General features: G+C 41.1%; 3 protein-coding genes across 8 annotated transcripts; all 3 read left to right on the top strand.

The window, feature by feature from the left end:
- Positions 1–47,077: 47,077 nt before the first annotated feature.
- On the top strand, positions 47,078–204,809 carry SPATA13 (spermatogenesis associated 13). 6 transcript variants are annotated; one of them, XM_051613019.1, is made up of 14 exons: positions 108,039–108,134; positions 112,387–112,438; positions 155,511–157,304; positions 171,882–172,244; positions 175,263–175,407; positions 185,973–186,109; positions 186,471–186,650; positions 187,731–187,916; positions 191,064–191,243; positions 191,883–192,115; positions 194,433–194,562; positions 195,096–195,468; positions 199,362–199,436; positions 200,648–204,809. In XM_051613019.1, the coding sequence occupies exons 3-14, from the start codon at positions 155,670–155,672 to the stop codon at positions 200,827–200,829; spliced, it is 3,819 nt and encodes a 1,272-aa protein (XP_051468979.1). In that variant the 5' UTR covers positions 108,039–108,134; positions 112,387–112,438; positions 155,511–155,669; the 3' UTR covers positions 200,830–204,809. The 6 variants fall into 6 exon arrangements, with proteins under 6 accessions (XP_051469009.1, XP_051468999.1, XP_051468979.1 ...); XM_051613049.1 differs by lacking the exons at positions 108,039–108,134; positions 112,387–112,438 and adding an exon at positions 47,078–47,259; XM_051613030.1 differs by lacking the exons at positions 108,039–108,134; positions 112,387–112,438 and adding an exon at positions 153,543–153,590.
- Positions 204,810–208,648: 3,839 nt separating this feature from the next.
- LOC127381998 (complement C1q and tumor necrosis factor-related protein 9A-like) lies at positions 208,649–216,246 on the top strand. Its single transcript, XM_051613004.1, has 4 exons — positions 208,649–208,828; positions 211,414–211,605; positions 213,755–213,817; positions 215,413–216,246. Exons 2-4 carry the CDS (start codon positions 211,440–211,442, stop codon positions 216,216–216,218), a joined length of 1,035 nt encoding a protein of 344 aa, XP_051468964.1. The 5' UTR covers positions 208,649–208,828; positions 211,414–211,439; the 3' UTR covers positions 216,219–216,246.
- A 2,579-nt stretch (positions 216,247–218,825) lies between these two features.
- Positions 218,826–287,645, top strand: MIPEP (mitochondrial intermediate peptidase). The gene is made up of 19 exons (XM_051626321.1): positions 218,826–219,068; positions 221,844–222,017; positions 223,929–224,017; positions 226,967–227,053; positions 227,977–228,040; positions 229,858–230,040; positions 233,262–233,418; positions 233,853–233,901; positions 234,529–234,589; positions 235,275–235,327; positions 246,676–246,829; positions 247,760–247,837; positions 248,832–249,036; positions 252,520–252,629; positions 258,917–258,991; positions 262,186–262,305; positions 276,419–276,540; positions 277,888–277,961; positions 287,259–287,645. The coding sequence occupies exons 1-19, from the start codon at positions 218,877–218,879 to the stop codon at positions 287,351–287,353; spliced, it is 2,142 nt and encodes a 713-aa protein (XP_051482281.1). The 5' UTR covers positions 218,826–218,876; the 3' UTR covers positions 287,354–287,645.
- Positions 287,646–288,358: the final 713 nt, after the last annotated feature.

Below are 288,358 nucleotides of genomic sequence, written 5' to 3'. Positions count from 1 at the left end.
TGAAGAGGTGTGATAAAACAGAAGAAATATAATGGAATGATTTTCCTCTAGTACTTGGAGCAGAAAAAAACCCTTTTGGCTGGGCAGCTGAGGAACACTGAATTCTGCAGGAAACACTTTTCATGCTCCGTGCACAGTAAACTGAACAGCAAAGACTAAACTCTGAGTCTCAAATTAATGACCTAACTCTGTGTCATGCTGAAAATCACAAACTCCCATGGGGCTGTGGATCTTGGGAGGCACCTTGGTCTGTCATAGTCTTGCAGTGCTGAGGCAACTTAAGAGACTGCTAGTGCAAAAAACCACAGCACCTGAGAAGGTGCACAGATTGGGACCCAGAGGAGCTGGATGCATCCCACCTGGTCACTGAATGAATGTGAATGGGAAAATCCCTCCCCCTTCAAAGTGCTCCTTCTTACCCACTCTTGTAATGAGCATGAAAGTACTCACCTCTATCAGAAAGCTCTTTGAGAATTACGACCACCAAATAAAAGCAAGACATTTCAATGAATTTTCTGGAGTTTTTTTGAGCTAAATGTATTTTATATTTTCCCAAAATCGCAGTCAACCATGAAGTTAATACATTAAGAATACAGTCTGGGAACCATGACTGCCAAAGTCACTGCGTGACATCGGGCACAGCCTTCACAGCATGTCCTTCCTATTAGAAAACTGTGGTGATAACATCTCAGTGGGCTACTGCAGGGTTTGGTGTTAATGATTATACACTGTTTTGAAAGTTCAGACTTACTATAAAAGTACTGATACAAGGGTCTGGGTCCATGAGAAGTGAAATGAGGCTCTCAGTTTCACTGCCACAGGGGAACAATAAAATCTTACTCAGGAGCCCCTGGCAGTTTCTGAAGGAAAGCATAGGCTGCCACAAAAGCTGCCCTGTTCCTTCAGCTCCCTGTCAGGTCAGGGGCAGGATAGGGAGGCTACCTGGCAATACTTGTGTTAAATGTGCCTGCATTACCCACATTCAGCAAACAGGTTTTCTTCTACTCCCTTCTTCCCAGAACAAAGTTCACTTGGAACACAATAAAAAATAGTAAAAGGAAGTCCCTTCCCTGCAAGTGATTTCAACAAGAACAAGTGCAGGGTCCTGCACTTCGGCCACAATAACCCCAGGCAGCTCTGCAGACTGGGGGAAGAGTGGCTGGAGAGCAGCCCAGCAGAGAGGGACCTGGGAGTACTGGTTGACAAGCAGTTGAACATGAGCCAGCAGTGTGCCCAGGTGGCCTGGAAGGCCAATGGCATCCTGGCTTGTATCAGGAATAGTGTGACCAGCAGGAGCAGGGATGTGATTCTCCCCCTGTACTCAGCACTGATGGGGCCTCACCTTGAGTTCTGTACAATTCTGGGCCCCTCACTTCAAGAAGGATATTGGGGTCCTGGAGCAGGTCCAGAGGAGAGAAACGAGGCTGGTGAAAGGACTAGAGGGAAAGTCTTACAGGGATAGGCTGAGGGAGCTGGGGTTGTTTAGCCTGGAGGAGACTCAGGGGGGACCTTATCACTCTCTACAACTACCTGAAGGGAGGTTGTAGTCAGGTGGGGGTTGGGCTCTTCTCCCAGGCAACCAGCAACAAGACAAGAGGGCCTGGCCTGAAGCTGCTCCAGGGGAGGTTTAGGTTGGATATTAGGAAGCACTTCCTCACAGAGAGGGTGGTTATACATTGGAATGGGCTGCCCAGGGAAGTGGTGGAGGCACTGTCCCTGGATGTGTTCAGGAAAGGCTGGATGTGGCAATTAGTGCCATGAGCCAGTGTGGTGGTGTTAGGTCATAGGCTGGACTTAATGATCTTAAAGGTCTTTTCCAGTCCTGGTGATTCAGTGATTCTGTGATTCTGCAAATCATAGCATCGTAGAATCATAGAACCAGAGGGGTTGGAAGGGACCTGTGAAGATCATCAAGTCCAACCCCCCAACTGCAGCAGGAACATCTAGGGCAGATCACACAGCAAAGCGTCCAGACAGGTCTTGAGAGTCTCCACAGCCTCTCTGGGCAGCCAGAAGTGGACACAATACTCCAGACATGGTCTTACTAGGACTGAGTAGAGGGGGAGGAGAACCTCTCTTGACCTGCTGGACACACTTTCTTAATGCATCCCAAGATACTAATGGCTCTCTTGGCTGTCCCATGGACAACTTGTTGTCCACCAGGACCCCAAGGTCCTTCTCCATGGGGCTGCTTTCTAGCATGTCAACCCCTAATCTATATTGGTGCATGGTGTTTTTTTCTCCCCAGGAGCAGGACTCTACACATACTCTTGTTGAACCTCATTAAGTTCCTCTTTGCCCTGCTCTCCAGTCTGTCTAGGTCAACATTCTTGCTAATGCTCTTGCTAAACATGTACTCCCAACATACAGGTCACATGCTTTAGCTCTCAGAAGCAATGTAGGTCATTCTGATGCAGGGGTCATGCCAAATGCCCCTTACTTATCCTCCCAGACCGGGACATTGTTTTTTCCCAGCTGAAAATGCTAGACTAAAATTTGGCAAGAAGACAAAAAAATCATACACAGGCTGGTAAGGATATATGTCCTGTAGCTTTGAGTAATTAACATCACAGCAAAATTCATTAGCGTGTCAAAGCATCACAGCCTGGAATGCATACAGACCAACATAAAGAATTAGGGCATGAAAGATGGCTTATGTGGAGAGTCACTGACAATGAAAAAAAAAAAGATAATATTGTGCTTGGGGGAATTCTCTGTCATCAGAGTCTTGTCAGTATGGTTTGAGACTCTAGAATAAATGTGTCTAACCACATTTTGTTTGGCCACACTAGAAAGCAAAGGTTATGAGGTATCACTTCATATTTTTCTATACAACAGCCAGAGATGCAGCTATAAAACCCTTGATGTTTCATCATCCAATTTCTTTCTGCTGTATGGTGCCACACCATAGAGTGAAAGATATAGAAATTGATCCGTTTTCTGACCCCCTAAATTGACATATTTATACTCTGAGACAGCATAAATCACTGAAATAATCAGAGTAGTGTTGATTAGAATATGTGACCCAAGCCACATGTGGTAATAGAATCATAGAATCATTTTGGTTGGAAAAGACCTTTAAGTTCATAAAGTCTAACCATTAACCTAGCACTGCCAAGTCCACCACTAAACCATGTCCCTGTCATGCTGCAATCTGCCAAGCCCTTGCAAGCTGGCTCCATAACTGTGCATGTGACTTTGTGAATATTCTTCTACTATAGCTAGTGGTGGTGACAATTAACTAGACAACAGCCCCTCTGAGTGACTGGTCTGGCAAAGGTAATTTAATTGTGGAGGTGTGCTCAGGTGCTAGATATGATGTTTCCCAGGCAAGATGTAAACCCATGATTTTGCATTTACAATAACTGTTTCATGAGGAAGTGTAATGCTAATGAAGTCTGGTGTCCTACTTACAACCCAAACAGAAAAATTACCACCCTCTCTGCTTGAAGGTTTGTTTACTTCCATTGCACAGTTCTTTTTGAGACCTATGCAGTTACACTTTGTTGCTGGGTTTAGTTAGGCAGTTGCTTTCTTTTTCCCCTAGTGTGATGGCAGCCCTTCTTTCCCAGCAGGGCTAGAGAATAAGGTACATCCTACTTTAAAACTTGATAAGTATCTCCGAATTCAGGTTGCGTGGCTTTGGCAGCACTACCATTTTTATCTGTGCAAGGTAACATGAAGTGAGAGATTGTTTTACTGACGTTAATGTTCAGTGGAACTGGAGCAGGCCAGTATGAAAAATGGATGTTAGTTAACTAGCAGGTGTTAGGTATGAGTAATGAAAGAAATGTGGGAGGCAAACTTTGCCCACTCATTTTGTGTAATACTTGTATCTCTGCAAAGAATGGCCTCTTTGTGTAGGCATAAGCCTTGCATTCATTTCTTGCTCTGATCTTATCTAGAGAATTTGAGTGACCTTGATATGCCATTAAATTTGGGTCCCTATACACTGACCTATTCCTTCCGTTTTTATTAATGTCTTGGCATTACTAGTCAACCCATTTTTCTCCTCCACAGATAGATCAACACCCTGTAATATCCTTGGGCTAATTTTGTATCTAAGTCATAATACAAAGCAAACTTGATCTGCTAATAGTGATCACAGCTTTTGAAATGGAGCATACTGTAATGTGATCACACTTATAGTCACTGCTCTGAGCCTGCAGTACCCTCAGGTGTTCAGTATTTTAAAGATACAAAGACTGTCTGGCTATAGCCTACCCATAGTCTATAGTCTAAATACCATCTATCTATAGTCTACCATGCAAATACTTCTAATTTACTTCTGCAAGATAGATTTCACAATGAAGCAGGGACATTATTCACAACATGACTGTTTGGGTAGATACGCCAAGAAAGAAACAGCCCAGAGCTTTTTAGTGTCAATGCATGTTGTTAGGAATAGTGTGTTTTAAGACCAAAAAAGGATCATTCAAGATTATATTCAGCATTGCACAAGCCATAGCACTCTCTCTGGATTTAACTTATTCAAACGCTAAGCTATTATTTTTGATATAAAGTGCATCCTATTTCTAGACTGGCTTTTTTGAGCTAGTTATTCAGTCTCCCTTTTTTTTTTCTTAAAAAAAAAAAAGAAGTTACATTATAAAGCTCTCCACTACTGAAAAATCCTGATGCATAAACTTACAGGACTGTGAGCAAGGCACCTTGTCAGTAAACCAAGCAGAAAGAGTTCTGATTAGATTATGAAATATGGTTTGTTTTTCAGGTGGCTAATTGAATGTGTACCTCTTTTTTTTTGTTTTTCTAGTTTATTCTCAGATGCCATGATACCTTAGGTTTAGCCATTGACATGACTGTCTGCTTTGCCTAATTTAGATCAATGCAGTGACACAACACCATTCTCTCCTTTGTCATATGTGGGAATATATTAATAAAAACACATTATTGGATGTTCCATTTATGTTTTTAATATTAATTAATATTCCTTTTCTTCCTTTGTTAATTGTTATGTGTCATAATTAATTCCTTTATTAGTCTCTTGCATGGATTTAAAGTGCTGTTTACATTCCAACAAGACTCAAAGTGCCTTGTCAGGCCACATCCATCTTTCAGAGCATGCTTTATTGCAAAAATGGGCCATGACTCTGATAAAAAGAAATAAAATTAGCATACACACCAGATCTTCTCATATAATGAGAATGTTTCCCAAAAAAGTGTCTTTTATCATCTGTATGTTTTAATTGCTGCTAATAATGTCAGAAAAAGAAAACTTCAAAGTACCTCATGGTTTCCACTGACAGAAACGAAAAACTGCTGGCTTCATTGACAGAAAAGACAAACTTCAAAGTGGATAGTCATCTTCAAAAGCTCAGAACAAACCAGATGCTTTCAGTGTACCTGGTCTGTGAATGAAGAGAACAGGTATCTTTCCTTGGCTGTCAACTCCTGTCTGTTAAAAGCACTAAATTATCTTAGAAGCAAAAGTACTAAAAGAAAATGCACTATGCAGAGGCCAAAATAGCATAAACTACTTTTTTTTTTTTTTCCAAACACTTCCAAAGTATTTTTAATAATATTTTAAAAATATTCTTCTTTCCCTTATCAGGTGCACAATACCAACCTGCTTGCACAGGCTGTAGCAACTTTCTCTGATAGTTAAAATAACGAATCCATTCATCCATACTGTTGTTGAGCACAAGCTCACATATTTCAAGCCAAAGAGCTGAGAGTCAGATGCTGGTGGCTTTCTCTGAAGAATCACATACTTGGATACTTCTCCACAGATGGCAGCTGATGGTCACTGCTGCAGTCCCACACTGCCATGTGTCAGCTGGGCCACCCTCCACTCTTGAGCAGCGCCTTCTCTCTTCCGTTCAGAGAGACCTTTGCCCACGAGCAGCAATAAGCAGCAAATGCCCCCATTGCTCTAGATTTACAAAAAGGCATTGGGAGCCTGAGTAGACTTGATGCAGGAAATGCACTGTCTGCAACTCTTGTAAAAACACATTTCTATTGATAAAGTATAACATCCCAACAAAGACGATTCGTTTTATGGCATGAGCTTCTACTAGATCCCAGAAGCTGCTTTTATTAGCAGATTTAACAGCACCTGAGAACTGGCTTGGGCACTGTCCTGTGATCATCCATACCACTTAGTTGTCAGTTGTTTGCCCTCTTTCCTTATTGTGCTGGCAAACGTCTGCTTTGTGGGGTGATATTTCAGTTGACTCTAGCAAGGCTGTCATTCCCCCAGGGAAACAGATTGATCTGTGAATGGATTACTCTTCTGCCTAGCACATGCACTAACAGTTTGTGAAGAGTCTATGATTATAAGGGGAAAGAAGATGAGATACAGCCTTGATTTTTTTGTCTCTAATCTTCACTCACTGCTAGGGGAGGAGCTAGAGAAGGAAAAGGGGTGAGAAACAGTTTCCTTCGGAATTGCAGCAAGATATAATTTATTTCTATAAACCTGACAGGAGAGGGAAGAGCTATCGGAACTCAGGGCTAAAGTTGGTAAAAGAGTAAGTGTATTAACTGCAGGAAATTTTAAGATGATTTTTAACTGCCAGAGCAGTCTGACTTCAGAGAAGCCTTCTTTTGAGAGTCATGTGGGCAAAAGCCCTAACAAGTTCTAGCACTCAACTTCATATACTTATGAAAAAGTCTCATGGTGTCATAGTTTCCTGTGACAATTGAGAATTGGACACAGTGTCTCAGCAGCTCCCTTTTAAGTGGTTTCTTAACCACTCCTTCTGGTATATGTGACCTTCACCTCCACACTCTCATAAGGCTACAGGAGAAAACTGCTGTGTGCTGTTCTGTTCAGGAACAGCTTGCAGAGACACACTGTGCTTTCTTTCAGGGAAAGTTTATAGATGTTCTTTCTTCTTACTTGTTAAGATCACAGCAAGCAATGTTATTTATAACTTCAACTTGTGAAACTTGTTCAGAGTGCTTTGATAGTAAGCTTTTCTTGGAGAAAGGGTCCCAGATGAAAGCTCCAAGATCTTGCTTGTTTGTGGATGCAGTAAAGTGAGGAAGTTTTATGGGAAAAGTAAAGCCATTTTGGAAAGTGGCAGTTTTAAACTTGATATAGGTCCAGGGGATTGCAAATTCCAGCCCCATCTTCAGAAAATTCCTGTTTCTGGCCCAGAGAGAAAATAAGGAGCCTGTGGTGCAGAGAAGCAGGTTTGGAGGAGACAGTCAGTGACTGAAACTGAGTAAGTGCCTGTCACAATGGCTCATGCTCCTGGCTTTGTGCAGGTGTGGGAATGCCAGTGGGAGGGTCAGCAAAGGCTTTTGTGTCATTCTCAAGAATCAAATAAAAAATCTTGCAGCTCTGGTGCTTTAAGAATGCTTGGTTCTCTCTGTGATATTAAGTGCATTGTATGGGAAGGCTTTCCTTCAGGAACACAAATGCAAAAAGAGAAAAGAACTGCACAGGTACATATATTGCCCAAAGTTCTTAGGACTCACTAAAAGTGAATTTACTGAGCACAGCTCAAAAAAAAAAAAAAAGAAGAAGGATTTCTTCTCCACCCATGCATTTTTCACAGTTTAGGAGTTACAGTGTGGATAGTGTTATGTATCTGGTGCTGAATATTCTGTATGATAGGTCACCTGATGGAGCAGCATCAGAACACTTTTGGAAGAACACTTCAAGAACTGTTGCAGCATGGGTCTTTTCCACAGGGTCCATTCCTTCAGGAATGGACTGCTCCAGCATGGTTCCCCTGTGGGGCCACAGGTTCTGCCAGGAGCCTTCTCCAACATGGGTTTTCCATGGGCTGAAGTGTGAATATGGCCCTCCACGGGTTGCAGGGGGACTACCTGTTTCACCATGGTCTTCTCCACAAGCTGCAGCAGAATTTCTGCTATGGTGCCTGGAGCACCTTGTCCTCCTTCTTCACTGACCTGGGTGTCTGCAGGTTCTCTCACGTTTTTCCCAATCCTCTCTCACACAGCTCCTGTGCAGCATTTTTTACTCTTTCTTAAATATATTATCATAGTGTTGCTGCTGGGCTCAGCTTTGACCAGCAGTGGCTGCATCTTGGAGCTGGGAAGTGGGGGCAGCTTCTTGTGTCTTCCTGTGGAAGCCACCCCAGCAGCCCCATGTTACTAAAACCTTGCTACATAAATCCAAAAAGTACAAAGTCTGAACAAGATAAAGATAATTCTCAAAGAAGTGTGACTTTTAAAATTACTGCATCAGTGGACAAGGGAAGACCTGTGGATTTCATCTATTTGTACTTCTGTAAGGCCTTTGACACAATCGCCCACAACATCCATCTTTCTAAGTTGAAGAGATTCGGGTTTGATGGGCCGACTGTTCAGTGGATAAGGAACTGGCTGGATGGTCTCATCTAGAGGGTAGTGGTCAATGACTCGATCTCCAGATGGAAGATGATAAGTGGTGTTCCTCAGGGGTCTGTACTGGGACCAGTGTTGTTTAATATCTTCATTAATGATATTGACAGTGGCATTGAGAGCACCCTCAGCAAGTCTGCAGATGACACCAAGCTGGGTGGTTAGGTCAAAGTGCCAGAGGAATGGGATGCCATCCAGAGGGACCTGGACAAGCTGGAGAAGTGGGCCCAGGTGAACCTCATGAGGTTCAACAAGGCCAAGTGCAAGGTCCTGCACCCGGGCGGGGACAACCAGAGATATGAATACAGGCTGGGGGAAGACATGCTCGAGAGCAGCCCTGTGGAGAAAGGACAAGGTTTGAAAGGCAGTGTTTGGTGCCCCACGCCCTGGGGTGTCTGCAGGATGTCATGCAGAGCTGTGCTGTGCACCACTAAGATGCTGGACCCTGTTCTTCCTAAGCAGTAGCAGCACCTGTGTGCCTGGGACCCAAGCCTCCTGCAAGCAACTCTGCAGAACCCTTTTGTGGGGTCTGTGGAAGATGCTTCAGTTCTTTGTGGCTCGATTTCCTCATCTATGTATTTATGACTGCAAGAAGAAACTTGTGAATGCTTAAAGGACTGAGTTCCTACAATGAAAGCTGTTACAAAGGCTTAAGTATAAATTCCTCAGGGCAGGCATTACATCTTATTTGCAAAACAGCAGTTCTTCTGTGAGCACTCTTCAGCAATAATAGCAATGACAAGAGAACACATATTTTCAGGTACATCAGTCTTATTTGGTTCACCTTGTGGCAGGGGATTTCCACTGTGAGCTGTGAACCTGCAAGCTGTTTTGCACAGATCCCTATTTCAACAAAAAGGAGTTTGCAAGTGTGGGGCCACATGTACTTAGAAATGAAGGAAGAGGTTTGTGAAAAGTTGGGATAAATGGGTTATTTTTCATGGGTCTCATCATGCACTCAAATAGTAAATGGTATAGAAAGAGCACACAAAACAAATGTGATTTTTTCTGCCATATAAATCTTTCAAAAAATGTGTTCCACTGAAAATGGTAATTTTGAGAATGGAGCACAGCTAGAAAGAAATCTCTTTGAAACTAGGTCATTAGCAAGACAGCAAAAAGGTTTTCTGTTTCTAGGTGTTCGCTCAGGATAAATTTACTCATCAAAAGTCTGCTGGCACCTTTTCCAATTCAAAAGTAGTCTCCAGTTTCCCATTGCTAAGGGATTAATAAGGAAGAAGCTTGGCTCCACCTTTTGATGCATTATGTATCAGCCCTGGAAGTAAGGAGAGGGCAAATAATCAGGCTGTTAACCTGCCTTTGAGTAGTCCTTGGCATGTCCCCTCGACTACAGGCATGTGGCAGCTGCCCATTGTGGAATACCCTTTCCAGCTGCCTATTGTGGAATACCCTTTCCATGTGTCCACCCCTGACGGAATGAACTGGGGCTCAGGGTCCAGGGCTGACAGAGTTCCAAGGGACACTGCTGTGGGGACAGTTCCCTTCAGATCCTGTTCTCCCACCATGCAGATGACATGGCAGCAGGGGATTTGGCTGCCCATGGGGACAATGACAAGCTCATCTACAAAGAGTTTGCTTCAGACACAAAACAGTGTCTCAAGTGTTTTTTTTCTTCCCTGGGTGGTGGCTTTTGGTTTTTGTTTGGTTTTGGATTTTTGTTTTGTGGGGTTTTTTTGTTTGCTTGTTTGGTTTGGTTTGTGTGTGGGTGTGTGGTGGCTTGAATGCTCCAGGGACCAGCCTTGCAGCCTACATTGGAATGCTGGGAAAAGTAAGATGTTGTTTTCTTTCTTTAAGCCATTAAAAAAAAACAACAACTCTGTGGAATTAAATAAAAACAAGAAGAGGTAACTTTGTGTGTGCAGTGGCAGAAGTTACGGGGCACAGACAGAGGGGGAGCCTATCAGACAGAGGTGGGATGGCAGGGAGGAACAGCATGGGGAACTGCCACATAAAGGCTCTCAGCCAGGAGCCTGGCCAAGGAGCGGGTGGCCATGGAAACCCTTTGGCATGGCCACCAGCCAGAAACCCCACTGCATTGCTGGGGCAGGTTGCTGGGGTTAATGGGGGGTGGCAGTGGGAGGGAAGGAGGCCCCAAGGCCAGTGAGGGCTGCCCTCTCCCTCTGCCTGGCTTGATCCTGCCTTGATCCTTTTCCTCAGAAAATCCCTAAAGCAACTACAAGATTTCCTCAGTTAACAGAGTTTCCCTTGACCTTGGGTTTAAAACAGCCCAACTCCTTTCCAGGGTGCTAATTAGGAGATGCTAAAGGACTCATGGAGGGAGGAGGGGGAAGGGCTTTTCCTGGCTGGGTGTTACTCTGGTGCAGGCTGGTGTACCACGGTAGATGTTAATAGTTAACCAGCAGTTCTCTAAACTTGAAGAGACCCAGGGAAATGTTGCTGTGCTCCTTCCTGAAATTGGAATATTTCTTTTGCTTAAAGAGCTTTTGTTAAACTGCCTTGGAATAACTCAAGCTTGACAAAGTGGAACTAATTGGCCTTCATCTTTCCAATCTTATGCAAAACAACTTTGAAATCAGGAGGATTTTTGAAGCAACGATATCCAGTATAAGGAGTAAAGCATAAATCGGGATTTTAAGGAGTTCAGTGTTACAGAAAACTCTGCGCTCTGGGAGATGTCAAATTATCTGCTAGAAAAGCAAAGGATGTAGGTCACCTCTCTGCCAAGGGTGGAGGTCACCTCTCTTCCCAAGTGGTCAGTACATCCCTTAAAATAAGAGACTGTCTTGTGGATACAGACACCCTTCCAAACTCTTCCGTGTATCCCACTCTGCTTTGATTTTGAATGACATATTAAGGACTGAATACAAACCCAGATCTTTCCCTGTTCAAAGCTGTATTCAATACCACCCCTGATCTCTTTCTTCGAGTCTTTTAATCTTTGTTTTATTGAGAACAGCTTATTCAGAAGACAACTATTCTTGTTTCCAGTTTCTTGGGTGAAGTTACTCTGTTAGCCCTTTTCTTCACAAAATGCAGAAGAACAAATGAAGGTTCACTCTGCACAGTTAGTAGGAGTTTCAGTGATTAAAAATAACACCTGACATTATTATTTATTCTTATGCCAGGAAAGGATATGCCAAATCAAGAGAATCAGTTCAGCATTTGGCTAAGCAAGTCCAATTCCCAACCTAATAAACCTTTTTCCACTACTGAAAACATGCTAAAATCACCTTGTTTTAACTTAATCAAAAGTATCTACCTATTTTTTAAACAGTTACTAAAACAAAATAAACTGCTACTCTACATTCCTAATATGGACCACATCATTATTACTCTTTCTGTTGTGGGTCTTAAGAGGCCTCAGAAAAAACTGAAATATGATGTCTTCTTGTGCTTGAAGATACAGCATCAGAGACAGTTTGTAGGTGGTCCCTGTTCCTATGAGCCTACAGATCTCAGCAGATAAAGTGTAGCAGATACAGAGAATTGAATTGAGATGATCCAGCCTGAGAAGATCCAGCAGAAAGAAATCCAGGTTTCATTATGTACTAGTCTGTACTGTTCCTGGTACATTGTACCTATTCCAATTCCTTAAGAGTATGGCTTTAGTTAAAATTATTCACTTCAGCATGCTTTGTGTCTGCAGGTACTTGAAAAATACCTGACTGAAGTTCTAAGATGGAACCATCTTAACTGAGCGCTGGCTAGACTGGAGGACTGACTGTTATGTCAGGATCATTTAGTTTTTCGTAGATAAACATATCTAATTATTATTACTATTTAATCATCATGTCTTCTTATTTTTATGTTTCCTACTTACATTTTTTGTGATTATTTTATGGTGAGTTATGGAGCCTAATTCTACTGCTGTAGAAATAAATAGGAATTTCCCCACTGATCTCAAAATATTGAAAATTGCTAAACTAAAGCAAAATCATGGAATAGTTAGCATGGCCTCAGTGTGCAGTTAACAAAAAGGAAAGAAGTCAGAGGCATAAGGCACTAGATTCAGTAGTCAACACTGAAGTCTGGGATTCACCTTGGCTTCTGCCACCACATGCTGCAGCACTGAGCCTTTGGAATCCAGAGGCAGTGAAGAGGTGTCACCATAACACCTCTCATGCTGCAAAGAAAGGTGCAGCAACTTGTTCAACGCTGGCTGAAGAGGGGAACTGAGCTCAGGTGAACTTCCATTCTCACCACGAACAATTAAAGAAGGATCTTTGCAGTTAGGTTTCAGGAGTACAGAGCACTCAGAGGCGTGCATTAGTGTTAAGGTAATCAAGGAAGGGACTCAGGTTGGGTTTGAGCCTTTTGCACTTTCTTAGATCACTTAGACCAGAACAAAACTTTATCTGTCACCAACTGGAGAGAATGTCTGGTTTTCAAAGCTACAGGGCCCTCTGACCACTTAATTAAATTACACTTCTGCAAGTTTCTGAGGTGACTTTGGCAACAGTTTTTATTCCCCACTTGCAATTTATAGCAAGGTTTTTAATAATAGATGAATGAGTGATTATTCTTTCTTAAAAACAAGTGTAATGTAGATGTTAATAAACCAAAGAGTAGAAGCTTTTGCAGATTACTGCAAGCAAAGTGCTGATCTATTAGAATTGACAACATTCATGAAGCACACAATAAAACCACTACTGATCAGTTATTAATTCTTGAGAAAAAGAATGTCAAAGGTGGTCAGTATGTTGTTTTCCATAAGAAAACTGTAAGTATCTTTTTTTTGCTGATGGAAATGGCTTTATGAGGAGGAATTAAATCTGGCAAGGAGGTTCAGAAGTGAAAGGTTCCCTGTGAATTAAAATGTGACAGCTTTCAGGAGAAACCAATCCTTAATTAACATGGGATGGATGCCAGAGGCAGTTATTTTAAAAATAAACTTGAAAGCAAGTGCAGGAATTCCCTGAAACAAAGGTTTTCTGTTGCCATTTTCTGGGAACGTGTTGTCTTATTGGCCTGTTTGGTAGGCTCTTGGGGCTGGTATCACAGAGGCATCATTCTAATTGTCATTTAATAGAAGCTTTATTTTATTCTCTCCTAAACCACTTCCATGACTTTCCCATCACCTAAGCCTGGCATTAAAGAGAATTCAAAATCAAACAAGCTACTCTAGAAAGAATTGCCCTTTGACAGAACTGGGGCTCCCAGTGCATTTTAATTTTCTCTGTAGACTGCATTAGATGGAGACAGGGGCTTCTGTGTCTTGATCTGTGACAACTGAGTCCTTATCAAATAATAAGCACAATAGTTGATATAAAGGTTCATGAAAAATCTGCACATTTAGCATATGTAGGACTAGAAGAATTCACATATGCAAATAATGCAGAAGACAGAGAGATGATGATGGACTACTGCCTTTGTAAAAATCCCATTTTCTAATATCATTTTCCCAAGTGTGAACGGATAAGCAAACAGTTCTGGTTTTCATAGTGGTCATGCTAGAAAAGCACACAGAAATTGCCAATAGTTGCTTTTAGCTTTTGCTCATAAATAGTTAATCCAAAGTTAATTAAAAATCACAAGTAAATTAGTCACTTTATTTTCATTACTTAACTACAAGGATTAATCCTGGATTCAGTGAGGAGAAATGTTGCTATTAGCAAATGAGAAATGCACTGGTTAAGTAGGTAGTGATCTGAAATGTTCTACATTTTTAAATTCAAAAGTAAAAATAGAAAGGTCCGTCAGTTCACTTTACCTGAGTTTCTGGTTGAGCAGCTGCTGTGAAAAGGAACATTTCTTTCCTACAAACTGTATTAGGTTTATTTTCTGTGTCATGTTACAACAGAGAGCACCTTAATGACACTAACTACATTTGACAGGTACTGCAGGCAGGAGCACAACATGGCATCAGCAGAACCAGTCCATACTCATTGGTTCATAGGCTTTTCTGGTGTGTTTATTCCCATAACATGTGAAGCTCTGTAAACTCTAAATGGGTTTTTCTTAACAATACACTCATGAGAGGTACTGAAGCAGTTGTTCAGTTTTATAGACAGGCGACAGAAGCACAGGGAGATTAGGTGGTAAACCTAAAGTCTTTTGCCAAGTTATGCACATGCTCCAGGTCTCTTGTCCCAAGTGTCTACTGTTCAGTGTGTAGACCATAACAAAGGCAAGAAGGAGTGATGTTAATGGAGCTCTCCATTAATTAACTCCATTAATTTCAACACTGGAAAAATACCATGTGTTGGTAGGGAGGAGGAGAATGCCTGGAGCCCTGTTGTCCTGGTGCAGCTGGTGCAGGAATGGAGTCCTGAAAATTGGTGCCTGGACTCATGCCAAGCATGTCTGTGAGGTGTGAAGGGTTGAACGAGGCTTCTCCTCGTGCTGAAAGGTGCTTTGGGGGCTGTTGCTGGCAGCTCTCGGTGCCCATCCCTGAGCTATTGCCTGTTTCCCCAGCCCTGCCTGTTTCAGGCAGCTGGGAACGTGGGGTGATCGCAGCAGCGGAGGGGAGCTCTGCAGGGAAATGTCCTCCCAGGGTGGCTGTGGCACGGGCAATGGGGCTTGGTGAGCTACTGACCCCACAGCCTGAGCCTGGACCTGGCTGGCAGGGAGTGCCGGGAAAGCCTTGGTGGCCAGTTGGGTGTAGGGTGTTCTTCCCAAGGGACCGGGGCAGGTCTTCCTCGCTGGGATAGTTAGTGACCCTCCCTGGCCCCTCTTCTCTGACACAGTACCAGTCAGGGTTTTTTAGATGTGTCTGGCATGGATATTGGTCATGTAATTCTAAGAAAAGATTCCACGTGTTTTATGTGAACATATTAGAGGTTTATTCAGCCTCCTTTGGATTGCTTCACACTAAACAAATCATGTTGCACTAATATCAACACATTAAGATATGGAATAAAAGGAGTGTGTAGTAATCAGGAATTTAGATTTCATCAGAATTAAAAAAAAAACATTACCAGTCTCAGAGGATACCTGTGCACAAAAAGCCAAATAATTGTGCTTGTTAGTGGAGAAGAACAGTCTGATAGTGATATGTGTTCATTCATTGCAATCAATCCAAAGTTAATATATTCTGAAATAAAAGGTGGGGTTTTTTTCACTTCCTTTTTTAATAGGTAGCTGTCTTAAGCAGGTCAGAAGAAAGCAGGAGCTGTAATATGACTTGGCTTTAGCTAAGGAGCAGTTACTAAACCGTGTTCTCAGGCCACACAATGTTTGTCTATGGGCCTTGTGTGCCATACTAAGCACACAGCTTCAGGAAAGCAATTTCAACCATGTACCAGCAATGGGCACTGAACCCTGAAGGCCTCAAAACCTGGAGTAAGATTAAAAAGTTCCCTGTATTCCTAAATCCAGGCTTTCAGATAAGATTGCTTAAGTTTGTAGATGCCAAAGATACCCTGTGTTTTGAAGTCAAACAGTCAAATACCACTTACAGAATTATAGAATCATAGAATCAACCTGGTTGGAAGGGACCTTGAAGATCAAGTCCAACCATAACCTAAATCCCCCTGCCATAAAGCAGCACTTTCTAGGGAACTAAATCTCTAGCAGCACTTTCTAGGGAACTAGGCTTGAAATTTGGTTTTAGTGAATTGCCTGGCACCAGGCATAGGCTTTTGTTATTGTACCAGAAGCGAGGACACTCTCTCCTGTGTATTTACATCTGGCTGCAGCCCCAAGCAGAGGGATCTGCCAACATCTCCCCTGGCTCCTCCTGGGGCTGCTCCTGCTCTACAGGGACGGGTGCAGAGTGGGAGCAGATGGGACTCCCTCCGAGGGCAGCCTCCGACCTGGAGGTTTCTTCCTTCAGGTCAGAGTCAGCAGAGCTGCTGGCAGACGCCAGGCTGGAGTCGGGAGTGCCCATCTGGCAGGAGCTGGTGCTGGCTGCAGGGCTGGCATCCTCCCACGAGGGAGAGAAGGAGCGCTGGGCAAGGTACTGGCGGAGCTCACTGCCACACAGGTGTGTGGCGATGGCCGTCAGCTGGCGGACGAAGGTCTCTGTGTCTGCTGGAATGCAGCTCTGCAGCTCACGCACCAACAGCTCCTCGTCCAGCCCGTAGTTGCACAAACAGGTAACCACCTTGCCCTCCATCACAGCCAGGTCCCACCAGTTGGCGTTGGTGAGCACCTGGAGTGCCCTTTGCACCCATGGCACCAGAGGCCTGATGTTAATTGGGTTGCTCTTGAAAAAATCTGCCCAGACCTCAGGAGGGAAGTCAATCACTGAAGACCAAGGCACTGGCCCTGCAGACCCCAGCTCAGCCTGGTAGTCAACCAACGGCTTTGCGGGGCCTGGGACATCGAATGTCAAATAATCCTCATCTGACCACACCGAGAACAAGATGGTTGTTGTCTCGGTCCTGCACAGGGGGCAGTTGGGCTTCTGCTCCACCCAGCGCAGTGCACAGCCTAAGCAAACTTCATGAAGGCAGGGCAACAGGCAAGTGCCCTCTTCCTGATCGTTGCAGCAGATGGGGCAGCTCCACTCACTGCTGGCAGCCATGCTCTCTGTGCACTCTGGTGGGCTGGGGAGCACTGAGGACCAGGAGCTGCTCCCTCTTGCCAGCACCGCAGTGGCAGATGTTGTGTGCTGCAAAAGAGAGCGAGAGGCCAGGGTCACTAACTATCCCAGCGAGGAAGACCTGCCCCGGTCCCTTGGGAAGAACACCCTACACCCGACTGGCCACCAAGGCTTTCCCAGCACTCCCTGCCAGCCAGGTCCAGGCTCAGGCTGTGGGGTCAGTAGCTCACCAAGCCCCATTGCCCGTGCCACAGCCACCCTGGGAGGACATTTCCCTGCAGAGCTCCCCTCCGCTGCTGCGATCACCCCACGTTCCCAGCTGCCTGAAACAGGCAGGGCTGGGGAAACAGGCAATAGCTCAGGGATGGGCACCGAGAGCTGCCAGCAACAGCCCCCAAATCACCTTTCAGCACGAGGAGAAGCCTCGTTCGACCCTTCACATCTCGCAGACACGCTTGGCACGAGTCCAGGCACGAGCCAAACTGGGCTAGGCTCTGCTGGTGCCCAAATACAAGCAGCAAGCGATGCAATGTCACAGTCCATTGCTCAATGACGTTACTCTCCATCTCACAGTGATGCCACAATGGCCCATCTGCCTCCGCTGCCCAGGCATCCAGCCAGTGTCCCTCTGCACATTTTTGGAACTACTGCAGCACCACTTTCTATTCCCTTCCCTCTCCATTTATGTTCTGATCGGCATCCATGTTTCACACCAGACAACAAGGCCTTCGGCCGTGTCCTTCCAGAGCCCTATCTGCCTGATGTGGCCATGACACACATCTCCAGACACCTCCAGCAAGAGGGCTGATGTGATGAGACCCCATGCTTCCCTTTGGAGACTGTAAGGCAAAGTCCTACATGACAGCATGTAGGACCCACCGTTCATCACTGCTGGCCAGCCCACAGAGCTCAGCTGGTGTAGAAGAAAACCAGCTTGACTGAGCTGAGAGGTTTTGATGGAACTCAGGAAAAAAACAGGAGAGTCATGATAGTGAGTCATAGAATCACAGAATCATAGACAACCCCCAGTTGGAAGGGACCCATAAGGATATTCAAGTTCACCTCCTGGATCCTCAGAGGACTACCTAAAAAAAAATCTTGGCAGCTAAAGTGAGCAAATATGACACTCATTCTTTATGCTTTTTCTCCCCCAAGAAGAGAAGACTCAAGAGGGACCTCATCCCAGTGTTACAGTACTTAGAGCACAGCTACAAAATTGATGGAGGCTCTCTTCACAAAAATAACTTCTTCATGTGTATGGCCGAGTGCCCGTCATTGGAGGATTTCAAGATGCAACTGGACATGTTACTACATCTCGACTCCCTTCTCCACAAAAGGTTGGACCAGATGACCTCTCAAGGTCCCTTCCAACCTGGGCTGTTCTATGAATATTTGCAGAACTCATGTTCTCAGAGTTAGTGAAGTGGTGTTTTTATTGCCTTTTATTTTCACCAGGCACTGAACTAGCTAACAAGTTCTGATATGACAGCTCTTTTTGAGTCAAATCTGCTCTAACCTGAAGGAGGAAGCCGCCAGGTTGGAGGCTGCCCTCGGGGGGAGTCCCGTCTGCTCCCACTCCATGCCCATCCCTGTGGAGGAGAAGCAGCCCCAGGAGGAGCCAGGGGAGATGGTGGCAGGCCCCTCTGCTCCCAGCTGGCGCAGGGGCCACTCGCACAGGGTCCCCCAGAACCCCCAAGTGCCCTGCAAAGAGGAGGGTCCTTGGTCCCCAGGACCCTGCCCAGCCCAGCAAGAGGCCGCGCTGCCAGCAGCCCTAGGCTGGCCCCCAGGGCCTGGTGAAGTGGGGACTGAAGTGCACCTGGAGGCTCTCGTTAGTCCCCTCCATCTACTTATTGGAAAAAGAAAATAAAGGAATAAAAACTACAGAAGGGTCTGGGTGTCATCAATGGCGTGGGTGGCATTGCTGGCCTGGCCTGGCCTGTGTTCACCTCCCTCTCTGGTGTCTGCTGCTGCCGGAGGTCGCCAGGGCTGTCTGGAGGGAGCTGGGCTGGGGCTGGGGATGGGGTGGGATGTCAGTGCTGACAGCCCCCTCCAGGTAGTCCAGGTGTTCTTTTTTTCTTCCTTTCTCCCGGCCGAGAGCAAGTTTGATCCAGCTTCAGGGCTGCGGGGGCAGGCGTTTGCAGGCAGGGGCTCTCAAGGGCCAGCCTGAGCCCATCGCTCTGCGACCCAAGCCTGGCTGCCTCCACTCCGCACCCTCTGCCCCCGTGTCCCAGGGCTCTGCTCCCCCGCCAGCCCACAGGGCTCAGACTGGCCCTGGTACGGAGCGCCGTGGCTTTGTGCCGCTCTGGAAAACCAGGGCTGTGCCCGCCAGTGCTTTCGGCAGACAGCCCCAGTGAAAGCCATGCTTCACGGCAGGGCAAGGCTGAGCAGCCCCGGCTGGGAGGCTGCACCTATTCTGTGCTTCTGTGCGACCAGCTCTCAGATTTAAGCAATTAACCGTTGGACATCAGAGAGTGGAGCAGTATGGAGCACCACGGCTTGTAATAAATGGGTAGCATTTTGTTATAGATTTGGTTGATACGGGTTTGTATTTGCAAGTGAGGTGCTGCTTTATTTCACTCTTGGACCTCAGGTGAAGTTATCTGTGTCTTGCTTGGGTGATTGACACATGTGCCAGCACAGCAGTTTCTGTGAAAAGCCTTAAGTATGGCTAGATGTATTTTCATTTTCAAGACTTCTCGACAGTCATTTGGGATAGTAGGAAAACTATGATTTCTGGAACTCAAAGCACAGAAAAGGTAGAACTATGTATGGGTCATATTTTAAAAAAAAGTTCTGTGCAGAAAACATTTTCTACATAGCATGAAGCTCGGCCGTCCCCTAGTTTGGGCTGAGCCAAACCCTGCCCTGGCCAGGGGTTCCCCAGGGGCTGGCACAGCTTTGGGTAGCAGGGCAAGGCCTGGCTCCGTGGGGCCTGTCCCACCACTCCACCCTGGGGCATTGCCCACCTCCATGGGGGAAGGGCCAGGACATCTGCCCAGGGGTGGGCCTGGCTCGGTGGGGCCCATGGCTCGGCAGGGTATGGGGGACCTGAAGTCCTGCTCCTGGGGCAGCGCTGGTGCGAGGACTGATGGCCCTGGCGGCTGACATGGGATCCTGGGAGGCTCTGGCAGGGCCTGTTGATGCCGTGGGGTTCCCTAAGACGTTAATGTAAAACTAGAGTAAAGCAAGGAATCAGTCATAAAGTCACCGGCTTTGGGTGGAGTTTGGTTTGCTGTGTTTTTTTGTTTTTTTTTTAATAAATGCATTTTTAACAATGTGTTGTTGAAAATGTGTTGTTGAAAGTATCTACTGTTCAGTGTGTAGACCATAACATAGGCAAGAAAGAGTGCTGCTAATGGACCTCTCCATTAATTAAGTCCGTTAATTTCAACACCAGAAAAATACCAATATGTGTTGGTAGGGAGAAGGAGGAGAATGCCTGGAGACCCATTGTCCTGGCGCAGCTGGTGCAGGAATGGAGTCCTGAAATCCTGAAAACTGGTAGCCAGTTGTACAGTCAGCTCTGCAAAACCCAGGTAACAGAAGAGCCCTTATGGAGCAGGAGGAAAACCTTGCTTTTGCTACTTCACATCGCATTGTTTTTCCATTACTTTGAATGACTCTAAGTCCTGTGAAACATGCTTCAGCAAGAACTTCCAAAAATTTAGGTGTTCAGATATAATTTGCAGTATGAAAATATGTGAAAAAGGTGGTGTGGGTACATCATGTAAAATAATTAACTATTTTATGAGTAGTCCCATTGCCATTATTTTGACTTCTCTTGTTGTCGTGGTTTGGGCCCAACATGACAACAAAGAACCAGGCCCGTGGCAGCTCACTCAGCTTCCCACACACACACTGGGATGGGGAGGACAAAGCCCAACTAGAAGCTCATGGGTCGAGAAAAAGGACAAGGAGAGTTCTTCACCTATTAAGGTCACAGACAAAACAGACTCAACTTGGGGAAAAAAATGATAATTTAATTTCACACTAATCAAACACACACAGGACACAGACAACACACAGAGCAGGGCTTGCATATGTTACCCCACCCCTCCCTTCTTCCTGGGCCCAAATCACTTTGTTCCCGGTTTCTCTCCCTCCTTCCCCCCAGCGGCACAGGGGGACAGGGGATGGGGTTTAGAGTCACTTCACAGGCTGGTGATTCTTGCTGTGCCTTCCTCCTCAGGAAGAAGGATTCCTTACAGTCCTTCCTTGCTTCCCCACGGGGTTCCTCCCATGGGAGAGAGTCCTCCAAGAACCTCTCCTTCATGAGTCCTTCCCATGAGGTCCAGAGCTGCTCCAGCCTGGGCTTCCCACAGGGTCACGGGCTGCTTTGAGAACAAACTCCCCTGGCCTGGCGTCTTCCAAAGCTGCGCAATCAGAGTCCACAGGCAGCAAATCCTCCGGCCACAAAATCCAAGTCCAGTGGCCAAGTTCACCCCTCCTGGCGCCTTCAGGGAATGTTCCACCACCTTCCTCCACGAGTGCAGGGGAACAGCTGCCATCTCGCCATGGGCTGCAGGGAAACTTCTGCCAGGGCACCTTTTCCCCCTTCTTTCTCACCAACCACCAGCACCGCTCTGCCTCTCCAGCTCAGCTCCTTCTAACTACTTGCTCCCCTCAGGTCTCATATCGGTTATTTCGTATGTTAATGGCAGAGGCGCATCTATTGTCCCTCTAATGAATCTTTGGCTGGCTTTGGAGTTTCTCAGCTTCTCACAGGAGCCACCCCTGGGGCCCTTTCCCCACTACAAAAAAAGCCCGCCAAACCAGCACAGTTGTTCAGGTAGAATATTTGTCATACAAGCAGCAAATACATCATGTATGTTTGTGAATATATCCATGGTTGGGGATGGGATTCAGTACATTGTGTACTGAACATCGTATTTTGCTGCTTTTAAAGTCATCTGGCTTGCAGCAGCATGTATATGTCCGTATAGTGATATGTCTATAAGAATACATATAATTACTATTAAGAATAATTCAACTTCTGCATTGTCTGTATGTCTGAGCGTCTGAAAGGAGAACAACTCACAGAAAACATGTAAATACCTTTGATTTGTTAAGCTGAATCCTATTCTGTTTGACTAGTTATATATTTAACCATCTCTTGTCTACCTTTGTACTTTTCATGCAAGCGCTGGGAACAGCAGGGCAATAAGCTGTGTGTTTAAAAAAGACGGATTTGTATTCTGTATTACCCAATGTGGTATTTGTGCTTCTGCCTGGATGGGATGCTTAGTTTGAAAGACAGGTGGAGAGTAAATGGGATCGAAGAGACTTAGGAGTGTTTAACACACATCTACAGCTATTTGCTTGGCAAAGATGATGACGTTCCTTTGCATGCTAATTCTTTTTGCAAAGCCAATAAAAGAGCAGGTTTTCTTCTCACAGAAACTGACTTAAAAGTCTAACAGTGTAGACCATTGGTGTGGGGTTTGCTTTTTTGGTTTTGTTTGGGTTTGTTTGTTTGTTTGTTTTTTAACTGATATCACATAAAACCTAGGTTACTGTGACCTTACTCTTCTCCACAGTGAAGTGCAGTGGTAGCAAATTTTAAGGACAAGATGTGAAGGATTACTCAGGAGGGTGCCAGTACAGACACTTCCATTTGAGAGTATGATTTGATGAAGAATATAGTAAAGCAGAGGAAGATGAGCAGTGGTGAGTAGTATTTTCTGTACTGACAAAAGGGAGAATTTCCTTGGTGGAGTAAATATGTCCTGAGAGAGGCCATCAGCTTTTGAAATATGTGCTCTCTTTAAGTAACATTGGTTGAAAAATGATTTGTCTTCCACTGTAAAGGATTTAGAAAATAAAGGAATGACAAAAATTTGGTCACATTTAAGTCTCACAAGGAAATTCTGACTTCTGGGAAACTGATTGTAAAACTCTCTTGACTATGGTGGCAACAAAGATCTTTCATTTTATGTTGAAGAAGACAATTACATCTGCTTCCGGAATTTGGTAGAGAGAACAAAAGAAAGCATTAATTGGGAGGCCAAATTTGTCTCTTCTGTAATGATAAACAGGACAGGACAAATTCAACTTTGACTAGGGTCAGGAAATGTGATTAGACATAATGTTGTTGAAATTCTGCTGCTTTGTTGAGGACAAGTTTTAGAAAGCCCATGAGGCAATAATAAAAATGACAATTTTCAGCTATTGCTGGCAGGGCTTGATAGTACTCTTGCACAGATATGGTGCTTATAAATTATAAGCCATAATGTCTCAAAAGTGACAATAGGCAATTATTTTAATTTATTTGTATCTCAATTAACCTACATGTTTACATTCTACTTAATTGAACTGAAATGCATTTGACTTCTCTTTACTGACAACTGACCTTTTTTTCCTCTCAAATTCCCCTTAAAAGCAGAAGGCTTAATGCACAGATGCTTATGGAGAGCAAAGCTGAATTATCTTTGTCTGAGTAAACATTTTCAGGGAATATTTGACTTGTCAGTTAGGGATTAATATATCAAAGCCAAGCAAATTATATGCTATCTAAATAAGAAACTCAAAAGTAACTTTGCAGCGCTCTCATATGTGCTGTGCATATGGACTCATGTAAGTCCATACTCTGTAGCCAGCAACTGTGATGTCAATTACTAGATTCCATTAAGAAAGAGGAGAGATGGTCAGAATTGGAACAAATGAGGTAATTATCATCTAAAATGCATTGCCTAGCAAATAACCACGTGTAAGCTCTTCAAAACAAGGATTATCTTTTTGACCTGTGTACAGTGTCTAGCATAAAGGGAATCTGTGCCATGACTAAATCTTAAAACACTATTGCAATAGAAATATTAATAAACCTTATAGGGGAGGAATATTTGGGGTGTTGAAAAAACTATTGGTTATTTGTTAATCTAAATGTCTTGAAAATTCCCTACTCCGTTCTCTTTTTGCTAAAAATGTCAAAGTCCCTGTTCTAAGACTGCTTGTGAAACTGGCTTATTACTGATCACTGAGAATGAGAGTATTTCTTTTAATATGTCCAAAATGCAGGCAGTTATTTGATGTTGGAAACTGGCCAGTTTGTTTGATTTAGTACAGTGATTCATTCCCACTTTCTCAGCAAGCCTGGTGCTTGTACTATCAAAACAATTCCAATATTAAAACAATTCATAGTATTTGTATTGTGTTTTATTGGTTGCTGGGGTTTGTTGTTGTTGGGTTTTTTTTCCAATTAATAGTACTAAATATTTGATGTTAAGCTAGATTTTAATAATTAGAAAATATTATGACGGCTAAATTAGCTTTTGCAGCTTTTTGGTCACTAGGCTTACATTTCACAGCCTGCCTGACTAAAATAATTTTCAGCTAATTGAAGATTTTCTCCCTCCATTTAGCTGTTAAACTGTGGCATATGGGCTTCTAATCAGTTCTCCTGTTCAAACAGATCTTTAAGGGAGATAGCAGTGAAAATAATATTAAAAGAAAAAAAAAATCTAGTTCAAATAAAGTTAAGACAATTTAATGCTTATGTTGGCAATGCTGGAGCTGTCCTCCACTCATCAGGAGAAAAGGGTAGATGGAAGTGAGGAATGAGCTTCCCACACTACCTGAGAATCTATTGAGAGGGAGCACTTCTCAGAGGCAAAGAAGAGCACAGCCACCAAAGGATTGCTGGTTAGCTCTTGGATAACTGTGTCTCTGTAATTGCCAAACTACAGTTTGGTAGTGTCCTGCTACTCAGGAGTTGCTGAAGTACTCCTCAGGTAGCAATTTGACATGTGCTGCTTACAATAACCTGGAGTTTATTATAAGAAGTATTTGTAATTGTTATTTAGGGAGGTTAGGGAGATTAAAAGAGCATGGGCACCGCTGGAAGGATGTCATATGTCAACTGCATTGTTTCTGATCTAAGGAAATCCTTGTATACCCATCTTCTTAGCTGCCTGGTATTAACTTAGACTAGGCCTCTTCTGAAAAGCAATACCCTTCAAATATTAACACAGTTTTCCTATTAACTACGGTTACCAAACAGCTCGGTTTGGTGATGTAGTCAGTATACCTTGCTTCTGTGGGATTGCAAGACCCACAGCCGAGTTCTGCTCTGCCTGTCTCTCATAGTAACTTCTTTGTGCTGCAGAAAGCTTGTCTCACTGGTTTTCACTGGTAACAGCAATGTTTACTGTCTCAGTCATCTGCAATTTGTTTAGTTCTGGGGTGATCTTTTCAGTTTATTAGATCTGGAAATGCATCACTTTTTAGGTGGATAATCGCATGGAAATTTGAATTATTTTAGTGCTTATTTGTGTTAATGATGTAGCTAATAATTTTTTTAAATTATTTTTTTCAAAATTAGGTGGGAATTGTAAAAATGAATTGTAGCGGTAGAGGCAACTGAAACCTGACTTCTCCTGTCTTATGCTTCTCTTTTCTCTGTTCTCTATTCTCTTCATGTGCCTGAGCTCAAAGATGACAGAACTGAGCTTTGAGTAGACACAGAGGCTGCAGGAAAGGAGGTTGCCTAATATTAGTGATCCTATTATTGGATTGAATTTCATTAGCTTGTGTTGTGAATCCTCAATAGAACTGAATATATTTTCATGTGTTATCTTAAACATAAGATGTATGTCTTGGCGAAATAGACACTTCCTAGTTTACTTCAGAGAAAAGACTTTACAGCAAATTGCTGTCAAGGTATTGAAATGCCATTGATGACATAAATGTGTCCCAACCATCAGCTTCCCATGCAAGAATAGTATTTGTTATGCAAATTTGTGTTTGTTTTTTTTTAAATTGAAATCACACTTTAATTTTTTTAAAATGTTTAATCAAATGTTTCCTGCTAGTTGAAAGTGCAGAGATTCTGAGTGCACCATCTGCTACAATGTCTGTACATAAAAATGATGCTCACTAATTACACTGTGCCAGTGGGTTGGGGGATGACATCAGAACTGAATTAGATGTAATACCTTTAGCAGAAGGTACACTTTTAAGATAACAAGAGATTCAGTATAAGAAACTAAAAACTGGTGTGTATAATAATAATAATAATTTCTTCTCATAAAAGGCTGTTTTTTTTGTATTGTCTAAAAAGGATATTTTCAACAAGCTCAAAAATACAAGTCCCCACAGAAGACAACATGGGATGTCTCCTTGACTCTGGTTTGTGAAGGACCATTTAGGAATGAATATTCATAGTGGTTTTGTTACTTTCTGTTGTATTTTGATACACTATCTACACAAATCCTAAAACTGGGTTAATCTTCTGAAAGGGGTTTAATTATCTGAAAGTTAATTAAGAACTCTGTAGTCATCCATGTATTGTATGTTTTCACTGCACTTAATTTACTGTTCGAATTAGGCCTGTTAGGATAATTCTTGGAATTCTGTAAGGAAAACACTTCTAAGCAACATTTTCATATTGTGAAAGACTCATTAAATTATCCTGCACCGGATAACTTCCCAACTTAAACTCAGGTACCTCTTTTGCTTGGATAGAAGGAGAAGCATATGGTGCATACACAGCAGCAAATGTATCAGTGACATGCAGATTTTACCAAAAAGAAAATGTATACAACTAGGAAAACGACATACCTCAAAGGACAGTATGGAATGCAGAAAAGCTGGTAGGAAATCCTCAATGGCTTTGAGAATTTAAGTGATACCCAACATTTCAACAAATAACCCTAAATTCACAATAGGAAGACAAAAATCCTTACAGAAAGTTCCCTGATTTCTATGATAAACTGGAATGCTAGAGGCCTTCAGCACAGGGAAAGAAGATGACCAAGGAGTTGTGTCAGCAGTGTAAGTATGGGAAAAGCAAAGGGGAAGATCTAAGAAGAGAAGACTTGATCCAGGTGCTGGGCTTGGTGTTCCCTTTTTCTGTGTCAGCAATACCACTCAGGAGCCTTTTGTGTCAAAACAAGGTTGCATGGCCAAATCTAATCACTCATTACCCAATGAAAAAAAAACAATCTCTTTTCTATATTCCTGTCTTTTCAAATAGAAATTAATGCATACAGAGAGAATGCATTTATTTCTGTGTTGTTTGTTGTGGGTCTTTTTTGTTAGTTTGTTTACATTTATCCTTGGAAAAACTACTGATATTATAACTGAGTCCTGGCTTAAACTTCAATATTACCAACATTTGCAGTACAGATCTCCATCTCTAGAGTTTATGGAGTAAAGGATACTAGTAGCTTGCTACCTCTTGCTCAACAGCTTTTAAAACATGAGATGCTTATTGTTATGTAAAAGTAGTTGTCCCACCGATTTGGAAAAGTAGGATCAGTTCCCAGTCCAGTAATTTGGAGTCTTCTAGAAGGCACAGGTGCCTTGAACTTCTCTCCATTCTCTCCTTGCTTTTCATTCTAGGCATATTGGCCCTTCTCTTCTTGGCTACTTGGCCCCCTCTGCCACCTTTACCCACTTGCTTTTATTCTCCTCCTGTAATTTACCTTGCTTTCCTTGCTACTCAGAATCACAGAATCACAGAATTTTAGGGGTTGAAGGGACCTCTGAAGGTCATTGAGTCCAACCCCCCTGCCAGAGCAGGACCAAAAAACCACGCACAACTAGGGCAGATCACTCAGAAAGGCATCCACACAGGTCTTCAAATTCTCCAGAGAAGGAGACTCCAAAACCTCTCTGGGGAGCCTGTTTCAGTGCTCTGTAATCCTCACAGTAAAGTTCTTCCTCATGTTAAGGTGGAACTTCCTGTACTCAAGTTTGAGTTCATTGCCCCTTGTATTATCACAGGGCACAAGTGAAAAGAGCTTGTCCCTGCCTTCTTGATGCCCAGGCCTTGAGTATTTATAGACATTAATTAGACCCCCCTGCAGTCTTCTCCCCTCTAGACTGAAAAGCCCGAGGTCTCTTAGCCTTTCCTCATAAGGCAGGTGTTCCAACTCGATGCTCAAGTCCAGCTTTTTACAGCTCATCAATAAAGCCAGATGTAAAAACACAGGAGAGAGTGTCCTCGCTTCTGGTACAATAACAAAAGCCTATGCCTGGTGCCAGACAACTCACTAAAACCAAATTTCATGCCTAGTTACCAAAGAAAGTGCTGCTAGAGATTCTTAACAAGAGCTCTTGAGAAGACTTTAATTTTCCATAATCTCAGTTTCAAAAAAAACCCACAACCAAACCTGAATTGTTTTGATTTAAACTTCACACTAAAAAACTGAGTCAGAGGCAGGTGTCCTGTGTGGGAGATCTCTACCTCAGTGGCTGACATCTGGCGAACGCTGAAGACCTGGAAACAGGCTTCCAGGATGGGCAGTGTCATACAATACCAGTTCTAGCTGCCAGTTTCTTTTGCCCGTGGTAAAGAAGGGAGGGGAGCAGTCAAGGGGAGAGAATTTTTGTAGGGTAAAGGATACTCATGTGAGAGCTCTTCTGACCATTACTATTCATATTGAAATATCTCTGAGCAGTGTTAATCAGAGAGCACTTAACTCCAAGCAGTGCTGGAAAGTTCGTGGCCCTGTATGATAAAAACCAATTTTGTAGGTTATTTTATTTTACAAAAAAATAAAACAAAAGAGACATTTCTAGGCACCTGATTTAGACGACTTTCAAATCTAATCTGTTTTAACCTGAACTCTTGGAACTATTAATTTGATCCAAACTGTGCCGTGTAATTATTTGGGCTGTTCCCTGTGATGCAACATTGTCTGCAAAAGACACTGATCACATGAGCATAGTACTTCCAAACAATTATGACCTGTATTGAAAATTATTGAAGCTTAACTAACTATTAATGAAAATTCAAAAGGATAAAGCTCCTCCTCCAACACTACGTTCTCTTTCTTCCTACTGAAATTATAAGTGCTTGAGTCAGTTGGAGTTTTGCAACTGATTTCTGCAAATCCAGAGAACAATGATGAGTATTTATTGCCTTCTTCCACTTTTCATTTGGCTGATAAATAATCTTTTGCAGCAACTTTTGGATAAGGCAATGAAAACTTCGTATTCCATTTCCTCTGCAAGCTCCATGGGAAGTTTTTCTTTGTAAATATTGCATATCACAGCATTTGTGGGGTCAATGTTGATGCCTTTTATTGAATTTCAAAGCAGGTGACAAAACTAAAGGGTGGCCTTTTTGTTCTCCTGATACCAGGTAGAGTGAAAGTCAGGTGTTATTTCCACTCAATGTCTTGCATATTAGAGTCTGACATGCATGTTTTTCTTCCCTACACTTGTGTACATGAAATAACTGGGATTTAGAAATGATCAGGTCGACAAAAAATTGCATTGCAGACATCTCTTGCAAAGAAAATTGGGATAATTTTCTTTGAGTTCCTTTGGTTTATCATGGGCAGTGACTACACAATACAGTAGTATAAGTTTAACATTTCTTCCCTTGATCTAGCAAAAAAACATGAGGCCTCATGTCATCTTTAAATACTTGGCATCAGTGTGGGACACAAGTGGAAGTTGTTTTTTCTCCATAAACCACAGAATCACAGAATGTTAGGGGCTGGAAGGAACCTCGAAAGATCATCTAGTCCAACCCCCCCGCCAGAGCAGGGTCACCTAGAGCACATCACACAGGAACGTGTCCAGGCGGGTTTTGAATGTCTCCAGAGAAGGAGACTCCACAACCTCTCTGGGCAGCCTGTTCCAGTGCCCTGTCACTCTCACAGTGAAAAAGGTTTTCTTCATGTTTATGTGGAATCTCCTGTGCTCCAGCTGGCACCCGTTGCCCTTTGTCCTATCACTAGACATCACTGAGAAGAGCCTGGCTCCATCGCCCTGCCACTCATCTGTTACATATTTGTAAACATTGATGAGGTCACCCCTCAGTCTCCTCTTCTCCAAGCTAAAGAGACCCAGCTCCCTCAGCCTTTCCTCATAAGGGAGATGTTCCACTACCTTAATCATCTTTGTGGCTCTGTGCTGGACTCTTTCAAGCAGTTCCCTGTCCTTGAAAAACTTTGCCTGGTCACACTCCTTTGGGCTCAACTGTCTGTACAGATATCAAGATATAAACCTTTTGTGCAGACTACTGCTCAGCAGCGATTTCCAAATTGTGTGTTCAGATTTATTTTTTGCAATTTGTCTCTGTATTGAAGCATTAGGGTAAATAGTTGTACTGTTGTAGTGTGGAAATTAAAATATCAAATAGGTGAATGAAATAGTTTATCAATTTATTACTGATTTAGAAGCAGATTCTAAGTAATCTCAAATATCAGTAACTTAAATAAAAATAATTTTCTGCATATTATTAACGGGAAAAAAAAGAAGGAAAATCAGATAAATAAACTTTTTTTTTTTTACCTGACTAAAATTTTCCTTTCTTCAAAGGTTTTAAACACCTAGCACAGATTAATGAGTGCTGATAGTAGCTATTATTCTCTTATCAAAGAAAACAAAGGCACATTCCCTTTGGGTACACACAGCACTGATCGTCTCTAAAGCAGTTGATTCTTGCCTCGTCCAAAACATGTTTTGTTTGCTCCTGCACTGCCCCAGATGCAATTTCAGTGCCATGAGCCCCATTGACTGATGTTGGTTCATTCACACAGTTCTCATGGCATTAATGGGCTTTTCCTCTATTTATTTCTTGTGTGATCCACTAGTGTTTCCCTGAATGGAGGCCTTATATGTGTTTGTCGTGGTTTGGGCCCAAAAAAGAACCAGCCTCGTGGCTGCTCACTCAACTTCCCACACACACACACTGGGATGGGGAGGACAAAGGCCAACTAGAAGCTCATGGGTTGAGACAAAGGACAAGGAGAGTTCTTCACTGATTAAGGTCATGGGTAAAACAGACTCGGGGAAAAAATGATAATTTAATTTCACACTAAGCAAACACACACAGGACACAGACAACACAAAGAGCAGGGCTTGCATATGCTACCCCACCCCTCCCTTCTTCCCAGGCCCAAATCACTTTGTTTCCCATTTCTCTCCTCCACCCCCCCAGCGGCACAGGGGGACAGGGGATGGGGTTTAGAGTCACTTCACAGGCTGGTGGTTCTTGCTGTGCCTTGCTCCTCAGGAAGAAGGATTCCTTACAGTCCTTCCTTGCTTCCCCACGGGGTTCCTCCCGTGGGAGAGAATCCTCCAGGAACCTCTCCTTCATGAGTCCTTCCCATGAGGTCCAGAGCTGCTCCAGCCTGGGCTTCCCACAGGGTCACGGGCTGTTTTGCGAACAAACTCCCCTGGCCCGGGGTCTTCCAAAGCCGCGCAATCAGAGTCCACAAGCAGCAAATCCTCCAGCCACAAAATCCAAGTCCAGTGGCCAAGTTCACCCCTCCTGGCGTCTTCAGGGAATGTTCCACCACCTTCCTCCACGAGTGCAGGGGGACAGCTGCCATCTCACCATGGGTTGCAGGGAAACTTCTGCCAGGGCACCTTTTTCCCCTTCTTTCTCACCAACCACCAGCACCGCTCTCCTCCTCCAACTCAGCTCTTCTCCCCCAACGTCCCTGTCTGCTCAGGTGTTATCTCAGTTCTTCCATATGTTAATCACAGAGGGCATCTATTGTCCCTCTAATGGCTCCTTGGCTGGGTTTGGAGCAGGGGGAGTTTCTCAGCTTCTCACAGGAGCCACCCCTGGGTCCCTTCACCCTTTACCAAAAAATCCCACCAAACCAAACCAGCACACAACCTTTAAACTTTTTTTGCATTTTTCTATGTCCTTTCCTGTGACTAAAATACGTTTAATATCAGAAAAGCTAGCAAGATTGTTAAGTTGGACCTTTTTAAAGGCTAATCAAGCAAACGCATGCTTGCTTGGGTCTGGTGCCTGTCAGGGCAGCTTCTGCACTACTGGGGGACTAGGTTAGCATTGCTACAGTGATCCTAATTCCAGCTCATCAGCAGCTGATTAGGTATTGTATGTATTAAAAAAAAAAAAACAAACAAAACCTTCTCCTTACTCCAATAACACATCTGAATTTGGGATCATTAGATAATACTATGTACAGACTTACTCTAGCTCAAAATGGCTCTCCTCCCACATTTATTAATTGCACCTACACTGGCATCCCTTTTTACTGTAAGCCAACTGCCTTGGAAAATAATACCCTGCAATAGAGCTTCCTACCACCTCCCTTCTCAGCCTTGGATGTATCCATCTTACATGCCAGGATGTGATGATTTACTTTATGCAGTGCCAAGTGAAGACTGTAGGAATGAAATGAAATAAGAATTAAGCAGCAGAATTAATTCCCACCGATGACTGTTAAAAAAACAGAAATGTCCAGCAAAAAGTAAGAAAATAGAGTTCACCAAAGCCCCTCTTTGAGCTCTCACTTTTGATCCTTGATTGAGTGTTGAAAAATGGCTCTGGAAATTAGCTGGGGAACACAACTTCACAACTTTAGTGGGTACTGAAAATCGTGAACTCAATAGAAAAACTGGTTGGCTGTATTTCCTCCACACCACACCCTCTATTAAGAGCTCACTGTTCTGTAGGCAGTAATTCCTGGTTACTGGTCCCACAGTGCCTAAAATATTATCACTTCTGTTTCTGCTAACTCTCTTCTGCTCCCTTGGTACCAACTGTCCTTTTCCTTGAAAAGATCTAATTCAATTACGTTAAAATCCAAGCAATGATTCATGCTCTTAGTTTAGCTTGGAGATTTAGAACTGAAAAAGGGCTTATGTGCTTGAGAGCTTGTAATTTTCTTCCAGCTCTATCAATCAAAGTTGCCTGTATAAATATTGTCTTGTCTATATCCTTGGAGCATTGCAAGCTACAAAAACATTGCATTACAAACACAAAGCATCAGTGGGGGCTAAAAAAAAAAAATGGTGTATGCAATCTGAAATTACTGAGAACCTATTTCTGCTCTGAGTCTAGTTACAGTAGCTTTATTTTTACTTAAAAACCAGAAAGTAACTTGTATGTGGCCCTGATATGGCAACTGAGAGGTTGCACAGGGGATAGCAGCATGTCTCACTTGTGGTAAATTAGCCTTAATTATTCAAACTCATGAGTGGCTTAACAAAAACCAATCATTGCTCTCTCTTTTCCTCCTTGTCTCCGAGGCTTTGCTGGTTCCATTGTTTATTGGCATCTGTTACTGTCAACATCTGCCTGTGACTGGTACAGATAAGTTGGGCTGCTGGACTGCAGGCAGGGAGCCACTGATAGGGGGTGAAGAACAGCTCTGCTATTGTTCATTTACTAGAAATTCATTATTGTGATAGACAAGAATAATAACTGTGCAGCAGCTTAACTGGTCAGTAATCTATATGATAGCTTTAATCTAGAGAAGATTCAGCAATTGCAGTGAAATAATAATTTTTTATTGGGATAACCTCTATTTATAATTCTAAACATTGTGTGAGGTTTGCCAGGTCCTTCATGGTAGAGAAATATGGTGTAAATGTCAAAATAATTGAAATTGCAAAAACAAAGTGGCAGACTAGCTAGGATCCTACACTGTATTCATTGAAACTCTCTCTGAACTGCAGAAACTGCATTTAGATATATCAGATTATTTCATGGCTTCTCCATTAAAACTCCAAAGTGTATTCCATATTCTTAGATTATTTTTTGTGTTTTTACTTTGTGGGGAAAAAAAATGTTAATTTGTTTGGTGCTGAGTTAAAGCCCGGAGATAAAAATCCTGCTGTGATTAATTAAGGAATTATTTAGCTGAGAGGTGTGGTTCATAACTTGGTGTTTATTGGTCTGATGTTACGTCTGTGCTTATGAATGAAATGAGCCAAGACTCACAGGCTGGAGGGCAAATAATCTGGTTCGTCTTGCATTGCTGCAGCTAAGCTCTGTAGCCCCCTTCCCAAAAGTGTACACCTTCATCCACAGTGCTTGGTGTGGTGCATGGAAGTGGTAGCTTGTTTAGGTCAAAATCATGCCACAGAGTGGTGAAATGAACAGCAGCATTCTCACAGGCTGATCATAGGGTGATCTTGAAGCTGTGCCTTGGCCTTGTTTTGCCTGCTGGTGCAACTGTTGCTGCCCACTGTGCTCAGTGTTACACAAATGCAGAACAATATTATCAACCTGAAGAACTTATCACTAACATATACAAGAAGGAACAGACAGAAGCAGGTAGAAGAAGCTCTACAGGAAGCCACTGAAGCACTATTGGACATCAAGTAACTTGAGCTCCTGTTTTGTGAATGTAGAGATAAAGACACTGCTTGCTCCTGTAATGGGAACCCAAATGACTACTGGGTTCCATGGCCTGCAGAATCTGTTTGATAGAAGCCATTTTATTGGATTATACATTAAGTCTGCAAACTCTTTTGGTGGGGAATTTTTTTCTCTATATACAGTTCAAATCAGATACATTAGAATTAGTTCTAATCCAAGGGTAGATCTTATTTGCAGATCAGTATGTGAATGTAGGAGAACGTATGTAGAGAAAGTCTGATGGGATTTTTCTCTTCACACTCCAAACACATTCAGAGCAAGCAATGAAAACATAGAATCATAGAAAAAAATAGGTTGTAAAAGATCTCTGGAGGTGTCCCATCCAGCCATCTGTTCAAAGCAAAGCCAGTTTCCAAGTTATATTGGGTTTCTCAGTGCCTTTTCCAGTCAAGTTTTTTTTTAAAACTTTGATGGAAATTGCCTGATATTTGAGCTTTAAAGGTCCCTTTCAACCCAAACTATTCTATGTTGCTCAAGAGGGATGGGCAGCTTACTATATAGAAGAGGTAGAAGAAAAGAAATCTAAGTGGAAATATTTTAGCTGATTTTTCTGTGTGTGGAAAACGCAGTCATGTTAATGCATCCCTATATTCTAATAATAAATTTCAGCATTTTAATTTATTATCAGATACAGTAAAGGGGAATAATATGTGTTTATTCAGACTTCGTTTAATCCTTGATACTTCTTTGAGTTAATTCAATAGCATACTGGAAATTAAACAGAAAGCAGGTAACGTCATTGTTTTGCAAACAATTACTTGAATGGCCATTTTCCTTTTTGTCTTTCTTTTTCTACTTCACATGGGCACCAAAAAAAAGCAACTCCTCCCATGCAAGTGGATAGTTTAAAATAGTTGGAAAAATTACTCGACTAAGTTCACACAACAAAGACATAATTATTAAACGGCCTAGGAATTTTGCATCTGCATTTGTTAAATATCTGACTTAACACAAATTGTATCTCAGGTGCATGTAAACTAGAATGCAAAAGCTGGAACTTCAGCTGTGTAACATCTTTAATGTCCATGACCAAAATGTGAGCATCTGATCTCTCTGATATTATTTTACCCATTGTGTGCTGACTTCAGCATTCCAGTACAGAAAACTTTTTAGGCATTGATGTTTACAGACTTTGTTTCATTTTCAAGTCTCCTCTTCTTCAGCGAAATGGTCTTAAAATGTGAAAAAATCTTCCTGGGTATGTAATAAATAATTGTTTTCCTGCATTTTCTATAGCAAACCTTGGCAAAGAGAAAAATCAGTAACTGTCAGCAGATGGGACAGTAAGTCTAAATACCCCTGCTTCCTCTTTTTTTCTGTGATTAAGTTGTATGTAGAAATCATGAATATACACTTTTCCATATAAAAAGATGCTATTAAGGCCATGAAGAGATTTTCAGGGATTAGCAAGTGCAGTCTGGGACTTTCTGCATTACTTAAATACACTGTCTTCCTATTTCAATGCAGTGATTAGTTTCTTTTGTCTCTTTCCAGAGTTTCTCCATGAAAGCCATCAGCACTCTTAACTTGGTAAGAACAGTCATTTTTTTCCCATGTGATACTTAGTCTATTGATTTTAACAGAAACACACTTTTACTGCACTTGCAGATATGCAGAATGTGTCTCAAGAGCAGTGAATTTGCTCAGTCTTGGCATCTTCATTCTTAAAAGCCTTTTCAAAATGCAAATTAGAGACCAAGCCTACAGAAACAGAAATTCTAGAGCACATGCTAATTGCAGAAATCTGAGATGGTTGCACTGAATGGGAGGTTGTCAGTCAGGCTTGCATTAACATGAGCTCTGAGGATTTGTATCGCTAGCTTAGAGTAGCTCAGGAAGAAACACAAACCTTTTCTCTCACAGGGACTGAAAAGCTAACTCCCAACTCTATCCTCCCGCCCCTGAAGCTCCTTTAATTATTGTGATCCTGTTAGCATAATTTAACAACTTAAAAAATTAATTCAATGCAGATCAGCTAGTCAGGATGTGAAATGGTGCAAAATTATAGCATTACCAGTGATCTAAATTCCCAGAAAGCTCTGGGGAATTCCAGTGTTTTTAGGCTTTTTCAGATTACAGTATTTCTGAACCAATGCAATCCCATAAAAAGAAATTAACAAACCAAACCAAGAACACCTCAAAATGCTATACCCAGTGTTTGCTTTTAAAGCTCTAGGGTAATAAATAAATACATTTATAAGGGGGTGGGAGGGTTTACTGAGCAAGTAATAACTTCAGTTAAATGAAGTTCATAATTTAGACAGATTTAAGATGTTCAGAGCATCATATTTGAAAAGATCATTTTTAGAGTTCCCTAGAAATGAAAACATGATCAGGCAGAAGACCACAAATGAGCTGAAAGATGTGGTGCTCTAGTCAGTGCTTGCAACAGGCACAGAAGTGGCTGAGCAGAGCTCAGCAGTGCTAGCATTATGTTCCTGTCCTCCAGCATGGTTAGAGAACCCCAGGCTGCCACGTCTTTAAAGTGACAGGGCTGTCTGAAGGGTTGTTTGTCCTTCCTGCAGGTGGAAGCAGCAGGAGCTGGTGAGGCTCCAGGGCTGTCTCTTGCTGAGGGAGTTCTGCATTCTCATGGGCCACTTAACAAGACAAGCTCTCTTACAAGTTTTCAAGGCTGACTTCTGGTCTCAACTGTATTCCTTTGTTATCATGACAGGAGGGTTTTGGAAACTATCACCATAAAGACAAATGGGTTATTCCTGCCAGCTGAAGGCAGAGTGGGAAGTGGTCACACAGCTGTTTTGGCTTTGCAAAGAAATGAGGGTGTGAAAATTTCTAGGAAAATTGCAACAGTGGTCAACAGCAGGGGAAATTCCAGGCCTGATTCAGAGCAGACCATGGACTGCCAAACCATTCTCAGCATCCTTGCCCTGATCTTTAGGAATTACATAACAAGGAACAAGATAAATTATACAGGGAAAAGCTCAAGCTGAGAAGCAGGTTTGGAAGTCCTGCTCTCTGGTTCTGTAGGGTTATAATAAACCTTTATACTAAATTTCCTTCTTAAGCTTGCCTCCTGTAAAGAAGATAAAGAGCACGGTGGCTGGTAGTACAACAAACATCTTGTGTTTGGAGTGATGACATAAACAAGCTCTGGGAAACAACAGTACAAAACATCTACTGACAGAGGGAAGAAGGGGATTTCTCTCACATTCTGCAGATGTACAAAATAGTTTCACTGTCTTGTGCCAGAAGCAAATGTACCAGGAATTTCTTTACAGTTAGATCCTGTGACAGAAATTCTTTCCTTCTCCAGCTCAGTAACTTTCTTTGTGTAAGAGGGCAGAGTAAAGTCTTCCAAAACTGATTTGGCTAAGCAGTGAGCTATAGGAGTTGTCTGTACTGTGCCTAGCCCTGCCTGAGACCTCTGAGTACCAGCATGTGACTTTTCTTTATCATAGCAGTGGTGTACGTGAGATTATGTGCCCTGGAGTGAGAGCTGGGGAAGGTACTAATGTATGTGGAATTACAAAATATAGGAGAGAGATGTCTAAAGGAGACATCTACCATGCAGAGTAGCTAAGAGCAAGTGTAAAGAGCAGCAGAGAATATCAAAGGGTCTTAAATGTTTTGAGTGTATTTATGTGTCTGCCTTTTGAGACTGTCAATGCCAGCTGAGCTGCACAGTGGGGGTGAAAATAGCACATATATGTATGTATGGTGCACCTGGCATTCTTGGTACTCCAGAGATTACTGGCACTCAAGCATTTCCAGCAAATTGGTGCAACTCTGATTATGGGCAATAGCCTGTTACCAGAATCATCTACTCTTGCACCCCAGTTTGGAAATCTGTAGTAGTTTAGGAGTGATGCAGCAACTCAGGTTCTTTTATTCAGCCTGTGAGTAACAAAATTATCTTTTGCTGATCAAATTGCTCCCAGAGATATCTGGACTATCAGGATTTCTTCCCTGTGTGTTGAGTTGTTCCTGTGTAAATATTTAAGCATTTCATTTACCTGACCATATGTGTTTGCTGTACATTGTAGCTGACATTTTATTTTATCCATGTAATAACGATGCACCCAAACTAATTACTGTCAGCATTTTCACATTTGGGTATTTTCTGGTCTGTTATTCTTATCATATTTACACTTTAATGGATGAGATAAGCCACACTAAAGTTATCTTATGTAAACTTCGGATGGTTTTTTGGTTGTCTAAAGGCATCTTGATCATTAGTCCATTACTTACCTGCTTATCAGTTAACAGTCTCAAGCCATTCAGTTCCACAGATTTGATAATTCTGAATACAAGCTTCCTGTGCTTTGGGCCTAATTTGCATTACAGTAACAGTTTTAAACTCCATTCTTCATCTCTGAGCTGGGACCAAGCCACAGAGAGTCCTGAGGATTACGCCAAATATCTGAGCAGTGTTTGGGAAGTGGGACAGTGAGAGAGAAGGAGAGATTCTGTCTGTTGATGTCAGTAACTTGGTCAAGGAGATAAACAGAATGTACCTACGGTATTTCCAAAATGTATTAATCCTGTAATCTAGACAAGCTCTGATGAAGGCATGAACTGCAGAGGCAGTTTAATCACTTGTTGGGCTGGAAGAGAATTTTATAGCTGACTGGGACAGGAGCAAATATAACCTGTGGTGCTGTTGTGTTAAACCTGCATTAGCTGTGATGAGCTGTGAATGCAGGCACGATCTGAGATGACACACTGAAATGGCCAGTAGTGGATGCAAATGTGAACTGCAACCAAAGAAACTGGAACTATAATGCACATTTTTTAAAAACATTTTTCTCTGCCTGCATTACCCCCATCACCTCATCTTCCTCACTTTCAGCTTCAATATGAAGGTCTTGCTGTTCAAGATCTAAACCAGGCAGTGGGCCATGTAAGAGGGAGCACCACAGTCATATCTGAGGGGCCAGTACAAGTGAAGAGGTGATGGGCTAGATTGTGTTTTTCTTTCCCAATTTAGAGGCTAAGAAGCGGTGTATTTGGAGTGGCTAACTTTAGCTTATTTTGTGCATGCAGGAGGAAGGCAAAATTTCCTTTTTGAATAAGGAAAGACTGAAAGTTCTTTGAATCACAGAGAATACCATTTGCTTAAATCTCTCTTCCATGAGTCAGAAGAAGTGCAAATGACAACTCTAAGTGTAATAGAAAATAAATCCTGTAAGTTAGCTAGAAGTTGTTGATGAATGGTTTCTGGAAATAGAGATTGTTGATTATCCAACAATCCAGGTTTCTTTGGAAGTTTGTCGGGGTTTTTTCCACATGTATAATTTTTTCAATACATTTTAATAATTCTTTTTCTGGTGCCTTATTTTGCAATAGGCTTTGGGTACTTACGATTGATTCTAAGCACTCTGCAGAGTTTCTTAGAGTGTAATTCATTAGCTGTAGTAAACTTCAAGAAGAGGCATTTTTCATGTACCTATACCTTTTTGCTAGCTTGTTAAGTAGACCAGTCCAAATCACAAAAAGAAAATCAGCCCTTATGATACATTTTAAATGTTATCATAGTTTAACAAACTAAGTAAAAATGAAGTAGTTAATTTCTTTATTAAAGGAATCTAGAACACAATGTTTTTTGGCTGAAAAATATGTTCCCAGAGACCCTTTTCTACCAGTTACAGTGGAAAAAGGGATGTTAGAGCAAGCAGGATAAAATTATTTTCTAAAGAATTAATAGAAATTACTCGCTCAAATAAGAGTTAAAATTTCTGGTTATTGTCGTTCAGCTGATATGAAATAAATGTACTTTGACATACTAATTCTCCACAGGGTCACAGTCATCTTTCTAACACATACATTGTCATTTACTTAAACTCAGTTCAACTGCTAGTGGCATTACTAACCTTCTAAGAACATTACAGCAGATGTCTGGTTTCAGACTAGAGATGTTTTGACACACAGGTTCACTCTTGGACTTACCGTGGAGGGAAAGGGTAAAAAGTCTTGAAGGGAAGGTACTGAGCTGAGCTGTGAAAGGTGTCTAGATTCACCTCCTGTAGCTGCTACAGGCTGCCTCTACAGCCACAGGCAAGCAGTTCTGACAAAAAGCACAAGTCTGCACCTCACAATCCCCTTTCCCCCAGTGAGTCTCTCTGCCTTCAGTGACATGATGGCATAGCTCATGAGTCTTCTGGATATGCACAAACAGGAGGCTTTCTACTCAGTCTGTAGAAACTTGTGGCCTTGGGTCAATCCTCATAACACCTCAGCAGTAAAGCACCATGCAAGGAACAATCCTGACCTTTAAAGACGTTTAAGAAGAGTGGGAGGAAAGCACAGAGTTGCAAAGTGGCTTATTTTAGCTCATCTACCAGGTCAGCAATAGGGAGAGGAACAAAACTCTAGTCTGTGATGCCTTCTGTTACTGATCTCACAGCCTTTGCTCTCCCCCCGCTCCCTGTTTGAATGGTGCTGTGCATCCAGATGTCTGGTTTTGTCTGTTTTGCTTAAACAGAATTTTATTTTTTGCAGCTGCTCACTGGTGTGCTGTTGGTATACACACAAATAAATACAGTATAGAAGAAAAGAGCTAATGCAGCTTTATATTAGGAAATCAAACTTTACAAACATAGGGTACTGGCATCAGTGAGTGTATGAAAAAAGACTGATTAGGCTAGTTCAGCATACTCAATTTCCAAAAATCATTTTATATGTTCCTGCCTTACCAGAGGCTCTTTAAGGAACAAAGCAGTTATTTCAGCAACTGCTTAAAAGGTAGGAATCAAAGAATGTGAAATTAGGTTTGAAATTAGGTTTCCTTTGGTACCTCAGAGATGATACCATCTAGGCCATATTCTAAAATTTACATTGACAAGATGAGGGCTTGCAGATTAGAAAAATGGAGCAATTGTTTAGATTCTGATGTTATGTTTTTTTGCCCTTAGTACATATTTCTGGGAAAAAAATAGGTGGATTTCACTTTAATTTATACTGTATGGGCTTTCAACAAAATCTGGATTGTGAATATTTTAAGTGAAGTTGTGTTTAGAAAGGTACACATTCTGGAATTTAAAGTTTATTTAAACATCTGTCTTGTTCATTAGTTTTGCAAAGTCTTGGGTTTAACTGAAAGCTCTGTTCAGTGCTTCACTTAAGCAGAATCTAGGATGACAGGGATCCAGCAGAGTGCAGTTATCACACATGCCCTGCTGGAGATCGGATGTGAAAGATCTTCTCTGAAGCCCTCTGACAGCAGCCACTGATGTCTCACGGGTAAGTCTGAAAAGGACAATCAGATAGGAAATACATTCGTAGAGCTGTGACAGTGAATTTTGTCAAATAAAAACAACACAACATTTAGAAACAAGGGTAGGGAATGCTGCTTCCTACTCCCAAAACAATATTTTGTTTGGATAGCTGGGGAAAGATGTAACATGACTGAGACTGGCTAGAACAGAATGCATTCCTTGTAAAGTGCTCTATGGCTGTTACTTTTAAATGGGGAGCCTAAAAGAGGATAGTATCTGTCTCAAGACTGGGCAATCTGAAGATAAACAGAAAAAACAAAAGCTCTTGAGCATCCCAAGGTCTGCTGTCAGAAAGATTTTGTAATTTGTTCCTCCTTGAAGGAGGTTTTTTGAGCTTGACAAAAGGATGTCCCTCTCTTTGGAGAGAAGGTTTGTGTCAAATCTCCCTCTTATAATTGATCATTTATTGAAAATCAGAACCACTGGCTCTAAGAGGTGTCTTGCCAAATACTTCATTAAGGAACTCTCTTGAATTTGTTGGATCTGTAGCCCAGAATTTGTGACTTCTGCCACTTGTTTTTTTTGTGCTTCTTTAGTTAGGAAGAAAATTCACAGCAATGTAGTAGAATGGGAGGAAAGGAGAATTGCCTAGAAGCCTTGCCTCCTTTATGACAGTAATGTATAATACAGTTTGCATGGTATATTTCTGAATCAAAACGTTAATATTTGTTTTCCTCACAGCATATCTTCCAGCTGTTGCTGATACATGTAACTACTGAATGAACTGTGTATTAATGCTACATTACTGTGAGCCAACTGTAGTCAAGCATTTTCTTTCAGACCACCAGAAGGAGCTATTGAATTCAAAAAGCCTTTCCTCCAAAGCAGGAATTCCTTGTACAGCAGGGCAAGCAGTAGGATATGGAACAGGCACACTGCCTTCCTTGCTCTGTGCAGCTCTGAGCCTCAGAGCAAATTTTTATTCAGAGTCTGCATCTTTTTCTGATCCTCTGTTTTGCAGTAACCCAAACTGACTTTGCAGGGTTTAAGATGCTTCCTGGAGAAATTTCAGGCATCATTCATTAAACATACTATCAAATACTAACAAAATCCAAAGAGATGGAAAATCCATTTAGACAGTTTTAGCCATGTATTTTCAAACCACAGAGAGTGTGGACGCAGCTGGGAGATGTTAGGCTAACAGACTTTCAAAACACTTGAGAGAGCTAATGGCAAAGTCCCTAAGGATAAATGAATCCTGAAATTCTACTTACCCAAGCTGACTGGCAATCAAAATGCACCAGACACCTGTTAAGTGTTTTCTGACATGATACGAAGATGTCCAATGATTTATGTTTATGCACTACAGGTGTCTCTTGATCAGATTCATAAAATGAGGTGTTGGGATTTATAAACAGCCTTCCCTCTATAAGCTTTGCCCTTTATATTTGTCCAAAAATGCTTACACCATGAGAATGCAGATTCTGTTGCTTCTGCCTATCTTCATGTGAGAGAAGCCTGAATGTTGGTGGTTTGCAGGTGGCACATTCTGAGTGAGTGTATGCATGTAGCTTTGAATCACTGTTTGGGACAAGACCTTAATTAAGTCTGTCCACTGCTATTCACAGCTTGCTTTGCTATTGTAACATTGACTCTAGAGAAGAGTCACACTGCTTGTCTGTAAGGCACTATCAAGATGCAACCCTACAGATATTTCACAGAATAAACCCTGCATGGGAAGAGCAGATCCTAGCACAGAACATCAGTGTCTCAGTTAATAGTTGTATTCCAAGACTAATAGAAAATCTGCTTCTCTGAATGAATCTCAGAAACTATGCCTACAATTGTTGCTGTGTTGGGATGTCCTTCTGGATCTGTTCATTTCTTCAGGAAGGAAGAAAAGCATGCAGTGTCGTGGAAGAACAGAATGCACACTGGCATGAGTGGGTTGTAGGGAAAGGAAAGGGAAGCAGTGATCAGTGGTTATCTCTGAATTTGCCATAAATGAGCATTTGTCACTAAACTCCCAGTTGTGATGTCTTATGCAATTAGCTAAGTCAGTGTATTCAGAATGTTAAAAGAATATTGGTTTTAAATGTCTTTTGCCAACCATGGTCTGGCACACATCAAAAGAATTGAAAGCAACAGGTCAAGGCAGAGGATTCTCCACCTCTACTCCATTCTTGTGAGACTCCATCTGGAGTCCTGTGGTTAGTTCTAGAGCCCCCAACACAGGAAGGACATGGAGCTCACAGAGCAACTCCAGAGGAAGGCCAGAATGATGCTCAGGAGGGCTGAGAGACTTGGTCTTGTTCAGCCTGGAAAAGAAAGGCTTCAGGGAGACATTAGAGGGGCTTTCCAGTATTTGAAGGGGCTAAAGGAAAGCTGCAGAGGGGCTTTTTACAAGGGTATGTAGGGATAGGATGAGAGGGAACAGTTTCAAAGTGAAAGCGGGTAGATTTAGCTTAGATATTAGGAAAGAAATTTTTCCTGTAAGAGTGGTGAGACACTGGAACAGGTTGCCCAGAGAAGATGTGGAAGCCTCATCCCTGGAAGTCTTCAAGGCCAGGTTGGATGGAGATTTGAGCAACCTGGTCTAGTGCAAGGTGTCCCTGCCCATGGCAGGGGCAGTTGAAATGACATTATTTTTAAATTCCCTACCAACCCAAACCCTTCTGTGATTCTATAATATGTATTATGCGTGTCTTTGGATTAACAGGAGGAGAAAAGGTGTCTGAGGGATAACTTTTCTAAATGCTAATATTAGTTCTGGCTGGCTGATCTCAGCACTAGCTTTTCTTAATGTTGAGTTTATAATGCATTTGTACTTAAGACACTCTGGTAGTGCTCAGGCATAAGTTTAGGACTGTACGTAGAAGAAATCAAATGTTGCCCTGAAGAGCTTGCAGTGCAAAATGGGAAGAAGACCTGAAAAGGAGGTATAAATCACGGAGTATGAGAAGGCAAAGGAGCAGGGAGAAGCTGAAGGATGATATGGAGAGGAGGAAAAATTACGTAGTTTTGGCAGAACACCTAGTTTGGAAGTTTGATATGTTGGTCCTTTTCTTATTTTTCTTACCATGACAATGTTCAGTAGCTCTTGTCAGAGGTGAGGATCTTGTACTAGATGCTTTACTATGCAAAAATGGAAATAGAAGGTGGTCCCTATCTCAGACTGTCAGTATATATAATTGAGACCCAAAATAAGACAGTTGGAAAATTACTGTAGGCAAAGTTACATGTCAAAGACACTTTGTAAATTTAGCAGTTCCAGAATAAAATACATTTGTTATTTAATTAGAACTAAAAAACTATTTATTTATGCAGTGAGACTACTCCCAGAAGCAATTTGTGTATAATATTATATGGGTGTAAATACTTTTGCTTTTTTTTATAGCAGTATATCACAGAAATTTCTTTTTCCAAAAGCAGTCTCACATGCCATGTGTTCTTTTTCTTGGGATGTGGGAATTCTTTAGAACAAGCTCTGCATCTGCAATGACCTTGAACGCTGGTTATTGTAATTCTCTGAAGTTAGGAGACTGTTGCTTTGATTAAAACCAGGAACAACCATCAATCTCTCTTCCCAGCAGCACCGGGGACACTAGGACCATATCAGCCTAAAATTCAGTTGTCTTCATGCTACAGATTTTTATTTCCAGACCTCTCCCTATCTGTGTGGCACAAACTACCAGAGGACCTGTCTCAACCTGAGTGTGACTTCCTGCAACAACTCCATCTCACTGGAGCAACAGCATAGTTGGCACTTGGAAGATGGCCTACAGGGAAACCATCTTGGACATTTCTCTTTTCTCACAAAGGAAACATTATAATTTAGATTCTCAGTAAGCCTGCACTTAGAAGAAAATAAAATATACCCTTCATAAAACTAAAGCAAGCAGATACTTTGTATTATTTTGCCTCCACTTAATTGACTGGTGCTTTAATAGCCCTAGAAGAATCTAAATAGAAAAGTAAATGAAAGCAGACTTAGGAAATCAGTTGTCAGGAAGAAATAAACTCCTTTGACTATGCACAAGTCTCTTCAGAAATACAAAAATATGTTGCTATCAATATATTATTTACTGGGAGCTGAGTCTTATTTTCTCTTTATGAAAATAACAAAGCACACTTATGACCTAATCCCAACAAAGAGATTTCTGTCCATCCAGTCAGTCTGGGCTTCAGTGACAGCACATATCATTCTGTCTTTTGAAGGTGTGCTTCAGATCTGTATGGCTGCTCAGAGTGGGCTTCCTATAAAATTCTCCTTTTTCACCTTGTTCAGGTTGAAGGTAACTGGCTGATTAGTTTGTTGATCTTCTCAGAAGGGATCCTGGTACTGGGAGTTGAACTTTGGATTGCTTTGTTAGGATTTCAAATAATGGTTTTGTGATGGGGCTTTTGTGCCCTTCAAGCACTGTGGGCTTCATTTCTGCCAGTGTAGGCACTAAGGTACAGGAATCCAGACATTATCAAAATGTTTGGGGCATTCCTTAGCTTTTTCATGGTGCATAGCTTCTTCTGGGCCACAAGAATTAAATTACTATTATAAAGGAATACTTACTGTCAGATTGTCCATGTACAACTCCCCTTGGCGAGTTGTTGCATGTCTAATCTGTCTAATGACAGTACAACTTTTGTATGAGTTAGGTATTCATTGGCAGGAATAAAGGAGTTTCAGTCTGGTCTCTTTCCAACATTTCAAAAGTGTTACTCATGGTACAGTTACTGACTAGTAGAATGAAACATACTCAGGACATTTTGGCGGCCTCCTCACTTGGTAGTGAACACCTGTCTAGAGTGATAGACAAAACTTACAGAGCAAGTAGGAGAAAGTCAGTTTATCTTTGAACTCAGTCTTGACACTCAATAGAAGTTTTCAAAGGAGGTATTAATCTCGAGTCACATCAGCTTTTGGAAATGTCAATACACAGGCTCCCAGAAAGAGGCAGTTTCAGAGGGCAGTTGATCCCACCTATCTCTTTCTGTTCCCAGGGGAGGAAATTAGGTGACTAATGAACTACAGACCTTTTTCTGGAAAGATAAAATACAGATGAGAGACAAGTTGCCCAACTTATTCTGTTCTTTGCATGCTGCTGCTGTTACATGATGGCTTTCATCAGCGCTGACTGCATCTGCTGAGTTCATTAAGTGTCTCCCACATGCAGCATCTCCCGCATCACGTAGCACAGTCTATGCATCCAGTCAACCACAGTTAATGGTGCTTTTATGCTACTTGATTTCCCTTTTGATTTTCTTCTTTTGAGTTTTCATTCCTATGAGGGTAAATCTGCCTCAGCCAGTAATAAAGATAGAAAAAGTACTCTGAAGTGGACTGAAGATCATGAAGTGGTACCTTTCCTGTCCTGTCCTGTCCTGTACTGTCCTGTCCTTCCTGTCCTGCCTTGTCTTGTCCCACTGACCCTTTGCCCTAATCTTCAGATTGACCATCTGTGAATCTTGTTATCTAGCACTGTGCAGAGCAGATCGTGTGACCGGTCGCTTGGCACAGCCAGTGTGTTGCCTTGGTGGGTAGTGTGGGATGAAAAAAGCACAATACATGCCTTTTTTGTCTGAGAATTGTTTATCTGCATGACATCCAGGCTGCTCTGGGAGAGCGCTTCTCTTGGTGATCACTGGCAACCAAAACCAAATCAAATCAAGGCAAAGTTAGAGAAGTTCTCCTATACAGAGAGCTGCTCTAAAACAAAGGAGCATTTTTGTAGTGCATTGTCCTTGCTCTGTGTGAGTCCTGTAAAGAGACAAAGGCAAGCAGGAAGGAAATCTCAGCTGCTTAGTAAATGCCCTAATTTGATTTATTGCTCCCTTCCCCCACTCAAACTGTTCTGCTAACCTGTTAGTCCCAACTCAGACAAGTAAAACCAGCTAATCTGATTAGCTCTGACACACAGGAGCAAGGCTGCTGAGAAAAGCTGGATCCTTACAGCTATTTGAGGCTTCAGCTTCGATCATAATGTTATGGATTTGCTGAATGTCTAGTGCAGAGTGACAGGAGCCTGGCAGCAAGTACACAAGTGAGCAGCGTGACCATCACCGAAGATTTCTACCCTGGGTCTGAGGCCACTGGAATACGAGCCATGTTTCGTGTCACCTTCAATGTAGTGACAGAGAAAGTTACCTTCACCTTGGCAGCCTGTCCCTCCGTCACGTGGAAGGTAAGCTCAGATATGCATCATGTAAAAAGGTTGATGGCTCAATAAAATTAATATCTAGACTGTTTTTCCAACCATAGGCACCGTTTACAAAATGTTAAAAGGGAGTAATAACATTTTAAGGGAACTACACTTCAAAGTGGTATGCACATGACAGGTTGGAGTTAGGGTAAATGGATCTGGTTCTAGAGAACAGCTTATTCATTGCCTTTTAAAGCTTTTCTCATTTGACTTTAAAAATAGCAAGTTCATCATCACTTTCCTCACTCTGGTCAGGAAATGCCACTGTATTTATATTAACAGCAAATTAAGAGAAGTATATAAACACAAGCTACTCGTTTCTATAAGGAAGGGACATTCTTTGGGGAAAGCTTTCAAGCTTCCTAGATAACTTAGGGATTGCAAGGATTTGTGAACTGTACCAAGGTATGATACATTAGAAAAATTTGCATCTATATGATAAGGGACTTGAAGCAAAAAAACCCTAAATGTGCAATTTCCCTGGTATGGGGTTGTAGTAAAATTTGGCAGAAGTCAGATCTGCTTTGCACATCAATTCTATTTCCCATTCAACGACTCAGTTCATATCTTTGTTTCCTTGAGGCAAACGCTCCCATCTCAGCTTGAAGAGACCAGTATTGTCAAGATGAGATGGGACCATGGCCATTACCTTTATCTTTTAGTGAGTGCCTGCTCTCACCCTAGTGCAGTTTGAGAAGGCAGGCACCATTGCCTTTTAAAGCAACTAGTGTTGCTTTAAAAACTTAATTTTAGATTCTGATATTGCAGAGCAGTTACTGTAGGAACCTCTCCTCTATCTGTTATTATGCATTTCAGATGTGAAACAATTATTAATAACTAGATAGAGTGGCAGAGCATGGTAACAGCTCTTGTTTCTGCTATGCATGATTCGTTATGCTGCCTTAGGAGCTGTCATACATCTTAACTGCATTGTTTTTTCAGTCTTGGACCTGTTATTTCTGTGAGGTAGACACTGCCCAGAAGCTGATATGAGGAGGTCTTTAAAGGGCCTAGTACAGTGTGGCCCCAGCCCAGACCTGTGCTATTTATTCCATCATACAATAAACAAAAATCTGCTAGGACAAACTGAGTCTGGAGTAAAATTCACATGAAATTAATTTTACTGGACACACTCTCTCTGTGGGAGTTTATTTATATTGCTTCAGTTTCCCTATTTAATAGGAAAACTTACCTTCCCAAACATGTATGTTCACTAAATGCTAATTAAAAGATCATTTCAACATAACATAAAATGGCCTTACCTATGCCTGCTAATGGTGTATTAAAGATTTTTCTACCTTCATATGACAGTTGTAAGGACTTAGAATTCTGTCTTTAGGCTGCAAGGCACTAAAAAGAGGGGATTAGAATGGAAGAAAGGGATACTGGATCTTACCATGTTACAGTGTTCCTACCTGATCCTGGCTTATGAGCTCTTGGTACAGTGAACATGGATGTGAATATAACTCAGCTGGGTGTTGCATTTCAGTTCTCATTTATGACATTGCTGAGGGCTGCTAGATGTAAGTGCATTGTAGTAAATCCCTCTGCAACAAATGGGCAAGTACTGAAAAGTGCATCCTGGCACACTTTTCCAGTTCTCCAACTCTTCTATTGTTTGCATAATTTAAATTATTTGATACGTGCAGTGTGTAAAGATCAGCAAATGCTTAAAACTAAAAGGTAAAAGAAACTATGGTAGAGTAGAACTTTCTGAAATGTAGGACATTTATTGATTATGTAAGTAAAAATATGTGAGAAAGGAGGCAAAAATATATGGAAAAACAAGATGGGATGCCAAGCCAGCAGAAGAGATGGCTTTGGAGTGGAGCTTGCATAAGTAATTCTAAGCTATTGTAAGGAAAGCTTTGTGGAAGGAGGTAATAGTTTTTATTGACCAACTCTTACAATTGGAAAAATCTGACATTTCTGGCACACAAGCCTTCCATTTTGGCAGTAGGAGGCTAATGAAAGATGCTGTTTCCCTACATCCTTACCTTGCTTATGTCCTTATATCAGCTAGAACAGCATTGGTACTGCAAGTTAATTTAAATCCTTTGAAGCTGAAAGAGGTCACATCACTGCTGGATGAAAGAAGACAGAGACATCTACTTTCAGACTGCTATATCTTTTTTCAAGGGTAGGTGGCCCAACCTGCCGGTAATGCTGAGATGTTCTGCTTTTCCATACACCTGTGGTAGGAGCAGCAGATGAGTCTTGCACTGTGTGGTGGGGCTAGGAGGATGCGGGAGCTCTGCAGCAGGTGTCTTGGTGCCAGGAGAAACAGTGCAAGTTCTGTCCCAAATTATTATCTTTCTGCCCTATGCTATGCAGTTTTCATTTCTGTTAGAAATTAATTTGGTGAAAAATATGCCAGCAAAGCCTACCCTAAGTCTATGTAAAGTACTAATTTACATTATATTTTAGAGGACAAAAGGCAGGACTGTTCCAGACATTTCACACTCTGTAGGTCATAAACCCCACTGTTTCTGTCAAACCATTGTTTTGTACGAACTAGTTGAATTGGAAGTGGGGGAGGGTATGGATACAGGACAGCTAGGGGCAAGTGACAGCTGAAAAGGCTGATGACAGGTGTGAAGGGTTCAGAGTTGAACATGCCTTTTCACATAGGCACCAGTGCTTGAAAAACAAAGCAAGAAGCGTCTTTATTATAGACCCTAAACGTATTTATTACAAAGCCTGGAGGAGGGGTTCTCCCAGCTCTCTGTGTTAGTCTGCCTCTGTTTGCCTGCTCCTTAGAGAACAGGCTGCTAGTACTTCTTGATCTGTGGACAGGCATGGAGCTGGTCGGGAGAGCAGAGGGCTGAGTGCTTTGCGGTGTGCGTGGGTGACATAAGTCAGACTGCAGCCAGTATCAGCTTGGCCAGAGTCCCTCTTCAAAAGCCTTCTCAGGTTTCACTTGCGTGAATTACTGTTGCATTTTCAATCGGTTGCTGGTCATGTTCAGGGAGTCTCCAGCTGCATCTCTTTGTGTCCTGTACCTGGCTTTAGGAACAGATACCAAGGTCACACAGCTATCAATACACCAGCAAACTCCTACCACTCATTCCTAAACCTGCAAATAAATGACATACTGCTTCGATGAATGAATTCAAATTTGCACGGTACAAGCAGATTTAGTTGAAGAACACATTCACTCGTTGAGGATTAGCTACGCTTGAATCCTATTGATTTTCTCTTCCTGTTGCTGGTTCGGTTTTGTCAAATCCTGCCTGAACTGGGGCAGGGGATGTGGGGGAAGCAGCAAAACCTGCTGGTTTGTGGCTTTCTATTCAAGGCCAGGAAATTCACTTGATGGGGATGAACCTAATGCTGGGCTTTCCTGCCAACTGATGCTGCACTTTATCTCCCTGACATGGGTAGACAAATGAGCTGGGGGCGGCTTTGCAGGCAGTTGTTGCCAACTTTTGGAAAGCTGCACAATGGCTCTCGCTCTCCCTGGCGGTTGCAGCCGTTGGGGCAGGGACCTTGTCCTCTGAAAGGCTGTTAAGAAATAATCATGTAAACTCCTCCCTAAGGATATGGGAACAATGTTTGAATCCTGTGAAGGGAGCAGTATCTGTGATAAGGGAACCAGAGGAACGGGGAGCTTAGTGTTCGGTTTTCTTTCTGCCCTGAGCTGAATGCAAGGCTCCTGCTTTTGCAGGGCGGGTGGGGAGGCAGGAGGGGAGGCGTGGGAAGCAGGTGGCAGCATGCAGTGTTTCTGGCTCAGAATAACCTTCCCTCTGCTACTTTAGAAACCTCAGTTAGACTCAGGTAGCGCTATAGCCTGCCCTGTTCAGCACGAGTAAGTGCAGCTTATTGAACGCTCTGTTATGACGTTGTTGTAGTAGTGACTAAATATACCTCTGTGTCAAAAAACATGGTGGTAAACACAGTACAAGCAGAAACAGGCCCTTGTCAGAAAAGTTCACCCTAGCAAAGGACCAGACTGTGAGCAGGACAGTGCAGTGATGACAATGTCATGCCCATGTGCTGGCTTCTGGGAGGGATGTGAGAACAAGAGGAGGACAGTGTGACTGTGGCACATGCTGCTAGGGATTACTCTAGGGCTGAATTCGGGAACATCTTGCATTAGACCAAGGAGCTGCTTTTCTCTCCAGATCCTGTTAAAACCGGGGTGATGATGGACCTGAGGATGCTCAGCACCTGTGGAGAATAATTTAACTTTATTCTTTACTTGTACATTGTTTTCAGCTAACAGAACAGTGCATTTTTCCTTGAACAGCAACTGCTTGATTTCTAGCTGTTAAATATAGAGCTGCTAAATGCTTCTAAGTGTAAGTTCCTTGAAAAGACATTGAGGAACAGCTACTGCTCAGTCTTCATTTGAAATGCCTTTTTTCACTTTGCTTTTTAAGAGCTCCTCAATATATACACCAGATATTTGTACATCAGCTTATTTTAACTTTGCTCAAGGCTCACAAGCTCACTTGAGATGTCTTTTTTTCTTCTCTGCTCATGAGTGCAGATGCATCCCATCTTGTATATTTGATAGTTGATTTTGTCACTTTTTGCTAACTCAAAGGAGAGGCTGACAAATTCCCTTCACTCTTCACAACATTCACAGTCCAGTTTCAGTCTATGACCCCAAATACTTGTCTCAGCAGCCCTGAACCCCACTGCATCCTGACACAATTGCCATTGGGATTGTGATGACTGATTTGGGGGCTACTGCCATAGAAGCAAGCACTTTTTGAGGTGATGACTTATTATTTCTAGCAACAATCTTAAAGCTTTATTAATTCTAGCCATGATGATTGACCAAGGTTTTCTTCCTGTCGTTAGGCTTCTGGGAGTTCTGTAGCCCCCACATGTCTCCTCAAAGGTCTTGCTACCAGAGATTTGCTCATCTGTAAGGGACTGAAATCCCTTTCTCTGTAAATTGCTTAAAATATAACATGCAAACCTTTGCCTGCTTATCACACACCAAAAATACCAGTATTTTCTTAGCCTTACACCTCGAATGTGACTCAAATGGATCAGCTCGTTCTTGCTCGTTCAGGTAATGCAGAAAATCAGATCTGTGATGCTTGTTTGAGCCCCGACTCTAGTTCACCAGCAGATGGTAGCAAACATCTCCTTCCCTCTGAGTTTCATCTGGGCCTGTTTGAATGTGAAAGGGCTGGAGGCCCTACCAGAGTAATTTGTTCCCAGAGAGAAGAAATAAGCTGTAAACAAAGCAGTTGTGCAACTCGGAACAAGGAAGAACAACCACGGAAACCACAAGAAATATTGCTGTAATCGGGACAGAAGAGTTAAGTAGAGGCCAGAACAAAATCACTGCAATGACTTGCACTGAATGGCATGAGAAGCATTTTGGTGTCACTGTTTTTGTTCTTGTGGTGACAAAAAGGGACCATTATTTGCAGTGTAGCAAATAAGCAACATTCAGAGCAGCACGATAAAATTGAAACTGCTCTGGGTCAGCTCTGCCAGTGTAAGGTTGACCCTTTGTATTTCCACTGAAGACATGGAAACTTCAGGATGGGCATTTTTACTGGAGGCTGTTTCTAGGCATGTATAAGAGAGACAGGATAAAGTGAAAGCTGCTAAATTGTGGTGTTAATTCCCATAAGGAAATGTCTCTTCACTTATAAGACAGTACTGACAGTACAGAACTGGGCAAACTATTTGTGGCAAATCACGGGATAAATTTTGCCATTACTGTTTTCAGGTGTGCCCCCTCTATTTTTAATTACCTTAAGAGGGATTTTGATTTTATTTTTTTTAAATCCTTCATGTCAATACTGTTTGATTCTATAATCAGGTCCTGCAGAGCATTCCCTTTGTGCTCATTTCTCCATCAGTAAGTCATTGGTGACCAAAAATTCCAAAGAAGCTGTTTCTGTTATCAGAACCTTAACAAGGGGTGTAAAAATGTTTTTTTGTATTCTGTGCCAGAACATCTTTCTTGGTTAAAGTTTTAAAATAGAAAGGAAGGAACTGGACTACCGTATTGTGCTGTTACTTTTGTAGTGTGGCTTGCTCTGGGAAACAGTGGAGAATGCTAGTGGGACTGGCTATACCTCTGTCACTGTCACTGCCTCTTGTCACATGCACATGAGGGTTTCAGCTGAAGTTGTCAGGCTTCTCCTTTGGGTTTCAATCTTTCTATTTTATTGCATTTATTTAAAATACCTGCTGTTCCTTTGGGAGATCTACAGCTGGCATGAGTTATTTCAGCTCCATGGACACTGGTCAGTGGTGTTAGTATTTGTGTATGTTGTGTTGAGGATACCAGGCTACACTGCCAGCCTGACCATGGGCAGCCTAACCAGGGGCTAAAGTTCACCCAGTGTGACTTTGTCTCCTACAACTGTGCTGCTGGCAGAGGTGATGATCAGTCTGCTCCAGGGACAACTGAAAATTTGGCTTGGGACTTTTTGGTCCATGTCTTTTGGCAGGGAGATGTGCTGGGAATTGCCTGGACATAAAAGGACCTAACCACCTAACCTGAGAGAGCTAGAACTGCAAAATGACATCTTTTAGTGGCCTGGACACCACAGTTTGGCAATATGGTAAATCAGCCTTTAGGGATCCTTGCGTTTCATCAGAAATGCCATAGGCATCTGAAGCCAAGCTTTGATTTAACATAAACTCACTGCTGATTCAAATTTGTTCAAAAACTCTGATGGATCTATTTTGTACTGATTGATTTTGTGCTCAATTAGGTATAATCTGTTTGCTTATTTCCATTTTATGCTAGATCTAGGAACATCTGCCCTCTCACAGCCAGCAAGAAGGCTCCACAGAAGCATTTGAAACCATTATGCAGCTTCTCCTGTATAGTGTTTTTAATCTGTCTGAAATGCAATCACATGCTCATGTCTGATCAGATCAATTTTACACTGTTCGTGGTGCTCAGATAAACCATCATGGAACCACAGCCTAAATGCAGAAATGCAGCCAAACAAGAAGCTGATGTAAAATGCAAAATGTGAAGTCAAACCCTGGCTTTTTCATGTTTTATTTCCCTGCAGACAACTGCTTATTTTGCCTCCAAATTTCAGCAGATAAGTACAGTGCAGGAGATATGTTCAGACAGATGCAAACAATACAGCTGTAGAGATGTAAAGAAGCATGTGCACTGTTTCAAATATTAAACTGAAAATGTGTGCAATTACTAGTTAACATCAGCTCTAGCTTTAGTCATATTTTACTGGTTTGATGAGATATTAGGAAAGGAGGACAGAGGTGGTAGCCCTGCAAGATGAATCTGGGTACGAAATAGTAGGAAAGGAGCAAATACATGGGAACCAATGCTGTCATTGGAAGAGAATGTCTAGAAACTCAGTAAATTGCAAGTAGGAATTGCAAGGTTTTTGTAGAACACAATGAAGTGTTGATTTGAGAAGTACAGAGACTAGAAAAGATGATGGCACAGCACCAAAACAAAGAGGTGTGTGTATGGGGAAATCTAGGATTTGTCTTGTGGAAGCAAAATTTTTTATTCTGAGCAAAAAAAATAAACCTACTTTATGTGAAACACTATGAAATGATAGAGCAGGTATGTATTTTGCCCACGGGATTCAGTTTCTGTTCTAGTGCAGGTGTTTTAGTGCTAGATAACTGCAGTAGTCCTGGGTTATTATAACTTACTTGGAAACTTCATGCCTTTTTAAACAATATCTGAACGTTTTCCCACTATTATTATAATTAAAGGAGCAGTCTCAAACTTCAGGCAGTGTGTAGAAATCTCCTTCTATGGCAGTGATAATTCCTCTTTATACAACATCCATTGACTTAGTGCAGCTACAAGCATCCTAGGTGCTTTACAAAATAAAAAAAGGCATGATCCGTGACCTAAAGTGCTTTCTGCTTTAATTCAGACATGACACAAGATGTGAGAAATGAGAGTGAAATGGTGCAGGGATGAGTAAGACCTGGAGTTCCTCTGAAGAGAGCATTCTGGTGTTATGTTTATACAACCTGAATGTTAAACTGTGTCCAGCCCCCTGCTCCTTTTTGAAGTTTGTCTAATTATTTGCAGAAGCAAAGGTTGTATGATAGTTGTATGACATTAACTGGCATTGAAAGAGTTTTGACTGATGACAGTTTCATGTTTTACTTTTTATAAGAGCTCTTGTGCATCACATCACAACTTAGGGCATTAAAGAAATATGTGCTGCTCCTGCTCACATGCCACATCTTTCAGTAAAATGGTGCTGGGAAGGAAAAAATACTGTTGAAAGGAGGGAACTGGAGTGAGCAAAATGTTTTCTATTTGAAGTTATAAATCACTAGATAAGCTGAATCAAGCCATGAGCTGTAACAAGGTTGGGGTGATTACACAGGAATCAGGAGAAATTACACAGAGATGGGAGAAGTTGAGTCAGGACTGTATTGGGGTCCTGATTTATACAAGGTTTAGGGAAAGAATAGCCCAGGGTATAGAGTCTGCCATACAACAGACTTCTTATTGTTTCTCCTCTAATGTCTTGTCACCCCTCAGGCAATAATATAACCAAGCTCTAAATGAGCACTTTAACTCCAGGTAAGCTCAAAGATAGGCTGAGAAGCTTTTGCCATTTAAACTTCTCTAAGGTCCTAATGCATTAATCAAGTGATTTACATAGACTAGAAGCTGCAAAAATAGTCACTTAAGAAAATGTTCTCTTTCACTGGGGTGCCAAAATTTGACTTCTCTCTGAAAGCAAAGAAGTTGCATCCGCATTCAACACTGTGGCTGCCGCTTCCTTCCCCTGGTGACAGCACAGGGCTCCTGCAAGCCCAGAGCCCTGAGGTTGTGTTTAGGGAGATGAGTATCATGTCTGTGTATTTCCTGCAGACTTTGTTTTGCTAAAGAGTATTAAAGTATATGGGATTTAATACTTTGTTTGGTTCGGCATATATTCGCTTTTAGAAGCTGCCATTTTGACCTCTATCACTGTATTAGAAAGCAACAACAGGCTCAGCTGTTTGCAGTTGTTTGCCATCCACAAGCTCCAGTGTTCCAGTAACACACAATTATTGTAAACTATTATAATCATTAACTAGTGACACCTCAACACACTGAATCTCTGTACTCTGAAGAAACTAGAGCACTCAGTGGGTCCAGTGCCCATTACCTCAGAGGATTTTGGACCAGGGTTTGTCCCTGTTTTACAGAAAACTTTAACCATCCTGTAACTCATGCATCATTCCCTTCAGTTACTGAGTGCTTGGAATATCTACGGATTTTTTTACAAGATATAAAGCATCTTTGCAACATTCTCTCAGTATTTTTCAGGAGAACAGCTTTGAAGTGGTCACTGATTGCAGGCTTTAATGACTGAAGAGTCTCATGAAGGGAGATCCCTAAGGACCCAGGCTAGGAAGTACATGGTGTTTTCATTTCTGGAGGAAGGCTATGGAGGCCTGTGTGTGTGCTTAGCCCTCTCGTACTAGACAGAGTTATGGCTGTTTCCAAACTATGGGCCTGGCATGCTGTACAGGCGTCCCAAAAGGCCTGGTCCTTCAATCATCTTTACAGGGAGCCATGTTGGCCTGTGGATCCCACCTACTCATATCTTTCCAGTGGAAATAGGGTGATAGTTCATGGCCTGATGGTATACATTTGAGTCTTATCTCAACAGACATTCAGTGCTCAGCCAGAGAATGCACCTTGATGCAAGAAGTGGGAAGATTTCCCAGATTCCAGGTTAGATATCATCAAATATCAGATTTATAAAGCAGAAGGAGAATAACATTTCTACCTGTGAGCAATGCAGAGTTCATTTGTCCAGTAACTGAAGGACTGCTTGTCTTAAGCTGATGGACAATCTCTGCTGCTAAGCTTAAAAATGTTACTAATGAACAGTAGTCATGACAGTGACTAATGTTCTTGTTTGTGCCAATGTTTAGCCAGTCTGAAAAGATGTAGGTTTAGTAAATGATCTCCAGGCTTTGAGATTCTGCCCAGTTCTGCACCCAAAGCTCACCAGCAAGAGGGAATCATTTATACCACATTGAAGTAAAGAAACAACAGAGCAAAACCATTAAAGCAACAGGATAAAAGCCTGGCTTTAGTCAGTTTACAGAAGAGTATTCAGCTGTTTTTGAAATCCACTACTGCCTCCTCCTCTCAGTTGCACTGCACAAATTGGACATAACTCATGCTTTAAATGGATGGGACCATTTATAACTTATTGAATTCAGAATTTAGAAGAATTTAGATATAAAGCATCAAGTAACATGATCTGAATCACTTGCCTTTTTTCAGCTGTAAAACTCAGAATACAAGATTGCAGGCTGCACTCTTCAGAATAATTAATCATCTCTAATTAGAGATCTCATTGCTGTTCTTCTGTTGTGAACTGTTCAATTTGTTCCATTCACTATTCTTTCCAGTTTTGTCAGCAGTACAATTTACTGCAGCCTGTCAGTGTGTAGTGAATCCATAATGAATTATGGAAATTTGCTGTGAAAGCTTGACCTTTTCCCATGTTTGTATTAGGATTTCCCAGAACCTCCGTTCTCGTATGTTTTAATGCTCTAAAAAGAAAGTACTTATTTCAAATATTGCTAAAGAAATTAACTTTAAAGTCTATCCACAAACCTGAAAACTCATCCTTACAAAAATTTAATTCTGACAGCCAAAAGTAACACAAGGGTTATTAACTGAGATAAACTATTGGAGAATATAATAGGCTCCTCATTAGGTTTCCACCAAGGCAAGGAGAGTTATTACAAACACAAAAAAGGCTTCATGTTGTCCGTTGGTCAGACATACTCTGCACAGCATGTGATGACCTTTACCGCAGATTTCATAAAGCTCAGAAATGTGGCTCAGTTTTCTCATGCATCCAGAAATACGGATACATATCTAAGTTGTGTTAGCAAGATGCATTTGCAAAGTATTGTGATTTCTTGTCCCAGCCAGGGGTAGTGCAAAGCTGGAGCAAGGATGCAACAATTTATACAAGTTTTCCAAATATTACCTGATGTCCAGTATTGGTTATATGCCCATATGGTTGGTAACTCTCACAGCATCTTGGCAGCTTTTCCATTTTTCAATCCATATGCTTTCTACAACAAAGAGCAGGTTCCAAGAAGTGCACTGAGCTTATCACATCCAACCTCCCACAGCTGCTCTACTGTTACGTCACTTTGGATAGCAGAGCAACCGTGTCTACGAGTTAGAATGAGTCTTACCCAGTAGAAAAAGAATTCCAACTTTGATAATTTTAATAATTTAAATTCCTTTAAAATGTCTAAAGTGAGGGAAAGTTTGATTCTGAACCAGCCAGTTAAGCTGGGAAAGGCACCCTCTGACAGTCATTAACTTATATGGCTCCTGATGGGAACAGAGTTGAATGTCTCTGCTGGTGAAAAGATACAGTGCTCTGGATGTGTGGGGTCTGATCTAAAGCCTTATAAATCCAGGAAGAAGCTTTCCAGGCTTTGGATCACTCTTTTGAGATCAAATGCAATGTCAAGGCAAGCCGGTTATGGCTCCCAAACAAAAACACAGATGCAGACAAATAACAAAAGATCTGCTGTATTCTTTGAGGCAAGCAGAAAGGGAGAAGATTTATTTCAGAGGCCTCAAGATAATGTCTAGTCCAAAGAATTAGAATGGGTGTGCAGATATATCCTCTTAAAATGATTATGACCACAGCAGTCCTTGGTTCACTGGCAGCCGTGTCAGACAAGCAGCTGAGATCTAGTTTGTTAAGTTACGTAGTAACTGCAATGCATTTTAAAATCCTTTGCACTGAAGCTGATTTAAGCACACATGCTTACAAAGCTTCATAAAGGATTAGAAATGTGTCCCTTGGCCACTCTTTTCTTTTGGGTAAAGGGATGGTCTTCTTCAGCTTTCGAATGTTCTGGTTGGACCGTTTGTTCTTCCGACCCCGAGTGTCATGGGACATTTAAAAAGCTGTGAATTCAGAACTTAAAAAGAGCCAGAAGTTACAGAGCTAGTTATAGGAGAGGAAGATGTAGAAGCCTACAGCACCTTGCGCACTAAAGACCTTTGTTGTTTTCAATGTGGCTTTGTTAGTGCAGCCCTTTGAGGTTAATGGACCATTCCCTGGTGCCCTTGTTATTCCAGTAACCCAAACCAGCAGTTTGCAGCACTGAAAGTCTTTGCTGCTTGGTGAAATATATCTATATATGAGGTCTGCATTAGTGGTAGCTGCACAAGTAGGCAGGGATGATGCTGTTTTGGTATTTGGACTGGGTCATCTCCTACCTTAAAACTCCCTGTCTGTAGAATATGGTTTGTGTTTTAGACTTAAAACAATTAACTGCTGAATATAGGAGAAGAAAGCAAATGGGAACTCACCTAGTCTACTTCAGCATCAGTTGTTCTGCAGTTTAAACAAGATAAAACTTGAATATTGCAATATTAAAATGAAATATACCTTCCAGATTGGGCAAGATGTGTATGCTTGTGTAGGTAGAGGGTTGGATACCCCACTGCACCCCCTTCTCACTTCAGAGCTGCAGAATGAGCTCTGGTGAACCATAACACCATTGATAACAGGTGGAAAAAATGTTTGGGGCAAAATGCTGACCTTGATAGCACATGCTGCTTTCTGACATATCTATACATAGAGATCAATTTGATTGTTTATCTACCATTTTAGTGTGTTTTACAGCCACAAAATATGTTCATAATAGAGCTGCATTCTGTTACATATGATTCATGCAGATGTAAAGAGTTTCTGCCCCAAAGGATTTGTAAATCAATAATTCTGGTTCAGTTTAAACAGAAGTTATTTAGCAAGCAAAGCCTTTTGAAGCCCATTTCATGTTTATTCTATAATGACTTAAAACACTTTTTACATGCTGGGAAAGGAATCACCTGAGCTAAACCAAGGCTTGATCTGAATAAGCTACTGCCTTACTTGTCTAATGGTGGTTGGATATATTTAGTTCCCAGTGACCAAGATCTGTTTCACTTGGGACTGGGGGACTGCAAGGCTCATGCCTGTGTTCCCATTAGCAGAGCTTCACAACTCACAAAGAGAGCTCTTGTGAAAGTCAGACTGCATCATCAAGTTTCAGTCTTGCTATCCAAGCTACCATCAAATTAATTTAGTTTAGAGACAAGAAAGATCTTGTCTATGGTGAGGAATGGGAAATTGTTCTGTGAGTAATTTTAAATGGGCTTAATGTAGGGGACTTTTTTTTGTCTTTTAGGAAACTGTCCCATGGTCTCTGTTTTTAGGAAATTCCCATTGTTAGTGGATCTAATTTTTCCTTGACTGAGTTTCATCATGTCTATACCAATAACATTTGTATGTGAAACGATGGTAAAACATGTTTTCTGCAGTTTGTCTTCAAATAGAGTACTTGAAAAATAGATTTGGAAACCTACATGAAGTCAACTTTGCCGATTTTATTATTGAACCCCTAGAACTGTTAAAATTAGTAGCTACTCCTGATGACTTCAACAGGTTCAAAATTTTATCTTTGCAAGGAATGTATCAGTGGGTTTTTTCCTTTATGATCTTTAAAACTAGCTTGACACTTAAAGAATGCAATTTGCAGCACAGATTTTGTAGAAAAGTTTGGAGAACATTAGCAAAGATCAAGGGACATCTTACTCAACTTCTGGTGAGAAGACATTTTGCTACCAGATGTTTTCATACTCTTTGTAAATGTGCTTTGAAAGCTTACAGAGTATTGCTTGCTTGAGAATGGTCTAGTATTAAGTTTTATGAACTCCAGAAACAAACATTTCCTTTGACAAGGTCTGTTTCAGGAGAGGTGCAGTTCTATGAACTCATGACATGCCCCACCAAAGTGGGGATGGCTCAGAGGCTCCTGTCACAGAAATACAGTCTAGCATATAAAGGTAAGCCAGCTCTGATTCCATCTGTCCTTAATACAGTGGGTTACATGATATGTTGGTTCAGTGTTTGTGAACTGGACCAATGAACTCTCATGGTAGTGTGGGTGATTTGGACACATTGGGGTGGGAACTGCTGCAGCCCAGTGGTGCAGCAGAATCTTTAAGCATTGCAATGGTGTTGCCTCCACTGATGCAGCAAGGAATATGGCTACAAAGCACCAAGCTACTATAATCAATAAATATAAAAAACCTTTTGCTATGGCTATGACTGTAGGATCTAATGACTTGTCATAACCTCTCTGAAGTATTTCCCCTCAGGAACTGTTTTGGATGCTTTTTGTGAACAGGTGCTGTGCAAGAATTTTGTTTCCAATGTTAAAAATGAGCACACACTTTATTTTTGAGGTGTTTTGATATTTCTACATTTGCTTTTGATGAAAGCCAGAAAGTGTGGAAGAAACTGGAAATTAAACAGACACAGTATATAAAACTTTCTCTCCTACCACACTATAAAAATAGCTGTTTCAAGTCAAGTTACAAATGATCCATTAAGATAGATTATTAATTCGAATGTGCTCTCTCAGCCCCATTAAACTGCCATCCATTGTGAGGATAAGCACAAATCAAATGCACAGATCAGAATGACCCTGGTCACCATGTAGGAGTATAAAAACTCATCGCATGGAGTGTTTGTGAATGACCTTTCACTCTGTACCAGGCTGCATCAAACTCAAATACCCACTCAATTCCTAAGCGTCCTTAATCTAGTGCAGGTGAAGTTGTTGTTTGCATGCAAAATGCCGAACAGATGTGCAGGCCTGGACTCTCAGGCTATCGCTGTGCTCTGACAAAGCCTGAAGCTGCAGTCAGCTGGTGCATCGCTAGAGGTCCCAAGAAGACATCAATGAGACCTCACGGAGGAAGAGCCCCACAGCCTGTGCGGTGGCACAGCCAAGAAAATATTCCTTTTGTTTTCTCCTGCCTTTGTCTACTTCGTTAGACCTGTGTGCTAGATGTTAGACCACAGCTAGATGTGAAACTGGGATTTGCTTCAGAACCTCTGAAACTTTTTTTTTTTTTTTCCCTGTCATTAACAGTATAAATAAATACTTCATTAAGTTCTTCTCATGTTTGGCTTTTCAAAGGAGAGCCGATGAGTCACAGGTTTCTAAAGCATCTTGTTCCCGGCATAACATTCCTTGGCCATTAGTTAGAAAATATCAGAACAATAACAACACAATCCCTTGCAGCTTTTTTTTTAGGGGGAAAAAAAAAACAAAACCAAAGCCAAACAAAATTAATCCAATACATTAATCCAATTAGCTTGAATAATTCTGCTATTGAATAATTGTATTGGTTACAGATTTTATTTTCTCCTTGGTGCTGCATTTTGTAAAGTCAAGTCAAGCTGAAACAATTGGAAGACCGAAGGAAGAATGTAGCATGATATCCTGTGAACACAAAGGATATCATTATCTTCTCTTTGTTTTCAGAAAAAAAAAAACTACTGAAAAGGCTCCTTCAAAAGCTAAATGCCTTTGTTGAATCCTTTCTCACTCCTGAAGCTATTTGCCAGCACAAAAGGCTTCAGCCTAAGAATCAACACAAAACCCTGGGGAAGAAAGATCAATGGAACAAATGTTCTGCCAATCTACTGGTATAACCCAGCATAATTTTTAATTTCTCTATAGACAGGGGCTGAGTTTTTGTGTTCCTAAGGGTCAGGATTCTGGTACTTGCTGAAATTCAGAAGACCTGTTTCTGATCCCTTTATTTAGCACATACTAGGAAGTGATAAATCTGTATAATTGGCTTTAGAGGTACTAGTACACTTTTAAAGCACTCTGAAAATATTTAGTTTCTCAGAAAATTAACTGAATGAAATTTCTATTTCTCTTTGTGAAATTGTTCCCTGGAATGAAAGGACTGTATTTATTTTGTGTGACCTCTCTACAGAGTTTGTACTTTTGTTGCTTTTAGGCAACCTCTGAACACAACAGTAGCCTGAGCCTTGTATTTTCCATCAAACTTCTGGCTACACTGTGAAAATACAAACTTCGGCTAATGCTGACAGTAGGAGCCCGGTGCATTTTTTCAGGTGGCAATATTAACAACCTCTGTAGGGTGACATTGCAGATTCAAAGCCAGTTTTTCAAATTCTGCTGTTATACTGTCTGCATCATTTGCTTTTCTTCCACCTTAATCACAGCGATGGGGAACAGATGAAATAAGCTTCTTGTGATCAGTGATTTCCTGTCCTCAAAGGACCTTATGGAATTGCCTCTCCTTTCCATTTCCAGGTACTCATTCAGAAGTTCAATTGAATTAGGTTACAAAAACATTGTCTACACATTATCTCATTCTATTCCATGTGATTATGTTTTTCTTATCTTTATGAGAAGGGCTTGCTGAAGCCTCTCTGACCTGAGCACAGGCCATTGTTGCGTGGGACTGGGTTGGCACCACATCCAAGTCATCCTTGAAACCTACCTGATATTTTTGCAGCCAAATTGGTCATAATATATCTAGAAATGCAGAATTTAGGAGAGTATCTTTTTGCTTCAGGCAACTTTATCTCATTATATTTCTCAGGGTTTTCAATTCTTCCTGTCACAATCTAATGGATATCTGTGTGCTGAAGCTTTGGTGTCATCTTAGTAACAGTAGGCCTAAGGCATATATATTTGGGTTGTCCAGTGGCTTGTTTTGCTCTGTGACATGGAGGAGGAGCCAGCAGCAGTACCCAATGGCTCATCCTCTGGTAAGAATGTCACCAGCTATCAGTTTTCTAAGTTTCTTGTCCATACAATTTTCCAGTTCTCCAGAAAAAGTCTGAGATGTGAGTCAGAAGAATCGTCTTTTTTTGACAGACCTCCTCTTGAGGTTCCCCAAATGTGGAGAAGTAGAGAGGTTTCTGTTTCTCAAAATATTTTCATGGATTATGTTCTGATTAAAAATGCATGTATCTCATTATATGACTGAGCTGCCTCCCTCATATGTGAAACTTGCGACCTACTTTGAATTCTGCACCACTGCAAAGGGTCCCAACTGCTCGTGAACTCTCTTTCTCATTATCTGCAGTATGTTGGAGTCTGATGTGGATGTAACATGCTGCCCGTAATAACTCCTGCTGTCATCTGGCTTTAAATTGGCAAACTTCCATTTTATGCCAGCATTCCTGCAAGAACAATTCAAGAGCAACACTGAATCATGTCACATTTTCTCAGTTAAAGAAATTTATTTTGATAACCTGGAGCTCTGGACTCTGAAGCATCTGGATGACTGGACCCCCTGTTCCTCTGGCCTTTGGTAGCTGGCAGCAGATGATTTAACAAATCTGATACAGAGTTGAGTTCATATATCTTACTCTTCCTTGTGTTCAAGGTTTTAATTGCTCTGTGCTACTTTGCACTTCCATTCAAATGTTATCTCCATTTTTCTATCGTGCAAACTATCAGAGTATTTCTAGAGGCAGAACGATGGTGGCTTCTGCTGCCCTTGTTATAACAACGTGCCTACTGAAAGAGGTGCTTGTCTCCCTTCTCTTAAGAAGGAGTGGACTCTGCCTACTTGCCTGCCTGGATGCTTAAGTGACTGGATGGGTATTGCTGTAGGTGCAAATAAACCATATTTGGGACATGGAATAGTGTGAATGGGGCAAGATGAAGCCTTGGGAGAGGTTTAGCATACAGGGAGACTAGGGAGAGGGGAGGTGTGAGGAGTTGGGAATGGACCAAGAATGAGTAAGCAGAGTAAGCCTGGAAGTGTGGTGTGGGAATATAAACAAAGGGAGAGAGAAGGATGAGGAGCTAGTCTGAGATGAAGAGATTTTGTGGTGAAAAAGAGGGCCAGAAGTGGGTGCAAATCATCATGACAAGTGAAGGAAAGGAAGGGACTGTAGAGTATGATGAGGCACAGGAATCACTGGAGTATGTGGGCAGGAGGAAGAAGATCCCCTCTGTATCCTGTTCCTTGACAGGAGTCCCTGTCACCTCAGCCAGTTAGAGAACGAAGAGTACCCTTGTGTGCATGTGTTATCTGCATGTCTAGACCTAAAATTTGACTGTGTTATGGTCTTACAGTGAGGAAGTGGGAAGCCTTTAATTTTAAATGTTTGCTGTTAAAACATGGTGTGATGTGATCATTTTATTTTCGTCAGAAATTGGCAGCTGTGGCCAATTCACAGAGCTTGCAACTTCTTTATGGGCATTGGCAGGAGAAAGACATTTTGTACCTATGTACCCTTTATGAGTTTACTTTAAATTAAATTCATTAGGCTCTCCAAAGCTGATTAATGAGATTCTGCCATGCTTAACAGGGCTTATAACTTGTGCCCCCAAACACATTATCATATTAGTTAAGATCTTTTGTTACACTTGACCTTCAGTTTAATCATTGGCTCCTTTGAGAGAAATAGCTGTAGCTGAAGAGTTTAGTTTGCAACTGAGAATATAGCCCGTCAGCTTTATGATAAAAACCTTATGTGTACCATGAATTTTACTATCCCTAATCAGATATAATAAAAATAAAACATTAAGAACTTAGCCTACAGTTGATCATATCCAACCCAACACAAAATTATGTTCCTGTAGATAATAATTTCCAGTGAAAAACAATGTTGATGAAATGCAGAGGAAATAATGTATCTTCTCTGCATGAATAGTGCAGGTTTCATCACACTTGTATTAGTTAGTTTTAGCCACAGTAAAGTGTCATTCAAAAATCCTGCTAGAAAATAATTAGTCTATTTGAGGAACAGTGTTTGGAAAGAACAATTTTTCTTACATATGCTTATAAACTATATAGATAAGTAAAAATTATGGAAATCTGATGTTCCTAGCAGCCATGCCATAAAATGCTTTGCGTTCCATCACCTCGATTGCCAAAAATATTTTCAGTTTAATATATATGTTATGAAATGTTTGCTTTTCTGTTCAGAAAATGGGTCATTTGCAGTATAGCAATGAACAAATCCAGATTAAATGCATCTCCTAACATACACAGTTCAGATGTTTGCAAAGTTCACCTTTTAAATTAATGGTTCATAATTTGTTTCAGGGAATAGACTTAGAGGTATTGTGTCTACAGACATATTTGGGACCATGTTTTTTTGAAATCCTTATGAGTTTAACAATGTAAGGAGTTGAGTTTTTGGTTCTCCAGTCAAATGAGAAACATGGGACACTGCTTCTGCTACTTCTTGAAAGGATCATTTAATTTACACATGTTCAGCTGACATAAAATTAAAGAAGTCTTCTATTTAGTTTGTTTTTGCCTTGCTTTTACCTCTTTAAAATGTAAATGTAGATAAAGTTTGAAAGAAAAACTATATTGAAAAGAGAAACATAAACAAGGCTTTTGTAAGCTTCAAGATTTTTTGCTTTTACTGGCTAAAAATCAGAGAATTTTGGAACAATTTACCAATGAAGATGCATTTGTTGGTGCAGGAAAATTAATCTTATTCTGCTTATTAGAGAAGAAAAACCTGTACAGAGTGGTTAGATTTGGGCTTGAAATGCAGAAATATTTGTATGTGCATGAATCTATAGAGCTTTGAGGTACATCAAGTAAGTTTTAATGTCATTTGCAGCCCAGAAGCTGGCTATTAGTACTAGCGTGCCAATGAGCTCCAGCTCCTATGTCTGCTGAGCAAATATGGTATTAAAGCACTAAACTAAGAGACTGAAGTAGCAAAACCCACCTGTGAAGATCATTGTTGTAGCACAGACATTTATCCCAGAACAGCACAAGCCAAGAAACATCGTGTAATGTCACAGCTGAAAGCGATGTTCCTCCACTGGGTGCCCAGTTATCTCCTGCTGCCATCTCCACCCGTTGCTTTCAGTCACACTATAACTCTGCTGGTTTTTCACAGCTCCCTAACACAGCAGAGCTTCAGTCATGTACACATGAGGGCAAGACAGTGAATGGGTCAGCAGAGGGCAATTTCGGGAATGTTTGGTAAATTGATGCAAGAAAGTGTGCATTTCTAGGAGACAGACTTGACGTCTGGTCCTCAGTGAGCAGTGGCCATGGATTTGCTTGGGCTAGAAGATGAGAAAACACACCCTGTTGCGGTGATTAAATTCTTGTTCTATTCATTTTACAAAGGTTATCTGTATTAGAAGCCTCAAAAGCCAAACAGAAATGTTCCTCGTGTGTTGGTATTCACAATTTTATCACAATCTGTGTTACCAAATAGTCCTATAAAATGTTTGGGGTCTCATGTAGATGTTCTAGGTGACAGATGAATTGGTTTTGGCATTTCCTAGAAATCAAATAGAGACATTTTATTGCTGCTGAGAGTCACTGGAGACCGTGTGCTTAACACAGGATGTTTATTTGCAGGTTGGAAAGGGATTGAAGTTTACTACTAGTACTGCACACAACAAACTGTCTGGTTCATCCAATACATTCCATCCTTACCATGATGCTGCCAAGACTAGTCCTTTGCTTCTTCCTGGGTCCCTGGTTTTGGAAGAGAGTGAGAGAAGGAGCTATTTGCTCACTGTCATTTGAACAAACACCAACAAAACAGACTCATCTCCGAGTGAGACTTAGCAAAGAGTCTCTGCCTGTGGCACTAGTTAAAAACTTTGCCCAAGTAGCCAAGCTTACAGGCCAGTGAGCAAGGTGTTAGTAAAGAAAAGTGCTGTTGTGTTGAGCCATTCATTCTGAGCAACCAAATATTCCTCAAGAGCTGCAGAACAAGTTTGCTAAGGCACACTGTATCTGACCCCAGAGCAATGGTACTGAAGCAGCACTCAATATTGGAAAGAGAAAAGATGAGGCATTTTTCCCACAAAGCACATGGTTGGACAGGACTGTGGCCTTTCACCCTGACATTCTCAGCAAAACTTGCACTTTGTGTAAGTGACTCATACCACATGCCAGCTTCAGTAGTTAGGAAACGTGTCTGTGCCCTCTGGCATCTTTAGAAACCAACAACTGGAACAGTAAACAGGCTACAATTTTTTTGGCATTTTGGATAAAGTTGCTTTTAAAATGTTCTTCTGTATTTGAAAGGAGGACATGACTCAGTTAGCAGAGTTACATTTTAAAATGTTGGCTCGAAAGTGTCCCATAATAGCTCTTTTCATTGCAGGCTTTCTGCTCACAGGGGCCAAGAGGAGTGCACCCTGCCACTCAGACCTGTTGTCCTTTCTTGCCTTGCTAAAGCAATGCTTTGATGCTGGCACACAGGCAGCTGCAAACTTATTGTGCCTAAATGCCAGTTTTCTCTGATCAGATCTTTTGCCAGGGTCTTTGCCTGTCAGGTCTCAAAACACCAAGAGGAAAAGATCTCTGGAACAACACAAGTTATTAGTAATAGTTGCCTGTTATTAGTGACTTTTACACTGTGATTGTCACTAGAGCACAGTAATGAGCGTGCCGAGGATGCAAAGAAGGAACATCCTTCTTCTTGTTGTTCAGTAATCGCATAAAAATACCACTTGCAAAGCTATGAACAACCTACAGGACCAAAATTAAGTTCTTTATGAGAACCCTTTGGTGGCCAGTTTCTGACCCAGTACAGTTTTTAGTTCCTATATATGTACCTGTGTTGCTGCTGACTGCAAACTCCTCTGGCTCTTGCTGCGGAGGAGCGAGACTCATCACCACTTTGCTCTACCAATATATCTAAAGGCTTAGATTTAGAGGAGCTGCACACTTGAAGCAAGCTCTAAATTACAGTCACGGGTCTTCACATGTGCAGTGACATTTTCCTACTCTGAAAACCTATTATTTTAAATTGTCTTTGAATCGTCAGATGACTTTATTGGATTTATCTCATTAGGAAAATTGTTCTGAAAATTACTTTCAGTGACAAGACCAGAGATTGTGGGGGAAAGCAAAGGGCAAAACAACCACAAATGAGGATCAATATTACCATGCATTTGAGATGAAGATTGCTAGAATCTGAAATTGAAACACATGCTATTTACTGCAAATCAATAGGTTATACTGGAGACACCATCAAGAACAGAGCTAAGACAGCTTTCCTTATCTAAGGTAAATCCAGTGCAATTAGCAAAGTTAAATTAGCATAATGTATTTGAATGGCCATCACTGAATAGAAGCAACAAATTATTTCAGAAAATACACACAAGCATACATCTATCATGTAGCTGTAGAACCTAATGAGATAAACAAAAAAGCACTAATTGTAAATTATTTGCAGTGTATCAACATTATTAATTAATTTTTAATCACATGGGCAACATTTCCTGAACAAGATTTCTTATGTAAAATTCGTATTCTCAAAACATGTTTATTTCTAACCAGATGCACAGTGTTATTGATGTTAATATGAATAACTAGAAAGCTCTGAGGGAATATGGGAATAATACAGTTAAGAAGAAAGGAATTATTTACAATAGTCCAAATCTGGCTTTTTAATTTTCTTTACAATTCTACTCTCATGGCCAGCTAGAGTTTTTGGCAGACATTCAGGTATCACCAGCCTGATGTATCTGTTCACACTGAGAATTCAACACTGAAGGGAAAGAATGAATGTAATTTCTGATCTTTTGTTGCCTGTGTTCAGAACAGTTTTAATGATGATCACACAGCATTGCTACTTGTAATACAGCAGCAAGAATACTAGGAAAATATTTGGAATGCAAGTATTTTAAAAGCGTATCTCCCTTCATTGTACATTCCTGAGAGACAGGCATTACAAAAATGTTTGGTTTAACTTGAGCAGACATTCAGGCAAAGGACTGAAAAATTTCACTACCAGAGACCATACTTGTGTGAACTCTGTGAACTTCTTGTACAACCACCTTATTTTAAAGGGGAACTCATGGGTATATTTTCCACTGGCTGTTTGGCTGCAGGATCAACTTCCTCTTGTGAACCCTGATCAAATATAAATCAGGTTTGCAAGTCTTTGGGGAACAGTGTAGGATAGCTTGAGCAACTGTAGGATGTGGAAGCCGTGTAAGAGCTGTGCAAATGCAGGATGCTTAGAAAGTAGTATGTTAAGAAACAGGATCAAGGTAACAAACTGGACTTATTAAGTGTATCAGTTTTACGGATTTTGCACAGGAAAATGAATAAACATCCCAAAGTCACCAGATATGTGTTTTAATATTGAATAAAACTTTGAAATGAGAATAGCTTAAGCAATTTCAAAATGAGGCATAAAACCAGAATGTTTCTGGGATTCGTACAGAATTTTGCTGACTATTTGATTTGCTGAATGCAGTGTCTGCATATACTGTTATTCTTTGACATACTAGATATGTACCTTCCCAAAATAGCTACAGATGGATGTCCTTTTTATTAAAAAAATTACGTTTTATATTTCACTTAACCCGATTGGTATTTTGCTCTCATTAAGCTGAAACAACATAAACGTCTTTCTCCCAAACATAGAAACCCAAAGAGTGAATTGCAAACATTAAAAACTAAACTAAATAAAATAACAAGAGGGGAAGCAGTCTATAAAGAAGGTATTAAAAAATGTGTAAACAATTCATTAAACACAGTTGAAAAACCAGTTCCTGAGTGTTAGATTCCTGTTTGCCCTTTGTTTTCTAGTGACTTTTTGGTTAGAAGAACTGCAATCTAGCCTGATGGAAACCAAAACTTGAATTTACCCAAGATCCTCCCATTGTATTGGTACAATTAAATGAGAATATGGCATTAAATGTGGCTTGAAAACAAATCAGACCAGATAAAACTTTTCTCCATTTTCTGGGGGAAGACTGCTCGATTAGGATTTGTGTTGCATAGTATCAAATGTGTTGTGGAAGCTCAGAAAAAGTCACAGATTCCAGATGAGGGTCATTTTGAGCTTCTGGCTTGCTCTGAATGCTGATCTCAAAGTGAAACTCGGCTTCATACCATTGTGAAGCCAAAACAAGGAATCTGTTTGCTCAGACCTAGAAGAATGGAAACTACTAGTTCTCCTACAGCTGCTTCACCAATCATTCGGAATTAGTGGTTTAGATGGGAGCTGATTCTCATTGGGTACTGTCTGTTTTCTCATCTGTCCTAAATAATTTCTCTCTACTGCTTATTTTCCTTGTGTTTTCACTCAACAGTGAGGCAGGGAACAGGACGATATATGAGCAGGGTACTGTATCAGCTGGGAACTGGCCTGTTGTTGAGTGACCAGGGATGACATGCTGCCTGCTGGCACTGCTTCCACCAGGAACTGGGGCTGCTGAGCTCCTTTCACCTTTCACTGGTGAAAGTCATTGCAGTTTGGCCCTAACCAAGTGGAAGATTTTGACATTTAGTTTGTCACCCGCCACAAGACTACTTGTTTTGCCAACAGCTGCTGAAGGGGAAATGCAGATCCTCTAAACTCATTTCTTGGTCAGCAAAGGGATACTTTAGACTGCCTTTATTTTTAAGGGCAGTTAGCTAGGCATCCACACACTGCTGTTAGGGACTTCAAAAAGCTCCACAATGCTTTGCTGTTTTACTTAACTTTGTTGTTAACACATTTTATTGTGAATTTTCTTTAAGATCCTGTGCTCTCTCACTCACCCTGTGTTTAATGGAGGCATGAACTGTCATACAAAGAACACTGAAACTGGAGCTTTTGATATCAGTGGAGACTGACTGCAGCTTCAGTACATAACAACTCTCTTCTTGCTGCCTCTTATTTTGAAAGTGGGAACACACCAGCTGTCTGTCAGGAAAATGCTGCAGCTTATGATAGGAATTAAGAAAACAGTGAATACTCTGCTGAAGGCACTGACTGGGAACTAGCTAACACATTTGTCAGGGAAATCTTGTTTCACATCCAGAAGAGTTATATATGAAGCAGCAAACTTGTTCTCTGTAGATTAAAAAATAACGTTATGAGCAGAGAGCTACATGAAAATCAAGTGAATGGTAACTGGCAGCACTTGAAATAATAGTAAGGTTTATTAGCTTTGACCTATAAAAATGCCAGGTTGCACATCTGCTTTTCTTTTTAGGGAAGTTATTAAATACCTTGCTATAAACTGTTGTCTAGTGCTACTGAAAGTATGCCCTGTTTCACTGCCCAAAATTTTGCATTCAGTTGGGAGAATAATATTTTAATACATGCCTTTATTCATAATTTTCATCTAGATAGTGCCCATACCACATTATAAAGCTAAAGTGTTATCAAAACTGTAAGGAAAATCCATTCCCACAAGAAACATATGTGCTTTTGGGGTTAAACCCCACAACAGCTAAGCAATTTACAACAATTTGCAATAGGAAACAAGGAAAGCAGATTTCACTCTTAATCATTGTAAAAAATGCCAAAAGTGGTCTTCTGGAAGTATGGTGACTTTTTTCTTGTTAGTATCCATGTGGCTCAAGGAAAGTCCTCTTCCTTCCATGCATTTCTTCTAATGTTGAAGAATATATGAAACAGAAACACCTATCACTGCCAAAATTAGACTCCCTGAGGAAGTGCTGAGCTGGCCATGCCTTCCCCTGCCATTGTGTTTCTGTAAGTAAAGGTCAGAAACAGCAAGATGTCTTTGAGATTACATGCTGAACTGAGCTATAAAAACATTTTGTGGTTGCTTAGCCATGAACTCTGTATTGTAAACAGAGTTAAGTTGTCTCAACTCTTGGCAGCAAGGCTGCATCAGCACTCCAGTATGAGCTGGTGGCAACCATATCACTTGATCTCTCCATACTGAGTGAGTGGGGAGCCTGGTTTAGGCACACAGCTCTGACTGCAGAGCAGCATTCTGTGTGTCGTGGTGAAACACTGCTCCTGCTCAGCCTTGTGGGTTCCTATCTGTCGGTATCCACACACTTCCTTGGTCACCTAGCAGATTTATGAGTCTTCCTGGCACATAGAGGAGCTGTGGGAGAAAGTAGTGAAAACCAACCCTCAACTTCCAACTACCCACCCAAAATTAAACAAAACAAAACAAAAAATCCCTTAAAATTGTCTGAGAAGGTTCTGTGGACACTGTTTTATTTGCACAAGCTTTTCTCACTCAGGGTTCAGATGAATAGTAAATACCTGGGTTTAGTGATGATTTTTAAATATTTTTTTAAAATTTTGGGGTGAATGAGAACATTTGAGTAATAGAATCATAGAATACCAGGTTGGAAGGGACCTCAAGGAACATCTGCTTGGCAAAACCACAACCTAGACAAGAAGGCCCAGCACCCTGTCCAGCTAAATCTCAAAAGTGTCTTTGCTTCTAGAGTTCCTTAACATCAGACCCAAACTATCCAAGATAGCCAAGCAACTCGTCTTAACTGTGGTTGGGTTTGTTCAGGTATTTTTACCATGCACAAAGCCATTTTTGCAAGCAGGACATACACTGTTTAAGAGTATTTATTAATTATTTATTGGCCAGCCAGTCATCAGTTGGCCTGTAGTGCTTTTTGGAACCATCTGGTCCTTGCTGTTGCTGAGGTGCCATCTGCCAGGGCTCTGCTTTCTTTCCTTTGGGTTTTTTATTGATTCACTGTTTTTCTTCTCAAATATTTGAGTAGCTAACTGGTACAAATTATTATTCAAGAATTACATCTCTGCCTGTGTTTCCATCTTGCTTTTTCTATTATTAGTTTTTTAAAAAATATTTTATTAAATCCTTAGCTCTCTACTTTAAACAACAACAATTTTTTCAGTAAAAGTAAACTGAGATCATACAGTGTAGATTAAATTGATTTTTCACACTCTATTAAACAGACAATTTGTGGTGCAGATTTGATTGACAGTCCCATTTGACTGACAGGATGTCTCAATCTGGAGTGAGGGAAATCCAGTGGGATTCTAGGACAGGGTGTTAATGTGTGAAGGGTTCCTGGATGTGCCTGAGCACCAGGCTCCTGCCTGGCTTTTCACTGCCTTTAGAAGAGTCTGATGCTCTTTTCTAATCCTTTCCTAATTACTGCCTAACTATTGCTTAAACTAATAGAAATTAATATTTATGTGTTGGCATGTCAAAGAGAACATAATTATGACAACATCCATTTTGCCTATTTTATGTGAGCAACTGGAATAAAAGAACTCTTACAACATTTTAAAATCATACAATCATGATCTTGCCAAAGATATCAAGCTTGTAGTCTTCACATCTTTGCACATCAACAGTTTTCTATATAGGATACCTAGCCTAATTTACAGGTGTGATTTTAGTGTTTGTTGTGAGAAAGGTGCTAACTAGAACAAAGCATTCTTTGTCACCTGAATAGAAGGATAATGTGTTACACAGACTATGTGTATTGCACCCATTATCAACAGCTAATTGTTCTGAAACCAGTTATAATTGCATATTGATTATCTTAAAGTCCACACTTTACAAGCGAGAATAAGATTTTAGCCATTTTGATGGTTTCTATTGGATGTTCTAGAGCCCAGGGAAAAATAACATTGACTTAGCTGGACTTGATGTTACTCTCAGTGTGCAGGATCTCACCTAAATGCAGAGCTCTGAAATGAATCGGACACATAGTATAAGCTGATCAGGTAGGTTCTCTTTCTAGTCAATATGTAGAGAAATGCACCTCCAGAAGTAAATTCAGACACCTGGTCTATATCTGGTGTTTTGGGGAGAATTCATCACACTACCTGAACTTCTTATGTATAATGAACTGTACATTTTATTTGTATCATGAACTGTATGTTTTCTTATCAGAACAAGTTTTATGTTATCCTTCCATTTGGGCATCTGTTTTTGTTTTCATCACTTCAGAGAGAGAGGGAGATATGTTTACACCACTATAAACTAATTACAAATTTTATCCAAAATGTGATGTATTCACCTGCGGCAGCACACACCCAGTCTGCCTGCTCAGTCCTATCACTGCACTGAACAGCAGGCCCAACCAGACACGCCGCTACCCCACTTCACTTACTAATCACAGAATCACAGAATCCTAGGGGCTGGAAGGGACCTCGAAAGATGATCGAGTCCAACCCCCCTGCCAGAGCAGGGTCACCTAGAGCACATCACAAAGGAGCTTGTCCAGGTGGGTTTTGAATGTCTCCAGAGAAGGAGACTCCAAAACCTCTCTGGGTAGCCTGTTCCAGGGCTCTGTCACTTTCACAGGAAGGAAGTTTTTACATGAAACCACCTATGTTCCAGTTTGCACCCATTGCCCCTTGTCCTATCACTGGATGTCATTGAAAAAAGCCTGGCTCCATCCTCCAGACACTTGCCCTTAACATATTTGTAAACACTGATGAGGTCGCCCCTCAGTCTCCTCCAAGCTGAAGAGACCCAGCTCCCTCAGCCTTTCCTCATAAGGGAGATGTTCCACTCCCTTAATCATCTCTGTGGTTCTGTGCTGGACTCTTTCAAGCAGTTCCCTGTCCTTCTGGAATGAGGGGCCCAGAACTGGACACAATATTCCAGATGCGGCCTCACCAAGGCAGAATAGAGGGGGAGGAGAACCTCTCTTGACCTACTAACCACACACTTTCCAATGCACCCCCGGATGCCATTGGCCTTCTTGGCCACAAGGGCACATTGCTGGCCCATGGTCATCCTCCTGTCCACCAGGATCCCCAGGTCCCTTTCTCCTACACTGCTCTCCAGCAGGTCAGCCCCCAACCTGTACTGCTACATGGGGTTGTTCTTCCCCAGATGCAAGACTCTACACTTGCCCTTGTTGAATTTCATCAAGTTTCTCCCTGCTCAACTCTCTAGCCTGTCCAGGTCTCGCTGAATGGCAGCACAGCCTTCTGGTGTGTCAGCCACTCCTCCCAGTTTAGTGTCATCAGCAAACTTGCTGAGGGCACACTCTGTTCCCTCATCCAGGTCGTTGATGAAAATACTGAACAGCACCAGTCCCAGTACCGACCCCTGAGGGACTCCACTAGTCCCAGACCTCCAACTAGATTTTGCCCCATTGACTACAACTCTCTGACTTCTTCCTTTCAACCAGTTCTTGATCCACCTCACTGCCTGATCACCAAGCCCATACTTCATCAGTATCATCTGTATCATCAGCTTATCTACAAGGATGCTGTGGGAGACAGTGTCAAATGCTTTACTGAAATCGAGATAAACCACATGTACTGCCCTACCATCATCTATCCACCTAGTTCCTTCCTCATAGAAGGCTATAAGGTTGTTCAAACATGACTTTCCCTTGGTAAAACCATGTTGACTGCTCTTAATGACCCCCTTATCCTGGATATGCCTAGAGATAGTGCCAAGAACAAGTTGTTCCATCACCTTTCCAGGGATGGAGGTGAGGCTGACCCATCTATAGTTACCCGGGTCCTCCTTCTTGCCCTTCTTGTAGACTGGAGTGACATTTGCTATCCTCCAGTCCTCAGGCGCCTCTCCTGTTGCCCACGACTTACCAAAGATGATGAAGAGCAGCCTAGCAATGACCTCCACCAGTTCCCTCAGCACCTGCGGGTATATTCCATCCGGACCCATCAAGTCATGGATTCTAGGTTCCTCTGTAAGTTTAAATCCATATAAGCATATTTTCCATGCTTTTTGAACATTTTCTAGGAGCATACAGATGGAACTCCAGTATCCAGCTTCATTTCCTTCCTGAAAATCTCTCCTGCGTTTTAATTTGATGTGGGTTGGTGTTTGTCACCACCAGGAAGCATTTGCACTGTCTGCTTTAACCTCCTCTCTATAATGTGTACAGAAGGATCTGAATGTGCACAGTGACCTCACGTGCGTAACACCTGCCCAGAAGCAGCCTGTGCTGGAGTCCTGACCACAGTCTCCTGTCAGAATCCAACTCCTGGCACCACTGCAGTGTTCCTATATGGTCAGGCACGAACATACTGACAAGGCAGCCTCGTGCTTTAAAGACTCACTCATATGACTTGCAGTTCTCCCCACGGTTTAAGAGGACAATGTGTGGAAAAGAACAACCAAGCCCACGCAGGGACAGAAACTAAGCAGAATCAGGAGTCCTAAAGGAGTAATTTCTAAACTCAGAAAACCAAGAGAGTAATCAGTGGAAACTAAACCCAGAGGAAGGAATTCATTACGGACAGCAGAGTCGGTGTGGGTTGCTGATATGTTATCTTTGCTGGTCATCCTGACTCACCAGGACGCTGAGTCTGTCTAAACGGATCCATTTGACTTGCCTTGTGCCCACAATCAGTCTCTCCAAAAGTGTTCTCAGACAGCATGAGAAAAGCGTGACCTGACTCATGCAGAGCATGGCTACTCCCAGGAAACCTGAGTGCTCCAAAATCCTACCCTAGCTGGGAGCACTGCTATTGTCTGGGAGCTGAGGGGTGCCAGGAGGACCTGGAGCAATCTAGTGAGGAGTTAATTAAAAGAAAACAAGTTACAGTTTCATCTCATTTGCTGAAGAAGATGGTTAACTCTTTGTTGCAGCAGGCTGCCAGTGATTTGCTGTGCTAGGATGAAAGCCCATCCTCTTCAATCACTCCCCAGCCGAGCAAAACTACTGGTGTCAGGAAAACTCATTTTGTGGCATTAATCAGAATGGATTAAAACGGAATGGTTTCTGAGCTGCCCTGCGAGAATAGCTGTGGGACATCAAAGAGAGCCTGCCATCCACAAAACCAGAAGACTCTGTCCTTTGCTTTGAAATATTGTAGTCAGCCACACATTTATCGTAATGACATGTCAACTGTTTAAAAGCACTTCGGTGCTGATTCACTTGTGTCCTATCCTGTCTCCTCCACTGTAATATAATCAGGTAGGTAATCTTCTGGCATGTTCAGGTGCTTTTGTTGGAGGAGTTTGAAGTTCCATTTAAAATCTTGGACTGCTTCTTGGTTTTAAGTGTTCGGTAATGATAGATAATGGACGTCCACTGAATCCATGAGGAAGAAATTCATGGCTGTGTATGTTATAGCTGCATTCAGTCCCTTTAAACAATTGTGCCTTCCTGTCTTCTGTGGAAAGTATTTTTCTTCTTCTAAGGATAGAAAAAATAGACTGTGTGTAGTAGAATTGTGGTATTTTATAATACAAAAAATTTCTTGTCTTGAAAGCTGAGGTATTTGAATTTTCTACATAGAAAAATGCTAACAAGAGGAGAAAGGCTTTCTTATAAAAACAGAAATGTGGATTATCTGTGGAACTTTCAAAACGTATGTGAACCAGCTTTTCAAAATGTCTCATGTCATTTTTGTGTTTTGAGAAGAATAAAGAATGTACAAGCTGCCATAGTAGATATATTTCAAAGGCAAAGTAGACTAATACCTGTCTATTCAGTTTTTCTTCACATTAAGTAACATCCCATATATACTATATTCACATATATGTCTTTGTGGAGTGGAAAGTGTTTGTATTTGAGAGGCCCACAAAAACCCTAGATCCTCCAGCACCTCACTGCAGGCACTACTAAACAGTTATTATAAAATTGTCTGTTGGCCAAATTCTTGGGACTTTAGTACATGATTTGTTGAAAATGTCAGGTTGATACTCAGTACCAATAAAAAAATCCCCAACCCCAAACATTAAGAAAACATTTAAATGCTAAGAATTGTTATGAAAGGAATTTTAAAAAACCCCAAACCTGTTGATGCTATTGTAGAAACAAATCCATGCATCACCTATAGCTTGAATGCTGTGAAGACTGCTCTCCTGGTCCCGACAATATGCTCTGCCACTGGAGAAGAACCAGAGGCAGGTCACAAGAAGGGTCAAAATTGTGCAGTGGTTTCTGTGCAAGGAGCAAATAAGGTTGGATTCTTCACTCTGCATAACAGACAAATGAAAGGAAAATAAGAAAATGCATAAACTAGTAAGTGCCATGAGGAGGATGAATACAAGTCTTTTGCTTACATGGTAGGTTTAGAATAAAGAAGAAGAAATTGTTCTTCACCCAATATGAATTTAAACTGCAGCTTAGCCATGGGATATTCTGGATGTTTCAAGTTTACCAAAAATTCAAGAAGCAGCAAGAAAAGTTAGTTGAAGAGAAATCCATGAAGACGTGTTAAATTTGAGGAAACACATTTTGGCTCACGGAATCCCTGAAGGCTGGAAAGTGTTCTGTGAATCACCACATGTGCTTCCTGGATTTTTTTTTATACTAGTTGCTGGACATTTGCTTTTGGCCAGAGATGGGATATTGAACTAAATAAATCTCCCTCTTCCCCCAGTACAGCTCTTCCTATATAACCTGCATTAAATCACAGGCCTTTCAGCATGGAGAACACATGAGTAAGGGGGATGGGACAGCACAGCTCGGTGGGTACGGCACGTGGCTTGGAACGCACATGCTGCTCCAGGCCATGACACTGGGAAGGCTGGAGCATCTTTTGGCAAGTTCACACCTGTGTAAAAGACATTTCTTTTTCCAACAGTGAGAGTCAGTTATTTATGCCAGTAGAATCAAGACTGTGTAAGGTCTTCATTGATTTACGTGAATGGCAGAACCTAACATAGATACTGATTGCTGAATTACGATTTAAAACTTTCTAAGAAAATACACAGTTCAAACTTCATTGCAAAACTTGTTTACCTCTTTATTTTGTCATAACTTCTTGGATTGCAGCATTGCATCCAAATATGAAGTTTGAATCACATATCCTGATTTCCAAGGAAATGTCTGGTCTGATGCTATGTGTTTGATAATTAAGAGACACAGAAGATGTGGTTTTGGTCTGTTACTCCAGAGATATATATGTGCAGTGCCAGAGCAGCAGTTCTGTGATAATATCTCACAAAGTTCAGGATAATCCTGGAAAGATGGTTGTGAACTCAACAAGATTTCATGGTTTGTTTGGTTTTATTGTCTCCATCCAAATAGGATCTGCACATATTATGAAGGAATATATCATGAGGGAGGCAAGGAAAAGATTCTTGAGCAACCCTACAGAGGGTGATTAAAAAAATTTCCTCTAAACCAGGCCTGATCTTCTAGCTGGGCAAGCTTTGGAGACAAATTCAAGCATCAGATTTCAGGAATTCCAAACTACACAGTAGAACATTTTAGTACATCAGCAGTTAATTTATGGTCCAATTCTGTCACACTAATTCACCTTGATCTGTACCTTTCCCTGTGGGTGAGTGGTGTGAGCAAGATGGCTGGCAGATTTTGACCCCGAGGTTTTTTCATTTAAACCAACTTCAGGGTTAGACTGTGGTGTGTCCTCATGTGAAGCAATGGGAGTCACTCCCTGGACCATTTCCTAACAACTGGGCTGCACTGCATCTCTAAATCTAAAAAATATTTCTATAGCACCAAGCAGGGTGGATGAGTCAGATCCCTTCTGGAATTGTTTCTCTGGAAAATTGTCACATTGCTTAGCCACTCATTCATCTGAGGTATCCCATATGCATATGTTATGCCTTTCAAATAAGTGCTGAAAATCAGCCCATAATATCAAGATGAACACCTGTCTTCTGTTACTGACTGTTTACAATCTGTATCTTTATTGTGCTATTTTGCATCAGAATGTAGAATCAGTGACCCAATGCCTGCCTATAGGAATCACATGAATAAAATAGTGGGAGAGCTCCCAGCTTCATCTGGACCTGATTATATATCTAATCAAGTCATATTTAGCTGGAAGCTATCACTTGATTACTGAAACCCCTTCCAGTGTGATGATAGCAGCTCAGTTTATGCAGAAAAGCTGATTACTTCAGTTCCCAGGGCATTCAGTCAGATTCTTCCTCTGAAGGTTTATCTGTAGTTCAAGGAAAAAAAAAAAAAATCAGTCTACTTTGTGAGACTGGACTCTCCATCACAGCCTCAGAGGGAAAAAAAAAAAAGGCATTTTAGCTGATACATTTTACACTTTCCCTGCTGTCAGAATCCTCTGAGGAAAGGATTAGTCAGAAAGCCCAAATGATTTTTGAAGAGACAACATCATCTTATGAGGGGTGACTTGCTACAGGAGCCCCCATGCTCAGACGTGGTCTCCCACAGGGGAGTATGGAAAAGAGGATTGCCATCCACTGACTTTGGACAGGGCCAGCCCCTAAAGGTGCAAATACCTTGCAGTGGCTGCTCTGACTGTAACTTGTGTAAATGGCCCTGACCCCAAAGTGACATAGAAGAGTGAGCTTGGTTGCTGCTGCTCAGGTTGATGTGCCAGCAAAGTGCTCAGCGAGAAGCTGCTACCTTGCTTGGGATGGGCTTTGTAGCCTGCACTGAGCTCCCAACCAGCACAGTCCTAAAGCTGCCAGGATCCAAGGCAGTCTGTTTTAGGTGTGTTCCTGCCAGCTCCTGGGTCCCAGTGACTCAGGGGCAGCATATTGTAGAGTCTTTGCTCCAAGAACGCTCTGGGAAGTGGCACTGAGTGCTGAGCAGGCAGATGCCCTTCAGAGTTACTGCTTTCAGGCTCTGCTGCATGCTCTAGGGAAGAGTGTTCCTCTGCTCTCTCACATTTTTAGAAAGATAACAACAATTTATCCCAGAGGAACACAGGAGATTGTCCACAAAATAAGAAATTCTAGTATTTCGGGATACTTTTAGCTGTGCCAGACATACATGAATAACTTTGTTAATAGAAAGGACCTTTCACTGAAGCCTGAAGTGTAATCCTAAGGATGAAGGATGTCCAAGTGGCTCTGGAGCTCTCTCAGACAAGAAAAAAGATATTTATTTCTCTGTTCTTTTGCAACATTTGTGAATGTGCCACAGAAATAATTTGTATTGGGATTTATGGCAGCACTGGCTGCCTAAGGAAGCAGAGTGCAGACTGCCACCCATGCTGGGTACCTTGATGGCTGGTCCAATGAAATTCAGCACAAGCAGGTGTGGCTGGCAGGAATGGGGACAAGTGACTGTGAGAGGATGCAGGAGAGCTCTGAGAGCTTCTGGCTCGCTTACATATCTGCACTGAAGATGCACCATGAATTAGAGAAGATTCACCTAATCTGGCACTCTTCTAGCCCAGAGGGGGTCACAGGGAGAAAAGAAGGAACAGGGAAAGGTAGCACAGAGACTTTCCAGAAGTTTCCCAACTGGCACTGATTCATGGCTTAGAGGCTGTCAGAAAGTTCAGGGCCTGGTGGAAAGTCAAACATCCCACTACAGCCTAAGGTTTGCAGGAATCTTACCCATGCCCTTTATTATTTCAGAGGGCCACTCACAATGTCTGTGTTAAGATTTTTCTGCATTTGTAGAGACATGCAAAATAGAGGTGCAGCATCCTGCCAACCTGTGCCTGAGAAGCTGATTAAAACTAAAGGAGTTTTGACATAGTCGTACCATGGTCTCCCAAGTAGTGCTTATGAAAATGAGGACTTAACTGGGATGATTTCTATGAAGAGGTACAGTAAAGCATACTAGAGTTTATCAGCAGTGCTGAAAGGATGGAGCATGCCTGAATAAAGGCACTTGGTCAGTGCATTACACTGGTAAATGAGTGACCAATGTAGCTGTGGTGCCTTTTAATAAATAAGCCATATGACTAGAAGAAAAATGACACTGAAACACACTTATCTATGGCACTTTCAGGAACGTCACGTGCCTCCTTCAGAAATCATTTATTGACCTCTTGATTCTGTTATTTATTCACAAAGAACAGTAAACTCTTTGGTCTCTTCAAATCTGAAACTAGATTTCTGTATTTGCCATGTGCTAGTCCAGGCTTTTGCTGCATGTCACTCACACCAGTTACAACAAGTTGAGATGCTGAAGAGGTTATTTTTTGTTTACCTCTCTGGAAACACAAATACAGTGTTTGAAAAAGTCATGGCACTCAAGTGTGTGGCTCCTGATTTTAACCCACAAACAAAACACTCCACAGCTGCTTGGATGACAAGTTGTGAGTAAATGCAGCATCTGACTGCCTGGTACATCTGCCTCAACAAGGATTTGGTCCAGCTTGACAGAAACAATGGCTCCAATGGCAGGGAATGGGCTTGCAGGATATCAGGAGATAAGCAGAGTTAAGGAGCCCCTTGAGGTTTCTTGCCTGGTGAGTGGCATGTAACACCTCCTCTGACCTCACTGACCACCAAGGATTTGGACTGGACTGAGCTGCCACCAGGCAGCCAGCTCCTTGCACCAGAACTGTTGCCTGGGATTTTTAAACCTTCCTGTTTGGGGCTTTCACTAAAGAAAATGTGAAGCCTTTCACCTGTTTTTTTGCAAAATGCATTTTTCAGAAGAAAAATCTGCTTAATAATTTTTTCCTCTGTTCATGTGCTCTGCTATTGCAGGCAGGACTTCAGGCTGCAACCTGAAGCAGGCTGGAGGCTGGGGCAGCGGTGGCTCCTGAATGCTGGGCCCAGCACAGAGCTGGTGCAGGGTGCAGTGAGAGGGAGCCTCTGCTGCTGGAAAGCCTCTTTTTTGAAAATACACAAACCTAAGAAATAACACTGTGCATGGCTGTGCATGCACAACCACACAACCACCCGTGGCTAAGCAGGGAAGTAGCCTATTCCTCACCTTTGTGGGTATGAACCTTAAAAGGACAAGAAAGTGTAATTTAATGCAAACTTTGCTTTCTCCAACCTTACTTTTTCAGAGGAAAGATTTCAAACAGGCACACTCTCATTTCTGTTGCAAAATTACATGCAGGAACAACAGCAGACTGCAATTTTTGAACTGGAATTATTCCTCTGAAGGGAAGCATCAGCCCTTATAGTCTAAATATCCCTGCCTATAGTGCAGAAAATTAACAGAAAATAACAGAAAATTAAGATTTCTCAAATTACTTACAGATTAAAAGAATTTGCAGGGCCAGCCTTAGAAAAAGACAAAGGCTGTGTGATTGATCTTGCTGACCAGAAATAATTAGTAAATGCTATTTGCAGAAGTGCATGTATAGAACAAAGCAGGAAAAAATGACTGATAACTAAAAGTCTGACAAACTTTTTCCCCTTACTGTTGAACTGTCCATGAATTTATTGTATTTCTTCCCTATTCAAATTTTATTTGAGTACCAATTTCTGAAGATAAACTTTCTTTTTGTGCTTTGTTACTAAGAAGAATTCACTGCTTCAGTGGTTTCCATCCTCATCTGGGTGAATCTCCCACCCACAGCCTCATCTTCTTTCCCACAGCATCCTTGTAGATAAGTTGATCAGGTATGGGTTTGATGATCAGGTAGTGAGATGGATCAAGAACTGGTTGAAAGGAAGGAGTCAGAGAGTTGTAGTCAATGGGGCAGAATCTGGTTGGAGGTGTGTGACCAGTGGAGTCCCTCAGGGGTCGGTACTGGGACCGGTGTTGTTCAACATCTTCATCAACGACCTTGATGAGGGTATAGAATGTACCCTCAGCAAGTTTGCTGATGACACCAAGCTGGGAGGAGTGGCTGACACACCAGAAGGCTGTGCTGCCATTCAGAGGGACTTAGACAGGCTGGAGAGTTGGGCGGGAGAAACATGATGAAGTTCAACAAGGGCAAGTGTAGAGTTCTGCATTTGGGGAAGAAAAACACCATGCACCAGTACAGGTTGGGGGCTGACCTGCTGGAGAGCAGTGTAGGAGAAAGGGACCTGGGAATCCTGGTAGACAGGAGGATGACCATGAGCCAGCAATGTGCCCTTGTGGCCAAGAAGGCCAACGGCATCCTGGGGTGTATTAGAAAGGGTGTGGTTAGTAGGTCAAGAGAGGTTCTCCTACCTCTTTATTCTGCATTGGTGAGGCCGCATCTGGAGTATTGTGTCCAGTTCTGGGCCCCTCAGTTCAAGAAGGACAGGGATCTGCTTGAGAGAGTCCAGCGCAGAGCTACAAAGATGATTAAGGGAGTAGAACATCTCCCTTATGAGGAGAGGCTGAGGGAGCTGGGTCTCTTTAGCTTGGAGAAAAGGAGACTGAGGGGTGACATCATTAATGTTTACAAATACGTAAGGGGTGAGTGTCAGGGAGATGGAGTTAGGCTTTTCTCAGTGATGTCTAGTGATAGGACAAGGGGTAATGGGTGGAATTGGAGCATAGGAGGTTCAAGGTGAATATACGAAAAATTTTTTTTACTGTGAGAGTGACAGAGCACTGGAACAGGCTGCCCAGGGAGGTTGTGGAGTTTCCTTCACTGGAGACATTCAAAACCCACCTGGACGCCTTCCTGTGTGATGTACTCTAGGTGACCCTGCTCTAGCAGGGGGGGTTGGACTAGATGATCTTTCGAGGTCCCTTCCAACCCCTAAGATTCTATGATTCTATGATTCTATGGTTCTTCCCTGCCCCCTCCACTCCCAGCAGCACTGTAGGTCTGGAAGATTAAAGAACAGGGAGGTTTGTACCATAAACCATCTGGCAGGGCTTTTTTTTGTTGTTGTCTTCTGTCCCTCCCTTCCCCTCTGCTCCTACCTGGGGTCCAGGAGGGAATCTGACAGTGGTGCCAGTGCCTCTGTGCTTCCCAAACTCAGATTGGCTGTGCTGCTGGGCCAGGCAGTGCACGCATGGCTCAGGCTCCTTGCTCCACCTTCCCTGGACCCAGCTCTTGCCCAGTGCTTCAGTGCTGAGTATTCAGGGGTGCCTGTGGATGGGGAGACGGAGGGAATATGGAGTATAGTCTGGTCTACAGTCATTCACAGTGTAGCTGTGGTGGCTCAGCAGGCATGTGATCTGCTGTCCTTGCAGCAGAGGTGTAGTAAGGCAGGCTCAGCTGCTGCTGCCTGACCAGCACTACCATGCCAGAGCTCAGCTCAGAGAAGAACCTGTACAGCACATGTGTGATTTTTTGCTATCCAGGGGTATTAAATTCTCTTCCCTAATTCCTGATTGTAACTCTAAAAATTTGTTTTCCCATAAAGCACAGTCTGAAATGCACTTTCTGCAGAAGTCCAGAATATTCACTTCAATATCATTGTTTGGACTAGTTCTATAGCTGCATAAGTAGCTTTTTATTTTAGTGGTAAACTAGGATCTAGATGTTGGAACTGATTTTGTTTATAATTGTTAGGGAAGTTATTTATTGTTAAGTTGAGTATGCATTTTAATATGAAAATTGTGCTTCCTCTTTTCTTTCCTGGCACATCTCCTTGACTTGTAAACTTTTTAAGGTTCAGGGACTGTCTCCTGCTTTCTGCTTGTTTACTAACACCACTGAGCCCATTTTGGATAGGAATTTCTAAGTGCAACTGTAGTACAATTATTAAAGTAATGGTCATAGCACACTAATTTGCTACACGAGTTGTAGAAACAGAACCTAACAAGAAAATACAGCTTTAAGATCTTTATGTGTCAGTAAAAATGGCTGAATAGCTTTTTGCAGGGTTTATGCAAGCTGGTCTCAGATATTACATTTCAGATAGACTATGGAGTGAATCAGATAATAGCTGGGGAGGGCACTGACACTGTACTAATGAATTATGCTGTTGGGTGGTTATATAGAATGGAATTACCAACCTCATGAATTTTATACAGTGTGATTGATTGCCTGACAATTTAATGTGGATTGAAGTTCATGAATAGTCAGCCTACCAGATGTTTTTTCTCTTCTCTTACATCTCTATTTAGATATCCTTTATCTTTTTATAAGATTTTTTCCATTTATGTTTTCTTCAGTAAAGGATGCTCTCCCCCTCTTAACTCCTTTTAATTCATTCCCAATGACAAGTTTAAATTACAAATAAAAAAATATTAGATCTGAAAGTTCTGGCAAGCTGCAAGAGGACTGACAAAAACCAAAGTGCCCTGTCTTACACACATTCTGAGGCACTGGAAGATAATGGCTTATAATTTCTATAATAGTAAATATAATATATTTTACAGTAATAATCTACTATTTTTGTAATTTAGTAGTTTAATAGTTTATAAGATGCACACAGGTCATTGTCCTAAAAACTTTTATGTCTCTACATGAGTTTATTTGCCTGGGTATTTTCAATGAAGTACACACAGAAATAAAGTACCTCAGAGTAAACTTGCACACAGTCTATGCCTGTATTAGACTTAAGCAGGAAGAAGTAATGGGCTCATGTACAGTGTCACATTGTCTTTATTGCCAGTGTGTCAGGATGCTCCCTGGCATGGGTGAGGCACAGACCAGCCAGCACTCACCCTGCACCCAGGCAATATGGATAAAGGCCCCTTGTGGGAAGCTAGGAAAACTTAGTAACGAGGATATGGTCAAACCATGCCCCTTGCCTTCCTGGTAAGAGGCCAAACACTGCCACTGTCTGCTGTACCAAAATAAATGTAGCCTTAGGAGCCACTACTGTATAAAGGGAAGCTGCAAAAAGCACAAGATCCATAAAATTACGTGTCCATGGTTGGGTCAGATGTCTGTGATAGTTTTCATAGCTCTGCTTGTCTTCAGAAGTTGAAATGATGCTCTTCTTAGGTACATTTTTCAAATGTGACTCTACTTCTTATGAGCTTTCTGGAGCTTCTTGGCGTTGTTGCGCTCTTTGTCCTTATCCCTTCCTGCACATGGGCATCATGATGTCCAGAGTTCCAGCTGGTTCCCTCAGTGTGGCTTCCTCTGTTGATCTTCCAGCTCAAATATAGAGACCAACCAGGCAGCTTGGGTGCAGTGTGACTTTTCAGATGTATTTAGTGATGTGACACAGTTGGGCTGAGCCTTGGGGATTGGGTTAGCTATGACAACTCTAACACACATTTCAGGAGAAGAATGGTCAAACTGTTCTCTTTGCTGCAACTATTTATGAACTAATGTCTGTTCACAGAGAATGGACCTTTTTTTGTCCTGTTCCACCTTCCCTGGAAATGTCATAGAGAGTCATACTCATTAATGCTTTTCAACAAATGCAAACAATTAATTCAAGATTCTTATTATGGGAAGAAGTGTGTGGTATGCTTGTAGAGTCACAGGATTTATTAATAACCTTCCTGTAATGCATGAAATCCTTACCAGTTTGGAAAATTGTAGAATTCATGTCAGATACTGCAAAAGTACCATTAAAATTAGGGTTGTTACGAAATATGTGCAAAGTAAACCTGTAAGAAAGATACTTGCAGAGTAGAGGCCTAGAATTGCTCTTCTGATGTAATAAAGAGCAAAATTAGGTTATTGACCTGGCTCAATATTTGTATCATCTCAGATGCTTAGTGTTTGAAAAAATATTTGTCTGCAATACCCTCTAAATTTGTTGTAAAGTAGTCTCAAAATCCACAGTGTGATTTGGGTCTGTGCTCTGGAATGAGGCAGGAACCCCTGAGGAAGTATGGTCATTTCCAGGTACTTCAGAAGATCTGTGACAGCTGCTCTGGCTGCATAAACTGAGGAAGAGTCTGAACCTTTTGAAATTAATTCTCTAAAGAGAGTGAGTGAGCCACCAGCCTTGGTTTACTTCTGTTTGTTAGTGAATGGGCTTATTGCTCCATTAAAAGGCCAATGCAGGCAGAAGTGTTCTGAGAAGGTCAGACATCCTCTCTCGACTATTAATGTGGTGAGCTGGAAAAGGAGCTGTGACACCAAGAGAGGTGCTCTGTGCTGCTCTGAAGAAAATTTTGATCCAAACCCATGAGGAGTCAATGCTGGGGGATAAAGTAATTTTTTTACTGAGGTCTTTTGCTTTTATTAATTAGTACTCTCATACTGTTCAATGCTATTTTCTTTATTCCTTTTCTCAAAGTAGCATCAGATCACATGGATAAAGTGAAGAAGAAGATTTGCTTTTAACACAGTGATTCTAGTACATGGATAGTGGTCTGTCAGCTTTACTGTGGTGCTTTTGAGGCAGTGCAATAAAAATACAAACCAATGAGATAATAAACTAGAATGATGCAGGGAACTTTTGAAGAAGGAGCTAGTGATACTTCACATCTCAGTGTTGTTCCCCCTTGATATCAACAGGAGTAGAGGAGTATTCCTAGTAAAAAGGTTATGGGACTTTGGCTGCATGGATATCTAAGAAGAAAACGAAAGTAAGGCTGACATGGATACTACAAATGGCACAGATATTTCTGAGAAGGGGTAATACAAAGGGAGAGGTGGTAATTTAGCATAGAGTATCATAGGATAAAAAAGAACAATGATTTGAAATAATCTTGGGTTAAGAAGGATGTCTTAACTATGATTTTGTTCTATTTGGTATAATTTTAAGTATTTCCTACAGAGAGGATAGCATTTGCATATCTCTTAGAGTTGTCTTTGACATAAGTGACATATTTTATATATGGGGTTTCTTTCCTTTCATTCTCTTCCCAGATTAACAGGCAGTGGTGGCAAAGATACTGTCATTGCTATTCTTTTAATGGAATTGTCACATAAAATATAATTGAGGAAATCTAATTTGGTGCAGGAAACCCTGTATTCTTTGAAAGTTCAAACTGAGAATAGACAGAGAATAGCTTGGAGAAGAGAGTCAGTATTATGCAGTATGCAGCCACTGTTACTAGCCAGCAAACAAGGGTGAGAGATGTTAGCAGAGGGCTTGTGTCCATAGCTTCACATCCCAGGACAATTCATTTTCCTCATTTTTCTGGAGAACAGTGGTATCTTCTTAGACATTGATGCATTGTAACTGCTGGAAATTTGGACATCCATAGCAGGCACAGGAGGTGAAAAAAGACAAGTTTGCAGCACAGCTGTTGAGTTGCTGAGAGTGAGTGGAAAAGGGTTTAAACCAGACACCAAAACTTTCAAACTAAGGAAATATTTTAAATTTCCTGTTGTCTGTCTCCTAGTCCTAACATCTCATGTTCCCTGTTATTTCTTCTGGGTGTTCTGGTTGACTTTTCTTATTGATTGAACTGGGGAAAGGATATTCTCTGTTCCAGAAATTTGTCTTCAAGTATTAGTAACTTTGATAAAGCATCTTTATAAGTGGCCCTTTGCAGTTTGAAAGTACCAGGAAAAGGACCCAGTGCTTAAACAGAACCTTTGAAATCTCATCACACTCAAAATTACCCCCTATGTTCCCATGCAAAGAGAGAAGAAATACATGACCCTGATGAAGCAAAACACTTCAATTTAAGTGAAAAATTCCATTGCATGCCATAGATTTACTCTTGCAAGAATATGCTTATCTTCCAGATAAGACAGAACAGAATAATAGGCCATGCTATCATACACTGAAGAGGATGCCAGGACTGCAGCAAATATGTAAATATTTATATACATATATTATATGTCTTATATATATAAGTTTAATATAAATCAGGGTGATTCACAGAAGATGAAGCAGCTCCTCAGCTTTTCTCAGAGCCAAACCTAGACAGCCATGGATCATTTATAATAGAAATAGGGAATTTCTTTCCTTTTCTATGAAAGATTTTTAGTTTTGTTGGAAAATTTTGACCTTTCATGTAATTGTTCGTCTTTAGTGTGTTACATGTTCATTCTGCATGAGTTGGAAGATCAGGATGGGATCTACACACATTTCCTGAAGGGGTATCTGGATGGTAAGGAAATGCTAAGCAGCACTGCAGACAAAATAACAGGCTTACTGTTTACTAAGGAGATTTAAAAGTACATCCTCTATGACTACAACAGGAACTTGAAATTTGGTAAGCTATTATTCTATCTGCCTTAGACTGTTTCCTTATTGAATATTCCAGATATTACAAGTAGTCCAGTGGCAGTTTAATTACTGATGTCGTATAAGGCAGGTTAGAAAACCTCCTGTCCTCAGCACTGGTGAGGCCACACCTGGAGTGTTGTGTCCAGTTTTGGGCACCTCAATTCAAGAGAGGTATCGAGGTGCTGGAGCGAGTACAGAGGAGGGCAACAAAGCTGGTGAAGGGCCTAGAGAATCAATCTTATGAAGAATGCTTGAAGGAGCTGGGAGTGTTTGGTTTGAGGAAGAGGAGGCTGAGGGGAGACCTCATCAGTCACTACAACCACATGAAAGGTCATTGTAGAGAGGTTGGTGCTGGTCTCTTTTCACAGGTGATTAGTGACAGAGCAAGAGGGAATGGCTTCAAGCTGCAACAGGGGAGGTTTAGATTGGGCATTAGGAAAAAAAAATTTTCACAGCAAGAGTGGTTAGACACTGCTGCCTAGGAATAGGCTGCCTAGGGAGGTGGTTGAGTCACCATCCCTGGATGCGTTTAAGGGTCATTTGGATGTGGTGTTGATGGATATGGTTTAGGGGAGAACTTTGTAGAGTAGGGATGATGGTTGGACTCACTGATCTCAAGGGTCTTTTCCAACCTGAATAGTTCTATGATTCTATGATTCTATGATATTCACAAAGGCAATTCCTAAAAAGTGCATGGCCCACTTTACCTTTTCACCATTGCTAGTGTTGGTGAGGATATACTGGGAAACTGGCATCTTAGCAGTATATAAAAAGGCAGATAAACTCATCTTTTGACTCCCAGGCTGTGTTAATTGGCTAAAATTTCTATTTCTCAAGCAAAAGTGAGTGAACTCGGTTCACCTTCCACTGCACAATTGTTGTAGCAGGAACCCTGGAAAAGTTTTAATGGAAAAAGGCTAGCACAGCTGCAGGATCAAGAGGTGAATGGCTATCTGTTCCTCCTGCAGATAACCAAAAACATGTCCCCAGGAAGACAGACTTGTCTTGAGTGTTGCTAGTATAGCTTGATTAAGTGGAATAGTAAAATGACGCCCACTAACATACATTGTTTATATATTGTAGGGAAGCAGATCCTACCTTTTGGTCCCTGTCCCTTCAAAATTAATGTTCCACAAACGTGAGACTGACTTTCAACAGCATATTAACTCAGTCATAATCTTAACATATGGTTAACCTTTGGGTTTTTTTAAATATGTCATGGAAAAATAGATTTTGAAAAATGTTAAAAAGCAGCAAACTACATGGAAGAAAATTTGGTTTAATGATTCATAAAATCAGAGTTTTGTTTTCAATTTAGAGACAGGAATGAAAAGCTATTCAAGGACTTACAGGTAATGGTACTTCTCTCACTTGCTGTTAAACTTGTAAGCAACTTTTTCCTAGTTCCAGCTGGTCCACTAGAATACGATTATAATACAGACAAGGGTTTATTTTGTCATTTTATAGCAGTAGTGCAGAAAAAAACATAAATTTCTCACTTCGACTTGGAAAGTGCTGTAATATCTGAGCTGTGCTTTTCACTTGGCTTTACAGTGACAGTTTCATCCAGCAGGGAGCAGGTGTGTTTTAATTAGCCTGTTTTATTTGAATGTGCCTACAAGGATAGCAATCAGGCATAGAAAAGCATCAGAAGTGTAAATGAAGTTTTGAAGTGTATTTTGCAAGAATATTCAGTGATGAAGCTATGGTAGTTGCTAATACACACCCTGGTAGAGTATTTTGCTCTCCAGGCCCAGAACTTCTGCTTTTTTTCTCAGTGCTTTTATACCATTAAAGTTCTTGCCCTTGACAGTCGCTGAGTGAACATAATCCAAGACATGCCACACTTTCTGACAGCCTCTGTTAACAGGCATTCCAATGCATACTTCATACTTCATCCTTCATGCAGCCTTAATCATCTTCCCTTGGAAGAGAAATGATACTTCTCACCTACAGTATTTCTAAGTATACACTTCTTTGTTTAAGTAAATTCTCAGTTCCTTAGCTTGACAGTGAATTTTTAAGGAGGTAAGTGAGTTCCAGTTACATAAGATTTCTGTGATTTTTAGGAGGTTGGGTTTGGGGTTTTTTCAGGAGTTTTGCAGTTATGTAACATTTTAATATCTTTTAAGAGTTTTGGTTTTACTCCTGTGGGAATGTTGCAAGCTATCTACCAGTTCTGCTGGCAGTTGTAATCATACATTGTTACAAAAGGTACCCTCACCGTGTGTTTGAAAGCTACACGAGCCAATCAATTCTGTTTATAAAACAAGTCAACGTAAGCTTTTATAAGGAATCAGCATCATAAATAATGTTATAAGGATATTCCTGATATCAGCTAGGCTTTAGTTTTATTGTTGTGTTGGATGGAGCACTACTCAGATGTGTAGCATTCGCATGCCCGCAGGTCTCACAGAACTAGTACCACACAGGACTTGAAATATACAGTTTCTGTACAGTGCTGACTCTCTGGGCTTTGCACTGTTGTTCCAAGAGCACTTTGAACTATCAAAACTTCTCACTGCCTGATGAAAGAAGTGGTGCCTTCCTGCATCCCGGGTGCTTGTTTCTGCTCCAGGGCTGCCAAACCACCGAGCTAGCCCAGGTGTCTCTGGCCTTACAGTAAACTGGACTGGTGAAGTGCTCCAGGTAAGATTAACCTGTCCAAAAAGCTGTTTGGGAACAGCTCCAGTAAACCAGGTGAATTAAGTGAATACTCTCATTTGGTTCTCTCTATTAAGCACAGCAGAGATGGTCATTTCTAGAGAAGCTCTTGTAGCTCTGATAATTGAAGCCAGGCATTATGGAAGGGCTAATGCAAAAGCACAGCTGTTGGCCTTTGTGACAGCTGTGTGTACCAGGGCCATACCAGGAGGGAAGAGGACCAGGGAAGCCATGTCCTGAGCAAGTGCCCCTGGAAATGCTATGTTAATTGGTGCAGAGGCCTTCATGATTCTGACACCCATGTGATGCTACCAGTGTGCCAAGCAGTACTGCTCGATGAACTGCACCAGCTGCACTGGTTCAACAAGGGCAACTTCCCTGGCTGTTTCAAGGGCTGTTAAACTGCACAGCAGGAAGGAGGAGCCAGGCTTTGGCTTTTCTTGTTCCAGTGTAATCACTTGGAGTCCTGCAGCCATCCTCTGAGGTGTGGCGAGCCCGCTGCCTTCCATGCTGCTGGTGCACTGGTGGCAACCTGCCACAGGGCTGGTCCTGCCGGGGCAGGGAAGGGGCTTGGTTCACACACGCTTCCTCAGACACACTTGTTATGATGGTTTAACACATCCCTCCAGGGGTTCTGCCAATGCTAATTCCCTCCAAGCTAGACATGCATCTCAGGGAGTAAGCAATAAATAAGTTGAAACTGCCTCTACCGATTTCCTGGGAACTGAGCTGCTCTTGCTTCCAGCAGTGCTCCCTTCTAGAAGAGGAGCCAGCTGAAACTGCAGATGTCTTCCCTACGGCTCAAACAGTAAAGGAAATTGGATCTTGCTGTTGTCTTTCTGCACCTCAGGAACATGAGATCTTCTCAGGGCTAGCAGACCACTATGTCTAAGCCTGATGATATCCAGGCACATACATCTGCATAAACTGAATCCCTCTGTCAGATTTTTCTGTGTGTTTGTCCTGTAAACCTGCTTGCCCTCTCACCCATACTGTTTTGAGGAAAGCTTGCCCTTTTGCCTGAGTGCACTGCCTTTGGATGAAGTGGTCCTCCTGCTTGGTCATGGGCTGGACCCATGTCCCAGACAACTCTTGCAATGTACCTTCCTGTGGACAATCATGGCTTTGTGGTGTAGGAAGGGACCATACCCTTTCCCAGCACAGCCACACAAGGAGACTTGAACACCCAGATCTGAGCCCACTGTGTCCCTTTCCCATCTTCATATCAGTGTGTCCTGGAAAAGCAGGGCTTAGACAGACTTACCACATCCACCAACATCAGAGATAGTGACTAACATCTTGCTTCTATTGAGTATAGTTTCTTTCCATCATGTTTTTAACTTGCTGCTATTGTGAATTTCAGAAGCCTTAGTTTACTCCCCTGGAATAAACAGTAAAAACAATCACTCTGCTTTAAGGTGCTTCAACATCCTGACGTTTATGAGCTCACAGTAGGAGTTTAATTAATTAAGGATGATTCTGCATTCTTCACAAGGAAGATTGGCTTTTTTATTTACATTGTCATAAATAGTCTTGTATGGTGGAACACTTTGGAAAATACCAAGGAAATATACTTCCCTCCCACTTTGAAAATATTCTCCCTCAGCATTTTTGTGTGTTGTTTTTATTATCTTTGCCTCCAGTAGAAACCCTAAGATAGGCACGATTTTCAAGAAGGCTTCTATACAAACAATCTTCAGTGCATGTACAGATTTAACAAAAGATTAAAGAGAAGAATGAGATTAATAGAAAGTATGAAAATAAAAAGTAACGCTAAATCAATCCTGCCAATATTCTTAGGTCCAGGTATTTGTTTCTGTCACAACAGAAGTGTATGTACCAATGCTTTGCATCCTGGCAGAAAACTTCAGTTTTAAAAAATATTCCAGTATATATAAAACATATCCTGTTCAATATAAAATGTTGCTGCCTTTGAGAGTCTCTTAAAAAGGAGGAGTGCCAATGAAAAGTATGTGTATCACAGTTGAGATCAGCTCTGTAGGAGTGTGAGAGAGACAATAATCTCTGGTGACAGGAGAGAAAGAACAGGGTAATACAGCAAGAATTCAGATTGCAAGATTGTGGATTTGGGCCCAGAAGCCCTCTGATCCTGTCTATATCATGGCACTGGAGTGGAGCAGGAGCAAGGACTGTGGGATTCTTCCCAAAGTCTGGACAGCCTTTCCAGATCCAGCCTGATGAGCAAAGCCTCTTTTCTCCCTGCGCCGTGTAGCAGACAGAAGCTCTCCAGCCAAAGGCAGAGCTGTGTTGGATGGCATTTTTCACCCATCTGCTTTTGTCTGTAACGTAAGTCTCACGTGCCCCCTGATTAATCTAGCAAGTAAGGGGAAGTGCCAGGCAGTGAAGTGCATGATGCTCTTGATTTTCAGGAAATTTAGAAAAAAGAAGGAACCCTGAAAACTGGAAGTGCAGCTTTCCATTTTTTTCAGCAGTGTCACAACTTCAGCCATATTTGTGGGTGTACAGAAATGAGAGAAATTAGAAGCACCATCTTCTGGCATAACGACTCCACCTCCTGCCCAATGTGTCACTGTCTCTTCCCCCAGCAGAGATTATAAACTTGATACTTGGCAAGATGCAAGGCTGGCACAGAGGGGTCTTGGAGGAGGGCGAGGAACATCTGCTGTGTGCAAGGAGCAGGTCTCAGGAGCACAGTGTGTCTCAGCAAGATAAATGAGCATGCCCTGAGCACCATGCTGGCAGGAGGGCTGCTACCAGGGCCTGCAAGAGCACATTTTAAGCTGGCTTAGACATGTCTAAGCAGCTTTACAGTCAGTGCAACTGCGGTGTTACCGGTGTTGAGCAGAGGTATGCAGCCTCTTAGTTTTACAGGCCCGAAATTTCTCTCTGATAGGAAACCCTGATACTGCAGCTTCTGTGTGCACCTGAGAGCTGGGGCCAAAAGGAGGGTTAGCGAGAAGGAGCTTGACTTGGCAGCCCAGTAGCTACAGCACATACCTCAGGAAAGGGTTTTGGGTACCTTTCTTTATTTTTGGTTTTATACCTTGAGCATCCAAAGTAAGTCATTCCTGATTCCAAGCGAGGGACCCAAGCTTCTGGCATCCTCCTGAGTGGCCAAACTTGAGGCTGCACAATGAGACACCCTCAGGCCTCATTCCCTCCAGGTCCCGTGGCTCCTGAGGTCCTGGCACAGAAGTCCAGTTGCATTAGGAGGATTGTCCTACTTTCCTCTTCCGTAGCCCCACGGTTTTGAGGCATGTATAGGAGATACAAGATGTGAATGTGAATTCTTCTTGGTCAGGGGATGCAATTAGCTGTCTTGGACAATTTAGGTGAAAATGGTTTCCAGAGACAGGTTACGTGTTCTAACAGATGAACACCACTGAGAGGCAGAAGATCACCTACTTCCGCTACTGACTTTATGCCAAACCCAGCAGCCATTGGGCAGCCTGTGAACCCATAAACTCACTAATCCATGAGATAAAATGAGACACCCCAGATAACTCCCTGCTGGATATGGGAATTAAATTGTCTGGCAGACAGGTCTGAGAAATGGATGGGATGGAAAGGATGAAGAAGTTGGGAAGAGGTTGAAGACCTTCCTTTTCAGCAACAGTGGGTCATTGGATTAGCCTTTCAGCTAAATCTCGTGTTCCCAGGTCATCCAGCAGCCACAGATGAGCCATTGCTGGCATCTGGAAAACTTTCAGACTGAGCAGGAAGCTTAGTGTGGAAATGCTTAAGAAGACGCAGAAGCTTTGCTTTTTTTTGCCTTACACATTAAATTATGCCTATGTCCCATTTTAGACATCAAAATAGGCCTTGTTTCTGCATTTGCCTAGTCTGAGCTTTGAGACTTTTATTCTTATGCTTCTGCAGCTAAATTAAAGACTCCCCTAGTTCCTGTATAACTACTTTTTGATAAACTAAATAATTTGATCCCTTGAAGTCTCTTACTGTAAGGCATTATCTCCAATTCTTTGAGGTTCTTTTTTGTGGCTTTTCCAATTCAACATAATTTTCATTCTAAGTCTGCTCAGGACAACTGCAAATTATTCATGAAAAATTCAGCAAAAACCCAGTGCATCCCTGGAGCAACCTGTTATTCTGTGACTGACAAGGGACTAGTCTGAATCAACAGTGTTTTCCTATTAAACATATGCAAAGTCTTTCTGTCCCCATACCCTATTACATATGAGTAACCCAGAAGTAAAATAGCAGTCTGGAAAAGTCTTTGCTTCACAGAGAGGATCATATGCATAGTGATTTTTCAGGTGTTGCCTGGAAGCTGCTTTTAAATATATTTTTGGGAGAGGAATTACTTTTCACAATGGCAAATTTGTATAGCTAGACAAAATGACACATAAGCCTACAGCATTAACAGGTGTGGGGATATTAGCATCTTTTTATTGCTTATTCTTGAAAACACCAAATTATTAGTTCACAAAATCTTTATTTAGTAATTAAAATACTGCTATTCAAGAAATGAAAAATGACACCATTATGCCAGCATACAGAATCACAGAATCTCAGAGTCACAGAATCACAGAATCTTAGGGGTTGGAAGGGACCTCGAAAGATGATCTAGTCCAACCCCCCTGCCATGTTCCAGCTACTGACTTGTGTACATTGTATGAATGTCTGTATTTGGATAAAAAATGACAGGATCCCATTTCCAGAAGATGCTGACAGTGTCTTGGCATTCCAGGAGTAAACCCCATAAAATAAAATTGTTTGTTCTCATCCTTAGGCATTAAGGAGATGTACAGATTGCTCTTTCTCTCTTCTTCATTGCTCCTTGGTATTTTCTTCCATTAAAAGCATTATGCATTATGGTCAAGTCATTTTTCAGTCTTTCTCACTATCTAAACAATGCTGAGTTTTTTATCATGTCTTCCTGGTATTCTGTGTTTCAAGATGATCTGCTGGGGCTTACAAAAGCCTCCAGATACATTCCACTGCCATTAGTAGAGCTGGAGGTGGCCACTCAGCTGCAACAGAATTTCCCAGCTCCCCTGGGGTGGAGATGGCAACAGGAATTATATATAATGCACCTTTGGAAGGGTTTAGCTTCTGCAAAGAAAAAACTCTGAACTGCAGGCTGACTTACTGACTAGCTGCAATATTTGTACTGAAATAAAACTTAGGCTTCCCTACCTGCCAGCAGTGCCTCTGTTCTTCTTCCTGTTAGCTTTGGCTTACTGTAAAGTGTGACTTGCACTGTGCACGTGTAATCTATATAACCTCCATGCTGACAAAGCCAGAGATAAGGGCCCTCTCTGCAGCCTGGCACAGAGCGGGCTGCAGCACTGCTTGCTACAGACTCCCCTAATGCCATCACAACATGGGTTTGATTGTGAATGCAGACAAATAATTTTCTGTGTATTATCCTCACACTTTTATGTCCGAATCAATGTCAGGTCTTGCTTAGTTTTCTCCACACTAAATCTTAGCAATGTTTATCCCAGGGGAATCTCTTTAACTTGGTTGGTTTTGGTATGGTGTGAGACCTGATTTAAATTTGTACCTCTTACGTCACTTAAACAGGGAGTGTCTTTGTGCTGAAAAACCAAAGCAGACACTTTTAAGTAGAAGACTGACTAACTGGCATAAATTATGCTAGGCTGATCCTGTCACCTGGCCCTGTGTTCATGATAGATCTTTCCTAGTCCTAGCTACATCTCGTTCCGCCAAGCATCTGGCTACACACAGTGTGATCCTTATTTACATTATTTACAGGTGAGCCCCAGAAAAGAGAAATTCTGTCTCTATCTCAGATACTCATCTGACCAGCAAGCCTCTAAAACCAGCTCTGCACACCAGCCAGCCACCTGGAACAAGCAAAGTTCATTTCCAAAGTGTATCTGCAATGCTGGCTCACAGCCAACAACGACTTTTCTATGAACTGTATTGTGAAATACTTGCAGAACTGTACTGACATTCTCTTTTTTTCTTTTCCACTGAAGTCCCAGTCAGCTGTCTCCTTGGTTGGTGAGGATTTAGGCCACCTCTGTAGAACATGAGTTGCATGCAGTAAAATGCTTATATTGGTTGCTTCTCTGGTACTGCTTGTCTTTTCACGAGTCTACCAATGATCTATATCAACTGATTTACTGTCTGAAACAAATGTACAGAATTGAGTAATTAAAATACTGAATGATTCTACTGTTCAGGACTATCAGAAGGAGTAAAATTGAAGGCAAGATTAATTTTGTGCAGTATTTCTCTTGGTACATTTGCTGTTTTTTGTGCAGAGACTTGATACATTAGCACCAAATTGTCTGGATCATTTATCTCTTGCCAACAACACTATCTGTTCAGACCTAGTAAAACATGTTCAAGCTTTTCCAGCTTAAGCACTATGTACTTTATGAAGTCTAAATTAGGTTCTTTATGAAATCAGCATTGGTTATATAACCACAGTGCAGTTTCATTAAATATGGATTATTATCAAGAACATTTTTTTGGAGAATTTCACAGGCTCCTTTCCAAGGACAGCAGAGAAAATCTTTCAATCTGACACACCGGAAGGAAGGAAATAATTGATCTTTCATATTTTAATGCAATGCATTTCTGCTTGGATCGTGTTTCATTTGAACCTGTCTGTTTTCAGAAGATGTTCAAGAAGATACTTTGGGATAAGTTCATCTGAATATCCCATAGGTGCTTTTCTGGGCAGCTTTTTAAAAGGCTGTAACTCTCTCTGATTATTTTATAGCTCTTTCTGTGCTCAAGTTTCTAGGTAATATTTGTATAGTCTTGTCTAGGGCCTTTTTGTTGCAGCTCCAAAGGCTGCTGAGCTCCATAGCAGGATTTTTTACTCCAAATGACTCCTCAAACTTTTATAGGCTGACAATTCACAGCCCTAATATGCAGTGCCTTGTCTTGCTGTTCTTTTGAAGCTTGTGCTTGGTAGGTTTGGTGTTTTTTTTTAATTTATTTGATTTTCAATGGCTAGATCCCTGATGCCATTTTCCTGAGACAACTGCTGCTGGTTTTATGATGTGTTGGAGCATCAAAGTATCTGTCCCATCCTGCTCTCCACTATCTTTCTTCCCTTTTCTTACTAGGGAGCAGGGAACTACTTGTCTAGTGCCAGTGCTTCAAAGCGACAGGGATTCACCTACTAGAACACTGTGCAGACCAATGTAGAAAAGTTCATTAGATAATGTAGATAATGTGAATCCTCTGAAAAACCTGGGCTATTTTCTCCTCTCCGAGCTCACACCAATTTGGCATGAGGTATTTTTTGTGAAAATTGAATTTCTAAAAGCTGTTTATTTTTAATATACAAGATAAAAAGGATAAAAAAAAAAAATCTGGAAGTAAAAGTTATAATACTTCAGTACCAAACTTCCTGCCAGTGCTTTGAAATGCATTTGTAAAACAATAGTCCTTCAAAATTTATGGCCCATAAGGACTAATGGCATCTATAAAAAGATGTTTATAGAGGTGACAGGGAGCAGGGATATTGGGCTGCTTGGTGTACAAACTGAGCATTACTAGGGTATATTGCTAAGAGAATTCCTGACTGATGACAGAATGCCATTTTTGTTAGGACTTTCACTACTGCCAAAGTCCAGCTGCACAATAATCCCAAGTTTTTAGTCCTGACTTTCCTGCCCTTAAAAGCCATATTCTGCACAGCAATGCAATGATGGAAGTGTTGCCATAGGCTGTTTGAAGGCTTCCCAGCAGACTTGCTTTGTAGGTCGAGACGCAGCAATCATAAATCCAGGTATGTCACAATGAGAATGGGAGAGAACACGGGCAGCAATGATTTACATCAGTATGACATCATAATGTCACTGAAGAGCTCACTGAGCTCAGCTCAACATACGGAAGGGGAAAGGAAGAAGGGAGAGGGAAGTCATCCAAGGAAAAGAGGAGCTGCAACCTGAATTATAACAGCTCATGGACTCACCACAGGCACAAAATCTTACTGTATTTACAGTATCAGAAGTACTGGATTTAATAGTTGTTCCCTACATAAATCTAATTTTCATGAGTAACTGACTTTTTAGGGATACAGTAATGATCAACTAGGAGGACTTGGTCTGAACACACTTCAGGTGCCATTTTATAGTAAACAGCTGAAACTATTTTAATTGTATTGTTTCAATCCTGTGACCCTCCAGGAATGGTAGCAGCAAGGTACCAGTTCCAGAAATGTATAACCCACACAAGTCATATAAAATATTTAGCATATATCAGCAGGTCTGGTACATTCATTCAGGTCTCAGTGGTGATTTTTGAAATGTAAGCTTTTAGCTGGGGCAGAAAAAGGGCAAAGTAAATCTCTAATTATTATTTTAAAAGTATCTCAGATAAACTGGTATAATCCAGTGTAGGGCACTAATTCTGCTCCTCAGAAATATGTTATCTCTACAGACATCTACTGATAATCCTAAAGGGTCAGATTTTTTAAAAAGCAAAATGGCAAGGATGAACATAAAGTACTTACCTACCTGCAGAAGTTTGTTATAAAAAGTTGTAAGAAATTGAAAACATCAGTGAAACTCTATTAAAATTACTGGATTGTCAGTGTGACACAAGTATCTCTACACCAAGATAAAAAACTTGTGTATGCTCTGTGTATATTCCCTATTGTGTGGCGTTGTAGTCACTCAGTTATATTAACTGGAAAACAAGCTATCAAGTAACAGCCTGTACTCTGTGATGCTGAGGGAGATCTGCTGTGGACTGATCATAACATAGGACCATAATTTTATACTCCTTATGTTCAATGACAATATAGCCCAGTCTTCTCCAGAAAGGGAGTTTGCAAGAGATGGCATTTAGAAATGGATGGAGAGTCAGCAAGGAAACAGAGGAGCTCATAATTGTTTATAGAAAAGTCTTTTTTATGTTACTCTAGCAACATAAAGTTTCTTTAAGTAGTTCCAATGGCAATGAAAGGCACTCTGGAAGCTGGAATCAGTTACAGTAGAAAAAAACTCTTCCTATAATTCAACAGTCTTGTATCAGCACTTCCAGGACATCCATGAGGTATGACACTGCTGTATTGTATAAAAGAATATAGTTTGAAATGAAAGAACAAATAAAACTTCAGAGATGAGGGGTGACCCTAATAGGAACATGCTAAAGGTCAAAAAGTGGACGGGTCAGTCAGTGTTCAGAGAACAAAGTGAGAGATTTGTCATGTGTGGGAGGAAAAGAGTGGGACCCTGGCCCTCTCATCAGTGCCTTTTTACTGTAACCCTGACTTTCCCATGTTTGATCCTTTCTCCCCATGCAGATTTCAGTCAGTGGCAAGGTTGGTAACAGACCCATCTCTTATACAGCCATGCAGAACATTTACCCCATACAGCATTACAGTGACTGAGACTGAGCATAAAACAGAGAAATCAAAGCAAAGGATGATTGTCACCATTCTAAACCTCTTTGTCTGTATGAAAACAGGATGTAGCTCAACCCCTCTCAACCTCGTCCTAGTGAGGAGGTCACTTGTGTGGCAAACAAGCTTTTTAGTTTTCACCCAACCACTGTTGTTTTCCTGTGGTTAAAAAAGAAGGCCCAAGAACTTGAGATTTTCTGGAAATGAAAAGCTATTATTGACCAAGAAACTACACCCTGTCCAAAGGGGGCCTATACTCCCCAAAAACTCTCTGTGTAGATGGGTGAGCATTTACACCTGTCTCTGCTGCACAGGCACAAATGCCTGAGATTTGAGAGCACAGAAGTAAAAGACTGTGTCTCAAACAGATGTGTATTTTCAGACTCACATTTCAAATATTCAATTTTGCTCTCTGTTAGGACAAGGGATTCTTCAGAGATTTCATAGTGATGAAACAATAATTTGATCTTCTATCCGTCTGGTATGCTACTGGGTGCAGACTTTGAGTACTTAAGACAAGGCCTTACGAAGGCTTAGAACAGGTTTTTTTGCCTTTTGGTCTATATTCCTTCTTTAAATGTTTACAATAAATTTTGTATTCAGGCCTATGACATCACCACATGTTCTTTGCTGGGTACACAATATGGTATGTGCTGTTTGCTGATCTGGGCTAACACTAACTTGGCAGAATGATTGCTCCTTCAGGCTGCCGAGTCTCTGGTGTGCTTTTAGTTTCTGCAGTGCAAGATGACTTTGGAGGATATTGCTGCTGAGAACTGAGCATCTGATTTTGCAAAGAAGAAGTACGATGTCAGGAGATGCTGAGACCTAGTGACTTTTCTAGTAGTCAAAGGCATATTTTGCATTTTTGCAACTTGGTAGTAAAATTACTATAGCAGTAGCATGTTAGTTATGCTAATTCCCTTAATTTTCTTATTTTTTTTAATACTACAGACTTCCTGAGACAAAAGAAAGCTCAATAGAAAAGCTCTTTTGTCTTGGAGAACCTCAATGTCTTCCTCTCATGGCCTGGAGCCATTTGTAGGGAGCACATATGCCCTGTTGACAGTATTGTGGGTTTCACATTAATTACATTTAACCTTCAGTAACTACAGACTTTCTTAAAACATTCTAACCTCATCCCACCATTCATTTGCTCCACTTCCTACTGCTTTTTATTTCTGTTTGATCTAGGAGTAAGTGAATTCACTTTCCGTTTGGGAAAGTGAGTTGAACCGAGCCCTACAGCTCCCCAGTTGCTCCCTGCTTCTGGCACCAGAAAGGCAGCAGAGCTCAGGGCCAGGACAGTCAGGCAGCCTGTTGTGAGGATCCTCTTGGGATTGCATGGGTTCAGTGTAATATGAGACACTCCCACAGCTGTCCTTTCCAAAGTCTTTGATCAAGTCTCTTGATCCTGAGGGATCTGTAAACCACAGAGGAAAACCACTGCTTAACTAATCGGATTATCATCTAACTCACTTGCATGTAATACATACCTAAACACTGCTTAATTTGAGATATTAATTACAGCCTGCACTGAAAAAATATGCATAAGTCTTTAATTACATGGAAAGATGGTAGATCCTCAAATTTGTGGCTGGAACTCTTGTGCCAAGGGTTTAAGCAGCTGGTAATTGCTTGTGATAACCATTTTACTCTGTAAATTGGCTTTGGCCATGTACTGGCAAAGTACTGGCTGCTCTGAGTTGTGTTGCCAAATGCCACCCAGACTGAACCTAAAACAGACTAGAATTTTGTAAATTTCATATTTTCTCATAAAGCCTCAACATTGTCCCAGTTTGTTGTCTTGCATATCTGATTGGCTGGTAGTGAACTCAGGCTTAAGGTGTTGGGTTTTTTAATCTAAATTGTCTTTATTATAACATCACGTTGTGCACCCTATAATATGAATCTCTTTATGTTCTTGGTAATAATCAACAAGGGACTGAGTACAGAAAATACCAGTGTGCTTAGTGCATAGAAAATAAATACTCTAAATCTCATGACTGTCTTCTTATCAAAACAGCAGAGGCACTGATTTATGTACTAATCCCATTATCTGTGAATGGAAGCGAATACAATCCTGACATACGAAAGGACATTACGTTTAGAACAAATAGTGTCAGTTTTGGGGGAATCTCTGAAATGGTTCTTTTGCTAGTTCCTGAACTAATTTGTCACGTGGAGAGCTTGCACGTTTAGCAAAGCTGAAGAGTAGGACAGGAATGGAGATATCTTTTAATCATTACATTTTCTGTGCAGGATTCATCCCACTTTAAAGATTCTTTGATAAATCTGTAAAAGTTATTCAAACAATGTTATTTGGAGGGTGAGAAACAGTAAAAATTTCCCTTGGCATAAAAGAATTAAAACAAGATTATATCTTGCCCCTCAGCCTTTCTGAAGACTTTTTTTTGGCAGTTTGTTATATTAATTTGAAGAAAACAGCTTAGATACCCTTAAAACTACTTAGAACTTCCTTGAAGCAAAATTTTGATACAGATCCAATCGGAAGCACACAAATACATAGAGCAGAGAGAGACAATCTCGAGCTTGAATAAGGTTGTGCCAGGAGTCTGAAACCCTTTCTAGGATGCATTATTCTAAAATGAATCCAGTGAACCTTGTGGTGAAGGGAGACTGCCTACATAATTGCATATTTTACATAGCTTTTCACAAAAGCTTTGCAGGAGGGACTTTTATACTAGATTTCTTTACAAAATAAGATAATTCTCAATTGTATCTGATGCACTGGTGATAGTTCCCTATGGAGTTTATTCAGTTCTGTAAGTTTGTTCATGGAATTAGTAATGAGTAGCTGTAATGAAAACAATTAAATTGAACTCTTGGTTGAATTCTAGTTTTAAAAAGCAGACTAATTTGCATCCAAATTTCTGAATATTCTGGCTTCATTATTATGTTGGGTGGTATTAGTTCATTAAACTATTACAAAAAAACCCCACAGCAATCAATAATAATTTTTATGTTAAAATTATGTCACACAGTCTGCAGGTGTAAGAAAAATTGCAGTGCTTACAGCATATCAATCTACTTTTTATGGCTGCCTGCAATTGTCCAACCTTCATTAGCTCATCTAGATTACTATAAACATCTCACTGTTTATTGCTGTACTTCACTGTACTGCTCCACTATGCAACAAACTTCTCTAGTTGAGGAAAATCCTATAGTAAGTGTCATACAAGTGACATTGAGACATCTGCCTTATATCTAATACCTAGAAAATGTAAGAGTCCTAGTAAAAAGAGGGAAAGGATGTCTAATTTAAGTTACATCGGACACTTAAAAGCTGCCTAAATACAAACAAAGCTATTATAGGAAAAGCTAATTAATTAAGGCAAACACATTTCTTGAGATATCTGCTCAGCAACCCTACACAAAACTCTTCTCAGTCCTGCTCTAGCCAAGCTTTGCCCCACTCCTAGTCTGCCTTCCTGGCAGAAACCTCTGATTTCTCTGCCCATCAGTAACTTGGCACCACGTGCTGTTCCTTGGCCATGCTACCTGTTCCACATCCTGCTCTCCACACAGCAGAGCACTGTGCTGATCCTGTGCCACCATCAATACGCCTTCCCTTTCTCTTTGAAATTCAGAAATAAACCAACAAATGTGTTGAGTCAATCTTTGCTGCAAGCAGGATTTACTTTTAGGTTCCATTGGAGTTAGTAGCATGTTACCTTTCTAATCAATTTGAATGAGCCAGGATAGCATGATTACCCTGAGAAATCTGACTGTGCCTGCTATTTGAAAGAAACGTAATTAGTAGGAAGAGCTGGAAAGAACTCAACTAAGAATAATTCTTCATTGCTTCCCTCTCCAGTTTTTCCTTCAACATTCATCAGTAAACAAACACAAGTACTGTTTGGACTGTGAAGTGGTCATACCTGCTTGCCTAACTCCTGACAGTGGTCACTCACAGAGAAACCTCCCTGGTGGCCTCTGAGAAGCAGGGAGCTCCTGTGATTCTCAGGAAGCCTTCTCTGAGGACAGAGGTGACAAGCTCAGGCAGAATAAAACGGGCTTCTAGTAATGTTCACAAAATTTTTTCAGCCAGTTCAAAGTCTCCAGAGAACTGATGTTTCCTCTGAGGCAAGAAATAATTAGTTTCAGTCTTGTCATAAATACAGCACCCTTTCAAAAAGCAGGAGAACCTAAATTGAAAGGTCTACAAGTTCTACATTTACCACTAAGCCCTTTATCGGTAATGTGTAATTTTAAAGTAGTTGACTTCACACTGTAAACAACCCTGTATTGGTACAGTTTATACTTGCTGCCAGCTGGGAAACAAAGAGGCCCCAGCTGAAACACAGGTTTTAAAAAGAAGCCATGCAAATTAGTCTGTTACAGTACCACAATTAAATTGGTTTCCAGTGTCTGGTGTGGTTTCTGAGCACTTAATGTGAATGCATCTGTCCTACACCATGTGTGCAATGCAGATACTTCCACAGCCCCTGGTACTGTAGGGATTATCCTGAAAGGATTATCTGAACTGAATTATTTCAGAAAGGCTGGAAGGGACCTCTCGAACATCTGGAGGTCTCTAGTCCAACCTCCTGCTCAAAGAACCTCCCATGAGATGAAGTTGCTCAGGGCCTTGTCCTGTCAACTTCTGAATGTCTCCAAAGATGGAGATTCTGCCATGTCTTTGTGCACATCCTCATGGAAAAAAGCATTTTCTCAATATTGAGTCAGAATTACTCATGTCACATCTTGTATCCATTGCTTCTTGTAATTCTACTGTGCACCTTTGAGAAGAATCTGCCTCTGTCTTCTCTACAGTGTCCCATTATGTAGATGAAGACAGTATTAACACAAAACAGCAACAGCACCTTCTTTTTTCGACTTCAAGAACCTGTAAGTCATCAAGGAAGGGTGGCCCAGGTCAGCCTGAGAGTATTCAACCTCAGCATCCTAGGACATGGCATGAGATCAGATGGGAATGAGAATTACACTTCAGAACTTCTGCCATGTGTTCAAGCCATTGTGCAGAAAAGACTGAAGACTTCAGAAACCCAGAGAAAGGCAAGAAACAATGGGGAGCCCAACTCTGTGACTCTTTTCCATTTTGTTTTTTGGTTTTGGTTTTTTTTTTTGCAGCAGGAACAGATTATGCATTTTGCATGGAAAAATTGTTGTGTAAAATGCATTAGTGGTACTGGGAGCAGGGACTTGTAAACTGTAGGGTTGTTAAGATATGTAGTCAGGCTCCTTTGTTTTGCTCTCTCTCTGTGGCCCCGTGAATCTTTTCATCACTTCATTTCTGTGCAATGGCCCCACTAAGCAGAAATGTAGCTGACCACCATAAATAAGGATTATTAGTTTAAAAGTTTGCAAACATGCTCACTGAAAAAGGAGGTCTAGTTAATGTTTTACACACTGCTGTGGAACAGAAATGTGTTATCAACCATGTTTATCATGAGACTGATGAAACATTAAACTTGAAGAACTGTTGTTGTACTTGGCACTGCACAAACTTAGAGGGACAGACGGTGCTGCTCAGCCTCATGGGTTTAGAAAAGGAATAGACATTAAAGATAGGACTTATCTGGCCAAAGGCCAGATATGTGTTTGCTAGATACCATAAAAATTAATTTCCTCCTAGAAATGTCTTTTTCTCACTAGTGACATCAGATACTGATGTCTAAAATGAAGCTCATGCCATGAGAAAGAGGCAGTACTAACAAATGGAGCTCACAATGAGTTTGCAGCAAAAGCCATCCATGTTGCACTACTCAGGGGAGATGAAACAGCCAGAAAGGTAAGTGAAAGAAGGAATAACATGGAGGGGGCCAGTCAGAGGAGAGAGAAGCTCCAGGAGGGGTTAAGAGAGGGAGGCTGTGATGGTGTGATGAGAGAGGAGAGGCAGAAAAGGACTAGCTGGTCCTTTTTCCTGGACAGGGCTTCCTGGATGCCCTAAGATTTCTGCTTTGAGATATTTGGAGGCTGTCCCTCCTGCCTTGAGCTTTGGAGGCAAAGCTTCCCAGCAGGGTGTAAGCTTGACTGGAGGGCATCATCTCAGCTCCCAGTGCCCCCAGTGGGTCCGTGTCCCTGTGCAGTTTGTGGCCACGTGTTGGTAACTTCAGCTGGCTCCATTCTTTTTCCTGTTGCTTTGGCTGGTCCTGTAGCTACCTCTGCCAGCTGCTACATTATGCTTCTGTTTAGCACCTGTGACTCCATCAGATACCTGGTATCAGTTTTTTTCCTTCCACAGTGTCTTGTTAATAGCCTTCCCTCTGTGTGAAAAGGACAGGGAGACATCTCTTCAGGTTTAGATGTTGCTCCCCACGTTTAGGTGCTGTAGTACTAGCAGCGTGTGGGTTTTCTCCCCTTACATCTTTTGTTTCTCCAGCCAGCTAGACTTCAGACAGGGATATCTAGTTCACCCAGTACTGAGGTATCATTAAATGACTCCTTGTTCAATGCACATATGACTTAAGGTGATGGGATGTTGTGCTTCAAGATAAAATAACAATTACTTTGAGCTGCCTGGAGGTACACACCATTTCCAAACTAACATTTAAATCTTACCCAAGGAGGGAATTTAAAAACACGTCAGTGCAGTGCATTTTAAATGAATCCCCATGAAAGAAACACTTGAAACACAGAGCTCAATTCTTAACCTCTGATACATCAGGTTCACAATGCCTCAGAAAACCAGAAAACTCTTCTAAAGACACAAGGAAAGAAGGCGATGGTTGATCCTGAATTAATGTAGTTGGTAGGCAAGGAGTAGGGGAGTAGATAGATGTGCTGCTGTTGCGATGGGGCCTCACTGCCCAGTCTGCTATTGCTGCAGGTGATGAAGAACTGGGGTTCAGCAGGGCTGAAATAGTCCCTGGCTAGCCCTGGATCAGGAGACCACCATGGTTGCTTTAGATCTCCTTGGCCCTCTGAACTCTTCAAATATCCCAGGGGTAAACCTAGCACAGCTGTGTATCATCCAGGGTTCATATTATTTAGATTCCTAGAGTCCCAAAGAGAGATCTGGGCTGCCTGGTCTGCACTGTCTGACCCCTAGGATCTCTTCTAGGTCTCAAAAAAATTGTTTGTACATGAAGTTAACCTGGAGAATTCAACCTGAATACACTGAATGTACATAGTGTCTTAAAAGAAAAAAATCAGCTTTTCCTATGACCAAATGGGCACTTAGTGTGGTTTGGTTTCTTTTTGTGTTTTGCTTTTGATTTGTTTGGGTTTTTGTTGGCTTTTTTTTTTTGGTTGTTTGGTTGATTTTTTTAGAATAGTGAATTTGACAATGCTGGATTTCATATTTTTTTTTTCTCCAAGCTTTTGACAGATCACTGTAAGCTTCTGAGTCTGATTTACATAACTGTAAGATGACTCCATCAACTTTGAAAGGTCATGGAGAATGGGAGAGATGCCTGAGGACTGGAGGAAGGCCAATATCACTCCAGTCTTCAAAAAGGGCAAGAAGGAGGACTCAGGGAACTACAGGCCAGTTAGTCTCACCTCTGTCCCTGGGAAGGTGATGGAGCGACTCGTGGATGTTATCTTTAGAGACATTGAAGAACACAAAGTTATTGGGAGTGGTCAACATGGATTTACCAAAGATAAACCATGCTTGACCAATCTGCTAGCCTTCTATGATGACATAACTGGTTGGCTGGATGAGGGGAGAGCAGTGGATGTCATCTACCTTGACTTCAGCAAGGCTTTTGACACTGTCTCCCATAGCATCCTCACCAAGAAACTGAGAGAGCGTGGGCCAGATCAGTGGACAGTGAGGTGGACTGAGAGCTGTCTGTGTGACAGAACTCAGAGGGTTGTGATTAACAGAGCAGGGTCAAGTTGGAAGATTGTAACTAGTGGTCTCCCCCAGGGGTCAATACTTGGTCTGGTCTTGTTCAATATATGCATCAATGACTTGGATGAGGGGACAGAGGGTATCCTCAGCAAGTTCACCGATGATACCAAACTGGGAGGGGTGGCTGACACTCCAGAGGCCTGTGCTGCCATCCAGTGTGACCTGGACAGGCGGGAGAGCTGGAGAGAGAAGAACCTAATAAGGTTCAACAAGGGCATGTATAGGGTCCTGCACCCAGGGAGGAAGAACCCATGCACCAATACAGGTTAGGGGGGGATCTGCTGGAAAGCAGTTACAAGAAGAAGGATCTGGGAGTCCTGGTAGATAGTAAATTATCCATGAACTAGCAATGTGCTCTTACCACCAAGACGACCAATGGGATCCTGGGCTGCATAAGGAAGAGTGTGGCCAGTAGGTCTACAGAAGTCATTCTCCCCCTCTAGTCTGCCCTGGTGAGGCCACAGCTGGAATTCTGCATCCAGTTCTGGGCTCCCCAGTTCAAGAGAGACAGGGAACTGCTAGAGAGAGTCCATCAGAGGGCAACAAAGATGACTGGGGGATTGGAGCATCTCCCTTATGAGGAAAGGCTGAGGGAGCTGGGACTCTTTACCTGGAGAAGAGAAGGCTGAGGGGAGACCCTATTACTGTCTAGAAGTATCTAAAGGGTGGGTGCAAGAAGAATGGAGCCAGACTCTTTTCAGTAGTTCCCAGTGACAGGACGAGGGGCAATGGGCACAAGCTGGAACAGAGGAAGTTCCATTTAAATATGAGGAAAAACTTATTTACTATGGGGTTGACAGAGCACTGGAACAGGCTGCCCAGGGAGGTTGTGGAGTCTCCTTCTCTGCAGATATTCAAGACCCACCTGGATGAAGTCCTGAGTAATGTGCTCCAGGCAATCCTGTTTTCACAGGGGAGTTGGACTAGATGATCTCTAGAGGTCCTTTCCAACTCTGATAATTCTGTGATTCTGTGAATCAATAAAATCAGATAATTTCAGAATTAAAGTTTCACTTAAGGGTCTCAAGGGCCAGAGTTTAGCACCAAAATCAGCAGTCTATCAGAGACTGTCACAGCAGAACAATTAAGACTTTCTCCTCAACTTTTGTGCCATGGTCTATGGTTTTCACTGATGGCCAGACTGTACTTGCTGTTTACATTGGTGTACAGGAAGGTAGGTTTCCCTTTCACATCTGCATTATCCCCTTCCTCATGATGTGTGAGTTGCAGTCCTGGTCTCTTGGTGCATTCTTCATCAGTCAGTTTGCATAACACATGATTTCTTCTACTGTGTCTTTTACTGTGGAATTACAGTACTATAAACCACCTCAGAGGATTTGTTGAATCTCATGCTAAGTGTGAAGCTCACTGAATTGTCTCTGGTTTCCACCCTCCTGCATCTATGCATTTATAGCTCCACCACAGTCCCTCCTCTCCTGTGGTCCTTCATGCCAGATGCAGATGATCTGTGGTCCAGCAATCTGCTGTCTTCTTGCCTAAGAGGCACTGAGCAGCTGAGGTGCTGCCCAGCTCGTCCACATTTTGGGATCTGCTCCTGAGCAGGATGCTGTGGTTAACGGACCTGCACCTCAGAGACACAATCTACAGGCTCTCTACTGCTGTGTGACCGGCCTCCCAGGCTCCCACCTTCACAGCTTTAGCAGGGACCTAACACTGATGTGTTCTGACTCTCTTAGGCCATTTTTTTCCTCCCGCTCACTTGAGAAACAGAAAAAGACAAACAACATTGGTGAGGCTGAGCAACATAAGACACAAGTTTTAGAATAGTTATTTGCCATTTTGTTTTCTTTTGTAATTATAGCAATTACATTGTTCATGTCACACTGCCATCTCAGAGGCAGTTCAGACAACCCGAACAGCAGAGCTGTCTGCATTTGAAATACTGCTGCATGTAGAGTAGACTAACTCCTGGAATGAACTTCCAACAATACTTTACTGGTCCATACAGAGAAGATGTTTGCAGGATGCTGATCTCTCCTCCCTCCCAGCTTGTTCTGAGCAGGGCTAGAGCACAGGGGTGCAAAGCACTTCTTATTGTCGACTACTTAATGCTAAGCTTGCAAGTGAGGAGTCTGTTCCTCTGTAATCAAGACAGATGAAAAGCTGTCCAACCTGCAGATGTCTGAAAAAAGAGTTTATTCTTGTTCCATGCTGTACCTTGCAGGTGGTTGTAATGATTTGCCCGGAAGACAAAGTGCTGTGCTGTGTATAATCAGGTAAATTCACTGAACTTGGAATTAGACATTTAGATTATCATGCACTCTTAGCAAAGGTAAGATGATCTTTTTACTTTTAATAGCTAGGTAACCATGTCTAACCAAAATACCTTTAAATGATTACTTAATTTAAGTCATCTTCAATTCAGAGTAAGAAACCCAGCTCTCCACGTTAGCTTTCTACAGTCCCTGTAGGACTTTGATGTTGGGTTCCTTTGTAGCTACTTTCCCTCTGGAAATGTGGCAGGTGATATAAAGTGTTTTCATAGAATCATAGAATGTTTGAGTTGGAAGGGACCTTAAAGACCATCTAGTTCTTTTCCAATACACTTTCACATCTCATAGATGCAGCTGTTCTGGACTGAAACAGCTACAGAAAGCCAAAGTGGTTCTGAACAGGCACAGATTATCATTAGGTGTCAATATTATGTCATGGTTTGCCATTAGATGTGAGGCATGCATGTTCTTTTGGCTGTTGGCTACTGAGAAAAGATGGTGCTTGGCTGATATCTATCCAGGCCCTGGGAGAGCTGTTCCTCATGTGATTGCTCATGTGGTTTGACATGATGCTGGTCTGCTCAGCTGGGGCTCTCCGTTCCCTCTGGCAGCTCCCTGTTCACTTCCAGGGCCAGAGTGCAGCTTGTTCTGCAGGTGTTCCCCAAAATTCGCAGCTCCAGGGGCTGGGAATTAGACAGACTGTATTACAGAGAGCCCGTGTGCCCTTTCCTCAGCATTTCTTACGTAAGTGGGAGTAATATGATTGTAAAAACAAAAACAATCCACAAAGAGCTGTATAATTAAAATAATCCAGTGCTACAGGACTGGCTTGCTCAAGCCACTGCTCCAAATAAAGCCAGCACTCTGAGGGACAACCCTTTTCATGCCTTTGCCTGGCTGCAGGGCAAAGGAAAAGGTAAGTGGATGCCTTTCAGTCCTTCCCTTTAATTTTTCTCCCTTGCTGCTGGATTTTGCATGGGTTTCTTGGGGCATTTGCTTGAGATGCCACATGATGAGCATCACGTCCCTGTAGTATGCACTAAACAATTGCACTTCAAATGAGGTGAAAGTGTCATTGGTCACTGCAGGAAGATGTCCACTCAACAGAGTGACAGGCCAGTGACTGTATCAGCATGTCATCTCAGCATCACTGAACTTAGAAGTGACCTTTCCAAGCCTGGCTGCCACTCTGGGGCAGCAAGGGTGTACCTGAGCTGCCACTACTGGTATTATATTTGCTTTCTGGATGAGATAAATAGAGAATTTGACTCTGTGGGACAGTTAAGTCTGATACTTCTCCCAAGTACTAAATTAATTCTTTATTATTGCTTATTATTTGTGAAGAGCTGGCTTAGTGCTCAGCATTTTAAGGAATACTGACTCCTGTCTCCTTTGAGTCTTCCAGAAATATGACAGAATGGAAAGCAAGGGTTTTATTAGTGAGGATTAAAAGATGCTGTGAAGATGAAAGGACACCATTTATGTTTAAAACATGCAGTGTTTGGATTTATAAAGTGATGCCAAAAGAGCATCTCCATTAGTATGCATAATCATTTGGGAGCAGTACTGATTGTGCTAGTTGGTAAGAAGGGCCCAGTGAGGCAGTCACAGGTGTTTTGGAAATTTCTGATCACTTTTGATTTCAGGGCAGGCAGACAAATTTTGAGGGGAAAATACCACGCAAGCCGTTTCTCAAATTGTCAGTAGGGATCTGTTTTCCATATATCTCACCCTCTACTTTCCATTTCTTGATTCTTAGAGATGGGAATTCTGGAGATATAGGTCAATGAGGTGTGCAGAGTCTAGGCATATGTGACCAACCTCACTCTGCAAGATTCTGCCTGTGATATTACTTGTGCTTTTCCAATGAATCTGATAAACGTTTTCCTGTGAATGTAGCATTAGTGACATCAGTATCACTTACTTTCCTCAGCAGCCATGTTGCATCTTCTGCCTTTCTTGGCTTACTTCATCTCTCTCTTTGCCATTTTCTGAAAGTATTACAATTTTGCCCAACAAAGTAACATAACTGCTCAATGTTTGTCAGGCCTCACCTGGAATACTGTTCCAGTCCCTGTTATATAAAAATATGTGGACAGGCTGGAGAGGGTCCAGGGAAGGGCCATGAAGATGATCAAGGACTGGGAAGCCTGTCATAGGAAGAAAGGCTGGGAGAACTGGGTTTGTTCAGCATTGAGAAAAGAAGGCTTAGAGAGACCTCATCACCATGTTCCAGTACTTTAAGGGGGGGCTACAAAGAAGATAGAGACTCCCTTTTTACAAGGAGTGACATGGAAAAGACCAGGGGTGTTGGGTACAAGTTACTCCTGGGGACATTCCAACTGGGCACCAGAGGAAAATATTTCATAAGGAGAACAATGAGCCATTGAAATAAACTCCCCAGGAAAGTGGTGGATTCCCCAACATTGGGCACTTTTAAGATTTCACTGAACAGGGTGCTGGGCCATCTTGTCTAGGCTGTTTTTTTTCCAAGAAAGGTTGGACCAGATGATCCTTGAGGTCCCTTCCACCCTGGTATTCTATGATTCTGTGAACTATATGAAGAAAGAAGAGGCTGTAGTGGACATTTGCTTCAGCTCTTTTAATGACTGTGGAATAGAAAATAATATGGAAATTACCAATGAGGCACTAATCTATACTTCTTTTGCTAATACTGCAACTGGTTTCTGCGTAGGCTCCAGACTCTGGAGAAGGTGACAAGGTGACAGGTTTGGACCATCTCCCAGGTGGTTTTCAGCTCAAAGCCTTCTTTGTTTTCAGAGTCTTTCAGCACATGCAGGTTTTGCATCCTTAATCCCCATAAACACAATTAGGCGGGCCTGGATTTACCAGAATTGCTGAAAAAATGTTAATTCTCTCCACTTGCCCATGCCCCCTTCTGACTCCCCAACCAGAACCCTGTGCTGAGGGCATCAGTGACACCCAGACAGGAACAGGTGGGTTCTGAGAGTCCATGGAGAAGCTCAAAGCCTCCCCGCTTGGGTAAGGGAGTCTTGAGCTGCTCTTCTATCTGCAGGACTGTAGCACAAACTAGAAACCACAGACTCAAAGACAAATGAGGTGTTTCTCCTTGCCCTGTGCTGGAAGTAGCTCAATGCCCTGTGGTTTGGGATTTTGCTGGATTGCAAAGGAAGACTGGGATTCAGCTACAGAATGCCTGTCATGTCTGGATCTTGAATGCACTTTGTCCCCATCGTAGTGTCTAGCAGATTCAGGGCTGCACGTGATGCACCTCATTGACCTGGCTGCTTTTCCTTTGTCTTCAGTAGATTTTTAGGTTCTGCCTCATTACACATTAAAAGACCTATATCCTCCTTTCACTGACCCAGGCTTGCCCTCATTTGTCCAGGGGCCCCTTCCAGAGTTTGGGGAAGAAAACCTGTGTTAGGGAGTTGATGTCTCCCTGTGGCTGAGGGAAGCATCAGCACATGGGTCTGTCTGTAGCAGGTTGTATTTGTCTTCATACTGGTTTCTTTCTCTCCAGCTTAGCTCAGTGTGTGTTGGTGAAGAATTTGAGGATCCTTTTTGCCTAAAGCTGACTATATGCATGTGCATGTAAAGGAAGAGCAAAAGCAGCTGTCCTCTGGGCCCAACCACTCCCTTGCTCACTGTGCAAATGCTGCCTGCAGCACTGAGGGATGGGAAAGAAACTGTGACCTGCCCCTTGCAAGTGTTGCTCCATCTCCTTGCAACACTACAGAGGGAACACAGTAGGGAAAGCATGGAGAAGGTTAGGGTAAGTAAAAGGAGGGAGTTTTCAGTGTGTTTTCCCTTTTATTTCTGAGACAACTGCTAAGCCCAGTTTCCAGGCAGGTAGCTGTGCTTACGAAAGTGTGTTCCAATATATGTCACTGCATTGCTGTCATTTGAATGGCTGTGTTTGTTGATGTATAGAACCAAAAGCAAAACATGTATCTATGCACTGATGTAAAAAAGTGGGGAAGAGTTTTATACTAAATTATTTGCAAAAAGAAATAGCTCCATAATGGCCTGTCCTTTGAGTCACTGTACATCCCCGGTTTTGACAAAGTACACTGCCCTATGAGTAAGGGTAAGTGGGGAAGAAACATTTCAAGAGTGGCTTACTCTGTATCCAAGAAAAGGTCTGAAAGGGAGGCATTGTCAGGAATCCTTCATCCCATGGAAAAGCCTAAAGGTCCAGTCCAGCTCAGAGCTTTGGATTTTGTACAAACGGGAAAGAGGTTAGCTTGCCAACCCTGCACCCTTTCCTTTCCCAGGTCAAACCAAGTGTCATGTTTTCTGAAATCAGCAAATATCAGCAATAAATTCAGGCTATTTATGCCCAAAGTAATAATATATTATTTTGGAATGTGCCATATGGCCTAGTTCAAAATATATAGGAGCAGTTATATTTAAAAAATTAATATAGTCACTTTATTTTAGTCGTTTAAGTGAGAACCTTTGGAGTCTCAGAGGGTAATAGTTTAGTGCCTTTAAACTGGCCTTTTTAAAGTCTCAGAGGAATCCTAAATATATTTAAAGTTTGTTATATATAACAGATCTGTGTACTTTTACCTGAGTCATCATCCTCCTACTTGTATTGCTATTTGTTTACTTTAAGCCAAAACACAAGTCTCTGGGGAAACCACTGCCGTAAGCAAATGATGGGTGGTTTGATCTACATCACAGACACTTCTCCGAGGGGCCTGAGCAGTGTAAATTCTCATTCTTACTGGTAAACACCCCAGGATGTGCTAAGAAAGCCAAAGTAAATTACAGTGAGTTCAGGTTTTTAAAAAAAGTTATTTTAAAACAAAGATGCTTTTTCTCTCTCTGTCAGTAACACACTTCCCTACAAAATGTTTGTTTTCTGTGTAGTTTCCTGTGACTTTATAAAAAGCATGTGCTGAGGTCTTTGTTCGGAAAGCTGCCCTTCTACAAAAGCAGAAAATGATGCTTTTAGGAGGTTGAAGTCCTGTGTCAACTGCCATTTGGCAGCTGCTTGTAGTACCAGCTTGATTGTAACCCGGCAGCCGCTGTACTTGACTCACCGGCAACTAAACGTGTGGCCTGATGTGACCAAAACTGGGAGCCGTGACTGCTCCTTAGCAAAACAGAGTGAAAATGTCACTGGGACCCCCGTGGTCACAGAACGATTCAAGCAACAATCTGGAGTGAGCTTTGCAAAGGCTTGGCTGAGCCATGGTTTTTGTGAGCAGATGTAAGCAGAGAGGGAGGCAGCGTCAGCCGCTCACAGAGGGGCAGAAGATAAAACCCTGATGGGATACGCTCCACAGATCACACATGGGAGGATGTGCTGGCTTTGCTGACCTTAGGGAGCTATGGAGGGAGAGTTCCCAGAGAAGCAGCAGGACTGCAATGCTGTCTTCACTCTGGTGATGTGATCAAACTCTGCAGGGGTCATCCCCACTACTAAACTTTTATGATCTGTAAGTGGTTCTGCTTCACCTTCCTTAACAGACTAACATTTCCAAAGCTCTCATCAACAAAGTAATCAAGCACCTCCAGGTAGGAGTCAGTGTCTTTAAATAACATAGTCAATTTAATTTGATTCTGGACTTGCTGAGTGCACTCACACAGCAGGATGTCAGTACAGGTACAAATGGTAAATACAACACACACAGTGTGTCACCAATGTCAGAGGAACAGGTTTCTGTTCTGAGCAAGAGACCACCTTGTTCCCCACACCCATTCCTGCCCTTAAGTGCCCACAGATGAGTTGTGGACCTGCTCTGGGCTAGCTGGCCATGTCATCTTGCCTTGCCAGGCTCCAGAGGCCAGCTCAATTCCTCAGTCCCTACTGACAGCTGAGAGCAGAAAAGAAAATGTGACAGAGCCTGTGCAGTAAACTTCCAAATAGACATCAGTGAGCAAGATGTGTTCAGCATAACATGGTCCTGAAAAAAAGAAATCTGATTTTCTTGGCACCCTAGCAGCATTGTGGATGGAGTGGATGGCTGCAGTACGTGGCTGTTGTACTGAAGTTTTCCTGCAGCCCTGAGGATCAAAGACTTTTCAGGGTAGGTCTAAATCACTCTTTTCATCCCAATAGGCCTCCAACCATCTGGGCTGCAGATCAGCATATGAAGCACCATGCAAAAAGCTCAGTGCTTCTTGCCCTGGCAAACAGCTGAAAGCAAAGGTCGACAAACTCAGATTCAGCTGAAGCAAGGAAGAGCAAATTCCAGTGTGGAGGACTCTCCACTCCGCATATTGGCTCCAGCTGCCAGGCATTTAAACCCACAGGCTGTGAGCAAGAGATGGCATGTAAAACATGAGAAGTGGCCAAGTTTATTTAATATGTTGGCTTTTCCACTGCTCTTAGCACTGTTATCAGAACACTTAATGTAGTTACATGGAGCAATGTGGAAAAACACTGGTGAGCATAAAAGAAGAAAGATACTTCCAAGTTGCTTCCAAATTAACTATTAGTCCCTTTGCATAGCTGGAAATCTAAGAAGGCACTGATAACATATAGGGCTGATGAGCTTAAAAACATGCTCAACTTCAGCTTTCATATACATATTGCTCAATATGCCTTGGGGCAGGAAAATATGAAGTAATTTTGTCAGGACCTCAGCATTTATACCGCTAGGTCTTTTGAGCCGGCTGCTCAAAGGCTTTCTCTCCACTCCCACACAGCAGCTGAGAAATGACCAATTCTGGGGTTGTTTTTCTCATTCTTGTGGGATGGGACCATGGTACCCAGAAGATGAGCTTATCAGCCCTCCAGTATGGGATAGCCCAGCTAATGGGAAATCCCAAATAAGGCAGGTCACATGGAGAGCCCTGGGGAGTATGACAGTGGACACCAGCCAGGGTCTGTAGAGCTCAACAGAGCTGCAGTCTCTGCCAGGATTTGCTCTCCTGCCTGATGTCCCCAGGGGCCTAGGGAGCCAGGCTTGTCCATGGGCTTTGCCAAAGAGCAAGGTTTGCTGTGCAGAGAAGAGGGCTTATTTAATGGGGACGTAAATGGACAGATTAGATATGCATCCACAGCCACACACCACTCTTTTCTCCTGTGGTTGCTTGAATAGTCAGTGCAGCATGACTGAAGAACGCTGGGGACTTGTGGCCTCATGCCAAAACTACCTAGAATCTGAGAGTGAGCAAAGGTTGACTCTTTGCACCCATGTTGGCTTGAACCTGCACCAGAAGGCTGTGCTGCCATTCAGAGAGACTTAGACAGGCTGGAGACTTGGGTGGGGAAAAACCTGATGAAGTTTAACAAGAGCAAGTGTAGAGTTTTGCATTTGGGGAAGAAAAACGCCATGCACCAGTACAGGTTGGGGGCTGACCTGCTGGAGAGCAGTGTAGGTGAAAGGGACCTGGGGGTCATGGTAGACAGGAGGATGGCCATGAGTCAGCAGTGTGCCCTTGTGGCTAAGAAGGCCAACGGCATCCTGGGGTGTATTAGAAAGGGTGTGGTTAGTAGGTCAAGAGAGGTTCTCCTCCCCCTCTATTCTGCCTCGGTGAGGCCACATCTGGAATATTGTGTCCAGTTCTGGGCCCCTCAGTTCAAGAAGGACAGGGAAGTGCTTGAAAGAGTCCAGCGCAGAGCCACAAGGATGATTAAGGGAGTGGAACATCTCCCTTATGAGGAAAGGCTGAGGGAGCTGGGTCTCTTTAGTTTGGAGAAAAGGAGACTGAGGGGGGACCTCATCAATGTTTACAAATATGTAAAGGGTGAGTGTCAAGACGATGGAGTTAAGCTTTTTTCGGTGATGACCAGTGATAGGACAAGGAGTAATGGATACAAGTTGGAGCATAGGAGGTTTAAGATGAATATCAGGAAAAAATTTTTTACTGTAAGAGTGACAGATCACTGGAACAGGCTGCCCAGAGAGGTTGTGGAGTCTCCTTCGCTGGAGACATTCAAAACCCGCCTGGACGCCTTCCTGTGTGATGTACTCTAGGTGACCCTGCTCTGGCAGGGGGGTTGGACTAGATGATCTTTCGAGGTCCCTTCCAACCCCTAGGATTCTATGATTCTATGATTCTATGAACCAGGATGGTAAAACAGCTGCTCACTGGGAGTGTCTCAGCCTATAGCACCCTGCAGAGGAACAGACAGCATGATTTGCTGCTACCTTCATTGGATCTGTGGTGTTTAGAACCTATGTGCCCTGCCCTGCATTCTTGCCCTCTATTAAGTTGCATTTTTGCATTCAAGTTTGAGCATTGCCAAAAAAGTGAAATCCAGCTTCTTCCCCTATTCTTCCTCCCACTGTTCTTCACCATGTATTGCTGCTGCTTGCCTTGTTGCCAGCTGTGGCACTGCCCTGGTTACAGAATGAGCTGATTCAACTCACTAGAACAGCAGAGAATTAAATCAGGAAAACAAATTAACAGGAAAAGAGGGGAACATGCAGATGGAAATGGGGAATTGGAGAGGATGATAGCAAAGACCTTCTTTCCATGGCAGCCCGATTTTAACTTGGTTCAGTGGTCATGTGAAATCACAACTTTCCCCTGAGCAGCAGCAAAAGCAGTCATGTTACTGTTTTTGAGAGACTCTCCAGCATGAGTAAACCTACCAGATTCTGGCACAATTCTTTCTAGAAGCTATGGTGGAGTTGGTATCACATTTTGGACTACATGCAAATATATCACGTGTTTGAAGAACAATGCTCTGGTTCTGACTGACTGATTGATTGACTGATGCTGTGTCTTGAGAAGGCTGAGCTTGGGAGACCATCCAGCTTGCAAGTCCTGCCACTATGGCTAGAGAAGCAAATTCAGAGCTGTCAGGAAAGGTAGCATGAAAACTGGTCTTTCAACTTGCTGGGCCAACTGAGGAAGAGACTTGAACACTAGTATTGGAAGACCTTTGAAAGGATTTTTCTTTTTAGAAGGTGAACTACCAACATCAAAAATATTATTTCCATCTGTAAACAGGACATTTAGGAAGTAATTTGAAATCACTCCCAGAATTGTTCAGCCTTCTTTGCAGCCTGACTGGCTACAGCAACTTATACAGTGCAAAAGCCAGCAAGGGAGGAGGCAGAACGTCAGCCTACAAGTATTTACTACAAAATATAATACAAAGAGAAATTACATTTCCCAAATCCTTCTGAAGCAAAGCCAGGGCTGACTGCACCAGCCTGCTATGGTGTGCTGGCACTTGGACTGATACCTGACACTCCCCGAGTTTCCTTCCTCCTCTGTGCAGGTGTATTTCATCACTGGTGAGTGTCACCAGGGTGGGGGGAGATGAACTCAGCCTGCCAGGGCTGGGGTGGGAGCTGGTGCAGGCTTGCAAGCAAAGCAGTCAAGAAGCACAAGGTAAACCAGAAAGGAGGAATTCAAATAAATGTACAAAGGCCTGATGGAAGGAGAGAATTTAATCTTCTGCTGTTTTCTCCTATTGTTTCTTCTTCCTGAGTCCTCTGACAAGGTGTCCAGGTACAAGCGTTGCATCATCTGAATGGACTCGCTGGTGGCTCTCAGGGCCCTGAAGGGCAAAGGAGCTGCACAGTAGCTTTAAACAACTCAGTGCTTTCATGGGAGTTGTTCCTGTCAAGAAAGAGCTCTTCTTTGAGTGGAGGTGAAGACAACTGCCCAGAAGAGAGAGAGGAGACTCTCTGCCTGGTTTCAGTGGTAACAAGCCATTAAGTAAAGCATGCGCCTTGTGAAACCTCCCCCTCTGGTGCAGTGATATAATTGCTCATTTCACCACTCCTTGGCACAGTTCTGTGAAAATGATCTAAATTAGCCTCAATAATTTTCATAGGAGAATTTTTCCAGATCATTCTGAGACTGAGAAGTGGGGGGACAAAACATGCCATCCTGTCGGCAGATCTAAGGAGACTGTAATCTTCAGGGAAGTGTGGGAGGGATAAAGAAATAACCTATTAACCCTGTTCATCTGTGGCCTGGACAACATCTCTGGCTGTGGCCTCAGGGTACAGCCAGGCTATATATTTAAGCTGGGCTAAAAGAGAACTACTGCCACAAAGTGCCAGGCAGCCCCTCTCCTGTTCCCACTTGGGTGCCCTCCTGCCGTTTCCCTTGGAGCGGCACTGATGCTTGTTTTGACTCTGTGGTGAGCAGGTCAGGGAGTTAATACAGGGTAAAACAATCCAACAGGAAGAAAATTAAGATTTTTCTGCTCACTGGGTAAGATAAATCAGCTAATGGTGGAGTCAGACAAACACTAGCTTCGCATATAGAGTTGGGCAGAGAACAGCCCTTTCAAGGGCAGCTGCTGTCGGAGTGGCACAGCTTCATCCTTAAGAGCAAGGACATTGCACTTGTGCTCCAACTTGAATATACTGCACCTGCCTCTCCAGGCTTTAGCTGATTTATCCATCACTGTGGTATTTGAGGGCCCAGATTCAATAAAGTTCAATAAAGTGATGCCAAGGTACTTTCCAGAACACCATACTGAACAGGGGTACATGTAGCAAAGTTTAGAAAGTTTGATCAAGTGAAATAGCCACAAAATGAGCGTGGTCAATTGGGTAAGGGGTGTGCCTTCAAAGTGAACAGGAATTTCATCTTTAGCTTTTGTAAGAATGGCCTGCAAACCTTGTTTCATTTTGCTGTGTGCTTTTGCTCTGGGTTGTGCCTTTTAAGTTTGCCTCAGTATTTTGTGGCCCTTTATAGAGAAGGCCTTTTAGGCTGCATCCTGCTGAATTAAGTAGGATCTGAAGAAAATGGTTCTGTAAAACGCAGCCTATGGTTGGAGTGCCGAGGAGGTCAGCCTTGAAATGGAGAGGAGTTCTCAGCCCCACTTCTGACAATTTGCTATTCTCTCCAGATGCTTTTAAAATCATATTTTAGAATTCCATTGTGGGATGTAAGTCAGTGTTACATTCTGTAGGTTATTTCAAGGACACCTATAGAAAAATCATTATTTGCATTAAGGGTCTATTGTTTCCTGTGTTCTCCCTGTTTTGTTTTGTTCCCTATGGCTAAGGCAGTGGACAAACTTCCCCACCCTACTGTGCATGCTGCCCCCACCAAATAAGTCCTTGGCCACATAGCAATGTAAATAGATGCCAAATACGAGGCCTGAATAATTAAGCTTTTGAAATCTAGCAGAAAAACCATTGTCACACAAAATGGACCATACAGATAAGAAGCAGGTAATCGAGAGCAGTCTTTCACTGTCTGCACTTAACCAGAAATGCTGGCCAGAATTCAGGAAGGATTAGGTGTTTCTACAGGAACCAGAGCATTAGCAAACATAGCACTAAGCAGCTGCTAATGCTTTGTGCTTGCAGCTCTGGGCCAGAGCCCCTTTCTCCTGTCCCTTCACCCCTTTACTTTCTAAAACACCTTTAAAAATGGACGCAGAACTTTTCTGCCACCTCATCAGTACAGTGGTTCATCCTCAACAGCAGTCCTAGTCAGTGTGTTTGTGCAACTTTCTGTTATCTCTTGAGATCCTGTGGATGCTGTTGACCAATTGCTACAATTTAAAGTTATCTGTGTGTGGTAAAACAGTCTAATTATGGTACAGTTTCTGAGAAAACAGTCCAAGCAGGATATCCTCACTGTTTGGACAAAAACAGTTTAAGAAAACCAAAGCTGACACAAATTATATTGTGTATATTTACCAGGAAGGTAAGGCCCTGAGATGTGTACCACTGTTGTTGGTTTGTTTATTTGTTCTTCCAATTAATAGCTTTTTAATGGAAACTGGGGTCAATTTCCAAAGAGCAGAGAGCCTTTAGTACTTATGCTGTTGCTATCAGCAGAATATTTGTTTGGTAGGCACAGTGTACAGCAATAAATCTGTTTTATTTCTTGTAGATGTTTACATTTTTTACTATATGATAGCATGTTATCTGAAGTTGAGTTTTTGAGTTTGTGATGACTGATTGTGTATGCCATGTGCAGATCACAGGTACTGTACCTCAGTCACCTTCTGAAGCAGACTTTTTGAGCTCAGCCAACTGATATTCCTCAGGTACCTGTGTGGCTGCAATGCAATAGCATTTCAGTGGCTGTATCTGTGGGATAAGTATTGTCCCATTTCACTGAGAAAGTATAGGTATAAAAAGGCCTAGAGGGAAATACAGTTTTATATATAACCTAGTGTAACTGGGGGCTGCTGCTCTGCAGTCATACTGCACTGCCCACCCATCTGCCTGCACAGCCTGACTCTGCATCCAACAATTGCTCAGCTGTAGCTCGGTCAGCTTAACGAGCTGATGAAATGGAAAATTATGGCTTTTGGTTTTTAAGTGGATCCGTTTTAAACCATTTAAAAATATGTTTTTTAAGTGGATCCACTTGCTGAAACCACTGCCCCAGGGGCCCAGGATGAGTGCAGTGCAAGGCAAACACAGATTATGGAGGGGATGCAAGAAGGTGAGGGGGACCCTCACCTTGAGCCTGTGACTCACAGCTACAAGCTGATCAGGTGCAGTGTGAAACTGAGCTCAACAGCAGGTCCAAAAAGACCTGGCCAGAAGTGGAGCTCCCACACACCACTGCAGTACCACCATAGCTAACAATATGTTTCAGTTGTTCATAGACTTCACTGAATTATTCCTGGAGCCAGGGCAGGGGGCTTGTGGTCCTCCACCCTTTTGAAGTTGCTTTAGAATATTTTAAAAACTTAATCAAACGTCTACTGAAAATGTTTTGTTTTCACATGTAGCCAGCAAGTGTAAATTGCACAGCAGCATGGTTTTGTGCAGTAGCTTTGCTATCTTCACACCTAATGGTTTCTTAAAACATTTACAACAACTAAAATAATACTTGTATAATTGGTATTGGCTCAGGATATTAGCTGATCATAGTTTCAGAAACATGTACTGATGCTGGAATTATATTTCAGAATCTATTCTTTATCTTGGACTAGATGATCTTTCGAGGTCCCTTCTAACCCCTAGGATTCTAAAAAGTTTAATGAAACTTCCCCAGAGGATGAGACTGCCAAAATAACCAGTTGTGAATGCACATTTTTACCTTCTCTTTTCTTTCTCTTGTCTTTTCCCCAAAATTTTTCCATTTAAATGAAATTCTAGTAATGATTCTCAGCTACACTCCAGGAAAAAGATGTGGATGAAGAACTTATCTGATTTAAAAAATAATAATAATATTTGAGATTATGTAGTGTGAGGAAGATGATGATGCCTGGGTGTTGGGAATAAGGTTATGGTCACTTGTAATGGATCTCAAGGTTGAAGAAAAAGATGTTATAGCTTCCAAAATGCTAGATCACTCATTCTTTATGCTGATCTAATATTTCCAAGCTTAAGCATGCATTTAACCCCCTCAAAGTCAGTTTTTCTGTACTAAATAATATGCAGTTAGGCCCTCAAATTTGTAAAAAAGGCAACTTTATAAGGCAACACGGAGTTAAAACACTGAAATGTTGCTTGTAAAGTTTTTTTCAACTCCAAGTACCAAGGTTCGGGTTTTGGTACTTTACTCCCCCACCTCCCCCATCGTTTTGCAACTGGGGTCAAAAAAGCCCTTTGAGGCAGCGTGGTTTTCCACATGCTGCCAGCCTGCTTCCATAGCCTGAATTACCAGTAAAGGGGCTAGAAATCTGAATGCAGATCTGTGTACGGTGGCAGCAGTTTGGATGAGGGGATGCATTAAAACACATTAAAACCCATGTGATCCCTGCAGCACAATTCTCTTTTATCTTTTTCCCCTCCACTGCCACAGGCTGCTCATCTCCATAGGGCTCATCTCCATAGGACTGGAGTAGCAGAGTATTCTACAATTCTCTACTTGTTTCTGACCCTCTGCTATTTCTCCCAGTATGTTGTGGCTTGATAAACTTCATTGGGAACTTTTAGGATGTTTCAAGCATCTAGGGAGGAACCTGATAAAGATACGTGAATAAAACAGAGAAAAATACAAACCATTGGGGGACCTTCTTAAAAGTTCTCTCTTGCATTAGAAATGGGCTGCTTATCTGAATAATGGATTTTTTCCTTTTACTTGGTAAGTCGCTTCCTTCAAACGTTGTGGAAGTCCTTAATACTAACTGCTGTAATGAAGGAACCCCCTGGTCTGGGTGTGAAGTCTCTAGTGCATAAACATTCACTCTGTTTCTTCCTTAGAAAACCATGCAGACCAGCCCCGCTGCAGGCTGGATAAATCTTTCTGGTAATGAATTGGTTTATGCAGATGGCTTCTGAGGGGGGGCAAAAAACTTAAATGTGGTTGCTATGTCAACAAACGAAGGGATTTGGGCATTTTTCTCAAGGACTTACGTCTGCAAAAAGCTGAGGGGAAATTTATGGAGCGTGTTGTGCTGACGCTCTTCCAGCTGTTCCTCCCCCCGGGAGCAGGGGAGGCACAGACGCGGCTCCGGGAGCAGCGGCTCCTGCCGAGACCCCGAGAGCTCGGAGGAGCCGTGGGGGTCTGCGGGTCCCCACGGAGGGTAACCTGGGCTGCTCACAGGGGGCTCGGGGCGTTTCGGAGGAGAAGGAGAGCATCCCCTGCTTCCCTTTGTGCTGCTGAGATCCTTATCTGGGGGGGGGTGGGGTGGGGGAAAGATTCGTACATGCGAGCGTCTGCTGCGCTTTCTGAGGAATCCGCAGAGCGGTAAGACAGATATTTTCTCCCAAGATTTCCTTTCCTGCTCTTCTCCCCTTCCGCCCCGAAGTGACGAGCCCTGCCAGCACCGCGGTGCCGCTGCACCCGCAGTGCTCCGGGCGTCCCGGGGGTCGCTGCTGGCGTCCCGGGGGTCGCTGCTGGACAGACGCCCGGACACGGGGTGGCTGTCGGGGCGGGCAGGCTCACCCTCCCAACCTGAACCTCGCCCGCAGCCACAGGGGTGTTCCGGTCCGGAGTCTCTGTGAAACAACCCACGGTGGAGTGATGCTGACCCCAGTTTGGGGTTATGTTGGGGTCCATGAGCGCTTGTTTTCTGCTATTGCATGAGGCAGGTCTTGTATCTTTGTGAGGTCATTTCTGTTCAAGTCTGATCAGGTAAAATTAGTTAGGGTGGATGAGGAACAGTAGAAGTTGCTGAGGGGAATTCTGTGCCGTCTGAAACATGAGGAGATGTGCTGGGAGCCGTTTCGTGCGGATGCTGCACCGCCTTTCTCTTGTCTCATCCCTCCTTTGCCAGCACAGGTCTCTCACAGTTCCCCCACTCCATCCTCGTATATCATAGCTAGTCTTATTTGGGCTAGTTTGCTCGCAGGATTTTGGAATTCATCGCACAAGCACATTTTTTACAGTGAAGTGAAGCCAGTGTGTAGCACTTTCTTCTTCCTTTACACCCACAAACTCGTGAGTCTTAGAAAGCTGCTGCCTCCTCCACTTCTGTTACTTGGCATCAGCAAACTCACTTAAACAGAGACCCACATGGGGCCTCATGTATGAGGCCACAGAAAATCCATCTCAGTGCTCCTGTAGGAAAAGAACAGCTGCGTGGAAAGATCAATAAACATGACCAGTTGCTCCAAGAGTCATAAAACGGAAAGACTCCACAATATAAAACGTGTGGCAGGGGACCCTGGCTCCAAACACTGCACAAGAAGTCCTGGGAAACACAGTAATTAATGGGAAGCCTCTGGCTTGTTTTATTTTGGTGGTTCCACACATAAAAATATTTGGTTTAGGAGAGGAAATCACAGGGATAGGAAGAAATACCTACACAAAAGGAAAGCTTGCTTACACTTAATGCATTGGAGAAATTATTCATTAATGTTTTTTCTATATGAAAATAAAAACCACACAGTGCTGTCGAGGCCAGAGAGACCTCAGGTGAGCTGCATGTTTGCTGGCTCACCCCCTGAGCCTGAAGTCTGGGGCAGCTTTGGTTTTATTCATTCTAAAAAAATAAACGAAACCCTGTAAAAAACTGTATGATAGCTGGTCCAGTGAAATTTTCCTCTTTTTGCCTGGCTTTTCCACGTTACTGTTGCTCTTTACTCTTTTGTTTAATCTGTGTATTTTCCCAAGTTTTCCCTTCCTGGCGCCGAGAGAGGAATCCCTCGGGAAGGCATAGCTCCTTGCTGGCTCCCTCTCACCTCTCTGTCCCCACCCGGACGCTCTTCTGTCCTCTTTGCAGTTCTCACCTCCCACCCCCTTGCTCTCCCCACCCTCTTCTGGTGTGGTGGTTCTTCCAAATCGCTCTCACATCTGCCCCAGTCCGGTCCACTCCTGCTCTCCTACCCATACGCTGCTGCTGCTTTCCTGTGTGCTCATGCTCACCAGCCTGTGCCACCCCTTGGGGGACCAGTGTTTTCCCTGAGCCTTCCCTTTGAGCACCATCACAAGCTTCCCTGGAGCCACAGGCTCGACAGCGATGTTCTGTAGAAGGGAAAAGAGATGCCTGGGGTTTTATCGTTGCTGCAGGGCAGGGTATGCAGGATTCATGCAGAGCCTTGAGTGCATTTCCTCCACACAAACAGCTGTAGAAATGGCCGCTGGTTCTCCTGCCTGTACAAAGCTTAACGTAAGGAGTGTTCCCTTTTTCCCCTTTGACATTTCTTCTTGGCATTTTTTGACAGCCATGTGCCTATGAACTCAGATCAGGCAGACAAACCTGAGGGTAAGGTATCTGGTATTAAATTGAGATAACTCATAGATTACCAGTGAGAGTAGTTCATGTGTAGCCATGATCAGAATTTGACAATAGTCTTCTTAGAGCCAGCTTGTAAAAAGAGCAGTGATGGAGGCATCCAGACCTAACAGGAAAGATAAGTCATAAAACCACGGTTGTACTGTGTGGTGCAGACACCAGGTACTGATATAATTTCCTGGTTGGAGATGCAGGGATCTGGGGAAGGTGTAGGAGAGCCATATGATTCTGCCCATGGACAGGGATTTTGTCTCATGCACAAGATGGTGCTCCCTAAACTTGGGGCTTGCTGTGTGTCCATAGTGCATCACACCCTCTGTGCAAGCTGTGCACATGCACGGCAGCAGCATTTCTGAGGGTCTCGCTGGCTCATTGCAGCCCCTGGTAGGCACCTAGAAATCCTAATTCCTCCCATTTCTCCTTTTCCAGATTACCTTTCTGGATGGAAAAACATACTATTTGAGCAAGTATAGCTAATAAGGCAATGAGAGGAGAAACAAAATAATGTAATAAAATATGAGATTCTCCAAGAAGACTTGTTGCCCCTCTGAGAAAAGACGACTCTCAGTGCTACTGTCAGGAATGACACTGCAAATTGGAGGAACAATAACAAGTACCAATTAGTCACTCATGACTTAAGTTTGTTTGATTGCTCATTGTTAATTTTTTATTTGCTTTCTAATTGTACAGAAAGGCAAAAGATTTTTGAAAGAATTTACAAAGTCTACAAGGAAATCTTAATGATCTTCCCTGAGAAGTGCATCCAACTGACACACTGTGTCTTCAGAAATTATGACCACTGACTTCCTTCACCTAAGAACATGAGTTTTGTGCAGCCTGGTTAGTGGTAGGTGTCCCTGCTCATGGCAGGGAGGTTGGAACCTGATGATACTTTAAGGTCCCTTTCCAACCTTAACCATCCAACGATTCTATGATTTGCCATTCCTTGATGCTTCCCAACTGGATGAGAATTACAGCTGTGGGTGAGCTCCAGCGGCAGGATAGAGCAGCAGCAGTTATCTTCATATGCTCTGTGGAGCGTGGACAGCTTTTGAATGGCAGTTGCAGAATGAATCCATTTAGCAGAGGCAGGCTCAAGACCCTCTTCTGCAGCTTGCAAAAGCAACCCCATCTTCAAGAAAATTAGTGTGTACTTTGCACTGCTGGGGCTGCAGACAGATAGTCTGCCCATAGAGAGACCTCCAGTTTTTAAGGCAATATATTCAAAGCTTAACCAAGATAATGTAAACCTTGACCATGTAAAACTAGTAGCCCAAACTGCATAATCTGAACAACTGAAATGTCATTTTGTGTCTTCTTGGTCTGATTTCGATGAAAGCACAACTGACCAATTAGTAAAGTAAAACAAGAAAAATCATGTGAGTTTGAATCTTCCAGTTCAGCTCTTCTACCTCTAGATGTGACAGGTTTATCACCCTGTAGTAGGTGGCACTATTTATTAAAACAATATCGATTTTTTTTCCTGAAGAAAATGGAAAGAGAGTTCTCCCCTGGAATACTGCTGAATTGCAAAATACTGAGACAAATGTGAAGTCAAGGAGTGAACCTGACTCATGTCATGCATGTCTTACGCTGTAATAACTTAAGAATGCTGTGATGGATAATTATATACACACAAGTGCAAACACATATATGGTTTTAATTGTGGACACCAGGTAGGTGTACTAGGTAGGTAATGGAAATCTGAGGGATAAATGGGCTATTGGTTGTAAATCGTCCTTATATGAATTTCCCAAAGGCAGAGCCTTAGTAGCTCCTATGTTTTAAATCCTATTTGTGTGAGGAGCAGTGTGACCATAGATCTCAGGGCTTTACGAGGGCCCAGTTGAGTAGCTCTGTGCTGGGCAAGGTGGAGGCTGGAATAGCAGAAGCTTTTTTGGCTTTTGGTTGCATTTGCAACCTTTGCTCATGAACTTGGGGGAAAAAGACAGGCCAAATTGATTCTTTGGGCCATCAGCTGAGCCATACTGACTATATGAAAAAGAAACCATGAGGGAAAAAAAGAAACAAACTGAAACAAACTTTTGGCTCCCTCCCTCTACCCTCCTCTACCCCTCCTATGCCACCCCCCCCCAAAAAAAAAAAAAAAAAGGGGAAATCTCTTAGGTTTGGGGATCTCACTTCAGATGAAAATGCCACATTGAGAAGCTACAGTGCAGAGGATGATTAAAGGTCTTTCTCTGGAGAAGAGATATCTGGTGGTAGTGGATGACTAGGTACTACCTAGAGAAGAAAGTCCACAGAGAAAAAAACCTGTGAGAAATGCTGAGTTCCCCCAATTTTGGAATGGTCAGTATCAGGAAGAAGCAGGCAGGTAAAGTGTCCGTGCCTCAGAATATGTAAACTCTATGATGCTTTTTTCTGTATAGAAAAAGGTTATGCTACAGTAACTGTGTTTTCTGTTACTGACTCCTGGCCTACAGCTCCCTATGGAGCAAAGCTCGTCAAGCACAAGGCAAGGAAAAGTCACTGTCACTCAGGGAACAGCAGCCCAACTGCAGAGAGAAAGGGCTGCATGATTACATGTACAGCAAGTGATCGCCCCAGGCCTCAGTGCTGTCTGGTCTTCCTGCTACATCCATAAACACCATCACATCACTTTTCCTTCCTCCTGGATCCCAGGTTGATCCTTGAATTTGCACAATCTTCGTCTTTTCAAAGTGCACAGCTACTGCTCCTGTACTTCTTACAACAGATGATTCCTCTCACCTGGGGCAAAGCTCCTCAGCTTTCTCTCAACCAATCTTGCCTTCAGGTTTAACCATAAAATCTTACGGAGTTCAGAGTTAGACTTAAGACTTGATTTATTGCCCAGGCAACCCTCCCTCCCTTTTAAAATATAAGCATTGCATTTTCTGTTCTTCAGTCTTGTAGTATCGGGCGGTATTTGAAATACTCATTAATCATCCTTGCTAATGCATGTGAAATGTCTCATTCTCATTAAAACTGTGTTCTAGGAGAGAGACAGTGCTTTGTATTACTTGGTCTTTTGAGAATTAGGTTTTGCTGTTCTCAAAGCATTAACACTGCATGTAGGTACGTGGTCCTGCAGGAGTTGTTCCATTCATACTAATTGAATTATTATAATGAAAAGGAAAATGGTTTATAGGACTGAACCCCTAATTCACAATAGTCAAATACAACAGTGGTTCAATAGGAACACAAAACATGGCTTACTTTTGCTCCCCAAATTGTCATTACATGAAGCTATAATAACAGATATTAATATGCATTATGATAAGAAGAGTTACTTGTCACACAATTTTAAGCCAGCTTGGAGCGATACTGGAATGCAAATTTCAACAGACAGTCTGCTCAACAAAGTCTCCTAAATCTGTATGTACTTAACGGCTGGCACATGGTGCCAAATTAACAAGGAAGACACCTATATCATTAAAAAGAATTATATGTCTGAGAAGCTACATAATTTGAAATTCCTCTGTCTGTTTCCCTTCTTTCTCTCCTTGGTGGGAAACTGGAAGGAAAGAAGTATGTTTTATGTCTTGCCAATGAAAAACACCAAAAGGTGTAATAAATTTCAGCTTTGTCTAAGAACTCCATTCAGGACACTTAATCTTTGAACCAGTGAAGTCTCTAGGTATTGATCTTACCACAGGTTCCATAGCAACCTTTGATTTTGAATTGGAATACATTTTGAATATGTTTTGTGAGGGTATTTTTAATCTAAGCGTGGTGGCATCATGTCAAAGTATCATTAAACAGAGAACGACTTCTTGCATAGCATTAAAAAAAGTCACCAGAAAACTGAAGACTATACCACTGTCATGAGTATGTGCAGAAATTTGCATTTGAGAAGTAGAACTTTAATTAAACAGTGAGAATGCAACAGTTGACTCACATGTTTGACAGATATTTGGTATATTATGGCATTGATCTTACAAGAGGCTGGTCTTTAGGCGCAGTCTCTTGCAAATCTATGTTCTAATGGTCTTTATAGAAAATGATAAATGCATGAAATTTCATGACAAATACATTTGCTTCATATATTTTTCCAAACCTTTTTAGTGTTACCTGCCTATTTTATGCTTTCCAACAGATCTGCATAGCTTTTCTAGTACAGTTTGCTGAAGTAACTGAGTCTTGGGTTCAGTTGAAGAGATGAAGGGTGCTCATTACACATGGGTGCAGGGAAAGGCTGGTACCCCCAATGGCAGTGCCTCATTTATCCTGGGTCCAACCAGGAGCAAATTGAGTCCATGCTAATACGTATGGCTTTCTCCAAGCTGCCTATTGGCTCTGAGCAGTAGGAGGTGAGAGAGATTAACCATAGGACAGCATGTCTTGGGTCAGAGATCTCTGTCTCTATCTTACATCTTTCCTCCATATCTGAGATCCAGTAGGAACGTGTCTGACCTGCAGTTGTAATGGAGTCTGTGGGACCACTGCTGCCACCTTCAAGGCAAGACTCTGATCACATCCTAGATTTTTCCTAGAAAGTCAGAATGTTCTATTTGGCATTTCTGTACTTTTTCAAATTTCTTTGTGTTATGCTAATGCTTTATGCTCCCTGAAAACAAATTGAATTTGATTACTCATGTTAAACAAATTCAAGAGCAGTTTAACTACACTGTAACCTGGCTTTGCTTCTACACAGACCTGACCTTACATATGCTCCAGGCAACCAGCATTGCTTTGTGAAGACCATCTTTCCCACTGCTGTGTGCACTGGTAGCATCATGTAGGAGTTAATTTGGTGTGCAAGACATAGCTGTCTCATATAAAGCCAGCTCATATCTTTGGTTCACCCAAATCACCCTACTGACCTAGACCATTAAACCTTAGCTAAAAGTGATGTTCATTTGCATCAGCTGCATCCTGTTAGATTTAGTAAGTTAAGTAATTCATTCTTTATCTTGGCCAGCTTTCTTAATTTGTTTTTCTGATTAAACTGGGTAGCATTTTTCATACATCAGTCATCTCAATGGCTTCTATTTTACTTATATTCTATGTCTCTAGATGAAACTTCCCAACACTGTTTACATAGTCTGAATTTCTTTTCTTTCGTATGTTCTTTTCCTAAGATGAACAAATAATGCTTTTATGCACATGGGGCTGTAGAAAGTAAGTCTGTTCTATTATTCAAAGTTCAGATGTTCAACAGCTCACCCACCTACCCACTTGAGGCAGGACAGATACACTGCAGCAGCTGCTGAGCCTAAACCCAAGTACTACTGTGTCAGATATTCCCCTCCTTCTAATGATGGAAACTTCTTTACAGAAAGTCCTGGATTCATTTTTACCATGTTTAGCATTTCATTATTCTCTTGTATTTTCAACTGGTCCTTATCCAGCTTGTATTTTCAATTATGGTAATTTCATGTTCTACTTGCATATGCAAGAACTGAAGCTAAGAGCTTCCAATGAAGCCAGGATATGTCCTTGCATTAATACTGCTGCAGAGACTGAATTACAACCAGAAGATTTTTCTAGGAAGTAGGTAATGCTGTCTCTGGGCAAACCATGTGAGTAAAAAGGTTCAGCCAGTTAACAAATAAAATAAACCAGATTCAAACCTTAATGATAATAGTGATAATAACAACAATAATTATAATAATGATGATAAGTTAGGTTGCACCAACTAGAAAAATAAAATAAATGTAAAAGTTTTAAAAACAAATCTTGCAGAGAAACCTTGTTTAAAATTAAGTTCCTGTCTGATACCATCAATTGAGGAATTGGATGACTAATGGGAAGAGTTTGGCTGTTTATGATACCACAAAATTGATGTTTGAAATGTTTGGCTTTTACAGATTACTGGGTTTCTGAAAAGTCCTGTCACAGGACTTCAAAGTGACTCAGAGATAAAAGAGTTTTCTTCTTGTTTTTGTCACTTGTCCTTGCTTATGACAAGGGTCAGTATTTTCAAGTACAATGATTTGAAACTGAAGTAAGCTATTGCCTTGTTCCAGTGTGTTAATCAGGACCTTGTAATTAAAAGTAACCTCTCAGCAATGAACCAAGGGCTCTGTGGCTCCTTGGCATGCTGGGTGGTTTGTTGCCATGTTGCTAAAACATTTTATGCTACTGATGGAACAGCTTAACTATCCAGGAAGAAAACAGCGAAGCTGTATAAATACCTTGCTTTTACAGTCTTGTGTATACACTAGAGAAAAGGTTAACATGGAACATGATATTTCCTGGTCCTCTGGGTGCTAAGAGAGGAACAATGGATTTTGGGGAACTGGTGGCATTTCTCAGTAGGGCTCTGACTTTTCAGCTTGTAAAAAAGTTTAGTGAGTTAAATATGGTACTTAAAACCTGAACAATTTTACAGCATAAAACATGAGTAGCATGTGGAGAAGTTAGAAAAAAATTATCGAGAACAGCACACTTTTAAGGAATGAATTATTTATTCATGATTCATGTATTACAGCCACTGAGATTGGTAAAAACCAGGAATCCCCTCTTAATGGAACAAGGAGCAAGTCTGACCATCATTTAAGTATTTGGCCAATAATCCAGAAACCTAGCTTGCATATCTGCCTGTTGTGTCCTCTTGCCAAATGTGCTCTCCACTCTCATTCTCTCTTGGAAACCCATCCTTCCTGTTTGTTACTTCACCCCTCTTTCAACGCCCATGTCTGCGAGGCTGGAGGCACACAGCTCTCAGCACCCTCCAGCAGGACAGGGTTTTTGAACAGATGCCATCACCTGGGCAGGAGATTAAAATCAAACCAAAGGGAATACATTTTATCCAGGGTACCAACTGATCGTGGGAATTCAGTGAAATAGAAGGATGTGGAAGCCAGAGAATTAGTGAAAACAGAAAGAAGCAGGAAAATTAATCCAAAAGTGCCCCAGTGGAACTAAAAAATGTTGTATTGTGCATGCAGCCTCTGATTCAGGAAGACCCTAAGCTTCAGACTGCCAGATGGGAAAGTAAAATAGAGACAATTTTTTTCTGTTGTCTTCCTTGTTGGTCTGCCTTACACCACTTGAAGACAACAGAGTTTTTCTAGATGGATTTTTGGTCCAATGTAATGCAGCAGCTCCTACCTAACAACTTTCTCTTGAGAATAAGATTCAGAAATCTGTCTCAAAATCTTGTCCTGGATCTTTCCTGCTGTTCATTTCCATTGTATCTGTTTATATTTTAAATACTGTAATATCTTCTGATATCTTTTAGAATAGATAAATTTCTTGTATTTTATCAGCTGCACTTAAATGCACCTTACTTACCACAGATAGTCTGAAGAGATAATGTCATTGATTAAAGTTTTACAGTCTGCCTTATGAAACAGGCTCTTATTATTGAAGAATACATATAAACAGGTTTTGCTTTTAGGGATGCAATCTGTTGCATGTTTTCTGTGTCATGGCTTGAGAAAGAGGAAGAGAGAGGGAGAAAATTGCAGGAACTTATTTGTCTTGCTGCAAAGAAATCTGACTTTAAGGGCAAAGGGCAGTGATGGTTTTTGGGTACCAGCAATTGCAGTATCAAAGCAGCATCACTCCCAAGTCCTACAGAGAATGTTTCTGTACTGAGGACTCAATTAGTACATTGGTTTACCTTAGGAGCATCAAGGTACTCAGCTCTTGGGATGAGGAATTAATCTTCTCAAAGGCTTTAAAATACAGTTAAAAATAAACCAGGATCATTATCTTTTCAGGTGGTTGTTGTTAATCTGCTCACCTCTGCATCTAGGGTCCAGGCCTAATTGCCTTGCATGACCTAGTGATGAATTGGTCTTATGAATAGTGCTGTGCCTGGATTACTTTGTGATTGATAACCCAAATATTTCCAGGAAGGATTGCCCTTCGTACAGGGCCTGCTTTGTATTGTGTGGAGTTGTTAAGATTGAGATGCCTTAATGTAACTGACACAGCAAAATGTAGATGTGCCTACATTTTTTTCTCTCTCTCTTTTTTTTTTTTTTCTTTTCAGTTTTTTCCTTTGTTGTTTTTCTGTGTTCTGACTAGAGTAAAAGATTTGGTGTGAACTGATGGCAGGTGAACTGTTACTCCATTTTCCTATATTTTCATTTGAACTTTGAGCTAATGAAAAGTAGTGGATGAACATCCTTGAAAGCCAGTTCTTTTATTTACAGAACATACATAGCATGGGAAATGTACATTGTTTTACTAACATGCCCAAACTCAGGTCACCAGTATGAACATATTAGTCCTAGCAGTGTGTTAGACGTTTCTGGAGTGCATTGAGGGTTACATCCCAACACTGGTGACTGAGAGGCCAGTGAAGAAAGGCACTCTGCTGGACTTCCTTATACTTTCAAACAAAAATGATCTGGCTGACAATCAGAACATGAAGGTTTGGAGAAGCTCTGGCTGCAAAGACTAACAGTGATGAACCTGAGAGAAGAAACCAGGAAAATAGCAGACTGACAGCCCTGGACTTCAAGAGAGCAGACTTTGGCCTCCTCAGGAATATACTCGGAAGAATCCTATGGGAGACTATCCTGGACTGAAGAGAGCTGGTCCACTTTCAAGAATTACTTCTTTCTCCAAGCTCAAGGATGGTCCAGTCCAACAAGCAGCAAAGGTGGCAGGAGGCCTGCATGGATGGACAATGAGCTCCTGACAGAACTCAAACATCAAGTGGAAGCATGTAGGAGTGTATATGGTTGATATGGCAGGGTTTTGGCAGTGAGGGGCTGCAGCGTGGCCTCTCTGAGGAGGGACTGGGGCTGCCGCATGTCAGACACAGACCGGTCCAGCCAGCTTCACAGTGAACCCACTGCAGCACACAGCTGAGCCATCAAGGAAGCTGGTGGTGGCCCTGGGAAAACATCCTTAAGACACAGGCAAAACATTGCACGGGCAGTGAGGAGTGAGGAAAAAAGTGTGAGAAACAGCCTCATGGGCACCAAGGTCAGAGAAGAAGGAGGGGGAGGCAGTGCTTCAGGTGCCAGAGCAGACATTACCCTGTAGCCCACGGAGAAACCGTGGTGCAGGTATCCACACTGCAAGCCATGGAGTGGACCACCTGGAGCAAGTAGATTATTTCCTGAAAGAACTGTGGCCCTGCGAGAGCCCACACAACAGTAGGTTCTAACAGGAACTGTGGCCGGTGGAGGAACCATGCCGGAGCAGGTTTATCCTGAAGAATTGAAGTCCATGGAGAGGACCTATGCTGGAACGGTTCTTGAAAGACTGCATGGGGAGGGCCCTTGAAGGAGTAATAGAAAAGTGTGAAGAGCAGAGACAAACTGCAGTGGACTGACCTGAACTGACCACAAATCCCTCCTTCACCTGTGTCATTGGGTCAGGGTAAGGTAGAGGGGGGAATGAAGGAAATGAAGGAATGAAGCTGAGCCTGGAAAAAGAGGAGGGGCAGGGAGGGGGTGGGAAGGTGTGGTTTTAATTTGCGTTTGCTTCGCAACGTCCAAACCTATTTTAATTGGAATAAATTTAATTCATTTTCCTGAAATGGAGCCTGTTTTGCCCATGACAGTAATTGACAAGTGAGCTCCCTGTCTTTATCTTGACCTGCAAGCTTTTCCACCTTATTTTCTCCCCTGCACCTGTTAAGGAGAGGTAGTGAGACAGTGGCAGGGTGGACATCTGGCAGTCAGCCAAGGTCAACCCACCACCAAGAGGTAGAGGCAGGGGCAGGTGACCTGGGAGGAATGAATAGACACTATCAAAGCAAGCAGAGATGGGGTTAGAAAAGGCAAAGCCCATGACAGTTCAGCCTGGTGAGGGACATAAAGGACAAAAAAGAAGGCTTCAACAATTGTATTAGCAGTAAAAGTCTGCTAGACTAGAGAAAATGTGGGCCTACTGTTGAATGTGTCAGGGACACCTGGAGACAAAGGACACGGAGAAGGCTGAGATACACAGTGTTTTCTTCACCTTGGTTTTTAGCTTGGTAGTACCAGCTTTTAGCAATCTCAGGCCCTGAGTGGCAACACATGGAGAAAGGAAGACATCCTCAGTAAGGATCAGTTTTTAAATAAAGCTGAATGCACAAGTCCATGGGACTTGATGGGATGCATCTATGAGGGCTGAGGGAGCTGGCTGATATCATTGTAAGGCCAGTCATGATGATCTTTGAAAGGTTATGGTGACTGAGGGAGGTTTCTGAGGACTGGAAAAAGCAAATGCAACTTCTGTTCTCAAGAAGGGCAACAGAGAGGATCTGGGGAGGTACAGGCTAATCAGTCTCAGCTCAGTCCCCAGGAAGGAAGTGGATCAAATACTCCTGGAAGCCATTTCCAAACATATGAAGGACAAGAAAGTGATTTGGAGTAATCACCATTGGTTTATGAAGGGGAAATAATGCCTGATCAACTTGATAGCCTTCTACAATGAAATGACCAGTGGGCAAGGGGAGAGCAGAGGATTTTAGCAAGAATTTTGACTCTGTCTCTGGTAACATGCTTATAGACAAACTGATGATGGACTAGGTAAGTGGACAGTCAGGTGGATATAAGCTGGCTGAACTGCTGGGTTCTAAGATTTGTGATCAATGGCATGAAGTCATTCCGGAAACTGGTCACCAGTGGTGTACCTCAGACATCAGTACTGGGGCCAAAACTATTTAATAATATCTTAAAGGCTTCAAATGGTAAAAGCTGAGCCTAGCATGAGAAGAGTTCAGCTGTGAGAATTAACTTGCTTTCTCTTTCTCACTGAAGGCTTTGAGTGTAAGGCAAACCTCATGGAGTTGTAGTTCTGTCTTCATACTCTCATTTGGTTAATTTTCTTGGTACTGAGGTTCCAGTAGAGCATTCAGCTAAAATGAATGTAACTAATAATTAGGAATCCAATAATATCTGAATTTCAAATTATTGCATGAGACACACATGAAATCTCATCCTTCATTATAAATTCTTAATTAGGTTTTGAAAATTATCTTGGATATGTAAATCTATTATTAAGGAAATCTGTTGGAATTTCTGCTTTTAAGAAATTAATGTAATACTGCCATTGAAAATTCTCTTTCTGATTATTCATAGCATAACTCCAAGAAATGTAATACAGAAATAAATTTCTCTTTGAATTAGTGTTCTCTTGCATTCATGATAGCAGTTATTCTCCACATCTTGCTATTCTAATTCAGAAAAAAATGCAGTTGGAAGTTGCTGTTTCTTCTGGGGAGGAAAAGAGAAGATTGAATCACATTCTGTCTGGTTTCCTCTTATATATTACTTTTTTCTTCTGCACAGGGACGGAGCTCTACAGGTCCTTCTGATTAGAGAGCACAAAGCCAGGGGCACTCTACATTTCTGTATGTGATGCCAGGCTCTTGGGACAAAAATGGGTCTCCAGGACAGTGTAGCTACTCCCTCTGTACACCAGCCAGCAAAAGCAAGGAAGCACAGGTCCTTCCGGCAGGTGTATATCTGGTTTTCTGCACTGTGCTCTTCAGCCACAGGGATAACTTGGCTCTCCCCCTGCAGTGCCTTCTGCACACCCGGTTACTTTCCTGTGGTGCTTTGCAGCTCTCAAAGACATAATTATACCTTTGTTTTCTGCCTCTTTCATTTGTTACATCAAATGACCAGGTATCACCAGGTATGTTTTGGGCATTTGGTTCTGCTGCTGACACCTGCGAATACTAGAGCTGGGCGGCAAAGTTTTGTGGTTATTTTCATTTTTGCGGATGTGTATTGAGCTGGGTCATCCATTTTGTCCTCACTGGCAGGGGCTGCTTGCTCAGGGTAGGCTCCAGCTGCTAATACCCAACTCACAGTTTACACAATACTTAACCAGAAGTCTTTGGCTGCAACTTTAGGTTGTTTCTTCATGGACTGCTTAATTTTACTTTCACCAGAACACTCCCCAAAACTGCTTTCATATGGTAAATAAGTAGGAGTGGTGCATACAAGACTAACCAGCACAAAGATTTTAATGAAATGCCCCTGTAAATATACTTGCTTCTCTCTTGTTACAGTTATTTTGAGTGTATGTTTAGCTTGCTGATTTCACACACCGCTGTGCAGCCGTTTGTTATATATTAACTTAAGACTCAGTCCTGCAAGGTACAAACTGCTTCTGGACGGTGCTGCGTCCCTTTCCCTCCCAGCGCTGTGTAAGGGCTTATGGGGTGCTCAGCACCTCGCAGGACTGAGCCCTGAATCCCAGCAACAACAGGCTCTTTCAAAAACCAAACAGGTTTTCTGGAACAAGGTTCATACAGTAACTGGGCAATATTTTGTGCACTGGATTTTCACACGTTTAGATTAAATCTTACGCAGAACAACCAATCTCGTAGTTAATGGCTGCTGGAAGACATAAACATTTAGATGTGTATGGTGGTAATTAATTACATTTTACAGTTATGGCTTTATTAGTTTTTCCAGTGCAAAACCCTGACTGAGACTAATATTTAATCCTCAGTGTGTTGGCTGCAGTGTGCTTTGCCCCTCTGTTAAAGTGCATGTGGTTTTCAGAGTTGTAGATAATCTGTGCGGCTCAGCTAGCAAATCCATTTGGGCTTTACTCACAGCTGCACTTAAGCACTGGGCAATGGGTGCTTTGTGCACTGCGGCTTCAAGGGGATCCCACTGGCAGTGGCATTGGGGGGCAGATCCCCTGGCATTACCCCAGCTTTCTGGACCCCCTTGGGCAGAAGCCCAACCAGCCATAGAGATGAGCCACTGGTGCTGCCTTCATTGGTGCTTTGTGACAGACTGCACTGGGCTGGAGTCAGGCATTTTGAAAGGTAGACTTTGCCAAAGCTGATCCATGGCTTACATTTTGGGAAGCCAGGATTCATATTTAGTGGCCAAATATATCTTAATGAGACCACAATGTGGTGTAGCCTGTGCAAACTACAGTACTAATCATTACTTTTTTCTCTGAATCTTGTCTCTGGGAAAGAACGTGGCATTGGTCTGTGTGGTTAATTCACATGTATTTGGCACAGAAAAAGCGCTGTAATATACTGTTCCTAGACAGTTACCCTGGATGTTTTACATGCACTTGAAGACCATAATCTTCCACTGGTTGCAAGGAAAAAAACAGGACTTGAAAACTTTAAGTAATGGGGTTTAATGCCATCTAGAGCAAGGAAAATTACTTTCAAAAAGGCAGCCCCTACCTCCCTGTTCAACATGCTGCTGTGCTAGGCAAGCAAGGCAGAGCTCTTTGATTTTGGTCCTACTATCACCTGCAAACAGTGGTAATTAGGAATGAAAAACTAAACCTGAATTTTACTTCCAGACTTATACTTAAGGTTGGCCAAAGACCAAGGCACAGTTTTGTTCTAGTGACTGTTGGAACAATCTCACTTGATTTCAAATACACCTGTGTGTTAATAACCGTATCTTTCCAAAATAAGCAATCACACTGTTGGCCTTTGCCCTTACTCCCACAGTTTAACTGTATCAGTTGTGCACACATTTATGTGTGAATTACCTCTTGAGATCAGTGTGATTTTAAGGATGTAGCAGAGAATTAAATTCATAAAATGTTTGCAAGATCACAGCTCTGATGATGTGCTCTAACTGAAATCACTGTATGAAACCAGTACATAAGTAGGCTGAGGATTAAGCAATTTGCCGACCTCCAGTGTTCTGAGTAATGGCCATCAAGTTGGCTGCTGTGTTTTTCCAGGAAATAAGCAAAAAACCCAAACAAAATGGAGGTTTTATGAGTCTTCACTAAATTAGAGAGGTTCCTGTGTAACTTTAAGCACAATTAGCTAAGCCAGCAACCCTAAGAACTTAAGATTTGTTTATCCATTGAAAGAAAGTGGGGAAATGGGTAGAAGTTTATGGGAACAGAAGTGAGTTGCTGATGCCAATGAAGTATTTTCCAAAACTTTGATTGTAGGATGAAGGCATCACATGATCCCATGTAAGAATATTGCAGTAGAATGTAGTCACAAGTACTGAATATCCTCCCTGGGAAAACAGTTCCTGGTTTAGGGGAAATGAGGCTGGAGTTGGTTGTATGCTAATTCCTTTTGATTCTATGTGTTAGCAAATCTGTTTAATACTCACTGTAAAGCCTGGATTTCACTCTCTTCTCATTTAATACCAGGTTAAATCTGAAATAATAAGCTCTCAAAAGCTTAGAATTTCCAGTAAAATGAGATTTGGATAAAAATTACAGGTTGGTTTCCTCTAGTAATGTTGGTGCCCTAAGCATTGAAAGAAGCACAACTGGTGAGAAAAGAGAATATGCTTCATTAGGATATTGCATGTTTTAGTAGAAGTAGCTATGTCTTATTGCAAACCTTAGGAAGGGTTTCTTTCTCCTGGGATCCTGAACTCCCTCCATCCCCCTTTTTTCAGAATTCAGGATGATGAAAAATTTAATTGTCTATTCCAAATAGTTTCCAAGTATGATGTATTTGACTTAAGTGTTGGAAAAATCAAGACACAGGATGTTGTGCATGGAGCAGGATGGCTGTTATTTCAGTGTTTCTCAGGCAGCAGTATCTGACTGAGGGCTGAACATTGAATGGGAGCTGTTTATCAGCTGAATGACAGCAGGATTTCTGAGAAATTAAGCATTTTGTCCTGGTCTGGTACAGTGCAGTATAAAGCTGATACTACAGTCAGCTGAAATTGGCTTGTTATAAAGGTGCACCTCTGACTCCTTGGTTAAAAAAAATTATTCTGGAATGTTTTTGTCTGGGGCTCTTCAGGCCTTTCAGATTTAAAGCTTTCATGTACATTCTGTCCCTGCTAGGAAAATTACCAGATGCTGACAGGGGGTGTCACCAGTGGCTCAGCTGAACATACGCTGCATATGGCTTGGCTGCCAGCACCGGACAGGGAGGCCCTGTTCCCTGCTGACAACGAGACTGGTTGAAAACAGGTTTAAAACTAACTGATTTCAGCATAATACTAAAGATTTGCCTTTGGACAGTGTTCATGCTGCCAGTTAGACTGAATAACTGATCAACCATAGATTGACCTGCCAAAATTTTCAGTGCATCAAAAGAGAGTTAGATGGCATCTTCAGTGAGTTATTTTACAGAAACAGTGTGTTTTTTAGGTACAGGGCAATCCCCGTGTCCTTGCACTGGGACTACATTGTTATTTTTGTGGTGAAGCTGGAATTGAAACTGAAACAGAGACTGAGTGTAAAGCTGATTAAAATCTCTGTTTCCCTCAATGATCGATTTTAATCTCTGAACTTGACACGCCACCACTTCATGAGAAATTCAATTATATTTTTCTGGAGAAAGTATTTTCTGTTAAATATGTATTTCCTGTTTGGGATGCTGCCCCAGAATTTGTTCTTCTTTGTGTCTCTTTTGCAACTCTTCTACAGACACCCACCCAGCACCACCACCCGCACGCCCGCCTCATACCCACAGGTCCTGGCACCCTGCAGCTTGGAAACACAACACAGAGGGAATAAGCTGAGGGCATTTCCACATTTCCCCAGCACCTTCCAATTCACAGCACTCATGGGCAGCTCCTGAGACAAATTTCAAGTCTGGAGCCATTTTAGGATTTCTGTTGCTTGTGAAAGGAGGAATTTCCACTTGCCCTCCTATGCTCTGCTCCCGGTCCTTGGATGCTCACTTCCACCTCCTGCCCTGCAACAGCTTGGGTGCAGCCAGGGAAGCTGATTCAACACTCAACCTGGCAAGAAAAAGCAGAAGGAATATCCAGAATCTCTCCCTTTGGGTGGTGGCATGTTCTTAGATTGGTTGGAGCCATCACTTCTACCTTAATCTGTAGAGACCAGATAGACAGAAGGAGATAATGTGATCAGGAGCAGGTGGTCTGTGGGAAGCGACAGCTTCTCTGGGTCAGTGTGTGACAACAGGAGAGAGCAAAGCAGGCCTTCCACTCCTGGCAAAGAAACAGAAAGTTTGCTGAATTATGTAATGAAAAGCGAGAGGTGGTAAGAGATCTGACTCAGGTATTTAGTATTGCCTATGCAAAACACAACCCTAGGACAGAATTGATACAAATTGCCTCCCTTTCATACTGCAGCTAGAAATATAGCTCACACCTCCAGCTTAGTGTTTTAGTTATGTACCTCAGCATGCTGAGGGAATGGCTGCTAAGGTTTGTCTTGTTAGATTTCTTTAACCTGAAGTTTAACTAGGCTTTTTTAAAAAAAGGGGCAGTGTGATTGACAGAAACCAAAGGGTCCATTTTGCTGTTCGCAAGGTTTAGGCAAAGACAGCTCACCAACATAAATTAACTTTTGTGGTAAGGAAATGTGTAATCTTTCAGGTTCTGAGCTATCCTGTGCTCTTACAAGACATAAATTATTAGCCAGATCTGCTAATCCGGTTTAGAAGATTAATGGACCATCATCAAAATAGGCAATTGAATCTTGAAACAGGCACTTAAGTCTGAACTCCTTTCAAAAAACTGGGCTTTAGGGTTTGTCCTCTGCATGGGTAGATAATGGATTATTTTCTTCATGTGTACCCTTTTTATAGTTCTCATCACCATAAACATCAAAGTGCCAGAGAAGCACTGATGAATTTGTCCTTGCAGGCCCATAGGTCATAAGGTACTGCTCCTATCATCGCTTATTCTACACATATGGCACTTAGGCTGAGGAAAGTATGCTGAACTGCCAAGGTCAGAGAGGAAGAAAACCCAGAATCCCTTTTCCTCAGCCTCGGTCATAAAGACATCTCTCTTGCCTTACACTCTTAATTTCTTTTCAGGTGATTTACCATTACTTTCAGGGCTGGTAAAATCCAGAGTTGTTTAACCTCCACTCATAGGAATATGGATGTATAAGCCATAAAGGTCACTTGGGGAACTGGTTCCAGTCCTCCTCCCTTTCAGACAATTATGCTACTTGGCATCTAAGTTATACATAATTAACTCTATCTCAGGCAAGTTACATTAGGTTTTCTACCACACTGTTCTAATAGGAAGACAGTCACCTACTTCCAGCGTTCTGATCTTCAAAAATCTTTCTCTGATTTCCCACAAAAATCTTCATAAAACATGCAGAGAGGTATACTGATAACATGGAGGAGTATTAACCAGAAAGCTCGAGGAATCTTTTCTTTCCTTTGCAGATAGCTTGTCAGCTGTGACACTTAGAAGTAGTAAAAAAAAAACCAAACAAACCCAAACAATCCAAATAAATAACCCAGAAATTTAACAGAAATGTAGCCACAGATGCCAGCCAGTGGAAACCTCTGCTAGCCCAAATGAGCATATGTTCACTAGTTTTTAGGGTCTCCAGTAGCACAAATAAGCTGTGCCAATCCTACCTAACGCCCTCTACCTACACCTTTAGTGTATCTCAATGACTAACTTGTGCAGCTGCAATATCTTACAGATACAAATAACATCAGGCTGCTAGAGACTTCCTTTACTATCCTGGTGATAAAATATATAATTTAGTATGTATGGCTGTTTTTAACAGGATCAGTAAGACAGCAAAAACATATATAAATCTGTATGTGTCTGATTCCATATCCAGACAAGTTTTCCAGAGAACAGCATTGTGTTTTCTGCATCAAAATCAGGTAACTTATTTTCCTGCCAAAATAAACAGAGAGTTTGCTTAAACATCATCATCTGTATTTTACTCTTGACTACAGTTTTGACAAAGAAGTTAGTTAGTTAGTTAGTTAGTTAGTTAGTTAGTTAGTTAGTACACCACCAGAGAAAGAGAGGGATGACTAACAGTTAAAGGCTTATTACTGCTTTGGAGTTTTCAGACAGGCTAAATTCAAAGCACGTATTTTATTGAAAAGGCTCAGCACATAAATGTGTTCATAGCACTTCACTGGTATCCACTTTGTTCAAATTGGTTTCTTTAACTTTTTCATTTCACAGGGTTTTTGATAGAGTAGATTCAAACAAGAAGTAGAAGTTACTAGCAAACTTGAGATAGAATTAACAAGATTTTTTTTTATTTTTTTCTGAAAAAGGAAGAGAAACATAGTGGAAATGGTATTCAATCTTCTGGCACAAGAAATGTGCCAATGAATGTTAATTTAGTTCAGACTGTGACAAAGACAACAAGTTTGTCAATGTAAAAAGAGACTAAACAAAGAAAAGTATTGGTACTAATTGGAAAAAAACCCTGTGTTGTTCTTGAAGAACATGAATCAAGACCGCCTAGAAGCCTGCACAGATTCACAAGAACAAACCCTGGTGCTTTCTCCCAAATACTACCTGCTTCTCCATTTTTTTAAACTTAGTAAATTATTTGCTATTCTGACCTCATGAATGTATGAAAAGCTGTAATTATTCGGGGCTCTTTGCCCTGGCTAGCACAAAGTTAATAAGGTGCACAGCTGCACTATTACCAATTGGGTATCTCTGTTGCATCATGCCAGGCCAATTATTCTACTGAGACCTGTTATTTTATTATATTAAGCACTAGAAACCAGATGATCTTATATAACTTCACATAATTTCTACTGATGTGGCATCATTCCTAACCAAGTCACAGAATCACAGAATCACAGAATCTTAGGGGTTGGAAGGGACCTCAAAAGATCACCTAGTCCAACCCCCTTGCCAGGCAGGGTCACCCAAAGCACATCACACAGGAACTTGTCCAGGTGAGTTTTGAATGTCTCCAGCGAAGGAGACTCCACAACCTCTCTGGGCAGCCTGTTCCAGTGCTCTGTCACTCTCACAGGAAATAATTTTTTTCTGATATTTACATGAAACCTCCTATGCTCCAGTTTGCACCCATTGCCCCTTTGTCACTGAAAAAGGCCTGGTAGTCCACTACCTCCTTCACTTTCCATTTTTTCTAATATCTGATGGACAGTGTCCCTCTGCAGCGTTGATGTATCCCAGTTCCCTTCAACACAGCTGAATGATTAAAGTGAGGGTTGGGTGCTCCTTGTGCTTCCAGGGAGAAGCACCATCTCTCCAGAATCATATAAGCCCCTTGCTAAGGTTTACACAGAAAAACTAATGAAGTGCACCAGCTCCTCAGCTCCTTGTCTGAGTGGTGCAAACACCCACTGCAGGTGGCCCTCAGCCCTCAGACTCTTCAAGGCCCTTTCCCTATGTATTTATTCTTCCATTGACTTATTTTGGCCTCCTGGTTGCATAACAAGGCACCTTCATACCCTCAAGTTATTTTTGAAGGCTGCAGTTTTTAATAGACAGGAGAAGATGGCAGGGTAATTAAGTGGGTGGGGGACAAGAGCTTTTAATAGTCACTTTTACATGTTATTATTTCAAGCAAGGAAAATAAATATAGAATGGCTGTAGGGCCATTTAGATGCTGCACTGAGGGGTGTGACATCGGAAGGGATGGCAAGTAGAGCAGGGAAGGAAGAGAAAGCAAATGACTGCAGAGTGGGACAATCCCAAATCCTTTTCTGACAACTCACCCTTTCCTCCCAACTAGTCCATATCTCTTTAGTGTACACCCAACTAACACAAAATATAACATTTTTTTTCAAGATTTTTTTTTAATAAATAGTATAGAAAAAAAATCTTTTTTTTACTTAATCTCTTTTTTATTCTCATTTCTGTCTACTTTACATCTCTATGGTCCTTCTCCTTCCTATATCTTACACTTTGTGAGACACAAAATAAAGGTGGAATCCAGCCTTCTTAATTGGTAATGGGAAGTCTTCTTTATGTTTAAGCACAATGATCTATTTATTGGAAACTGCTCTTCTGTAGAACCAGCCATCTCTTCATGTCATGCTGTCTGAATAATGCCTCTTGAGGATGGGGAGAAAGAATAGCATCACAGTCAGACTCCGTGGTGTTGTAAATAGCATTCTAGCACTCTGAAAGGCTGAAGCCATCATTAAGTTGCATACAACTGTAGTGCTGTAGGTGGGTGAGTAAGAGCAACTCGGAGATGGGATAATGGTAACCTGGTACACAGGGGTCATTTTTCATTAATGGCGTCACTCCATAGGGCTATTGTGTTCTCCCTAAATTAGGTCTCTGTGTTTAACAGAGCTGAGCAAGCTCAGCGAAACAACCTCTGCAAAGCACACTGAGAAGAAGATTAGAGGGAAAAACAGTTTGTTGTGCATTGTGATTTAGACCAAATTGTGCCAAACTTTTCTCACTTTGGTCAGTAATTGCCTTTATCAGCAGCAAAGTAAATCCAACAAGAACTGGCCTTTCTGAAGGAGCATACGAGCTTCCAGCTTCCTACCTAAGAGCAATGATGACTTTCACTGGGCAAATTAAGAAGTTAATACAGCAATTTAACCCAAGCTGTCCTCTAGTTGTTTTCCTTAGCAATGTGATTCATTTTCTGGAATGGATTTTTTCAGTGCCAAGACAACAAATGTCTTGAATTTGGAAAATCCCTTTCAGTTTATTATTACTAATTTAGTTGCAGATACACACACATGGAAAAATCCTACATTAATTTCACACAGTTTATAAATAAAACAGATTAAAACAATTAGCAGCCTGTGATAGTTCAAGCTTGCATACACAAACATATTAGTCTTCTCTCATTTCTAAACTGAACAAATTCAGATCTTGATCCTGTTCCAAATGGAGTTGGTGGGGGAGCTGCCTTTAACTTCAATAGATATATGACTCAGCTAAATTCCCCCTGTGGGACCTGTCCATGTGTAAAGATTCCTTGGAGGTTAATTGCTTGCAGAAGAGTCTTTCCTTGGCATGTAAAAGGAAGGTGCAAATTGCAGAACCGGAGCTGCATATTAGCTATATGCAGCAGCCTGGAAAAGACACTGTCATTTAAAGCAAAAGGATCCCTTACTTCAGTAATCCTGCATCTTATTAATGAAATTTGGTCATTCATTAATTTAGAGCTTGTCTTAGAGAGGAATTTCCTTTACCATTTTGCCCAGTAGCTGTTAAAGTAGGACAAATGGTTTTAAGTTTTCCTGAAATTATTTGTCTTACTCTCTTTTAAGAGTACCATTAAAAAAAAAAAATCACTACTTTAAAATAGACTTTTAGGAAGTATTTATAAAAGAAGCATGAAATAAATAATAGAGTTGTGGGAGTGGAAGAGAGAATTTCTAAACTAAGCAAAGAGAACCATTCTCACTTAAACTTTCCAGACTGAAGTGAGTAACTTTCTTATTACATAAATGTGCCTTTTGCTGTTCAGAGAAAGCTAAGAAAGCTAATGGAGGGGTGGAGGGGTGGAGAGGGATGGGGGCTGTGTTGTTCTGTCATCATTAAAACTCTTTCTCCCATGCCACATTTTTTGTAATCCTTTCCCACCTGTAATAATCCTTCTCATTCCTTGTCACATGTGCATTAAACCTCTTTTAAATAACAGACATAGAGCTTCTAAACCAAACATTTCATTTTTTATTGTGCTAAGTGTGATAACCATTGTCAAATTACTATTCAAAATCTCATTCATCTACCAATCTGGAATTTGTTCTTGGAGTTCTTCTCTTAATAAATTACTGCACTTGGTCAACCACAACATGTAATGCTGGCACTGCCTCTCAGTTCAGTGCAGCCTTTGTTACTCATCTGAAATATAAGCCTGTAACTATTAGCCTGCAAATAATACAGTATATAGCTCAGTTTTTCAGAAATACCTGTGAAAGTGCTATGAATTGATTCTCATTTACACCTTTTCAAGTAGTCAAGTGGCAAAAAATAATTAATCCTCCCAAGAAATAAACAATAACAAAAAAACAACCCTGAAAAAACAGCCTTGAATGACACTTAAAATGCACATTTTTTTTTTCATCAGAAATTTGGATGACATTTTGCTTTTTTAGGATTGTGGAAAAACCTTTATGTATGAAGGACTAGTTTTCTGAAACTTTGGTGTGTAACATTGATGAAGCACTATGGCTTGTTTTTTGTCAAATACTCTTAAGACACTGGAAAGCATTCAAGTTCATAGTTAGAAGAGGGATTTGCCTTCTTTCTCATGGCACTGCTGTTGACAAATTTTGTTTTGCATTACTTTTCTAAACCTTGGTGTAAAGGCACCTGAACACTAAATACACTTCCTGGCCTTTAAAAAACAAAAATCAGATTAAGGAAAGATTTGGGTAATTATTGGTCTCTAGTAAAGAAAGTTAATCCAGTTCTCAGACAGACTCTTTAGTGTGCTGCATCGGGGCTTCACTAAATAGTACACAGATGTGGAAGGACAGCCTGACTCAGTGAAGCTGCAACATTTGAAGAGGGTTTTAGCATACTACCAGTAGAAAATCTATGACGAGCAAGTCTGGAAGACTCAAACTATACTATTTACTTTTAGAAAGTTGGCAAATATCTAATTGACTAAATAATGTTATGTCTAAGTGCAATTTTATAGGTATTTCCCTTTATTACATGTAATGACATTTAGGAAATGGGACATACAATTATATTCTTACCTACTTATCCAAACTGAGCTTTTTTGTGTGGCTTTCTAAGAAAATTAAGTTATTGTGAGCGTGTTGTTAGACTTTTGATACCTTCTCATGTCATTTCTGTCTCCTCAAGAAGTCTTTAATCTGCTGAGGATCTTCAAATATATTTAAGAGATGGGTTCAGATCTCAAAGTTACCAGAATTTCTTAAGTTTCAGAAGCACTGTTGCCTGGATAAAGAAGATACCCTAATTAGCAACTCAGTTCAGGTCAATAGCATTTTCTGAGTCACTTTTTTGTCTAGCTGGTAGAGGGCACAGGAGGAACTAGGGAGTTCCCTTATCTGAGGGGGTTTGTGGATTAAAAAGGATATTTGAAATTAATGTGATGGATATAGCTGTGATATTTATGGAAAGGAATGTGCGGGAACATAGGAACATAAATCCATTGAAATTCAAGTTTGAATAGTACTGTTAGAAGCTTTTAAGCAGACAGTACAGACCTCTAGAGATACAAGGGAGGCTGTGAAATAAGTTTACAAAACCTGTTGAAAGTGCTTTTGAAGTTAACTTCAGATATACTTCTTGTCTCATATAAATTAAATAGTATTTCCCTTATTGGGCTGCTTAAGTCATTCTCTTGGCCATATCAGTGCCCTCACTGAGTCCTTCAGAGATTTACTTTTCCTGAAGCAGATAATTCTTGTCTGCACTGACTTGAGAATTTAACCCAGGTAGTTCCAAGCTAACACAGATCACCAGAGCTGGTCCATATGGACCCCCTCCATACTGTGTCTGCGTTTCCAGTCTGATCTCCGTTTCCCCTTTGCTTCCTATGCCCAACACTGTAGAGCAATAACTTGACTGCCTCATTTGAGTACTTCTTCAAAACTCTCACCTTCTATGGGCATACGTACCATAAAGCTGAGGCCACCAAGACCTGGGCTGGTGGCAGCTTCTGCCTGCTGCTGCTGACTGCTGGAGAATCCCGTGGTCACTCCCAGAAGTTATTTGCTACCTCATTTGACCTACATCCCTTAAGCCCATTTGTTTGCCTCATCTCCTAACTACAGCTTGCCTTTGTGAATATGTCTGTGCTGCTCTCCAGAGAATTAATTACAGCATGTACAGTCGCACCAGTCTCAGAGGAGAGGCAGTGGAGCTGATGGCCTTCATTAATTGTTTAGGGTGTCTGTTCTGCCAGGCACTTTGTGATTCTCCATTTTCATTGTGCCCTTTACCTGAGATAGAGTAAAACTGTTATAGTTAAATCTAGAACTCCAGTCCAAGTGTAGAAATAATCTTAGACAATAAACTGAGCAAGGACTGCCAATTGTTACAGGTCTTTTTCAGGAATCATAATATGAGCTGTAAGACATTGTCTCAGAAAATTTTCCTTGTAGTCTATGAACGCTGTTCAGGTTGCGCATAAAATACTGTTCTTGTTGCTAACTCTGAGGAGCAGTAGCAAAAAAAAAAAAAAGAAGTTGTCCAGATTTGGGACTGAGAGACAGCCTGGGAACCAAGCATGAGTATCTGAAAGAGCCTGCTGATAGCAAGATCTTCTTTTCCAGCATTTATGTCTTTAAGCTTATCAAAGCAGACCACACTTGGGAAAATATGCTGATTTGTTCTCCAGTAAGAAATTTTTGCTTGGCACCACAAACACAATGGGGCACCAGTTCAATTTAAATACTAATGAAAATAGATGTCTATGATGCAGACTGGTGTTTTAAAAAAATATACAGCTAGCTACTAAATACATTTTGCTGGGGTGAAAAAGAGTGACAGATGATCTGAGGCTTTCTTAAATGACTTTGGGCTTACTAGGAGGACCCTTGTCACCGCGTAAGGAACCGGACGGTAAGGAATCCTGCAGATTGTAACTGGGAAAAGACACAGGCGTTTGAGAAGGGGTGAGAGCCGGTGTGTGCGCTGGCCAAAGGGCTGCGGGGCACAGCAGAAGCCTGCGTGAGGCCTGCGCCCGTGGCAAACACAGCGCGCAGCGCACCTGCACCTAGAGAGGCAAACTGAGCGCTGAGGCTGCGACAAGCTCGTTCTGAAGACATTCTGATCGTCCTTGTACGGCTGGGAACTTTCTACCGGAGCCTCGGCGTCTCACACGGCAGAAGAAGGGGGGGTCCCCTCCCAGCAGGTTGCGGCGCTGCGGACCCGCCGCAGAAGGAAGGGGCAGACCCTGAGCGGGGTGCCAGGGCCGCCGGCAGGCTCAGCGCAGGGCCGGCCGGAGGGGCGGGGGGTTCCCGAGGGCTTCCCGGGACGCCCCGCCCGGCCCGGCCCGGCCCCCGCCCCCGCCCCCGCCCCGGCCGGCGCTGCCCCAGTGGCCGCGCTCCCGCCCGCCGCGCCCCGGGGCCGCCGCTGCCACAGCGATCCGGGAGCGGGCGGCGCGGGATGGGCTGCGGCGGCCGCGGGGTCCCCTGGCTCCCCCCAGGTAAGGCGAGTCGCCTCCCGGCAGCGGGAGCGTCGCGGGGAAGCTGTTGTGGACTCCGCGCTGTGAGCTGGCTGTCCAGTCTCATGTCGTTCTGTTCGTTCTCCTGCCTCTCTCGCGCTTCCTTCTGCCTGCTCAGGTGCAGCTTCTCCCACAGCCGCTTTATCGGGGGACTTCTCTGCCGAGGGCAGCATCTTGTTCTCATAGTTACATTTTTGTGTGTTTTTTTTCCCGTGTGGAAACGGGTGAACTGTCCAAGAAGACGGCAAGGCGAGGGGGGGGGGGGGCGATGTTTCTGTGCCCGGCGGGCTTTTGTCCGGCTCCGAGTGCCGCGGCTCAGCCCGGCTCGGCTGCACGGGGCTCGGCTGGGCTGGGCTCGGCTCGGCTCGGCTGGGCTCGGCTGCACGGGGCTCGGCCGGGCTGGGCTCAGCCCGGCTCGGCTGCACGGGGCTCGGCCGGGCTCGGCTCGGCCTTGCAGCCCGGCGGGCTCCCGCCGAGACCCTCTGAATGAGGGGGATTAAAAACCGTGGCGAGGGAGGTTTCAGGCGTCTCGCTGAAACACAAGAAAATCCTTCTATCCCCTGAGAGACAGGCTGGCAAAACTCCTTTTAAAGTGCACCGAGGGAGCAGCCTTAAAACCGGTGGGTACGAGCACCAGCACACCCGCGTTTCGCGAGGGGTCTGCACGGGGTGCGCTGCTGCTCCCCGGGCCCGCTCGATCCAGTTTCACCGCGGTGAAAAACCCCGACAGATTTCTGCATCTCCTGCAGCGCTGTACCGCAAGCCCCCTGCCTCGCCCGGCCCCCTCCACTTGCCGGGGGCCACTCCCCATCCCCGCTGGCCCTCGGAGCCCCCCCACCACTTCAGTGGGAAGGGGACAAAGAAGGGGCCGGAGCTGCCTCTCCCTCCAGCACAGATGAACGTTTTCTTTCCTCGTTTCAGCGTGGGGGGATGAATCCCCCTCCAGGCAGTGGCAAGTTTGGGAAGATCCTGCTGGCCTTTGAAGAGAGAACTGTGCCATGACCTTCGTTTTTAAGATGGTGCCACCTTCAGACTGGGCATCCCAGTGGTCTCTGGGCACTGTGTAGCATGATGGTGCGAGCACCTGCCTGCCTGGCCAAGACCCCCCGGCTGGGGCAGGGGAGGTGTGACCAGCCATGCCCACACAGCTTTCCCGGGCACCAGCGTGTGGTTCGGGCTGATGGATCTCCCACCCTCAGCTCAGGGGGAGATCCCTTGTACAGCACGTGCCAGCCACAGAGGCTGCGGTCACTTCCAAATTCAAGTTTTCATCATGCTGTCATGACAACATAGGCTGGCTTCTGGCTTTACAAACTTCTGAATCTTGTTTTCCTTGGCTAGGCAAAACCACTTGGCTGTGCACTTGGTGTTTTACCTGCTAGGGGACAAGCAAGACAGTGTCATGCAGCCTTCCAGCAGCAGCAAGTGTAGGAAAAAATATGTTTTTTTCTCTTCTTTGCCTACTGTTTGAGATGGCACTTGATAGATGTGCTCTTTTTTATGCATGAAAAGTTCTCGTGTGTTTTGGAGCCCGGTGCTGAGCATGGTGAGGAGGAAGACTGGATTGCTGTTGTTGGGGGTTTCCCTCTCCACATGTGTATTTGAATTATAGTTAGTGTCGCAGCGTAGGTGTGGTAGTCATGCTGAATTTATTAGCTTAATAAGCATTAAAGAAGCAAGTACATATTGAAATTATTCTGGTCACTTAAATTGCTAATGAATGCAATTATACTTTGAGGGAGTTACGAATGTCTTCTCACCACTGAGACACACCTTTGCTCAGCAAAAAATAACTTCATTTTGTGCACGCCTTTATTTCCTACAGTGTGGGGCTCAGACTTCTTTAGTTGGGAACTTTGTAAGGAAATTCCTCTAACGGTTGCTTTTGTTTTCCTGTTGCAGGCAGTTCAGCCTGAGGAGGTCAGCTCACCCGGTCGATGTGAAAGTAAGAGAAAGCAAGGTGCAGCAGATGAAGGAGAGGCAGCGAGGTCAGCTGGCAGAGACAGCAGCGCTGTTTTGAGCTACCCCAGCCTCCATCTCCATGCGTACAGCATCGAGAGCATGACAACATTTCCCAATGGATGTGGAAATGGCACCACCGTTACTTGTATAGTTATGGATAATAAAGAGCCCCAAAACCACACTGCCTGTGTTAGGCATAATGGGGGATACAGCACCAGCAACAGTAATGAGGAGGAAATTCAAGAGGATAAACTCAGCCCTTCTAAAATGATGCGCTTTTTCGCCACCCCTCGGAAACGGGCTAATTCCAGCTCCGACAGGCCTCGTTCTCTGGTTTTGATGGGCAACTCGTCCACGTGGAATGCTTTGTCTTCCATCAAAAAAATGGGATCTTTCAAGAAATTGAAATCGTCAGTTCTCCAAGGAATTCAAACAAGGGAATGCTCTGACATCTTACATGAGAATGGTGTAGGCAAACACGGTTCAAATGGGGCAGTGGTGAGAGTTCAGACTAACAGGTATTCCTATTCGGGGCCTCTCCTTGATTTCCAGAATGCAGTGGATGGTTTAGCTTCTGATTGCTCTGATGCAGAGGAGAGTGATGAGTCTTTCCTGAGGAATACTCACCGCTCACGCAGCATCAGGCGGGCTTATGGTGCTGGCCGCATAAACTTGCTAGACACAGATAAAGCTCAGAGTCATCACAACTGTACTAGGCCAACATCACCTGTCATTGCAGAGACAAAGATCTGTGAAATTTTGGTGAAAGACGCTGAAAACAACAGGGTCATTTATCGGAGAAGCAAAAGTTCGGATAACTTGAACTTTCTGAAAAAAAGCTCATTCAAACGGAAGTCCACCTCAAACCTCACTGACCTGAAGGTTGCAAGTGAAAAACAGATACCAGCAAGGACTGTGAGTGTTACTTCTGCTGACTTGGACAAAGCTGGTGGGAACCAGGAGAGGAGATCCAAGCGATGGAAGAGCCCTATCAGGGCAAAGGATTTTGACAGAGTTTTGAAAATCGTCAGTAACGTTACTGATGTTGCATGGAAGAAGGATGGCCCTAAGAGTGCTGCTCCTCCCAGCGAGCAGTCCCAGAGAACAATGTCAAACAGCAGACTGCACGATGACTACTCTCGCAGGGTTTCCAGCAGCACAGATCATGACAGAAAGAGATGCACCTCCCCAGTGTCTAGTCCCGACCCTTCCTTCCCAGGAACACCTCGTCTGCAAAGCCCTACTGTTGCTCAGGATAAGAAGGCTGAAATGAATGTAGCTGTTGGCGAAGACAAAAGCCTCAGGACATCATCAGGTATCCCAGATGTTGATATCTTATCCCCTACGCTGAATGACATTAGTCCATTTCCCAATGAAGTGTTTTATTCGGACTCGGATGAACCAAAAGCTACCCAGCAGTTTACATGTGAAGCTGAAAACCCTCCTGTTCCGGTCAGGCCGACTACTCCAAAGCCTCAAAGTCCCACTGCAGAGAAGGTCAAGTGCAATATGAATTTCCGGTGCCCAAACCATCATAGCACATTGTCACTGAGCTCATCGGAGAGCGAGGAGAGAGCTGAAGTACCAGGGCTGAAGCTGGGCAGGAATCCTGTTTGCTTCCAGGATTCAGTGCAAACCGTGTACTATGATGATGGAAATGAAGACAGTGGCATAAGCAGCCACTCTCAGCTGAGCCTCAATTTAGCTTCTGGTGCTGAAGAGAAAAAGGAAGAGGTAAGAAAGAAAGAAAGAAAAATCCTTTAGAAGCTGTAGATATATCTATCAGGTTTTGTCTTTATTAATGCAAAACAATGCAACAATGCAAACTAACCTGAATAGTAATGGCTATTGAAGCTTATTATTACTAAAATATGCTGACAATTATTTCCTTTCATATATTCTCTTTGGATGCTAATGTCAAATTATTTTTTCTTTATGCATTACTGTCAAAAGAAAGTTTTAGCAGCAAAGCTATTCATGTACATTTTCAAGGGCAGCTTATTGCACCTTGCAGATGTACCACCTTGTCATGTGGTCTTGTCAGATTTTACCAGCCTGAGCAGGGTCTGGCTGCATTTCCCTCCAAGCTGAAAGGTTTCTGAAGAGTCTGAATCTGTTAAAGTACTGTTGATTCACTCAAGTACTTTGCCTGTGAAAGCCTTGCTGAACGTGGTAGTACTTTTAGAGCAGAGTGGTGTGAAAGGTACGGCATGAAGGTTTAAGCATTCAGTTGTATCTGATGTTTTCAAGAAGCTGATGTTTTCCCAAGCTGAGGGTAAGCTCTTTGGGTATTTATTTGCCTGCAAATTTCAAACAGCACTACTTTACATGCTGGTCTGAGTGTGTTGCTACTAATATTTTGGTGAAGACACCAGCATTTTGCTGCACCTAGCATGTGAGTTCATACTCCCAGTAGATGGGTAGATGTGCTGCAGCACCTCTGAGGTGAGTTAACGTCACAACCCTGTCTGTGCCCTTACCTGGAGCGCTGTGTGAGCTGGCACTGGAGCAGCTGCAGTGATTGGGCAGTGTTAGTGAAAAGCAGTCATATGTATCCTGCTGCCGTTTGAGATGGTGTGGCTCACGTCAGCCCTCCTGGCAATGTACAGAGAAATGTGGTTTTGAGCTACTACTCACCATGAAGCAGCAGAAAAAGTTTTGCTATCCATTGGGAAAAACACACTGGGGCAAAAATCCCTCTGGAATGAACACATAAAACAGTTACGAAATAATGCTGACTTATCTTTTGAGCCACCTCAGTTTGACTAAAATTATTTTATACCTTTGGTATGAGGCAGTCAAAGGCAGTTGTTGCAGCTCCACAAACTTCAGCCTTTTGTTCTGTAAAGTCTTAGAATATCTGTGAAGCCATCTTACTTTTAAAAGCCTGGAAAGGTTTTTGCAAACTAACTGTAAATGGTTACAGAGCTTACCAATATTATCCTTCTGCCAGAGAAAAGCAGTTTGTTTACTGTAGTGCTTGCAGCTATGGTAAGATTAGAAAAATCAACCCAACATGTATAAATGTTGGAACTCTGAGGTTGCTCCTCTTCTGAAGCCCCAGAATTGCTACAGCCATCCATCTCTTCCAAAACTCAATTAAAAGTGTATGCAAGGAGATGCTTTCACACTGCCAGAGGAGGCCAGAGCCCTAATGTCATCTGCATTTCTTGGGAATAAAATGGAAGTAGATTTAATGCTACTCATCTACCATCTAGTGGTGATCTGTGATCATGACCCAAGAGAAATTCAGCTTGTCCTTGGCTCCCGAGAAAGCACTGCAGTTTTTAAAGGAACGTGTACATTGGTTGAATAAAAGTTACTGCAGTTTTAGTTTTAACACCACATTCTGTTATTATCTAGCATGCAATTTAAACTTCTCTTAATAATTGAGGTTAACTGTGAGTGCTTTTTAGTGCTCACTTCAGTTGTCTAAAATACAGTGTGCACTGGTGGCAGCTCTGAGTCTGTGTAGTGGGCAGGCAAGGTGTGGGATGGAGACCTGTGGGAGATGAAGGAAATGGTGGTCAGGGGATGAGCTCCTTGGCTGCTACAGCAGCAGTGAGGGACTGTAGCCCCCTCCCTCTACTGCCTGGAGCCCTCTGTGTATTGCAAAACAACCACGGCCACCCAAGTGGGGCACCTGCATCCAGACCTCTCTTCTGATACAAAAAATGCGAAGTTTTTGGAGGTGTTAACTGTGGATTGGAAGCAGGAGCTGTGCAGGACAAGGTTGACTTCTGTCTTACTGTGCAAGGTGTGTAGACTCTGTCCTTTTTATTTTTCCATGCCTACTCCACATCCCATAGACAACCCTAAGGCCACAGCACAAAGTGACTGCAAAACAAGGAGAGTGGTATGGTTTCTGTCTGTCAGTTCTTTGGAGGGTTTCATTGCTTGTTTCCTCCTCCTTTACAGCATGCTTCCCTCAGCATGGAGGTAGCTTGGTACCAAAGATACTTACACCTGGTTATTTTTTAATTGGAGTTTATTCAGCCCGCAGGCACTTTTATGAATGCCACATACTCACACAATGAGGTCATTGGGGTTTGAACTTTTGACTACAATTCATTTTTAACTCTACCTTACACCTCCGTGTTACAGAACTGTACCCACCCAGCAAGTTCTTCCTGAGACAGCTGAGCTCTTGGTTAATTCCCAACAATCACTTGCTGAGCCATGCAAATCCCAAATTTTTAAGACTTTGTCTGAACCTTAAATACGCTGTGTTGACATTAAAATCTGCACTATTTCCATGCATCTTCTTTTCTGTATGGATTTCATGTAAAAGCCAGTATGTATTGCAGTACGGCCACTGAAATCTCTGTGGCTTGGAGATACATTTCAGTATGAAGTTTAAAAGGTGCTCAGTGGCCAGGCTCAAATGTGTTCTCCTTTCAGGACTAACTGCCATAGCTGAAAGCAAATCTAGTTTATTCCCCTATCCAATCATCTAGTAGATTAGGTAGCAATTGAAGTCTGTGGAACTCTGTCCATCTCTATATTTTGCCTAATGTGGAAACTAAATGCTTCTACCTTGCATTCCCCTGATGTTGTAAAGCTGATTTTGCAGTATTCAGGAAAGGGCTTCTATCTGTTTACCTGAATTGATGTTTTGGGGATTTTTTTTTTCTATATGATGCAGTGCTGAGATCCTGACACTTGGTTGGTTTCAGCAAAATGAAAAATTTGGACTGGTTTGGCCTTCTTTGTTGTTGGTCCTGTCAACGGTTGTTTCCCAGGGAAGAGCTAATTAAGTACAGCCTGGATCCATGTCTCAGCACTTCTTCAGCTACAAAGGCATGAGTCACCAGAGCTCATCTGTGACAGCCCATGCTTTCCCAGTCTCTCCTCTATGTCACTGTTAACTTATATTCAATATGCTGCTTTTAAATAGCATCAGGAAATGATCAAGTACAAGTTTGTATTTGGATTGTTTCACATAGTTTTTATTTTCCTGAAGAAGAGCCTCATGCCACTGTGAATAACAAAAAACTCAAACCCTTTGCTTTGGGCTGGCACGTCATTCACTAAGGCTGCCTAAACACAACACTGTTCTGAATTTGTTGCAGAAAAGACAAATCAAGTTATTTGACATTTCACCTAGTCTTTCACAAGCTCTTAGAGCATGTGCTATTTAAGTTGCCTTGCTGGCACCTGTCTTCACAACACACCAGACTTTTTATTACTTAAATACCTTATCTCTATGACTATAAGTGAATGATAAATTATAGTGAGGAGGTAACTCTGCTGTAATTAAGGCTGAGTCACATTTTATTTGCAGACTGTATTTGAAGTGCTCAGAGACCTGTCTGTTGGCTCATTTATGTCTGTGGCATGCAAAAGTCAGTGGTCTCAACTAAGCCAGGCTGTGCAGTCCCCAAAACACTCAGCTGTTGGCAGAGCTGTGCTGGTCTTTCCTGTACAGGTCTCTGGGCTCTGCATGTTGAGCAGATGGCTTAATTTCAGGGACAGCTTATGGAGGAGAAGAGGAGGAAGAGCTGTCTGGGTGGAAATACAGAGAGGATTCTGCTTTGTCCTCACTGTTCATCCTCCTGATTTCTTGCTTAAAAATACATCCTCACAGTGAGGGATCAAAGGGTGGTGGCTGGATGTGGTCATGTTCAATATGCATAAAGACCATATAGCATCCAGGAGCTGAGGATGGGCATCCTTGGTACCTACTGCAAGGTCCTGAGCACTGTGGGACTGGGCATAAGCACACCTGCTGGGAGTTGGCTGGTTTCAGCTCTCTGAACTCTGCTGTTTGGATTTATTCACCTCTCATACATCCACATGCTACTTCGAGTGTGGCTTAATCTATATAACTGAAAATGTGCTAAACTGTGAAGAATGATTGGGTAAATAAAGGTGGGGACTTTTTAAACTAGATTTCACAGAATCACCTAATCACCAAGGCTGGAAAAGACCTTTAAGATCATGAAGTCCAGCCTATGACCTAACACCACCACATCGGCTAGACCATGGCCAGACCCATGGATTTGTTGGGATCTAAGTGGCATAGCAGGTCCCTAACTACTTCCTCCTGGATTACAGGAGAGGCATTCTGCTCCCCATCCTTGTCTACCAACTCAGGAGCCCAGTTGTCCTGAGGGTAGCTAGTCTTTTTGTTAAAGACTGAGGCAAAGAAGGTGTTAAGTACTTCAGCCTTTTCCTTGTCCTCTGTTACTAAGTACCCCCGCTCATCCAATAAGGAATGAAGATTTTCCCTGACCCTCCTTTTGTTATTAACGTATTTATAAAAGGATTTTTTATTACCCTTTACAGAGGTGGCTAGATTAAGTTCTGGCTGAGCTTTTGCATCTCTTAATTCTCTTTCTACATGCTCTTAAAATATCCTTGAATACTTTATGATTCACCTGCCCCTTTTTCCAGAGTAGATTCACTCTTTTATTTCTGAGTTCTCCTATGTGGCTTGTAATTTGGCGGGAGGATTCAGACTCCAGTGGCACTCTGGTCTCACTGGCCACAGGGCCTGGGGACAGAGCAGAAAAGTACTGCAACAGGCTCTGAACACTATTTCTGATGGCAGACTGAGGTTTCAGTTAGACCAAGTGACACTGCTAAACTCTCTGAGCTGCTCTTTACAAGTTAGTATACATTCACACCATGTCTCCACCCTTCACAGCTGCTCAAAAAGACTTCCAAGAGTGCTTGCTCAGAGCTAAACCAGAAACCACTGTGCATTGCTACAAACCCAAAGTGCCAAAGTAATCACTGAAATGATGCAGAAGGGAGCCCTCAGAGGACACATGTATCTTCCCACTGCAGCAAAACCTCTTCCAACTCACTGCAGCAGAGGTGTCTGCTGTTCAGTACAGCCTGCAATAATTTTTTGCTGTATCCTCTACTAGGGGGAAGAAAAACAAGGCAGTCACAGTGACAGTAATCTGAATTCTGTCTGAATCAGGTTAAATTTTAGACCAAGTAACTGCAGTGTTCAATAAAAATGGTCATTCCTGAAAACTGGCAGAGGAATCCAGGGAGTTACTGTCATCCCTGCAAAAGGATCTGTGGGTGCTGAAAGGGGGAGTTCAAACAGGCTTCACTGCAGTTAGGCTGGGCAAGCTGCTCCCTGTCCATTTTGCATATGTGCTTCTCTGCCTTTCCAGAATGTCTGAGTCTGTGGTAGCTCTCGTCTGACACCCCACTGAAACCCAGGCACTGCTCACCCTGGGATCAGGAGTAATAGTACCCCAGAGAGTGGAACAGCACTTACGGCCATGTAATTTGGTTTTCATATTGAGCAAGGTGTTGAATTGTCAGCACTGAAAGTCCATCTTGATGCCAGGAGGCCATGATGTCCAAATTGAGCAGAGGCAGCTGCAGAGTTTCCTCTGAGCCACCTGTGCTTCCCCTTTCTGGCATCCAGAGGCTGCTCCTGGTACTGGGATGCTGCTGGGATGCTGTGAAAGGGTGGGAGACCAGCACAGTGTTGGGGAGGCTGAGTACAGCAGCCTCAGCTCTTCCTACTCTGAGCTCAACCACAGCAGCCTCGCCCTTACTCCATGCTCTAGGATGTAATAGTTTGCAGACATTGAGTTGTCCAGGGCAGCTCCACCCCATGCAGGCTGGCATTTGTAACTGCTGCTGGGACCTGCCAGTGGCTGGGTTTGGCTGGTGCAAGGAGGATGAGGCTTTGCTCTGGAAGGGTGGAGAGAGAGAGGGGGACCAGAGGATCTCTGCCTGGAGACACACTGAAAAGACATGAAGGCCTATGGCTTTTTATGTTTTGCTTTGTTAGCATAAAGTTTCACTTTCAACATGTAGTTACCATCTGGCTTTTGAGGTTCACCAGCAGATGTTATCAAGACAGCCTGGAAAAAGTTGCTGGTTTTGCCAAATGAAAATAGATTTTTTTATTCCTGTTACTTGATCTAGGGTGTTCTGAGGCAATTTAGAAATTATTTAGAAATATATTTAGAGGGCTGCCCAGGGAGATCCTTCTCTGGAGACTTTGAAGACCCATCTGGATCTGTTTCTGTGTGATCTTCCCTAGATGTTCCTGCTGTAGCAAGGGGGTTGGATTTGATGATCTTCAGAGGTCCCTTCCAACCCCTACGATTCTATACATTTTCTAAAAAGAGGCAGAGGATATAAATACTCCTTTATTATGCACTACATGCTTGCTGTTCCAGTTCAGATACTGAAGTAAAGAAGAGAGAGCATTAGAGCATCACCCAGCCATCCCCAAATATCAGTCACCAGAGAACTAGCAGAAAAATTTTCTGGCTTTAGCACACTAGCGTTTTTATATGATTGATGAGATTATTTCTGCAAAGCAAATACATTTTCCTGCAAACTCCCTTATGCCCAGTCGGAAATGTTATTTGATTTGATTTTGGAAATGAGTTAGAGGAGAGGATGAAGGAAATCCTTGAGGCTGAAGAACAGATTTGAGAGTCATGAGATCCGCTTGTCATTTCCAGTTCAGCCCTATGCTTCCTCTGTACCTTACATGACTTAATTGCTTTGTGTCTGATACTTAGCTGTGAAATGTGGATATCACAAAGGTGAATTCACTGATCTTGGTGAGGCATGTTGCTGAGAGGGGAAGCATTGTGCTTGTTGATTATGATAAGCAGGCTTTCAAGGATTAAGTCAAATGAAGCAAACCTGCATTGAAATGCCTCTAGAAATACATGGCCAGATTTCTTTTGTGGTTGTATCTATATCTCCTGATCTTTTAATGTGGTTTTATAGGTGTATTTGTTAGTTAAAACGCCACAATTGCTTTGGTGTCAGCAAAACCCAAGAGCAGGATTATATAATTTCTTTCACATTTCTAAAACTTCCAGAATGAGTGTTTTACCACAGTAATTTTGTGTTGCCAATGGGGTTGATTTTATCACGTTTCAAGTCATGTAATGTAATATAATTTTACTTCTGGCAATTCAAACTTTTTTCTGCATCCATTCTAGGAGCTCATACTAGTATAGTGCAGGTGTATTCCTTTAGCAGAGTTCTTCAAATTTTTAAACTGTGGGTCCACCAAATTTGAGGGCAGGAGGGGGGCAGGAAGAAAAGGCTGATTATCTTGCTGTAATAGTTATAACTTCCAAGCAGTGAAAATTCATGTTGATTTTTAAATATGGTTGTACTACTTCCATTTCGTTTGCTTTGCTTGTTTATATAGGTGTAAATGCATATGCTCTTAACCAGTTTGTAGTTGTTTCACAGATTGTGTTCTCCTGTCTTGCAGATCACAGGTTGAATAGCGCTGTGCATTCTAGGGATAGTTAATCCATTCATTTATTTGGGGTCTTAGAATCATAGAATAATTTTGTTTGGTAAAGACCTTTAAGATCATTGAGTCCAATCATTAACTCTTCTCAAAGGCTAATTAAAAAGAAAATATTTTAGTGGCAGAGGAGGCACAGGCATGTAAAGAAAAAGGATGTAGCACAATTTGCATTTAATTAAAAAGGAAGAGATGAAATTTTTCTGCTTGTAAGTGAACTGGATTGGTTTAATACTTCTGGTTAGTTTAGTGATAGAAGATGCACATCTGGACTGAATAGGTGCTTTCTTCTACAGTAAAAGCAATAATTTCCATGTTATCTACTGCACTGATGGTATCACAGCTGGAAATTGTCAGCCTGTTGGACCAACAGGGATTATCCAGGCTCTCGTAACACTTCAGGACCTTTTTTTAAAACCTGGAAATAAAGAAATAAATATATTTTCTCTGTGAGATTGTATTGGAGTCTCACAATGGCTGTGTCTGTCACAACAGTTTGCAAATAAAAATATTGATCATGTCCATGAAATATAAAACCAGCTTTTGACCTCAGTTAGTAGTGATGATAAATGAACTGGTGCTCACCCACTGCTATTTTGCAACAAGTGCAAAGGTTGCCTTTTATCACGTACTTGGGTGGAGACACGTTGTCCGGACTTTTACTCTCTTAAGTGAAGGTGATAAAATAATTTAGGTCATGATCACTTGGTCCTTTATAATTTTGATAGTTTATATGTATTGAAAAATCAATTCTAATATTACTGCTGAGTTCCTAGCATTTGGCAGTTAATGTGTTATATAGAAATACCAGCTAATGAATAGTAGCCAATTATAAAACTGGCATCTAGCTGTGATTGCTAGCATAAGGAATGTGTACATTTTTATATAGACTCCTAAACACACACATAAATGTGTCCTCCTGTGATCAAAACACAGACAAATCTACATAAAATAGCACAAATGCTGTGGTTTTTCCCTATAACTGTTCCTGTTTCTGCTTTTAAGCTTTGCCATTTAAAAGAACATGACTGATTATCTATCAGAAGTTTTCAATGAAAAGACATAATAACTGTGTTCTGATACCTCTCAGCCTACTCAGGTTTTTGTAATTTATTCTCAGTTAGATGTATCGGTTTAATTTATCATACCTTTTCATAATTTGCATTTGGAAATGAATATGCATTTCTTGCAAACACATGATTACATTTTATTATCTCCTTTCTCTGGGTTAGAAAAGCAGCTATAGTTAGCAAGATTGCATTTCAGCCAGGCAACTCAAAAAGACAAAGATACCAAAACAAGAAGTAATGGAATTTCTGTGGAGCTCAATAAATAAATAAAAAAGGCAGAAGGAAGACAGTTGCTTTAGTGAAAAACAGCTGTGAAATACCCTAGAGCACCAGTTCTCCCAGGGATTAATGGGCAGCAAGCAGCAGCAGCCTGCCTGTGTGGCCCTGTGGCACAGCTGCTGCTTTGGCAGAGGGAAAGGAGGAGGATGCTCTTTCCACCTGGAGACCAGCAAGGCTGGAGGTCCTTGTCCAGGAGGTGCCTACCTGGAGCTTCCCAGAAGATTGCCAGGTAGAGAGAAAATCTTTGGGAGATTGAAGTGTTGTCTTATATTGCCAGGCTTGTCTATATGTATACATTATGAAGCATGTTTAAGTATGTTTAGAACATAAAAATAACATTTAAAAAATCCAAATGCATACCGGTAGAGGTGGAAATGCAGATCAGTGGGCAGGGAGGCTCAGCAATGTACACAGGCATCAACAGGTTTCTAGAATGGTGATTTATTTTCATTAGGCAGTTTACTGGCATAGACACATGTGATGGTTTGGACCTAACCAACAACACAAAACCACATGCTGCTCACTCACCACCCCCACCCCTGCACTGGGGGATGGGAAGGACAAAACCAACTAGAAGCTGATGGGTCAAGACGAAGACAAGGAGGGTTCACTCACCCATTATGGTCACGGGCAAAACAGGCTCACTTTGGGGAAAAAAATAACAATTTCATTTATCACTAATCAGATGCAAACAGGACCCAGACATAACAAAAACCAGAGCTGAAATCCACCTCTCCCTTCTTTCTGTGCCCAAATTACTTTGTTCCCAATTTCTCTACCTCTTTCCCTCTAGTGGCACAGAGGGACAGGGAATGGGGTTTAAAGTCAGTTCACAGTCCGTTGTTTTCTGCCACTCCTTCCTCCTCCTCAGGGAGAAGGAGAATTCCTCGGCGTCTTCCCCTGCCTTCCCACAGGGTCCCTCCCATGGGAGAAAGTCCTTCGCAGACCCCTCTGACATGAGTCCCTGCCGTGAAGTGCAGTCCATCAGGAGCAGACTGCTCCAGCACGGGCTTCCCACAGAGTCACAGGCTGCTTTGGAAGCCGTCACCTCCCCTGGTGCAGGGTCTTCCACAGCTGCAGGTGCATATCTTATCCACCATGGTCCACAGACTGCAGGTCTGCATTTCATCTCCTCTATGGTCCTTCAGAGGATGCTCCACTGTGCTCCTCCATGAATGCAGGGGCACAGCCTGCTGTCTCACCACGGGCTGCAGGGGTACCTCTGCTCGGGTATCTCCTTCCCCTCCTTACCAACCTTGATATCTCCCCACCGGCACTGTTCCCACCTCTGCTCTCCATCCTCTCTGCTCTCAGGTCTTACATCAGTTTCCCCTTCTTTCATATGTTAATTGCAGAGGTGCGTCCATTGTCCCTGACTGCTCAGCCTTGGCTAGAGGTGTGGCCTCATGTTTTGAAGCCAGGGGAGCTTTTCATATTACAGAAGCCACTTCTGGGGCCCCTCTCCCACTACCAAAGCCCACACCACACCAAAGCAGCACAACACGTTAATAAAAAATCACCCAGGGATAGTTTTCCCTTTGCCATTATGATGGCAGCTGTGTGTCAGCCCACACAAGTGTACCAACAGCAGCAAGTTGACCAGCAAATTTATAATCTGGGTGCTTTTTTTTGCAGTGGAGAGTGTGGTCAGGTATAGGATGAAGGGTTATTCATGGTTGGTATAACTGTGCCAGCAAAAGTCCTGCCATGCCATTTCTGATACTGGCCATTTTTTGCTGTTTTATTGATAAAAGTTGCATCCATATAAGCAACATTTTATCAGTACTGTACAGATCATACTCCTTGGGCAGCACTCCCTCTGAAGACAGCTGAGTGCTGAATTTATCAAATAGAAAGTGTAGTCTGAGTAAAATTGCAGAGCCTGGCTCTCATATGCCTGTAAAGGCTAAGCTAAGATTTAAGTGGTTAAAGACCTGATGCTGATGTTGCTTACATTGGTATTAATGAGTAACAGGCAATGCCAACAGCTGTCATGTGCCATTAAATGCAACAGGGTTGTATCAGTGCCAGGTCGAGCTGAGTGAGATCATGATCCAGTCCTTGAAGCTGCTGTGCCTGGATTGGGAAATCAGTCTGGGTGCAGGCAAAGGATTTGGTCTGGCTGACCTATGTTCAGGTGGTAAAATCTCACCCCAGATTTCTGTAGGCTCCGATGACAGCTTTAATATCTATCTAACATGCAGACACCTCCATTGCAGACATCAGAATTTAGATGTGGGAATCTGTAGCTGAATCCCACCCTACAAGTGACATCTTACATGGAAACAATAGCAACTAAAAGTGTAGCCTGGGTCAAAGCAAGTGTTTGTTTTAAATGGTTTGTATTCGTAGATAGACTGCTGTCAGAAAAAAAAGAAAACTATTGAAGTACAATAACTTAGCTAATAGGCTGTTACAGGAATTTAGCTGTCTGTCCCGATAATTCATCTGTGTCAGTATAAAGAAGTAGAGCTGTTTGTGCTTGCAGTCTTGGAAGAGATCTAACCTAGGATGCAGCCTAAAAGGCAAGATGAAAAATCTGGATTGCTGGTGTTGGTGATCCTGTGTTGTTGCTAGGCTAGCAGGTGTGAATGTAAAAAAATCCAATGTGGATTCAGCTTAGACCTTTACTTCTCAGAAATCTTGAAATTCATTGAAATTTCTGATCACCACTTAGAATGCATGAGTCAGTGATTTTTCATTTTGATTTTCATCCTATATTTCATTTTTTTTTTTCATCCTATATGTAGTGCTGTGTATAGCTATTCTTATGTCTATATATGTTACTGGTAATAATTGTAGAACATAAACCTGATTTCATTTTCAAGGCATTAATAAAAAGAAGGTAATTTGAGGTCAATGGTGCTGCACTAGTTGACAAGTGGAACAAAATTATTTCCTCAGAATTTTTTTGCTGATGTCAAGAATCACACTTATGCTTAAGTGGTTGCAGTACTGGAGCCTGTACATTGTGTGCTGGATATTTTATTCCTATTAGTAAGCAGTCACTTGATCAAGTCCTACTTGAGTAGGCTCCTTAGAGGAATGTGAGGTTATCAGTCTGGTTTCCTCTGATTTTTGCTATGAGAGGACTACATTTTCAGTTTTATTAGTAACCTTCAATGTAGCTTATAAATCTAAGCCTAAAAATGCAGGTCCTTCAGCATTGTTTATTGCACAGCAGAGATAAATCTTGCAGTCATTTGGTTCACTACTGTAGGTGGAGTGCTGCACAAGGAGAGCAGACTTCTCTTTGCAAATGTTATTGCTCAAGATAAGGGTGTAAAAAGCAGATTAGGAGATGACATGTGACGTGTCCTTCCCTCAGTCTAAAAGTACAGGATCATGGGATGAACTTCGCCTGACTGGTTACACAGAGACTGTGTTCACATTTGCAGTTCTTACGGACAGGACTGCAAAACAAAAAAATAAAATGACTCTCATGAGCTCCTTTCTCAGTCACTGCATATGTGGAGACCCTTTACCTGTGTCTGATTCTGAGGTAAGAACCTTATTTAATCTGTGATTTTGCTGCTCTGTCCTTGGAGGGACTGGTTTAAGGGACAGGTTTTCTGAAGCTCTGTTGGTACTCCGGCCAAGGAGTCATCCTGTACTGAATCGCTTATACTGGTAAAACTGGTCTTCAGTTAAAATCTGCAGTGAAGCTAAGCATGCTTGAGTGACAGGTGTGATGCCATAGAAACCAGAATTTATGCAGGTGCTCTATTTCAAACAAATATCATGCTATAAATGAAGTAACTGAATGTAGAGCAATGTATAACATTGATAATTTTTCTTACCTTAACTGGTGTAATCATGTTAAAATGCTGACTCCTTAATAACTCTGCCTACTAGCTGAAGGGGTTTAATTTAGTGAAATTTGTCTTAAGCTGTCTTTCAAATAAAAAGTGAAATCTGTGTTGTCCTTCTAAAAAAGGCTCATTGGAGCTGTACTGGTCTGGTTTGGAAACAGCAGGTAGAGAAGGTGACAGAAAATAAGTCCTCTTTCACAGGCATAATTGTAAAAGGCTGATTCTAGGCTGCATGTGTGCTCTGAATATGCGATACCTGAAAAGCTTTCATCTGGTCTGAAACAGATGAGCAAAACATAGCCAGAGACAGACAGAATTATGCCACTCTTTGTTGTGGAGTACTTACTAGCTTTGCACATTGTCAGAAATGCACCTGGCTAGTCTACAGATACCCTCCTAATAAAGAAGTAGGCTGTTTTTTTATAAAAAAATAAAAAGTCATAATTAGTTCAGAATTTGTTTGAGAACTTGAGGCAGGGTTCACTTGCTCAGCAGTGCCTTGGAGTTTGCCATTCACTTCATCAGGCAGGGGTTCATGCAAAGTGCCACCCAGCCAGAAAAACCCATCTTCCTCTGTTTCATTTCTATTCTTTGTAGAGGAGCCAGGAAAAGCCCAGGAAACTTTGAGAAGGTGGAAATTTGAGGGAAAGTTTAATGTAAATGTTAATGTGCAGTATTTTTTCTCAAAATAAACTAGAAAAGTTTATGGCAGTAATACTCAAAATGCATTGAAATACTTAAAAGTGTTACCTCTAACAGGTATTTAAGTTGAGGTTGTTTTATTTCCAAACGTGCAGTACCAGTGCAATTGTGATACCTATAGGCATTAACCTCTGTGAGCCAGATGTGCTGTTAAATGGGAACAACATGCTCATTTTCCAAACTTCCTCTCTAAAAACATTCTTTTTTCCTGTACGTGTGTTATAGTGTGTCTCTGGTCCTACTCTGTGTGACTGTAACCTCCCTGAGTGCATAGAAAAATAGTTTTTCCCTTCCAGACTAGCTGAGCTCAGTCACTCAGTTTGCACATGGCTGCACAATCTCCAGATCTGACCCAAGTGAGAATGTGGGAGTGAGCGGTAGGAGGGGTGCAACTGACTGCCCGTCCTGGTATCGGCTTACGCTTACCTGGAGTCGGCAAGCAGTTGAACTGCTGCAGCTTCACTCTTTGTTTTCTTCACGGAATAGAGAGAGGCAAAGCAGAGGAGTCTCAGAGAATAATAGAATGATTTGAAGGTTATTTAGTCCAACCCCCTGGACAGGGCAGGGACACCTTTCATTAAATCAGGTAGCTGAAAGCCTCATCCGGCCTGATCTTGAACACTTCCAGTGATGGAGCATCCACAGCTTCTCTGGGCAATCTGTTGCAGTGTCTCACTACCTTAATTGTAAAGATTGTCTTTCTTATATCTGATCTAAATCTATACTTTGAAACCATTGCTACTTCTGTCACCAGAGGCCTTGGTAGAAGTCCAGAAACACAGTGTGTTGGTTGCCAGTGTTACAAGTAGCATCCTGCTTGTGCACAGGAACAACAAACAGTCCAATGAGTGCCAGAGCTGTTTTTCCAAGACATTATTCAGTGAATTCAGTGTTCGTGATAGGGCCTGTCTGTACTGCTGACGTAATAGGTGAGTTTTTAATGTTATCAGTCATGTTTGCCTAAGAGGTGCTGACTGTTGGGTGTTAACCTTACGCAGCACAAGCATCGTGATGTCTTTCCTTTGCAAAGTTACTCTCTTCCTGAATTGTCAGTTGCATTTATTGTATATGTTATGGTAATGCTTTCTTTTTAGCAATATTAAGTTGATCTGCCATTTGAAAAACTCACAAATTTTTAAGTGTCAGAAAATTCTATGGCTCATTTGACTTGTTCACATTTAAAAAGGTTGCTTCTGATGACCACTGGAAGAGGTCACCATCCCAAGATGAAGAAAAGACAGACTCACAGAAGGTCACACCCAGGAGATGGGGCTCTGGAAAAAGATGTCGTCCCAGACCTCTCTCGGACTATGGCCAAATGTCTGTCAGAAGTTTCTCTATACCAGAAGACGCAGTTGCGGTGGATTCTCAGAAGACAGACTGCACGGATGGAGAAAATCAGCCAGGACTGACTTCTGTCAGGTCTGGGATCCAAAGCAATACAGTAGGCTACCCCAGAGGGCGAAAAAGAAGACCCATCTCTGTAATAGGTGGGGTCAATTTCTATGGAAGCGGTCCGGCAGAAGAGATAGAAGGTCTGCTGACACAAGTAAGATAAGAGATGTGCTCTCTGCAAACTGCAAAAGACCCTTTCACTTCCTTGCCTCTATCTTCAGCCTAGAAAATAGAAGGGATGCTTCCTTCTCTTCCTTCCCTTTTGTCAAGCTGACATTGTGTACTTACAATTCTGCTTTCCTGGTCACTAATTACTTTGTCTTGGAATAAAACTGATAATGTCTTTGGGATAATCTTCGTATTGCAAATTAACCTTATTTCTTTATTGAAATGGATTTTGTTTCTCATATTGGTTACAAGAGCTGATTTGTGTGTAATACAACTGTGTGTTTTAGTCACCTTACAGGTTGTAGGGCCTGAGGAACAGAGGAGTACAAACAATATGATAGTAGCATATTATTTGTTGATCATTTCAGAGTCTCAAAAAGCAGACCTGTTCAAAACTTGTGGCATTAGCTGTGGTGTTCATAGTCTTGGTATTGGCATAGCAACGATACTTAAAATGAATATGGAAGTAGCTTCAGAAAATTGGTAATAAATTAAGGAATTAATGAAACAAAGAGAGATCTAAGAAAATGGTGAATATAGAAAGAAAACCTCACCCTCTTTATATTCTACTAAATTGACCTGATGGAACATAGGAAGCCTGTAAGAAAATAGCAAGCAGCTGAGTTTGTACTTTAGCAGTACCTATATACTGATTGGAAAGAAAAAACTTCTGAAATATAGAAATAGCTCCTTTTTTTTTTCCCGGGAGGTAGTCCTGAGTGGGTATGATGTATAGAGGAACTTACTTTTTTGATGGTAGTGGTGGCCCCATCTTGTAACTGTTTACAGAACTTCAGGCTCACAGACTTTTGTAATACTGCACTAATCAGGTGTTTTCCACTTTCTGGAAAAGCTAGAGGACTCCTACCTAAAACAACTGTCAAGCTGATAAAGCAACAGAAAAAAGGAATAGTATTTTTCATCCTCCAAAAAAATGTGATTCCAGTGGTTATTAATTGAATTTGAATCTTCTTAATCTTTCTCATGCTACTTGATCTCCTGCTGGCAAGTTCAAGGCAGTATCATTCATGGGTATGGTACTCCACTTACTGGAATCAAATGCTGAAACAGTGGCAGGATTTTCAGTTTCCTGTGAAAAGCGATTTTTAATATGAACATTGTTATTGTATATTGAATGGTTTTCTTTATAATTCCCTGATAAAAAAATGCATCTTGAAACAAAACTCCAATTGAAGTCAATGAACCTTTTACCGAGGCAAAGGCCATAGTTTCAAATCCTACATAGCTGGGATATTTTTAAATGAATTTTGTTACTACTAAGCTTGGAGGAAAAAAAAAAAAAAGGTGGGAAAACTATTGTTATAGATTCTAGGTCATCTTAGTCAAGGATAATATATGGATTTCAAAGGATAGTAAGTATTAGCAACCCAAATAAGCCTTGCTGTACCATGCAAGTGATTTAATATTATCCAAGCCCTTGATTTACTGCTGAAAACAAATTGATCTCTCTCCAGACCTTGCTCTCATCAGTTTATTAATGACGGAACACGTATCAAGGCAACTATTTAAGTGGATGCTTTCCATGCTCTGATGCTGCCGTGAGGGCTGGCTGGGGTTAAGCTACCACATTGCTGGATCACTGTGGACAAGACCAAAACTATGCAGCAATCCCCAGATTTTTAAGCCAAATTGTGGCCTTCCCAGGCCTGCCACTGAGTAATAGCAAATCCTTGTCTGTCCAGGGAAGGGATCTGGACTGAAGCTTTACATGAAAATTTTAGTTGCCTAGAAATAAATAGCTTTGTTGCTTAATCAGCTGGTTATTTGCCTGTAGTAATTGCCATCACTTCGATGCAAGATATCAGACTCTTGTGGTGTTATTCAGTGGTATATTGCTAAAGCATTGAAGAAATGAGGTTTAAAGATGGATATTGTAGTTAAATTGTATTCAATACACTCAGGTTTTTGACGGTCAATTCAGGAAGTAAATTTGTAGCTGGAATATAGAGAAGGACGGATGAAGCAGGAATACGTGTTCTAGAAGTGTTCTTTGTGGGGCTTTCAAAGCTGATCTTTTTTTCTTAAAAGCTTTGAAAACCCATGGGAATATTTTAAAACTGTAATGCTAATTCCTTCCTTGTTTTATTTTGGTCTGACAGCTCTGGTGTGAGAAAATGTTTTTCAAACAAGACTAAATAATTGGTTTCATAGTAGAGTGTCAAGAGATAATAAAAAACCCAAACTTGCTCTTTCAGATTACATGACAGAAGGGCCTATGAACAGTAACAACAAAAAGGATAATAAGGCAAGCTGCAGATGAGTTTTTCTGAAGTTTATGTGCTGAGGTCTGGCTGTTTAATGTTGAGTATTTACTCAAGGTCATTCAGCCTGACTAATGTGGAGTTGTTCAGGGGCAACATAAATTAGGTTCTCTAATAGCAGTTAAGCAAATTGTTATTTAACTGAAGAAAATGGCTCCTACATAAAATTATACGTAAACTTAATATTAACTATTTTATTTGAGACTTATGGGATCTTCAGAGCCGAGGATCATAGAGACGATTGTTTTTGTCTTGTAAACTATTACTTACTTTACTTAAAAGCAATACATTCACTTGAAGAAAGCAAGCAGCCCAGGAAATGAACACAACTTCCAGATGTAGCATTTCTGGCCATTCTTTTTTCCCTTCAGGTGTGTGTTTCCAAGGCCAGCTGGCATTGTGCAGGCTGTTCTCAAAGCAGTTAGACCCCAGAGTGTTTGGGCATGCAGTAATACGAGATGAGAATTTTAGAGCATATCTGGTCATTACAGAAGGCTAAGGAGTTTTTAATGTAAAAGAGAGCTGTAATATAATAAAACATTTTCTATGATGCTGGTGGATGTGGTATGCAGTGTTCAAGCAATGTCACTTCAAAGTAGGGGATTTTTCTGCCCTTGTAATTAGCTGGAGTACCTGAAGAAACCTTACTTCATACCTGAGTTTTGCTCAGTTGGACTTGCTGGTAGCTTTACTAATACTGGATTTTCCTGTTCTCTCTGTAGCCTGTAGCACGGCCACCTGTTCCAGCGCACCAGGTGCCCCCTTACAAAGCTGTTTCAGCCAGGTTCCGGCCACTCACCTTTTCACAAAGTACCCCCATCGGCCTAGACCGGGTTGGACGGAGGCAACAGATGAGAACATCTAATGGTAAGATGGGCAAGTCTTTTTAACTTTCTGGATCTCAACTTCACACCCCAGCTTGGTCAGGAAGTAGATGATAGTGTGAAACACAGAAAGGTGCGGACTGATTCAGTGACAAAGTAGTACCCAGCTAAGTTGCTTTGGTTTATTACTTTCTCATCAGTAGCTTTTCCTGTTGTGTACATGTAAAACTTGTTTTTCACATTTACTGTTTGACATTGCTATGGTTTAATCTTCTGTACCAGTTACACTCTTGTATTTTCCACTCTATTCACATACTTGACTAAGATAATAATAGAATATGGAGGAAATAAAGTCTAATACATTTGAGTTCATAGCTGAACCATAGCTGCACCACACATGTATTTCTAGTTTCCTGTTTGCCATGCATTCAGCTCACCACCTAGACAGGCAAGTCTTAAATAATTAAGCAGCTTGTTTCAGAGAACTGTATGCAGTTGCAGTTGCTTACTCAGTGGTTCTGGAACATGATGGTCAGATTCTTGGAAAAGATTGCCTTTTCAGATGCAGTACCCTTTATCAGACTCTCTGATATGCCCTGTGTATTTTTTCTGTAATTGTTTACTATTAGCATGCAATGCTATCTTCAGTTAACAGGTAATATAGTTAGGATCTGGAATTAGAGGAACATTTATTGGCAGGTGGGATGAGCAGAGCCTGGTTTATACTGTTTGTGTTGGACGGGAAAAGGTTCTGAAATCAAACCTCTGAAGGCAAGGGGGGAATATCATGAACTTTGCAGTTTGAGAGCAGTTGCAAAGATCTGTTAAGTATCTCCAGCAGAAAATAATAAAGTGACTCGTGTCACACATTCTGATCTCTTTCCTTTTTCTCTTAAAGTCACAAGGCATTTCCTTGTCTTTGAACATGTGAGAGTTTTTTGTTTGCTCATGTACAGTGAAATTTGATAGCACAAAAGCCCTTTATTATAGAAAGAAATTCTAAACCCAGGCACTGAAAACCAGTGGTATCTTATTTTAGTTACTTGCATGTCTACTTTTGTAACAATGGGAGATAGAATTGGAGATGTAAATTTTGCTGTTATGAGACAGTAAATCATCATACTCTAGGAGACAGAATAACAACCAGCCAACATGTAAGGGAAATTTCCTTTGAGACTCGTGTGCTTTTGCAAGTTTTATATTAAAGAGATTACCTGTTTATCACAGTAGAGCCATTTTTATAAGTATCTTAAAAACTAGCCCATCTTTTTTGCATTTTGTGGTGTGGGACTTGAATTTGGCTAAATTAATTGGTGAACTCGTTTAGATAGATAGGCTCGGCTCTGAATAGGTGGGGTAGGATTCAGCTCAAGTTTAATTCACCTAAATGTAGGTACCTACGTAAAAGCTACATTTGAGCACCCGTGACAGGCAGTGGGGATCTAGGACTTGATTCAGTTACCCACCACAGGGATCCAGATCTGTGTGGGATGTACCTGCCTGCAGCTGGCAGGTATGACAGAGGAGATATGGGAGAGCTATTCCTTTCTTCAGTAGCAGCTGGAGGCCGGTGGAATATCCAAAACCCTTAAAACGGCACTAAGGATCTATGTTTAAACAGCTGATCTGAGGCCCCAGCCATTGCAGTCAATGAAGGTTAGAGCAGGAGCTGCCTTTGGATGAGGTGGCTTCCTCTCTCAGCTGTTTTAATTGTGACCAACACCTGCTGATTTACGTGATTTGTTTAAATGCAGATTCTGGCATTTAGATTGATAAATTCAAATGTCTTAAATTCAAGTAGTATCCTGTCCTGGATGTTTGCCTACTGTGTTACAATATTGTCAGGCTTTTCCTAGTTTATCAAGGTTTGGTAACTGTGTAGGTTTCAGCCTTTGTGGAGCACAACTCAAGAAATGAGGCGCAAACAAGTTGGCTGTAGAGAGGGGATTTTGAGGTTCTCCATCCCTATCACTGGTCAAATAAACTCCACCCCAAATAGGTTATTGGTCATAGAAGTGAACAAACAGACGTTATTAATTACTCCTTGAGACAAAACAGCTCCCTGCTTGCTACCATCTGCTTGCTACCTTGTCCTTCCTCCTGTATCCCAAAAGGGTGTTGACGTAAGTAGGACAATATTCAGGAAACGCAGTTCTGGGGTTACTAGACTGGGCGCTGTGTTTGTGATTACCAGGAAGGGAGTGAAATATGTCTCATATTACAAGCAGCTCTATGTTAGTTGCTATATTCTCCAGCCAAACTGCCTGAAAAGCTCAGGGATGCAGAAAGACTCATGGGCAGGACCCAAAGGGACATAATCCACTACCATGAGCTGAAAAGTCTCAGTGTTGCCAGGGTCAGAAAAGCCTCTGGACTGGAGGATGATGGCTATGGGATACTTTTAAGGATAGGACTCCTAGAATCATATAATGGTTTGAGTTGGAAGGGAACTTTTAAGATCATCTGGTTCCAACCCTCCTGCATGGACAGGGATATCTCCCACTAGACCAGGTTGCTCAAAGTCCCCTCCAGTCTCTCCTTGAACACTTCCAGGGATGAGGCTTCCACAACTTTTCTGGGTAACTGGTTCCAGCGTCTCACCACTCTCTCACTAAAGAATTTCTTCCTGATGTCTAACCTAAATCTCTCCTCTTCCAGCTAGAAGCCATTGCCCCTTTTCCACTCACTACAAACCCTTGTAAACACTCCCTCCCCAGCTTTCCTGTAGCCCCTTCAGGTACTGGAAGGCTGCTGTGAGGTCCCCCCAGAGCCTTCTCTTCTCCAGGCTGAACAGCCCCAACTCTCTCAGTCTGTCTTCATAGCAGAGGTGCTCCAGCCTTCTGATCATCTTCATGGCCCTCCTCTGGACTCACTCCAGCATCATTATGTCCTGTCCGTTTTGGGGGCTCCTGAACTCTTAACTGATGGGAAAAGATAAAAACTATGCTGATGGCTAATGGGCTTGTTGTTTGCATAGATAGCTGGGCTTGATGTTGCCAACAGGACCTAGCAGTGTTTTGGGAGCAGCTGCTGTATCAGGTGAAGCACCTAGGCAGTTCCAGGGACTTCAGAGGGCAGGTGGGTACCTGTGTGGCAGGTGCTGCCAGGGAGAGTGTGATGGACAGGACACAAGCGCTGGAGGCAAAATGGAAGCTGCAAGATAGAAGCTAAAAGACAAGGAGCCCAGCAGTAAAATTGCCCAAAGTGCTGCCAGTACCATGCTCAGTGTCAGACAGAGAGGCCTTTTTACCTCCAGGCACATTCATGCAGGAAGCTGTATTAAAAAGAGGGAGATTTAGATTATTTATGAACTAAGGAACATTTTAAATAGAAAGATCCTTTGTTTTCTAAACCAAAACAAAAGCAGGTTGCTGACATGCAAATCAAGAGATTATGGAGTAGTTTGTAAACAAAGAATTAGGGGAAAGTTGGCAAGGTGAAATAATACACAGGACAGCACATCCTTTACAGGCAATGTCAATGATCACTGCATCCTCAAATGAAGGATGGAGCAAAAGCCAACAAAACTCCAGGAAGAAATATTTAGGAACTGTTGGACAAATGTTGTTTAAAGAGGATTTAGAAAAATGGGCAACCCTGACAGTAATACATAGTGAAAGTTTAAAAAGCAAGAGGGGAGAAATAAACATAGGTTTAAAGAAGCAGGATGGCATATGTCAGGAACTTGGTTGAACCAAGATAACTAGCGGAGCATAACCAGCATATCACATTGTGCAGGCTGTATAGGAATAACAGGAAAGATTGTACCACAGAATGATGGTCTCTAACGTATTAAAGAAAAACTTAAGAGCCAAATCAGATAAACAAATTGACTGTATCACCAAGTGTCACAGGATTTGTGGACTGGAATGCCATGCCTAAACAGGAAAAATTATAGTGACAGGATTAAGTTGTGTGCCACCTGAGATCACCAGGATGGTGATAGTAAATGTGACAAAACAGGGAAACCAGAGAACTTTAAAGGGCAGCAAGCACAGTCATAAAAGGAGACTTAAATTGCTGTTGTGTGAGTTAAGTGTTGTAATGTGGCACAGAGCTACATTTTTATGTGTACCATGAATTAAAACTGCTTGGTGCCACTAATCAGGAGACCTATAGGAAAGGAAACCATTCTCAAACTGTTCTGAGGTGTGTGCAGGATCGCACATAACAGCTACTTTATAAGGGTGGGATGTATAGACTTATAAGCCAAGGTAGGTGACCTTTACTGGAAGAAACAGATAATCTAGGGTGTTGTCCATTGACCTAATACAGACAGGTAATGATAACCTTGCCCTCTGGTTCCATAATGCACTCGAGCCAGTATCCTTGTGGGGGTGAGAAGAACAAAAAGATCCGAGTTTTAATTAAAAGAGGGAAAGTAAACAAAAGTGAGAAAACATTTATATAACAAAGAAACGTTAAGGAGCAGAAAAAAGGTGTTGAATGCTTGCAGGCAGCATGAAGAGTGTTAAATGGCACCATATTAAATGCTTAGAGCAAATTCACATCACTTGTAAAGACAGAATTTGGAAACACTAGAAAAGGGTTCTGTCATTAAACATGAGAAAATAATCTATCATAACGGGAGAAAAAAAAAGGCATCCTTCAGATTATTGAATTGTATCCAAATACAAAAAAAACCCAACCCTCTAGCAATTTTGATGTAAAGCGACAGGAATGTAGAAACAGTTTGCTATAGATCTTCTATTTAAAAAACCTGTTAGACTGTCTATCAGCTGGTTTATAGGCCTTGCAAGTGACTACTAAATACAACCTGAGCTCAAATTAGATAAGGATCTTGTCTCAAAATGTCAGTAAAGGTTTTAGAGTAACTAAAGGAACAGTAACAAATTGATAGAACCAAGACTTCTAGAGGGAGTCTACAAGTGAGTAAGCACCAAGTAAGGGAGAGGAGGAAAGTGGTACCTTTTCTTAAGGAGAGAGCTCATGAGTGGAGTCGGATGTTAAGTGTCTTCACATATAATGTGGTAAGGGAGATGATCTAGAATTAAAGTATAGTTCTTGCTTGTGTGCTAAAATATTCATGGTAGTAAAAGCAGAAGTTGTTTGAACAGGGTTGCAGAAGGGTTTCACAGTACTGAGTCACAACTGACTGCATTGGCAGCAGGAGAATTTGGTGATAAAGGCAAGGTAGTGCACATGGAGGAACACAAGCCTGATACGCCTGCAGAAGTGTGGACTTTGAGCTGGCTATTGCCATTCAGGAGGAGATCCTGCAATCCCAACAGATAATTAAAGTGTCAGTTCAGTGCATAGTAACAGTCAAAACAGTAAATAGAAGGGGAGGAATTTGTAGGAAGGCAATAGAGAACAGAAAGCCCAATTGTGCCACTGTTGTGGTATGTGGGGGCCATCTCTTTTTTTCCACCTCAAAATGCATTTTTTCCAGGGGATGATACAGGGAAAGGCATAAAGGACAAGAAAACCTACTCAGTGTCTCTGTATAAAGAATGATTAGCAGGGCTATGGCTCTGCAAATTGGAAAGAAGGAGAACAGGGGAATAAAAGTCTGATTGGAATAGGAAAAATGAACATACTTACCGTTTTCAATAATGTAAGAACTAAAGGTCACCAAATTAAATAATCAGATAGCAAGATAAAAATAAAATATAGTTTTCACACTTGATAAAACTGAATTATGAATTTCTATACATATTTTGCATCCCAAAAGTTTACAGAAATTTAAAAAATTATTTGAAAAATTCAGTTCATTAAACATAAAGATATTACTTCTGCCCCAGGAGGGATCTGACTCTGATCTGCAGATAGCTGGAATTCAGGAAAGTACATCAGAAAAATTCCATGACATGCCTCATCTATTTTTATGTTCCTCCCTGGGCATCTGCTACTGGCTGCTGTCAGAGCAGCGAGTGGGGGGACCTTTGGTCTGCCTCAGGGTGGAGGGTTCTGTGGTACCAGAGGGATATCTAGAATTGGATCTTCTTGAGGTGCATGAACTAGCTTTTGGTTTTAGTATTTTAGTATGTGCTACCCACAGCCGTTTCAGAGTGCCCTGCATGGTAGTAAGCCAGCTCAGCTCAGCATGCACTTGGAGAGGGTTGCTGTGGACTGTCACTACAAAGGACAGCCTGCGCCTCCCCCTGTCCCTGACTGATCCTACGAGGACACGAAGCCACCACCAAACGAGTACTTTTGTGGTGGTTCAGTCTGTGCCTGCACAGTTGCTAGACATGCCCCCGCAGAGGAGGGAGAACAGATCCCCCCCACCAGCAGCATCCCATGGGGGCACTGGGTTAGTCATCGGGCAAAAACACTTAGACCGTTCTGTTCTGCAAAAATCAAACAAAATTACTCTTTCAGAGATAACTTTTAATGTATCTTCTAGAAGAGCCGTGTGAGGTGTAATCTCATTTTCTTTTGGCAGTTCAGCTGTTTTTCCCCTGTGAGTAGGGGTTTGACATGGTCAAGAGCTTGTGCTCTGGGTGATTAAAAGTGTGAAGCCTTCACTTGCATGTCCCAGGTTCATCAGCACTTCAGTGTCATTTCAGTTTGCTGGTTGGTTGGGGTTTTTTTAAATGATTTGTACCGAGAAAAATGTGTGGGGCTCTGTATAAACATCTTAAAATATGTAGTAGCTTGTTTGTAATGTGCTATCCAACAAATATCCTTGCAGCAAGAAATAAAAGGAAAGTTTGGGAACTCAGGAGAGGATTCCAGTGAGTCTCCTGTGCAGTGTAGCACAGTCTGCATTGGTGCAGGGAGATGGCATTAATATTGCAGGGCAATGTTTGGCCTTTCCTTCTGCTCTGAGGCAGCGCTGGGGGAAACCATGTGATTTCAGTGGGTGTTGAGAGGTCGCTGTGTGCAGAAATGCCTCCGGGGCTTTGTGAACAGTCCCTGGAGGAGGCAGTCAGTCAGTCCCCAGTTAAAGGGAGCTGAGCAAGGCAGCCTGCAGATAAAGAACGAGCCATGAAGATGACGGCGCTTTGCAAACCGTGAATGCAGAGCTGCGTGCAAGCGCGGGCTGCAGCGGGAGCAGCTCCCGCCTGCCTTTTCCCTGCGTGAACGGATGCAGCTTCACTGCAGAATGGCACAGATCTAAGCGGGGCAAATGCTGGCCCATGGTGAATGAACGAGGCTGTGCCCTGGCTGGGTCCCTCTCAATGAAAGCTGGACTGTTTGGGTGCTTTCCTGCTTTGTTCCCTGTTTTCTGGAGCATCTGAATTAAGTTTGTAGTTGAAGCAAGAAAATGTCTCCATCCTCCCCTCTTTTCCTGGGAGCAGTCTGCTGCAGCCTTCACACTTCGGCTGCTTGTGCCCTAAATAATGATATAGGAATCTGCCAGGGAGGCAAGAGAAGTTTTAATAGCCATGTAAAAAATACCTTCATTGTTTACTTCTACTGGAATTTTAACTGGTATAATGTAACGAAGATAGACCGATACTCCAAACAGTGTTGTAATACAAGGAACTCCCAGCTCCCATCCAAATAGCCTTTCCCTTTGAATTGCAGTCATATAAATATAGATTGAAATCACATTAAGCTGCTTTAATGAAAAACAAATGTACTCCTTGGCTTGCTGCGTTCGAGCCGTTCGGGCTCTTTGGGAGCGGTCTGGGCGGCCAGGCAGCCCGGTTTGTGTTTCTTTTCTGGAACTTCCTCCCTAAGGGCACCCCGTGATGTCAGCGAGCCGGGAGCGGGCTGAGCCGTGAGGGGGCTGAGCCGGGAGCGGGCTGAGCCGTGAGCGGGCTGATGCGTGAGGGGGCTGATGCGTGAAGGGGCCGAGCGGTGAGCGGGCAGACCCCGAGCGGGCAGACCCCGAGCGGGCCGAGGCGCCGCTGGCACTCCCCAGCCGGGCCCGGCCGTGGCGGCGCCGCAGGAGCTGGCGGCCCGGGGGCTGCTGCTCCGCGTCCCGGGAGCTCGGAGCCCGGTGTCAGCCCCTGCCAGCCCTGGGGGACCCGGCAGCAGGGTCCTGTCCGACGTCAAACCCTTGCCCTGGGGTCGAGTCTGGCGGCAGCATGGTAGCCAGGGGGGCAATGGCACGGTTTTGGAGCCTGGAGAGCCTTCAGACGGGTACGTGTGAGTAGAACATTCTCTCTGTCTCTTGCTGTTTTTTTACAGTGTTTTCAGATTGAACTGATAAACTGTGCCAGTCAGGGGGCCTGATTCTTATACCATGTCATCTGCCGGAGCCTGCAGACTTACACCAGTGACAAAACTGCTAGGAGATCAGAATCCATCCCAGGTTGTCTTTTAAGTTTTTGCATCCCGTTGGAGCAACCGGGAAAGCCCACCCCTACCTCTTACATTTCTGTTTGCAAACAATAGCGGAATAGATGCAGAATGCAAGCAACTGGTTTTTGTTGGAGTCTGACTGCAAAGACAATGTGAGCGTGTTGATTTGGTACAGAATAGTGAACAGTTATCCATCCCAAAATTGCAGTAATTTTTCATCTGGAGCCAAATGAGCTAAGTTATTTTGATGTGCCATTGTTACCAGAACAAACCAACAGGCAATACTGATAGTACAGTGGAAATGTATAAAAGATCACTGGGATTAATTTTTTTTTGGTGTTGCTTTATAAGCTAAATATTGATTTAATGGATTATTTATTTGCAGATTTTTAAAATAAAGCGGTATCAGTAAGTTTCACAAGATGGATTTTATCAGTGCTCAGATTATGAGCCTGTAGGGAAGAAACATCATTTTTTTAAAAACAGATTCAGCATCCACAATAGTTAGATTGATGATACCATTTTAATGTGAGTGTATATTTAAAAGGCTGGGGAGTAGAAGCCAATGGTTGAAAAGCCTTGTTCTGCTGAATCAAGATTATGCCATATTTTTCCACTTTTAAAGGAAAGAGAAATCTTGCAATTTTTTTAGTGAATCTCTGCAGTAATCAGCTTTGATCTCTCTTGCAAATTCATACCCAAATGACCAGAGATGCTAGTGATGGTATGAGTGCCCTTAAGGATGGGGCTGAAGTGTTCCTCCCTTTAAGGTAGATAATGGGTGGTCAGTGGCATGCCTGTTTGTTGTGTGGGTGTGTGGAGTAAAGCCAGGAGTCATCTCTTCCTGACTCTCAGCCATCTGGAGCCCATCGCGCAGCAGGCAGGTGGTCTCCAGGCTTGCAGCAGGGCAGAGAAGAGGCAGGATCAGGGCCCTGCTGCTCAGCCTTGCTGCTTGGTGGAAGTTACAGGTTCAATAACTGAAATAACTTCAAGGCCCAGGTGAGATGGGGCTCTGAGCAGCCTGATATACTGGGAGGTGTCACTGCCCATGCAGGGGAGTTGGAACTTACAATCTTTAAGGTCCCTTCCAGCTCTAACTGTTCTATGATTCTACGAACTCCACTTAAAGGTCCCTTCCCAGGCACTTGGGAGTGAGAGAGATGCTCTGTGTTCTATGGGGCAACTGATCTGGGACCCAGTAACCCCTAGAAAAGGTGCTAGCAGCCCATTCTGAATTTTTTTAATTTATTTATTGGATTTTTGAGCACTGTGTGATTTTCAGACTCTTTAGTTATTCACAACTTGGGCCTGCTATAGGAATAAATCTTTAGGGATAAATTAGCAAGGACCAGAGAATGCACTCAAGCATTGGGCCACTGGTCATGAAGGCTTCTTGATTACCAGCTCACCTCCTGGTCTGTGCGATCAGCTGGCTTTGAGAGGTAAACCTGCTCTGAAGGGGTCTAGCACTGAGCAGTGTGGACGTGAGCCAGTCAGTATTACTTGGTCCAGAGATCAGTCCCCAGTCCTCTTTGTCTGCCAGTACAGAGATGATTACCAAAAGGATCTGCCACCCAGCAATGTATCCCAAATGGTTTTTACAGTTTCATACAGTAGCTGCAGACAGTACAGTAGTACATAGTGACAGTCACTCACATGGTGTTTCTCTTGGTTTATGTGGCTGTGCAGTAAGATGAAAGCCCATCTTGTTTCTGGCCTTCCTTACAAGCTGTTTTTTTTGGTCAGAAAATGTACGATTGTCAAGCCAAGATTTTTTTTGTGATTTGGGGAACTTAGGACAAGGTTTTCCTCAGGTGATTACAGACTCCCAGTCCCCTTGGGCCTGCCCATAGGTATCTCTGTGCTGCCAGAGCCTCCCTGGCACCTGGGAGCAGGGGCTGTAGGATAGGCTACCCACCCCTGTCATGGGTGGGTGGGCAGGCATGGAGGTGTTGGGTGGTAAAATCTCTGGTGGGGATGTGACAGTGTGTTGGCACCCATCTGGGGGTCTGACAGCAGCCCCTCTGACTGCCAGGGACTCACTGGAGCTCTCTCATCTGCCATGTGGAAAATGGCAGTGAGACCTCTTGAGATTTCCTCTGGGTAAAAACAGAAATAAATCATGGTTGCAGTGCTGTTTTTCTTGCACAAAAGGGAGAATTTCTCTGTTTTGTCGGCTGCTAAATGAGAAAATTACGAAGAAGAGTAAAAAGTATCTAATGGCGGAAAAGTGGTTTTCCTGAGAGCTCCACTGCCCTCCTTTTCTGCTGTTATTGTTATATTCGTGACAACAAAAGCAACTTCTCAGAGATTCCTCTTGCATTGTTTGGGTTTTTTTTTTTAATCATAAAAATGATGAAGCAAACAGCTGTTGCACCTTTGTTTTAGTTGCTGCAGATGGTGGGACTGAATCTTCGGCCTTAGTGGATGACAATGGCAGTGAGGAAGATTACAGTTACGAGGAGCTCTGCCAAGCCACCCCCAGGTACCTGCAGCCTGGAGGGGAACAGCTAGCGATTAATGAGGTAATGTCCTGGGCCTTGCATTGCTGTAATGACTGGGTGGGTGTTTTACACAGATTTGAGGTTTCATATTAATAAAAAGTGCAACGGCAGTAGCCAGAGTGGTGAAGAATCCAGCATCCATGGTGTCCTGTCTCTGGCAGAGCCCACAAGCAGATGCCAAGGGAAGAGCACAGTGACTAGTACTTTACTGGGAGTGTAACTTGTTAGTGTCTGTAACTGCTCTGGAATAGGGATCTCGTTGTTATCCTGTATAGGAATAATCATGGGCAGTCTAGTAAGATATTTTGATGTTTTAGTAATTTATGAACAGTTAATTGCTTATCTTTTTGTCCCTCACAATCTCATTTTCTTCCCATCTCAGCTGATAAGTGATGGCAGCATTGTCTATGCAGAAGCTCTCTGGGACCATGTGACTATGGATGATCAAGAGCTGGGCTTCAAAGCTGGAGATGTCATTAGAGTTCTAGAAGCTTCCAACAAAGACTGGTGGTGGGGAAGAAAAGAGGACAAAGAAGCCTGGTTTCCAGCTAGCTTTGTCAGAGTGAGTAATTCTCTTGCTTTTGCATCATTGTCACATGAGATTCCTAGCACAGTGCAATAGCAGTGGTCATGACACTACATTTAAATGAAGGGCCTGAACCTCAGCATCTTTGTATATCTGAACATCAGTGGTGTAACTCCTAATGACTTTGCAAGGTAAAAAACAATAGAGAATCACACCCCAAGATCCTTTAACTCCACTGATGCCTTTTACTTTGGCTTCTTTCTTTCCGTGGTCTTTTTGTAACCAAAGGAATTTCTCAAGCAGAAGTGAGGGCAGCAGAAAACTCAACCAGGAGCAGTCAGTGTATATAGAGAGAACACAGCAGTTTTCATGAGGGAGTGGGGAAAGCTGTGCTGCAGGGATTTCTTGGTAAAATATGCCTTAATTTATTACCACAACATTGTGTAGGGATCTGGCTCACAGTCTGAACTTCCCAGCCAGAACTCAGCCAAATTAATGACAGTATAACTCTCGAATGGTATAAAATTGAACTATGTTTTACAACTTAATTTAAAGTACTTTTTGAGAGCCTGTAATAAAGCTTGAGCCACAGTGTGTGAAGTACTACATAAAGTGCAGGTGATGGTTCCTGCATTTGCCCTTCCTAGATCTGTTGCCAACATGGGCAATCAGACAAAAGTTGAAAAAGGAGGTGCTGTTATTCACATGGTACAAGTGGGGAATTGGAGCAGAGGGAAGCTATTTTAAAGTGTTTGAGTTGTCTGCTTTTGTAATTTTTACCCATATGCTGGCTTGGCCAAAATAACACATAAACTATTAGTAAGGGTCAGAAATGAGCTTAAGTCTGAAAAATTCACAGGCAATACAACATGGTATCTCTCAGATACTGTGAGTAAAAAGCCATGTATTTTACCAGCCTAAAATGTCAACACTTTATTTGAATGTGCAGTGGGTACAATGAGATAAATCCTGTTGAGAAACACCCTCAAATAGGTAAGTGTGGAAACATTTCTGTAGCAAGTCCGCTCTTAACTGTAAGAAGTTTCTAACAGTTTTATAACATTTTGTAAAAATTTGCTGCTTTACTCTAGTTTGCTTTGTTTGTTCTGGCTGCAGCTGCGAGTTAATCAGGAAGAAGTGCCAGAAATCTGTAGTAGTATCCAGGATGAAGAACAAGATGCAGATATTAGCAAGCATCGTCAGAAAATAGCTGAAAACAAGGATCAGATGAGAACCAACGTTATACAGGAAATTATGAACACAGAACGAGTCTATATCAAGCATCTCAAGGACATCTGTGAGGTACATGCTTTAACCTGAGGGCCCTCTGCTATCTAATGTGAACAAAACATCCCATATAAGTTGAGAACTGGAGTGGTGTCTCATACAAAAATATTCCCAATTGAGGCTGTCAAGTCAGTCCCTTCTTGTGGCTTTTCTTTCTGCCAACTGTCACAGGGCACTGCTTCCTTTTTAAAAAAAACAGCATTCCACTTTTGACATGGAAAAAGTGTTTTGCTTCTCTGAACGCTATTTCCATAATAATACGAGAAGGAAGTCCAGTTTATTTAGTACTTTTTACCAGTTGGTTTAGATAGAAAACTTTCAGTAACTTTAATAAAATCGCACTTAAGGGACAAAAGTTTGTGAAAGTAATTTGCAAAGACAGTTTTTGCTGGGTGCTTAGAAGCTATGTACAATTCTTAAAGGTGTTTTAGAACCACCTTGCTTGTTTGAACCATAAAACGTGGGGTTTTTTTCTGAATTTGTTCAAAATTTTTTGGAGGCCTACTCTTGAACAAGAAGCTTCTTAATACTTTTCACTGAAGTTTGCCCCTTCTGACATGGGCTGTGATGCATTGGACCTATATTTGACTTGTATTTGTGGTTAGCATCTGGAAGGGTGCTAAGCAGCCTACCAAAATATTATTTGTACCCTTAGTTTGCTAGATCTTTCTCCATATTTGTCATGTTGTCATCCTTTAGTCCACCACTCATGGTTAGATTGTTCATGGATGACAAAAAAGACCAGACAGCAGTGGGTTTTTTAAATTATTATTTTTAGATCAGGCCTTTTCAATGTATTTTGAAGGAAAAAAAAAAAAAGGGAAAACAAAAAGAACTGCTAATTTAAAGACTTTGTGTCTAAGTTTTGTCATTTAGATTCACTATTTACTTAAGCTAGTAAGCTTTACTTTGTGCCTGAAAGATTAGGGAAGAATTTGTACATTCAGCTGTGTCGATGCTCTGATGGTTAGCTGAGTTCTGGTTCATATTTTACTGACCTAGTAATTCTTAGACTGATATTAGTAATTGATTTTCTGTAATACATATATTGTGTACCACTTTTTAAAAATCTTGCATGCCTCTTGAGGTTAGCACAAAAGTGCAAAACCACATTTTCCAAGTAGAGAAGTGATGCTCCATGCTCAACATGAGGGGTTGAGATGGTCTGCTTTCCTCAGGGTGAATCTGTAGGGTGGTGCAAGCAGGACCTAAAAATATGCTAAAGTAAGACAAAGCCAGAAAAGCCACTGCAGATAGTAATCCAAGTTTGCAAGCTCTGCACTAGAATGAATCACTGTGACTGGTGCAGTCAGGAAGCTGGAGTATATCCAGAAAAACATTTTACATTCAAGTAGTGTCTCTAGCCCACATTACAAGAGCTGCACAAGAATTAGTTTTCCTTGTTGGAGTTATCCTCCTAACAGTAGGAAATGTGGTAGCTGGCTTGCAGCAAAGCCATTGCACAGCTTTCAGAGCAGGTGGCTGTGAAGGAGACAGGAATATTCATAACAGTGCCAGCAATATTCGGGGTTGCTTCCTGGTAAACCTCACCGGAGCAATTGCAAGGCTTTTTACGGCTGCCTGCTCCCAAAGTGATTTGGGGGAAGCCTGCCTGAAAGCAGCCAAACAGAGGAGCCTGGCAGATAACCCCTAGCACACCAGTTAACCTCTAATCTCTACCCCGGCACTACAACTGGTACGGGAGTATGAGCACAGCTGCTATCCCTGGATAGTCAGGCCCTGCACTGCAGCCTCCTCGCCTCGCTCAGCTCTGTAGGAGAGGTACCTGAGGATGTGCCAGCTGTGTGTGGCAGCTCTGTTTCAGTCCCAAGAGGCCCCCAACTGCCCCTTTATGCTTCTTAGCTATGCAAATGCCAATGCCATCTAATGTCAGTTACTGATGGCAGAGGGCAATTTGTTCCTAGGGTGCTGTAATACTGAAGGACTCAGTTGTGTATTAAGACTGGATTCTATGACTGGATTTGAAGAAAGTGAACTGGACTGCTGCGATGTTCCTACAAGTAAAGAGGAAAAAACAGGAAAAGTTATTTTATTTTTTACCTCCTGCCCATACCATGTGGATTTTACCAAACAGCAGCATTCTGAATGTGTTATCATATGTTCTTCATTTTGATTCTTTACCTTAAACTGTGCCCCACTTACCTACTGGTTAAGGAACCAGTAGAATCAAAGAATGTGTGGGGTTAGAAGGGACCTTTAAAGGTCATATAGCCCAGCTCCCCCTGCAGTGCACAGGGACCTTTTTGACAAATCAGGCTGCTCAGATTCTTGTCAAGACTGACCTTGAATGCCTCCAGGGATGGAGCCTCCACCACCTCTCTGGGCAACCTGCTCCAGTGCTTCACCATCCTCATAGTAAAGAACTTCTTCCTGATGTCAAATCTAAACCTACCCTGCTCTAATTAAAGGCCATTGCCCCTTGTCCTATCACTGCATGCCCTGGTAAACATTCCCTCCCCAGCTTTCCTTTAGGCCCACTTCAGATACTGGAGGGTCACCATAAGGTCTCCGTAGAGCCTTCTCTTCTCCTGGCTGAACAAACTCAACTCTCTGAGCCTATGTTCATAGGAGAGGTGCTCCAGCCCTTGGGTCATCTTTGTGGCTTTCCTCTGGACTCATTCCAACAGCTCCATATCCCTCTTGTGTTGAGGGCTCCAGAACTGGACACAGTACTCCAGGTAGGGTCTCACAGGAGCATAGTAGAGGGAGAGGTACTTTAGTGCTTTAGCCCTGGTAGAAATTGTCTTTATATTAATTGTTTTAGGGTTTGTTTTTATCCACATAGGGAAGAACTGTTATGTCACAGAGAAATTGTTACAAAAAGCATGGCAACTTAAGTACTAGCATGCACGGGGCTTTACACCAGGCTCACCTCCAGCTTGGCACGTAGTCGAACAAGGAGATGCAGATGGGCTTTACCAGCTCTGTGGGTTTCTGGTTCCCTGATTCATTTACAGTACTGGACGGCAAGAATCAGTATGGAAGCATTTCAGATGCAAATCTGAAATTGCATTTGTGTGTTTGTGTATGGCTGGGAAGCCACTCACCTGCCATAGATCACAGGGGTTTTGCCAGCTCGAATGGGCTTGTTCGGGGTAGAACCTGTTTTCACAGGTTTTTGTTGGTTTTTTTCATTTGCAGGGTTATATTCGGCAGTGTCGCAAACACACAGGAATGTTTACCACAGCTCAGTTAAGCACCATTTTTGGAAATATTGAAGATATTTACAAGTTCCAAAGGAAGTTTCTGAAGGATCTTGAGAAACAGTACAACAAAGAGGAACCTCATCTAAGTGAAATAGGGTCATGTTTTCTTCAACATGTACGTTGCGAAAGTTGATTTATTTTATGAAACAAACAAAACATGATTAAAAAATGCTAAGTTGCTATCTTAAAAGGAGATTTTAATAACCAGTGCTTATCGAATACTTAACTATGTATAGATAGCATTTTAGTGTGTAAGATAATTTACAATTAAAGAATTATTTAAATGTTTTAGATTTCTCGTCATCTTCCGCAAGATGTAGCTTTATACACAACTTTACATTTCCTTTTCAAAACTGTAATGATAGCTGATAATCTGGTCTATTTGCAGTGATTTGGATGCAAAAACTTCCTAAAAAAAATAATCTAAGAAGGTGGTGGGGAGAGAGGCTGTGAGTTCATGATGGACACTTGCTAAGCCTATAGCAGCCTTCCCCAAATGAAAGTACTTCCTAAAGTGGGTTTGATTATTCTGACTCAATGGGGCCCTTTATTTCTGTGTTCTTACAAAAAAGATACATACTTCTGACAGTTACAAAGTAGGTTTCTGCATAGTTTCAAGGCTGATCAGCCTGGAAACAATATAGGAAATTGATTAATTAATCTAATTAGATATAATAGATGTTACAAAAACACCTTTCCTCCTTTATAGACAAATATTTTAGTTAATGTTTTGACTTTTTTTTTTTTTTAATAGCAAGAAGGCTTTGCTATTTATTCAGAGTATTGTAACAATCATCCCAGTGCCTGCATTGAACTTTCCAAACTGATGAAACAGGGCAAATACCGTCACTTCTTTGAGGCCTGTCGCTTGCTTCAGCAGATGATTGACATTGCCATTGATGGTTTTCTTCTCACGCCTGTACAGAAAATCTGCAAATACCCCCTGCAGCTTGCAGAATTGCTCAAATATACCACTCAGGAGCACAGGTGAGAGAATGAAAAGAAACAATCTTCTAATAGTAATAACACCTAATTATTCAAGCTTTCTGGGTGACATGGCACTGAAGCTTTGGAGATCAGGAGCAAAACTCCCATTGACCATTATAGACAGGAGCTCCTTACTAGATGGGCACCTTGAAACCATCAGAGATATTAACAAAAACAGCATCTGAAAACGCAGCACAAGGGACTGACAGGATGCAAGACAGAATGAGGAATGAGTGAAAGAGGATGAAGGAAAGGGAGAAAGTGCTGAAGTAGGATGCAGGGATAGCCAATATGTCAAAGAAATGAGGGAGAAGGAAATCCACCAAAGAAAAGGGGAAGCTGCATAAATGTTATGGATGCAAGAAAAGTTAAAGAAGGAATAGAAAAAAAACCACAATCTGAACAAGTTTAGAGGTAATGTTTTTTATAAATGTATTAGTAATAAACATTGCCTTTGTTTGCAGTGAAGTCCAGATATTAGATACTCACCTGGAACAAGTAAGGAATAAAGTTGCAGGTTATTAGCTTTTCTAGTATACCCCTGAGCTTATTAAATCTTTGACTAAATTAAGATTTTTATCTTCAAATATCTGGGTTTTTACCTTGTACAACTGCAAGAAAAATGTTCCATTGTGACCTCTGTGCTCAAGGTCCAAGTGCAGCCTGAGGCAATGCTTCCTTGGCTGAAGTCTGTCTGCACTTCTTTAACCCTGAGAAAACTCCCCTTGGAGACCATAGGATGTTTGCCAGAAACAAAATATAGGGGATGTGAAGTACAGACATCCAGGTGTGACATGCCTCCATTCAGTTCCATGGCTACCTGGGAAGTCCTGCAGTAACAGTTACTAACATGGGTATCTCTTTCACTGCTGCTAATTTTAGCAGGATTGTTCTGTGAGCTATTGAAGTGAGAGTGAGATCTTGCCACCTCCCACCCACAGTACCTGCTTTCGTTTGCTGTGGCTCAGCATCCAGAGATGCCTACAAACACAGACAGGTGCCCAGTGTACCAAGATGCTTTCAAGCAGGCAGGCCTACATGCACATGAAGCCTTGGAAAAGCTCCAGCCAACTGGGTTTTTTGGTTGTCATAAAAAATTTTGACGATCTCATGTGCAAAGCCTGCTGTGAAGGCCACAGGTTATGCAGCAGGTGTGGCATAACAATCACACCAACAGAGACAGAAGGAACTGAGATAGGCAAGGGCAAGAGTAGCAGGGTGGATATCTTGCTGTCACCCTGTGGGACATCTCCCTGGCCTTAGTGGGATCCTGTTATTGTTAATCTCAATTATCGTCTACAGTGTGGCAGAAAAAAATTTCCATATATAAAAATAGAGGAGAGTAATGGGCAGATTTAGAAGGGAAGTGCATCCAGCAGCAGATTAAAATAGGAGCTGAGACAGAAGCAGGTAAAAGGGACAGTGAGGTTGACCCCTTTGCAGGGTTTATTTCTGGCTCATGCTGTCTTCTGCCTCTAGCTCCCTTTTCTGCAAGAGGACTTCTGGGACTCTGAGGCAAGAAGTATGTCTCTGTCCTTCTGTCTTCTCAGAGACTCCATTTGAGGAATGTGAAGGAATGATGGAAGTTGTTCAAAGGGGAATGAAAGCCTTCCTACAGCTGGGGAGATTCATAAGCATGTGGGGAGCTCAGGGAAAGAAGGAGGGAAGCAGAACAATGGAAGAAAGATAGGAGGCTTGCATTTGACCTGGAGCAGGCAGGGGAAGGTGACCATCTTGGCTCTCACACACTTGTTCCATGAAAATAGGCCACTTTGTCAGCATGGTCTCCCTAATTCCTCTCTTCTGTGCCCATGTTCTTGGGTCCCTTGCTCACCCGGTGTGAGGTTGCTTCTGATACTTTTTCTGCCCACATAAGAGTTCTCCATTTGTATTAATTGACCCAGCCATAGAAAACAAGAAGGAGAAAACAAAGTTGTTAAACACGATTAAAAGAATGCCCTTCTCACTAAAATCCCAGTAAAATCTCGCTGAAAAACAGGTTGCTTTGGTGAAATGGAGGTATCACTGAGGTTAATGGGAGCTCTACCCTTGTTTTCAGCAGAGACAGTATTGCAATTCATGAATCTACTTCCTCTGCCTCCTGCCACCAGGTTAATAATTTGCTCCTGGACGAAGCCTAGCAGTGCAGGCTAATATGTGAGGTCAGGATAGCCAAGAATCAGGTTTCTCTTATTTAAGTACCCTGAGTAGAGGGATATATGGGTAATGCAGGCTAATACTTCAGGCACTGTGTCAGTTTGTGATTGCATCATATCCATTGGATATGTGATCTTTGAAACCTGCCTACATTTCACAGTGATTATAACAACATAAAAGCTGCATACGAGGCTATGAAGAATGTAGCATGTCTGATCAATGAGCGAAAACGAAGATTAGAAAGCATAGACAAGATTGCACGTTGGCAAGTCTCTATTGTAGACTGGGAGGTAAGTGCCAGCCCGCCCCTTTCCTGAGCAAAGGTACTGTGTACAGAACTGCATGTCTTTCTGCATAGTAGTTTATGGTGTCTGCTTTTCAAATGGTCATTGCTCTGTTAAAAGTCCAGTTGCTTCATTTGCAGTGATTCTTGTTACTGATTACCTTGCTCATAAATCAGGAAGAGCTGCCTGTATTAACAAGGGCACTTGTCTTTGAGATGAAATTGCATTGAGATGAAAAAATTGTTTTTTTCAAAATGCTGGACCTGTAGAATCTTCTTTGGATCTTGGGTAGTTTTGTCAGAACTTGAACCTGCCTCACTGACATTAATGAGGTTCCTCCTGATTTATGCAGAAATACAGTAGAGCAGAATCACAGTCATAGAGTTTGCCTGTATGAGATTATCTACATTCTATGACACTCTCAAATCTAATAATAAAAATAAAGGAAAATGGACTTAAATCTTGATTATGAGACTGATGAGGCACACAGCAAGATCTTAGCATGTTTTTTTACTTACTACATATATGTATCTTCTTAGGGACCAGATGTGTTAGCCAGAAGCTCAGAACTGATCCACTCAGGAGAACTGACCAAAATATCAAAGCAAGGCAAAAGCCAGCAGAGGACATTCTTCCTTTTTGACCATCAACTTGTATTCTGTAAGAAGGACTTACTGAGAAGGGACATCTTGTATTACAAAGATCGTATTGACATGGATGAGATGGAAATTGTGGACACTGAAGATGGCAGAGACAAAGACTTTAACATTAATGTCAAGAATGCTTTTAAAATAATAAATAGAGCAACAGAAGAGATTCATTTGTTCTGTGCAAAAAAACAGGAGGATAAAAAAAGATGGATGGAAGCGTGTGAAAGTGAAAGGAGAAGAGTTCAGGAAGACAAGGAAATGGGTAAGTAGATGGATTTCCTCTCTAAATGGGGGTAAAAACAATGGGCCTTTACATTTCTTTATGCTTTGTGCAGATGCGCACTCTCTCTTCTGGGACTGGTGTCTCTTTCTCACCCGGCATGACCTTAAGCTGTGTAAGTGAAGCCTATTCAGGTGTGTTTGCTCTGTTGCTGTGGGCCAAAGGTCCAGGGCAGTCAGCTGTGACATCCGTGTCACAGCATAACCCATGGAAATGTGGTGCATTATGGAGCAGAATGAGATATGAGATATGACAAGATGCACTTCGCAGAGACCAATAATAAAAATCCATACTAAATTCCAGCACTTCTGTATGAATCATGAGCCCAGAACATCTATTCTTAAGGACACTTTTATTGTAAAGCCCAGCAGCAGTAATTCAAGATTTTTACTCTTGGTGTCATATAATGGCACCTCCTGTGTCCAGTAGATCTGTGCAATTGCATAGTATTGTTAGTTACAGACCAAATGATAGCACCACTGGGCAGTTTACAGAAAAAAGGAAGGACCTTGCAAATCCAGGATCAGCTTTAGACCCCCAGCCTGTGGAACACTCTAAGGACAGTGCCTTCTGTGTGAGCATAACTTTGGTGCCATTATTTTTTTTTTTAATTTTTTTCAGTTTCCTGCTTCCTTTAGGATCAGTGACAAAAGTTCCAGCAAAATTTAATTGGCAAAACATGCAGAAAGAAGGCAGCAAACTAATAAGAAAAAGAAAACTTTTTAATATTCCTAAGGAAGTAATGGAAATATTAGTGCATCTGTGTGTGTTGACTGCATGAGAACTCCTTTTTATAACACACTTCAGGCTTATTCTTTGGATGACAGCAGGTTAATAGTGGAAGTGCAGTGAAATGAATGATGTAACTCAGAAATTATTAAAATTGAAACAAGATGCCAAATCTCATATTCCATGTTCACACAAAATGTCTGATCAGAGGGATAGGAAGACAGGAATAATGACCCTTAGATTATAAGTGTAAACCTTTTGATCTTGGTGGCTTTCTTTTGCATGAAATACATGGAAATATGATATAATTGTGGAAATGTGACAAAAATAAGGCCTCCTCCATATATATTGTAGGTAGTCTGTGGGCTGAAGAAAATACTTTTAAGTTTTCCAATTCATACCCTAAAACCAGTTTTAACTCTTCTTTGCACCAACTGTTGCAGTTAACCCAGATCGCCTCAAGACCACAGTAAACAATGAAGCAGCCACAGCTAAACTTTGCTCAAACTTTCCAAACTTTTCAAAAGCAATTTTTCTCCATGCAGAACATAATGGAGTGACATTATGTCCTTTGGGGCACAACAGTGATGGCTTTCATGAGTTGCCCTGTATACAGCTTGTTCAAGTCACCTTGTGCTCATGGGGCTGGGTAGTGGCTGCCTTTTCTAATTCACCTAACAGAACTCTATTTTAAAATAAAGTGGATATTGCAAAGGATGAAGGTGATCAGAAGGTACTAAAGCAGTGCAGAGGATCTGATGATGAGTGTCCAAACAGTCCCTCTTACAACAAAATTACAGAAAGCCTCCACTCCAGCATACAGGGAAAACAGTAGTACAGTGATACGGAAGGACAGTATGGAATAAATCACAGCTTCTTCACTTTTGTGAGCAGGACTGAGCAGAGGGAGATAAAATGTGAACATCTATTTTCATCCTTTCTGAGGAGCATTCTTGAGCTCTTCTGTATGTACACCTCCTCTTGCAGTGATTGCTTTATGGAGCACCAAGAGAGTATGCTGAGCAGGATAACTGCTGTATGTCAGGATGCTTCTGAGGTTCACACTAGTGCTTGTGCTGAGCAGCAGCAGGTCTGTCAAGTGCAGGCAGTGGGGTTTCACCATTCCTTGTAGGTGACACAGCTCCGGAAATCTCCAAGGAAATTTCAAAGATGTAGCAGCTACAGCCCTAAATGTCCTTATTTATTCTACTGGGACCTTTCATGAAAATCAACATGGGACATTCAGAAGGGTAACCATTCAACAGTGGTGTCAGTGGCAGTGACAGAAATGAGATTTGCCATAGTAGCAACAAACTAATCCCTTTTTGAGGCTGGGTCACAAATTCCCATGGTGCTGAGCACAAGGATTGCACAGGGGGGTCCATCCTGCTTGCTACTCTTCAGGTACTGTGCAATACAGTGAAGAAGAGTCAGTGTAACGAGAAACTATTTTTGATAACAGCACATAGAGATCTTTCTGCAGACTTAACATCCAGCCTCTGGAAACTTGCTTTTCAAGTGTCACCACTCGTTATTCTGATGTACCTGTCCTGGCACAGGTATCATGAACCAGAGGGAAGACAGTTCAGTTGTAGTTGCTAATGTCCATCTGGTTTTGTGAGTCATGGTGGCTTGGATGTTTGCTCCATTACACAGAAGACTGCTTCTTTTCTAAAATTTCTTTTTTTGGCATAATTGAACATTTCCTTTAGCCAAAACCAGTGGAAAGGTGCCAGTATTCTCAGCCTCGGGTTTAAATTTATCTTGTTGATTTTGTAAGCTTTCTTGCTGGGCTTCTCACAAAGCCTCTAATCTAACCACTCAGGGAACAAATACATACCCTTGTCTTCAGAACTGCAAATAGCATTTTACTGCTATTTTCAAAGACACTTTGGTGCAAGTCACCGTCTCCCAAACCATATCTAGCTTTTCTTAGCTTTTATGAATATATGGGAAGAAAAGGCCACAGCCAGAAAATCCTTCTCCAAACCACTAATAGTAACCCTAAGTAAACGGTCTGATCTCTTTTGATGTATTTGCTTTCATTTTTTAAAATCTGTTTCCTTCTTTCTATAAAGAAAAGAACAACCCTACAGAATAAAATAAACTTTTGCTACCCCAGAATGATGGTGAACTGTGATTGTATTTTAACTTAATAGGCTAATTTGTAATAACTTGTTCATAAATTCAGGCTAAAAATTAAAGGGAATTTTAAAAGTATAATGAAGAGTGGGAATATGCAAAATGGAACAAAACCAAATGCTTCATTCTGACTCTGAATTGCAACTTCTGTGTTCTTTATGTGCATATGAGTAAAATGAGTGACAGCATGTGACCTGTGTTGTCTCCTTGAGCAAATGTAACATATAAGCCTGTCTCAGCTGTCTTGTACACAGGGACAGGAAATTAGAGTGCCCATACATGGGCTCCAGACCAGTCACTAGTGTCACCTTTTATAGCAGATGTCTGGCCTCTCTGTACTCAGCACAGATCAGTCACATGACAGTAAATAGCACAGGGTTGACCACATACTATAGCATCATGTAAATCATACAAGAGTGCAGACGAGTACACGAGGAACTGGAGTGAGGGATCCACCCCAGTCTGATGCAGCCACAACCACATCACAGCGTGCTTTGGTATCTGGCAGAGTTTGTGATACTGTCTTCTCTGAGTGGAGGGAAATACACCCAAACTTGTACTGCTTCAGTAGCAGTGACTTCAGTTTGTTACCCCAAGTTAGCTCATAGTGCATGAAAAAGAAACAGATTCTGCATTTGTGATCTACTGCTTGGTGACATGAGGCTTTCAGAAGTGTTTACAATTATTTTAATCTCTTGTTGTCTGAACTTGGCTATAAAAGGAACATTTTGTGTGGTTGGTTCTCCAGTGATTGCCATTTGCAGGAACTGGAAAGCAGCTTTCCCCAGTAATCTACAGGCAAATTAATGTTCCTGTTGTCATCCCAGTGAAAAGCTATCTTTACATTTATATGAAAAGTAAAACATACATCTAAAACTTCAGGTATATTACTATTAAGATTTACTAAAAATTGTTTATAGTTTACTTATTTGTTTCAATTTTACATAATCAACTATTAGATACAGTATCTTTATACCAATGCCCTAATTTACCTTTTGACACAGGAATGGAAATCTCAGAAAACCAGAAGAAGCAAGCCATGCAAAATGCCCGTAAGTCAAGGCATGGAAAAATGAAAGGTGAGTGGTCAGAGTTGCTTTGCATTCCTAGTGTTATTTTTGTTAGAAAATAGCACAATCTGGCTATGGTTGAGTTCTTCAATCTTTAAAAAAAAAAATCATGGTTTACGTGGAGTTAAAATAATTTCCATTAACATGTATTTTAAGATCAGATTCCTTTCTGTCTACTAAATCAGCTCCCCAGTCTCCTTCAGACCAACAAGTCAGTAATTCTCTTTATTAGAGAAGAAACTCAAGAGATAGGCAGTTTATTTAAGGATGTAAGAAAGTGCATGCAGAGTTTAAATTAGAAATGAGGGTTACTGATTCCTTCCTTTGCTTTTACTGAGACAGCCTGTTCTTAAGCAATTCTGTGCTTTGTGTAAAATATCCCAAAGTTCTTTTGGCAAACCACGTATTGCTGTATTTATGATAACAACACTCAAAATGGCTGTCCTAGAGTAGAAGGAAGGATGGACTAGAAAAGTGTTTCTCTGGAAACAGCTTTTTTACGCCTTTTCTCTCTCAGAAAATGCCTTGTGATTTTGTCCTTTTCCATATTAAGGTCAAATTTGGGTACATCTCTAGTGTGTTGAGAGAAAAAATTCAGCAAATGGGACCAGATAAAGCCTAAATTTAGGAGTGAAGGAGTTGATGTTAGGTAGTCCTCTGCTCCCTGGGATTAATATTAAAGCATTTTTTCTTTATCAGTCACTAGAAACTTAAAAAATCTGTTCGTATTTTCAGGGGAGTGGCTGAAAATTTTTATCAGGAGATTCTGTTCAGAATGCACAAAGGTCAAAGTCTGAGAACATTAGCCTGTACAAGTATTTTCCAAATTGAAAAAATAACATTTTTATTGGTAGCAGTATTAGTCTAAAACTTGACGAAAATGCAAGTGTCTACTGTGCTAAGTCATTCCTTTGAAATACAAGAATTCGCTTGTGCTAACAATATAGCCAGATGATGTGAAACCGCTGCTTATTTTTGGTAATTCTGTAATGTTATTTTTACTGGTATTATTCTCTTCTTAAGCCAAATCAATGCAGCAATTAAAAAGCTTAACATCAGAAAAAATAACCTTTAGTAGTGCTTCCATTCAAGATCATGGAAAAATCCATACTGGCTTGTATTGACTATTGAATTTGTCCCTTGGTTCTGTGCTTCAGTTTTCCCAGTGTTGGTTGCTCTGCCAACGGATTCATGTGCTTTCCTAAACTGTTCCTTTGCAGGTGTAAGCTACAATGGGTGTCCTGTGCCTCCTCCACACCAAAGCCTGCACCCTATTCATCAGCGCCACATCACTGTGCCTACCAGCATCCCTCAGCAGCAGGTTTTTGCCCTGGCAGAACCCAAGCGGAAGCCGTCTCTCTTCTGGCACACCTTCAACAAACTCACCCCCTTTAAAAAGTGAATGGCTAAGGACCTAGGGGGGACATTGGCATGGAGAGAGACTTACTCCAGAGAAGGACCTTGAAGACATGGTTAGGTTTCTTGGAGCTCAGTGAATCTCCGGTTTTGGAGGGAAAACCTTGGGCTTCCTTAAGCCAGGAACACTACCGTTGTCTAGAGGAAGAATGAAGTTCCTCAGGAGTGCTCTGAAGTTAATGTTGCCACGTGTCAGCATTGCTGATGAAGAGCAGTCTCAGTTCTGACAAAGACAACTCGCTGTAACTCTGAAGCAGCAGTATTTGATCTTGGTTTCTTAGGTTGAAGTAGTGATAGAATCGAGCAGGTCACTGTAACATTTCATTTAACTTTATATTGATGGCCAAATCTAGGATAGGGAGGAATTTTTCCTTAGGGCTGTATCAGCAAGGAATCTTAGGAGAGTTTTCTCCTTCCTTTCGGAGCACTGAGCAGAGACCAGCTGTTAGAAGTCAGGTGGAGACATCCTATGTGATTAACCAGCTGCTGCAGAATGTAGTGGACCCTAATCCTTCCTGTCTTGTTCTATTAAATTGCCAAATGGCAGGAGAACATCCCGCAAGGCCTTACCATATTCCAGATTGGAACAGGGAAATTTTATTCTGTCATGTAGAAACATGATAGGAGTGTGAAACTAACCGTAAAGGTATGTGCATTTATTGCACACAAGTGGAAAGGAGGAGCCCAGGGCATCTCAGATGGGTTACTTTCAGTCACAGCAATATACTATACTGCATGCACATGTGCTCTTCAGTATAGAGCTTCTATATCACTTTTTGTGCACTTCTCTGCCTAGGAGGGCGCTTCTTTATATTTCCAATATTCTTGTTTCTCTGTATAAAAAGTATTTTTTTATTTTCTAATGGAGATAATGTGAATGTACAAAGTCAGAGTTGAGATAGTATGTGCTGGCTCCTGGCTGTGTTACATAGTTCTCACACTTCGTGTTCATATAGCTTGACTTAAAAAAAAATGGATGCATGGTAATGTAAATATATTGAAGCAGTCTGGATCCATGCTTCTTATACCCAGTCAATTGACAGTGAGTTTTGACCAATTATTTTTTCACAAAGAAAGAGAAGTCCTTACTGGAAGGGTGAGAGAAATTGTATGGATCAGAGATAGATTTTTTTTTCTCAGAGTTGTCAGTCTGTATTGGAAGGGGAAGAACCTGACTCAGTCAAGGTCAGCTCTGGCCAGCATATGCAACCTGTGGTTTGCATTGCAACAATTTGCATATGACATGAAGTTGATTTGGGAGAATAACTTTAAAGTAACCAGGAAGAAACAGTATGTTGATATTTGCAGCACTGATCATTTCTGCTTGATAACTCTCATTAAGGATGACAAGACTGCTGGTAATACGGAAGGAAAGAAAGACTCCGTAAGTTTCAGAACTGATTTGCTATGAATGTCTTCACAATACTTTATCCTATGCTGCTGATTAGGGGCATTATCTGATGATAAGGGTAGATCCAAGGGTATTCTTTGACAATGGACACAATCAGCCATGTCATGAATCTGTAATAAATGAAGAACAAACAAGGGGCTAGAGGCCAGGCAACTTAACAACAATGTAAAAAAGCCTTTATACATGTATTTGTTCCTACTACTATTGTTACCTCTATATTTTTATTTATCATCAGTGTTGTGAAGCCCACTAGTTGTTAGATTTTGTGATTTGATAACTTGGTGGCAACTTCTGCAAAGCCCAGGTTTGTGGTTTTGATTTTAAATGACATCTTTTGACAACTGTACATTTCAAATGCCTTCTGTATATAGCCCAGCAATAATGCAAAGTCTGGTGATGCTCAGCCAGATTGTTCACTGCATAGTGAACTTCATGGCTTGTGCTTTCCCATAGTGATGGAAGATGACCTGAAACAGTTCAGAACCAGAAATCTGCACTGACACATTCAGTGATCCAGCTTAAAGCAAATGCACAGGAAAGTTATTGAAAAACAGTTGCTGGGTTGTGTTTTTCTTTTGACGCTTAAAACAGGCTGTTTCTGTTCAGATTTTTTTTAAAGATAATTCTAAATGCTCAATTTAAGCACAAGTAACAGACTTCCAAATGCAGACATGGATGCATGCCCTTCCCCTTAAATGAGTAACCCTTTTGTATTTCTTACATACCCATTTTTGTGGGTACTTGCCACGTTCAGGCTGGCAAACCAAAGTGATACACGTACTGTGGAAGTGGAGAAGATGTTTTCCATAATAGCATTTTGAAAGACTTGTTCTGGATGCAAGAATAAATAAATAATAATTTTTAAAAATTATTCTGGAGTTGGATTGCAGTGCTGACCCAGAAACTTTCCAAGCTGGACGTGAAGACATTTTGACATCTACATTTACTTACATACGTGTCTTTGCTAGAACCTACTTCCTTCCAGGGCTCGGTTCTGTGGAGTGCTGGAAAAAAAAGGAGGTTTTGGGTTGCATCTGTCTTCTGACGTGTCATTGCTGGTGCTGGTGCCTTAGCCCTAAAAATGAAGAGAAATGTTCACATACAGTTTTAGATGCAGCAGTTTTTTTTTTAATCAAGACGTGTATTTCAGAGAGATGAAAAGCAAATGTTTCATGGTGCAGATTACTCAGGAGAGTTTTATGTATGCTACCTTACATATAGACCTGGCTGTTTTATAATATTCTCTGTGTCTTTCTTTGCAGTCTGACCTTGCAACAGAATAATATAAAATATAACAAGACAGGCCAAACTTAGACTACACCAAAATCTTTTAAACAAATTCTAGTTACATGAAAATACACAATTATATTATCCAACAATCAAGACAAATGTTTACTTGGGGTTCAGCCTGACTTTAGAGTCTGTGGGAAAAAGGAGTTGCAATTAAAATGTATAATTTTGTATTCTAGCAACTCTTGGCCTGATCCTCTTTCTGATGACAAAACTTACATGATCAGAAAGGTGTGACAGCAACATCTTTCCTCTCACTTTTGCATGCTTTAAGTTACTATAAAAAGTTCTAGGGCAACTACTAAGTACATTTGTGCCTCATTTAGATAAAGCGCAGCCAGAGCCTTCCTGACTGCCTGCTGAGCAGATAACCTCAGACTGTGCATGAGATGCAGTAAAATGTAATTGTCCTCAAATGTGTTCCCACCGAGTTAGGAAAATGCCAAACCATAATTACATCCAACTCAGAGCATTTGATGTATAAAAATAATAATACTGTTTTACAAGTGGCTCTTGCCATGCTAAATTTCACGTTGAGTTTTAGCGGTCAGCATAATAACGGAGTTCAAAGACAGAATACTCAAATGTTCCACATTTTAGTTGTCTTTTGAAAATAATTATAAGAGTTTTGGAGCCAAAGGTCTTTAGCCATAACTAACACAGTACCCTTCTTTGACTGCCTTTCTACTTTTTTTCTACATGTGTGGCATTTGTATGTAGAAGATGCCTTCTGAATGATCTCTAATTTAAAACTATTTCTTGTAAATACTAGGGACGACTTGCATATATATATTATTTTGACAAGTGTTTTGTAACATTTTATGTCACGTACACTGCTTTCTGCATCTTGCCATCTGTGTGCTGTTACATGTTGTAAGTGAAGTCTCCTGGCTACATAGCAGTTGAACTGGCTGGTGACGGCTGAAGTACAATGTATAGGACTGCAGTAGCTTGATGTGCATTTGTTCTAAAGTAATTGCATTACAAGGTTTATTTACTCTTGAAACTTTGTTTGTCAAATGAATTTATTTTCTGGAAACGAGTACAAACTTACATTCCCATTATTTTTCTCTTACTGTACATGTTTGAATTAAATAATGTACAAAGCTGAAGTTCCTCAGCTGTGTCTTATAAAACTTCATTGTGCAGTTTGCAAATTGTTATGTTTTTTTTTTTTTTAATACTGTCTACAAAGTACCCTCTGTGATGCAAAAATGTATCCATTGTTATATTTATTTTAGTCTTTTAATACAAAAAGCATCGCACCCTCCTGTCTTGGTTTCCCAGTAACTGCTACTGTACTTCCCAGCACAAGTTAATTTTAATAATTACTAAACCTGATTTTGGGGTTGAAGTCTTCGTCATTGAGACAAAAACCATCCTTGTTATTGTCTCAGCCTTATGCATGTGTTATCACTGTACTTTACCTTGTCCTGGCAGACAGCTCCCACAGTACCTCTTGGAGGTAAATGCAAATGCAGCTTCTGTATTAATAAAGCTCCTGCTAACTGAAGGTGGTGACTTAAGTACTGTAGTTTAGGTAAGGAGGATGAAATTTTCTTTGGAGCAAAAGCAAAACCTTTTGAAAGGGTTCACCCCAAAGGTGTGTTCTGTAAATGTGTGTGAACAGGCATACCTGCCTGCTCATTAAAGCAATGGGCAATGCTGCTGGAGATCCAATTTACTGCTCTGATTCAGGGAAGTTTTTCATTTCTCAGTATTCTGACCAAGCAGGGGACCACAGCTGAAAGGTGTGTCTGTCCTGCCCAGGCTGCATCAAACATTCTATTTCGCTGAGACACATTATCTTTAACAAAATAACAAACTTCACTGACATTTTTCTCAATAGTTGGGTTTGCCAGTTCTTTCCCTCCTCCTTCTAATGTCTAAGCTCTTACCTGTATTTCTGGATTTACCTCAAAGCTGAGATTTTTGCAGGCCTCCCAAGTGCTGCTGCTTCAGCAGGATGTGTGCTGAGAGCTCCAATATCAAAGTGAAAGGCACAGACCGAGCACTTAGTGAGGCAGATCGGATGTCTGAAAAACATACCTTGAGCAAACACTGGAGTAGGACATTGGGATCAATAGGCTTTCTAAGGAGACTGTAATTCATCTGGCCATGAGCTCATTTGTGCATTTTATTTCACACTTTGGCAGTCAGGCTGAATCCTGTAGATTGTTCCATACCGTCAGCGTTAAAGTTATTTGGGAGCTGATCTGTCAGGTAGAGCTTTTAGTTCACACAGAAATAGCAGTTTTCTCTTGGTTTGTTTTGGTTAGATTTTTAAGAGGCTACACGATGATCTGTCCTTCGTAACAGAGATAAGGATTTGGGCATTTTTATATTGCAGTGCCAAAGGAGAAATGGAGTTAGCAGTGGAAAACAGCCCATCGGGTAGCATATGTGGAAAGGACACAAATATTTAATGTGTTTCTGAATATTTTTCAAAATTCACTTTTCCTAACTAGCTGGAGAACAAGTAATTGTGAGAATATGTCAAAACTGTATGAACTGTCAGCACAATATGTATTATTTTAATCTTAAGTCTGTGTTAGGTTTAGTTCACTGCAGTCAGAACTGACTTCTCATTTTCCAGATGAGTGCCCAGGGCTGAGAACTCACATACTGCCACTATGGGATATTTAGGCTCTGGTTTAAAAAAAAGATGTGTCTGTGTGCTTGTGTGTGAATGTGTGTGTGTTTGCATACGTACATATTTACACACACCAACACACCCCTTTTATAGACTCCATATGGGATGCACAGGCAATGGCTCTGCTGGCACCTACTGCAGGTTGCACCAGACAAGTGACCCACTCCCTTCACACCCTCCCTCTGTTTATGTTCCATCTGATATTTCTGTTGTGCATCTTGGCAGGGGGGAGAACAGGACAGGGCACATGAAATCTGGGCAGGGTTTTATCTGAGTAATTTTAAGCATTCAGAGTGGGCCACCAGCGATGATGGACCAACCACTCTGCAGACAAGGGAAGGCTAGAAGGTGTTTGCATCCCTGGATTCTGCGGAAGGGCAAATCTCAGAGGGCAGAGGTTAGCAGGGCAAGGAGTGCCACTGCCCTTCAAGGGCTGAGTTTCTCTCAGAATATGATGGAGGATTTATCAGCAGTTCCTCCTAGTGATTTTTCAAAAGCTGAAACTCCTGCAGGAAGAAGGAGGAGCTCCAGGTGCTCCTGAGGACTTCACTGACAGAACCAGGCACATGCCAAATTCTCCCTTGTTACTGGCACACAGGAAATCAGAAGACTCAGTAAATATGCTGAAGCAAACTGTCAGTAGGTAGATTGGCTAGGGACAGTTAACCTTGGCCTCTCCCTATGAGCAGACCCCAGACTTTGGAGATACTAACTCATGAAGGACTGAACAAGTGTCTAGAAGATGCTCTGCTAATAGCTAGATTTATCTTCTTTTATTAACAATCTAGCTCATGGTCATTACCACCATATTCAGCTCCTAACAAAGGTAATTAGCCCAGCAATCAATCTAAATTGAAATTCTTTAAGAGCAAATTATGACCTTTTGCTACTGTGTAATTATTTCCAAGGCATTATTCTGTGCTGAGACAAGGCACATTACAAAGCAGCTGAGGGTAATATTTGTCCTTAAGGTCATTCCTACAGCAGTTCTCTGCTAAAAATGCATCAAACTGGACTAACTGCAGAGTCCATCAAGGTAGATTAACTAATGAATTTTGTCATTCTCACCTCAGGATTAGGATATGTAGACTGATTGTTGCCATTGTAATATTCAAAGCCTCTTCTGTGTCAGTGTAAGGACACTGTTGCCCTGGGAGGCCCTGTCACTGCTAGTGCCATGTCCCCAGGAACCCCTGCTGCCCCTAGTGCTGTCCCCCAGAGCCACTGGCTTGCCCAGCACCCCGCAACCATCAATAAATTCATCAATAAGTTCATCAATAAATCCAGGTTTTCTGCATGGCAGGACAGATCACTGAGTGCACAGAACTAAGCTGGCAAGGGTGGGGTATTTTTTTAATGACTAAAACTTCTGAGGCAGGAGAGGGGGCTGAGGTTAAGCAACCTTAGAAAATTTCAGATTGTGCCTAATGAGCAAAAATGATTGTTTCTCATGGCTCTCATTTCTTCTTCTCAATTAGCAGAACAGTGAAGCTAATTTAGCTTCAGAAGGTCATTCAAGTAGAGCAGCTAATTGCTGCACATTTTCCCTCCTTTTCCACAGAGTACAGTAGATGCAACGTTCCAGATGGAAACCAGGCCACTATAACGCTTGCAATATCTCTTCTTACCATAGGGTGGTGGTGAAGACCTTGGTGAAAACCGTTCATCTCAGCTGTGCTGAGGATACGCCGTTTGATATGCAGACCACACATATCATATCTTTGCAGTGTGGGAACCCTCTCAGACACAGCGTTTTCAGTCACTAGCACCAACAGGGGTGAATTAAGGCCACTTCTGATAACATATTAACTCCTGTTACTCTTGGTTTCATCCTTCACTGCTCACGTCCAACATTAAAGGAGCTCATGAGACGCTCAGTTGCTTTACTTCCACTAATCCTTAGATAGTAGCAGTTTCAGTAGTTTCAAGAAGATACAGTTAAGTATCAAGTTATGGCTTCTTCAGACTTACTTACCAATAATATTTAATTTCATAGCACAACAGCTTTGGCTGATGTTTGCTTGTCTAGATGGGGAGCCTGCTAATTACAGAGGAGAAGCTCTCTTTGTCATTCAATTTATTTACTTCAATTCAACCTCATTATTTCTTTTCCATAATCACCTTATATTTGCAATGCCACATTCACAGCATTGTTATTTTAATTTTCTATAACCTCTTTGTACCTAGTTCTATTGTAAACTGCTCAATACAGAAACTAACTTTATTACAGGTTTTTGTAGCACAATAGTGGTCTGAGACATGCCTTCCATTCTACAATCCAAGCTATCTGTCAAAGGCTAACCTTTGTGTAATGCATTGGTATAATGGAACAGGCAAATCAAAGCCTTATTAATCCATTTTAACAACTTTCTTTCCCATAACAGTGGTAAAAGAAAGACAAAGCAGAGAGCACTTCAGCTTAATACTGGAATAAATAGGAAGATTCCAGTTTAAACCTCTGTTTTAATTATTGAACAGCTCTCAAAGTTAAATCACTGACCTTTGAGAATGTAGTGTCCAAACAAGTGCTTGTCCTCAAGGCACATTATCTGAGGTGTGCATTCCTTCACATGAAGCTTTTATACTCTGGTTAAAGATGGCCAAGAACACTGCAAGCACAAAGTGAATGAGGTAAGACCAATGATCCTATATATGTGATGATGGCAGTGGTAATGATGATGATACTGATGTTGTCAGCTTGTAGAGAGAAGCACATATGTGGGGACCAAAATCTCTGTCCCTTAGGCAGGAAACACTCCCTTTGAGAACTGAGAATGGGGTCTTCTGTCAGTGGACAAGGACAGTCAGACTTCACCATGGGGTGCACCATACCCTAACAGCATCATACAGAGCATTTCTTCCTTTTGCACTCATCTGGAGTGCCTTGACTAAGGCAGCAAATGTTTATAGAGCTCAGAAGTAGCAAGTGTTTAATCTATTTTCAACTTTCCTTAGTACCAACAAGCAGCAGCAGATGAAGTGGGATTTTGCTGGTGGGTGATCAAAATCTCTCTCTAGACCATTGGCAAAGGCACCATAAATCACATTTCCCATAATAGTTGCAAAATGGGGAACTTTTCTGAAGGCAGAACGAAAAGACTAAGGAATGTGTCCCAAAATTAAGGTCTCCCTCTTTAAATGAAGTTAAATATTTCTAACAGGGTATAATTATTCTTACAGAGAACACACTAGTCTCTCTCTACGTGGCATTTTTGTGCATTGTTTCTTAAGACTGCAAAATGGTGGGGAAGAGATTAAACAGAAGACATTTTTTTAGTCACTGCTAGTCAATATTTCTAAAGGAATACTGATCTCTGTATTAAGTTCTCATCAATGACAGAAGCAATTCAAAAGCAAATTATTTACTCATTCTATCACTTTTACCTGTGTAAGTACTTAACTTACATAGCCCAAGCTTCTGTGCATGAGACATTTCTGAATACTAATTCCAAATAAAATGGGCATTAATTTTGTTCTTATTTGAATTTTCTTCCTCAGTCTAATCTCTTCTCATTAATTCATCTTACACTCACTTAAACCAGTTGTGTGCAGATTAAATATTAATGTATTTCAGTGGGCTTATGTTAAAAGACATTATATAGGAGGTACACTCTAACAAAAGGATAAATATAAGCTGGACTTTAAATAACATAGTTACATGAAGGGGAAGAACCAGACTAAATACTTGTTTTTGCCAAAAGACCCTCTTACTTGATCCCTCATATTTTTGCCATCATCTCACTCTGCTCCAGCTCTGACCCTCTCTTAGGTCATTCAGCTTACTAACCCAGTAGATTACTAACTATAATAATTAAAAAAAAAAAAAGAAAAAGAAAAAGAAAAAGAAAAAAATGATTGCTTTGTGCTGAATTAGGGGGTTGTTTTGCACTAGTTCACCTCCTGTGGCACCAGAGGCCACTCCTGGGAGTAGAGAGGTACAACTGTGCAGTCACAAGTAGGTGCAGGGACAAATGCAGATGGAGGTGTAGGCATTAAGACCTCTCTTCTTGGTCCTCAGCTGGTTGACTGGCTCAATTATATGATTTTTTCCCTTAAGAAACTGATAGAAATATTCTGGGTTCTTAATGGCCAATACTGACAAAAGGCTGGAGATCAGAGAGAAAGGTTTCTTTACAGACTCCAAATGCTTAAGGTGCCATTTGGTAGGAAGTCTGCAGTAGGAAAGAGGAAGCTGGAAGATACAGACAGGCTTCTGCATGGCTCTGCAAAGCAGCAGTGGCCATGTAATAGCTCCTCTTTGGGCAATGTTCTGGCTAGAGAAATTTACAAAGAGATTTCTGAACTAGGAGAATGCCTACATGCTATCTATGTAAGCAAAACTACAGCTCAGAGAAATAGAACATTGTAGGAACCTTTGTGTAGGAATGCAGGATCACTGGTCCTACCTGAATCACCCCCATGATTTCAAATTTTAACTGTCAGTTTGGGCTTAGGACAGTAACAACATTATTACTAGCACACTTTCTTGCAGACTGGCCACACATTGAGGTTTCGTGGTTTTGGCTGGAGTAATACAGGTCACTGGAAGTTCTTTGTTATATGGCTGCTGCAACTGTATATTCCTTGCTGTAATTGCTGAGAGGAGAAAAAAGAAAATATCACTTTTGCCCAAGTTGCCTTTTTATTATGTTCTTGAAACTTGGGTAAAATTCAGACAAATTTGTGAAATCTAGTCTTTGTCAATGCACTAATGGTTCAAATAGAACAGCATGGAACTCTGTGGGATGCACTGAGGTGTTTTTTTGTCTGCTAGCTAGATCCTGAGGACATCAAGGGCAGCTGTAAACCTCCCAACACCTTTTGTGACTTTCAGCTGCTCATGATCTACCTGCATCAAAATTTCTCTTTGCAGATTCAATTATTTCCACCGGTCATATTGCATAAGAAAATACGAAACATAACCTGATGCTCTGAATCACAGGGAATTAAGGCACATTTTAAATTGTGTAAAGATGAGTTAATGTTTCATATGTATAATGATGCTGTGGCTGATATTTCAATTAAATTATTATTTGTAATAGTGCCCAGTAGTCTCCAGGATTGTACTTAATGCTACATAAAGAACTATAAATAAAACAAACCAAAACAATAGACATGGTGAAAACCCATTTCCTCTTTTTCCTCCCTCCCCCACCCTGCATCCCCTTCTAAGGAAGACTTAGGCAGATGTACTTTTGCTTTCTTAAATCTTTCAGGCAACTTCATGTAACAAATCTAAAGAATGAAAACCTGGATTATATTGCTGGCTATTGTAGTCAGCACAGCAGAAGCACAAATACAGGACGTCTGTACCCAAGGGTATCCTGGCATTCCCGGCAATCCTGGGCACAATGGCACACCTGGTCGTGATGGACGTGATGGTTCAAAAGGTGACAAGGGAGATACAGGTACTATGTTCAGAATAAATGATTTCACGTAGCAAAGGCAATGCCACTAGTTCTCAAAGCTGTCTGTAGTCACTCTGCAACAATGGCTTTATTCTGCCTAGCCTTCAGAAAACAGTTCAGACATCTGTCATTCACTTGTTTGAAGAAGGAAACATAAAGAAAGACCTAACAATGAAAGCAAGATCGCTAATATTGTGGAGAGGTCAGGTCCGTGGGATAAAAACAAAAGAAGAAGGACTTTACCTTCTGTTTTTGGAATACTTTCATGTCTATTTGTAAATTTTAACACCTGTAAACCTACTCCTGCATCTCTAAGATAGTAATTATGTTTCTGTAAAGACCTTCAAGCCCAGTAAGAAAAACCCCAACAACTGATACCTTGTTTGGCTTAATAAGAAGTATGCAGTGGTAAGATTTATCGTTTTTATTGACCCTTTCCAATTGTAGGACTTGCTTCTGAGTGTGCCCACGTGCTGTAACTCAAGAGCGACTATAGGGAAGTTCAGAAATTGAGACTATTGAAAAATAGTGTAGGATTCATGTCTGCTCTAACAGGATATAAGAGATCTGTGTGTGATACTGAAGGCAGAAGTAATCTTCTCAGCATCCTAAAGCTAATAATTCCCATAGTACTTTAAGCCTCAGGATAATGATGGCCCTTGTATCCATGCTGGAATATTAAGGGTTGCACAAGACAATACATCTATGGGCATGTGGACATATAACACTTTATCTGAAATGTCACAACCCAGAATGCAAAGCACAGGCTAAGAGCTGCAAATATGCATCTTCAAATTTGTGCACAAAGTTACGTGGAAGAACTTTTCCCCAACAGGATTTTTGGTAGGTCAGCTATTGCGTGGCATCATGCGGGTGGCATTGTGGTTAAATGCATAAACCTGTCACAAACACTGTTATTGTGGGCCTGGCTAATTCAGCTGCACAAATCAATCCAGATCAAACTTTTACTTATCAGACAAACCCTTCTACTGGATGCTAATCTTAAGGATTGTGAATCACAGCCCATTACAGTGGAGTATATAATCTAGTACATAAACCAAACTCAGGTTAACAGTCTAAAAGAAATTAACTTAAGATGTGCTAAAGTGTTCTACAATGTCTTTCAAGCTAGTGGAAACGTCTGCCTTTAACAGATCAGGTAGCTAAGCTGTGGTGACTCACCTGCTCCACTGGAGAAAGATGTGCCTCTGCAGACAGTGTATGCTGCAGAATCAGGGTTGAATCATAGAATCATAGAATCATAGAATCCTAGGGGTTGGAAGGGACCTCGAAAGATCATCTAGTCCAACCCCCCTGCCAGAGCAGGGTCACCTAGAGTACATCACACAGGAAGGCGTCCAGGCGGGTTTTGAATGTCTCCAGCGAAGGAGACTCCACAACCTCTCTGGGCAGCCTGTTCCAGTGCTCTGGCACTCTTACAGTAAAAAAATTTTTCCTGATATTCATCTTAAACCTCCTATGCTCCAACTTGTATCCATTACTCCTTGTCCTATCACTGGTCATCACCGAAAAAAAGCTTAACTCCATCGTCTTGACACTCACCCTTGGGTGGCTGTGCTGGCATAAGCAGGATCCTCTACCAGATCCTCTACGACAAAAATTATTCCTATAATTTTTCTCTTTAGAGCAGTGGAAAGTCCGTGTCACGCTAGACACAGGGGTCAAGAGTGTGAATTCCTTCCTCAGATCTACCAGCAACATCCACTGCAATGTTTCATTGCCATTGGCCAAACCCCTGCAGATGTCTCTTCTTGAGAGGGGAGTTCACCATTGTTTCAGTACTAGGCTTCCTGTTCCTGCAAAGCTTCTTGCTGAATGTGGCTTCCTGGCTCCTTTTCCTGCTGGTTATCTTCCATAGATGGAAGCAACAACACAAGAGGTTTTCACACTGGTGGTCCTGACCAGGGTGTAGCTCCTCTACATATCTCAATAATCCCACCTCTTTATGCCAAGGATTTTCTCTGCCCCAAAAAAGCACAGTCCTCAAGTGGAGTTTCTCTGCTCTCTGTCACACTACTCTTTACATGACTGTTTAGCCAAGCTTCAAGAAGGATTAGAGAAGGATTAATCTCAATTTTCCTAGGAAATTAATTGCTTAATAAAAATCTGTTTTTCTCTTCTGCTGTAGGTGAAGCAGGACTTCCTGGCAGTCCAGGAAAAGATGGTGCAAATGGAGAGAAAGGTGAACGAGGTCAGAGAGAAGTGTTTCAATTTATTGTATGTCTATCAGCTGCTGCACTTGTGTTTGTGAGCACTGACTTTGCTATGTATTCTATCTGTAGCAGAGTACCATGAAGGTTAAAAAACTTTTTTTCCCAGAAGCAGTAGAGGCTGCACAAATATACTGACAATACACAAGAGGAATTTGGCACCTCCAATTATCCCACTGCCTCTGATGCCCTAAAACTTGTTTGCTCAGCCTGTTATCCTACCTTTCCAATCGCTGACCTTTTTGTCAGCTGCTGATGAAGACACCACATCTGTGCTACCTCAGGAAAGTGAGGCTCCTATATATGTGTGCAACTTCAGGGAAAGGAACTTCTACAATAACTCGTAGAAGATACAAGTTAGGCACCTAAAAATAGAGTATATCCTGTATACTTCATCCGTTTAGCCAGCCTATGCATATGCAGTATGTCTCCTGTGTCAGATGGATGAACACGTGCAGAGGGACTTGTGAATAAAAGCAGGGACTCAGCCATTGTGGCTGAGTTCAGTAATTCAGTAAGTCCCAATTGCTTGTTCATCCTTGGAGTTGCCAATGTATATATTCAAAAGCATGGAAGCCTGCCAGAGGCAGTGTCCAGATTCTCCAAAATCCCAAAGCTGATCCTGAGAAATAACACAGTATACACATTGCATGGGTGTAATTACAAGCTACTCTACATCACTCAGACTTTTCTCCAGTCTATTAGAAATTACCCCAGTCCTGGAAGAAGTGTGAGACATGAGGCCACAAATGCTGTTTAAAATTACAATTCCTCTCCTGTATCCTTGTCCTGATGGACCTGTGTTGCTTTTACCAGAGCCTCAGCATACAATCTCACCCGTTTTCATTTGCTGCTGCTATTCAATACTCTCAGTTTTAAATTGAGAACAGTAAACTGTAAAAACAGCATCATTCCAACCACCAGAAGCCAGAGGTTCTTATGCAGAAATTATCATCTTCTTTTCCTGATTGACAGAGTATATGATTATTGTGATATTTTTTGTCTATTGACTGCTAACATGCCCATAATAAGACCTATCCCTTCAAATTCTTGTGCAGCAATCAGAGGATTTTCAAAGGCTATGAACTTCAATCCAAGAGTGGATGACAGATAATAGAGCACATGGTAGCAAATAGCAAAGACAAAAAGCCTTTAGTTGCGCTGCAGTTGCAATCTAGGTAAACCAAGCCAAGTTCAATCACTTAGAAATTACAGAAACATATGGCAAATAAGTTATGGATCTTGTCCATATAGAAACTTCCTCTGATTAAATAATGAATCATCTCATCCATTTTGTATAATGAAATGTCTAGGCTGAAAACAAGTGCCTGGACAAATGCTGCTTGCGCCTGAGATGATGTGAGCTATCAGTGCTCCCATTAGCATGTAGACAACTCACGCCACATTGTTGCTGCTCTCAGCCAGGGCATCTGTTTTCTATAACAATAGCAGGTTCTTCAGATGTTATGCTTATCCTGCACTTAAATATATAAGAAATTGTATGTACAGTGAGCACAGTATGTACAGTGGTGATACACACCTACACATACATGTTTTGTTTTGTTTTTTCACTTAGGAGCCAATGGGACTGTTGAAGAGAAGGGAAACAAAGGAGATAAAGGAGAAAGAGGCCGACCTGGGAAACTGGGACCAAAAGGAATTATAGGGTCAGTGGGTTACAAAGGTCAGAAGGGAGAGCTGGGACTGCAGGGACAAAAGGGTTTAAAAGGAGACATTGGGCCCATAGGTCCAAAAGGGACAAAGGGTGAAATTGGCCATCCTGGAAGAGTTGGTTTTCCAGGGCCAATTGGCCCGACTGGTAATCCAGGTCCTAAAGGTGATACTGGAGATCAGGGGCCACAGGGTAATCCAGGAGTTCAGGGAGAAAGAGGCTTGAAAGGAGACAGAGGAGATAAGGGCAATGTAGGTGCCCCAGGAGTCCTGCCAAGGAGTGCTTTCAGTGTTGGCCTTACAATTGCCACCAAGTTTCCCCCCCCGAATCGCCCGATCAAGTTTGACAAGGTGCTGTATAACAGTCTAAATGACTACAACTCAGGTACTGGCAAGTTCACCTGTAAATATCCTGGTGTTTACTACTTCACCTACCACATCACTGTCTACTCAAGGAATGTTCGAGTAGCCCTAGTTAAAAATGGCATCAAGATGCTGCACACGGTGGACAGGTACCAGAGTGGGGAGGACCAGGCCTCGGGAGCCGCCATCCTGGAGCTACAGGGAGGAGATGAGGTGTGGCTGCAGGCTCACCAAGGAGAGACTTTCAATGGGCTGTTTGCAGATGGTGATGATGACACCACCTTCTCTGGGTTCCTCCTGTTCAGCACCTCTGACCCACTGGAGCCGCTGCCACCACGTTCCATGTAACTCCACTTGATCCATGAAGGCTGTATGCATCCTTCAGTCCTCCCTAATGAAGTTGTTCTCTGCTGGCCAGTTTCTACTGGATTCAACAGAAAAGAGAAATTATCCAGAGAGGTATGTCAAGAACTGAAAGGGAGATGCAGGACAGCAGGGCAGGTTGGGACCAACCATCTGCCTAACAGCTGAATAATTTTTTTTGTTACTGCAGCCAGCACAGTAGGAAGGTGCAGGATCATTCTGCTTGTATCTGTAGGAAACCAGGCCTTGTCACATTCACAGCTGCTCATTGCACAACTTACTGTGCTGAAGTTTTCACGGCCAGCTGCTCAAGGCTTCAGAGCCACACACTCAGAAGAATTTGAATTAAAAGCCTTCTTGTCCCAGTCACAAGGTACCAGGTGTTTATTTATGAAACTGTCCTAATCTACTGTTGTCAGCTTTGTGCATGAACCGTCCTTATGGCTGCAGTTGCATGACAGTTGGTTTTAGGAACGGCTTCTGCACAACAGAAGACAAATTTAAGAGTCTACAGTGCTGGGCTTGACACACTACTGATTTGGTCACTTACTGTAGTTACACCGGGGTGTGTGTGCCAGGTCAGAAGGAAAAATGTTTTAAAAGACAGTGGAGCAAAAAAAGAGATAAAATTTCAAATTCTGGAATCATGATTTGTGGGTCCCTGCCATCTTATATAAACATCCAGCAGCACTTATTTTCCAAGCCAGCTTATATCTTTCTCGGTGGCACATGTAGATGGACTCGAACCTTAGTTTGCATCCAACCATTTAAAAATAGTTTTTAAACCTGGAATTCATGTAATTTGATACTTTCACATGGGCTGCTTGATCTGTGGCACAAGTGAGTATTGTTGCAGTTGGGTGGATTTTACAGCTTTCAAATATGGTGCTTTGCTCTCTGTGTAGCTGAAGGTCTGAAACAGAGCAAAACAGAGTGATAGAAGGAAGTGCCATGTGGATTCTCTGATGTGGGTAGATACTCAATGCTGGTGCAAAAATGCAGCAAATGCTGCTGTACTTCAGAATTAGCCAATGCAAAGCAAACTCTCCCAAATGAAAGATAATTTTTAATTGACACTGAAGAAGAAATCCTGGAAAAGTGATCAAGAGATATTTCCTGTGCCACAAAACTTGGATTTCTGTGAATTTTCTCAGATTTGTTTTTTTTTAACATTTTTTCCTTTTGCCCCTAAAACTCAAAAAAGTAACTCTCACTCCCTCCTCTTAAAATGAGAATAAAGCAGAGATGCCAGTTGACACAGAATCATAGAATGTCTTGGGTTGGAAGGGACCTATAAAGGTCATCTAGTCCATTCCCCTACAATAAATAGGGATATCTCACACTAGAACAGATTGCTCAGAGCCCCATCAAGCCTCACCTTGAATGTCTCCAGGGATGGGGCCTCCACCAGCTGTCTAAGCAACTTGTTCCAGTGATCCTCCACCCTCATATTAAAGAACTTTTTCCTAATGTTCAAACTAAATCTACCCTTCTTTAGCTTGAAACCATTACTCCTTGTCCTATCGTTACATGCCCCAGTGAACAGGTCTTCCCCAGACTTTTTATAGGCCCCTTTCAGCTATTGGAAGGTCGCTATAAGGTCCCCCTGGAGTCTTCTCTTCTTCAGGCTGAACAACCCCAACTCCCTCAGCCTGTCTTCATAAGAGAGGTGCTCCAGCCCTCTGATGATTTTTGTTGCCCTCCTCTGGACACGCTCCAACAGGTCCACATCTTTCTTGTGCTGGGGGCTCCAGAGCTGGATGCAGTGCTCCAGGTGAGGTCTTACCAGGGCAGAGTGGAGGGGCAGAATCACCTCTCTCGATCTGCTGGCCACACTTCTCTTGATACAGCCCAGGATGGGGTTGGCCCTCCGGGCTGCAACTGCACATTGGTGGCTCATGTCCAGCTTTTCATCCAATAGTACCCCCGGGTCTTTTTCCATAGGGCTCCTCTCGAGCATGTCCTCCCAAGCCTGTACTGGTATCTCTGGTTGCCCTGGCAACATGGGTCAGCATCATGAAATTCAGTGCAGATGCAATGTTGGAGCATAAGGATGGGCTTCTCACCACCCTGAAAGCTGCCGAGGAGGGGAGGAAACACAGACATCACCCCACAGTTGTTGAAACCTGAGTACAGATCACACAGCAAGGTGGATTTCTTCAGGAAAAACAGCTGCACCTTTCAATGGTGGCTGAATCTCTAGGAAACACTAGGACACGAAGACAGAACACAGGGTTAATTTTCAGTAAGAGGATACCACCTAGAGAAAAAAAAACCGCTTTAAAGTGGATTTAGGTCTAACTGGAAAACATGTAGGCGCGATTTCAGTCGGCGAGGCCCCTCCTCCCACCGCGGCCGCCCGCCCGGCGCCCGCAGACCCGGGCAGACCCCGGCCAGCTCGCCGGGCCCGCCCCGCAGACCCGCGGGCCCGCTCCGGGCCGGGCCGCCCCACGGCCGCCCCGGAGCCGCCGGGCGGGCAGCGAGGGAGCGGGCGCGCTGGCGGGAGGCGGGCGGCAGGGAGCTCCGCCCCTGCCCGGCGCTCTTCCTGCTCCTCCTCCTCCGGCGGCAGGACGCGCGGAGGTCGCGGCGCGGCGGGGACCGCTGCGCTTCGCTTCGCCTCGCCTCGCCTCGCCTCGCCTCGCCATGCTGGGCGGCTGCCGGCGGGCGCTGCCGGCGGCGCTGGGCCGGGCGCTGCGGGGCCGGGCGCTGCGGGGCCGGGCGGCGGGGCCGGGCGGCCGGGCCGTCAGCACCAGCTGGTGCCCGGTGGGCGCCGCCTTCGATGCGAAGCAGCAGCAGCAGCCGCGGCCGCGGGGCAGCGCGGCGGGCCGGGAGACGGTGAGCGCCGGGGCGGGAAGGGCCTGCGGCGGGCACAGCCTGGCGCTTGGCTCTCCTTGGGCCTAGCGCTGTGTTTTAAAACTTCTGAATCGCGGTGGCGGGGACAGCCGAGCTGTTTGCCCGAGGTGTGACGGCTGCGCCTTTGTAGCGATTTGTTGTGGTGCTCGTCAGCCAAACCATTCTGTCTTCTAGACACACGAAAGTTTGAAAATCACGGCCTTGTTTGCTGTAACATTTGCTTAGGGCCTCAGCAGAGACCGTAAAAGCGAATACGTGCACTGCCCCTTCCACTCCCAGCTCTTCCCTGGCTGTGCCTTTTGTAAGCTGTGTCACAGAGCTTCAGAACCAGCCTGCTGACATCCTCGGGTGTGGATGCCACTCCTGACAGTCGCTTGCTTGTGGCAAAAAAGCCTTTGTTTACTGGGTTGGTGACACTAGGGCTTTTTGATTCATTTCTTTTTAAGGGAAGTCAGGTGTGTCTGCTAATAAGAGTCCTGGGAAGGGAGTTCCTGGACAGCATACCATGTGTGCTTTCAGTGACACAGTGTGTGCAGATTACTTAAACCTCTCAAATCCAGCTGCTGACAGAGCCATTCCTGCCATGGTGCCCAGGCTGGTGAAGCTGTTGAACTCAGGGACTGAGGTTCAGTGAGGACAAATCTGACCTCTGTTTATAGTCCAGCATTTGTTTGGGAAACTTTTCTTCTGGCTCTCCTGCCTCTGTGAGCACACTGCTTTAAGTCTTGCTCTAGGAAATAATTCAGTCTGGTCTAGGGAATGAGTTCTGGATTCACTTGGTTCATGGAGAGGAGGGTATAGAGTTCTTTGGGCATAGAGATGTGTGTTTCAGGCTGGCAAGGAGGCTGGGACAGGTAGGATGTAAATGCTGATGCCAAGAAAAGAGACTAATGCAGCAGCCATGTGGCATGTTGTTAAAGAACACAGAGACCTCCACCATGCTGCATTTTTTGGTAATTTTTAAACTTTTATGTAGAACTTGGTGTCGTGCGGAAGAGGAACTCCATAGCTAATTTATCTCTAAGAGAAGATGCCTCCTATTCACAGGGGACTGCATGCTCAGGAGGGGCTCACTGGGAGTGCGAATGGTGATGCAGAGCAGCAGGAAGGCCAGGAGCTCCCTGGGACATTGCAGGACACTGTGTCATCTGGCAGAGGATCTGAGTGGAGAGACAGTCTTAAAAAGCAGCCGTTACTGAAGGGTGATGTGGTGCATGTGTACTTAGATTTGTGCACACATTTATAGACTGTGTGTATATGTGTGTGTGTATATGTGTGTATATATATATATAAATACCTTTTCAGTGTTTATTTTAGTCCGGTTCCCAAATAATAAGTTAAAACATGGGAAGTGTGAGGGAAGGATTTCTGTCTTGGGGTGACCAGCTTATAGTAAGAGCATTAAGAAAAAAAAACAAAAACAAAAACAGGAGTTTTGACAGCTGTGACAGAAAGAAAATAGGAAAAAACAGCTTGAAATGTCCCAAATGCTTCCTTTAGGGATGCTTTTGCTTAAGAATGTATACTTTTACAGACAAGCTGTCAATCTGCAGTTTTTCATTTTATTTGGGCAACTAACATCATCCACCTGAACCTGTGCAAAGCTTTCAACACTGTCCTGCATGACATCCTGCTATCTAAACTGGAACCGTACAGATTCCATACAAGGACCACTCATTGGGTAAGGCACTGGCTGGATGGTTGCACTCAAAGTGCGAGGATTGACAGCTCAATGTCCAGATGGAAACCTGTGATGAGTGGTGTACCCCAAGGATTGGTACTTGGACAGGTGCTTTTTAACATCTTTGTCAGAGACATGGACAGTGGCATTGAGTGCTCCCTCAGCAAGTCTGCTAATGATGCCAAAGTGTGTGGTGAAGTCAACGCACTGGATGGAAGGGATGCCATCCAGAGGGACCTTGACAGGCTTGAAAGGTGGGCTTGAGCAAACTGCATGAGGTTCAACCCAAGTGCAAGGTTCTGTACCTGGGTCAGGGCATTGCCAAGCACAAATACAGGCTGGGTGGAGAATGGATTGATAACAGCCTTGAGGAAAAGGGCTTGGGGTTGATGGATGAGAAGCTCAACGTGGGCTGGAAGTGTGTGCTTTCAACTCAGCTGCGTTAAAAGAAGTGTGGCCAGCAGGTCAAGGGAGGTGATTCTCCCCCTCTACTGCTGTGACATCCCACCTGCAGTACTGTGTCCAGTTCTGTAGCTCCCAACACAAGGACATGGAGCTCCTGGAGCAATTCCAGAGAGGGCCATGAAGAAGATCCAAGCGCTGGAGCACCTCTACGAAGACAGGCTAAGAGAGTTGGAGCTGTTGAGCCTGGAGAAGAGAAGGCTCAATGGAGACCTTATAGCTCCTTCCAGTACTTGAAAGGGGCCTACAGGAAAGCTGGGGATGGACTTTTTACAAGGGCTTGTAGTGAGAGCACAAGGAGTAATGAATCAAAACTGAAAGAGGGGAGCTTTAGATTAGACGTTAGATCAAATTCTTCACTATGAGGGTGGTGAGACACTGGAATAGGTTGCCCAGGGAAGTTATGGGTACTTCCTCCCTGGAAGTAGTCAAGGGCAGGTTAGATGGGGCTCTAAGCAACCTGATTCTGTGTGGGAATGTTTTAGTGAAGTGTCACAATATGCTAACTAGGGTTGTTTTGGTAAAATTTTGTCATGATCATTCCATTCTGAAGCAAAGGGGCAGAAATTGAGGAGGGTGATAGTGATGAGTTTTCATTGTGTTCTGCACTGCAGGGTCTGTTTGGTGTTCCAGAACTGAGCTGCCCAGAAGGATTTCAAGAAGCACAGGACAAAGCATTGCAAGAATCAGAACAGCTAGTCCAAAAGGCATGTTCAACACCACCTGGGCCAGAGACTGTAATGATCTTTGATCAGCTTTCAGATGCCTTGTGCAGAGTAGCAGACTTGGTAAGTTACTTTTTTGACTATTAGTTGCAGCAATTTCTATTAAATTGACTGACTTCATAACCTTACACCATGTTGTTCCATTTTATGATTTTCTGTGCTGCAGTAAATAGCAGATCAGCTCAGTTAAATTTTGTTTTTAAGATAGATAATCAAATTGATTGAAAGTTAATTACAGAGGTTTTTACTGAATGATGGGTAATTTCAAATGCTGTCAAACTGTTCGGTTAATTTTAAGACAATAAAAATAGTATAAAGGCCACAACAAGAAAAATAACAGTGAAATCAGCTTTCCAGTATCACTGATGTTATGGAAAATGGGAGATTGCTCTCAAAGTTAAAGCTACGGTTGCAATATAGAAGTTTTTGAGTTATGAAAGTTTATGGGTGAAGGTTTATAAAGAACTTACAGATTAAAAGCAGCAGATGAAAGTATTGCTTTTAATTAACAGGACAAAATGCAGGTATTTCCTAGATTGCAGTGTCTGTAGTCCACAGAATTACGGTACTTGGTCTGATATTCTGTATCACTAAATGTTAACAGAGAACTCTGTATTGCTCTCTGGAAACTATTTGCCTGAAGTGTATCTTTTATTAAAGTGTCACTCCTAGTTTGAAGGAAACAGATCCAACCTTTATAATGAAATAAGTTCTTAATAAATAGGTCACTGAATTTTTTTACTTTGATTCTCCTATTTTAAATTTTGTGTGTTTTCAGTTCTCAGTTCTATTCTAGATTCAGTACATCTTTTGTGCCAGTCACTTTTTCCTTCTGAAAGCACTTGCATGCTCTGTCGAGTTACTAATTCTCATTTTGTCTCTTATATTTTATAAAGACTATGCGTAATTTCTCTTAATCAATCAATATTTAACTAAAACACAAATGCCTGAATTTAGTGTTCATATTTTTGTATCAGTTTGCTGAGTTAAAATTACTACTTTTATGTTCAAAGATGCAGAGCTTGCAGAGATCTGTCTAGAAGCATTTTGGTATTTTTTATCTGTTGGCAGGGATTTTGGGATCTGCCATTCAACACCTGTTCTGTCAGTATTATACAGTATTTTAAACAGAGATTCTAGGAGGTAAAAATCTTAAGAGTGTAGCATTTGTAAGGTTGTCTTTTCAATCAAACTGCAATCATACTGTTAAACAAAGTCAATCTTGTTTTTCCTGGACTTTCTGTACAACCAAGCTGAATGTCTTCAGTGTATTTCTAATCTTTGATTAAATATATTCCTAATCTTTAATTCTTTATCATTTAAATGCCAGAACCTCCCTGAATTCATGTTAGCAGTCATGGAAACATTTAGCTCCCTTTTAGCTCCCCATCTCCCTTTTAGCATCCTTCTAGCTAACTGAACTCCTTTAAGTATGTGGAATCTTACTAGAATTCTGGAAGTCAAAATCCCTGATGTGAATCCAAAAGAACTTCTAGGTTTTCTTTTAACACATATTACTACGAGGCAATGATGTGAAAGCATAACTTGGTGGTCTATACAGAAGAGTAAAAAGGGTTTGAAAACAAACCCTCCATGCACATTTGGTGGTGTGCTTTCTTCTTAACAGTTAATTTTAGTTCTAAAAATCTTTTGTAATAACATTTAAATACATTGGAGTATCCCTGTGTTGTAAGGACTCTAAGACATACACCATACTAAAAACGTTATTAAGAAGAGTATGGATTAAAGACATTTTTTTTTAAGACACATTCACTGCCTGGTTTAATAGTTGTAGGAACAGTTTTCCAATAAGCTTTATATTTTAGAAAAACTTCTGCAAGTTCTGCAAATAGATTGCACAGAATTGTAGAAATAAATGTTAATGTAAAAAAAACAACTATTGAGTGCAACTTTGTTTCTAATTCAATACTTTTTAATTTGTCTTTTTGTCTCACTGTTTTCTTCTTCTGTCAGGCTGATTTTGTGAAAATTGCCCATCCTGACTTTGCATTCAGAGAGGCTGCTGAAGAAGCTTGCAGGACCGTTGGGACTGTGGTAGAGAAGTATGTTTTCTTTTTATTTATATTTTTTTGGTTTTTCTATTTCCAAATGTATCTTTGAAAATTACTGTACGATCCTATATGAAAACAGCAATCAACAAAAAAATACATAGAAAGGATTTGCTCTTGAGAATGAAGTGTCAATCTTGCTGTTACAGATAATTAAGGATTGAGCTTCATTATAGTATCTCATGAACGGTTATTCTATTTTAGTTTCAGTTTATGTTCTGAACAGTTTTTAAGCTATCAGCTGACTCCATGTCACTGAAACCCATCAAAGACTCAAAGCTATGTTTTTCTAGAACTTGTGATGGTTAACTACCTGTTGTATGTACAAAATGCTAATTTGCTTGTAAGATTTAAGCTATTATATTTCACAATACCTCTTATGGTTTGCTGACCCCTTGGCTGAATATGAGCCAGCAGTGTGCCCAATAAGGCCAACAGCATCCTGGGTTGTATCACAGTGTGGCCAGCAGGACTAGGGAGGTGATCGTGCCCAGGTACTTGGCACTGGTCTAAAAGGCCTCACCTTAAGTACTGTGTTCAGTTCTGGGCCCCTCACTACAAGAAGGACGTTGACCTGCTGGAGCATGTCAAAAGAAGGACAATGAAGCTGGTGACAGGTCTACAGCACAAGTCTTATGAGGAGCAGCTGAGGGAACTGGGGTTGTTTAGCCTGGAGAAAAGAAGGCTGAGGAGAGACCTTATCACTCTCTACAGCTACCTGAAAGGAGGTTGTAATGAGGTGAGAGTTGGTCTCTTCTCCCAAGTAAAAAGCAATAAAACAAGAGGAAGTGGCCTTAAGTTGCTCCAGGGGAGATTTACATTGGATATCAGGAAAAATTTCTTCCCTGAAAGGATTATCAGGCACTAAAAAGGGCTGCCCAGTGAGGTGGTTGAGTTACCAGATTTACAAGATGTGTAAATGTCGTGCTTATGGACATGGTTTGGTGGTGGACTCAGCCATTAACGGTTCGACTTGGTGATCTTAAAAGTCTTTTCCAACCAAAATGATTCTATGATTTTATGCATTCCCATCAGTGAGTGGGATATGTGAAAGAGGAAAGGACAGTCTCCTGTTAAAAGGGAGTGCTTGAGGATGTCTCTGTTTACGGCAATGCTGTATGCCTGGTCTACCCTGGAATGCTTGTGCATTATTTAAAACCCAATTTCATAGAACATGTTCTTGAAGACTTCTGTTTCTGAAGTGTGGTCCTTTTTTAAAAAAATATCTTAAAACCTGAATCCTGAAAGTTACCTTTGTGGTCTTTGACTACAATGAATTGATTTGCTACTCTTCTGCTCTTGCTGCTGAGAAGGTGGAAAGGGTTTATATTTAATCTCCAAATACAGTGTCCTTTCAGTATCTACCCTTCCCATGGCATTCAGGAATAGCCTTTGGAAGTGATAGCTTTCCCAAGCAGTACTGTGAAGGTGACCCAGATTCTGCTGCTTCCCTCCAGATTCCTAATAGCAGTGGAGGCAGTGACTGGTTGACCTGGTGTCCCACAGTAAGTTGCAGAGGCAGTGAAGCCTTTTGTACTCTGAGGAGGACAGCAGTGCATCAGTTTGTTTGGTAAGCCTTGTGACTAACACGGCTGGCTAAAAAGGGAATTCTGTGAATTCAGTAGAAACTGTTGCTTTGGTCTTGACAGTGTGTTTGGGAAACCTTTCACTTGAAACTAGGTTTTTCAAGACTTGGATTGAGAACACCATCTGTAACAATATGATCATAATATCTGAGTACCACTTCAAAATTTCAATGTGTAGAAAGAAGAAAGCATTCACAAATTAACCTGAAAGGTTCATAAACTGGTTAAATACTCAAAACTAGCTATTGTTGAATGTTCATTTTCATGGGTAAATGGTATCCCTCAGGAACTACTAACAATGCATATCTGCTCTTAGCCACTTCTTGACAGAGTGCTGGACTTCTCATTTAGCATCTTCTCTACAGAGCCTTTTCTGAAGTACAGACATGGTGCAATGCTTCTTCTGTCTCTGATTTGAGTATTGGTAGTTACTAAGTTCATTTTACAAATGAGGCTTCCTGCACCTGATTTAAGAAGGTAGTGCTCAAGACTGTCAGACTGAGGGCTGCTCCCCACCACAGCTATGCTGATGTATATGTGTGTATTTCATTCTTCACTGAAATTCCCACCCAGCAGTCCACGTCGACATACATGCTTGTAGATAACATGCCAGCAAATCTGATGGACATAGTATTGTCTGGCACCAGGACAGTGATGAGCATCTGGAAATGTTTTGGGGATAGTAAGCTCTTATCTGCATCTGTGACAGCCAGCAGCATGTTTATATCATGGCAAACTTCAGCAGAGATTTTCCTTTATAGAATCACAGAATCATTAAGGTTGGAAAAGACCTTAAAGATCATTGAGTTCCAACCCCCCTGCCATGAGCAGGGAACCCTACCACTAGACCAGGTTGCACAAAAACTCGTCCAACCTGGCCTTAAAAACCTCCAGGGATGGGGCATCAACAACCTTCCTGGGCAACCCATTCCAGTTCCTCACCACGCTTATAGTGAAGAATGTCTTCCTATGATTTATATCCTATAGTGGAGTCCTTTCAAAATACAGATTAGAACACGGTTGTCCGACCTTTATGTTCTCACCATGATTACCTTTGTGCATAAAAATATAACCTGTTGGTTGTAGACTTGCTTGTATTTGTGACAAAATGCCACCCAGAAGTATTTACCTATTGGATGCACAAGACCTGTTTCCATGCCAGTTTGTCCACACATCCTTTGTATTCAGATTTTGTAGTTACTATGTGTGGTTGTGAACCAAAAAGCGTCTTGAAAATACAGGCCTTGGGTTTTGATGTTGTTTCAGTAAATATTAAGCTCTGCCTTTGAATGAGTACTATCAAGAGACTGAAATATTGGTGTTTGTTGCATGATTCTTTTACTCTGTATCTCTTCAGATTAAATACAGATGTTGAGCTGTGTCAGAGTTTGAGACGTCTGCTAGCTGATGAAATTGTTATGGGTTCCCTAGATCCAGAAACCAGGTACTTATTAATGCTTATAGATTTAGATTTTTAGATTGTATATGTAATTCCTTATAGTGCTTTTTATGTTTTATTAAATTAATTAATGTGACTGGAAAACACACCACAGGTCTGTTACTAAATTATTAGTCACTACTAAATTATGTGCACTGGAGTTAGGAAGTTTGTAGTTGTGCAGTCTTGGAGGATGTCTCTTTGACTGTAGAGCACGAGATATATCAAAGCTGAATAACTGAAATCTGCATAAACAAAAAAATGATAATTTAAGATTTTCTTCAGTAACACCATTTTGATTACAGTGAGGTGCTGTACTGTGGCATATCTCAGTGCTTTTAGCAGTAAATGTAGGGAACAGATTATATAACTTTATTTCAGTTTATAGAAACTTATTTATATCTTTCAAAATCATATTAGCTGTATATTTATTTAAAGCTTTATGATTGCTGTAAAATGTTTTATTAGCTGCTTATTCAGTTATAGTTTTGAATTATTTATTTACTGACATGGTTAGACAGGCTTAATGTTGGAGGAAGTTACTTCCTTCTTTCGTCTTTCCCCACAAATAAGGATGTTAGATTTGAAGAGGTCTGTTTCAGATCTATGAGAATAAATGAAGTGTCAAATTAAAATGGTAATTTGCACAAATTGGTTAAACATTTAGATTAATGTAGTGGAATTATTCTGAAGGATATTTTCAATGCAGATGAGTAAAGTAACTACAAAGGAAAATTCTGTTTCACTGAGTGAACTGTTAGGACTTAAAACACAGGAAGTCTGTGCATAATGAAAATACTTGTATAACCATGTTGTTATTCTCTGTAAAAGACAAAAAACTTAAATAACTACTAAGGGCAAAATCTGCTAAGAAATTATACTTGCTATCAAATGAGGCTGTTTTAACAGGGATTTACTGTTTTTTTTAGGCGAGTGGCAGAACTTTTTATGTTTGATTTTGAGATCAGCGGCATACATTTGGATGAAGAAAAGGTAATTTTTGGCTACAATGTATGAACAGAAATTTGCCTAAATACTAGAAACCAGAGAATGAAACATGTGGGACATTAATAATGTGATTCTGGGTTGGTTTGTCCCCCAAGATAATCCCATTGTCCTCTGTGGAATTTTGTCTTCTCAGAAGTGATTAAATTTTGTGCATTTTAAGTCACTTCTAAAGTGTGGGGTTTTAATGTTTTTTTATATATTAGTTGGCTGTTCTTTCCACTTGTCTCTCATCATTCCTTTGTCTGTACTGAAGAGTTATAAAGCAAGACCTGGGATCTTGCTGTCTTTGATTGATGTCTGCATCAGATATTTAAAATAGCTGCTTAGATGTCTGAACAGCCTGTTTACAGAAGGAGAAAGGCAGCACTCTGTGCGCTGATGACAGATTAGTCAAGTAGAGTGCTTTAGAAGGGATCAGGTGTGTGTCCATGCTCTCCTTTGGTGCTCCTATATCCGAAAGTTTTAAATCTTGTTCAAAATTGACTGTCTGGGCATGGTCTCACTACCTCTCTTGGAGCTTTTACATGGTTTTGCAGTAGTTGGCAATGGATTTGCCAAAACCATCAGCTTTCTCCATGTTTTGTGGTATGGATACTCTGCTGGATGTCTGTTCATAGCTCATGTTCCTGTATAAAGTTAATACCTAGCTTATTTGAGTCATGCCCTCCAAAAAGATCTGTACAAAGGTTGTTTTACCAGATTTATGTGGTAAAGTTACTCTGAAGATCATGGTTGTGATGGTGTTTTGTGTCCTGGAAAATGCTTATTAGAATTCATTTTTACAATTGCTTTGTAGAAAGAACAAGTCTGAAACTTAAACTCTGGATTTTATTTCTGATTTGTCTTGGTTCTATGGTGCTTCATCTCCTTTCAGTTACAATTTCAAATGCCCATTATTTTTGCATGTTTTCTTCTTCCTCCCCTGCCTATTCCACTTTTCCTCAGTTGTTTGCTGCTCAGTATTCCTTTTCATTTCTCATTTCAGGCTTTAGAAATCCTTCACTGCTGTTAAGTTGAAATGTACTTCTGCTATGAAGAATTTTTGCATTTTTCAATAAAACTCAAAAGATGTATTCTAAAGAGTAAGGGTGGAATGGGAGGACAGAGATGTACAGGTTTTGTCATTCTTTGGACTTTACAAGTATGGTGTATCTGTGCCCTCAGCCTTTTGAGCTATAACCCCACAGGCAACAGAGAGAATTTCCTACTAACACGAGCAAGTACAGGAAAGCAAATCTTACAATAAGGATAAGTGTGTTAAGTACTGTAATGATGGTGAAAAAACCCTAAATCACAGACTCCTCAAGGAAAGGCTGAAATGCCATAAATGCTTTATGATCTGCATAAAACAGTGCAATACAAAGAGTAACAAGAAAACTGTAATTCTGTATCTATTTCAGGATGCTAATAGGATTTATTTATCTATCTATCTCAGTGATGCTTCTTTTTTTCTTCGCTGTGTTTTACGTACCATTCACATTAGACGTAGTTTTGGAAGTGCTTCCCAAGCACCTAGCAAAGCTAATGTAATTTCTGTTTAACCTCCACTGTACATTTTCTTACTGCAAATACATAGTCATTTTCTTTCAAATTTCAATCCTGCATGAAACTGTAATCTGTACGAGCATCTGATCTTGTTGATTTCATCTCTACGTTAAGATTTTGTTCATGCTGTAGGTCTCATCTTAAGTGTTGTATTTTCTACTCAGTTTCTGGAAATGTCCTTTAAGGTTTTATAAATGTTATGTTCTGCTTGTACTATGTGAAGAGATGATGGATTTTGTATTTTATTTTTCTTACAGCGTAAGAAGGCAGTCAACCTCAATGTCAAAATACTGGATTTATGTAATGAATTTCTGACAGGAACTCACCTTCCCAACAAGATTGACAAGCATATTTTGCCAGAGCATATTCGGTATAATTTTACAGCTGAAGGCAATTACTTACAAATTGCTGGTCTGCATGCTGATTGTCCCGATGATCTGGTGTGTATTCCCCAAGTTTGCTTTGGCATACTTTATAACAAAAGTGAATATCAGTTATTTTACTTGTTATTGAGGAAAACTGATATGCTTTATGATTATGATGTTATGACTAAGAAGGAAAAACTGTTTTAGAACATAATAATCAGTGACAGCCCTGACTATAGAAGGTATGAAACAATGGAGGCAAAGATCCTGAATGGATTGAAAAAGAAGAGGGGCAGAATACAGATCTTCAATTTCAGGCAAACAGATTTCAGCTCATTCAGTAAACCGGGAGGTGGGATCTCGTGGGATGCAGCTCTGAAGGGTGAAGGACCTCAAGAAAGCTGGTAGTTCTTTAAAGACAGCATGCTGCAAGCATATGAGGATACTAAGATACTTGGTATCAGTGCACCCTGATCCTTAGAAAGCCAAGCAGATGTATCAGGAACCAGGCTTGGCAAGCAGGGTACTCATAAAAGAGCTTCACCTCCAAAAAGCAGCAGACATGGGGTGGAAGCAGGTACAAGTTACAAGGGAGAAAAGTAGAGATACTGCTTGTACGTGCAGGGATGATGTCAGGTCAAAACTCAGCTGCAGTTGCAACTTGTAAGGGACATCAAAGGCAACAAGAAGAGCAGCTCCTGCTGCATTAGTACTGAAAGACTGGATAATGAAAAGGTGGGCTCAGTGCTGAGTGAGGTGGGTGACTAGTGGCGAGAGACACTGATAAGGCTGAGATGCTGATTGCTTCATTTGCCTCAGTGTTCACCAATGAGTTCTCCCAGCCCACCTCTGCTTTGTGAAAGGGCTGAAAGAGAAGAACAATTAGCAGTAGGTGAGGATCCAGTTTGGGATTACTTAACAGATCAACCTGTGGAAGTCCTTTGGACCGGATGGGCTGCATCCAAAGGTCCAGAAAGAGCTGCCTATGGTCATTGAAAGGCTTGCTGTGAAGGTAGGCTGTGATGATTAGGGAGGAATCCCAGTGACTGGGAAACAAGATGTTCCATCCACCTTCAGAAAGACCAAAAAAACCCAAGTTGGGGAGCTACATTCAGCTTCGCTTCACATTGATCCCTAGGAAGCTTATGGAGTGATCCAAGTTACAAGATTGCAGTCTGGATTGGTGGGCAGTCAGATAGGTAAAAAGTCTCATTTCATTATCAGATTCAGAGAGTAGTTACTGAAGTGTTGTACTCTACTGGAAGGCTGGTTATGAAAGAATTGTTGCAGGGGTCTGTCCCATGACCTCTCCTGTTTAACATCTTTATTGATGACCTAGAAGAAGTGAGTGCTTGCCTACCGTGCTTACAGGTGATAGCAAATTGGGAGGAATAATTGATACACTGAAAGGCAGGGCTGATATTCAGAGTGGCCTAGAGGCTTAGGGGGTGGTCCAGTGGGAACCTTATGTAATTCAAGAAGGACAAACGCGAAGTCTTGCAGCTGGAAAGGGAGAATTCCTGGCAATAGGAAATGTGGCAGTGGTTTCTTTAGTCTTTTAGATAAAACACTAGGGTCAGGAGAGTATTACAACACTTGAGTATTCTGTTTTCACTTAGTAGATAGTTAAATAATCAAGATGAATTTGAAATCTTATTTGTCACAAAAATTAGAGAAACTTACTGTGGTAGAACCCAAGCTGTAATGTTAATTTTCTGTAAGAAACTGAAATTCATTAAATTATGGCACTGATAGGATGTAAATAAAGGAACAAAACTTAGTGCATGCCATCTATAAACTCTTGTCCTGAAATTGTGTGATCTATAGAATTGCTACTGAAGGTATGACTTCACTGAGCCAGATCTTTGGAGAGGCTTTTTGGAAATCATATGATTTAGGTGGGAAGAGACCTCTCAAGCTTGTCAGTTTGAATATGATCCTGTTCAGAGCAGGATCAAGTAGATCAGGTTTCTCAGTGATATGTCCAGTTGAGTTTTGAACACTTTCCATGAATGGAGATTCCATTATGTCTCTGCAGCCTGTTTGATCGCCCTCACTATTTTTTTTTTCTCCTGATATTAAATTGGAATTTTTCATCTTTGAACCCGTGTCTGTTACATCTCCTCCTCTTCCTCTACACCTCCAAGAACAATCTGGCTGCATGTTCTCTACTCCCTAGAGCAGTAGATAAGTAGGTAAAGATTAAGATCTCCTTTGAGCTTTTTGTTCTTTAGGCTAGACAAACCCAGCTCTCTCAGCCTCGATTCTCTGTCTTGTTCTCCAGCCCCTAAACATCTTGGTGGCCCTATGCTGGACCCATTCCAGTATGTCAATGTCTTTCTTGTCCTGTGGAAATCTGGACATTGTACTCCAAGTGCAGTCTGGGCAGTACCAAGTACAGGGAAGCAGTCATATTCGTGCAGCAGATGGCCGTGCTCTTCTTAATAGAGCTCAGTGTGCTGTTGGCCTTTGCTGCAAAGACACACTGCTGAACCATGTTCAAGGAAGAGGAATAATCTCTTTATTTGCTTTTTTTTTTAAAAAATGAAAGCTTAGTGTAACACAACAGGTACAAAATTACTTGTGAATCATTATAGTTGTATTTTTAAGACAGAAGCTTATTTCAAGTGAAGGCAAACATAAGTAGTTGCTGAATTTCTTCAGCTTGTTCCGTATGTACAAAATAAAAATTACCTTCAATTGGTTTGTGAAACATAAAAAGCATTCTACCAGATTTTCTGAGGCTTGAAGAATTTTTTTGAGGGTTATTAAAAAGCTCAAACCAGAAGTAGGAGAAAGACTGATTGTCCATGTGCAGATGGCCAGACTAATAGCTTGCTACTTCAAAAGAAATAAGGCTTTTCTCTTCCTCTTTTCTCTCTTCCTTGACCCTGTCTCTGGTTCTTATCAGATCCTTCCATAATCCAGCTTAGTTGATGTGCAGAGAACAATTTGGCTTTCATTTGGGTTTATTTTTGGAAGTTTAGTGCGTAAAGGCAGGCCACAGTGGTCTCAGAAGCAACAGATGTTGGCAGAAGGAGGGAGGCAATAAGCAGAGAAGGGCCTGTTGACAGGAGCAGAGAACAGGACCCTTTTTGGTAGTCTGATCTGTTAAGTTGTCTCATTGCATTTCCTCTTTTTATCTTTAATGCATAAAAGATCCACAATTTTCAGGCAGTTGTAATTACTGTTACTAAAAGGATTTAGGCCTTTTTCCAACAGTACCTGTTGCATCATTTGTTTCCTTTAAAAATGGCACTGTAGTAATGTGATCTTTTGAATTTTTGTCCTATTAGGTGCGAGAAGCTGCTTACAAGATTTTTCTGTACCCAAATGCTGAGCAGTTGAGTCGTTTAGAAGAACTGCTTGCTAGCCGACACAGTCTGGCACAGTTGGTTGGGTATGACACCTTTGCCCACAGGGCTCTTCAGGGAACAATGGCCAAAGATCCAGGTATAAGGCATGTGTGGAAGGACATGGAGAGAAATCAGATGCCTTGTATTAGATTAGAGGTCAAAAGTTGTTAAGTTTCCTTTGCTAAGTTTAGATGTACTTCTTCCAGTGAAGTTTTTTATTGCAGTTACGTTTTGCTGTATGCAATACTGGTGCTTTCTGTAAGTGGCAATACTCACTGAGTAGGAACCAGTGTTTTTGTTCAGAATAATACTCATAGATTATGAAGTTGCCATTATCCCAGCATGTAACTAAGTAAGTGTGGTACTAAATTCTCTTGAAATGATGGCACAGTGGTCAAGAGAGTAGTTTGTTGTTCTGAAAGGAACTTTGTTGTCCTAAGGGAGCTTGTTTTGTTTGGAAAGTTTTGATGTAAACTTAACATCTTTTAAGGGAAGAAATTACTTCTATTTCCCCTCCCATTTTACTTCTAGAGACAGTAAGACAGTTTCTGGAGAAGCTTTCTGACCAGTTGTCTAAAAGGTATGTCTTTTTCACTAACTTATTTTTCTAACTGTACTCTTCATTTCAAGAATGGAGGGACTTGTGCACTAAGTTAGTCGATGCTGCTTATTATGTGTTCAGGTTTAAGATCTCAAGAGTTTTGAGGGGAGCTTTCAGCTTAGAGTAAATTCTGTCTGTGATCAGAGAATGCCCAGGACTGAATGCAGCACATGATGTGCCAAGAAATGCAGGCAACAGCAAACAAGAAGACCAAATTTAAGTGTTGAAGAACACCTCTCTTGGTCTTCTCCCTGTACGCACAGTTCTGTATCTTTTGCATCTATAAGCAAATTGACCTGTTTGTCTTTCTTGCCTCCCTTACTTCCACACAGCACAAAACAGTTTTGTCACTCTGTATAAATGGGTTATGTTAAAAGAAAGAAAATGCTTTGGAGGCATACAGTCAGAGTAAGAGGGACTTGATTTGAAGGTACCTGAATGACAGAATTAAAAAGTTCATTTACTGAAGTATATGGGCCTGCCATTTTATACAGTATTAGAAATCTCTGATGATGGGTATTTTCTTAGGATGGAGTAGTATTGTGTGCTGTATTCTGTTGCTCAAAAATCTTTCATCAACACTTTCATTGTAAAAATATTTTTCAGAACTCAAAAAGATTTTGAAATGATGACTAAGATGAAAATGAAGCTCAACCCCCAGAATTCAGTAAGTTAAATATTCATGTGTGGTTTTCTGTTTTGTGTTTTGTTGTTTTTTTGTTTGTTTATTTTTAAAATATAGAATAAGTTAATTTAGTTCTACAAGAAAAAATGACTGTATTTTAGTGTACAACACATGGTATAATTAGGAGGAGAAGCTGTCTTCTGACTTCAGATGCTTTTGAACTGCTTAGCTGCTATTTGTATTAAAGCCAAGCACTGAGTGGAAGATAGCTGTTAGTTTATACATAGTGATACTGAGACAATCAATACAGAAAGTCATGAAAGTTATTATTACTTTTTTTTGAATGAATTGACTAATTTGAAAAATAAAGGCTAGACTTTAGCTTAGGTGCATGTTCAGTGTGCATACTGTGTTGTATATATTCTAATTCTCTACATAACTAGATTTATCTTTTTATTTGAATTGAGTGTTTTGTGAAATCTGGTATGAAGTACTATTATATATTGGAATAAAAAGTACCATCTTCAAGCATATGTTGAAAAAGCAGGATTAAAGTTAAAATACAGGATGCTATTTCTGATTATGTTTTTAGTACTGAATATTTCCCATTATGTTTAAAAGTTCTATGACTTGTTGAAACTGCAAAAATGTTCAAAGGAAAAAACCCTTTTACTTTTCGTTCACTTATTTTCCATTATTCTAATTATAAGCTGGAATTCCTTTTCAGAAGCTGATGCCGTGGGATCACCCTTACTACAGTGGTGCCCTTCGTGCTGAGAGGTAAGCTTCTTATGTTCATGATTGTAATGTAAATGAATGTCCTTATTTCATTCATTGCAATAAGGATAAAGCAACTCCTCAATGTAAACAGGATTTCCTTCTTTGAAGATGTACTTCAATATGAGAAATAAAGAGTATCTGGCGGGGCAGTTGTTTGTACATTTCTTAGTTACTGCTGGAATGCCTGCAGAAGCTTTTTGCTTCTCTGTTTTTTCATGGGGAAGTGTTGGCCCTTTTTTGAAGATACAAGAGGATGAAACAGTTTCAGAACATCTGGGAAATCCTTGTTTTTGTTTTGCTTTTAAGCTCTTAGCTGAGCTGCAGGAAATTTAAAAATAAATTTTGATCCCGGAATACAATCCAACTCCTCTTCAGTAAGAATTGAAATACAGTTAAAATATGAAAGTGCACTTACTATCTGCTTCTATAGACTTGAAACACCAACTTCTCTAGTAGATTTTCACTGTTCATGAGTAGAATTCATTCTCATCTCTCCTGCAAAGACTGGGAAATAAATCCTCTGCACAGACTTAAATAGGGCAAAGACCTTTCCATATAATGAGATGCCAGCTCTGAAAGACGTGAGCCCTGCATGTTGCCTTTATTTGATCAGCAGCAGTGACCTTTTAGGTTTGTGTTGGAAAAGGTAATTTAAAATTGTGCTTCTTTCACAAGAGGAGGAGGCAAAAATCTTCCTTCACTGCAGATGTAGAGATTTTTGGTTTTCAAACAAGCTTAGAGTGGCTGTATCTGATTAGTAGTTTACTCTGGGTCAGAAAGCTATAGCAGTATAGTCATGGAATGGAAGGATTGCCAGCAGTTGGCCTGGCTGTTCTGCTGCATTCTTGTGCTTTGTTTCTGAGACAGTAGCCCTAATATTGGCCTTGTCGTAAGCTACTGTAGACTCAAATGGGAACTGAGTTATGCATGTGCAGCAGAGTTTGTGTCCAGGGTGCAGAGAACTTTCTGTGCAGAGGAGATGGCCAGCTCCTGGGTCTGCTCCCAGTAGCCAATGCCAGAACACACAGTGGATGCATGGATTTCTTGTTTGTGGCAAGTATACAAGCATCTGCACAACAGGGAAGGAAAAGCAGCTTTCTTTGTGTGCAGCAGTGCATCATAGAATCGTTTTGGTTGGAAAAGACCTTTAAGATCATCAAGTCCAACTGTTAGCCTAGCATTGCCAACTGCACCACCAAACCATGTCCCTAAGCACTGCATCTATATGTCTTTTAAATCCCTCCAGGGATGGTGACTCACCCACCTCGCTGGGCGGCCCTTTTCAATGCCTGACATCCAGTGAAGAAATTTTCTCTTAATATCCAATCTAAACCTCCCTTAGCACAACTTGAGGCCACTTCCTCTTGTTTCATCGCTTGTAACTTGGGAGAAGAGACAAACCCCCACCTTGCTACAGCCTCCTTTCAGATAGCTGTAGAGTGATGCGGTCTCTCTTCAGCCTCCTTTTCTCCAGGCTAATCAACCCCTATTCCCTCAGCTGCTCCTCCTCAGGCTTGTGCTCTAGACCCTTCTCCAGCTTTGTTGCACTTCTTTTGACACGCTCCAGTACCTCAATGTCCTTCTTGTAGTGAGGGCCCAAAACTGAACACAGGGTTTGAGGTGTGGCCTCACCATTGCCGAGTAAAGGTTTTGCTAAATCCCAAGGGTTTAGGTCTTTCACTGTCCTGTTTTCTGTATATAGTTTTCTGGTTTTGGGAAAAGTTTTTGATCTGTTAGTGACTTAACAATGTTTACATTTAGTCTGCCCCTATTGTAGGTACTTAATAGGGTACCGGATACTGGGTAATCTGCCCTGGAAAGTAAAACTTCTCCACTGTGTAGTATCAGTGGCTTTATTTATGACTAAAACTAGGCAGGAGTCAGAGAGTATTCATACAACAACCAGACAGGAATATACCTTCTCACATCTGGGTGCTAAACATGTTCCATTTGCCACTTACCGCCTATGTAAATGTGAATTCACTATCCATTTTCTTGTATTTCTACGTAACACTGTTTGACCACGTCCATTCTTGAATGTGCCTTGGAAGCCATGGTATGTTCAGCTCAACACTTGTAACTGGAAGATGAGAACACTGTCTGTCACCATGCTTCATGCTGGCAGGAGTTTGACTGTTGGCTGTTTGTTGTTACTCCCTCTCTAACTGAGCCAATTATTACATCTCTAAGGAAAACTTATCTTGTTTTTGTTAGTTTAGTGTTTTTTTTTTTCCTGAGAAAATAATTTATAATTTCTGATTTCTTTTTAAAAATTGTATCAGGTTTAATTTATTTTTAAGATAAATTATTCAATAAATTATTCTTACTTATTGGATCCTATTTTATTTTGTGGTTTTGCATCATGGAATGACAAAAAGTGTTTTCGAACTAGATATATTTACCTGTCATGAATTCCTGTCATTCTTAGTATTCTTTGTTTCTAGATGAATTATTCTTCAAGGTTTCCCTTTTTTGGAAGAAATTTACTTCATACTTGTGTCTTCTGGCATTTCTGCAGAATCACTATCACTATTTGTGATAGTGCTGTGCACAGAGCATGGCTTACACTTTTGTCTGTCTTATTTTGGGACTCAGAACTCATCTGAGTGGTGGATTTCTGTAGGAATTTTTTTTCTTTCTGCCTAGTAATATTTTTTTTTTTCTTGAAAGAGAAGCAAGTGTATGCTTTTGGGTATTTCTTTTGAACTACTTTTGTCACTGTGGCTCCAGTTGATGTACGGAACCAAATTTTTGTAGATATCATCAGATACATAATAATGCAGATTATCTTTACAAGTCAAGGTATAAAGGAGACTACAGGGGTTTTAGTTCTTGATTAAGTAACTTAGCAATCTAGTATGTCACACATGCACCAGTAACAGGTGCAAGGAATATTAGATGGGGCAGTGTCTGTGTCTATTGAAAAAGATTTACTATTTCCCATTTTGGTCTAAATGATCATGCTTGCAAACAGAAATATTGTGAGCTGACATTAGGTTCTGTGATCCTGATTTGATCATTTACTTCCTCCTCAGTTCTCCAGATTTTGACCAGCTACATCAATTTGTCTCAAATGACACTGAAACTCATGATGTATTTTTAATGTGTCTGTTTTATATATCTATGTTGTATATTATAAATGTATTTTTATATTTTATATTCTAAATATTTGTCAACTCTGTTTTAGGAGAGGATTAAGGAAAAAAATCCTTCATTAAATTCCTCATAATTAGTTTTAAGAGCTGGATATTTACTTCTGAAGAATGTGGGATATTCACAAATGTTTGGACTACAGAATTCTAATAACATTTCCTGTCATACCAGGCTGTCTTGATTTTCACTCTTTGCTTATGCAGTTGTTACTGACCATTTCTGCTGTTTGGAAGTTAAACAGCAGGAGGAGCTCCAGACTTAATTCACAGAGTACATTTTTCATTTTTTCTTTCTGTAAACTTAGCCACAGTAATTCTGTTTCTGTTGGCTTTCACCAAGTCTTTTCTCTGGAAACTTAATCCTACTTCAAAAGTCTAAGTCTATCGTTGATGGTAACAGGATAGTTTTGTGTTGTTTGTTTTTTTTTTTAATTATATTAAGCGGTATCTGTGGCTTTAAGCCCACACTTCCAACAGTATAATGTTTTTGTAGCTATAGGTTCAGAGGCAGACAAAATAGCTGTCAGTACAAATGTACGTTTAAGAGAAACTAGAGACAAAAGTCTGAAATTCATTGTAGTAGTATCTTAAAAGAAGATAGAGTAATTAGGAGAACCTCAAGAATTTTGGCAGGCTAAAGGTAATAAAACAGTGAATGCTAGAACATGCTTCAGCCTCTTGACAAGTAAGAAGATGTCTGATATGTTTATTATAAAAACAATGCTGTTGAGTTTTAGTGCAGGCAAGCGCCATAGTATTAATTATATCCCATTAGTTTTCAGTTAGTGCAGCTGCAGTTATAATTTGCAAAGCCCTGATCTTGCAAGGACGTTGTACCCTTGCTGACTTCTTCTGGATCATACAAAAGCCCAAAATACTGGAAGAGACCTTTTGAGGTCAAGTATTTGCCTTAAATATGGGATTGACTGTGCTCAGGCCAGTTCTGACAGAGGCAAAGAGCTGTTCTTGAGAACCATCAGTGGTGAACTTAGTGTATCTGGTGTTGACTCCTGTTTCCCTAACCCTTGGTGCTTACTAGGCTGGGCTGACTTCACTGGCTATAATTCACTTTTGGGATTTTTGCCAAAATGTCACAGATTTTATTCAACTTTTAACTGGGATGTGCTTGCAGGATAATGTGCTCTGTGCTGGTCTCTTTGGTACTGCAGAAGTAATTAAGACTGGCCTTGGGGATGAACAAATCAGTGCCAAAATAAGCCAGTTTCCTGCTTCTTAGGAAAGAGAAGCGACCGCAGCAATTGCAGGCATTTGAATCTTGGGGTGACCAGCTGAGCATCTTCTTTCTTGTTGGAACTCTAGGCTGCTTTCAGCTGTGTCCTGTGATAGGACAAGGGGCAATGGACGCAGACTAGAACACAGGAAGTTCCACCTGAACATGGGTAAAAACTTCTTTACTGTAAGGAGCACTGAAACAGGCTGCCCAGACAGATTGTGGAGTCTCCTTCTCTGGAGATTTTCAAGACCCATCTGATCATTTCTGTGTGACCTGCCCTTGGCGGTCCTGCTCTTGCAGGGGGGTTGGGCTCGATGATCGATGAACTCCAGCGGTCCGTTCCAACCCCTAACATTCTCTTATTCTGTTAGAGTGGGCAGTCTGCGTTTTCAGAGGGTAGGTTCAATACCCAAGGCATTGAATGACTGGATGTTTCTCAAGTTGTTAAAAGCTGCAACTAATGTTGAGGTTTGCAAGTTACTTGTAAACAAAATTGTTTATAGCTGCTTTTTGTTAAATAATTTTTAGTTTTACGAAAGCGTGTTCTTTGTTGGGAACACTACATGGAAAAACAGCCCAGATCCTTTGTGGAGTATGTGAGAAAGCTGTCACTGTGTTCAAAGGCTGAAATGGAAAAATAAAGCAAAATTTAAAAGAACCAGAAAATCTTTCAACCAAAGTGCTCATATAGAAGAAAAACTTTCTATAACTATCTGTTTATAAGCAAGGAAAGGCATGCCTTCTATTAAAACAACTAATTTAAGTGCAAAAAGTACACTTAACTTAGTCACTAAGCTTTCTGGAGGAAAATCTGGAAGTGATTGAAAAGGCTTGCTGTGAAGCACAATTCAAGTTTCAAGAATTATTCCTTTTTTGAAAACATTGTGGAAGGACAAGGAAGTTGGTTTTGATTTGAAAACCAAGTCAAATCTAAAAAATATGTACTGTCAGTATGTATTGTCAATAACAAACCAATATTCTGAATTACCCCCGACCTACTCCAAAATATTCTATGAAGTACAAGTAACAGAAAAGAAAAAAAAAGGAGCATGATATACAGGTGCTAGTTTATAGTTGATGAGAGTGCAAAGGTTTTCTATATCATTATGATTTTTAAGAACTCCAGAGTCTTCTATAAATCATGGCTTAGAGTCTCCTTTCAGGTAAAGAATTAAATTTCCTAGTCTGGCATGTAATTAAAATTGGAAGGGGTTTTCCTTGTCTTCATCTCTTTAAGTTAACCTGAGGGGTTCATCTCACTTTCATCTTCCACTAACAAGCATTTTTCAAGTTTCTTTGAAAGTTTTGACAGAATCTGTTTTATTAAAGATAGCCTACTATTCTATATTTTTGTGGACATAACAGGGTAATAATTGTTAAAAAAAAGAAGTCAGGATATATCAGGGACTGCATTTAATAGTCACTGATAAGAATTCTTGCCAAGCAGCTAGTTTGCAGTTAAAGAGTCTGAATGCTCATGTTCTGAAGAACAGTCATTCTTACTCAAATATCTCCAAGTTTATAAAAAGCATTCTTAATAGAATAGATGAAAGTTATGCTACACAAAACAGTCTTAGTTTTCTTCCAACTATACAGCTTAAATGAAAGTGATTTTAGAAGTCTGCATTTTATTTAGACTCAGTGAAGTCATGCAAGCTTAGAAATAATTATTTATTATCACAAACTACGTCTTTGTTCTTCACAGGGACACAGCCTTTTTGTTTGAAGCCTGCTATTCTTGTAGAATAACCAAACCTCATAGTGTTGGTTAACTTCTTTATAAAATTGCTTTGGCTACATTACTTCTTTTAAAAATAGTGCTGGGCTGCATACTGTAAAAGTAAGGTGTTGGGATTTTTAAACATGGTTTATCCTTTAATATAAAGCAGGAATTTATATCAAAGAAACTATTTGATATTTCTGCTTTCTTTATGGTGATACTGAGATTTCTCTTTGTAAAGTTTCTAAGCTCACGTTCTGACATAAAGTACATGAGAAAACGTTCATTTTTTCCTGGGCTTTGTTATAAACACAAATGCTTTTTGCATTTGAGATCAGATATTGAGAGTGAATTAAGTCACAGGAATAAATTTTAAGACAAAATGAAAGCAGAACAAACTTCTTTTGTTCATTTTTGTGCTTCTCAGTCTTTCAGTGTTTTGGACATTTAAGTATATGAATTGTGCAATTCTACAAGAATAACAAAACAATTTAAGGTGCATAATTACAATTAAAGGGTTACTTTTAATTCTTGATTTTTTTTTTTTTTTTTTTTTTGCCTTTGAGTCTAAGTAGCTAACTGGGAGTTTGGCACAGAGCAAAATATTATTTTCTATAGGGAGTTTATGTATATATTTCTTTATGCTGTTCCTGTTTTGTTCAGAGTGAGATTTATATATTGGGATCCCTTTATTTTTTACATCTAAACCAAAAGCAATCTTTTAAAATTTTTCTTATTGTTTAGTATCTAGTCATGTAAAAATACCTTATTGATTTCAGGAAGTCTTATTTTAGATTAATAATTGTGTTTACTGGTGTGTGTGTCTGTAACATAGAAATTTTGGTATTTCCTTTTCCTGCGCTTCCAGAAGTGCATTCAGATCTCTAAGTTTCACAGAAGGGCTTAAGAAAACTTCCATGCTCAAGTTCAAGAGTAGTTGGGAAAACTTTGTAGCACTGTAAGTAACAAAAATCAAACCATACCTATTTTTTTACTTCAGATACCCTAGAAAAAAGGTTCTTTGGTAAGAAATATTTTTTGACTGGAGTACATATTTGTCTGCAAAGTTCTGTTGTGATTCATCAGACCACCATTTTTCGTCTCCTTTGCCTGCATTTTCAAAGGCATCGTCCCATAGGAAAGGCTGTGCTGTTCATCCTTTTGGGATTCAGGTGTACAACATGCAGTACAGTCAAGGAAGCCTAAATTCCAGAGAGGAACAAAAGCTAGTAGCTGAGCTCAGAGCTTCTGCTAGTTAGCTCTAGTTGGTACCTTGCTAAGCCTGAGAGTGGCATTATGTTTCTGCCTGCCTTTGCTGACATAGGCATCCTCAGTGCCTGTTTGAAGCACTCTGAATCCCCTCAGTGGGGCCCAGAACTCACATTTTAAGTGAAAGGGTATCCATACAGGATGTTTCATTCTTGCCCTGGCTTGATGACTTGATTAGCTGACATGAATGCTTTTTCTTCCTTAGGAAGTGCTGTAAACCGTGTTTCCATGCAGTCTCCTGCGTTGTATGCCATGTGGCTCATCCTCCCAGTTGAATTCTGCCTGTCTGTTCAGCTGGTGCAGCAAGCAAGCTGCAGATAACAGCACACAGGAAAACCTGTCTTTAGGCACTTCTCTACAGATTTTGTCACCCAATTGCACTCCAGTGATTTTAGCTGTCGATTTCCAAAACATTAACCTTTCTTGCTTGTAGCGGTAACCCTTAGCAGTCACCCCATTTACTAGTAGCAGAATGCCTGTTAGTGTAGTTCAGTATGGGTTGTAGTAACTTCTTTTCTAATTCCTTTTCCCAAAAATACTTGAATGCATTTCCTATTGGAGATAAAAATTGTAACTTGGCTGAATAAATGTAGAGGCAGTTTGCCAAAGAGTGACCAGAAAAAGTGTGCTCGTATTAAAGCAGCTGCTTCTTGCAGTTTTATTTTAATGTTTTAATATTTATTTTAAATAGAAGGAACAAAGCTAAACAACTATCCAGGCCCACAGTTCATAACAGCTTGAAAAATGTGTGTAAAGTATTTCTTAGAATGGCTGATACTTTAACATGTGGTATAATAAAAATAATTATATGCACAGTAGGGTCATTAACAGGTATTAACATGTAGATGATGAAGATTGCTTTGCTCTGACCAGTAAGCAGTTCAGGGCAGGCTAAGCTCTAGTACTTCGGGTACTCGACTCCCTTTTTGTATGGAGTCAGTCACTATCAGCTAATTCATTAACTAAAGTTTTTGTCCTTTTATTCTATCAATAAAGAAGTAATGTGCAGTGGAATGCCTTGTTTTGGTAGGGTTTTGTTGGGAGGCTTTTGTGTGCATTTTCAATTACACTTGGTTTTGTGTTTGAAAAAAATAATCAAAGAAACACCATACACCTGGGACAGAAGATGGTGAACTTTGAGTTTCCCCTTTAGCTTCAGGAGAAATTAATTTTGCAGTCTTGGATGAGCCGTCAAAAAGGTTCTGCATCCTACACAGACAAGTTCTGTCTTTGTTACAGGGCAGTTTAAAGTGCTAAAGGAGTGTATTGGTAGAAGTCTTAATCTTGGAGTTTTTTGTGGTCTTTTAGATAATCTGGCCCAGGTCAGAGAGTGTTTTGAAGATAGAAACCGAGACCCCTGAACAGCATTAGAAGTTTCATTCAAAGGGCTGAGGGAAGAGAAGTTTGGCTTGCTGTCATAATCACAGTCCCTATTGCTGCCAAGAAGTTGTGGTATGGTGTTTTAGATTAGCATGAATTTGAACACTGAAATACTGTTCCTGGGAAATGTCTTCTTGCAGTTTCACTAAGGTAATGAAGCTGTGAATAACTGAGGTTGGGTAATAATTTGCTAGCAAACAGATGCTTTTATCCTGTCATTTGGAAACCATGAAGTTGCTAATGGCTGCTACCATTTGAGTGCCTGGAATCAAGCAAGAACCTTCAGTGAGGGAACATGTAGTTTGTCTGTAAACTCTTCCAGTTACTTCCACCCACACCCTCCTGCCAGACTTCAGTTTTACTGATCTAGTAGAGATTGTAGGATTTCCTGTTCTGCTTATTGAGTATTCTTTTTTTCTGAAAGATTAATGTCTTTAAAATTAATTTCTTCCCTTTTCCCCATTGTCCTCTAATCTTATCTTGTGTTACGCCTTTTTTGCTGCAGCGAGTAACATTGAAACTTGAAGGTGGGAGCTCAGAAAACAGTCAGTCATATGCTTGCTCTTGCCACTGAAAGGAAATATCATCTATTAATAATAATTCCAGGAACTGGATTTTTCTTATAGAACAGCTTCAGATAGTTGAGGCTTTGGCTAATTTCTATTCCCAAATAAGCCCAAAGAGAAAGTTTTCCTGGAATCAGTGCAAGTCTGGGGCTAGGCTTTCTTCAATGATAGCTGGTCTTGATTTGTGAAAAGCAAGTTTATGTATGAGGTAGGACCAAATTCAAAACTTGTGAATGAAATCTATGTTTTGGTGTCTGGAATGTTACTGCTTAGTGGGTATAGACTGGGATTAGAGATTAGATTTTTTGAAGATGTACCCCTTCCTGGACCAGTAGCTTTTTTTCAGTATCCAATGCTAATTTCAAAGTGTGTTATTGATTATTAGAATCTGATTATTAAATTTACTTTATATTATCACATTTTAACCACTTTCTTTGTAACTCCTATGACATTGCACTGACTAGCAAACAAACAGACAAACTAGGGATTCCGGGTAGTTCAAGGTATAATAATCACCACTCTCTATTTATTAATGTATATAAATATCTGAAGGGTGGGTGTCAAGAAGGAGGGGCCAGTCTCTTTTTCAGTGGTGCCCTGTGATAGGATGAGGGGCAATGGATGCAAACTAGAACACAGGAAGTTCCACTTCAACTTCTTTACTGTAAGGGTGACAGAGCACTGGGGGGAGACGTTGTGGCGTCTCCTTCTCTGGAGACTTTCAAGACCCGTCTGGATGCGTTTCTGAGTGAACCGCCCTAGATTCTGTGGTGGTCCTGCTCTGACAGGGGGTTTAGACTCGATCTCCAGAGGTCCCTTTCAACCCCAAACGTTCTTTGATACTGTGATTCTCTAAACGGTTTTTACGTGGAGACCCTGGAATATGGTATAAATAACACTTGGACATGAGGTAGCAAGAATATTTTTGGCATTTGCAGTGCATGCACAACTGCGAGCAGATTCCAGTTCTGGTTTTGCAGTCATCTCCAAAGAGTTGTATGGCCCTGAACAGTTTGTGGAAGGTTTAAGTTTGCAAAGCATTTGTTTGCTTGATACACTTGTAGTTTGTTTACTTTTTAGGGTCAGAGTCTCAGGAAGTTTGAGCTCAAGTATAGGCTGCATACATCTCTGAACTGTTTTTAAAATTGTTCATTCTCAGTTTATGTGTATTCGTAGAGATGCATGGTGTTTTCCTCCCCATGTGTGTTTTCTGGGCTACAATGTCTTGAAAATGCTGTTTGATGTTAGGCTCAGGAAGCTTGGACATGTTTGAACTCCACATCACATACAAATCTTAACGTGTCTCAAAGCTTTATGATACTTTCTTCGTGGTTCAGAGTCCTAGAGCTTGAGGTGTAATTCATGTATGGGTGGTGATTGTGTCTTCTGTGTTTCTCTTGCTCCAGCAAAACACAAGCAGTGATTACTGGTTGGTCTCCTGCCCTAGCTGAAGATTTGGCTTATACCACAGCCAAAGCCAGCTCCATTTTCTGATCAGTCGCACAGCACAGCCTTGGCCTGGGAATGGCACCTGAGTGCTGGTGGCCTCTTGTGGGTCAAAAGCTGCAGCCTCACTAACCATGGTGTTGCCATGCTCTGTTTAAGCTGCATCTTCACCACGTATCTGAAAATCATAGTCAACATCTGCTAAATTTGGTATAAAAGTTCGAATATATGTGGATGCCCCATCCCTGGAAGTGTTAAAGGACAGATTGGACAGAACTTTGAGCAGCCTGGTTTGGTGGGAGGTGTCCCTGCCCATGAATTGGGGGTTGGAACTAGATGACCTTTAAGGTCCCACGCAAACCATTCTATGATCCTCTAAGAAAAACTAAGATACTTTGAAGCACTGTGCCATGACTAGTTTGTGACTTAGTTTCACTATTTGAAAAATAAAGCCAAACATGCTCAACAGGAGGATTGAGGCTTATCTGGTACGTTTTGTCACATGCTGTGACTTGGAGGTGAAGACTGTAGTTTGTGTAGCTCAACTAAGTGACTGATTTGGGATTCTTGTATTTCCTTAGGTACAACATTGATCCTGGCTTGTACTGTCCATTTTTCTCTCTTGGGGCATGCATGGAAGGGTTGAACTCTTTGTTCAGTCGGCTCCTGGGAATCTCCCTTTATGCTGAACAGACACAGAGAGGAGAGGTTTGGTCTGAAGACGTTCGAAAGTTGGTAAGTGTTCTTGTTCCCAGCATCTGAAATGACAAAGGGAAGTCAACAAGATGGTGTGTTCCTCTGAGCCATGAATCAGATTTTGGTTTTAAATTACTTGAGTACTTACCAAAAGGACACACTAGTTGTCTAATTTTAGCTGAAGTTAAACCTCAAGAGCTTTATACTCTCTTAAGTGCCTTTTGTATGCTTTGTATTTTATGGCCTTTATAATAAGATGTCTCCGTGTGGAGGATGCCTGAGTCAGAAGTAGGTTCTCTGTTTGGGGATTATTGTTGTACCACTCAAGCCATCCTTCTGAATAAGCCCTGCTAGTTTATTTAGTTTGAATTTACAGATGAACAGAATGGTGTAGATGTTTCAGAATTCTAGCAGTCACTTGCCTTTGCCTCATTTTTTTGTATTCTGTATGTAATCTTTACTTTGAGATTGGTTTTTACATCTTTATTTTTCTGCCCTCTTTTTAGAGGAGAGTTAAAAATTTGGCAATAATTTAGTCATCATGTTCCCAGGTTACACTGTTGTCTTCCCTCCATGTACTCAGTGCCAGATCTTCATACTCTTCCACCTCCAACAAGAGCTGCTATTCTCTAAATCCTCTAGGTCCATTTATAATTACTCCTTACGATTTCTATTTATATTTCCGTGGTAAATCAGCTTGTGTTACTCTTGGCTTTTCTGAAGCAATTTAGGGGCTACAGACAGTATGACTTTTAATAGGAATCTTTTACTCATTAGTTTTGAGTGAAATGAAGAAATGGCTGTAGTTTGATGTATGTATTTTTTCCCAACTGAAATTACCAACAGATTTTACATTAATTATTCCTAATTTATTTTTCAATTGTTCATTATAAATATTTGGATTAGAAGAATGTACCTACATTTTATCAGTGTTTTCACTGTGGAAGTGATACTTTTTTTTTTCTTCAGGCTGTTGTTCATGAAACTGAAGGTTTGCTAGGATACATCTATTGTGACTTCTTTCAGCGACCTGATAAACCACATCAGGTAACATTTATGATCTGATTCCAGTGTGGGTTTTAGTTGAGTAATGACTGTAGGGCTTAGGGACATTTGCATGCAGTGTAAGTAAAAGTTATCTTGATTTAAAATAGATTATATTTAAACAGGGAAAGTCTGTAACTTTAAATGTAGTTTTAGGTAAAATATATTTGTAACCTTTCATTTAAAAACCAGCACCTGATAGGCTGAACTAAGACTCTTGGTTCTACAGAATGACAGGCACTATGAAGTGTCATAACATAACAGGAGTTTTTAAAACTCCTGTTTTCTGGCCTACTATTTAAAAGTATAAACAATCTGATATTTTGATACTCTCTAAAGGTGAAAGCTCGTAATGACAACTAATTTTAGTCAAAATTCTACTTAAAATTGTTGATGGTTCCAGCTGTTGTGGCTCACTTAGTCATGGTGTCCTAGTGCCAGTATATTAACTATACAATGCAATGCAATAGACACTTCACTCTGTGGAACTATCTGCAAGTTATCAATTTTAGTGAGGTGGTAAGTGGACAAACCTTAAATCTACATTAGTTTTCTATATTACTCTGTTTTGCTAATATTTCACAATATAATAGGAATGCTGTGCAGTATGTTTTAGAAAGAAGTTCTGCTGAAGAATGAGGAGAGAACTTAATCTTTAAATTATGGATATGACACATCAGTAAATTTATTTGAGCTAGTGATTATTTTTTTAGAAAAAATGAAAGGTTTAGATAATTTTAAAAAATACAAATTATTTTCTAAAAGCAACACAGTCTTTTCTTTATGGAATAAGGTCATTTCCTTATGAATATAAAGAAATAACAAAGAGAGCTTGCTGCTGCTGAACAGCACTCTTAATGATCCTTCAATTCAACTAGTGTAACTGAGTATATGTTTAGGTTTGATTTAATAGTTTAATTTAATAACTTCATCATTGTTTTAGTATCATTGATATAATGACATTGACAGTCCACATGTTTGCTTTTATCTTTAAAAGGACTGTCACTTTACGGTTCGTGGAGGCCGGCTGAGGGAAAATGGAGAGTACCAGTTGCCTGTAGTTGTCCTTATGCTTAGCCTGCCCCATTCAACAAGGGGTGCACCAACACTACTGAGTCCTGGCATGATGGAGAATCTGTTCCATGAAATGGGACATGCTATGCATTCTATGCTGGGAAGAACTCGGTACCAACATGTCACTGGTAAGAAACTCAGAATAGTGATTTATTTTGTTTTAGTTAAATGTTTAATTACTGGAAGAGGGGAGTAAATTAAAAAAAAAGAAAAAAGAAAAAAAGAGTGTGAACCAGAAGTGCTTGAGTCATGTTGATATTTCTGCATTTTTGATGACCTGAAGATGCAATATCAGATCCCTAGATATTATCCAAAACCCAAGCAAACAACACTTGAATATTATTCTTCTCCTATTAAGAATTAGACATTTGTATCTCTTCTCTCTGTTCTAGTGATCTTTCTTCTAGTGGTGGTATGCACTCTTGCAAATTTGTCTTATGTGGAGTTTATAATATTGGAATAGTTGGAGGATTGAAAAGGAATCCTAGCTAGTGTAAGAGCATGATGAATTCTTGGTTGGAAATTGTTTGGGAAATTGAATTAGGGAAAATTAGTAAATTAGTTCTTTCAAAGAACATACACTGGCAGAATGGAAAATGTGTAAAGCCAGGCCTTTTCTAGTTGATTCTGATTAAAGCAAAGTTGATAAATTAACAATGTGTTGTGTTTGTAAGCATGATTAACTGCTAAGCCTTTCATTGTAATGTAAATGAAGATGAATGAATATACAGTCACAGCTTAGTGGATACAGAGGAAAGGAATACTACCTTTTTCATGTGGTCCTTCTTAAGTAGTGGCAGTGAGTTTATATGCTGACAGCTTGCAGGCTGCTGTGGCTTTCTGTAGTTGTGGCAAATGGGTCAAAGGCATTTTCTGGCTAAAGCTGCTTGGCATGCTACTTTCCTGTGTACAGCTTGGTATATCATCTTCTATAACAGTGTGCTGGAAATCCCATTTGCAGTAGACACTTACTAAAAAACCCCACAGCCAAACAGATGAAATCATAGCTCCCTTGTCTGAAGGATTTTTTTTTTTTAATGTTTATCAGCAGACAGTTTACACCGAATGACAAAATACTCTGTCTTAAGTCTTCCACTTAAAATTAAAATAGACTGAACTGTTTTTTGAAGTATGTCACTTCTGGATATTGTTGAAATAAATGAGCTCTATATATGGTATCTATATGTATATGCTGTATATATGTATCCTCCTTGGGATGGTTAACTTCTCTCCCCCACCCGTCTCATTCATATGACCTTGCTCATTTCAACTTCCGGGAGTGCTAGTCCACTCAAAATAACTGCTTTGGTGGGGTTCTCCTGTTGTGATTAATTTTATTCATCTACATGTCCAAGTCTTGAAGGGGCAAGAAATGGCTAATTTTGGGGCTCAGAGTTAGGGTTTCAGAGTTGTCTTATCTCCAGGCAGTCTTGAGTCCTAGGGGATTTCATTGCAAAGCTAGTATTGCAAAAGCAGTGTCAGAGGTCAGTCATGTTGTTTCTGCAGAGAACCCTTTATCTTAGGGTTTGAAATGTGTGACAGTTGTCCCAGGACTGTCTGTTAGGGGCCATCTGCTCTTGTGAGACACTAAGGTGGCAAAGTCTGGAGACATGGTGACTACAGACTATTATGGGAACAAAAAATTTCACATTCTAGTTGAGATGGACTGAGTATTTGACATCTTTCCTACTCTCCCCCACTGCCCTTTTTTGATTAACATTCCCAAATAATCTGGAGCCCACTCTGCTGCTAATGGTCCCAAAGCTTGGATAGTAGTGTATGTTTTTCATAGAATCATAGAATGGTTTGAGTTAGAAGGGACCTTTAAGATCACCTAGTTCCAACCACTCTGCATGGGCAGGGACACCTCCCACTAGAGTAGGTTGCTCGGAGCCCCATCTAACCTGGCCTTGAACACTTCCAGGGCTGGGGCTTCTTTTTCCCTTAAGATGTCTTTTAAAGTTTGTCTGTCATTTTAGTGTATGTATTTAACTTTTACCTTTCTCACTTTCGGATTACATATTTTTTCAGGAGTCTCTTTAGTGGTTATTAAAGGAATTCAGTCACTTTATTAAGGAGCACTGAGAAGCAAAAATGGCTAGAGAAACATCAGTTAGTTCTGCAGGCATTTGTCTTGGGACCTGCCTTGTTTTAGGCTTTCTAAAAATTATTTTCAAACAATGAAAAAGAAGACTGCTAATCTAATGTTATGGAACAAAGGAAGGAGTGGAATATTGTATAAGAACTGAATGTCTGGGTACTGCAGTGTCAGTAAAATGCAATTCAGAACTACACAGTGCAGATCATGCATTTAAAGAATACAAAGAGAATTTTTGCTATCAAATGGATATTTCAACAGTGGTGGAGGAACAGAACAGAACAGTTTCATGTGTTAATGCAGAACTACAAATAGCTAATGTGTCTGTAAAAGGAGTGAATGTGAAATTACATCAGAGATGTATCTGACAGCAATTAGTATTCAAATGATTAAGAAAGATGCTGGTGGAACCTCATGCGGTGCCCAGGCATGGTTTTTTGTCTGTGGTCTGAAGGTGAAGTCAAACTGAAGCAGGTTCAGATGACAGCTGCAGTGGGTAGTCTTTTTGACTTAATCTTGGCTTTGGATAATGACAACCAAGAGATATTACAGGTTCTCTCAATTTAGGAGGTAAAATACAGTGTGGGAAATGCTATTTATGCTGAAGAGCAGTATTGGTCTGAAAACATTGAGTGTGAAGATATTACGAGTTCAGATTACAAATCTTTCTTCAATTTTTAAAGATGAGAGACTTAAAAAAGTAGTCTTCAAGAAAGTACAGTAGAAGCAAAACCCATACTTATATTTAAGACTAGTTTTGAATGTTAACATGGTCTCTAGTAGACAGGGATAGAGGTGATGACCCAGTGGGTCCATTACTAAAGCAACAAATTTGTACATCCCTAACTTCAATATAGAAATTAGAAATATAGCTTTGATTTAGTGATGTGTTGTACTTCTTAGTAACTTCCATTGTGTAAAGTGCTAATAAAGATTAGAGTAAATAAGTAAACTTTTTGGGAAAGTGCTTTTTGAAAACACTAACTGCTAAGATAGTACATAATTGCACTTAGAACATGTCTTCAGTCTGTAAGAGTGTTCCTTGGATGAATGACTTGGTATTATAAAGCAAGGTTAATAAAAAGCATAAATAAGATCAGCAAACAGATGGAAGCTAAAAACTGTAACTGTGAATGGGATTAAGGCAGAGTTTTATTTACATTGTAATTTGATTTAGGTTTAGGACACTTAAATAGATTTGGTGTTTCACACAGGGTCAGTCTGGTTTAGTTTAAAAAGGGTGTGATCCATAGCTTTATAAGGTGCCTCACCCAGCTGTTCAAATATTTTGTTTTACTTTGTGATTTGTAGTAAAATGTGTAGGATTATAATGAAGCTTTTCTGGCAATATGTACAATCATGCTATGGAAATAAAATATTGACTTAATAAATGAAAGAACATGGAAGTTCACCAAAAGTCCAAACTGAAAGTTGCAAAACATTTTGGGAAGAGTTAACTATTTGTGTTAATGAAAACAGCAAATGCTAATGTGTACAATTATTCTACCTCTAGGAACCAGATGTCCTACTGATTTTGCTGAAGTTCCCTCAATTCTGATGGAGTACTTTGCAAATGACTATCGAGTGGTTAACCAGTTTGCAAGGCATTATAAAACAGGACAGGTAGGGAAAATTAATATGTCAAATATTGAAAATAGGAGTTGATGTATTAGGAAAATAATCCCATTTTCATGTATTTTTTAGTAATTTTAATAGCAGACATAAACAATGGATAGAAATTATTTTTACATTACAATTTCAGATAGTCAGAAAAAATGTTAATATTCTCATTACTGAAAAGATATATGCAATATGTAAAATAATATGAGATCCTTATACCCAAGGTTCTAATTATGTGTTTCAAACTTTAAATCTTATTTTCCTACAAAGGTTGGGTATTTTCTACAGTACACAGAATTAATATAGTAAATTAAAACAACTTCTGTGTGAATTATGTTATGTGGAATATTTTTATTTAATTACAGGTAAGTTATGACAAAAACAGTGATTCTTCATTGAACTTTCTGACCTCTGTCTTAAAATAAAGCTTGGGTACCAAATCATGGAAATAAATGGAAATGATCTGATGGAAACTCACACTTTTACTACTGAGTAGGGTAACACTTGAAATATTTGTTGCTGAAAAATTTACTGCTCTATTTAGGATTAGGTTAGGATTAGCTAGATTCTGGCAGTCATGAACCTCTGCATTACAACTCTAATCCCTTTTTTACAAAAGCTGTTCTGTGCCAGTCTGTTGCAAGGAGAGCTACTTTCAATGGGTAATTTAGGACCCTCTTTGAACAAGGGGACCTGCGGTGGTCACTTTAACGTGTGGCAACACAGCATGATTTAGACTTGCACAGCCATTTCAAAAATGCAAACCACTAAAAAAAAAAAGCAAATATCTTTTTCTGGTGAGGCAAGTTTTGGTGTACTTAAATGCCATGAATGAAGAGCAGACTACCCATCAATGCAAAACCAAGAAAGCCTCTTCAACTGTGTAGGGTAACACTTCATTGAGGCTTTATATCCAATACTGAGTTTCATTATATTTCAGTATTATGAAAGTGGAGTTATGTTTGCCTTCACTGAACACTGTACATTTAGAAATGTACATTGCTTAACTTGTATTTTAATAGATACTGTCAAAGAAATTTGTTCTGTAAATCAGATTTTTTTTTCTTTTACAGAGCAATCATTTCTGCAGAACTGATTGCACTAAGCAGACCTTCCCAAAAACTGGAGTTAGAAGTACTCAGCTCAGGAGTGTTCACCACTTATATGTTTTGAGTTCACATACTGCTTTCTAGTGTTCCCTATAAAGTTCATGTAGTATTTAAACATTGTGAAGTTAATCTGATTGCATATGAGTTCAGAGAATGAGCTTGACTAAAACATCTGAAAGAGATTTGTGAAACATTATTTATGGCTTTTTATTTTAAAAATGGCTTAACAAATCTAAACCATGTTTAGTTCCAGTGCAAAAGCTAAGAACCAGACGCTGTTTCCCGTTTGGCGTTTCCATAAACTACTTCTGTTTATTGCTGGTGAAATCTTGCCCTTTCAGAGAGAAATTGAGAGAGATTTAATGTAGAAATTTGGTCTTGAAGAGGACAAGAAGGGATTATGCTGGAAGGTGACTAAAAGAGCCTGAAACTACTGTGTGGCTTTTCAGGGCTTTAGGTGGCTTTCTTTTAACTGCTTTTTTAAAATTTAGAATGTATTTTGATGATGTTATCCAACATATATAAATCTGCTTTTGCTTACATTTGTTCGTCTGATCTAGTTTTAAGAATCTGATATCAGATTTCTGGATCTGTCATTTAAATACAAATCGATTGAAGTAATCCTTTCTGTTGTTGAAAGTTAGTGATTGTTACAGCAATTACTTTTATCTGTTGTGTATATGTTGCAAAGTGCTTTGAATAGAAAATCCCAGCTCTCTTACATGTACAACTTCACAAAAATCCTTTTGGGGCTTATATTTTCTTCACTTGTTCCCTGGCTAATTCTTTTAGTGTGCTGATAGCTTATGATTGCCCTTGCCATAAAAGCCAATTGTATAAAGACTGCTCCTCAGGATTTCCACTTAGGATCTGTGCTTATGCTTATGGGAAGAAGATGGAAGAGCTGTTGTTTTGATTATTAAAATATATTAACTGTTGAAAACTGGGTTTTGGTAGCATTGCAGAAAAAAGATTTGTTGGGCAGGCTCTCAAAGATGAGAATGCATCATGCGTATAGGTGTGGATCGTGAAGATGTGGTCCAGAATACCTGAAAGTTTACAGAAAGCTTGTCTCTGCTTTTTGTACATTTTGGATGGTTGTGTTGTTGAGTACTAAGAAGTGAAAAAGCTTGCAAGCTCTTCTGGCAAAAGGAACAAGTCTTGTGAATTTAGTTCAAAAAGCTGGCCAGCACAAAAATATTTGTTCCAAGAAAGTAGCCAGACTAGTTTTCCTTTCATCTTAAAGATAATTCATAACAGAAAACCCTTGAGAAAAAAAAAGAAAAAAAAAAAAAAAAAGGGAATACAGAGGACTGTTGTAATTAGTCACTGAAGTTGAATTATTCAGGTGAGCTCATGAAGTTAAGTCATACCAAATGAGATTGTAACTGTGCTTAACCAGACAATCTGATGCATGTGTGCCGTTTTGTATCACTGTTGGTTTAATTTCATTTCTGAAATGCACAGATATGTGGTAGGTCTGTTGAGCTAAATCATTTTAAGCTTGTGTGTCTTTGCAGGCTCTTTAACAAAGGCCAGTATTTCAGCTGTTCGGATTTGAACTGACTGAATTTTTCACAGAGATGGAATTACAAAGGCAGTATTGTATTTGCATGATTACAAGAATAAACCCACAGATAGTAAACAGTCGTGATGTGTCGCAGTTACTACACAGCAGCAGGGAGTTAAGTGTCCTTTGGGATGCTAGGAATTCTATTTTTTTTAGCCACCATGGCAAACATGCTGAAAAATTCATGCCAAGATCTTAAAGTTGCTTATTATAGAAGGATGGAAAAGTGGAATCTGAAGTAAAGCATGTAAGTGTTTAAATTTTAAAAAAGGAATGGTTATTCAGTTAACATAGTTTTTAGCTAAAGCTCTGTCAAGTCTTCCTTTAGGAGGAGGATGACAGTTTGATTCTGCTTTTATCAGAGCGCTCACCTTTCAGGATAATAATGCTGATGAATTTTTTTTCTCTCTCAGTTGCTTACTAAGGGGTTGTATAAGATTGTAATGGAGCAAGGAGAAAGAGTTTCTACTGCCTGAAACAGTACATCTTCCTCAGTACACTGAAGACCTCACCGTATCTGTATGCCTGGCATTCACAGAAACAAACCTCCAAGAGGAGGGGTGATCTTTGAAAAAACCTCTGTAGTCTAGCTTTAGTTCCTTGAAAACATAAGTTTTAAAATCCCGAAGGTGCTTTGGGAGAAATAAGTTATCTCCTTTTCATCACTCTTTCAATTTAATCTCATTTTGGTGATGTTTTTCTGGTTCCAAATTCTGTTTGGCTTGTGAATTATCATCACAGCACAGTCTGTGAGTAGCACTGATAGGTTTAAACAAAAAAAACATTTATGTCTTTCTCCTGAGCCTTTTTGGCAATAGATATTGTCATAAGAATGATTTGTAATTTCCTGTTTATTCTAATCTGCTCAAACAGTAGAGCTTGATCTTCAGGGCAGAGCACACCTACATTGTTTGTTTGATATTCATGAGGTTCCAAAAAAGATACAAATATTTTCTTGGAGGCTCTTGGTATTACCTACATTTTATTTGGTCTTTAGAAGGTGGTCCTAAGCCATCTACTGGACAAAGAGACTTAAGTACAGTATTAATGATCGTTCTGGGTCTCCCCTCAGGAGTTCCCTTTAGAATAGAATAAATGTCTCTACCAGAAGAGAAGTAAGAAACAGTTGAATGCAAAGGCTGCCTGTTCAGCAGTCTTCTCTGGCTGGCTGTCAGCTATCTGTGGTACAGTCAAAAGAAGGCAAGACTCACGTGGGTGGGGAGTCTGTAAGAAGTGCTTAGCTCTGAGCTGAGAACTAGACCTGCTTCAGTTGTTTCTTGAGCAGGGCTGGATGTGACCAGCTCTCCCAGGGAACGTTCAAATTCTGTCTGCATCACTGAACCTTGCAGGTCTGTGCCACCAGTGAACTGCAAACTTGGATTTCCAAATTCATTTGAGGATCTGTGGGATTGTGGTTTACTAAAATGCCAATTAGAAAAGTCTTAGTGCCTTTTGTTCTATTTATTTTGTATACCAGCTGAAGGCCTGTGCACTTAACTTCCTCTCACCATCATATAATATAGCCAAAATACAAAATTGAAAATCCATTATGTTGAAATAACTGGTTTGACCTTACTGGTAGGAGTGCTCTTGGCTTTAGCACTCTTAAATTATAACTGTGTGCTGTTGCCAAGCTTTTGTATGTTCAGCTTTTTTAGCACTGACAAAGTACAATTTAAGAATTCCCATCCAATCTTCTCGTATTTTATTCATATCTGAATCCAAAATACAGATACCTTTAGAAGAAACCAGTTTTGTTTAATTCCATACTGCACACCTTCAATAGGAAATTAAAGCCTCCAAAATGCAGCCACAACTTGCTGATAGTTTTGGTGCTTAATAACAAAATCTGTTCAAACTTCTATAGGTTTCCTTATGCAAGGGTGTCTTGCAATAACAACTGAAACTGTGCTATTGCCAAGTCTCATATGATGTAGTTCCAGGATGAAAAGTAATGGAAGTGCATACCTCACTCTGTGTAAGAGAATGAGATAAATGTTCATAGAGCCAGGAGAAAAAATGTCCAACCAAAATACCTTTTACTATTTGTATTATTTTTTCTACTTTTCTTCTTGCCTTAATAGCTTTTCTATATAAGTAGTATTTTGAACAATACTAAATTCAGTATGGAACCTCAAGATAGTAATCTTTATTACTATGGGTATCTGCCCATTTGTTCTTACTCTAGCAGTCCAAAATCACCATGTAATTTGAACAGAATTTTTGTGTTTGGGAAGGGTAAATTCTGGTCTAACGAGGATAGACTGTAGGACAGACTTCATGTTCATTCCTTCATTTTTCTGTGTTGAAATGTAACAGCTGTGCGCTTTTATGACAGGCAAAAAAGTGGATGTTGTTCTATCCCATTCTTGACCCAGCTAACATTTGTCTTGGAGAAGAGGTTACAAGCCTTGGCAAGCTACTGCATAAGACAGCTGTGCAACTTGAGTGTTTTTCATACCTGTTTTAACTTCCAGATTCCATGGAGTTAATTGATAACATTTTCCTTACTTACGTGTAGCTTCTCTGGAGTTGGGTTTTTATTCTGTGAACATTAGCATTGTTTGTCTTGAAGTTGTATAATTTGCACAGAATCTAACCATATGGCTCTGCCATCAGGATCTGTAGACTTTCATGTATTACTTCTTAAACACTTGAACAGATTGTAAAAGTGCAGGTGTACTTCTAGAGTTCAGTGTAATACCAAACATCTGTATTACATTGTACTACTGGTAGTAACTTTCTTAATATTTTAGCAAGAATCCAGTTATTTTAACAATTTTTTAATATGGTTGGCTAATAAAACTACAAGCAAGGAAAATAATATGCTTACTAGGAAAAAGATGTTATTGAAAAGCTTCAGGAAACAGCACCAGAAATGTAAGGTCAAGCATTCATATACAGATAGTCTTAAAAATCAGGCACTAAAAAGTCTTTGGATGTACTTGAAGACCTCTGGATAGAAAGTCAAAAAGAGTTTGCTTAATGACTTGAAAAATGTCTCTGTGACGTTCATCCTGTGGTAGCATGGGTAATTTTATTGCCATAGATGTGGAATAAATTAAACTTTGTAAAAAATTTCAAAGGGTAGGTATTTACAGTTCAGTATGACCAAATATTTTATGTGGGTTAGGGTGGAAGGTCTGATGCTTGCCTAGTTGAAGTTACGAAAACCTCGCCAGCTCAATAAGAGTTTTGTGGGCCTCTGTGTAAATCTAAGTGAACTATGCTAAAAGACCAACAGGAGACTGTTATCTGCTTTTGAAGATGAGTCAGGATGACCTGAGAAGACTTCAACTGTTCTTTATTTCTAAAGAAGGTCATAATATTTTTAACAGAGATATAGGGGAACATAGAATTAGTTTATAGAGAAACAGACACTGAGACACAGTCATGTCTTGATTGTCATGGAAATTACTGCAGATACCTTAATTGCCCATTTAATGCTTTGTTTAGAAAGTAAGATTTTCTTCCTCATTGCAAAGCACATCAAATGTTTTTTATTATCACCAGGAGTTTTTTTTTTTTTTTGAGTCTTCAGCCTTTTATAGTAAGCATACTATTTACCAATATACAACTATTCTAAATATGTTCTGATTTTTTTATTCAAGCCACTACCAAAAAACATGGTGTCGAGGCTATGTGAGTCTAAAAAGGTGTGTGCTGCAGCTGATATGCAACTCCAGGTATGTTCTTCGCATTCTAGTCTCTACTGTCTATCTGTAACTTACAGAATGTATTTTTATTTTGATGTAGACACATGATCTAACTATATGCAAATTAGTGAAAATTAATTTTTGTATTAATGTTCATGTTTATTTTTGTGAACGTATTCTGTGCTGTCTGCCTAAATCTAAATGTCTTAATCTGCAGGAAAATACGGAAACCACAGCTTTTGAAAATGGTTGAATTATCAGATTTTAAGATTAATCTTCAATTAATCACATTGTTTGAGGAGAACCTGAAGGAGAGGAAGTATTGTGTACCTTTGGATCATCAAAGTGTAGCAGGACTGAGAAATCCTGGCCATGTTAGCAAAGTCAAACCACATTGTTTATTTACTAGGACACGATTTGAGCTTCTCATCTTCTGCAGTTCCAGTATGAAAGTGTCAACTTGTTACTGCCATCAGAATTTGTGGCTTAGCCATAAGAATGTAAGAGCTCTCTCACAGTGTTAGGAGCAGTAATTAAAATAATCAACCTTTATTTTCTGTGGGTGGATGTGATTGATCAGTCATTCCCAGAAACAAACTGTCAGCGCTCTTTTCTTCAAAGGAAGTGAAGGAAATTAGGGTTATATCTAAAATGGGTATTTAGGATTTTTGAGTCCTGCAACAACAGTTCTCAGATGCGAACAGTAGCATTAGAATCCAGCCAAGTTTTTTTACAGTGAGAGTTTGGCTGCATTTAATATGCTGCAGGCTTCTGCTGGTTGATTTTTGTGATTTTGTTTTCTTCTTTTTTTTTGCCTTAAGCCAGAATAATTAAATTTTTCTTCTTACAGTTGACCTAAGTGTTTAGGTGAGATAATTCTGCTAGTACCATAATAAAGGGTAGTCAGTCTCCTTGAGACATGGAAAGAAACAAATATAAACATTGGGCCTTTGTAATTCTTCACTTTGAAAACTTCCCGAATGATTGCAGCCCTGTCTACAAACATGAATAGCGCTGGTTAACTGAAGTTGATTTAAAAAAAAACTTATTTAAATATTTGTATTTTTCTATGTGCAGTTATTTATAGTGAGTTAAAGCTAATCAGAATACTGGAGTGTGGACCTGCAAATGTGTACGTGTCAGTTACACTAATCAAAACCAGGCTTAACACTGTTTTCAGTGTATACATATGTTTTTACACTGGCTAAACTTAACGGATTTTTTAATTATGCCTTCAGTGCAGGGCTGGCTGCCAGTGGCCAGTGTTGGTTGTGCAGGAGGTGTGAACAAGAAGGGTAGACTGTTCCTCTGTGACATGAAAAGAACTACACCCTCTCTGCAGGTCTGATTTTGAAATGCACACTCTTGGCTCTGAAAGGTTCTCATACGGAGATAGCTGAGAATCCAGAAAGAATGTGGGCAAGAGTATAATTAATTGATATATGAGGTTTTTTTGGGAAAAACCAATTCTGGTTTGAAATAAAATTTATACTGAGCAAGCTTAGTGCTGGGCCTCTAGTTGTGAAGTCCACCAACACAGAATAATTTGCCAGTGTACAGACTAGTAACCACCAGTGATGATCAAATGCTTTCACATGCACCTGTTCTTTTCTCTTGTGCCCATAATACCTATATGGACTAGAACAAGTGTTCCTCTCCATGGCAGGGGGTTGGAACTAGATGATCTTTAAGATCCCTTCTAATTCAAACCATTCTATGATTCAATTATATTTAGATATGACAGATCTTCCTTCAGCTTTTAATACATATTTGCTAAAACCTTGTTAAGATATGAGACCAAGTTGACAGTGTGGGCTAAATAGGCTTCAACACTGAGAAAACTTTAAATCATAGATATATTAACAAGTGACATGGCCCCCTTGTCCTGTGGCAAGGAAGGTGGCATGCTCCAGAATTAAGTCAAGGGGGGATCATTGCATCCATCCCCTGGGGTGTGCTGTGCAATTCTCCCTGCTGCTGGCCCTCAGCTGCTCCTGGAGTGACTTTGGAGTGGCTCCAGAACCCATAGCTTTAGAATTGGAAGGAGAACTCCCACTTCTGGTGGGCTCAAGTTCCTGCAAAGTTTGGTTATAAAAAATAAAGTACTCATTAGTGTTTGCCATTTGGTGCAGTGTCTTCACTCCTCTCCTTATAACCATCAGTTTTTCTTGAAAAAAACCCCCACATTTGTCATGTTCATAATATGTTTATAATTTGTTTATAATTTTATAATTTCCTATGAAATGTGTTTACCACAGGGTGGCCTGACGTGAACTCATTGGCTTAAATATCCATTGGACTCCTCAAAAAATATCTTGTGTTTACACAGCAGTGGTGTCGTCTTCTGTGTTTGCTGTGTTTCCACGGAATAGGGTAGCTTCATATTAAAAAAAAAAAAAGCTGCCTTTTTTTTCCAGTGATGGCACACTTTCAGCCCTGGCACAGTCTTCTATCCATACTGATTTCTTTGCTATTGAAGTTGCAGATAATCTGCATTGATATCTTTGCCTGAAAAGTCTTTTTATTGATGCTGCTTTCCTGATCTCCAGACACCTCAGTGATTTAGTCATGCCTGTAGTTCACTTGCTTCTGTGAACCATCTCTTGCCTCTGTGGTATAGCACCCTCCTAGTGCTGTGTGGTCTCAGGCTGAGCTTACGCTGTGGCGATTTATCACTCCAGCTGTGAAAGGTAAAGCAAAGGAGGCATCTGCCTTAGTTCTACACTTTTGGAGTGCTCTTGCAGAAATTTGGGGGCATCAGCATCTCCACGTGCAGCTTCTTCTGTTCACTGCCTGGGCCATAACTCGCCCCTGCTGGTGTGATGTTCTCATGGTTGCATGCACATGTCTTGGAATATCTTATTTTGCTGTATTCATTCAAATAACTTTTAAGTCTTTTTATTAAATCTGTTTTTAAATATTCTTTATGAAAAGGGGAATTTCTGGAGGTCCTTAAGGACAGATCTTAATTTTAATTAAAAATGCAGGCAGTTTAGTACTGCCAGTGTTCTCAGTGACCTAAATAAGGATTTGTGATAGGTCATGATGGTGGTGATTGGTGTGCTACAAAAACCTTTTTACTTGAATGTTACACTCAAACTAGAAGATGTACAAAACCATATCTATTTAAACTCTTCCCTCTCCCGTTCTTTTCTGTTTTCCTTTTTTGGTTGTCAAATGGCAATGTCATGTGCCAAAGACAAACGTGTATTTTATATCTCCAGGTATTTTATGCTGCCTTGGACCAAATCTACCATGGGAAACATCCTCTAAAGAACTCAACCACTGAAATTTTAAAGGAAACACAGGAGAAAGTTTATGGATTGCCTTATGTACCTAATACAGTGAGTAGAAACATACTGATTGTATAAGCTACACCTTTTCTTTTATAGCATATTATTACCCCTGCCTCTGCCTGCCCCTTGCCCTCCATGCTCACATTCTTACTGTTGAATTGTTATCCTGAAAGAATTTTCTTTCAGCCACTTTATTCAGGGAGTAGGGTGTTGGAAATACTCAGCTAAAGGTAAAAAAATAATTAATGTACCTAGTTTTGTACAGGTGTAGTCTTGTAATGCTGAACTTAATTACTTTTTCTTTTTTTATTAAGGAAGACACTGGAAACAATACATTGGAAAGAGGATTTATTCTAGCTTTGCAAAGGACTATTTGTAAAAGGCAACAAAACACTGTGCTCCATGATGGTGTTTGTATGCTGTCACTGTCAGCCTGTGAGGGCAGATCAGTGTGAAGTAGGACTTGGAAGTGAGTTTTTCTCACTGTATTGCTGTGGCCTTTGGCACGTCACTTATTTATGCGTTGATGTGGTATCTGAAAGTGTTAAAGCCTTGAGTTTTACTGAGCTATGTAATTTTGGTCTTCATCATGACTAATCATGCATTTGTTCTGTACTTTGTATGACATCCAGAGGTGTAGTTTGGATAGATGAAAATCATGGGATTTCCTTGACTGTCCAGAACTGAATTCCCAGCTGGAGCACGGCCCAAATCACTGTTTGACACTTTAGTCAGAATACCCAGATCCTTTCTCTGCTTTCTGCTTCTCAGGAAACGTACTTTTCTCCTTAGCAAAAATGTGATTTTAGTTCTATGAGAAGGAAAGGTATTATGAGATCCACGCTTCAGCCCTTTACTGTACTGCCTCTGCTGGCCTGGTGAAGCTAGAAAAGTAGGAGCAAGGTGTCTTCAGAGTGTGATGTCTGACTTCGTAACATTTTTATAAGTGTTGTTTTACACTGTTCCTCTGCACATGTTAGTCTGCAGAATGGTACAGTTGCCTGCTTTGAAAGTTAGACCACGGGTTTTGTTCCATTAAAATACTTTTTATGTAGTTGTTACCTTCAAAGAGTGTAACTTTTGTAATATAAGCATAGCCTCAATATGAAGAGGGACAGCAAGTTTTGGCCTGGAACTTTTTCAGCAAAATGTACTGTGAACTTTTGAACTGTTAGAAAGTCCATGTTCCTTACGTTTTAGAATGTAGAATTAGAATGTCTAGTCAAGAACTGTAATACAAGGATTCATTCTATTTTAAAGTAAACCAAAGCAGCATCCCGCACAAATATTGTCTTATGTGCCAACAGTAGGAAGGATAGTGGAAAGAAAATGCTGTTGAAGTCTGTATTTGCCATTCAAATGTTTCACAGGCATCAGGGCAGTTTGCACAACATGCAGTAGTATTTACATTGGCTGTGTTGACACACAGTTGCAGCAGCTGGTGCCACCTCCAAGGCAAAAAAGCAGAATGGAGCAGACTGTAGACAGATGGAAACACAGAGAAACAGCACTCCATAGGACTTTGTTTTCCTGAAGAATGCAAATCTCAGTTTCTGGCTGGCTATTGCTTATCTATTCAAAAGTACACAGGGTGTGCTGCTGGCTCCTGGAGGATGAAATTCCAATGGGATTTCTTTAGGCTGTTGCTGAAAGCAGAAGCTGACCACTGCCAGGCAGGGGGCAAGGAAATGTATCTCCTTGTCTTTTTTTGTAGTGTCTGCTGGTTTTGTTGCCAGAGGAGATCTGTGTTGCTGAGTTTGGAAAATGAATAGAATTTTGCACAGGCGGGATTCTTCAGTCCTTGTGATGCCTTTAAAAAACAATCACTTTTCATTTTGACTCTTCTAAGAAAGCAAGATAAAGCAAATAATAATGACCACACATTTTCCTCCCATTTCTTCCTGGATATACTTGGTGTTGAAATCTGTGTGCCCTGGGGAATGCTGTACTCTGCTTCTGCTCAAAACTTCTTCAAATCACCACTAATTTCTCATCTCTTGTGAAGCCAAGAGAGGCTTGCCTTGCAACTGATAACACTGTTTGCTTTTGGAGTATCTCTTGTGGTCTCTTTTACCTTTGTCTTCAGGCTGCCCAGAGAGACTTTTAAAAAAAGTATCAGGTGACCCTTTGATCAACCTGAGATGTGATCAGAGTTTCTCCCCCTGATCTGTTGCATGGTCCCCTGCCTGTCCCCCAAGTTCAGACTTGAAAACTACTTTCCCACTGTTAGTCCTGCGCCAAGTATAATAATTCCTATCTCCTGCTGTGGGTCTTGGTTCGATATTTTAACAAAAAATGAGACAGGGTAAACAGGCTCTGCATTGATAGAGGAGATTGCAGCCTCCTGCAGTTACAGGAAAGAGCTCCCAATAGTGAAGTGGTTTTACAATAAGCACCAGCTGCCCAAATCATCATACCTGAATTTTCTTTGTAAAAAATTGAATTTGTTTGAATTACTGATTCTTATAAAAAAATATAATAATGAACTTACTTATTAAGTGCCTGCCCATCATAGTAATATTCCTTCATTCTAACCTGGAAGTTTGGTGGGAGGTGCTGATTTGACTTGTGACTGTGAGGAAAAGTTATTTTGAAGAGTGATGCATAGTTAATCTGGGTTCTTTTTTAGATTGCTGCCAAATAGTCCATTTTGCATTTTTAAAAATTACGTGGCCTTCCAGTAAGTATGTCTTCCAGAAAACAAAAATTTCTTGTGTGGTATTTGAATACAAAGTGCAATGTTGGAATTAACCCACACATGTCATTATAATTACACTTTATAAGAGGGAACATGTTGCTGTGTAGGGAGCCTTTTGATATTTTTTGGAACACTAAATAATATGCTATATACCTTTTTGCTCTAACGTGTTAAATACACGTTAGTTAAGAAGGACCGACCACCTCTACTGGTGATGTAAAATGTACGTCAGGTTACAAATTTCATTATGCTTGTATTCATTTGTCCAGAGTGCCCGTTTCTTCGGTCTTATGAGAACTTCTTGATGGCCTGTGGTTGCTAGTAGTTGGAGAGACCAAAACACCTGTGAGACCAAATATGTTAGCCAGCCAAATATGCCAACAGAGAACAAGGCAGGTATTCTTATAGATACCCTAGAGGGAAGAAGTGTATGGAAAAAGGTGTATCACCAAAGTGGTTGTTAGTCTTTCTTCCTGCAGCTGGGGAGACTCTGCCCAGACAGGGATCCTGACCTTAGAAGGCTCCACCTAGAACTTTGCCTTAACTTGCTAGGATTGTGTGTGTCATGTTGCTGACAAAGGAACAGAATCAATGGATGAGATGCAACCTAACATTTGGTGTGCTTGCTCAGGGAGGTTGTTGGGCACTACAGAAAGAAGTGGCTTGCCACGGGTGCTGAGAAAACAAGGTTTTCATTAACAGGATGAGTATAAAGGCATCTGGCAGATTGGTCAGCTGAAGAGTTGGTGTCACGAGACAGAACTATCTCCTTTGCAGAGGGGAGGTAGTTTTTGCATCACATGTTCCATGTGTGCAAGTACCCTTTTTATTTTGTTGAACACCTGAAAGCAAAAAAGCAGCTGTATGACTTTTTCCTTTATGGGAGCCTATTTTAAGGAGTTTGAAAGTGGTCTGACCTCATACTTAGTTGTGTTAGGCAAGTCAGAGGCCAAAAAGGGAGACTGTGGTTTCTGAACTTCTGTATCACAGTCCTGTACTGATCATGATCACTCTTGGTGTAGTGGTGCCTCAGTGAAGAGGAGAATATAGTTTTTAACAGGCCTGTTTCTCAGCCTACTGAGGGCTGGCTGCCAGTTTGAATGAAGCGTCTTCTTATTGAATCTGCTGTCCATGTCATTGTGGCATCTGTTGTCTTAGGATTTCTTGTTGGGTCTTCAGAGTGACTAATAATGTGTAGTTATAACTGTGGTCCTGTGTAACATTTCATGTGAATATCAGTAACACCATATAAAGAAAATAAATAGTCAGACTGGGCAAGCAGTTAGGCAGCTGTATTAAATAAGCAATCTGAAGTGGTTTTATATCCTGAAAACTTGACTCAAGTTGTGAACATGAATATTGAAATTATTGGTAATGAAGGTTGAGTAGTGGCTGCCTGTTAAACTGTGGTTTCACTTCATAGTTATTTATCTAAATCTTACCAAAATTGTCTTGGATTTTATTAAGTTAAACTAATTTCATCTTGGAGCTTAAGCAGAACTGAAAGTTAGGTTAAAGGAAATTAAAAGGAGCAGCTAAAAGGTAGACTTGTTGCTGTTGGCAGAGTTTTTAAATGACCTATACTGGGTTGAGGATGAGGGAGAAAAAATTATGGTGCCAATCAATAAGATACTGAAAAGAACTAAGTAGGGGAAAAAGCCTGTACATTTTAGTGTTGGAGAAGGGGACTTACTAGAAAAGTAGAAGCCATATAAAAGTGAGAAAAATGGAAGACAGGATAAGCTCTGATAAGCCAAATATAAAACTGTGGAAATTTCAAGCAATTAAAAAATGAAAAAGTCAATAATGATTTTAAAAAATGCATCAGCAGGGAGAAGGCTGCTGTATTTGCTGGAACTAGAAAATTAGCTAAGTGTGGTTATTCAGAAGACACTATGTAGTTATCAAAGAGACTGAAAATAAGTGAGTTTTGATTAGGTAAGTAATGCAAATCATTTTTGAGAGGGATAGAAACACAACAAGAATTGAGGAATTAAAACTTAGAGAATGATTGCATTAGGTGTAGTCAGCTTGTCAGAATATTTAAGTTTGTCAAAGCAGTTGCTGACCTGCAGCAATTATCACTCACAAACTCATGAAAAAGAGGTAGTGCTATTATGATAGCTATTCTTATGAAGAGAGGAGAACTTGGGAACTGTAGACTGCAGACTCAAGAAGTAGTAGAACCAATTATTAAGCAGCTCCTAGGTACCTTGAGAACAATCAAGTGAGCAAAATAACCATGGTTTTGTTAAGAACCATGTGAGATGGAAAAAATCCACTTCTCTTCTTACGAAGTTGATTGACCTTGGGAATAGGAAGGAAATGGTTAATAGCATAACTCTAGGCTTAGCAAGCTTTCTGACACTTGCAAATCATAATTCCACAAGCAAATTGTGGAGCTATGGCTGAGGCAAAAATGTAGAAGACATACTGAAAGAGCAGGTGAAAGCTTAGTTTCAAGCTGGGACATTGTAAATGGCAGTCACCAGGTTCTGTCCAGGAGTTATTGCAGTTCTGTGTTTTTGTTAATGATTTGGATGAAAATTTATCATATTTATAGAAGCTCCTGCAGTTGACAACATTTGCAGAAATAATGAAAAGCAGAATTTAAATAATTCAGAGAATTTGGAGGGCTTGTTCAAAATGTTGAGAATTTTATCCTTTCAAAAGTAATCCAAAGTAGGTTGCATCAGGGAAGCAATTAAATCCATAAGTATTTAAAAAACAGTAAAGGCCAAAAGAGCATGCTTTTGTTCATGGGGCACTGTTAAATAAAATAATACCTGTTTTTTATATATACTTTAGTGCTTGGTGTTGAGTGCTTAGGAATGGGTAGTGTTGTGTCCTGTAGTAGGTGTTTATCTCTTAAAGAGATGTAGCAAAACTGGGAGAAATAAAGAGAAGCAGTTTTGGAAAGGTAATAGGTTTGGAAATAAGACCTATGAGGAAAGCTGAGGAAATGGAGCTTATTGGGCTAGCAAAGAGAAAGTTATGTGGGCACACGAGTTCGTCTATTCTGGTATTGAAAACCTTTTGTGAAAAAAATATAATTGGAATTAAGACAGTGGTAATTTGTTCCTTATGGGTAAGTAGATAATAGAAGGGGAAAAATGGTTAATTTACAACAAATGTGATTATGGTTAGTACCTAATCTTTTAACTCTTTTCAGTCTTTTCTTTCTTTGTGGAAGAGGGAAGCAGACACCTGGTAGGTCTAGGATCTCCTTTGCAGGGAGTTTTAAAGAAACCACAGTTATAGATCACAAAGACAGATTTCATCATAAAGGCAAAGAGCCTTCATAGTAGATTGCTTTTCCACTTTCTCTTCAATTACTTGAAGAGGCACTGATGTTGCTCATAGTCCACTTTTTGGAGTGTTTTGAAGAGAGATGAAGTCATATGTCATTACTCAACCTCTTCAAGTTTGTGTAACCCCTTCAAAGTAATTTTTTACCTTGCCATGTTGGAAACCGAAGTTGTTTACACAAAGTGCAAATCCCTGGATTAGCTTTCATATGAACCTTCTTGAAAGTACACTATAAAATCAAATTGAAGAGGCTGGGTCTAAGGAAAAGATTAATAAAGGAGTGCATAGTGAACTGTGGGGAAGTGATAGTTCTATAAATAATTAATAGCTAAAAGCCTTTTCAGAAAGATTGGTGCCCCACTGAGGTCAGTATTAAAGTAGACTCTGGGACTTTGAAAAGCTCTTAAAGTCACCCTTCAAGATTTGTTTAGGTTTCTGTCTTTCTGCAGTTGAGGTCATTTTATGGAAAAAAAAATATGCTGATAACAAATATTGTGAAGATTTGTTTATCAGTGGTAATATGACACTATTCACTGGGCAACTATCTACAGCAGCAGAGTGTTTACAGATATCATGAGATATGAAGCACTTTTAAGGAAATTCTTTTTGCAAGGGTTAGCCTTATGAAACTCAAACATACTTTAGTGATAGTATTTACATGTAGCAGAGCATTCTAAGGAACAGTGCAGGAAGTAGTTGCATACATCTCTTTGTAACATTTTGAAATAGCTGTATGTGCTTTAGAGATTTATTTTTTTATATAAGAAAATGCAGATTGCTTTGTTTAGTTTTACGTATTTCTGTTCTCACATTTCCTTTTTTTTTTTTTTTTTTTCCCCCAGGATTGTGGTACTGGAGCTATGTTTAACTGAATATACCATTGCCATGAATACAGGGTTGAGGGCCTGAAAGGAGACGCTTTTCAAATGTAGTGTGAGATTGTCCTTTCTGTGCAAAAAGTCAAAACAGAAAAGGAGAGGAGGTATTACCACCCTCACTTAAGAGGAGGTGGCAGTTGGACTGAGAAGGGAGAAAAAGTATTTTCCATCAAGTTCGTGTTGCAGTTTGTAGCAGATTCAGGATTATAACCATGATCTCCTAAATCCCTGTCTGGAATGGCTCTGGCAAAAGATAGTAATGATCATTACTGTAAAATAGTATTTGTCATTTTCCAGTGTAGATACAGATCATTTACATGGTTAAGTTGTACTGGCAAATATATTTTGCAGTTATAACATTACTTAAAATATATATCCTGTTTTTGTAAGAGATTACTTTAAGCAGCATTCATTATGTTTGTTTAAAAAATAGGTCAGTACTTAAAGTTTGGTTTAATTGGCAAAGTAGAATAAAAACTTTGGGCTTCAGTGTGAGTCTGTACCCAAAGGAAACCATGGTGATCTGATTCCAGTTTTCTCAGGCTTATAAATAATTAAAGATTAGGCAGCACTTATTATTAATTGGTAATAGAATGGTGTGTGTTTATTCCATGTGCATATATATGTGTGTAGAGTTAGATTTTTACAACATGAAGGTTTTTTTAAAAAATTGTCTGTTTGCATATTTCTTATATTTTACTTTAAAGGCTAGTTATAATATTTACAAGTATCAGTCTCCCAGCTTGTCCAAATAATGTCAGTCAAAGGACACAATACAGAGTCAATTTTCATATCTCTGTGTCTTTTAATCCAAGTTTTAAGCATTGTGGAGGAATGCAGATCACACATACAGTTTTTTGATCTTGGTATTCTTTGTTATGTCCCATGTCCCCCTTTCCCTGGGCTCTTTGTGGGAAGGAGAGAAGAGGGTGAAGAGTAAATAGTTTTAAATTATTTTGCTGTAGCAGCTCATATGCATTAATCATTTATAAAGAAGAATGAAATATTTTTCTTTCACTTAAGTAATTCAAAGACCCATATGGTACATATCTAGAATCACCTAAGTGGTTAATTGCATGTTAAATTCCTTTCCTCTTCCCTAGTGTAAACAACTGCAAAAATATTTACATTCCCTGCCTTGCTAGATTTATTTATCATTTTACAATAAAAACACTGAAGTGTTATAAATTGAAATCTTAATCTCTTGCTTGACTCACTTTCTAAAATGTCAGTGATGTCTCTGAGTTGGTTTACTTTTTGTGCTCTCCCACTCCTAATGCAGAAATGCACAACACTGAAAAACTGAAAAGTAGTGACGTTAAGCAAGTTAGGGGCACAGCACAAGAGGTGATTTCTCGAAATTAATTTTCTGTTATTCTAAATAAGATTAGAGACTACAGCAAAGGAAGTGGCTTTAAAGGTGTTTGTTGGAATTTTATTATTTTGGAACTCCAGAATGGTGCTGATGTAATTCTATAAAATTTTGAGGGGCTCAGGCCAAAAATACAGAGAGTAAGTTGACTGAGCAAACCACTGCATACCTATGGAGAGAATTGTTTCTGCCAGTCAGTGACTGCTCTGGCTTTTTCCCAGAGGTAGCCAGTGGCACAAATAGTTTGTAATCTCTGCACTCTAAAAATCATTAAATTGTTTCTCCAAGTGAGAGTGACTGAGGATGTCTTCAACCATGCTGTAAACTTAAGAAACAAACTAATGTAAAAAGGAAAAAAAATCTATTACTTGTTTCAGAATGAAAGAGAGAAGCTTTTAAGCTGCAAAGCATATATGTGACAACATCCTTTTGTTATTTTGTAAAGCGAGCAGTTTAAACAGAAAAATGGGAGAATAAATTCTGCTATGCAATAATTTGGCCTCCCCAAAATAAACTTACCCAGTGGCAGAGCTTGAGCTTCAGAGCCTGATTAGCACGCTAATACTGAGAGTCACTGTACTCAGTGAATGAGACTGAAAGTTTCTGTACATGATGACTGGATGTTGTTGCTGTTCTGTGCTGTGAAACCTCTTGAGTATCTTCCTTGAATTTTAAGGAAAGTGATCTTCAGTTTCCATCTGAGAGTGAATATGGGAATGAAAAGGATGAAAATGCATAGTGGAGATGAAGGAAAAAAGTGAGACCAGATCTTTTGGTTGTCAGATAATACAGTTTTTAATTTTGCTAAAGGCATTTTTCCTTTTGATATTTTAAAACAATGCCTGCACATCAGAATAGGAAACTTACTAAGCTAAATGTGGAGCATCCCTCTGCTCTGCACCCTACAGTCAATTTACCATTTTTCTTTGCTGAGAAGTGGCCTCGTAGCTCTTAATCTGAAACCTGCAGCTCTTTACATCCCACCTCCAGCTCCTGCTGTATGAGTAGGTGACCTGGTGCCAAGGAAACATTGCCTTTGCTAGCTTTCAGTGTGTGTGCTAGCATGCTAGGGCAGTGCTGTCCTGGAGTTCCACTAGCTGTGGTAAACCTTGGTTCCCAAAGGGAAATAGCCTGTACTGATTTCTATGCTAACTGCAGTTCTCTCCTGGCTCCCAAGTTACCAAAAGCCTGGAGCTTCTTCATGACACTTGGGAATTTTCTGCTAGTGTTGACAGCTAAATTCAAAGGCATTTGGAGCAATATCAGATTAGTGCCAGACCCAGGGGTTCTCCACCCAGTAGCCTCTGAAGGAGCTAAGTTGGCTGTGCCCATATTGTGTTTCCTGCCAGAATAAGAATTTAATTAAGAAGGGGGAGGGCCCCAAATACCATCACCATCAAATATTGTTCCATGTGGAAACTGTTCATCAGCTTGCTCATTGCTGTAATTGCTGTAGCATACATTTTGTAATTAGACAACTTAAATGTCAAAAATGCTGTTTTTAATTTAGTGTTGGGTCTTTTCAGGTTTTCACTTGTGCTTTTTTTACTTAGGGTGCAAAGCAAAATTAACTTAAATATACTTTTAAGTAACTGAAGTCACTGCAGAAACTGTTGGAAGAGCATTTTGAAAAATCCAAGCACTGTCAAGAATTTCTGTAGTGGGTTTTTTTTTTTTTCTTTCCAAAAGATGTAGTAGGGTGTTGTGTTTTTTTTTAGAGCTGATTCCATGTAATTGGTGGGGCTTCATGGAACAAAGATTACCCACATTCAAACAAAAGCCAGGTTAGCGTATATTAAGCTACCTATAGTTTTTTCTTTGGTTTTGCCTTTTTAGAATCACCTCTGAGTTTTGTATAATATTATTTTTGTGGTAATCTTAACAGTCTACACAATGGGATGAAAAACCACTGCACATGGAATTTTGGAAATATTTCAGACATGATTGTAAGAGAATATTGATGATGTTGGTGGAAAAAAGGCCCCTTTAATAACTGCAGTGGATCAGTCGTGCATCTTTATTTCAGTCTGTTGTGTTGGATAAAAAGCAGGCATGAACATGACCTGTGGATAGCATATTATCATAATCCATGGGATGTGTTGTAAAATGCACTGTTTTATAAACTCCTGGAATGGATTCATGGAACTTTTTGGAATAGGTGATTGCTCAGAGTCTTCATTACATTTCTAGCTGCTTACCAAAACTATAACATTTAATAAGGAGACTGCCCTAGTTCTACATGTCTAGCCTTCACCCTTTCCAAAAGGGAAATCAGTATGTCTTTTTTTTTTTTTTTCTGTTATTTTGTTTTAATATGGAGAAATCATTCAGCATTGAAACTAACACAAGAAATCAAGTAATTTTGCATCTACAGCTAATTTTATGAAAATGGAGTTTTAGGTTAAAATGTGAACCACTTAGTTTTAAATACATGTACATGATATGTTGGGTTTTTGAGGGTTTTTTTTATCATAGAACTTTTGAAAAGGTGTATTAACCTATATATTCTTGGGCTTTTTTAACATTTTATTGCCTGGATTGTAATTTCATCTATATAAAGTAGGAATATTTTTTCATGCAAGCAGGAAGCTCCTTGTGAATTAGGGTAGAGGATGTGTCTTAATGTTTAAGTATTTCTTTGCAGGTAGCAAAGTTCAGTTCTGGAATGTTAATTGCTAGAACAGTGTCAGATCAGAAAATGTACTTGAGTAATGTAATACATACTGGGTAATGGTGAAATACTGAAGTCTGGGGGGTTCCTGATCAGAAACTTGGGGTGAGGATGAGAAAAATGTAGCGACAGGGAATGACGACGTGCTAGAGTTCTTCATACTCTAGAGTGAGGAAACCCTGTACTGTTAAAAAAAAAGTTTTAAAATTAAATGTGGGCTTCTAACTTCACTAGGGAATGGCAGTGTTTATAATCAGATTTCTTTGACTGTTGTTTGCAATTTGAAAACAATTCTAGTTGCAGTATGCCTTTGAGGGTGGTAGTCCTATAACTTGAGCTATCTGAAGGTATGTTCTTTATGTATTCCAATGAATGAAGTCTCATCTGTACCTTAACTGTCTTAGGCATCTATATATTTTAGATGAATTGACTCATCCTCTGTTTTTGTTTCCTTTTTTGGGGACTGTCCTCTTCCCAATTAATTTTTTTTAATTCTCAACTTCATCATATTTGAAAGGCTCCCCAAATGCTGGGAGAGAGGCGAGCTGGTCTTTCCCTGGTCTGTCTATATCCTTTCCTTTTATCTTCTGAAAGGAAGCAATGTGAAGTTTCTTATGCTAGTCTATTAGCAATGACAAGGTCAAACAAAATGTCTTACATTAAAACAGAGTACTGAGGCCTGTTGTAGGTGCAGAATCTGAAACAAACTTTTAGTCTTGGACAAGTTGCTAAGAAAATGTTCTTTTCTCCTTGCTTACTTGTGTTGGATAGTTTCAACAAACCTGATGAATGGAATAGTTGTTCATCCTGGTAATGCAGATGAGCAGTTCTAGGTGCAGACCATTAAATGCAAGAGCATTTGATGTGAACAATGTGATCTGAGTTGTTCAGGAAGACATACTGTCCTAGTTACAGTTTATATGATGAATTAAAATAATTCCTTTCTGATGGGAGATGTGGAAATACTCTTCCCTGTGTCAAGCTCATAGAAATTATTCTTGTTTGTAGCAGAAGCAGCAGCTTGGATTTTTCACTGAAATTATCTATTTGGAAATTATTTAAATTTCTGAGTTTGTGAAACCAATTAATCAGTAAATATTTCCACATTCCTGAAAGAGTTGTACTTTCAAGTTTAAACTTCTAATCCTAACTTGGGAAACTTACTGTACAATAAAATGAAAACAGACATGTTTTCTTGCTCAGCCTTCTAAAAATGTAGGCTCTTTGATCTGTTTCAAAATGTGCTTTTAGTTTAGTGATTATGGTTATAATTAAGGGACTAGTTAGAAAAACTGTAGCTGTAAAGTATAAACACAGCAACTACAGTACTTCTCAGAGCAAACTGGGGAATCTGGATCCAAGTTGAATGTTTTTACATACTTGCATTACAATGAGATATGGTACAGTTGGTGTTTACTTTAAAGAAAAGAGAAAAAAAAGTTAATAGTTGTTTAGAATTTGCATCATGCATCAGGACCCACAGGAAAACTGAAGACTGGAGACATTTTTTCATCTCCTTTCACTTTGCTGCTCCTACTCTACACTAGCTGTGTAGGCTACCAGTAGAGGCTAGGTTGCTCACCCATGGCAAATTCTGGTTTAAACACCTGTTTTAGGGTGGAGATAACCATCTTGTTGAAAGTAGGTTTTGAATGGCTGAATTACAGCTAACTTTGAGAACATATTCATAGATGTTCCTCAGAAAAGGGAGCTAACAACTTTGTTTCTCATCAGCTGTTCACAATGGTCTAGTTTTTAGACCACTGTTTCCTACCTTTTTAAGGTAAAAAGACTGATCAAAAGTCAAATTGTTTTTTCCACTTTCTCACTTGGTAATTTTTTAAAACATACACATACATCTTTGACTTGCCTAATGGAGAACAAGATCAGCACTTTCTTGAATAAAGAAACATAGTTTGTTTCAGCTGTCAAAATTCAGGAAATTGTTACTTACAGTATGATAAAGGATCATGGTTGAAGATAAATAATTCTGGAAAACTGCTAATGCCCCTCCACTTTTTCCTTTGGCTGCCTCAGAATTTCAGCCATTGACTCTAGGGTAAGAATGAGCATCTGACAGCCCACGGATTTAAATGTAAAACATCTGTTATGCTGCTTTATTGTTTTTCTTAAATTTTCTCTGTAAAACTGTGTTTGGTAGTACCTACAAAAATCTTGACAACAGTCAGACCACCAGAATGTTAAGAGCTTTGACTTTGGATAGGAAGACAAATAAGATATGAGATTTGTCTGCTCTTTGATTTCCTCAAAGAGCTGAAAGGGCAGAGTAAGTTTTTCACTCCATCTATACGTTCATCCATATCCAGTTCAAAACATATGCCCAAATCTGTTGGGAAAGTGTCTCTCCATCTTGGACCTACTTGCCTTTCCACATTGCACGAGAGAGCGCATGAAATCATCATCCTTGGAGATACTGAGACTTCAGACAGAGCCCTGAGAAACCTCATCAAAGTTGGCTTTGCTATGGGCAAGAGGTGGATAAAATGACCTTTGGATGGAGTCTGTCGTCACTGGAATGGGTCGTAGTTGACACTATGATTCTGTAATTCTATAAATCCAAGTAACAATACATAAATAACAATATAATTACAGATTATAATCTGATATATATATATATATGCATTTTAAAATGGGCAAGCAAATCTGTGAACAGTGATACTGCATGTGGATGTAATTGGTCTACCTCTGAGGTTTTTTTGCTTATGGGAAGCTCTATTTTAAATAGTTATTAAATGCAAGTCCTTATTATAATTTTATTTGTGGCAAAAGTTATAGAGGGAGCTTTTCCAAGTGTGACACTGCACTTATCCATATGGAAGATGGTGAAATGTGGTATTACGAGTGATAACATAATTGTGGTTTTCTTTCAAGACTGGTAGAACAATACAGCTATTATCAAGTATGAATACATTTTTTACTGCTTAGTTTTTTCTTCTTCTGACCCTACTATGTATAGTTTCAATTGTGATGATCAGCATATTGGATATACAGTATTCACATTGAGAAATACTTCTTGTGAGAAAGGATGTGTTTATTTCTGGTGGTGGTTAGTGGAGGTTTTTTAAACCATCATTAACAGTATGAGATTTCCTCCATCATACTTCAGAAAATGGTGAACAATTTAAAAGATTTAAAGATTAAAAGATTATTTTAAGCAATATAAATAAACTTAAAGATTTAAAAGATTATTTTTGTTTGTTTTCTCTTTGCAGGCCTGGCAGCTGCGATTCAGTCATCTTGTGGGCTATGGTGCCAAATATTACTCCTACCTCATGTCTAGGGCTGTTGCCTCCATGGTGTGGAAACAGTGTTTTGCTCAGGATCCATTTGATAGGTAAAGCCAGAGAAAATATTAAGTTGAATGAAGTGTCATGCTACTTGCTTCTGGAAAGCATGAAACAAATGGGCCCACATAGGCTGATGGACTTCTAAAATGACAGTTAGTTTGTAGACTTTTTCTTGATTTTAAGAGGATTACAGAACAGGAAGTAACCACAGATAGGAAGTGTACTTTGAGACATGTTCATTGGTGCAAAAAATCTGTGTCAATGTTTTAAAATACAGGTGTGCCAATTAGAAGGCACTGAAATCCACATTTAGATGTAATTAGAGATAGATATAGATGTCTCATCACTTGTAATTTTCTACTGACATCAAAAGCATCTGTGGGTATTAAACAAGCTTCATGTCACCAACCTCAAAGCTAAGAATAGCAATCCTACTTGTTTTGCTTTGTGAAATTAAAAGGTAAATTGTGAGATCCCAGATTGTAACTGTTCTTATACCTAACGGGAATGTTCAGAGCATTGTAACAGAGCAACTTTTCCCCTTGGAGCAACGAAGGCTAAAATGTTATTTGCAAAGTAACTGCTGTAAATACCAACGCATATTCATGTGTATAAAATTTGTCTTGTTCAGTTGCTCATAGTCTGCCTTTAAATGTAATTTAAATTTGAGGATTTGTCACCGTTTGACTCAGGTTTAACAACAATGCTCTCGAGCCCCTCCCACCCAGGTAAGGAAGGAGAGAGAGAAAAAGAGAGAGACTTTGCTGGGTTGAAAACTAAACTATACAGCTATACAGTCCTGAGAAATCCCGGACCTGCTGGAGAGAGCACAGAGTGATGAGGGTCAGGAGAGCTTGAGCCTGGGGGTTGATGGTGATGGATGGATGGAGTCCTCCCTGGACACCCGCCATGGATGAAAGAGAAGGGAAGAAGAAGCAGGAAGGAAGTTGTCTTCTGTGATCTCTGACCTTCCTCTGAGCTTAGGTAGATATATGGAATGGAATATCTCTGGCCAATTTTGCTGTCTTAATTCAGCCTCCTATGGGGGGTCATAGATCTCCCCATAGTGTATGAGCTGGCAGAGTGAAGATGTGACCTTGAAGACCCAGCAGTTAGAAAAACATTCCACCAGTATCATTCCTAGCTGGAACACTCTGCTGCTAGTTAAAAGAAAGCTTACTGAAGGAAAAAAAAATACCAGTAAAAGGAAAATTGGCTTCATCCTGGCTCAAACCAGGGCAGGAATCAACATGGAATCAAGGCAGTCATTGTTTCAGAGTGGAAGATTTCATTCGATCTCTGTCTCTGAGTTCTGTAGAGATCATAGAAGCAAATCTGATGGAAAGCTGAGCAGGTTGTGTTTGCAGATGGCTCTAACATCTGTGTTTCTCCAGGGCAATGGGTGAGCGTTACCGACGAGAGATGCTGGCACACGGCGGTGGAAAAGAGCCCATACTTATGGTTCAAGGTAGAAAAAAATTACAACTGTTTTATTCCCTTGCCCAAGGAAGAAATAATTTAACTCTATTTCCTGGTTTTATCTTCTTAGCTTAATTATAGTTTTCATTGGATTTATGAAAAAAAACTTGTATACTTATTCTGTATATCACAAGGAATTCTACTGCCCCTGACACAGTTTCCTTGTGATACACAGAATAAAAGACACACAAGTAGTTGAGGTGATATGTTGAAGGGGTTGTATTACAAGACTGACTAAAGAGTTCAGAATAAGAGTATCACATATTTGAAGGAAGATAGATGACTTTTTTTTTATTTATTAAAAAAACCCCAAACTTTTATATACATGGAGTTCATAATAGGTGTATTTATTTTGTGTGTATTTGAACTTGTTTTGGCCATGACATTTTGCCACCATCATAATAGCTTTGGTTGTATTAATACTTTGAATACACATTCTCATGAAATGGAAGTCTGAAGAAACATGGTTTATTATTATTCTCAATGCCAAATTTGGTATTAGCAATACCATATTCATAAAGCAAAATTACTAAACTACATATATTAAAAAAATAATGTCACAAGAATGAAACAAGTTTGAGAAACTGCTGGCTTTATCTCATATCTCAGTCAATCTCAAATCAATGAAATCAGGATAAAAAGTTTCCTCTGTAATATTGCAGTGTTCAAAGCAAACAATTTTGCATTACTGTTGCTATTGCTGATATAAGCACTTGGTAAGTACTTCATCCAGTGGGACATTCTTCAATTTGCTCCAAAATGGTTAATATCAAGGATGAATATAAATGCCCTGCCCTCTGATCACTGCATTTTGGGGGACTGGAAGTTGTGGCTTTTTTTGTACAGATAAGCAAGACAGTGGCAATATGTCTGTATTTCATCATGAACTTGGCACAGTTTCATAATGCTAGCATTTCAGTTCTTCAACCCATTTGTTTGTGTTTGAGGCTGTAACCTCTGCTCCATAAACAGACTCATCATATATTAAGCAACTATGTATTCTCCAGATTAGTCTATTTATATTTCTGATCTACAGGGTTGCTTTTCCTTCAGCATGATTTTGCAAACTTGTATTTCTTTACTGCTCTTGAAGTGCTTGTGTTTGTAACCTCAAAAACCTATAGCCCAAGATTGTGGATTAAATAGTTGCAAGACAGGAATGCACATCTTTACAAGCAAATCCAATTATATTGCAATTCATATGGTGTAGAAAGAATGTTTTTAAACACCATTTATGCTTGTAATCTCTTCAAGTTCTGGGATATATTTTTAATTTTACTGAGCACGGAATCTTCCTGGCATGTCCTAGATGCTATGTTGAAGTTGCTGGCATTGTGCTCCCTTGAATCAGTTATTATTTGAATGAAGTTTGGAAAATGCACCTCTGAATGCATATATGAAATCTATAGAAGTACAGTGAGCTTTTCCCCCTGCATGTGGGAACGCAGTGGAATATGGCACAATCAGTTTGTGGTTCAGAGTATGTATCAGTTATTTTGGATAAAACTTGTTACTGAAATTAACCTGAAAAAGTGGCATCATAGTCCAGGAAATTCCAGATTTATTTTTAATTTAAAGGAAATCCAAATGCAATTAACTATGGCAAGGTACATTGAAAGCAAGTTTCTCTCTCTTGTAATGCCATAATTAGATGTTTTTTAGGCGTTTCAATGTTCATTGTCCTCATGCTCGTAGTCCTCAGTTCATATAGTGCAGATACTTCATCAGAGAGTTCTTAGGACCAATGGTGAGTGATGAAGAAGTGATAGCTGTGCAATTGGGGGGTTGAAGAGGTTGAGCTGTGTTTAAGGAATAGTTATGCATACTGCAGGACAGTGAACTTGGGGTTAATGGTAGAATAATGGGTTCTTTTTTGATGTGACCAAAAAATCTTATGTATGGTTTGATTTTGTTTGTTTGTTTGTTTAAATCAATAAATTCATCATCATGAAACAGAACTGTGTATCACTTTAAAGTCAGTAGCTCTAGTGCAGCTGCTATGTGTTTGTTCACATGTAATAAGAGAACCAGACAGCAGTAGCTCCTTGGTGTCATCATTAGTATGAGTGATACTGCTCATAAGTGCACAGGCACTGATTTACAAAAGATGGTAGAAGTCTTCAAGATGTTTTTACAGAATCACAGAATCATATAATAGTTGAGGTTGAAAGAGACCTCTGGAGGTCATATAGTCCAAACCCCTTGCTCAAGCAGGGCCACCTAGAGCTAGTTGCCCAGGTCCATGTCCACTATCTCCAAGGATGGAGATTCCACAGCCTCTCTGGGCAACCTGTGCCAGTGCCTGCTCATCCTCACAGGGAAAAAGAGTTTTCTTATATTTAGAGGGAACCTTCTGTGTCTCAGTTTGTGGAAAATGCCTCTAGTCCTGCCACTGGGCACCACTGAGCAGTCTGGCTCTGTCCTCTTTGCACTCTTCTTCAGGTACTTATACATACTAATGAAACCCCCCTGAGGCTTCTCTAGGCTGAGGAGTCCCAGCATTCTTTCATTATAGGAGAGTTGCTCCAATCCCTCAGTCATCTTTGTGGCCCTTGGTTGGGTTTTCTCCAGTGTGTCCATGACTTTCTTGTACTGAGGAGCTGAGCACTGGACACAGCACTCCAGGTGTGGCCCCACCAGTGCTGAGCAGAGGGGAAGGATCACCTCCCTCTGCCTGTGGGCAATGCTTTGCCTAATGCAGCCCGGGATACCATCAGCCTTCTTTGTGGCAAGGGCCCACTGCTGGATTTTGTTCAACTTGGTGTCCACCAGGACCCCCAGGCCCCTGTCAGCCAAGCTGCTTTCTTGCTGGGTGGTCCCCATCCTATGTTGGTGCCTGGGGTTGTTTCTCCCCAGGTGCACGACTTTGCACTTCTGGTTTTTGAACTTGGGGGCCCCCAACACAAGAAAGACATGAAGCTTTTGGAGCAAGTCCAAAGGAGGGCCACAAAGGTGGAGCATCTCTCCTGTGAAGACAGACTGAGAGAGTTGGGGTTGTTCAGCATAGAGAAGAGAAGGCTCTGGGGACACCTCATGGTGGCCTTCCACTACCTGAATGGGGCCTGCAGGAAAGGTGGGGAGGGACTTTTTCCAAGGGCTTGTGAGAGAACATGAGGTAATGGTTTCAAGCTGGAAGAGGGGAGATTTAGATTAGATATTGGGAAGAAATTCTTTGCTATGAGGGTGCTGAGGCACTGGCACAGGTTGCCAAGTTGCATGCAGATGCCCCATCTCTGAAGTGTTAAAGGCCAGGCTGGATGGGGCTTTGAGCAGCCTGGTCTTGTGGGTGGTGTCCCTGCCAATGCTAGGGACACCTAGCCCTAGGCAATCTTTAAGGTCCTTTCCAACCTGAACCATTCTGTGACCCTCTGATAACTCTGCCCTATCATCTAGGTCATTAAAGAATATGTTTAATAGGACTGGACCCAGTATTGTCCCCTGAGGTACACAGCTGGTTACTGGCCTCTAACTGGACTTTTTGACACTGATCACCTCCCCCTTGGCCTGGCTTTTCAACCAGTTTTCAGTCCATCTTCCTGTCTAGTCATCCAGCCTGTACTCTGAGTATCTTAGGGGAGACAGTGTCAAAAACCTTGAAAACCTGAAGTCTAGGTAGGTAGTGTCCACAGTCTCCCCTCATCTAACCTGGTCAGTTGTTTAATCATACAAGGTTTAGCATGACTTGCCAATGGTAAATCCATGCTGACCATTGCTGATGATTTTTTTTTTTTTGCTGCTCATGAATCTGGAAATGGTTTTCAGGATTAGCTGCTCCACCACCTTCCTAGGGATTGAGGTGGGACTAACTAGCCAGTAGTTCCCTGTGTTCTCCTTCTTGAAGACAGGAGTGACATTTGCTTTTCTGCAGTCTTTTGGCTCTCTTCCCAGTGGCCACGATTGATCAGATGACCGAGAGTCACCTTACAATGCCATCTGCCAGCACCCTCAGCACTCAGCATCCCATCAGGACCTGAGGTTGCTGAAGTATTCTCTGATCTGATCTTCTTTCACCAAGAATACATCCCCATGGCCACTTTTATCTTCTGATTTTCACTTCTATACTCCAAATTTCTTTAATATTACTTTCAGCAGAAAGTTTGGAATTCAAGATCATAAAAATAACTAGAATTAATCCGCAAATTCCTTGCCTGTGTATATTGTGATGTTGATCTGTAGACAGTGCAAAACTTAACCATGCTTGAGTGACTACCTGAAAAATGAAATTGAGGTGACTCAGGTCTTTTGACAAGTTAATAATTTGCTTGTTTGAGATTATATGAGGTTGCATCATAGAACAGATGATGGAAAAGCTTATTACATGTTTATACTTAATTGCGCTGTATTACAAAATTTGGGAATCTAAGAAGAAAAGTAAGAACAGTTACTTCTTTAATTTGTGTAGGTTCAATCAGCTTCTGATTCCCTTTGCTGCATTTTTACCTTTTCATTATGGATGTTCCAGAACACTTGATTTCCATCTTTTCTTTATTTTCATCAGTTGCAGAACTGCACTCCCGTAGCAGCTGACCAAACAGATTCCTGATTCGTGACAGATTGCACCAGACTTAAAAGCTTGTTGATGTTACTCTTCTTCAGGGAAACAGTTCTGTTTCTGTGCTCACTAGTGCCGTATTTAAAAAACATGAAGTTCCATAGGTGGTTTTTTCAGGCTTTTTTTTTTAATCTAAAGAAATGAGCTTGTACAGGTTTGACTTCTGAGTGCATGTATGCAGCCTTACCCTTGAAGTGCTTCCATATCTCCTTGTGAAGTTAGCCATTTTCATTGATTGTTTGAGAACAGATAACTTCACAAGCCCGTTTCAATTGTACAGTTTCTTTGTTATTGTTTTCTTCTCAAATGCTGTCTATTGTCTTTCTTTTGTGTTTGGATATGACCCTAGCTTTTCATCTCTCTCCCACACAATTCCATAGATGTACTGATTAGGGAAGATAAAGGATCCGACCTGCCATCCAGTGGAGTTACTGACAAGCTTCCTGTTCGGACTAAACTTCAATTAGAAAATACAATATACTTTTTTTTGTTTGTTTATTTAGATTTGATTCTCTTGGCATTTGTTTCCTTTAAAAAAAAACAACAAAGAACAAACCCAAAACAACACAAAGGCTTTATGAAACCATTTTGAACATTTTCTGAAGGTACCCCTTAGTCCTTTAGTAATCTACAAAATACAGAAATAGTCACGAACATGGATAGCAGCAGCAATTAAAAAGTACGTGAACAATGCTTTGTCCAAGAACTTGCTTTTGTTTTCTTAGAGAGGAAATAAAGTTTGAGAAGATTCCTCTGTCATTGTGGGATGGCCACATGGCTCTTTCAGGCCCTCTGTCCTTTCCAGCACTAAGTTGCATTAGGGTTTCCAAATTCCTTTAAAGATCTTTAACCCAGGTGTCCCTTCCAGGTCCAGTTGTATGCTGGTTGCAGGCCTGAACAAGATTCAGGTGTGAACCATCCCTCCCCCTCTGCCTTGACACTCCCTGAGTGGAAAGAAAACCAGGTGCAGAGGCAGAAAGTGAATTGCAGTGTGAAAAAAATACTGGGTTGGATGATCTGGGAACTGAGAGCATGGAACATGTCCCGGAGTGTGCTTCTCCTGCAGTTTTGATGCAGTCATGTTGCCCTTTGGGTCTCTGAAGGAGTCCTCATGCAAAATAGATGTGAAGTTGTGTCCTTGTTTCATATTGGTGTATTGTATTGTGTACAGACATACCCAGCTGTGTGCATACCTAGTAATCAAACTAACTGAATCTGTAAATAAACACACATTTGCTCCAGTGCAGTTTGAAAATTAGTTTTTCCATGCCTCAAATTATGCTTCATAGAATAAATATGATTTGAAGAGGCTGTAAAGATCTTCAGATAATAATTGTATGTCTCTTTGAAAGTATAAGAAATATGCATAAATTCCAAAAGGTGATGTGAATGGCAACATATGTTAACTCAAACTACATGGACCCAAAATAATTAGTGTTCCAGAGAGGGCAGAGGCCAGATTTTGCCACAGGCTTTATTCTTCTCCCAAGTTCTAGTGATTGTAGGTTATAGCTAACCCTCTCTCAAAAGGGTGTGGTTAACCACAGTGCTGTAATGTGAAAGAAAACTTCAAAGCAGAGAAGATAAGCTATGCAGTGGCCTTAGGCTTGGGAGAGACTGAGCTGAAATAAGAGTTGGGCTGAATGTATAAAATACACTCCTAGATTTTAAAACTGCAACCATCAGACCATGTGGACACCTTACTAAATCATTTAGACTGAAGTGCTGAGTACTTAGAATATATCAAAGCTGATTCTGCTTCAATATATTTTAATGGAGTTTAAAGGGAGACATGACCATTCTTAGCACGTCTTTGTAGAGTAAGAGGTTAAAACACCGAAATACCATCAGTGTCTGTTTCTTTTGGAGTTGTCTACTCTAAAATCTGTATTTATTTATTTCATAAGGGCACGATCATTTTACTACAGTAAGAGTTCTGCAGCGATGACTTCTGTTACTCTTCATCTCTCCCTTGCAAAAGCTCATTCTGCTAGTGTCTGCTTTTTATGTCAGTGCTGGGAAAGTAGCAAAGCAGTAGACCACTTATGCAAGAAAACTGAAATATATTTGTGTTATCAAAAGTTGGAACTACTGGGTAGGATTTTGATTTCAGTACTGCCAGAACAATTTTGAATTTTCCTATGTGTTCTAAATGGATGCAATTTGTAACAAGCTTTGAGAGAGATTTGATAAGACTGTATTCAGCTGCACTGAAATACATCAAAGTGTGCTGTAGTTAATTGTGTTTCTTTTATTCATTTTCTAATATCCAGGCTTGGAATGTTTTTGTTATTATTTGCCATTTTTATATAAGAGGGTAAGTAAATCTACTTGAAGAAAATCCTAGTGTTAGTCTCTTCTCTCTTCCCCCAGTCATTATACTGTTAACTTGTCTTCTTTTGCAGCATGTTGATAACCATAGTTCTAAGAATTGTCCACAGTAGAATACATTTTAGTGTGTCAGAAGAATTGGCTTAACATGATCCAGGATGGCTTTTCTTTTTATGAAGTCAGTATTGGAAGAGAGCTTTTTATTTTTGGGCTGTAGGAATGGTGGTTATGTCTGTTATGACTGTCTTTATATAAAGTTTGTGCAGCTCTACAGTCATCCCTCCATTTGATATCTGATATAAAAGGGCAGCTTGGCTATAGAAAAATGTTTTGGTTCTTGGTTTGTTTTTGTTGTTTTTTTTTTCAATAGAGCCACATCTTAAAAAACAGAAGGAAGGAATAATTTCACCAACTTCAGATTTTTATACCTGACCTAGTTAGCCAGGTTTCCTTTCTGGGACACAGGGAAAAATAGGTCCTTCATAGGTACAACTCATCTCATCATAAAGTGGAAAAAGGTCTGGGGAGTGGCACCCATGAAGATCTTCCTACTTACTGTTAAGTCTCTAGAAACAGAACCAGTTAGTTTTGTTAGTAAATGTCTAAGGCAAAATGAAACAAAAAAAAGGCAAAGTGAGTTGAATCGTTGGGACTGGACTGATCCAACTGACTCTAAGACAAAGCTCCAGTAGCCATGCATGACAGTAGGTGTTCCAGTGGGCTGCCATCCCTGTCACCCTCTTAAGGCATTCTGCATTCTCTCCACTTCTGAGAACACTGCAGGGAAATAATATGAGTTTAAAATGGAGTGTTTCCAAGGCTGTTAGGAAGCAGATATGCAGATCCTCCAACCAGCCCAGTCAGGAACCTGAGAGAGGGAGTCTGCAAGAGGCCACAGCTCTCTGGCGAGGTTAGATTAGTAGTTGGTATCTGGACACATCTGTTTCTCAGCCCAGCCTATAGCAAGCCATTTTTCACTATGAACTAGAAGTAATTCCACAGCAATTTTACTAACATTAGAGTAGATGACAAGTTTACTAAGTATTTGGAAATAGTAATTCTGTTCTCTTTCATTTTGAAAATAGCTTGATGCAGGCTTCATTTAACAGCATTTCAGTCAGCCCATATATGGGATGAGATTTGTTACCTTTTAGTGCTCAGTATTAATCTACTGGGTCAAGGCAGTTCATGCTGACACTTGAAATAGGTGTTTAAATCAGATTGAAATGGGATTCTGTGAGGTCTTAGCAAGAAAATTCTTTTTGGTCGCTCAAACAAAATTACCCCAAGCTGGTCTGTTTCCTGGTGGGTTTTGAATCATTGTGTTATAGTAAAAGATTCCGGTCTTTTAGCAGCATGTAATTATAATTTCACTGAAAGCAAATATTGTTGAGGATGTGAAAGAATATAAAGTTATGTTCAGTAGGTACACTGATCAGAAAGAACAGAACAAGGTTATATTTACATTGGCAGTTGTCAGAAAGAACAGATCACTTCAAAGAAGTACGAAGATTAAATTTTACATTATTTGGCAGCTGTACTGTTTTTTGTGGTTTGTTGTTTTTTTTCTGGTACAAGTAATGCAGTAAATTTCCATATGTAATCTGGAAAATGTTTTAATAACAGTGAAAAGAGCAGCATTAAGGTAGTGCTAACTACAAAGAAACATCTGAAAATAATTTACAGGACATATTCTCATGCTTTCTAAAAACTGGGACTTGGTGGAGGAAGATATGAGATATTTAGCTGCTCTGTTTATAGAATTACCTGACAAGTACTTGAACATGAATCCTCATTAGGCTAATTTCCCTGTCCATCATTCTGTAGCCATTTGCTAAGTTAACAGATACACTAATTAAAATTCTTAATGAAAGTTAAGACCTGGTACTGTATAAAAGCCTAACTAAAACTGCAGTGCACTGAAAATGCTTTTGTTTGCAAAAAGTTTCAGGTGTATTTGTACTTTAAATACTAAATTAAATGTTTTCAAGTTGTGTAATACTTTGAGAAAAGATGTTTTTTCTGGCTCTGTCAGACCTGAAACTCAGCAGATAAGGATTTAGATACCCGCTCAATCACTGATTTATTCCACTCGTTAGGAAATTACTGAGTCTATGGTTACATTGCTTTAAAATGGATATAATTCTGTGCTTAAGCAAGATTGTAGTGATAAAAATCAGTTAACACTCTTGAAACCTGTCAATTTGGTGATAAAGTGTAAAGGATAGCTTGAAAAAATGAAATAATCCCTTTTCATTATGATTGCATGTATTTCGTGACAAACATAATAGCTGGTTCTGTCATATTGTGACATTAAAAGTTAGTTAGCAATAAGCATTATTATTGACAAAGTTTACAAGGTCCTAGTATTCTTGCTAAGAGTCTGTTCTCTTGGTTTTGTAGCCATGCTTCAGAAATCACCTTCAGTTGAAGATTTTGTGGATGCACTCGTTTCAGACTTAGACCAGGACTTCGAAACGTTTATCACAGACTCATAAAAATGTTCAACAGAAAATAATTCTTTCGTGGAAGATTGCATATGTCTTAATAATTGTGGGTAAAATGTCGTTGTGACTGCTTTTGCTTCTGAGTGAACGCTTGTACAACACTTCATGTTGGTGGAACAGTAATAAATGATTTCATTGGATCACCTGGTGGCATTTATGAAGATGATGGCTTTCTGTTGCAGCGGAGCTTAAGCATGGAATTTGAGAGAACAAATGCTCTATTATGTATTGTTAGAAAATTCTGTATTGTTGGAACAGCTGATTAAATGGGAATTGAACTCATCGTCAGGGTGAGTGGAGTGGTATGAGTGGTCATTCGATATGAATGTTGGATTCAGTATTAGGGCATCCCCATCCAGTGTCTCCAATGCAGAACTTCCACAGCGGAGGGGAAATTGGAAACGAACATCAAGTCGTTTTGAGATAGGAAACAAAAAGATGTGAGAAGAAAAACTGCTCATACAGGTATGTGATGGAAAATGTTAAGGAGGCAAATATATCTTGCAACATGAAAAAAAGAGACACAGGAGTAAAAGAGGTGTCCCAAAAATGTTTCCTAGTGGAGGGAAATATGAAAGGCAGCCATACTTTTGTAGCTGTGATGACCCAATGGGACACGTGTAGCCCTTTTTATGAGTAAAAATAGTATCTTTTGTTATCTGAAGCCATCGAGCAGATCTTCTTCAGAATAGCAAACTAAAGCTAACTACAAAAGATGGGCAGTTCACTGTATAAGGAGCATAAAATGGTTGGACGGAGGAATGGAATTTACACGGTGTCATAAAACTGGTCTTGCTATTAAATGAGTAGTTTTAAAAATATCCAACAGGTTAGAATTTTAGTTTCCAGGCTTATCTTTTGCAGATCTTCTGTTGAGCTTCAGTGTTCAGGGGTCAGCAGGTGTTTTCTGAGGCCTAATCTCCCATGAACTGGGTCATTTTGTCCTTTTATCTGTTATCTGGGTGTGTTCATTTTATTCTGTAGTGGTGCTTTAGT

Source organism: Apus apus, chromosome 1 (genome assembly GCF_020740795.1).
Source record: "Apus apus isolate bApuApu2 chromosome 1, bApuApu2.pri.cur, whole genome shotgun sequence".
Taxonomy (NCBI): Eukaryota; Metazoa; Chordata; class Aves; order Apodiformes; family Apodidae; genus Apus; species Apus apus.
The sequence above is the reverse complement of the archived record's forward strand: the minus strand, read 5'-3'. Positions and strand labels throughout refer to the sequence as shown.

What these genes read in the sequence shown, in the direction of transcription:
- LOC127381998 (XM_051613004.1), top strand. Translation starts at nt 211,440, where the DNA reads ATGAAAACCTGGATTATATTGCTGGCTATTGTAGTCAGCACAGCAGAA. An exon ending in AGGTGACAAGGGAGATACAG is followed by an intron (nt 211,606 to 213,754) that starts GTACTATGTTCA and finishes CTTCTGCTGTAG; the next exon opens with GTGAAGCAGGACTTCCTGGC. An exon ending in TGGAGAGAAAGGTGAACGAG is followed by an intron (nt 213,818 to 215,412) that starts GTCAGAGAGAAG and finishes TTTTTCACTTAG; the next exon opens with GAGCCAATGGGACTGTTGAA.
- SPATA13 (XM_051613049.1), top strand. Translation starts at nt 47,182, where the DNA reads ATGTTTCGTGTCACCTTCAATGTAGTGACAGAGAAAGTTACCTTCACC. An exon ending in TAGAAGGTCTGCTGACACAA is followed by an intron (nt 172,245 to 175,262) that starts GTAAGATAAGAG and finishes TTCTCTCTGTAG; the next exon opens with CCTGTAGCACGGCCACCTGT. An exon ending in ATCTCAAGGACATCTGTGAG is followed by an intron (nt 187,917 to 191,063) that starts GTACATGCTTTA and finishes TTTCATTTGCAG; the next exon opens with GGTTATATTCGGCAGTGTCG.
- MIPEP (XM_051626321.1), top strand. Translation starts at nt 218,877, where the DNA reads ATGCTGGGCGGCTGCCGGCGGGCGCTGCCGGCGGCGCTGGGCCGGGCG. An exon ending in AGCTCAACCCCCAGAATTCA is followed by an intron (nt 234,590 to 235,274) that starts GTAAGTTAAATA and finishes ATTCCTTTTCAG; the next exon opens with AAGCTGATGCCGTGGGATCA. An exon ending in GACCTGATAAACCACATCAG is followed by an intron (nt 247,838 to 248,831) that starts GTAACATTTATG and finishes TATCTTTAAAAG; the next exon opens with GACTGTCACTTTACGGTTCG.